General features: G+C 50.7%; 6 protein-coding genes, 1 long non-coding RNA gene and 1 pseudogene across 7 annotated transcripts; 6 read left to right on the top strand and 2 right to left on the bottom strand.

Moving 5' to 3' along the window:
• Positions 1-23038: 23038 nt before the first annotated feature.
• LOC122393553 lies at positions 23039-27983 on the bottom strand (annotated as a pseudogene).
• Positions 27984-32956: 4973 nt separating this feature from the next.
• On the top strand, positions 32957-36531 carry LOC122393627. Its single transcript, XR_006258730.1, has 3 exons — positions 32957-33122; positions 35326-35420; positions 35675-36531. It is a non-coding gene; the product is annotated as an uncharacterized LOC122393627 (long non-coding RNA).
• Positions 36532-48024: 11493 nt separating this feature from the next.
• LOC122393676 (RNA-binding protein Musashi homolog Rbp6-like) lies at positions 48025-178569 on the bottom strand. Its single transcript, XM_043389949.1, has 15 exons — positions 178353-178569; positions 176578-176618; positions 141768-141849; positions 122255-122339; positions 119555-119596; positions 83519-83611; positions 80451-80499; positions 74318-74400; positions 71251-71335; positions 68873-68950; positions 64400-64618; positions 56572-56631; positions 51921-52087; positions 51438-51492; positions 48025-51088 (listed from the first exon to the last, which is right to left on the bottom strand). Exons 1-14 carry the CDS (start codon positions 178403-178405, stop codon positions 51457-51459), a joined length of 1173 nt encoding a protein of 390 aa, XP_043245884.1. The 5' UTR covers positions 178406-178569; the 3' UTR covers positions 48025-51088; positions 51438-51456.
• An 11763-nt stretch (positions 178570-190332) lies between these two features.
• Positions 190333-197935, top strand: LOC122370228 (transmembrane protease serine 11D-like). The gene is made up of 9 exons (XM_043345691.1): positions 190333-190452; positions 193188-193584; positions 193895-194004; positions 194303-194725; positions 195042-195136; positions 195552-195695; positions 196172-196460; positions 196811-196934; positions 197693-197935. The coding sequence occupies exons 1-9, from the start codon at positions 190333-190335 to the stop codon at positions 197728-197730; spliced, it is 1740 nt and encodes a 579-aa protein (XP_043201626.1). The 3' UTR covers positions 197731-197935.
• A 289-nt stretch (positions 197936-198224) lies between these two features.
• On the top strand, positions 198225-208346 carry LOC122393743 (clotting factor G beta subunit-like). The gene is made up of 9 exons (XM_043390081.1): positions 198225-198342; positions 203236-203461; positions 203783-203892; positions 204964-205278; positions 205527-205621; positions 206004-206147; positions 206588-206933; positions 207166-207289; positions 207882-208346. Exons 1-9 carry the CDS (start codon positions 198295-198297, stop codon positions 207941-207943), a joined length of 1470 nt encoding a protein of 489 aa, XP_043246016.1. The 5' UTR covers positions 198225-198294; the 3' UTR covers positions 207944-208346.
• A 761-nt stretch (positions 208347-209107) lies between these two features.
• On the top strand, positions 209108-220171 carry LOC122393791 (clotting factor G beta subunit-like). Its single transcript, XM_043390211.1, has 9 exons — positions 209108-209485; positions 210525-210750; positions 211052-211161; positions 212490-212834; positions 213181-213275; positions 218255-218398; positions 218675-218966; positions 219673-219796; positions 219991-220171. The coding sequence occupies exons 1-9, from the start codon at positions 209444-209446 to the stop codon at positions 220026-220028; spliced, it is 1416 nt and encodes a 471-aa protein (XP_043246146.1). The 5' UTR covers positions 209108-209443; the 3' UTR covers positions 220029-220171.
• Positions 220172-221669: 1498 nt separating this feature from the next.
• Positions 221670-234220, top strand: LOC122393850. The gene is made up of 9 exons (XM_043390306.1): positions 221670-221789; positions 223974-224148; positions 224506-224615; positions 230167-231162; positions 231331-231425; positions 231821-231964; positions 232369-232675; positions 233010-233133; positions 233313-234220. The coding sequence occupies exons 1-9, from the start codon at positions 221745-221747 to the stop codon at positions 233348-233350; spliced, it is 2034 nt and encodes a 677-aa protein (XP_043246241.1). The 5' UTR covers positions 221670-221744; the 3' UTR covers positions 233351-234220.
• A 15340-nt stretch (positions 234221-249560) lies between these two features.
• On the top strand, positions 249561-253789 carry LOC122393918. Its single transcript, XM_043390417.1, has 2 exons — positions 249561-252631; positions 253196-253789. The coding sequence occupies exon 1, from the start codon at positions 249744-249746 to the stop codon at positions 252615-252617; it is 2874 nt and encodes a 957-aa protein (XP_043246352.1). The 5' UTR covers positions 249561-249743; the 3' UTR covers positions 252618-252631; positions 253196-253789.
• Positions 253790-257894: the final 4105 nt, after the last annotated feature.

A 257894-nucleotide genomic window follows, 5' to 3' on the forward strand; every position in this document is an offset into this window, starting at 1 on the left:
TTCCTTCAAAAGCTTAGCTTGTTGATGCATGTGACTCTAACTTGCTCGTGATAAGGCATAATGGCCTCTGACTTTTTTCATGGGAGTCTCCGCAACGTGCATGTCTTTCACGGAATGTGCCTCTAGTCGTGGTGATATTAACACATGACTGAAACACATTTTGTGACGGATTTGCCCAAATTCGTCACCATTATCTTGTCCATCCTTACATCGATGGCGCAGCGATATAGTCAGGATGTTGTTGTGGTCCTATAAAAATGACATTTTCGTTCGCGCCCTTCACGAGTTCTGCTTCGGTCATGGTGATATTTGAACATGACTAAAGCACAACTCGTGATGGATGTGTAACGCAACGCAACCGTGATTCATCGGTGGTTTGTATGTCTGTGTGTTTACTATAAGAGATTCTTAGATTGTGCTCGCTCGGATGATTATTTTCGGCACGAGACTTGATGCAAGTTCAGTGGATCTTTTGTAGATACAGTAAAGACAAATATGTATCTCTGACAGGCTTCTTTAGTTACCTTTGCTTTATAATAATCAGCATTTTCCAGCTCATTGTTACAGTGCATTGGAATATATGATCCCGATATCGCGTTCCAGACGGCGGCTGAGTATATGCATAATTATGGATGAAAGTTAGGACTTTGATTCATTGGTTTCTCATCTGATATCCGTTTGCTCGTTGCTTGTGATAGGTTATTTTGCGTTCAATGTAGAGCAAAAAATGTAATCACTTGTGAGGAATGCAAGTGTCACGCGGCGAACAACTGCCGGCCTCAATATTAGCATTGGCATCACTGGCCGTGATGTGGATGATGGTAGAAATATGTTACCGGAAATCTTGTATCTTTTTGTAATCGTGAAGTCTCACGATTGTCGGTCCTGACTTTTTTCACGATTGCCGGTCTGTCGAAGACATTCAAGGTGATGGTATGTTTGGTGTGATGGGCTGTGATATGCACTAGTGAAGTTGTATCACAACCCATCACATCTCACATGCCATCACATTACCGAAGAACGGAAGAGACGACGCAATGACGACACATAAATGACGAATAGGCACGCTTCGAATAGGCACGCTTCATTTAACATGCCTACATGGATAATGGACTTAAGAACAGTTCGCTAAGTGTGTAAAATAAAACAAGATGATAAATATGTGAAAAACATGATTTACAACGTGCATTTTTATTCTAATCACTGATCACTACCTAAACGTGGCATGGTTTGCGGACGGGGCGGCTGGCTGCTAGTTAAAACAGCTCTCCTCCCAGGACGCAGACTATGCTAGCGTAAATACATCAGACCAGCAGTTAGTACGATTCAACTGAAGAGAATCACTGCCTCACTTGGCTGTTTTTTTTTTTTTGTAAAACGTGATGTATGTCAATGCCATGCTATTGTAACCAGCCGAGGAATTAAAGGTCTGATGTTTCGATATGTTTGGTGCTCTGAGCTGGGGTATGCAATGTTTGAGCTGTATCACTGCCCAGGGTGCCTGATATGTCATAACAGTTTCAAAAGACAAAAAAAAAAGAACTATGATAGAAGTAACGTTCATACCATGAATGCGTGGAGCTGTAGGCACTCTTATCCGTCACAAGTATACAATTGGAGTCTTGCTATAAGCTTCAACATGACAGAAATCTGTATGTAACTACCTAAGAAATCCTAAGTAAGGTATATCGCCTTACTCCTGTCAGCAACTCATTTCCATTGCCCTGCACGAACAAACAGCAGGGGTGGAGAAATATGCCGAGTTAGGGTTGCACGGGCGTAGCAAATCCGCCGCCGCCCTAGCGGTGACCTTGACCTCCACCGTCTGGTGCGGCTCCCAAGCCAAGCCGTCGCAGCCGGCGTGGAATTGGGAAGACTCGTGCTACCCCAACTCGGCACATTTGTCCACCCCTGACAAACAGGGCTATGACATCATGCTTTGTTGACCAGCTCGACTTGTTAACATCTGGCTCTTGCTTGCCAGTAATGGTCTCTTACTTTCCTCATGGAGTCTGCGCAATGGGCATGTCTTTTGCGGACTGTACTTCTTGTCATGGTGTTATAATTCATGACTGACGTACTTTTCGTGAGGGGTTTGCCACCATTCGTCACTATTATTTTGTCTTTTCTTGCATGGATAGTCCGGATATGGTTTTTTTCCTATAGGTGATTGTATTTTCGTTCGCACCCTTCACGAGTTGTGCTTTGGCCATGGTGATATTTGAACATGACTAGAGCGCAACTCGTGATGGATGTGTGCGCAACACAACCATGATTCATCGGTGGTTTGTATGTCCGTGTGTGTACAATTAGAGCTTTAGTGTGTAACCACTTGACGTGCCCCCAGTTATGATCTGAGATGACCTAGAGGCTAGAATCATTTTTTAAGCGTTGCGTGAGATTAATGACGACACATCAATAACTTTTGAATATAATCGACTTCTTTTGACATATCATTGTGAACAAATGTTGGGTTTATGTACACAATTTGACTATATCGGTGTGTTCGATAAGGAAAATGTTAAAAATTTGAAGCAAATGTGATTTGCACTGTGCATTTTGTATTCAAATCGTTAATTGCCACCCATGCGTGGCATGGTTTGCGGACGGGGCGGCTGGCTGCTAGTTGAAACAGCTCTCCTCCCAGGACGCAGACTATGCTTGCGTAAATACATCCGACCAGCAGTTAGTACGATTCAACTGAAGAGAATCACTGCCTCACTAAACTGTTTTTTTTTTGTAAAACGTGATGTATAACAATGCCATGCTATTGTAACCAGCCGTGGAATTAAATGTCCGATGTTTTGATATGTTTGGTGCTCTGAGCGGTGGTATGCAATGTTTGAGCTGTATCACTACCCAGCGTGCCTAACATGTCATTACACTTTCAAAAGGAACATTATGACAGAAGCAGCGTTCATCCGTGCATGTATGAAGCTGTAAGCATTCTTGTCCGTCACAAGTATGCACTTTCAGTCCTGATAGCTTAAACATGACAGAAATGCTTATGTATGTCGCCTTACCCCTTCCAGCAACTCATTTCCATTGCGCTGCACGTACATACGTCGTTGTGGCTATTCACTGCAACATGGGCTGTCTGCCGCCTAACAACAGTTTTGTTGACGCCTCCGATGTGCTGGCATGTTTGGTACGTTTAATTGTCATACACGTATATTATTTGAACTCTATCACTTCCCATCAGATCTCGCATGTCATCACACTGTCGAAGGATGAACTGACATGCGGATTGATAGCATTGAGGCAGCGTGAAATGTTCCTCTTGTTGACATTTGCCTCTTCTTTGCTGGCAATAATAATGGCCTATGTGACTTCAAGGGAGCCCGCGCAATTCGCATGTCCTTCACGGACTGTGCCACCAGTCGTGGTGATAATAACGCATGACTGTGAGCACATTTCGTGACGGGTTTGCCACCCTTCGTCACCATTATTTTGTCTTTTGTCACATAGCTGTCGCAGCTGGTCAGCATATATGTATGTGTTTGGCTTTAGATAATGACAATTTCGCTCACTTCTTTCACGAGTTGTGCTTTGGTCATGGTGATATCTGAAGTCTGAACATGACTAAAGCACAACTTGTGATGGATGTGTGCGCAACACAACCGTGATTCATCGGTAGTTTGCTTTGTATGTCCGTTTGTTTACTTTTAGGGCTGTAGTGTGTGTGTCCACTTAACGTGTTCCTCAGTTATGATCTGAGATGACCTAAAACCCATTTTTCCACAGTTGGGTGAGATTGATGCCCGGAGAGGTACTGAAAATGACGAGTCAAAATTGGAGGCCGTTTTTTAGTTATATGAATAACACAGGGGAGCCTTTTAACCCTCCCCCAAAGAACTGGGTCGCGATTGAAAAGCAAAATGATATTTTAACATTTTCCTTATTTGCTGATACCCGTTTGTTCGCTACTTGCGATGGGCTATTTTGCCTGCTAATATCTGTTAGCGTCACCAGCCGTGATGTGGATGATGGTGATATTTGAGGAAACGTATGTTACCGAATGTATTGTATCTTTAAATAATTATCAAGTCCACAGCCAGCAAGTCGAATGCATTCAGGTGTTGGTATGTTTGGTGTGATGAGCTGTGATATGCACTAGTGAAGTTGTATCACAGCCCATCACATCTCACATGTCATCACAGTGCTGAAGAACGGAAGAGATGACATAGGAAATGACGACACATCAATAACTTTTGAATATAATCGACCTCTTTTGACTTACCATTGTGAAAAATGTTGAGTTTATGTACATACATTGACTATATAGGTGTGTTCGATAAGGAAAATGTTAAAAATGTGAAGCAAATGTGATTTGCACTGTGCATTTTGTATTCAAATCGTTAATTGCCACCCATGCGTGGCATGGTTTGCGGACGGGGCGGCTGGCTGCTAGTTAAAACAGCTCTCCTCCCAGGACGCAGACTATGCTAGCGTAAATACATCAGACCAGCAGTTATAGTCTGGCAAACCTAAGAAAGAATGAATTTAAAGTGCTGCGGCCGGATGCATGTGTATGTAGGTATATCGTGAGAGCATATTTTCTGTCACAACTTTTTACACAAATTTCTTCGAACCATTCAGTTCAAGTGGTCAAAACACGTGCAAAGTGATTCAGGCGCTTTAACTCCGTTCTTTCATATAGGTTTGCCAGACTATAGTACGTCCAGACTATAGTACGATTCAACTAAAGAGGCTCACTTGGCTGTTTTTGTAAACATGATAAATATCAATGCCACTACTGTAACCAGCCGTGAAACTAAATGTCCGATGTTTTGATATGTTTGGTGCTCTGAGCTGTGGTATGCATTATTTGAGATGTATCACTGCCCAGGGTGTCTAATATGTCATAACACTTTCAAAAAGAACGTTATGATAGAAGTACCGTTCATACCATGCATGTATGAAGCTGTAAGCACTCTTGTCCGTCAGAAGTATGCACTTTCAGTCCTGATAGCTTCAACATGACAGAAATATATCACCTTTATACTCCTTCTAGCAACTCATTTCCAGTGCACTGCAAGTGCAGGCTCTTTTATTGCAACAAAGACTGTCGCCCAACCACAATAGTTCTGCTGACGCCTCTGATGTGTTGGCATGTTTGCTGCGCTTAGTTGTGGTATACGTATATTATGTTTGAACCCCTATCACTTCCCATCAGATCTCGCATGTCAATTGTCATCACACGCGAGTTGTAAACGCGCGTCTCGTCTGGTTTCTGGAGGAACAAGGTGTTTTATCTAACTCGCAGTGCGGTTTCAGAAAGTATCGGAGCACAGTAGACCACATTTTAGCCCTTGATACCGAGGTTCGTTGCGCATTTAGGCGGAAGCGACACATTGGTGCATTGTTTTTCGACATTGAGGCTGCGTATGATACCACTTGGCGTTTCGGTATTTTACAAAAGCTTTTCAAGTACGGTATACGCGGTACAATGGGCCATTTCCTCGCCAGCTTTTTATCTAACCGGTCTTTCAGAGTCCGTGTCGGTGGCAACCTCTCAGAGCAGTTCCCCCAGGTCAACGGTGTCCCCCAAGGAGGAGTCCTAAGTGTTGTGCTGTTCGGGGTAATGATTAACGATATTGCCGATCACCTGCCCCCTTCCATTGGCCGTGCCCTTTTTGTGGATGACTTCTCTATCTGGGCCAGTGGTGCAACCACACGTATAGTAGAGAGACAGCTCCAGTTGGCAATTAAAAGATTAGAAAACTGGAGTGCTGTTAACGGACTACGATTCTCGACAGCCAAAACTGTAGGTGTCCACTTTTGCCGTTTTCGCCGTAATTGCCCTGACTTCTCTGTCAGGCTAAGGGGTGCAGTGATCCCTGTGAAGTCGGAGGTGAAGTTTCTTGGGATGGTAATAGACAGCCGTCTTACCTACCGCACTCACCTGAAAGAGCTCCGCGACCGATGTTTTCGAGCTATGAATGTTTTGAAATGTGTTGCGCGTACCTGCTATGGGGCGGATCGTAAGACACTGCTCTTGCTTTATCGTGCTCTTGTCCGTTCTAGACTTGACTACGGCTGTTTTATATACGATAACGCCACAGAGACCTCGAAACGTATTCTGGACTCTGTGCACCACACTGCTCTCCGTATTGCCACTGGTGCGTTCCGGACCACCCCAGTAGCCAGCCTCCTTGTAGAGGCCCACGAGCCACCTCTTGCCTTGCGTCGCCAGCTACTGGGCATGAGATATACCATAAAACTCCGCCAGTTGCCTTCCCACCCTGCCTATGATGCAGTTTTCTCACGTGCCAACCTGGCGCTTTTCAGAACCGGAGAAGGTGCACGTACTGTCCGCTACCCCCCTTTCTGCTCTCGTATGCAATCGCTGCTCTCGGAAGCTCAAATTAAACTTCGGGGGATCATGCGTAAGGAGTGGCCATCTGTCCCACCGTGGAGACAAGTCCCGCCAAAGGTGGACCTTTCCCTCACCGATGTGAGAAAAGGCGACATCCCTCCAGCTGTTTTAAAGGCTCGTGCGCTGGAACATATTTCAAGGTACTCTGACTACATAGCCTGTTATACTGACGGCTCAAAGACTGATGACGGTGCCGGGTGTGCTTTCGTCTGCGGCGACGCTGTGCGGTGTTTTACCTTACCTAAACATGCATCCGTTTTTTCCTGCGAATTGGTCGCTATCCTCAAACTCCTGTGTTTTATCGAGATTAATCCCGCTCGGTCATATGTTATTCTTTCTGACTCATTGAGTGGTCTCCAGTCCTTGTCACAATTCTATCCTTCTGACCCCCTCGCACAGGAGATTCTTCTTCGTGTGACAGCCCTCGACCGAGAGGGTACGTCGGTGTCTTTTTGCTGGATCCCTAGCCACGTCGGTATTCACGGCAACGAACGGGCGGACCGAGCTGCGAACCATGCTGCGCAGTATCCGTGCTCCCGCCGATTCCCTCTACCCGCCAGGGACTTTGTACCGGCGGTGGGCTCTTTCCTCCTCGGAAAGTGGCAGGAGGCCTGGAGCCAATCCCACGGTAACAAACTTTTACGCATCAAGCCAGGTTTAGCTACCTGGTTGTCGGCCTCACGCAGATCGCGACGCGAGGAGGTGGTCCTCTGCCGGCTTCGTACCGGGCACACTTATGGCACCCATGGGTTCCTTATCGGCGTTGGCTCCAGGCCTATTTGTACCAGATGTGGTGACCGACTTTCGGTCCGACACGTCTTGGTCGAGTGCCCGAGACTGGACGCTGAGCGATTGCGGTTTTTTGGATTGCGTGGCCCCCAGCTCTCTTTGAGAACACTTCTCCGCGACGACTCCCCTTTTCTCGATTCCTTTCGCCTCTTTTCGTTCATCACGGCCTCCGGGCTTCAGGTGATTTTTAACCCCCGACTTTGAGGAAGAATGGTTTGATATGGGCGCCATATAGCCTCGTTGCTGGTGCGCCCTAAAACACCAAATCATCATCATCACACTGTCGAAGGGTGAGATGACGTGCGGAATGATGACATTGAGGCTGCGTGAAGTGTTCCGCTTGTTGACATTTCCCTCTTCCTTACTCACAATATAATAATGGCCAGCGACTGCAAGGGAGCCCGCGCAATGGGTATGTCGTTCACGGACTGTGCTTCTAGTCGTGTTGCTATATTTCATGACTGCAGCACTTTCCGTGACGGTTTTGCCACCATTCGTCGCCATTACTTTTTCTTTTCTTACATAGTTAGATGCTGCAACTGGTTAGGATATGACTGTTTTCGTTTGGATAATGACATTTTCGTTCACTTCTTTCACGAGTTCTGCTTTGGTCATGGTGATATTTGAACATGACTAAAGCACAACTTGTGATGGATGTGTGCGCAACACAACCGTGATTCATCGGTAATTTGCGTGTCTGTGTGTTTGCTATCAGGTTATTTACTTAGTCGATAATTTTTGAGCGGTGAGCGGCGAACAACAACCGACCCCAATATCTGTTTGTGTCCCTAGCCGTGATGTGGATAATGGTGAGAATATGTCACCGAAAAACTAGTACCTTTAGTAATCGTCAATGCAGCCGGTCTATCGAAACTCGAAGATGTTTAACGTGCTGGTATGTTTGGTGTCATGAGCTGTGATATGCACTAGTAAAGTTGTATCACAACCCATCACATCTCACATATCATCACAATGCCGAAGAAAGAAACAGATGACATAAAAATTGATGGCATGAATGACTTTTGATTAGACACACGCATATTTTTCCTATGTTTGTGAAAAATGTTGGGTGAAGAGCAATAAACATGTTGAAATTATGAAGTAAGATGTGAGTTGCAATGTGCGTTTTGTACTCCAATCGTTAATCACCGCCCAAGCGTGGCATGGTTTGCGGACGGGGCGGCTGGCTGCTAGTTAAAACAGCTCTCCTCCCGGGACGTAGACTATGCTTGCGTAAATACATCAGACCAGCAGTTAGTACAATTCAACTAAAGAGGCTCACTTGGCTGTTTTTGTAAAACATGATGAATGTCAATGTCACTACTGTAACAAGCCGTGGAACTAAATGTCCGATGTTGTGATATGTTTGGTGCTCTGAGCTGTGGTATGCATTGTTTGAGATGTATCACTGCCCAGGGTGCCTAATATGTCATAACACTTTCAAAAAAGAACGTTATGATAGAAGTACCGTCCATACCATGCATGTATGAAGCTGTAAGCACTCTTGTCCGTCACAAGTATGAACTTTCAGTCCTGATAGCTACAACATGACAGAAATGCTTATGTATGCTTATGTATATCGCCTTTATACTCCTTCCAGCAACTCATTTCCATTGCGCTGCAAGTGCAGGCTCTTTCATTGCAACAAAGACTGTCGCCCCACCACAATATAGCTGACGCCTCCGATGTGCTGGCATGTTTGGTACGCTTAGTTGTGATAAACGTATTCATTTGAACTCTATCACTTCCCATCAGATCCCGCATGTCATCACACTGTCGAAGGGTGAGATGACATGCGGAATGATGACATGAAGAATGTGTGCCATGTTCCGCTTGTTGACATTTGCCTCTTCTTTGCTGGCAATAATAATGGCCTGTGACTTCAAGGAAGCCCGCGCAATTCGCATGTCCTTCACGGACTGTGCCACCAGTCGTGGTGATAATAACGCATGACTGTAGCACATTTCGTGACGGGTTTGCCACCCTTCGTCACCATTATTTTGTCTTTTGTCACATAGATGTCGTGCAGCTGGTCAGCATGTATGTGTTTGGCTTTAGATAATGACATTTTCGCTCACTTCTTTCACGAGTTGTGCTTTGGCCATGGTGATATCTGAACATGACTAAAGCACAACTTGTGATGGATGTGTGCGCAGCACAACCGTGATTCATCGAAAATTTACTTTGTATGTCCGTTTGCTTACATTTAGGGCTGTAGTGTGTTTTCACTTAACGTGTCCTCAGTTATGATCTGAGATGACCTAGAACCCATTTTTTTTTTTCTAGAGTTGGATGAGATTGATGCCCGGAGAGGTACTGAAAATGACGAGTCAAAATTGGAGGCCGCTTTTTTAGTTATATAAAAAAAAACACACAAGGGAGCCCGGCTGCCAGTTAGAACAGCTCTCCTCCCAGAACGCAGACTATGCTACCGTACCTAATTACATCAGACCAGCGGTTAGTACACATAAATTGAAGCTGGCTAATTTGACTGCTTTACGCCTGCTTGATGAACACTGGCCCTGGCATACAAATATCCGATGTGTTGGTACGCTTGGTGCGCTGGGTTGTGATACATGTACATTATTTGTGCTGTATCACTTCCCATCGGATCTCGCATGTCACCACTGATAAGTTGACATGCAGAGTGATGACATAAAATTTTAGCTACAATGATCCCTTTACTATGGAAGAGTTAAAGTCCGCTATAGGTGGCCTGAAGTGTGTCGCAGAAGGCCCTGATCTTGTACACAATGAGATGCTTCGGCGTCTCCCGTCATCGGGACTTGAAGCATTGCTCCATCTTTTCAATGCGCTCTGGGAAAGAGGGCTGTATCCCGAAACATGGCGGACGGCCATCATTATCCCGGTGCTGAAGGCTGGTAAAAGCGGGCTTGATCCGCTTCACTACCGCCCTATTGCGTTGACATCTGCCCTGGGCAAGCTGCTTGAGCGAGTTGTAAACGCGCGTCTCGTCTGGTTTCTGGAGGAACAAGGTGTTTTATCTAACTCGCAGTGCGGTTTCAGAAAGTATCGGAGCACAGTAGACCACATTTTAGCCCTTGATACCGAGGTTCGTTGCGCATTTAGGCGGAAGCGACACATTGGTGCATTGTTTTTCGACATTGAGGCTGCGTATGATACCACTTGGCGTTTCGGTATTTTACAAAAGCTTTTCAAGTACGGTATACGCGGTACAATGGGCCATTTCCTCGCCAGCTTTTTATCTAACCGGTCTTTCAGAGTCCGTGTCGGTGGCAACCTCTCAGAGCAGTTCCCCCAGGTCAACGGTGTCCCCCAAGGAGGAGTCCTAAGTGTTGTGCTGTTCGGGGTAATGATTAACGATATTGCCGATCACCTGCCCCCTTCCATTGGCCGTGCCCTTTTTGTGGATGACTTCTCTATCTGGGCCAGTGGTGCAACCACACGTATAGTAGAGAGACAGCTCCAGTTGGCAATTAAAAGATTAGAAAACTGGAGTGCTGTTAACGGACTACGATTCTCGACAGCCAAAACTGTAGGTGTCCACTTTTGCCGTTTTCGCCGTAATTGCCCTGACTTCTCTGTCAGGCTAAGGGGTGCAGTGATCCCTGTGAAGTCGGAGGTGAAGTTTCTTGGGATGGTAATAGACAGCCGTCTTACCTACCGCACTCACCTGAAAGAGCTCCGCGACCGATGTTTTCGAGCTATGAATGTTTTGAAATGTGTTGCGCGTACCTGCTATGGGGCGGATCGTAAGACACTGCTCTTGCTTTATCGTGCTCTTGTCCGTTCTAGACTTGACTACGGCTGTTTTATATACGATAACGCCACAGAGACCTCGAAACGTATTCTGGACTCTGTGCACCACACTGCTCTCCGTATTGCCACTGGTGCGTTCCGGACCACCCCAGTAGCCAGCCTCCTTGTAGAGGCCCACGAGCCACCTCTTGCCTTGCGTCGCCAGCTACTGGGCATGAGATATACCATAAAACTCCGCCAGTTGCCTTCCCACCCTGCCTATGATGCAGTTTTCTCACGTGCCAACCTGGCGCTTTTCAGAACCGGAGAAGGTGCACGTACTGTCCGCTACCCCCCTTTCTGCTCTCGTATGCAATCGCTGCTCTCGGAAGCTCAAATTAAACTTCGGGGGATCATGCGTAAGGAGTGGCCATCTGTCCCACCGTGGAGACAAGTCCCGCCAAAGGTGGACCTTTCCCTCACCGATGTGAGAAAAGGCGACATCCCTCCAGCTGTTTTAAAGGCTCGTGCGCTGGAACATATTTCAAGGTACTCTGACTACATAGCCTGTTATACTGACGGCTCAAAGACTGATGACGGTGCCGGGTGTGCTTTCGTCTGCGGCGACGCTGTGCGGTGTTTTACCTTACCTAAACATGCATCCGTTTTTTCCTGCGAATTGGTCGCTATCCTCAAACTCCTGTGTTTTATCGAGATTAATCCCGCTCGGTCATATGTTATTCTTTCTGACTCATTGAGTGGTCTCCAGTCCTTGTCACAATTCTATCCTTCTGACCCCCTCGCACAGGAGATTCTTCTTCGTGTGACAGCCCTCGACCGAGAGGGTACGTCGGTGTCTTTTTGCTGGATCCCTAGCCACGTCGGTATTCACGGCAACGAACGGGCGGACCGAGCTGCGAACCATGCTGCGCAGTATCCGTGCTCCCGCCGATTCCCTCTACCCGCCAGGGACTTTGTACCGGCGGTGGGCTCTTTCCTCCTCGGAAAGTGGCAGGAGGCCTGGAGCCAATCCCACGGTAACAAACTTTTACGCATCAAGCCAGGTTTAGCTACCTGGTTGTCGGCCTCACGCAGATCGCGACGCGAGGAGGTGGTCCTCTGCCGGCTTCGTACCGGGCACACTTATGGCACCCATGGGTTCCTTATCGGCGTTGGCTCCAGGCCTATTTGTACCAGATGTGGTGACCGACTTTCGGTCCGACACGTCTTGGTCGAGTGCCCGAGACTGGACGCTGAGCGATTGCGGTTTTTTGGATTGCGTGGCCCCCAGCTCTCTTTGAGAACACTTCTCCGCGACGACTCCCCTTTTCTCGATTCCTTTCGCCTCTTTTCGTTCATCACGGCCTCCGGGCTTCAGGTGATTTTTAACCCCCGACTTTGAGGAAGAATGGTTTGATATGGGCGCCATATAGCCTCGTTGCTGGTGCGCCCTAAAACACCAAATCATCATCATCACATTGCGGGGCATCCTTCACGAGCTCAGCTTGTTGACATTTGGCTCTTTCCAGCTTGGGATAATAATGGGCTCTGACTTTTTTTTCGCTCACTTCCTTCACGAGTTCTGCTTTGGCCATGGTGATATTTGAAGATGGTAAAAGCCCAACTCGTGAGGGATGTGTGCGCAACACAACCGTGCAATTCATCGGTAGGTTGCATGCCTGTGTGTTTACAATCAGGGATTGTAAGCGTCACGATGTATCGCTAACTGATTTATAAACGCGATGAATATAAATGGAATTATAATATCCGGCCGTGGCATGTTCTTTTTGCTTTGTGACATGTTGATAATCGATTGTCCGATGCTTTTGCATGCTTTAGCCCTGAGCTGTGGCATACCTACATGGTTTTGGCTGTACCCCAAAATAAAGTCAAGTCATTCCCAAAATGAATAGGCTGAACCGTAAACCGTTGTGTTGGCATGATTGAAGCACTGGGTCGTGATGTACGTTATTTGAGCTGCATCACTTCCCATCGCATCTAACATGTCAATTCACAATGTCAAACAAAAGAGGAAGCAAACTGTGAAACACGGAATATATAGTCTACGACATGGAATGGACAAGATCGAGATTTCCTGTAACTGCCAAGTTTTTGGCGACCTGATGATTTAGTCGTGCGGATTCGCTGTGGTTACTTCCTTTACGAGGATGAAAGTATAGTTGCCAGACCTATAACTAATAGGGGAAGGTGGGGCATAACGGGGTACCGGGGCAATATGAGAAGGTGCATTTTATTCTAATCAGGTGTTGCTGTCTGGAATAACTTCTGACAATTTAAACTTCGCTCGTTTGCCGCCCTTTTCCGGTGGACGCCGGCGGGAGGCGGCGTTGCTGAGGACTATATATTCCGAGGACTATATATTGCTGTCGTAGACTATATATTCCGTGCTGTGAAACGAATACTGCTTAGAGTTTGTAACAAATATTGACACTTTTATTTTTATGTACCTGTGGTTATAAGGTTATGGGCGCAAAATGACCTTGTAGTCGGCGCGCCCTTAAGCCCCAATAAACAAACAAACAGCAACACTGATTGCTGGTATCAATTAAAAATGTATTGGATCAATACCAATCTGAGTATCTTTTTAGGAGATCAACTGCGAGCTCAGCCAATTTTTATAACTAAAACCTATCATCATTTTAGTGAAACATCTATTGTGCTTCCTAAATGTTAAAATCAGTCGCTTCCGGCTGGTTCACGCGGAAGTAAAAAATGTGATAAATCAAATCAACAGTTTATTGCAACTTCACTGTGCAATGACCAACGGTTGAAACAACAAACGAACCGATAACAGCTTCCAACCAACAACCTAAATCTCCAATCTACACCGCAGATCTGACTGCGACCGGACAAATGCCGAGAAGCAGTGACGCCTAACGGTGCTTTAGGAACGAACTCACAATCGATTTGATTCAAGCTGAGAGTGACTCAGATTCTACCCGTTAAATTCCACCCTTTAAACCGGTTGTACCGGGATCATTGTAGCGCGCCACTTGCGCGGTAGTAAGTTAAATGTAGGGAGTCAGGTATTCAGAAGGGTTTCACTCATCTGTTGCTTTACATAAATTAATTTAGCAAAACTCTATCCGCCAGTCCGGCTGAGGCAGAACGCCCACAACCTTTCTGACCGCAACAGAGTTGGTATTGAATAAACACGGCTAAAGGCTAGAAGGAGCTAAAAGCTCACGACCAGAACTCAACCGCAAATATTCAATACAGCGTTACCTGCTCCCAACGAGCTCCAAGCAAGACTGCCGCTGGAACGCGCGGCCAACCCCCCGTCGCCTCCCCACCGCTCGGCACAACGCACACAACCAATCAGCGAACGCGAACGCACTCAGCGCCGTGCCCCAGACGCGTAGGCTAGCCCGCAGCGCACGCGGCCAGCGGCTGGGCCGCACCGCGCCGCCGCCGCCGAGCGAGCGGGGCTGCGGCGGGGAGGGGCGGGGGGAGAGAGATGCACAATGTCCATGGCTACATAATATGATAATATCACATTCTCCCCACCAAATGTGCGTTCGACAACCACATTTTCTAATCCTGTTGCACCACAAGAAACGAAATGCACTTCGCAAGATCACTAATCTACTGCGCTCACATAGAGTCCTCGTTTGACAGGTCCACTGTCCAGCTTACGCGCCATCGCGGAACCGGATCCATGACGGCAGGCCCTCGGCGGCCGCCATTTTCCTGAAGCCCTCCGGGTTGATGTGGATCTGGTCGAGCTCGTACCACTGTCTGCAGTCCGAGACACAGTGGGCGCGTTTCCACAGCTTCTTCGTCAGCTGTCTGCCGACCGGAACGAAGTGTACCTCGCGTGGCAGTGTGTGTTTCAGGTGTCGCTCCGCCGCGTACGCCGCTGTGTCCTCCCATTGGACGGGCAGGATCTCTCCGTCCAGACGCGCAACAGGCCCGAGAACTATCACCGCCTCCGCGATGCCGAGCAGAGCGTCAGTGACTTCCGTGGCGTTACCCGACATCCGGAGCAGAGTCTTGTCAGAGGCGCTGGGGAGACCAGTCAGTCTGCTGTAAATATCATTCCCGGTCATCCAGACGATGGCGCTGCCCAGGCGCCGACCGGCCTCCTCAGCGTCCCGCCTCCAGTCGGCGACCACCTCCAGCAAGTCGTCGTTCAAGCTTGACCATGTGGCTCCGCCCCGCGCGAGATTGATGGTCGCGTCCTCTTCCCGGCGAGACCCAAGACCGCTGACTCTCGCCACAGAGTCGCCGAGTACGACGTGCAGCGGCGGTAGTTGCTGATCCAGCCACGGGCCGGCCTCCTCGTCCATCAGTTGAAGTATTTCGTCCATGTCTACAAAGAAGAAGAACAATCGTTATCAAGGTTCTCACATAGTCAAGGGAGTACTGATGGTTTTTTTTTTCGGGTGCGTCACGCACACCAGCAGAGCTTCAAGCCCATACTAACCATATCTTTTGGGTAAAAGAATATCAGGATAGTGGTGATAGTTCTACATACTCATCATTTGTTTTAGTTTTGATCAATTCCCACTGCCTCCAACTGGAACATCTTATTTATGGGGCGGCGAGTCCGCTTACCGTGCATTTTCAAGTAGGCTGCCCTCACTTTACCATCACTACCTAGAATCAGCTCCGTAACGAGCGCCAGCGGCCAGCGACCTCGCGGGCCCTCCCCAGCGACTAACACCACATCGCCCACCGAGGGCACACGAGTGGGGCGACCACGAGGAGACACTGACCAAGACCGCAACGCAGCTATATACTCCAGGGTCCATCGACGAAGCAAATGCTCACATACCCGGCGCTGATGACGCCATGCCCGAGTGATCTGGTCACAGTATATCCGAGAAGGCGACAACACGCCTTTGATGGACGTGACCCCAAACAGAAAATGGGCTGGGGTAAGGAGCTCTTCGTCTACAGAAGTCAATGGACGCAAATTCAAGTGAAACGCAAGCTCGTATAGAGTTGTAGCCAGTTCTTCGTGGGACAAGCTACAGAGATGGAGAGTAATTTTCAGACAGTTTTTGGTCACGCCGACAAGCCTCTCCCAAAACCCTCCCCACCATGGGGCAGCTTCGGGGATGAATCTCCATTTGACAGGGCGAGGAATGTGATGCAGCATCGCTTTGAAAGTCTTGGCATTGTCGCTGTATATCAATGACGGCGTTCCGCGAAGGGCGAAGAAACGCCTGAGGGCGAGCTTCACATGCTCCGTGTGCTGAGACTCCACGAGTTCCAAATGAACAGCTCTGGATGTTGCGCAAGTTATCAGCAGGACCCAGACCTTTGTACCAGCGTCAGTGACCAGTGGACCGAAGAAGTCCAGACCGACCTTTGAGAAGGGGCGGCTGGGCTCCACTCGAAATGACGGTAGTCCTCCATCAGCAGAACGGTAGACTTGGCCTCGGTACCTCCTACATCTTCGACAGGTTTTCACGACACGAAGAACGCTGCGCCGGCGAATCAGGTATTCAGCTGACAGAACTGCGAGTGTAGCTCTGGTGCCCTGATGAAAACAACGCTGGTGCGCTTCATCTATCAACAGTGTCGTGATGTAGGAAAACTCGGGAAGAATCGGTAGACGGGACTCGTTCGTACGAGGTACTGCGCACAAGAGCCCATCTTCATTGAGTGTGGGCCTCAACTTCAGAAGGGGTGAGTCACCCGATAATAGTGAGTTGGACTTGACGGCTTTCAGTTCATTGGCGTATGCTCTAGCTTGAGCATCTTTCAGCCAATATGTCAGCGCTTCGTTGCGCTCCTCTGGCGTCAGAGTGCCGGTTCGTCGCTCGCTACTCGCCCTCTGTGCATTGAAGATGAATCGGCGGACCCATGCGGTTCGACAGATTACCTGCTTCAGTGAACTGCACTCCTTGATGTCGAAAAGACGGGAATTGACCTGGTTGATGTTGTAGACAACTCTCTTGGGTACCGGCTCCTTGACAGAGACTTCGAACTTGTCTTCTCTCTGAGCTTCAGCCGAGGGTTTCAGCGACAGAGTTCCCAGGACCACAGTTTCTGGGGTTTCAGTCAGAGAGGTGGGCCCGTTCCACCATAACTCGCTGTGTTCAAGTGCATGAAGAGATATGCCTCTGGTTCCCAGGTCCGCGGGATTCTCCACACCTCGAACATGATGCCATTGTTCGGGGCCAGTCAGCTCGAGAATCCTGGACACGCGATTGTGTACGAAGACCTTTCTTTGTTTCCTGTTCTGGATCCAATACAGGACGTCAGTCGAGTCCGTCCAAAAGCTCACCACTTGTTCCTGAAGAACCAGCGACTCTCGAACGAAGTTCATGAGGCGAGCGCCAATGAGTGCTGCCATTAGCTCCAGCCTTGGTATCGTCACAACGGGTTTTACCGGAGCGAGCCGACTCTTGGCAATCACCAGTCTGGACTGATCCTTCGTGACCGCATAGACAGCGGCGCAGTACGCCCGTTCAGATGCATCACAGAATACGTGAAAGGATGTTGCTGAAGAGAGTCCATTGATGCTCAGCGCGCGTGGAAAGTACACAGTCTTGGGTACTGCATTCTTCCACCAGGTCTCGACGTCTTTTTGCAAAGCTTCATCGAGGGGATCATCCCAGCCAGCGGTGGGCATATCGGTCCACGTTCTTTGGAAAAGAACTTTGCCTCCGATTAGCCACGGGTTCAGCATGCCCAGTGGATCGAAGGTCCTGGCCACTACCGACAGTAACTCGCTTTTCGTCGTGGGACAAGAGAACCTCGGCACGGTGACTGCGAGCTGGTCAGTCAGAGTGTCCCACACGAGTCCGAGAACAGACATCTCTGGCTTCTCGTCTCCTGTCATGCGTGTTTTGTGCAGGTTCATCCTCGCCTCCGCGAACATTTCCTTCGTTCTGGCCATCCCAGCTTGTGCTTCTTCCTTCCCTCGAAACGACAGACAGATGTCATCCATGTAAGTGCCGGTCTGAAGAAGACGACAAAGCTCCGCATCAGAGTCGCAGAATCTCTCCAAATGCACATTCACCGTTCTCAGTAGCATGAACGGACTGCAACTCAGTCCAAACGGAACTCTGGCGAACCTCAGGTTCTCTCCTGCCCAGAGAAATTGGAGGTACTGACGGTCCTCCTCTTTCACGAGAACTTGGTGGAAGGCTGCCTGAATGTCGGCCTGACACGCGATCATTCCGGACCGAAAGCCAAGCAGCACGGAGGGCAACTTGGTCAAGAGGTTGTCGCCTGAGTCTAGATAGTCGTTCAGACTTCGGCCTGTGCCGTCAACAGCGGAGCCGTCGAACACGATCCTCAATTTCTGATTACGATGGATCCCGCGATGTGGGAGGAAGAACTCTCCAGCAGACGCTGACCTGTAGGACAGCTGGCCACTGTCTCCGGCCGTCGCTGAGTTCTGAAGCCCTGATGATGCTTTGCTGAAGCGAGGTGGTGATACGGGAGGCGAACGCTCCACCACCGCTCCCTGTACCATTTCTTGGATTTGTTGGTCATACAACTTGAACTTCTCCTCACTGAGACGTTGCGTCATCTTTTGAGTTCGAGTCAGCGCAGAGAAGTAGTTAGAGACCGGTCTTTCCTCTGACCGCCACAGGAGGCCCATCTCGTACCGTTCCTCTTGTTCATTCCACGTGGGCAGGGAGTGGGACGATGCACCCGAGTCGAGCACCTCCGTCTCGGTGATTCCCAGTGTGTCCAGATCCCACATGGCTTGGACTTGTTGGCAGTGAAAGCCTCGTCGCTGTGACTGTGACACATGTTCCTGACCCTGCCGTCCGTGTAGAACATACCCAAATACTGTCTCAATGGCTCGTACCCCCTCACTCATCTCCACCTGTTTCCACAGGATGATCTGGTACAGGTGATCGATGCCAATGAGGATGTCGATCTGAGCGACCGTGCCGTCATCTGCCATGTCCAGTTCGTTCCCTGGATTTGGCGACTGAGGAGTTGGAAGTGTTCCACAGAGCTCATCCGTGCTCCACAGGCTCACCCTCACAGGACAGCCACCAAACCTGCTCTCCAGGTCGACTTCCACTTTATCATATGATCGAGCCTTTTCAGTCTTTTCCTGAAATCCGATACAACAGAAGACTCCCGAGCCTAGCACCGGGAGACCCAGTTCCTCAGCCAGAGAGCTCCTGATGTACGAGGAGTCAGAACCACCGTCTAGGAGGATTCTGATCCTGCGGCTACCGTTCTGTCCAGTAGCGTTCACCACCGCAGTTTGGAAGAAGGTTCTGCACTCTTGAACCCCTCGGGCGACATATTGATGACGCGAGGAGGGCGGTTTCCCTTGGCCTGCCGTCTCTGCCGGAAAAGGCGCCGCGTCGGGCGACAGCATATGCCCAGACTGCGTAGCGCCTGCGGCGGGAGAGGAGACACCAGTATTGTGCAGCAGGGTGTGGTGGTATCTTCCACATTTTGAGCAGGAGCCCCTTCTGCACAGTCGGGCGGAATGCCCAGACCCTAAGCATAGGAAGCATGCTCGGGACTTCCTTGCTGCTTCCCAGCGTTCTTCAACTACCAGAGAGTGGAATCTTTTGCAGTCATTTAGACGCTCATGAGTACCTCCACAGATCGCGCAGTTCAACCGCTGAGACCAGCCGGCTTGCTTCGAGGGTGCCCTGTGAGGCTCGCGTTGCACTGTCAGGGAGCTGACTACTGACGGCTGGGATTGAGGCGACTCGGCAGAAGCATGAGACGCTACTCCCTTGGCCGACTCTCGGAGTCGTATCTCTTTGTTCAGAAACTGTAAGAACTCATGGAAAGTGGAACTTTCGAGTCGAGCCCACTCCAGCCGCCAGTCCTCGGGAATCTTGTTCTTCACGATCGGCAGAAGCAAGCTTGAGAAGCTGCTGGATGGCACCCCCAACGTCTCCAAGGCACGAGTGTGAGACGACAAGTGGTCAATGAGGGTGCGCATCCCCTTCAGGTCGCCACTGCGAACCGTGGACATGTTCAAAAGATCCCTCATCAGGGCCTCCTTTCGTTCCTCTTCACGCTCAAAGCGTTCCTTGAGGATGGAGACTGCCTGACTGTAACCATCACCGGTCACAGGGATGCCCTGGATGGGTCGAAGAGCGTCACCCGCCAGGTGTGATTTCAGAATCACGAACTTTTGTATGCTGGCGTAGTTGGCGACGTTGTGGACCGACAACGTGTACAGTTCCCAGAACTCGGGCCACTTGTTCACGTCCCCGTGGAACACCGGTATCTTTACAGTGATTGAAGATTTGAGCTCAGAGTTACACGTGGGGCCCTGTGTCTGGGCCCTTTGAGCTTCATCTAGACGGCTGAGTACACGAGAACCCAGGAAAACCTCGTCTTCGACCGTCTGCAAGTGACTGGATTCGTCGGATTGGCCTAACTTGTCTAGCTGGACCTGGACGTCCCGTAAATCGAGCTGAACCTTTTTCAGATGCTGCAGTTTCAGCGCCAGCTGGTCTGAATCAATGGAACCCGAACCCAGTTTCCGATAGCTCTGGAAGTCATTGCACAGTTTGGTTGCTTTCGATCTCAGTCGAGTTCGTGTTGCGATTAAATCGTCCATTTTTTTAAACAAACTTAACAAATACTCAAAGTAAGTGGACTGTATTCAATTCAAGGTTCAAAATTTTAGACGAGCCTTTTGACTGTTATATGCAGGAGCGAGACGCTCACAGCGATACAACAAGGCTGGCAAAATGTCACGAAACCTGATGACTAGTAAACAATGTCAGCCCTCAACAGAGGCAGAATGCCCACAAATTAGGCTAACAAATGCCCACCAGTCATCCGGCCCGGAGGACCTATGTTAAAATCAGTCGCTTCCGGCTGGTTCACGCGGAAGTAAAAAATGTGATAAATCAAATCAACAGTTTATTGCAACTTCACTGTGCAATGACCAACGGTTGAAACAACAAACGAACCGATAACAGCTTCCAACCAACAACCTAAATCTCCAATCTACACCGCAGATCTGACTGCGACCGGACAAATGCCGAGAAGCAGTGACGCCTAACGGTGCTTTAGGAACGAACTCACAATCGATTTGATTCAAGCTGAGAGTGACTCAGATTCTACCCGTTAAATTCCACCCTTTAAACCGGTTGTACCGGGATCATTGTAGCGCGCCACTTGCGCGGTAGTAAGTTAAATGTAGGGAGTCAGGTATTCAGAAGGGTTTCACTCATCTGTTGCTTTACATAAATTAATTTAGCAAAACTCTATCCGCCAGTCCGGCTGAGGCAGAACGCCCACAACCTTTCTGACCGCAACAGAGTTGGTATTGAATAAACACGGCTAAAGGCTAGAAGGAGCTAAAAGCTCACGACCAGAACTCAACCGCAAATATTCAATACAGCGTTACCTGCTCCCAACGAGCTCCAAGCAAGACTGCCGCTGGAACGCGCGGCCAACCCCCCGTCGCCTCCCCACCGCTCGGCACAACGCACACAACCAATCAGCGAACGCGAACGCACTCAGCGCCGTGCCCCAGACGCGTAGGCTAGCCCGCAGCGCACGCGGCCAGCGGCTGGGCCGCACCGCGCCGCCGCCGCCGAGCGAGCGGGGCTGCGGCGGGGAGGGGCGGGGGGAGAGAGATGCACAATGTCCATGGCTACATAATATGATAATATCACACTAAACTTACTTTTTCGTGTTATTATCAGCATTTCCCAACTCATTCTCATAGTGTATCGGAATATTTGACCTAGCTATCGCTTCCCAGACGGCTGGTGTATGTACAGCTGAGTAGAATGCAACATTGAAAGATGAAAATCGGCCCTTTCAACCATTTCCTTCTCCCGGCTCAATATCAGCGTTGGCGTCACTGGCCGTGATGTGGATGATGGGTGGAAATATGTCACCGGAAGCCTGTATCTTGTAGTAATCGTGAAGTCTGCAGCCGGCCTGTCGAAGACATGTGCTGATATGTTTGGTGTGATGGGCTGTGATATGCACTAGTGAAGTTGTATCACAACCCATCGCATCTCACATGTCATCACAATACTGAAGAACGGAAGAGATTACATAGGAAAAGACGACACATAAATAACTTTGAATATAATCGACTATATTTGACCTACCGTTGTGAAAAATGTCGAGATTACACAATTTATTAACTAAATGTGTTAATTAAAAATGTTTAAAATGAGAAGCAAATGTGATTGGCGATGTGCATTTTTTGTTCCAATCACTGAGTGATCACCACCTAAACGTGGCATGGTTTGCGGACGGGGCGGCTGGCTGCTTATTTAAACAGCTTCCTCCCGGGACGCAGACTATGCTAGCGTAAATACATCGGACCAGCAGCTGTAGGCAAACATTCAACCAAAGGCATTCACCTGGCTATTTTGTGAACATGATGAGTATAAATGGCACTATTGTGACCGACCGTGGTATTAAATGTCATGTTTGGCATCTTTGGTGCCCTGAGCTGAGAGAGAGAGAGAGAGTGGTATCGGTTTGGTATCGGTATACCAAAAAGTTGGTATCCGATTGACATCTCTAGTCCACACTGATCTTTGAGGGTCTTCACGCAGGCTCTCAGGGCTCAGCTGGTGTCTGAGAGCCCTGCACTGACTGTGACACCTATACAGACACACGACACGCCAGCCGTTCTGCAGATGGCAGCACTCTTGCAAACCCTTCTGCAGAGCGAAAAGCGATCTTTAAAGCAGCCAAAAATCTATCTCTTCTCTCCCCCACCCGTATTGGACGTCAGCCTCGATCACCGAGCCCAATGTCTCGTTGCTAACCTTCACGTTCCCATCAGCCTCAAACTGTGTCATCCTGTTGTCCTTCCTGTTTCTGTCGACACGACGGGTAGTCGATCATTGAGCCATTGAGCACATCAATTGCGGGCGCTCACGGCGCTCAAAACATCCGCGACCGCTGCAGCCCTAATGACGCCCTGCCGTGAGACAGCTCCCTGCTCTGTGCACGGTATTATTCTCGACTTGATTTTAGGCGTTGAAAATGTGGGAGCGGCATGCTGTGGTAATAAACCACGGATACTGTGGTAAACAAATCATATGCGACTGTGTGTTTACTGTTCCTGTTCCGTACTTAGCCCTGTGTTATACAAAGAACTATACGCAATGATAGATAGTTACGACACTTCACTTGGTGATTGGTGACTTCTTTAGTGGTGAATGGTGAGTGACAGCGCAATGGACACTGAGATGGACAATGCTCTTCATATATTATCATATAAAGCACACGAAAAAGGCGATAACATCGCTGCATGGACAATCAACAATAAGGCACGAGTAGGACCTCGCGGTGACAGAAAATGCGTGCTGATAAAACATTATCGTATAGCTCACTATCGCTTATAAACATCATAAAGCAGTGCGCATCGCATGTTTTTGTGCTAGAAATAGCATAAGGTCATTCGCAAGTTTCTGACACTATAACCATGGGCATATTAACCCATCAGTGGGTGAGTGACTCGAGTGTTCTCGGGAGTCGCGGCCCGTCTCGACTCCGAGTCAGGCGACCGGTCGAATAGTCCGTCGGTCCTTTTGAGAGGATGCCGGATCCTTAGGCCTGTTCACGTACCAGACCTCGTTACGGCGGTTCCAGAACTTCATGGGGCTGTCGTACCCGGCCCTGCGGGGTTGGGGGATGGTTTTAAAAACGGCCGACACGATACGGTCACATATAGACTAGAGATACGGCGCAAGTAAATAGAAAACACGAAGCACACAGGGACGCAAAACGTTCAATCAATCGCAAAGTACTGGACTATGTTCACTATCAATAAGACGCATGCAATGCCAGACCAGTCCAGTTTAGTGCCTTTAAACAGAAAAATAAGTCATCAACTTTAAAAGTCTGCACAATACAGTACCAATCCCATTGCTATCCCATATTGAGATCATATGACTGACATGGTATGACACTCCTTGCTTCACGGTTGGGATAACAGCCCAGTTCCGATGATGGTTTGGATTGGATTGGGGATGGAGTTGGGGGTGGGAGCGAGGGATCCTGGTCAGGGCCTTCAACTTAGCCATTCAGTCACACAATTATTAGATATCATCTCATACACTGAGTCTCATACTAACCGGTAGAAGCTCGAATAATCCACGCCTGTCTCGCCCTGGGCCGTCGCATCCTGTTTCAGTTTGTCCGCCATCGCCACCCAGTCCTCATCATCCATGTAGCCACCAGTTTGACTGCAGAAATATAGAATAAACAGAAAAATTGATGATTAATAAATACAAGTTTTGCTTAAAAATAACCCTTTGTTTGTTGGTCGGGTTAGCTTACATCAAAGTTCCTGCGTTTTATCACCCATACTCAGTCATATTCTACCAGTTTAAGTCTTCCTCTCCCCCCCCCCTTTCTCCTCTCCCTCTCCCCCTCGTACCTGGCGACGACGGTCATGGTGGGCCGGTTCTCGATGTCACCTCCGGGTTGGTCGGCGGAGGCGCGTTCTCCTGGTTGGCCTGGTTGATGTAGAAGCACATGGTGTACTTGCTGTGCACCTCCTCACTCTCCTGCTCCTGTGTGTCCTCGTCGCTGCTCTGGCTCTCCTGATTGGCCAGCTCATCGGCCGTCAGAGGCTCGCGTACCATCGAGACCGGCGTGGTCATCGGGATAGTGATACCTGAGACGGTGACCCAGACGAGGTCAAGTTGGTGCAGAGTTCATGGTGGATTTCCCTACTTCTCAACGTCTCATGTGTTCCCTTTGGATTACTTATGAAACAAACGGTAACCCAAAATGATGTATAAGTGACCGTTAAAACTGTCTGAATTATGCGTTACGTTGCATTCAGTTCATCTTTCTTCTTGCCACTACGTCCCTCCATCCCTCTTTCCCTCACCCTCTCTCTCTCTCTCTCTCTCTCTCTCTATCTCTCTCTCTCTCTCTCTCTCTCTCTCTCTCTCTCTCTCTCTCTTCTCTCTCTCTCTCTCTCTCTCTCTCTCTCTCTCTCTCTCTCTCTCTCTCTCTCTCTCTCTCTCTCTCTCTCTCTCTCTCTCTCTCTCTCTCTCTCTCTCTCTCTCTCTCCCTTACCTCCCTCGTGTCTCCGGTGATGTCTCTGTCTCAATCCCTGACTCTGTCTCTCCGGCTCTCTGTCTGTCTTTCTTCTCTCTGTCTCTCTCTCTCTCTCTCTCTCTCTCTCTCTCTCTCTCTCTCTCTTCTCTCTCTCTCTCTCTCTCTCTCTCTCTCTCTCTCTCTCTCCCTTACCTCCCTCGTTGTCTCCGGTGATGTCTCTGTCTCAATCCCTGACTCTGTCTCTCCGGCTCTCTGTCTGTCTTCTTCTCTCTGTCTCTCTCTCTTCTCTCCTCTCTATCTCTCTCTCTTCCTCTCTCCTCTCTCTCTCTCTCTCTCCTCTCTCTCTCTTCTCTCTCTCCCTCTTCTCTCTCCCTTACCTCCCTCGTTGTCTCCGGTGATGTCTCTGTCTCAATCCCTGACTCTGTCTCTCCGGCTCTCTGTCTGTCTTTCTTCTCTCTGTCTGTCTGTCTGTCTGTCTGTCTGTCTGTCTCTCTCTCTCTCTCTCTCTCTCCCTCTCTCTCTCTCTCTCTCTCTCTCTCTCTCTCTCTCTCTCTCTCTCTCTCTCCCTTACCTCCCTCGTTGTCTCGGTGATGTCTCTGTCTCAATCCCTGACTCTGTCTCCGGCTCTCTGTCTGTCTTTCTTCTCCTGTCTGTCTGTCTGTCTGTCTGTCTGTCTGTCTCTCTCTCTCTCTCTCCTCTCTCTCTCTCTCTCTCTCTCTCTCTCTCTCTCTCTCTCTCTCTCTCTCTCTCTCTCTCTCTCTCTCTCTCTCTCTCTCTCTCCCTTACCGCCCTCGTTGTCTCCGGTGATGTAGCCGAACAGCCTCATGAACGCGTCCTTGCTCTGTTCTTCCTCCTCATCGTCAATTTCTGTGGTGCACACCATTTCTGACCGGGGTAGTTCCGCTCCTCGTAAATTATAGTCTGCAGAAATACCGTCAAATTGTCAGGTTTGATCAGTGTTGTGATAAGAGCGACGCAACTGAGGGTTTGATTTATTCAAACACTTCATTCACAGTGGAACCGTGAATAATTGAGCCAGAGTTCACGAGAATGCGTCATCCATAGCTTCTGCGAAGGTAGATGGATTATTGTGAAGTGATATATGATTTCAAGCTTTTACGACTAGACATCTTAATTCAAGGTACGTTTTTCGGCTATTATAATTATAAAAAAGTCGTTTATTGTTTTCGTTTCGAATTTTCGACCTTCGCACCAAGGTCGTTGTCAAGAAACATATAACAAACATACATGTGAAATGAGTCTGTGTGCTCAGTTGTCGAGAAAAAAGATAGAGTTCAAGATAAGTTGATCTTTAAAGATTGAGTTGATAATTCAGGCCACCTTTGAATACCAAACAATACTTTTTATTAACATCCAGCAGCGCTTCGATTTTGTTAACTACACGATTCATTACAGACGTATGCGCGTATGCTTTCCATATCATACTTTTGTACCCGAGATGCGCCCTCATCTTCGCAGATGTGCACAGCGGGGCGCAGTGCTCGCTCATTTGAACGGCTCCCAGCTTTTGCATGTGGCCCAATGTGTGTAAACTATGGCCGTCCGCTCTGGTCCAGTTTCTGCGCGATGCCTATGTTTACCAGAGTAGTGTGCTGACTCAGCACAAGCTCTGTTTGAATATTGAGGACAAATAGTGCAATGCCACAGCTAACTCAGCCTTGGAGAACCGAACATAACAGATAACATAAGCCGGAATGAACTAGCTAAATCCGAAAGGTGACGATGATCCCTCGTAAATAGGTACCTTAGTTGGTTTAAATATTTACCTGAGCGAATACACAATTCTAATAACTATATAAATATTGTCAGCTTTTCTTATCCAATACGGGCCTTCATACATCGTTACATATTCGAGGCTTTGTGCTGTTACTACCCACACTACAGTGCGGGTAGTAACAGCACAAAGCATATATGCATCAGATGCATATATGCGTCATACATAAATGCAGCTGGAGCTAGGTATAACACATCTCATTTATACGGTCAACATGTTTTCAGCGGATTTTGCCGCGATGTCGTCCCTTCGCTTTGCTACAATTTTAAACGCGGACGAAGTTTCGTAGCCTGTATCCCTGGTAAACCGCTATCGTAACGTATATAACTGATCCTCAAGGGCCATCGCTCTCAAGGGGACATGGGCATCATTTGGCGTGGAATGGTTCAAGTTCATTGGTCTATTTCTTTAGTCTTAAGTCCAGATAATGACTCGATAACGATATCCTACAGCGTGTCTACCACTGAATTTACATGTCTGATGTCACACCATTCGTTGCTGTGACACCTAACCAAGTGTAATATGGCTCACGGCGTCTGTCCATTTTCGAAGTAACACCACTCAGCCTGGCGAGTCTATTTCAGAGTGTCATCCGTCATTGAGCGGCACGGGACGGGTGCGGTAAGTACAGCCCCGACCTACCTCCCCGTCGTCGGTTTTCACGGTCTCTCACCGTGTACGGCGCCGTCTCGTAGGTGGCATACAGCGAGCTGAAGGCCGCGCCGCCCTGTTGATGCCGTTCCGAATGCTGTCGAGGATGCCGCCCTCCTAAAACACGTCCAACATGAAACACGCCTGAAACGTACTGGACAATGCGGCGCTTTTGTGGCTCTGGCGGTGACGATAATAATCCAAGATGGTGCCATTCATAACTGATCAAGTGGAATGTTTGGTGAAAATATCGTAGATTACAAGGAAGTTAGCGCGTAAACCCTGCTACCACTTTCTAATACCAACGATCAATAGGCACCTGGCTTCATTGACGACCCGAAATAAGCGATGAAAATCCATGACTATCGCTAGTTTTACTGGAAGTAGGTATTTTGGTATTTGTGAGCAGACGGAAGACGGTTCATGTTGGCATACCTATCCTAATCTTGACTTTCGCTTTTCCACAAGACGACATCATTTGAAGATCTTCTAGTGAATCGAAAATAATTACGGAGAAGGCAAACAACCAGTGGAAAAATGTTCAAGAATATCACGAATTAATAACCGAACTTCTAAGATCGAATCTGTCATAAAGATTTAATAAGAGTAAGACACCTACCTCATCAGCGGACGCCATGGCAGCCAGGGCCCCAGCAGTACGACCTGAAACCTCATCTTGTCCGAGTTCTGCCCCCGTGGTGTGCAGAGTGAGTGACTAGACGCTACGTCCCGCGCCGGGCTGATATACCCTAGAGGTGACCTCTGCCCCCCCCCCCCCCGACCCCCGACAGCGCAGCGTGGACCTCGTCAGCAGATGATGTCGCGTGCAGTTACGTAACGTGGTAACGACAACAAAGCCGAGGCCTTGACGGCACTGGGAACAGGACGGCTGTATAAACACAGCATCGTATTTACAACCGCATTACTGCGGCTTTCCAGAAATGTTCTCAAAGGTACCTTATGATGGGTAAGATGCAAAAATTGCGCTTTCTGCAACTGGGATGATCTGCATAGTGTATGCGGTGTCTACGGGTCGACGGCCGACGGGGTCCCCAGTGCAGAAATGAACAGCGGGCGATGTATTCTTGTAGTTCTAGATAGTTAGTATTAGTAACTTCATAAGCAAAAGAGACTTTCAAAACAGAGCTGTCCCAGTACGAGTGCCTCACGGCTCACACTATAGATATGGGGGAGAGTGGATAAAGATGCCCAAGGGCTTGCAATGTCATGGATTATTCGAATAGACGACCGGAAAGCAAAAACTTGGAGTTTCAACGGAAGCCGACATCATTTTTCTCCGCAAAACATCACACTTTCGTTCCTGATCTATGACAACTTTTTTTACTATTAATCATTTTCCTTAAGTAGACTGTAGACTGTAGAGCAAGGGGTCATCTTATCCCTGGCGGTGGGAAGGACGCCCCCTGGCGTTGGGGAAGATGCCCTCTTCACTAAGTGACATATACATAAATGGAGATGTGAATTGCCTGAACGAATCAGTTCCCTTTGAGCCTGTGGTAGACACTTCAACGCCATCGTAAGGGCCCTCAAAAGTCGTCGTGAGGGGCTTCAGAGGTCATCATGAGAGTCACCATAGTCCAGCGCGGCCAAACAAGTCTCCGTGGTGGCGTTCGGAGACCGCTTGTGGGGCCCTTATAGGTTTCATGAGGATTGAGGGCCCTCAAGACCATCGTGGAGACATCATGGATGTCAGCGAGGCCCGTGGAGCCAGCGTGGGAGCCCTCAAAGGATGCTGTGAGGGGCATCGGAGCCATTAATGGGGCCCTCAGAGGCCGTCGTGAGGGCTCTCAGTCAGATGCCGCCCAACAAGTCGCTGTGTGGGCCGAGAGACCGACATGGGGAGCACCTGACCTGAACGTATTGCCCTCTCAATAGTCCCAAATCGCCTTTTGTCTCTCATCACAAGCATGTACTAAATGATTCGACAGGTTTCTTGAAGGGCAGCCTACGGATTTAGGGGGCGTCTCTCCCCATCAGGTCAAGGGGCATCTTCCCCCAAGGTACCGAACTAATAATAAATCAGTACAATTTGTTAGTACTTAATACTTATACCAAACCCTGAAACAAACTGATTGCGACACAGTGTGAATGCATCACGACAATAGCAACGGGCATAACAATTATTTACCTTCTTTGATATTTACAATGTTTTGACACCAAAATATTTCTTTTTAAATCAGCGAATATAAAACATGCAGCCACCAGACCACCGCTGCCCAACTGAGCTTGGCAAATTGTTGTGCAGTTAGAACAATATCTTCAAAAATGGCCAAGTTATACGCATTAAAGTAAAAATTTCGCCATTATATATTTCACAATCATAGGTTAATTCCAGGTTTTATTCTTCCGTTTCGCCTTTTGAAGGGGTGGGTCTGTCCCACCCTAGGCATCTTAGTGAGTCTTACCCCACTCTCCCCTTCTCCAGACAAGGTCTATAAAATTTCGCCCGACTCCCGAGCCGTGGAGGAACTTTGCCGCTGTCTTTATACCGTTTTCAGGTTTTCGCTTTGATCCGCTGTCCTTTGCACGTCTTGTATACCTATAGGTAGGTTGACAAGCACCCTTTGCGAATATGCTTTGGAAAGACACGGATAATATGTAGATGTAGGTCAATGGTCATCAGGTCACTTAAAGTGATGCATGAATACATTCAATCATACTTAATCGCTATCGTACTTTTTTGTTAACCAGGCGATTACTACAAACCAAAAATGAGTTGGACATTCAGTTTCAGCACAAAACTTTTTTGGTATGAAATTTAGGGGCTAGGGGGCACTTAGCTACTGGAGTATTGGTTCCATCCTTTGCAAATTCAACGGAGGTCACGGTGCCCCGGTGCCCTCCCTGTTCCGCCGCCTATGTAACGACTGTAACAAGGCACCATTTAATACCTACCAAAAATGAATTTGCCCCCTCCGCCAACCCAAAATTTCTGCAGCGACGCCTATGGCCATATCAAACACTAAAAGTTGTTGCAAAGGCCCATCTTTGATTGCAAAATTTTTGTCCTGAGGGAGACAATTTCAATTACAGCCGCCTCGCAACATTGGCAAAAAGGCGGAGTGACATAGGCTTGATGGGGATTGGAAGCCCAGAGCCCTCCCATGCTCGGCCCAGGTCGGGAGGAGGTGGCACTGTAGTAGAGCAGAGGTGATTTTTTTTGGAACCAGACTATAACTAGACGCGACTGGACATATCTAGAACCATCCAGACCCGGTCTTAGTTAGAATCGGAACTAGTGCACAAAAAAAAAAACATAACGTCAGGCATGAGCAAATGTTGGCTGTCCAGGCGCGTAACCACGAGTCTGAAGTTACTGGGGACCACATGGAGGACCGCGAAGACCAAATATTATATTTCAGGATCAGTCTTCGCCCAATGGGGGTTGACTACACCCAGTTTTTTTTTGCGCGTGTAAGGAAAACCGCGGCGCGCACCACCGCGAAACTTGGTATAGCTTATGATACTTAAATTTCGCATCGTGTGTGAAATTTTTGACCCCAGGTCACATAAGGTCAGGTCATCAGGTCAAGTAAAGTAACCATGCCTCTAAAAACTTTGTGACTCTGTCATTCCTACAGTTTACATACCAGAAGTTTGAGACGCGGGCTTTTGCATGAGGAAATCAGTATGAACAATTCGTATATCTCAAAGTCACATCGGTGACCTAATGTCAGGTCAATTTTGTGACCTCTCCATTATAAGTCAATGGGGGAAAATGAAATGCTCCTTTTTTGGCCGAAAACACATTGAAACACCGTGAGACAGGTAAACATGACACAATGAACCGGAAAATTGCACCTGTGACTCCTTCTACCTATGTCCCTGAGGTCATCTCAGGTCATGAAATATCTCCAACAGTTTTTACCATAACTTTAGGTAGAAACATGGTAGAGCGCTGAAAACACCATGAATGTGTTCAGCTCAGCAATAAAAATCGAATGACACGCAACATGACCTTTTCCGTAATCTTGACGTGAGCCGTGAGGTCAAATTTTCAAGCTGACCTTTTCAGGTCAACTAATAATTAATTCGACGCGTCTCGAGGAGACAAACGCGATGCCGGTTAAATCAGCGTCATACAAGCTTGGAGTCAAAAGTTATACAAAAACCGCTTCCGCAAAAACGCCAACTTTTGATAGTTTTTGCCTCTGGAGGCTAAACCGTTGACCTTAGGTCAAATCTGAGAACATTACTCAGAAAGACCTTTGAAAGAGCTATCGAATGCGATTTCCGCAGCACTGCAGCTCTATTGGTTCCCGGCTTATGCGCCGATGTGTGAAAAGTTGCCAAAATCGGGAACAGAAGTTCGTAAAACAACTTACCTTTGGTGACCTCCAATGACCTCAGCGATGACCTGATCAGAAATGTCCTAGATTATTCTGAAAGATCCTGTAGCGAGCTATATGTTGCTCTTTACTGCGTCTTTCTAACTTGCTTACTTTCTGATAATCTGGTGTGGCCAAAAAGGCCCCCCACCATGGCAAAGTTGGCTGAGAGGCCCACCCGGGCGGGGGCTAAACAAAACATCCATAGTTTTGTCTTCCGTTGACTACATATAACTCTTCACGTCGATTTAGAGACAATATTTGGCTATTTAAGCAAACTGAGGAGGTCGTTGGTTTTACTGGGGACGGTCCCCAGTAACCCACAAGTTACTGGGGACCGGTCCCCAGTGTCCCCAGTGGTGGTTACGCGCCTGTGGCTGTCTTCTAACTCGCTTCGCGAAGCGAGTTAGAGGACAGCCAACACGCGTAGGTAATTGCGTATTTTGCAATCGTTCGGTAAGCAAGAAGTATGGTTCATGGCCGGGCTCAGTTTCGAATATGGTTATGTGACCTCCCTAGGTCACCGAGGTCACACGAGGTCTCCATATTCGAATTGACTATGTGACCTCCCAAGGCCACCGAGGTCACTTGAGGACTGAGGTCACCATATTCGAAACGGTGGACGAAATCGCATACGCTGAATCGACTGGTGGTGTTTTCGTCTCGATCGGCCCAGTAATTGATGAGTTATAGAATGGCTGCCATAGGCGACAACGGTCATGTGACCTCCCAAGCTCACCGAGATTACCTGAGGTCACCATATTCGAATTGCCACCGAAATTGTATACGCTGAATCGACTGGTGGTATTTACGTCTCGATCGGCGCAGTAGTTCCTGAGTTATAGAATGGCTGCCATAGGCCACAACGGTCATGTGAGTGTGACCTCCCAAGGTCACCGAGGTCACCTGAGGTCACCACATTCGAAACGTCTGATGAAATCGCATACGCTGAATCGACTGGTGGTGTTTTCGTCGCGATCAGCCCAGTAGTTCCTGAGTTATAGTCGGGGTTCAGCCCCCCCCAACCTATTTTGCGATCCTACACCCCTGAGGCTGAGTTATACAATGGCTGCCATAGGCGACAACAGTCATGTGACCTCGTCACCTCCCAAGGTTGCCAAGGTCACCTGAGGTCATCATCTTCGAAAGCAATGATAAATTCGTACCCGCTGATTCGAATGGTCTTTCGTTCGTTCCGATCGGTCCAGTGGTTCCTGAATGCCTGAATGGCTGCAACTTGCAAGGGTGGTGATCAAATAGTGCTGTCCCTCAGCGGACGGTAGATGGCAGCACATGAAATTGAGGAAGCGCAGCTGCGCATTTGATACGATTACGACGCAAACATTCGTTCGGAAGCACAGCCGCATATTTATATCGCAAATTAAATTATTGAATATTGGGTCTCTTAGGTACCTACTAGGTGGTTGCTGAAACTTGCAAATTTACTGTCTGTTGAGTGGTCAAGGTAAGAGGAACAGATAAAGATTCATCCATTGACCATCAGTTCAAGATCAAGATCTCTGATGGCTGTCCATCTTGATCTCTGTCTCGTTTTGGTTCTCGTCTCAGTCTCCCAAGATGGTTAAAGTCACTTAAAAATGCATATTTGTCCTATATTTTTACTTAAAATGATTTTTTTATTGGCAAAGCATCATGTCTTTTCAAATTAAGTAGGCTAGACACATTACAATGTAAGCCCACGCCGGCGGCCCGGCTGCCCAGCGGATAAAAAGTGCATTAGAGACCAAGATGCTTGCCGCTTGCCTTCCCAGTTCCCACAGCCTCCAAAATGACAATTTCCTCCTTGCTTAAAACACTTTTTAACATTTGTTAGATAGTTTGGGTTTTAACTGCTCAGCAGTGCATAAAAAGCAAAATCTTAAGTTTTAAAAAATAGGGTAGGTACCACCTAGATAACGTGGTAAGTTTTTAGCTTTTGGAAGTTGTTGGTATCCTTAGGGCCTTAGGTGTCTGCCTTTTCCCGTGCAGCGTCTTAACTCAGAAGATGCATTTCACTTTCTGGATGCACTAGTGTACCTAGGCCATAACATTAGTCTGGAAATTTCTCATTCCACCCCCAAAGCACAAAACGACAAACGTGAATCATCAGTTACTGCATATTCCCTGTCTATTCAGAACCTATTGAAATATGAGGGCTAAACTGATAAGCTGTCAAACAAAATGGACCCTGTCCATGAAGCCTTGTTTTTCATGTGTTTAAATCAGCCTCTATATTAAAAAACATTGAAATCTTACAAATGCAGTCCTTATTTACTCTTTTGCAGTAGTGATGCGGCCAGGTATTCATTGAACTGTGAGTTTTTAATGACTTACTTTCAAGACATTAAGTGATCTGATTGCCATATTTCAGATTCACCGAAAATGGGCTACACCCCAGTGCAGATTGTGGCTGCTCTTCTTGCTGCATTTTTTGCCTTTTGGCTGTATCTATCAAAGTATCAGAGCTAAGCATTTCTTATCTGACATAAGGTATAGGTACAATGGTATTGTAGTTGGTGTCAAACTGTTGCACATTTCCCTGCATGACCTTACTAGCTGTTACTTGTCACTTCCTCACTTCTGTGCACCCTTTCACACAGCTTCTGTTATACACAACTGTTCAGTATGAACAAACAGTTACATTTTTACTATCTGCTAGATTCTAGGCTGATGGCTTAACTTGAGAAGAATGGGTAACTGCTTATTGCAGTTGCTGCACACATGTAGATGTACTCCACTCTTGCAGCGCGATAGAGTATTGTAAATCTGCTGAGAGCCCGGGGTTAGTTGCTACAGCTCTTGATATTGATATATGAGGCTCCCCACAGGCTGTGTCCAGCTATGATATGTAGGCTTTACTTTGGAGTTAAATTTTCCTACCACCCAGAATTGCCTGATCTGATGCTAGAGGTAGGGGCCCACTCAGGCTCTGGATTTGTTATCCAGTGCTACAGGCTACAGCTTTGTTCAGTGGCTTTAAAAATTGGATGCTACCTGAAAATATCAAAGCTTCCTAACCAATCAACCCAAATTTATATAAATTTGTTTGGACTTTTCTTATGTAAACAATATCACATTTCTTGTAGATCTCTGTTACCTTTGATTATCTCACTTCTGAGTTCTGACTTCTCTGATGTTGGCCAGTAGCCAAGGCTATATATCCAATTCCTCACCATGCTGGAAAAAGCTTTTGGATACCTCTTGAATGTTTGAAAATCAGTGTCCATCATCTTCATTTTGCCTATTTTAATTTGCTTGACAAGTGGGAATGGCATGTTCGTTTTTGTTAAATGCTGTATTGTGTTCAGAACTGCTTTTTACAGCAATATTTTTCCTTGTCTAGTTATTGTGTGTGCTTTAGAGCAGTGTAGACTTAGAGGTTTGTAGACAAAAATGTCCTGACTACTTACTACTGTTGTGGCATCCATTTTGAAAAGGTGCTTTTGCTGCTGGCTCTCTAACAGGTCACTGAAAGGGCTGTTTTTAAAGTGAACGTGATTTGATAAGTAATGGGCATATGTCATACATTTACATGATTTTTGTCAAATTCATTTGGTAAAATGAGGCTAGTTTGACTTGATCAATCATATACATGAAGCCATGCTGACCTCGTGACGTTGCCTGTGGTCGTGGGCTTAACTCAGATGCTGCGTCGAGCTGCGTTTCAGGTCTCTGATTCACACCGGAACGATGGAGGACCAGGCCCGCGCCAAAAAGGAAACCTTCGACATTCTCACTGAAATATCGAATATCCTCAACACAGGTGAGTCAAATGTGGTCGATATCGCATAGATGTAATAACATGTATGAATCAATTTGCTCAGGTTCAATAACAATGATAACTACAACGTAACGGCACTGTTGAAGCTTTATACAAATTGTCTGTCACGTAACAAATTGTTCTACTGAGTCAAAACCAATTATACAGAACAACCCAAACCATTTTGTTGCTGCCCCTCTCTGCCTCAATGCCCACGTTCTGCGGTTGTTCTGAAGCCGTTTTTTGCCCGTTTTCAGGCCTGGACGGCGAGACCCTCTCGAGGTGTGTCCGTCTCTGTGAGAACGGCGTCAACCCCGAGTCCCTGGCAAACGTGATCAAGGAGCTGCGCCGAGAGTCGGCCGCTATCCGAGAGGCGGAGAGCGTCACTCCGCCGCCCTAGCGGTGACTCGGGGAACTACTGTGGTGGCGCTGTGATACACGGACGAGTGCCAGCAGCCGGACTGCCATTTTAGGCAGAAGGCTGTGATGGATTCAGTGCTGGAAGGACTGACTGGGCAGCTGACTCCAGACGTTGTGATGGAATGGATTGAGTGTTATGCCATGATGATATGAACACGTAGGCCGTGTCATTTGATGATATGAACATGTAGGTCCTTGTCAGTTCATGCTTCATCCTCGGTCTAGGAGAGTAGATCTCACATGTAGGTAGCGCCGATATTAATTCGCGTATTGCACAGCGAGCCCAATCGAGAGAGAATGAACCAATGACTCTGTCAATTGTCATAAAGTTAAAGCACTGTTCAGACCCAGACGTCTCAACATGCGACGTTCGCATAGCGTTTGTGGAAACGGAAAACGACGTCTTCGAATGTGTGTCGCCGGCGCGGTAATGATTGCTAACTGCTCAGGATCTCGTAACATATTCTGCGACCGTTTGGCCGTTCACTTATCAGTGCATCATTTGAAAGTATAATCTCGGCTGCCTCCTCTATCTGTACTTATGTCTGTCATGCAAGCCGGTGTCAGTGAGCGTGTCGAGAAGCTTTGCGTGGCGTGCAGTATTGAACTGCTAGCTCTACGGGTCACGTCTATTCTTCTGTGACATTTAGTGCAGACCTGCCATTTGCTCGACGCTAATACACAGTTCGACTAAGCCGCGTTTGATGTGCTTTGGACACCGCCGCTGCAAATCCCTCTGGTATAATCCGCTGTGAACGGGTTGGTCGTTAGTGGATCGTGCTGCCCGTCCCCCTAGATTCAGTCTGTCGTCCCCCTAGATTCAGTCGGACGTTGGTCATTGACTGGCTAGTCCGTGCCTTAGGAATTGCACCAGTTGGAAGTTAGGAAGAGACGCTGCTGTCAGTCGGTGTGTTGCATGATTTGGCGATCGTGTGGATCAGGCCCAGTTACAGGGTGATGCGTAATGGCTCTTTACGGTGGTACAATCACTTTTGGGTGACACTAACTTGTGTCAAATACGCCACAGACGTCTCGCATCTTTGTTCCCGTCTCTTGGTATTGTTGGCGTCTTCAGTTCACTGTCGTCCAGATGAAGGCTGATATGAGTTACGGACGCCGATTTAGATGCTGTCGAAGCACCTATCAATAGGTGCCACCTATCGATAAAAGAGCCTCACATCTGATGGCGCTTCAAAATAGGTATATGTAGCCTGTCACTCTGTGCTTGGGTATTTGCTACGTAATTGAAGCTCACTAACGTAATATAACTGAATTGAAATGCCTTTGTAGATGCTTTATGTAGCTATTCGCGACAAAACCGTTAAGGCCAACAATTCATTAACCTTTTTTATCGACTGATGAACATTAATCAGTTATCTATACCTATTGACCCAAAAGGGTTAAAGTCAAAAGTTGACCGGGGGCAAAGGTCATGCCCAGCGGTGGCAAGATTCATTCTAAATCGTTTGACGTGATGAGACGGGCATGCCGATTGATCAGACTTCGTTTATTCAACAGCTGTAAGGAGCGCTGGTCTCTTGAACTTATGTTAGCAGAGTCCGCCCTGGGTCATTCAAAGGTCACAGAATACGATTACGGTTAAAAATATCGATGTAACTAATAACTATAGCAGTGAACGCTCACCAGAATAGGTATCGGTGGTGTTGAAATATGCGTGTATTGCTTATCTGGTCCCTGCACATACATTCGATCAGCTCAGAAGTGAAAGCAGCTATTATGCATGTGTTCTGTCGTAGGTACCCAACTTCTTTTCGTTCGTTGCACTTACTAATATTCGCGATTCAAGCCGCGTTTACGCTATAAAGTTTTTTTTTAGCGAGGCTCTAGTGCTACTTGAAATATCACAGAACATGCCCGTGACACTTTGCAACAAAGAAAAAGATCTTATTCAACGATACAAAAGCAGGTTGCATCGAAATTACGGCAGAATTAATGAGCTAGAGACTCATCAAAAACTATGCAGCCAGGCATGTTTGCGCTTCATAGCCATAAGACGCATGGGCATAAACATAAGCATACTCATACGTATCAATCATTTGGTTTGATCTACTATAAATCCTCGTTTTGATAGTCGTAAGGTAACACCAGCGTGATTGTCGGTGGCTGTGCGTGATAAAAGCTGTAAAGGACATCGTTTGTTAACCCGCGCCCCGTAGGGGGGGGGGCCGAAACGGCCCCCCTGTCCTTTTCGGTCGATATCTCCTTAACGGCTGGAGATATCGCCACCAAACTTTCAGGACCCCTCCGGGCATCAATTTTACACATTGTGACGATTTTTTTTCCAGAGGCTATGATAGGTTGGCGACAAATGACGTCAGAATGACGTCATGTTCTGTCATTTTCGACCGAAAAAGACCTTCGCGAGAAGACCTGTCAGGCCTACAGCTTTAAAGATACAGAAAAATGATCAGGCATTAAAGGTGTAGAATCGACAGGGCTACAAAACTGCTATCTCGGATTTTTGAAATTTTTGAGTTTGACCCCCAAAAATCAAAAAAAGCATTTTTTTGGATATATTAGCCAAAAAATCCAAAAAGTTTTTTGAGTTTCGGAAAGAACCGGAATATATGTGATAGTACCTACCGTCTTCTATCTACATACCAAATTTCAGATCGATACCTTGTTTTTTGGCCAAGTTATAGCGAAAAAACTGTTCAAAAATGATGACGTCAAATTTTCAAACTCAATTTTTGGCAATTCTAGACCTCGTAGAGCAAAACAAAGACCACCATTGGACTCCCCGTGACGAGCTGCATCGAATCGATACCCATTTTATGCAAAATATCAACTTTGAAATTTGACAGTGGCGGCGGAAGGTATTTTGGGATGGGGGGGGGCACACCTGATCCTTCCCGGAACCTAGGGTACCCCCAGATCTAGTTTTCTCACCGGTTTTAGGCCACTTATTTTTCACCCCTTGGCCTTTACAACAAAAATTAAAAAAAAATAAAACATTTGCAAATAAGTGAGATATTTAGTCTCATCTGAGTCAAGAAACTACCTTTTTGGTAACCTGGAATAAACGTTTAAAGCTTCCACACATGAGCTGTCAAGTCAGGTACGGGGACCCGCAGTTGCTACTGTACAGCGACCCTGAGTAAATTGTCCCAGCACCCTCACAGGGAACAACGATAAGCCGTCAGAGGGCACGCACAGAAAACCTCAGCTGCTCTTGTGCAGGGACCGGCAGTCGATATCAATGTTATCGGTTGTTACTGGACAGGACAGACGGCTAGAGTTGGGGTTCGTGTACAATAGCAACTGCGGTTCCCCGTACAGAGGGGGATTTTTTTACTTAAATAGGTATTGTCTTCCATTCAGCTTTTCTTTGAGGCCCACGGCCGCTAATATGGGGAGGACAAGCTGCCCCGACGGTTCCTGGCCCTTTGAAACTTTGTGGGGGCAGCGACCCCCACGGCCCCAGAGTTGTGGGGGCAGGCTGCCCCCATGCTGCCCCCCGGCTCACGCGCCTATGCCGGCTGGCGTCTGGCAGAGTCGCGGGGAAAGGCATGTGGCACGCTCAGACGCGCTTTCGTGACGTCCGTGCCGGGCCACTCGCGTTCCGTCCTACTCTTCCAGACTTCGGTTACCGGTAGCTCGTAGATAGCTCTGCTTGATTTCTGAGCATTATGTGTGGAGGGCGTTTGGTGGAAATAGTCCGTCACGGACTAGCTCGCCGGATAGCCCGTCGTGAAAACGGCTATTATCAATCCAAATTACTCGCTATATCAACTTAATAAAAAGGTACTCAGCCAAACTGGCATATGTTCCTGACGTAGTATGGAAGTATTGTGGTACTTCGTCGTTAGGTTAGGTTAGGTTAGGTTAGATTAGGTTAGGTTAGGTTAGGTTAGGTTAGGTTAGGTTAGGTTAGGTTAAGCAATTTTGGGGGGGCAAAAAGATATGTTTGCCCCCACCCTGGAAGATGGGGGGCGCCGTGCCCCCGCTGCCCCCCCGCTTCCGCCGCCACTGAAATTTGACCTAATTTGACCTGACCTTGACCTGTCTTCTATCTACATACCAAATTTCAGATCGATACCTCGTTTTTTGGCCAAGTTATAGCGAAAAAAAAAACTGTTCAAAAATGATGACGTCAAATTTTCAAACTCAATTTTGGCGATTCTAGACCTCGTAGAGCAAAACAAAGACCACCATTAGACTCCCCGTGACGAGCTGCATCGAATCGATACCCATTTTATGCAAAATATCAACTTTGAAATTTGACCTAATTTGACCTGACCTTGACCTGACCTGCACCAAAACGTGACCTAGGCTGGCCCCAAAGGCTGCCTAACCCACATAATCGCGCATTTGTCATGTAAAATGGACCATAAAACATGTATCACATGACACTTTCATATTGTGACCCCCGGTGACCTGACCTCGCTGTAACCTAACCTGGTATCAGTGACCTCAGATAGCAAAGTATGTGTTTGACGAACAATGTACCATCGATGGTTTTCAATAAATTACCAATTTACTCGATTTCACAACACATTTCTTGAAATGCCTGTGAACGATGAAAATCTGACCTTTGACCTGACCTATGACGTCATCGGTTTGACCTAGGTCAATGAAATTTGGTCACAAGGTAGTTCCCGGGTGGGGCTATCGAACGCCGTTTGAATTTTGAAAATCGGCCGGTAAATTTCCGAGATCTTAGGGGGGGGGGGGGGGGCCGAAACGCCTCCCCCCCGTCGCGGGTTTTAAATGTACCTAAACCTCCATCATTTTTGCTTCGATATTACGCATACCTATTTGTTATTAGGATAGTAGGTAGTGAATCGCTTGGAAAGAAAACCCATTGTATTTTATGCACAATTGATCGTTATTCCCATGGACCTCCATAGCCTGTTAATCATACCTACTATAAAATTGAATCACTGTATTCGGTCTCCAAACTAAAAATAAAAATAACATGCATTGGGGCTATGTATTCTTACATTGAGTTACTGACATGTCACCTCTGTGAAGATCATTGTTGGGTTTTACCTCCCACGAAGATAGGATTAAGCTTGTCCGTGATCCGTCAGGCAAGTGAATATAAACAGCCATGCCACCTAGGTATTGATAGTCACCTGTTTCCAATAATCAGCTGGTTCCACCGTGCAACCTCCTGGCGTTCGCTACTATGCGACAGACATCAATTAGACCGAAACAACACGGCTCAGGCGCCTGCGCTTAGCTTATGATCTCCTCCATAGATGTCACTAGTGGTGAGCGCCTAAACAGTAGGCTGTACCGCATTACCTCAAACCGACTGCGCGTGTCAATACGGGCGCGACGTCTGACGTCTGGTCGCTCGTCAGTCGTCACGGATCAATATATCCTAGCATGAAGTGCTAGTGCTACTTTAATTATCAGCACAGCATTGGAGGGAAAGGAATCGCCCCGATGCCTAAAGGTCAATGACCTGGCTGGACAGACCAGACCAAACCACTGCACCCAAGTAGCCGTCCTGCGCAGATGAATTGGCCGAGACTGTCTCAATCGCATGCATTGGGGAGCTAGAACTATTTCATTTTATCTTAACCCATCTATCTGCAATGCATGGGACAAACACTGGACGGGAATATTACTCTGCATGATTCATTTGATATGACACTGTGAATGATAAGTGGACCATTGCTGCCGGCTCACTCATCGAATAGATCAGGGTGACCCATTCAGAGCTGGTTTACATTCAAATGATACGCATGCATGAGACCGCTCTCACGCACTAGTCTCAAACGCGGCGCCACTCTAGCAAGCAATTTTCAGCGTCAGTCACACCATTGCTGAATGGGAACGAATGAATAAATTTGCATGCTATAGAAATTGGGTACGTTGCCAAACGTTTGCGCGATGGATTCGATTACAGATCTACTCTGCAAGCGAAACCATGGCATCATGGCCTCAGGACCAGGCATTCACGAGTTAGTTACCCACTTCCAGCTTGGATAACGTGCTGCGCTACGCGATCTAGCGAATATTGGAGCGATACAAAATAAGTATCCCTTTTATTTCAGTGACTAGTTAATACCTTTTCCTACACTAAACTAAGGATGTATTTAGCCCCCCCCCTCACGTCCATAGGTATCTATTTATTTTCAAGACAGTTGCAAATGATTGCACTGCCTTGAAGTCAAGGCCATGAACTTCAAACAACATTCAACTAAACATTTTCAAAAAGAGAAGTGGAAATGACGAGTGCATGGATTTATGGCACATATGTACACCATGGTACAATAGATTATGTAGATTATGGACATTAGAATTACCAACATATTTCTGGTCACCTGAAGCAAGAACGGGTCAAGTCAAGGTCACAAATTCAATGTTACATCAATTGCATTTTTGACCATGCCATGAGAAGCCAGAATGTATGTGATAGAGAGCGCTATACTCTATCGAGTATTGGTCCTGAAAATGCCAGTTAGCTTCATACATATATCAGGGCAGGGCAAGAGAGCCAAAAACAAGTACGTACAAACGCGTATAACGCGTAAACGCGTACGTATAAACGCGTTTCTAGGTGAGCACGACATTTGCTAACAAACACTCGAATATTGTGTATTGTTTTTTCAACACCGTTTTCCAACTCCCATCGTGCGAAAAGGACATTGGCCACACTCCTTATATAAAAACTACGCTCACGCTGAATCTCGTCCGAGGCATGCGATAGCCATCCCAGAGGCGAACCATTCCTGATAAAGGAGAGCTTTTTCATGCTGGTGACAGCTGCTCGAAAAATATCGGTTTCGGGCGGTGACTGCGCCTTTGTTTAGTGCTCCTTGGCGTATTCTTTCCATGCATCACCAATTGACTAGCTGATGAAAGTAAAAGTTATTGGAGAGCGGGTGGACGCCCTGCAGACTGGAAATCTATCGGTGGTCACCGCACACTCGCCCGCGCTTTGGTGCGATTTTTGAGGCCGAGCTCCGGGTGAACTGGGCTTCGGTTCCAGCAGCCAATGAGACCCTCTAATGCCGGCGGAATTGGATGTGATGCTGGATGATAATTGCACGAAATTTATGAGATATCGCCAGCTCATGTGTGCTGCCCACGGCAAATTAGTATGTTTGAAATATTGCCTGCGGGGGCCGTTCAACATTCTGCAGCTATGGAGTAGTTTGTTCACCTCGTTGTCGACCTTTGTCGAAAGTTGGCTGCTCGAATTGGTGATATATCGACACGGAGGAGATATATCTCCGCAGGAGGAAGACAGATGTGAGGTTGTATAATCGGCGTGGTTTCGGAGACTTGACTTCGTCGTATGTCTAAGCGCTATTGCCTGCGGAGAACATGGTGATCGTACTTCTCCGTACGTGTTCGAGAGTATTATATATGCGAAGGCGCGTGCGTGTACGGGCTCCGTGCGTGTTAGACGAAGTCAGCCTGGGCAGCAGCTGCTTCTCGCCATCATCAGCGCCATCAGCGCCGAAAGAGCGTCCGTAGGCAGTCAGTCCGTCATCGATGATTGGCCAACGATCAATGGCAGGAGGCTGCTGTCTCTCCCACTCACCAGAGTAACTTCCAGCAGGCGGCAACTTGGTGCGAAATGCCGCATGGGCATGATGCTTTTTTTTATCTTACACTGGACATGCAAATTCTGTCCTCTTATTCACGCATAAAATCGTACACAAAATTCCTTTCAGATTTCAGAATACCGACAGCAACCAGTTCGCAGCTCGACACACGCTCGTTTCATATTTGTTAGAAACACCGCATTCTGCAATGTGCAGCAGCGCCAAAGACCTATGGTTGCAGCGCACATCGGGTAGATCCACTGTCGCTGAGCGCTGGTGGTTGTAACACCGACACCCGTGCCATCGTCGGCGGCGATGGCGGCCCGTCGAAAATCGCTCAACGTCACACCGAATGGCCACGGGCGTAGTGCCGAGAGTGCTCCTCCGTCGGAGACGAATCTATTTGCGGGTGGCTCGCGTGCTGCGAGAAGCCCTGGCCAGCCTCGGGGACGATCACCACCGGGCCCGAGAGGGCGAGCGGAGGCCGCTTCCGGGCGCACGCTCTGTCCATTAGACGAGCTGGTCTAATCCGACTCCCCTCCTCCCCCGTTAGACCGGGCGGGGCCGGTGGGAAGCAGGGGAGGACCCGCCCCTGCAGGAGGTGAAACTGCCAGCTGGGCGCCGATTATCGGAAGCCGCGATTTAATGAAGGCGGGCGGCGCTGCAGTGACGGCCTGCTGTTGACATCCTGCTGACACCAGCCGGCACCGTCGGCACATTATCCGCCCGGCTGCCGCCCCTGCCCCCGCCCCCGCCCCGGGCCCCAGCTGGTGGCGGTGCTCTGATGAACAGGGACCGGCCCTGCAGTGGCGGACGGTGCGCGGGACGGCGCGATCTGCTCTCGGTGATCGGCTCAGAGCAATCCTCGGTCTCTGCAGAAGTTGGTCTAAGGCTAAAGTCTGCCAACGCACTACGCTGCGGTGACGGAGATCGCAGGCAATCGACGTGACGTGCACACGAACTTTAAACGTTCTCCCTCATGCTTACACTAAGACAGTTGTCTTATTGATTTTCATGAAATTGAAGGCAAAACATGGCACAAAACTTGACCGACTATGGTTTACTTTAATCTTAGTCCCATGATTTTTACGTTTATATTTGGCGGCTATCTGTTCCACCCTGACATCGTGATAGGGAGATTGCCTTACCAATCAAAACGTTAACCCCACTCCACCTTAACCGACTCGTCTGATAGATGAGACCGTAAGAAGAAAAATATCATTCAATCGAGCCTCAGATTAGGCGCAATGTGATTTTAAAACCAGATATGACACGAAATTGACCATTTTCGAGCAGGGTCTGCGCTTCATTTTGGTGACTATCGCTAGCCTCAACCTCGCTTTGGTTTTCCCCATTTAACGCCACATTTGGCGGCTCTAAACCAGAAAATTCAAAGATTTTAATTTACGTCATCAAAAATTGATGACGTAATTTTTTCCAAAGCTATTTGATGTAATAAGTGCACTGACAAATTTAGAGCCTCATCGGAAGTGATGCCCTTATTTTTTTTGGACCATCATTATAATTTCTAACAATTTCTAACACTCTGACGAAACTCCATTTTAAAATCGATGGCAGCCTGCCACATGTCAAGTAAATCTTTGAAAACCTCTTTTAGCGCAACAAGATATGGCAGCATTGCCTTCATGCAAAGAACTTCCCTTGACTCGGCCGCGATTATTTGACTTTCTTCGCAGGCTCCTCTGGATGTTACGAATATACTATCCTTTGAATAAAAAGTTTAAATGACGTCACATGTGACCATAGGCGCGGGAACCGGGGGGGGGCAGTGGGGGCAGCTTGCCCCCCCCCCCCAACTCTGGGGCCGTGGGGGCGGTGCCCCCACAACTTTGAGACGGAAAACCGCACTTTTTTGCAAATGTTTTCTTTTTTGTTGAAAAAGCCAAGGGATGAAAATTAAGTGGCCTAAAACCGGTGAGAAAACTAGATTTGGGGGTACCCCAGGTTGATCTCTATTATCCCGCGCCCGGCTGGGGGTCCTGGATTTCCACGCCCTGCTGGGGGGGGGGGTGTTTGAACACCCCCCCTTCTAACTCGGCTCCTGGGCCACGTAGCGATACGCGGAAGGCGGCGTTCGAAAGAGCGCTAAAAATAATGACGAAATCACTTCGGTCACTTTTTTGGTCAGGTCAAAGGTCAGGTCACCAGAGGTCATTGAAGGCAAAATTTCGCCGATTTTCAGGTCGAATGTCGACAATTTCCAAGAAGCCAACGCATAACTCGGGAACCAATAGAGCTACAGCGCCGCGGAAAAGCGCATTCGATAGCCCTATTAACGCTCTTTCTGAGTAATTCTCTCAGATTTGACCTATCGTCAACGGTTTTGCCTGCAGGGGGCAAAAACTGCCAAAATAGCCGATTTTTTTTCGAAAACAGTTTTTCTGCAATAACTTTTGACCCAGGCCTTGCACGAGCTTACTTTTACCGGCATCGTGTTCCTCTCGTCAAGACGCATCGAATGAACTGTAACTTGACCTTGAAAGGTCAACTTGAAAATTTGACCTCAGGTCAAGGTCATGACCTGACCGGAAAGGGTCATGTTGCATATCAGTCGATCCGTATCGTCGAGCTGAACACATCCAAGGCGTTTTCATCGCTCTAGCATGCTTCTATCAAAAGTTATTCGCGAAAAGCTGTTAGATACCATCCGTGACCTGAGATGACCTCAGGGGCATACACAGGGGTCACAGATACCATTTTCATGTTCAGGGTGTCTTAGTTACTTGTTATTCAGTGTTTGGGAGTGTTTATAATGGCTTTCATAAAAAAGCGCCTTTCAATTTTCTCCCATTGACTCATAATGGGGAGGTCGCAAAATTGACCTGACCTTAGGTCATCGATATCAAAATTCTGAGATATACATTTTGTACATGCTATTGCTCTTAGCAATCGCTGAAAGTTTCAAAGCGATCGGTCACTCGGTGTAGCTATGGCAGACATTGAAACTTTTTATGAGGTGAGGTCACTTCAAGTGACCTGGTGACCTGACCTTGAATGACCTTGGTCTGAAATTTTCAGAACATGTGTAGAATTGATGTGTAATAAGGTATACCAAAAACGGCGGCGCTCCGCGCCGCCGTTTTTGAGATATTCGCGAAAAACCACAGGGGGGGGGTGTTCAAACACCCCCCCCAGCAGGGCGCGGGTTATGGTGTGCCCCCCCCCCCAGTCTGAAAGTAGTTCCCGCGCCCCTGCATGTGACGTCATGTTGCATATCAGTGGATCGCGGAAAACCGCAGGGGATGTTCAACCCCCCCCCCGTCCCCGAGCAGGACGCGGGTTAATGAAAAAGCGGACAGGATTCGGACGCGTCTGCCCCCGTGCCGCTACAAACCAAGGCCCTACAAAGTACAAAGTAATCGTGTCGCGGGGCTCCATCCAGGAGCCTGGTTGTCATGGAAACGACGCTTTGAATAAAGTCCTTCATCGCCGTAAAGTTTTCTTTTGTGATGCCCTAAACGCAAAATTCAAAATCTCGTGGAGGTGTGGCCCTAAAAATGCGGCCCTAAGGTTGTGGGGCTAAATTAAAACAGCTCGAGCGATGATGGTCTAAACTTCTAAAACGGGTATGTATGATTCAGTGGCGAAAGAGTGTCCCGACCATAAACATTACCAGTACCGTGCATTCCGAGCATAATGCTTTGCGGGACAGTATAAATTCAGGCGCTTACCGCTGCTGCCATCTATGAGCGGGAAGGATAAATATGCACCTTTCGCTTTATCTGTTATGGTGTAGCACATGTTTTTACGTCACATCTTTACCCATATATGGTCTAGCACATGTTTTTACGTCATCAGCCCTCAGAGTTTTCTAAATCTACAAATGCCAGTTGCCACCTGGTCGACTCGAATTAGAGAGGAAGTTTTAACGGCACTCTGCATTCCGCACGGAGTTCTGCCATGCCGCATCGGCCAAAAGGCCTCCTACACGACTGGCGCAGAAAGAAAATGCATACTGGTCTGCATTCAACGTGCCATGGCAATCAACACTGGCGGCCCCAGCTAAATTTTGGGCCACATTTTCGTTTCATAGCTCCACTGCTTTTTGAAATGTTACCAGCAAGATTAGTGGGATATACATCATGACGCCGAAGAACGTACTTTACGAACGAAATATAGCAGAAATGGGTCCAGCCTTCCCGTGCCGTTTTAGCTGAACAAAAGTCCGCGTTAAGTACGACCGCTTAATTAACTCATTAATTACGTTTAAACCGGGTACCACCATGAACGTAATCTCGACTATCCTACCACGGATTTCCATGCTTCCAAGTTATCTCTATATTTAGATTATCACCATTAGACCGATGCATAATACTGCCATTTATGCTCGCTTCATTTCCCTAATGGCATGGTTGCAACGGTGCTAAAGAAGATATATGCAGGCCGCATACTAGCAGTATGCATTCTGAGGCTGCACGCCGCATGCACAAAGCAGAGCTTGAATGCTGTTATGCCACAATAAGTTAGGGATAATGGGGAGGAACTCGTTATAACTCGGTTTTACTTTGTATAATCAGCAGATCGGGACAAAGGCCGGTGTCGATATTGGGGCATACCTCATCGTCTTGCTTCGTTCGGTCTACATCGCCTGCTCTCACGCTGCTCGCTAGATAATTACCAACAAAAGATCGCCGTGCTCATGTTTACTTCCCATTGTATTCAGAGACCTCCATCCTTATCATCTATACAACGACGCTCCGACGGAGCTCAGGCCACCGCTGAACCGTAGCATCGCTTTCCAAAGCCACGGCCTCCGGGTATAAAATACAATAAATAGTTTAACTACAACTATTTCGGGGCGCCGTGATTTTGAGTCCACGAGTACACACGTCCGTCGTTGCGAGAGCGTCATACACATACAAGACAACGCACAGCGCGCACAAACGCACACTCGCACTCTCACACACATACCAGGTGGCTCAGAGAGGTGCCATACCCACACACCCATACCCATACACATACCCATACACATCAACACGCGCTGCTCTCCGTGCGGAGGTGGGAGCATTGTGGCCGCCCGCGCGCGCCCTGTACATTTCTCTCAGCGTCCAGTGCCGCCGTTATTGCTCGCTTATTGCAAGGTCGAAATGGGGGAACGCTCAAACTGAGGGGGTAAGCAGCGACAGAGAAGGGGGCGGGGAGCGGGATACCCGAGGCTGAATGAAGCGCTGTTGAGGGCGGTCATTCAGCGGTAGGGGTCGTTGTTTGGCACTTAATTAAATTGATCGGGAAACGGTTGACGGAGGCGGCGAGACACTGCCGAAATGTGAATAAGAATCGAGCATACACATGATAGAATGTGGTGTAAAGTAAAGGTAGCCAGAGCCGCGCTCGAGAGGTAGCGATGTTCAAGAAAGTGTCGCCGTTAAGTACACGGGGACGGCCTTAAATTGAAGACCAGGCGCAGAACAGCGGTCGTATCACATGAGTCAATACTGCGTGCACTAGGAACGGCTCATGGGCGAACACAGACTCAGCACGTAACGCTGCCGAAACCATTGGCGGTCCGTCAGTCATATTTTGTCGCGCGAACAGAGACTTTTCAAAGGGGGTTTGTCATTGGCCAGAACAGGGAGGCCCAGGGCAACTGCCACTAGCAGGGTCCCCACACAATGCATAGCGGTTCCAGTCGTAACATATAGCGGACACAGACCAAGTGTACACAGACGTTACAGATGACCATCGAAAGCAATGCTCGGTGTTACATCGGAGGTGTGTGCGAAGGCATTGCGACTTCGTGAGACCCGAAAACGGGGCAAACAGCTGCTCTCTCTCTCTCTCTCTCAAAGATTCTCGCCCAGCCTCGGCGATCGCTGCTCTAGCTAACGGCATTTTTGCATAGAACAATCCTTCCATTGCATCATGCGCTGATGTTCTATTGCCTTGATTTTATTGCTGCCCTATGTTCTTCGTTTCAATCACGTAAAAACATGTCTAAACGTCTACAGTAAAACGGTCAATGCAATCAGTGTATCAATGATAAAATATAGACTTTCGTCTGTTATTTACAAATAACGTCGCGTATGTTTGGGCTAGAGCTAAAACAATTCATTGCCCGATTTTTTTTCTAGAGACCTCGGCTAAGTGAGGCCCTCTGTAGGCTATCCAAACTAGGCAAATCACACAGCTGTGGCCCCGATATGAAAATATTTTGCTTGTGAGATCGAACTGTGCTAACAGCTGCAATCAGAAACAAGACAACGTCGGCCTGGTTCAAATAAACTACGGAGCTGAGTATTTGGCCGCAGATCGGGGTGCGGGAAGGCGAGCTTGATGGAGTCCGAGACCGATATTTTGAACAGGTTCCAAGCGGGAGGAGTGGTATCACCGCGAGCGAGGCCACCTCTCCGGCGACCCCGCCCGTCACCGGCGGTCACCGAGTTACCGCCGGCGTCACCGACGACCAGCGCCGACCAGCAATCACCACAGAGTCACCAAAGTCACCAGCGGCACCGGCCTCCACGGCCTCCGGCGGGTCGCCGCGACTGGCACCAGCCGCGCACCAACCCTGAGCCGGAAGCTCGACCTGGCCTTTGCGCGACCTGCACACCGTCTTAACCCTACACAATCGGCCGAGGCCGGCCCCGCGCGCGCCGCGGGCACAACAACACACACGACGGCCAGCGAGGCCGCGCTCTGCGCTATGTACAGCTCCTCCCGCACGCCCCAGGCCGCCGGCGGCCGGCCGGGGAAGACACGCATTCGTGGCCGGCGCCGCGCAAGCTTGCCGCCCTCTTTGATTGCATACAAACGGTGGGCAGGTGGGCCCGCGGCGGCGGTGACGGCGGAGTGGGCCGCCGGAGCGCAGTGTCCGCTGAGGTCAGACAGGCGGGGCTGCCGCCAGCCAGGGCGGAGCGGCCGCCGCAGAGACGGGAGGCCCTCGCCGCCCGCGCCGGCTTGTCACCCAGGTGTGGTGAGGTGTGAGAGCGCGTGCCCGTCCCAGCCGCCGTCCCGAGACCTCCCGGGCACCGCGCCGCAACAGAGGGCCAGATGAGACAGCCAGACGCTGTAACCAAGCCTAGACTACCGTGTGAAAGACTCAAAATACTTCCCGTTGTCTGGCGACGACCACCGAGACGCTAGCGCAGCAAATTAAGTATACCGTTCGGTAAAAAGACAGTTTAAGTACAGATGACAACACCGTTCGATCACTGGGATGCTGGTAACGAAATCTACGTACAAAAGCATGATAGCCGCGAAGGTTTTCCTGCACTCTTTCACCGGCATCTCTAAATAATTTATCTACGCGATCAGTCGGGCTGGCACAGCGCACGGCCGCCAGCCGCGCGGCGTGGCGGCGTGGCGGCGGCCGGGGCCAGCGGGCCGTGCCCCGGACCCCTATCACCGATCCCCGCCCACAGAGAGGTCACAGCAGGTCACCGACCGGCGGCCGGCCCGGGCCGCTCCTCCTACAACTAGCGCACTATTTACACAAGGACACAGATGCATATACACGCGCGTATGCATAGACAATGTTTCTGGCGGCCGGGCGCGGCGGCCGACTGCAGGCTGCGACGGTGGGTGCTGCGGGTCCGAGGCGCGCTGCCGCTGTCCACCTCTGATCACGGACCAGGCCACGGTCCAGGTCACGGACCACGGACCAAAGGACCACTGGCCGCGGACCGTCCCCCGGGTCCCGACTACGCAGGTCGCAGGCAGGTCAAGTTCAATTCAGTTCTCTTCTATCTGGTGACAATGAATCTGTAAAGAAAGGGTGATTTCTCAGATATATGTGCAGATGCTGGCACGCGAGACTATCTGTAAGAATCTTGCGCGAGACAGCATAGCACCACTCAGTCAGCATAACTGCCAACGGCATAATCAGTCACCTATGTGTTTAACAAATCTATGGGTTGACTAAATATGTCATTCAGATCACAAGGCCAGTTCTATTTCTGACTTAAAACGTCACGTTTAAATGGCATGGTGGTGGGAATCGTCGCATATAAATCTCACTACCATTCCACACATTTCACACAGTACGGGGCGGATAATTCCCCTTTGACATTTCCCAAATATCCAGAGCGAATTAGATGCCACAGCTCCTCACCGTTTTGTCTCTACGTTTTCTAGTGATAGCCGTTGAAGGCAGCCAGCAGCGGCGCCTGCAAACGCACAAAATCAGTGAAAGTCATGTTCACGACGACAGGGCACTACGAGAAAAGCGACAATGCAACGACACTTAACACAGTTACAGCGACAATGCAATAGCGTGCAATACGGTATGCTAAAAAGGGACACATAAAATTTTGCCAGTTTTCAAGTAACCAATGGAACTAAGCAACCAAGTAAACAAATGTATCCAGATGAGGTACCACGAACCTTCGAACCTAAGAACGATGGCTATAATTCGATGTAATCATGGCCATCCAAGGCGAATGTCTGGGATGCCTAAAATCCCTGATTCCATCTGATATTAGAGGACAGAAAAGGCGCACTTCACTAAATATCGCTTCTAAACCCCTTATCTCGTCTATCGGTTTCATCTTATCTTATTCTGCATTCCCTCTCCTTTCCGCCCCGTCTCACTCACCCTGTTCATGGCTCCGAACGAGGGCTGCGGGGAAGCCGCCTGCAGGTAGCCCAGGCTCGTGTCGCCGTTGTAGGTCATGTCCAGCGGACCGGGGCTGTTGGCCGGCCCGAACCCGCGGCTGTTAGCCGGACTGGCCGGCGGACCGTATCCTGGGTAGTTGTTGATCACTGCGGGCGGACAGAAGGGTCGGCTCAGGTCATGACACGTCACAGGTTAGATCAGACGTAGAGTCGGCGTGTGGTAAGTAATGTAGGTCCTCAATGAGCTGTTTATAATTTAACACGGGGTTGAAGACACATAAGCATGTAACAAAAATGACACGCAAACCACCCACCACTATTTTTCTTCACAGAAAACATCAACAGCCGCTCAACTTCTCCTCACAACACATAAACACCAAACTTCCGAGCTTCATAAATCCTCATTAACCTTACGACTCCATTACATAAGGAGTCTCCGCGCCCCTGTGTGGACTGAACTGTGAACATAAGCGTGCAATATGCTGTGTTCGTCTCTGTGCGCTGGACGGTGGGCTGCATGTGTGTACGTCTGTGTGTGCGTGTGCGGCGGGGGAAGGAGGGGGAGGGGAGGGGGAGGAGAGCCGTCACCTCTCCGACGGCGGCCAGCCCGGCGTGAGAATCTCGTCCGGCGCCGACCGTCGATCGATGACGCCGACCAACGACGCACGCCGGGGGAGATGGGAGACGGACGGACGGAAGACGGACTGACGGAGAGACGGGGAGACGGCAAACGCACGTCGGGAGAGACGGGAGACGGACGGAAGGGAGACGGACGTCACGAGAGACGGGGAGACGCGGAGACGAACGCCGGGGAGATGGTAGACGGACAGAAGGGAGACGGGAGACGGACTGACGGGGAGCCTTGCGGACGGGGGAGACGGGGAGACGCACGCCAGAAGAGGGGGGGGGGGGCAGACGTACGGGGGACGGCAGATGGACGGAAGAGGGAGATGGTAGACGGCCGACGGACGGACGGGGAGACGGGGAGATAGACGCCGAAAGAGACGGCAGACGTACGGGCGGAGAGACGTGCGGGAGACGGGGACAAGAGAAGACGCACGCCGGAGGAGGCCGCAGATGGACAGACGGGAGAGACGACGGACGGACGAATGGGAGACGGGAGACGAACGCCGGGGAGGCGACAGACGGACGACGGGGAGAAGAGAGAGGAGATTCCAAACTTACGGAAGGGAGACGGGAGAAGAGATGCACGCGGCGGGGGACACGCGGCCGGAAGGACGGACGGACGGATGGACAGACGGACGGACGAGAAGAAGGTGGGGTGCGGTATATGACGGGAGAGACGTCAAATGGATCGGAGACAAGGGGAGAAACATTGGGAAGGGTAGGACCGCGAATGCAGTGCGCCAGCGGAAGAAAGAAACTGAAAAGGGATGAGAGAGGCAGGAGTGTGGTGCACAAACCACACTATAGGAGAGTTGCCATGGTGGGCTATAAAGAGAGGAGGAGAAAAGGAAATTGTGCCGTGGTTGTGGTAAACATTGTCGTGTTACACTGAGAGAGAGAATAAAAAATAGTCTGCCCTTGTATGTTTATCCTTCATGTACTGAAGACAAACAACAACACTGCACTGGTACGCTCTAGTTATCTAACCAAATCATCTTTCAATATAAGTAGCTCATTGATCCATTTGATTAGTTGGTCTCATTGCCTCGGGTGCAACCCTAACCAGATGTCAGTCAGTCTTTCTGACTGACTGGTTGGCCCAATCACCCCCGGCTCGTTAGCCTAACTGGCTGGTTGTATGTCTGTCTGTACAGGGTGTCTCAAAAGTTCGCTTACAGGTACCAGCCATGTTTTTTTGTCAATAATTCTGAATCAACAAGAAATTAACAGTCGAAATTTTGCATGGGCATTAGTAACAACCTTCCTCAAGCAGCTTCATTGTTTTCAAGCGCATTCGACCCTTCATGAGCTCACAAAAAGGGTTCACCTCTGACCATGGATCAGGCATGAAAATGGAGGTCACATACTCGGGTCGGCTGAGAAACTCTCTGCTTCACGAGTAATGGGAATGGTTAGGTCGGAAATGACACATGGCAAAGTGTCGGCGAGGATGAGTACAACATGATGGTCATCTAATAAAAACGGTGGCTAAAATTTTTGAAGGACAAAACCATGCGAGACTAACAGCGCTTTGAACGACCCTTGTACCGCAGCAGACTCGTGCTCCGGAAAGCAGCTGGAAATGCAGTCCTAACTATTGAAAACTGACTAGAAGCTCACAGACAGAGGTTACCCAGTTTCAAAAATTGCAGGTCATCATAAGATAAAGACAAAATATCATTTAAAATTGTTTATAATATCTATAACGCTAAATTTTGAGGGAAAATAATGCGAAAATCGTCAATGCCGAGGACAAATGACCCTCCAAAAGTGTCAATTAAGGTAAAGTTTTATCTAACGAAGTTTCAAGAGGTAGATCTGGAGCAAATAGCTTTCTTTTACACACAAAATCCGGACAAAACCGCACGATGGACAGGTTTTGGCCGTTTACAAAGCAGAACCTCTCCTGAGGAAAACACTCCGGAACCCAGCGAAGGTCTTGGCATTGGGAATGACGAGCGTTCGGGATTTGCAAAATTTGCAAAATGTGTCTAAGAAACAGATGGCCGACACATTCTGCTACGATATGCTGCGAAAAATTTGCCCCTGGCACTTCCCATTTGTTCAGGAATGGGATTGTTTTGAAAAGGAAAATGGTGCTTGGGAAGTCGGCGCCAGTCATTCATGAAGGAGTTAGCGCCAGAGAAGACCTACAAAATACTCACGGATGGTGTCGATGCAAGATGTCGGCTTTCAGGGAGAAGCGGATGTTGCCGGGGAGCTCGTCAAACCTAAATCCGACGCAGAAACTGCAGGGGATTCCCCTACAAGAGCTTGAAAGCTGGTAACCTTTTATCAGCCTCCGGCAGCTGACGGAGTGACGAAAATCGGTATGGGCAAATATTTTTGGAGATACAGAAAAAGGTTTGGCTTCCAACCTTCCGAATCAGTTGTCAAAGCATGCATATTTGCCTAGTGTACACACGGACACCAAAACCTTAGATTTTTTGCCGGTTCTTATATGCTTTATTGACATGGGAAATGTGTAAGCGAACTTTTGAGACACCCTGTATGTCTGTATGCCTGGCTGGCTGGCTGGCGACCCCCCTGGCCCGGCCGGCCGGGCTGGCGGCCGACTGAACACAATCAGTGTCGCCGGCCCGTCGCCATCCATCGCACACCGTCTCCGTCGCTGGCGACGCTAATGAAATCACCGACGATCGGTAGCGGCGCGGCGCCGGCGCCCTCCCTCCGTCCCTCCACCCGCAGCGGTCCTCCTCAACTGGACACAACATCGTCCATCGGGCCGGCCCGCGCATCACTCATCCCGGAGCGCAGCGCATCAGTCTTCCAGGAGTAGGCAACCGACACGGCTCAGTCTCGCTCTCAGGGTACCGAATGGCCTCCTCTTAGCACGGCCGGGATCGATCATCGGGACGAGCCCCGGCTCCCGCTCCCTCCCGCAGTATTCAGACGGTCACTCATTTTACATTTTCCGACCTGGCCTGAGTGGCCACTGACATCAGACGGCATTGGTCAGGCGCTCGACTAGTGTCGAGTGCGGCGGCGCCGGACCGCGTCTCACGGCGACTCGGAGCCGCGCACAAAAGCGACTCGTCAGCGTGCTCTCGTCGCTCGCCGCGCGGAACTGATTGAATGAGCACTAAAAGTCAGCCGAGCCACAAACACTCGGCAGGGCCTTTCATCAGCAGACCGCCAAACACTCCTCAGCTCGGCCAGAATAAAGTAATACGGCGCGTTAAGCGCCGAAGGTCGATACCTCGTTCGAAGCTGTTTGGCCGCCGATGAAAGAGTGCAGCGTCGCCGATAAAAACAAGGTATCAGTGCGGGCGCGGGCCCGATCTCCGGCAGTCATCAATTCCGTCCAGCCGTACAAAACAATCACCCGGCTCCGGGCGATAGGCGGCTCCTTCTCCCGGGCAGCCGCCCATACCGGCCCGGGTATTGGCGAAAATAGACGCTTTTGTTTGCAGAAGTACCGAGAAAGAATGACTCGGCGCTGCCCCGCGTTATCCGGTGATCAGGAGGCAAACGGAAATGAGCGCCGAGAGTGAGGGAGTATAATGAAGTGGGCGAGGTTATAGTCGAATCTGCACTCAAATAAATTGTATGATGTGAAGTGCGTGATCAATATGTAAAATCGACATCAATTGCCTCGGGTCAGGAGGAGAAAAAAAAAACTAGAAATTACCATCAGATTTATCGTGAATCAGTTACACTTCAATACACAGACTCCCCAAACGCAGAGATTGAACGTTAAACGCTCTCCCGGCAGAGTTCCATTTATTTTATGAGCTCTGCACCTCGGCCTGTCGTCGGATGGTTCCCTGAGGGGCCGCGGCGGCCGGCGGCATTACATATTCATTACCACTTACACGCAGCTCTGACAGACAGATCACCGTGTCATGTCCGTTATGACAACGCCCCGCGCCGCAGCGTCACACGCTGGGTAATAACCATAGATGAACAGGCATACTTTATGTCGCGATCGTCAGTAGCCCCGGATCAAATCCAGCCAGAGGCGGATTTTTTTCCGTTCTCACCGGATAGTGCCTGCGTCAGCAGCGGTCCAGAGCCGTTCGCCATGCCACCGTTCATCAGATCTGAAACAGAGGCGGGCGGCGCGGCGTCAGCCGGCGATCGGGCCGTCACCGTGACGTGACCCGCGTGCTGAGCGTCATCGGCGTCATCGGTCCGCCCGCCGTCACAGGCAGCGTAATGGGCACGGCGCCGGCGAGAGGCCATTTTTCACGGCGCGGGGCGGTGCTGCGCCGGCCGGCGGGTCATGGCCCGCCCCTCCCGACCCGTTCCCCGCTGCTCTGGGGGACGGGGCCGTCCCGGGCCGTTCCGACATCGGGCTCTCGTCCATCGCTGGCGCTCATCCGCCCGTGTTGACACGGCGCCGCTGCATTGAAAATAAACGTCTCTGCTCGGCGTCGGGCCGAGTTGAACTAAACTGGCGACAGCGGCGCATAAAGCTGTCGCAGAAAACAAAGAGCAGGATGAGCTCTGACGTTGATGGACATTTTATCACTGCCGAGAGTGCGCCCTCCAGTCCCTCCGAGCATTATCCAGTCAAAGGCGCGTTCAGTATGCAAATACGAATGAAAATGTAAAACCCGGTGAGCATCGGGTAACAATTCTATATGCATTTAGTCCGTTGTTTTGAACGTAAGAGCGACTGCATGGAAAATATGAAGCAGTCTGCGAAATCAAAAACGACGCAGAACAAAAGGGAACTTAAATCACAGAACCGGATATGAAAAGATCGAAATGCGACGCACACCTTACGCTTCGCATTTCCAGGCCCTCAGTCAAGATCAAAATACAAACAGCGCAAAATCATAAGATCTCGCCCGGCCCCATTTCGATAAATCGCGGTCCTTGGGGAGGAGCCGGACCAATATTCGGGTGGCGTGCCGATACAAACGGTGGACATTTGGCGCCGCCGGTCGGCGGGGGCGAGGCTCGGCGCGTGTTTTCGACATCTCTCAGCCACATCCAATAACGCCGTCCAGGCAGCGGCGGCCGCCGGGAAAATGTCCCTGGGAGATACGGCCGGACGGAGGCCAGCCCGCGCCGCCGCTGTCCCTGTCACTCCGCCACCGACACGATGCAAACGGGCCGGAAAATTAAACGCGGCTCTATTGACCGGCGATTAAAGGAGACAGTATCTCATGTCCGGAGGACGGACATGGCCAGATGTGGAGATATTTCGGGGAACACGGCGCCGTCAGGCTGCTGAACCGTTTGATGGGCGACAGACGGCGACGGACGGCGATGGGAAAATTTGATAGATCCATATGCTTTGCTGCACCTTTTGTGGAAATGAGTAGCACCTTGTGCTGCCTGCCATCTAAGCCACGACAATTCGGAGTACAAATAATCGTCACCAAGAAAATCACATTTGCCACTACAATTATCCAAAACACATACCCAGTTCTGAGTCTTATAAAACAAATAATTTCAAAGAGGGAGGCAAATTAACCCTCGCACGACCAGGCCATTTCTCATAACACGAACGACCAGGGGGGGGGGTTGTTACGACCCCCCCCCTGGCGTTTCGAAACGGAAGGTCGTAGAGCTTAGCGGAAAAAACCAACGGATTGCTCTCAACGAGATCTCGCGATTGGTGGTATATTTTTTGGTACTAGGTCAACATTTGACCTACTTTTGACCGGTCAAAGGTCAAATTTTCGGAAAAATAGGCTTTTTTCAACTTTCCGCGGCGATTGCGGCAAAACGGTGGGAGATATCGACTTGAAACCTTCACTATCGTGTTCCTTGATCAATTCTCTATCGTTTGGTATGTATTTCGTTTCCCTAGCTCTAAAAATGGCGCGTTGGGAGCGCCGGAAGTCGGCAAGGTCACAGTCGGCGGCAGAAATTCGAAAAATCAAAATTTAAATTTTTGAAATCTGATTGTATTTTTGGATTTGGAAGGTCCATTTGCTCCGTATAGAAGCTAATATTGCTGCATATTCCCATTGAGGTGACAAGAATTAGCAAAATAGTGGTTCGGGCGCTTTTCAAAAATAGTACCGGACGCTGTTCCTCTTATGACGTCATAACTCCGTGACCTGACCTGACCCGGTCAATTTTCTTGCACCACACGATAGCCAATGCTTGCCCCAACATGCATGGGAAGTTTCATCATGATCCATCAAACAATGTGGGTATCACCGGCAGAAAACCTAGGGATTCGGCGCACACGTTTGGTAACTGTCGGCCGGAGGCTGTACCTCTTATGACGTCATAACTCCGTGACCTGACATGACCCGATCAATTTTTTTCGGCAAAAGATGCGCAAAGGTTGCCCCAGAGGGTATTGAAAATTTCAGCCCGCTACGACAAGCCGTTTAGCGTGCACTTCGAAAAAACCTCAGGGGGGGGGGTGATACAACCCCCCCCCCCCTAGGCGTTCTAGGGTTAAAACACCGCGGGTCCTCCGCACGGCTCAGGCCGCGCGGCAAGGCAGACCAGACCCCGTTTAGCGGCAGACCACATTTGGCGGCAGTGGACCAGACCCGTCGGCACTGGACCAGACCCGTCGGCAGTGGACCAGATCCAGTGGAGGCAGGCGGTGGCGATCCAGCTAATTACCCAGCAATCCTGCCAATTTGGCGGCCGGCAGCTTTTGATCGGGTGTGCCGCGGTCGGGCGCGATGGTCAGAGGCCCAGCCGGTGTCTGAGATAGAGGGAGCGGAAATGAGAAACGTGAAATCGCCACGGGGCTCCAAAGTTCCGGCTACCCCGGCCCTGATGGATTGGGTTTGTGTTTGGAGCGCACGGTTGCATGAGTACGAAGTTGAAGCCCAGATCGCCCTCGATTTCCAGCTGGGTCCCGTTGAATCGCAGCCATTCCGCTCGAGCACTGCAGGCCCAAGTTTTCATCTTCGACCAAATGTGACTGCAATCCATCAGCTCAGAATACCGAAGACGGCGCAATTCATCAGTTCGGATCACCACCGTCAGCTGCCGCTCGTCAGTTCGGCCGCCACGCCGGTCGCCGACGTCGCCGCCGCTCGGGGCGCCATTTGGTCTCGGAGGGCGTTTAATTCTCGCCACAGATGGGTTTTATTTGTCCGACAGAGGCCGTCCGATATGAGCCGTCGCAGTCAGACGGGCCTTCATACTGTCGTTTTAACTGCACTCGGAAACGGTCGGCCCGCTGAGCCGGGCCGGGCGGGGCGGGGCGGGGCGGGGCGGGCCGGATCAGCTCGAGGCGGGTCGCTAGGGTCGCCGGAAGCCCTCCCCTCGGCAGCGGCGCATCCACTCCATCCGCGAAGAGCCGGCAGCGTCGGATCAGCTCCGCCGAAACGGGCGCACACTTGGCCAAGTATCACCGCCGCCGCCGTTCAGAATGAATCTCCCGGACGCTGAGCGCTCCTCAATGGGCCAAAGTTTAATTCTCTATCGAGCATGTGACGATGAAAAGCGGCGGCCGAGCCGGCGGTGACTACAAATGACTGAAATTACCGGCAGTGACTAAGCCTCCGCTCTGATGGGAGCAGCACTGCGCACCTATCAGCAGTAACTGAGCCGCAGCGTCGGATATTCAGCGTCTAGTAACGGCCTGCTCGTCGTCGCCAAGCGAGGTAGGACTTAATCGCGCCGTGAAATGTCACACAGATGGACATAGCGCAGGAGGAAACGTGCTCAAACGGTCAGTGAACTCAACTTTCAGCCGATAACGGAGTCCTCACACGCAAAAAGCCTAGCACTGCCATCACCCCAACGAAGCACCATGTAACCGTCAGGCCGTGACCCTGGCTGACTTGCAGTGCCGTAGGCGTGGGTGTCACCAGTTCGTGACCTGGGGCGGTTTGTCGAACGCCCACCAGGTGACCGTGGGATCACGCCATAGCCGGCCAGGGCGACACCAACTGGCAACTATGTTATTCTTTACAGTCAGCACGGTCAGGATAGTTTTCCTGAGCACCAAACAGTAATCTAGCTACTCTCGTGTGGACGTGCACTACTTGAATGATCAATGAAGGTGTCTGCAGCGAGATTAAATACTGTCGGTCACTTAAGTTTGTAGACCTCCATGTGGCTCAATAGATACTGACCGCATATGACAAGTCCTCACTGTTATCGTGAAGGTCAATGTCGCCATAGAAATTCACTGCTGTCACAGCCTTTAACAGAGACTTCCTCCACAGCTCAATTTCGTGACACTTTCCAACTTTTCTTATCGTGTTGTCATAGAACGGATGTTCAGGAACAGTAAATTATGCTTTGAATGAAACGGAATGTCATTAAGTACTGCTGATTATATGCAACGGAGGGACGTCAATTGTTGCAAAAACGGTCAAATTTGGTACAAGCTACATAATAAGGCACCGCCATGAGCCCATTACATTTAATGGTGAACAATTTTCCACAAATTGGCATGTGTTACCTGCCAAAGTTCGCAACAGTCCCTTTCATTAAAACCCCAGCCCATCTGCGGTTCATCGGACCACCGCAATAACGGCCACCCGCTGCAGTAGGCGCTCCAATCAAACGTGCACCGTCCGGGCCCGCGTGCCACGTGCCGCGCGCCGTCACGACACGTGGCGTCGGTGCACGCGGACCCGTGCACGTGCGCTCATTGCGGCCGGTGCGTGTCGAGAGTTGCGCGGTGCAGGACGGTTGACAAATGTCTCATCACGCTGAGAGCCGTCCCAGGTCCTGCCACTAACAGCTGTGTGGTCTCCGGGCGTGACGAAAGGATTACAACTCTGGAGGCCGGTGACACCGGCGGGTCAGGTCAAGGTCAGATCGAGTGCCGACACGAGTGCCAATATGACCACATTTCTAGTTTACAGTATTTTCGACAGTGTGATGCCATCAACCGTTAATTTCTTATCTCTAAGTAGAAGGTAAACAAACAAAAAGCCTCAATTTGCTAGCATCCGGTAGATTCGTGCAGATAACTACCTGCACCAGAAGTTTTCAAATTCACGTAACTCATGAACTTATGGATATTAAACTTGTCATGATAAACTAAATCTAAAACACGATAGATTGGTCGGATCGTGCGTTGTCGAATACTGGTGAGCTCACACTGATGCGTCCCTTTGAGAAACATCCTCAAGATAAAATGAGCCCACAGACAGTGCGCGGCTCTGGACAAAGAAAACCATCGCGCATAAACGGGAAGCCGCCTTTGGAGGCCGACAACAACAATTGGTTGACGGCCAACTCAGTTGTCTCGACGGACTCAACGATTCGCTGCAAACCGCCAGCGTTACGCCGACGAGCCGGCAAGACATCCACATCGAGGAAAAACAGCCATCGTTCAGAAAAGCTTATCTTTCCATTATGTGGGATTCCATTATGTGGGCACCGGCACGTGTATGGATAAAGTGCCTAAAACCTGTGACGTGGTCGAAACTGAAAGTTGTGAATCTAGAAATTTAAAACCAAATCCCTATGCATAGTATTATTTATTACAACACAGCAAGAAGGCAGGAACGACGAAGTACCTGCACTTGAGTTGGTATGAAAGGAGGTCAATACAAGTTTAGGCCTATGGCAAAGCACAAATGTCGATGTTACCACTACTGATTGATCAAAAACCTTTCACCTTAACCCTCGCCAGCCGAGGGGGGGGGGGCGGGTGCCGCCCTCCATAGGGTTTTTTCGCGATAGCTCCGAACACGCGGGCGATAGAGAGCTGAAACTTGGCATACCTGACCTTTGATCCAAGCCGGATCTTTTGACACCAACCGCACTTTTGGGTCAGGTCAGGTCACTGACCTATGACGTCATAAGTGAACCTCTGCACGGTGTTCAGATGTCGCAACTTCGCAACGCCCTCACTGCCAGAGGAGATGTCACAGGGAAATGAAACTTGCAGGATCTAGTATCCATTATGATTCCCACAACTTGTATATCTCGGATTTTTCCTAAAGGTCATATGAGGTCAGGTAATTTTCGTGACCTCACCATTATAAGTCAATGGGGGAAAAATGAAAACTGCTATTCTGGCGCCGGGAACGATCTCCAACTATCTCAAGCACACAGAATCGTGATTTGATGCACTCCTTGCAAGGTTAGATGCGTCATTTTTGCAATGTTGACCTTGCGTGACGTCATTTATGACGTCATCAAGGTCATATTAGTTTTTCGTCAATAACTCTTGATCAAATTGAGCTAGCGAGTCGGGAAAGCCACCAATGGACTCAGGAAGGCCTGCCGAATCGAGTGATATGCGACATGACCTCTTTCGACCAACTTCGTGACCTGGGGGTGCTGACCTGACCTTGACCTGAGGTCAACACCCCAAGTTGACCTGACCCGGACAAAAAGTATATCATTCGACGCGCCTGAGCGAGACGAACACGATGCTGCCAAAATCGGCGCTCTGCGGCCGTTTGTTGCGAAGTTATTCACCAAAAACTGAACCGTACCTTGGGGCACTTGACCTGACCTCAGAGGTCACCGGTTGACCTAGGACCTTAAAATCGGGTACCAATCTCTGCGTCTCGTAACGGCGCACACGCTCGTTTTTTCCGGGACGCGCTAGCTCCACCAGGGGCGAAACGGCGAGGGGGGGGTCGTACCCGCCCCCCCTCGGCCGGCGCGTATGTAGAAAACCAATAGGTCCGGCGAGGGTTAACATTACTTAAAGTTCAACGCCAAAGGAAGGTGATTGGTTCCAACTCGCAGACACATTCAGGTGCAATATCTATGAACAATTAAACAAGCCAAAGAGCCCAGACTTAACTGCGTATTGATTTAGAATTAAACCTAATTAGACGGTTTGTAATTATCCCTACGGAATGAGCAGCTTATTGAGTCGGTCATGCCCTCGGACGGCTGCCATAATTGCCGCAAAGAATGGCTGCGTCAGGGCGTCGACAGACAGTTTGGATAGAAATTGCGCCCGCCGCGGTGCAGAGCTAGATTCTCGTGGGCGATTTATTGAGCCATCAGTGAGTGGCCGAGTGGACACTCCGGCGGCCGATACCGCCGCCGGCGGGATGCGTTAGGGACCCGCACTCGGCCCTATATCATTATAATGGCGACCAAGTGAAAGCCAATCAGGTTTCGCAGTGGCTCAGCCAGGGACGAGCTGTATCATTCTATAGCCTAGCGTCGGTCGTTTCGCTGTATATCTCGATTAATGTTAAACCAATAATTATACCCACGAACGGACAATGCGCTGATAATGTCCTCAATAAATGAACGGAAACCCGTTCATCATTTCGGTGTGAATAAGCACCTATTTCTGGAAATTCCATGCAAAGTATGTATGTACAATAACACTTTTAAATAACCTCTTCAACAAATCAACTCAGGAAATACTAACAAAACAGCGCAGCAACGCCGGGTAGCTCTGGATCCCGCAAGATCTTCGCGGCCTGGAAGGTAGACTGTGCCGCACGCTCAGGTGCAATGCGGTACAGCCTATCTAACGTCAAAACAGAGGATGCTCTATCTGAATGAGGAGAGGAAGTGTTGGGGAGTGTTGTTCTATCAAGCTTCCAGCGGTTTTCCTCTTCAAGCCAATAGTCTAGTTTGGTCGTTGAATGAAATAAGAATCCCAGCTTACATGCCTGTAGCTATAACAACCCGTTCAAGTGTTCAGGTGAGTCGTATAGACCGTGCCCTGTCCGCGTGGCGTACGGTTTGTTTGCTCTCCTGCCCCTTCCCGTACGGTTCGTTCTCCTCTCTTCGTGCCGTCCGGCTGTGCGCTTCCCTGTCCATTCTACGGTACGGATTGGTCGCTCTCCGGTCCATTCCTGCAGTGCTGGTAGCCTGATCACCCGTTCGCGTGTCATACGGGTTGTTCCCTCTCCCATTTCCACCCAGTACGGGTTGCCCGCTCACCTGTCCGCGTGCCGTACGGATTGTGCTCTCACCCAAGGCCCCTCTCACCTGTCCGCGTGCCGTACGGATTGTCCCGGTGCAGCGGCGACTGGCTGACGTGGTTCTCGGTGCGGCTCGGAGTGCTCAGGCTGACGGGTCCGGCGGCCGGCACCGCACCTGCCGAGTACTCCTGGTAGTAGGTGGTGCCGTTGGCCCGCTCCGAGCTGCCGTTCGACGCCAGCGCCGCCCCCGCCGGAGACGGGAAGTAGCCGTACGATGTGAAACCGGCTGTCGGGGGAGGGGTGGGTCAGCGGGGAGGGGTCGGCGGGAGGGGCGGGACAGCGGGGGGGGGAGGGTCAGTGGGGAGAGATCAGCGGGGGAGGGGTCGGTGGGGACGGGTCAGTGGGGAGGGGTCAGCGGGGGGGACAGGGTCGGTGGTGGGGAGGAGCAGGCCACCGGGGGAGAAAGGCAGGTAAGCGAGAGTGGGTATACTCCCAAGGGAATATAATGAGATCCCAGTGTACAGCCGAGCAAAGGATCCAACTTTGCGGTGGAAGTACATAACTGCACCAGCGAAAGCTGAAGAGCCGAATGCCACACCGAAGTATGTCTGATTGATGGAAACCAGAAGCAAGTAGATATGTACATACATAGTTTGGCGTGACTGAGGCACGTCTTGTGTTGAAAGATACGTGAAGGGAAATTTAAGCAGACTTTACTGTAGGTAAAGCTGAGCAAGCGGCAATGTTTTGCACCGCCAGAGATTGCGTCTGTTGTCAGTGAGTTCGTACGTTCATGTTGTTAGCTATGCTCGCCTGGGTAGCCTAGTCCCCTCACACAACGTCGAAGAAATCGACCCGACTTTATTTTTCATTAACACTTAGTGCGCCACAGCTGCTCTATGAGTTGTCTTATTCTATAACGAAGCATAACAAAACTAGACCAGCCTGTAGACATTCGGAAACGAAGCCCAGCATGTAAGGACGGGACGGGCAACAACAATGGTAACACCTCTTAAATCAGCGCTGTAGAATCCTAAGAGCTGGACAACGCGTCTTTGTGCCGCTCTTCTAACTGCTCTAACTCTTTGCAATCGAATCAAACGGATTCTAGAAAAGTAGTTCTTTCAAGCAAGCTGTAGTAGCCCTAGAACAAATAGCCTAACTTCTAAGACTAGGGTTGGTAATTCCAGTACAAGCGCAGCAGCATATCCGGAACAAACTAAGCCCACTTGGACTCAATTCTAGTAAATACAAACTTCTATGCCGAGGTGCAGTGCCCCATAGGGCGACCTGCTGCGTTTCTAAGACAAAATGCAGTGCTTCTAAGTGACCGCAACACCTCTAAGGCGGCTTGCGAACATATAGGGCGATTTGCAGCACTCTAGGACGAACTGCAACACCTCTAGAACGAACTAGTTTGTCTCTAAGACTCATTACTAAGACGTAGTTATTAGAGTGACCGAGCTTACCGGCCGGGCAGGCGGCATAGGTGGGCCTGACGGCGGCTGGGACCAGGGCGGGGGGACGCGCCCCTGTGGGGACTGGCGAGCGGCCCGGCGCCGCCACCAGCAGGCCTGCAGGCACACCACCGTCTCAGCCGGGTGGTGGATAGGGGCAGAGAGGCAGAGAGCGGACACGGGGGCCAGGAGTTGATCTAGTTCCCTGGCCAGTGCTACAGATCCGTGTCGAGATGTAAAGGCTTGGCATGTTTTGAGGGCCAGGAGATTCAATACAAGCGGCTGCTTCAAATACTCTCAATTTATCTCTCTTTTTTAATGCGCATATCGTTTTCCTGCCTGAAACTAAATACGCACCAAAATTAATCGTACCTAAACGCAACTTCATCTACAACCAATAGTTTTACATAAGGTTGTTATAGCCTAACGAATATTCCTTGAAAAATAATTCATGGAGGCTTGTGTAGTCAGAACTTCCGAAGAGAACTTCCGGCTTCTGGAGCGAATCAATGCGAGCAGGAAGAAAAACGCTAATGAACAACAAGCCCTACACACATCTTACGAGAATTCGAGCACCGAATGTCGTCACTTCTATATCGCAGCTGAAGTTCAATATGCAACAGGCTTATCCCGACTGTCTAAAGCTCGTCACCACCTTCACAAAGGTCATCGGCGGAGATCTTTAGGTGCGGAAAAGTCGAGCAACGACGGAAGCAATCCATAGTTGATCCCCTTACCTGCCAATCTCAGAAGAAAATAGCATCAAATAAGAAAGCTTCTCATGTCATCCATACACATGACTTTGACGAACAAATTAACGGGGAATACACCAGTTTTCAGAATGCATGAAACAGTAAAGAAGAGTAGAGGACTATGCCCATGTAGAGAAGAGTGTTTTATCACAGGCGACGTAGTCGCCCGTCTGGCCCATATTCCGTTAGAATGCAATGCGTTTACAACAGTTTTTAGCAGCTTGATGAAGTGTATTTTCTCTTGAAGCCCACATAAATTAAAACGGCGATTCGTGATGTCTTATCTTCGCCACAAGAGCATAAAAAACATGGCACAGGGCAAGGTATGCATACACACTGAAGCAAAGAAGACGGTGCAAAGAAAATATACAAAAGATGCAGTGCCACATACCAGAAAAAAGAGCGTTAGTGCACGAAATAATGAGACAAAAAGAAACAACAGAAATAGCAGCGCACACCAAAGCAAAGACGCAGGCAACAAAAAGTGAATGAACACACAAAACAGGATTTATTTCATTCTCCGCACATAAAGGCGACACAGAAGTGCACAATCCAGCAGGGGAAACCCAGCATCGACTATTTACATTGTTAAAATTCCGGCCATGCAGTTTATTAGGCACATCCGTGATCAATACCCGTGCGTTTACGTCACTACCGAGGTGTTACGATCGTGGCTGAATAAAACAAACATACGCGGCATAAATGATGGCTACCTTTGTACACGTACAATTAAAACGCACCACTCAGCGGCGCATTGCGAAACGGATCGCGTTTTGGCTCACAACATCAAAGCCCAGGAGAAAACATTCACCAGGCCCTAGACTACTGGCCTAGGGGATAAAATCATTGCGATCGAGCAATGAAAGGAAAGACTTTGAAAGTCCAGAACTTCGGGGCGCCCACACCCGGTCTCCCATACGTTGTCATCCACATCACAGACAGGAACGCCAGTGCTCCCCAGTCCATCTCTGATGGTTCGATAGCCTCTTCGCCCCAGCACCGTGGGTTGTGCACCCGCACATCTCGACACGGAGGCCAGACAAGAGGTGAAAGATCCAGGCGCGTGAAAGACGGACAGCTCCGATCCGGTAACCCGGTTGTCCCCTAGTGCGTGGCGTCCCACAAACGCATAGTCGACACGGGTCTGAGCATTGGCGTACTCCGCGAGCTCATTTGGTGGGGATGGTCTTGGGGCAATGAAGTGACCAAACGAAGTTGCCAACTAGCCCGTTAGAGAAACGCGATGTCGTTCCAGCATCACCACTCAGATAACCTAGAGGAAAACGGCAAGGTCAGTCACAAACATCCAAAAACGCAATGCCTTTTGATCGTAAATAAAGTGGATGCAACTTGAAGCGACGTACCTACTGTTTGCTGGAAGGCTTGAACTGTATAGAAAACTTACATGCCAAAATATCGTAATAGAATTAGCGACATCATAGACACTATAAAGCAATTAAGACGAATGAACCTTTTTACTAAATAGTCCGCCATTCATGAACAGACAACTTAGAGTAGTAACCTCAACAGGGACAACAAGATACTGAATTTCCTACATCAAAGAAGCCATGTTCTTCGGGAAGCCAGACGATTCGTAGGTTATCATAATAAAGCTTTCACCCAACAGGCATCTTCAAGTCTACCATCCGATCAAAAGACCTAGGTCAACAATCACCCATGACGGCAGAGGTCAACTACGGAACAAACTCGCCGAGGAAAATCGACTACCAGAAAGTGAAGAGCGGCTGAAAAAGCCTCTTCTACAGGAAAAAAGACACCCAACACCCAGCACCAAAGTACGAGGAATAAAAGTCGCCTGCGAGAAATGAGCGCCCATGACCACAGACAAACCATTCTACGCAACTGGAAGAGATCTACAGAACTGGTAGAGCCACCGAGAGTCGGGCTACTAGGACGATAATCGAACAGCAGATTCTCGCAGATGGAGATAGATCTGGTTGAAAAAAGTCAGCGTAGACTACAGGAGCTGGTTGGTCTATGCAGTTCGTTTGGAGCCTATAACATAGGAGCAGGATGATAAAGAAACACTTCTTCGTCTGTGATGGCCAGTTGTGCGTGATCTGAGCGTACACAATAAAAAGCACAGATCCTATCACACATTTAAAATGCAGCAAAAGTTATTGGGAAGGCAAAGGCACATCTGCATCTGTGCTACAAAATCAACAAATGTAAGTACTGAATGTACTGCGAGCTCCAGAAGGGCGTTACTCATTCGGTACAACGCTACAAGTAAGAGCAAATGACGCAGTCTAAGAGAGGCGACAGCTACAGGATGCACTCCGTTGTGACTCGGCAGAAGGGAGCACTTACCGTAAGGGAAGCCGAAGCCCGGGTAACTGGAGTAGCCGCGACCAGCGTAAGCCGCGTACGCAGCCGCCGCCTGGAAGCCTGCGACAAACCAGATCGAATTCAGGTCAAATTCAGGTCATATGTTGGTACAAAGCAAGGGCGGCAAGTGACGCAAACAGCGGAAAATAAGTTTGAAGATTATTTCATCAAACGATTGACAATTAAAGAGCACCGTAATTCATTTATTTTGATGACCTGTAACCAAGTGTGAAACATTACTCGTAGGTAATCATTTAAAAACTGACTCCCAATAATGGTGGCAACAACATTATGTTGCTGAATTCCAAAAGCGTAGAATAAAGCTTCGCAAGTTGGGTGGAAAACTCATGATACGACATGGTACAACTCGATAAAAGGGTCAACTACTTGCAGGCGAATATAGCATGCAGGCAGGTTGGTTGCGACGGAAAAATGGCTGGGTAACGTTCAAAGAATAAAGATGTAACATAAAATGTTGCGATGCACGGCATCACTAAATAAGAGCAATCGCTTCTAAATTTGCTTCTACTGGATGTTTCTCAGAGGGGATTCCGGGATATGCATTTAGGTAAATGTAAAAAAGCAGTATATTGAAAACTGTTTGCATGACTTCATACTAGATACTGCATCACAGCTTTTTGTACTGACATTCGTAGAGAACAAAAGAAAACCAATCAAAATATAACAAATCGGTCCAGTTTGCTGGATAAACAAGAAAGTTATCAATGCAATCGCTTTGAACATTAAATTTCATTGCGTTTAACGTAACATCTGCTAATTTTCATCTACCCGCCTTCTGGGGAAACATTTTCGTGCCAGAAAACAAAAAATGGTCGCAGGCTCACCTAATCAAAATAATGTAAGGAACTAATGTTCGCAATATACAGCATTCTATCATGGGAAACGGACAGTGGTCTAGCAGATGCATGGGTTGGCTGGCACGGCATACGCACCATTTTGCAGCACCCCAGTGACCACACTCTCTGTGAATGGGGATGTGCGATTCGAACGTTACATTCAATCCCACTAAACTTACGTAGGTAAGTGAGTAAGTATATGTTGGTAAGCGGCATTTCTAAAGTCGTACATTTTAGCGCTTGTCTATTGCAGTTTTGTCACCAATAACGTACATATTTTAACAGAGGCTAACATAACTTTGCAACCACCACCGCAAACTAAAAGATATAATGCCCACTTTGAAGCATGTGATACGCCCTCAAATATGAGAACTGACCGTATCTCACACCCATCGTCTCTATCGCCATCATTTTAAACTGTGGACAGCCAATCCAGGGAATTTTGTGCGGCGATTTATCAGCTGCGAGCGCCTTTTGGGCGTATGACGTCACTACCACGCACGAACAAGGATGATCCTTTAGTACGTAGCAAAACAGGCCGGAAAAGACGTAATGAACGACCACCAGTCAGCCTCAGCGTCTCTGCACTATTGATGGGAGGAAGCAGGGGCACGGAACCGATTCTTTTTAGGGTAAACTGGTGCTGATAATCACATTTACTTTATAAGGATACAAAATAAATCAAGTATTAATTGCAGCGAAGTTAATTTAGCAAAGCCCACGGAGTAGGTTGACAGTTTATCATTTGTTAGGTGCACACATGGAAGATATGGTATTTTCCTGTCGTGGCAACAGCAAAAGCACATTGTATCAGCATGCCCCTCGTCGTTGCGAGTTCGAATGGGTTACAGTAAAAGTTACGAAGTGCTATTTGGCGCGCTTTATATTTATGTATCAAGGCATTATGTATGCACTTTGCTCCACCAATGGCCAGTCTCATCATAATACACTACATAGGACACAATAGGTTCGTGTGAAATGTGGGATATCTACCCCCTAGTCAAACCCGCGGACCGCTAGGCGGCGTGTTCGAAGTCGGACCCCGTCACATCCGCACCCAGCAGCAACAGGGCGCCGGCCATCCCGCGGGCAACTGCAATCTCGGTACACCGTCGGCAATGCTGCGAGTTATTGGCCACATAAATAGGGCGGCCGAGTGGTGCAGCGTCGTCCCGCGCTGCTGCGGCCCCATCAGGCGTGATTTACAGACAGCAGACAACGGCTAGACAAGCTCGGAAACATACACGGTCGGACGGGGAGGGGGCGGGAGGGGGAGGTGACAGAAAACACCAGCTATGTGACCCGCCGCACCGCGCCGGTCTATGGGCGACACTCAGACACACCAAGCGTCAGCTGCACAGCACACTGATTGCAGATAGTTACAGTTTGGGCACAGAGCTGAGGACAGTTTGAGTTGTGAGGACAGAAGTGTGAGGCCCTCCTGGCCGGTGATATGGGGTTGGAGGGATGTCTAATGTGGGCTGATTAGTCTAAATAACTCACCGTAGCCGCCACGAGGCGCCGTACGACCCCTCGCCAGGGTCTGCGGAAGCATCACCTCCTTCGGCTGCGCCTTTTTACACTCCACCTGAAGAACAGTGGACGAGTGTCAAAAATCAGAAAATAAATAAATCAACAGAAAGAGAAGGATTCAAGAAGAAAAAATAAAATCAACAAAAATTCATAAACGGTTTTCAAGTGACTGAGGAATATTGCATTGTCAACTACACCAAATGTTAATCGCCACAAATTAGCATGATTGCCACAAATTTGCATCGGTCGTATCCCAGCACACAGCAGCCGCAGACGCGCGCGCTCCCACCAGTTCCACCCAGCCCGGCGCGCGGCTTTCCTCCGTAATCCCATCTCTCTGGGTGTGACGGCGCATATCCATCAGCAGATGGACCGCGACTATTGTGGCGAGCGGTGCGGGATCGCGCGTCGGCCGCGCTGCTGACTCGGCCGTTCTCCGGGCGTACACAATGGGGAGCGCCGGCCGCGCTGCTGAGCCAGCACATTGCAGAGTATTGTCGTGCGCAGCGCGCCGCGCCGAGTCGGGTAGAGCGGTCTCCCTCCTCTGCCCTCTTACCTCCTCTCTCCCCGATTCACCTCCCTCTGGCATCCCTCCTCCGTCCTCCCTCCGTTCCTAACTCTTCATCTCCCTGCGTTCCTTTCCTTTCGCTGTCCCTTTCTCCTATCCACCCAATCCTCCTCAGTTTCACTTGTTTCTCCACGACCTCACTCCCGTCTTCCATCCACTCTTCCCCACTCTCACCTATCCCACCTTCCCCACTCTCACCTATCCCACCTTCCACTTCCACCGTCTTCTTACTCTTATACTTATCCCCCTCCCCACCTACTACACCTATCAGACACGCCCGCAGTCAGACCGAGAGGAACGCTCAGGAGGCGAGCTCCCGCCGCAGGATTCGCCGCTCGAACTACTGATGGCGATTTGAAGGCTCCCCGGGGCCCACTTGGGTAGGCGGGAAGTCAGCAGTGCCCAACTGCCGGTCTCAGAGCTGAGGTCCAACTTTCCGCCGCACCGATTGGCCAACACGGGTTTGAGACAGGTAAAATATAGCCAGCGGAGAGCGCACAAATGAATCATTGGCAGTGAAAAATCAGAATCAGAAGACGCGGACATGAACAATCATTGCGTATTTCTTTTGTCTCCTTTAGACATTGGAGGCATACGGTTTCTGGCCTAATAGTTCGAAGTCCAGATAAAGACCAGATATACACTATACTACAGGGTGTCTCAAAAGTTCGTTCACACATTTCCCATGCCAATAAAGCATATAAGAACCGGCAAAAAGTATAAGGTTTTGGTGTCTGTATGTACACTAGACAAATATGCATGCTTTGACAACTGATTAAGAAGGTTGGAAGCCAACCCCTTTGCTGTATCTCCAAAAATATTTGCCCATACCGATTTTTGCTGCTCCGTCAGCTGCCGGAGGCTGATAAAAGGTTACCAGCTTTCAAGCTCTTGCAGGGGAATCCCCTGCAGTTTCTGCGTCGGATTTAGTTTTGACTAGCTCCCCGGCAACATCTGATTTTCCCTGAAAGCCGACAGCTTGCATCGACACCATTCTTGAGTATTTTGTAGGCATTCTCTGGCGCTAACTCCTTCATGAATGACTGGCGCCGACATCCCAAGCGCCATTTTCCTTTTCAAAACGACCCCAGTCCTGAACAAACGGGAAGTACCAGGAGTAAATTTTTCGCATCATATGGTAGCAGAATGTGTCGGACGTCTGTTTCTCAGACACATTGTGCAAATTTTGCAAATTCCAAGCGCTCGTCATTCCCCATGCCAAGACATTCGCTCGGTTGCGGAGTGTTTTCCTCGGGAGATGTTCTGCTTTGTAAACGGCCCAAACCTGTCCATCGTGTGGTTTAATCGGGTTTTTGTGTTTAAAAGAAAATTATTCGCTGCAGATCTGCCTCTTGAAACTTCGTTAGATAAAATTTTACAATAACTGACACTTTTGGAGGGTCAGGTGTCCTTGGCATTGACAATTTTTGTGTTATTGTCCCCAAAAATTAGCGTTATAGATATTATAAACAATTTCAAATTATAATTTGTCTTTATTTTACTATGACCTGCACTTTTTGAAAATGGGTAACCTCTGTCTGTGACCTTCTTGCCAGTTTTCAATAGTTATGACCGCATTTTCAGCTGCTTTCCGGAACACGAGTCTGCTGTCGTGCGAGGGTCGTTCAAAACGCCGTTAGTCTCGCATGGTTTCGTCCTTCAAAAATTTTAGCCACCGTTTTTATGAGATGATCATCATGTTGCACTCATCCTCGCCGACACTTAGCCATGTGTCATTTCCGACTTAACCATTCCCATTACCCCTGAAACAGAGAGTTTCACAACATACCCGACTTTGCAACCTACATTTTCGTGCCTCACCCATGGTCAGAGGTGAACCCTTTTTGTGAGCTCATGAAGGGTCGAATGCACTTGAAAACAATGAGACTGCTTGAGGAAGGTTGTCACCAATGCCCATGCAAAATTTCGACTGTTAATTTCTTGTTGATTCAGAATTATTGACAAAAAAGCATGGCTGGTACCTGTGAACGAACTTTTGAGACACCCTGTAGTTGAGGTTAAAACACAGCGCAGGTTGAAGGGACAAGGACTAAATGAAAAAGCGTGTCAGCAAAAATATGCGCCGCGTCTTAGTTTTTTTTTCATCGTCTTTGGCGTGAGTGCCCCTCAGGGCCGACACTCTGACTCGACTGGATCGATACCTAGCCAATTAGGGCCCTTCCTCCCTCATCAGATTCATTCAGAGCAGAAGCGAACTGGAATACGAGACCGCGGATCGACTGCTCATCACGCGCCCACAAAAAGCCACGCCATAAAACGGAGAGCCGGCCGGCAGTCTGCAGTTGGACAGTGCGGTCCCGCACCGAGTTCGGATTTTACCGGCGGCCTAGAGGGCGAATTCAGGCCAATGTGGCACTGACGATGTGCCGCCGACAAGCTGATAGCGGCGAAATGTGCGCGCCGCATTAGAACAGGGCCGTATATTCGGCCGCCACATCGGCTACTCACCATTTTATTATTTATTTCGTGGAAGTGAATTTCGCACACTTTGTCGACAACGTCTTCGCTCTCGAATGTGACAAATCCGAAGCCTGCAACGGAGGAAATGCACGTTAGACATCATGTTAGATTAGAATTAGCGTCACCGCTGCGCTGTTTACGAGGGGTGAAGGGACTGTTTAAATGGGCGCGGTTCACGATTCAGCACAAACAAAGGTGGGAAGCTCGCTGAGTTCACTTTGTCACAGATCGTTACACGATGTTGCAGCATGTGCCGGTAACATTATCCCAAGGCGTTTGACAGCAGTGCTGCACGTCTGATAATCAGGCAAACAGCAGTTACTTGCAGCAAGGGAAGAGTTACTGCTCGAACACTGCTGCTGTCCACAAAAAGATGAGAAATGATGTGATAATAGAGTATTACCACATCAGAGGCAAAGTCAATGAGTCAATGAGTCAACACTGAATGTAAATTCCATGTCCAAGCTTCAAAATGGCCCGCACGGCTCACGCTTTGCATCAAAAATAAATGTCAAAGGACGGCGAGCTTGAAAAGATCGGCATAACCAACCGCTCAGTGATTCTACCAGCGTTCTTCCGAGTCTGACATTCAGAAGCAATCTCAAAACTCTTTGCGATGTATTTGATCGCATTATCATTTAGATCATCATGAAACAAACATGACCATAAGATACAATGAAGTCGCAGATGGGAAATTATCCGTCAAAATGTAACTGCTAGACGGGACAAAGGCCAGAGAGTTGTGGCGTCTTTCAGAACAGTTCAGAGAGTATTTTCATGTATCAGAGCCCGCTGCGACGCTACCCACTGAATTGAGATTTGTCCTGAGCTCAGAACAATCTCGAGGCCCATTTCGGCTCCTTGGGATCAGCCATTGCAGAATTATTTGTCAAGATGACTGAACTCACCGTCAACATCGGCAGATATATCATAAAGCTAATATCAGAAATAGCCCACTAAGTTATCCCGGAATCAAACGCTGATAAACATTACGATCAAGACACGAGAATAGTTCAAACTACATTGGCCCAATGGCTCGTCGGAAGTCGATAAATCTAAGTCATTCATAACAAACCAATGAAAATATTTAAATATAACTTGCATAACGACAAACCACACCACAGATCATGGCGTTATTTGTAAATAAATTTTTGTGGAAGCACGCCGCATCGGCCCCGACATATCGACATTGCCTTCCGGCCGTATACAGGCTGCATCTGCAAATAGAGCCGCGTTCGACGGAGGCGCAATATGCCCGTCAGTGGTACTGAGAACCGGACCGGTCGGCGACAGCGGCATACTGCAGAGGAGCGTCCGCTCGTGACAGGCCCAGTTAGGAATACACCGCCCCTGTCAGACTCAGTACTGGCTGAAATCACTGGCCGCCGGCCACAGAAATGATCGAGACTTTGTTGACGGCATTGCAGGGAAATATTCACTAACAAGCTAATGGTAAACTGGTAAACTGGGCAGTAGTAACTATACCCGGTTTTACAGTTATCTCCCAAAAATACGTGTCATTTGATGTGCCAGATTGTGGCATAAAATATGCCTTCCGGGGAGGTGAGCCGCCTTTTTAAACTCGTTATTTACCGCTATGGCAGATACGGCGGCCGAACCATAGCTCAGAGTTGCTCGCTCGGACACAATCCGGTCCAATGGTCCAATGGCCCGACTTGCCGCCGGGCCATCATCTCCGAGATGAATATGTACATTAATTGAAGTTTATGGCGGCTTACGCGCTCGACAACGAGATTTGAGAGGAGATGAAAATGTCAGACGGGCTGGCGATTAGCTGTTTTATGTGGGACGACGGCGGCGGCGGCGGCAGCGGGCACTCGCCCGCCGCTCTGTCGCGAGAGGGGCGGCCGCAGTTAAAATGGGCCGCGGAGCGTCGCCGACGACGACGGCAGTTAAATTGTGTCGGGTACGGCGGCCGAGTTTGGCGACCGGTGTGCGACCCCCGTGAAAAGAGTCCGCCGGAGGCAGAAAGGTGACATCGATCAAACTAAGATGGGTGTGCAGCAGTAGCCGGCGACCCACTCCCGCGACCCGCACACAGCCGCACGACGTACAAAGTTGGCCACCAACAATTATAAACAGTGGCAGTGATATAGCTGCGTGTGATGAAATGGCGTAACTTTGCAATACCATGGCGGCAAATATCCAACTTGAAATGAAATAGTCAAACACCAATAGACACAGCTGATACAGTTTCAAATTTAACATGGTAATAAATGGAAGATCAATTTGATCTTTAACTCTATCATCGTGAGCTTTAATTTTGATTGTATTTCCTTAATCGGCTGTCCGTCATTCGAGTATCAATCACCACTTGCCCTAGAGCAAGAACCACAGGGCACAAATCCACTACAATCCACGCAGATTGACAAAACAGCACCCTAGCAAATCGGCCAGCTGTTCTACCCGTCTTTAGCTCAGCAGGCCGGGCTCTGAAAAACGCCAACAGCTCCCGCGCACCTCTCTTCTCGGCGGCGCCAGAACAACAATCGATTAAGATTACGGGACAAAAACATATGGTAATTAGTCAGGATTAATTAGCAGCTGAAATGCGCTCGCCGGAGTGGCAGCGATGGTGGTAAAACCCGGCCCAAGATGGACGTCGTATTAATTAACTTCTGTCGTGATACTCTTTTACTGGTGTTGAATGTCAGAAGTAGAATTAGGGAAACTCGTGCGAGATGTAATAGCGCACCAGCCATATTTCATTACCTCAGCCGTAAGTCCTCCTTTTAATTCTGAAAACCAAACTAATGTACGAAAAGGTGCAAATGCTGTTTTGTTGCAAGAACCCAAAACATGTCTCATTGTTATGTTTCGATTTTTCATCACCATTGGGCCAGCTTTCGGCGCTGGCTCTTTGAAATGCCAAGCCATTTAACGTTAGCGATGTACATCCTTATTATCGCAATCGTTAGCAGCTCATTATTATGTACGATTTCAGCACTGGCTTGTGTACCATGTGACAGCTATCAGACCATTAGCGCTTTATTCATTCCTGAAATGGGCACGGCCCACTAATGACCTTTTATATTACGGCCCACTGCAGTCGCTTCGTTAGCGGAGTTTATTGCCCATTCAGCGGCCCGAATGGAAACGGTCGTCAGTTGACACTGATTGTATTTACTGCTTAGTCGCCCTACTCAGTGCCTAGCTGACAAACAACATTTGCATTTGATTGAATGCAATGCGATTTGTTGGGGCGGTGAGATAGAAAAATACACCCTAAAGGGTGCTGATCCGTGAGACGTCAAGACAACTAGCATTGTAGCAATCAGTTCATGGCAATCCGCTTACGCTACTTGGCCATTTTCTATCATTCTTAGCATGTCTAGACTAGAGTGAAATAAAAAAATGTTGAATATTGGGGGTCAGCTGTAAAATGCTTGCCAAAGGGAAGGCAATATTAAATGCCTATAACATTTGGTAGTGAGCGACTGTAGCGGCCAATGGACAAAGATCTGCAACCAGTGCCCTGAGAGCTAGGGCAATACCCAACAACTAGCGAAGAGCAGCCAGCGACCAGCAAGCAGAAACCAGCAGCCAGCGATCATGATCGCTGATTGATTCCTGCAGGAACCACATGCGACCAAAATCGCTAGGCGGCAGTTCCCGTGGCCGGTCAGAGCATCCAACCAGCCTCGTTTTTACGAGCGTCTGCCACGCTATGAAATCAATTGGTGGTGCGCCGCTTGTTAGAGTTTCGTGGCCAGGAGCGGCGCCGCTTGTTAGTCGAATTTGACTGCGGCATCTCTCCGGTCCGGCTTCTAATGACCCAGACGCGCCGGCGATCGCGCCGCTATTGTCTCTGCGCCATTAGCGCCGCTGGAGACGATTCCGGCGAACGGGAGAAGACGGCGGCGACCATCTAGTGCGGGATACGAGCGTCGCCGAATCGCCGTCGATTAGCCGAGCTCGCCCACGCAGGTTCGGGGTCGAACGGTACGGGGGGGGGGGGTTGGGACCGGTCACTGCAGCTATCAGGTCACGTAGGGAACGCTCTGAGGGGATTGTCGCGCTGCCAAGAACGGTAACAATCAGAGAGAGGATCTCTGGGAACTATTGGAAGTGTTCAGTGTAGAAGTGCTTAGATCGGTGTAAAATTTTTGGAGTCTCTCGATAACCTTGCAATTTACGTCTGTGGCATGGTGAACTTTATCCTTGCAGCTTACGATCCAGCGATGCAGTTGATAAATACGATTATTCATGTGATGATAAGCGGTTGCAAATTCAAAGGTGTATGTAAGGGTAGTAGCATGTCAAAGGAACCCAATGCACGACGTTCTGTACATACCTGTGACCAATGTAAGATATAATTTGCCTAATATACAAGGATTTGCCTATACAATGAAATACCTCCTTATACAAGGATTACAACTTGCCTACATTACCCCTTCCGCGCCACTGTCATAACCGAAGAGACCCCGCATGAACACTGAACACTGAACAGGGCGGTCTAATGGAGCATAACACTGGTCACTGATATACCCTCGACGGTGTGAATGACAGCAACACTGATAGGAAACCTACCTCAACCACAGTGCTACTGCATTGTGCAATGTGCATGCATGTTGCACATTCCGTGTACTCTGTCCAGATCCCATCGGGACTGGGAAGTGACAGCATTTACACTGCAAGACTTGTGCACGGTTGCGAGCGTAACGAGTAAGCATAGGTTTGTCGTGCCTCAGTGATGTAACATGATGTTCACACGATGCCCTTTTGCCGCGCATGTTATGTGATATATTCTGAACGAGTTAAGAAAAATAATTCAGCTTTCTTGAATGACCGACGAGTAATTATCGTCTGCGCCGTTTGACAGGAAAGTAAACTACTTCAATTGCTCAACAACAATAAGGCATAAAGATTCACGTTTTACCTTGCTGCTTAGCTTATAGATTTGTTGGAAATTCATTTTTTAGAAAAGTATAGCTCCTGCCATTCTGCTACTATTAGCAGACCGCCAAACCATCAAAGATATTTTGCGCCTACAGGTCTCCCAGACTCCTGACGGAAGAAAGCCGCAACCTGTCTCCAAATCGAATCGCAGCAAACCGCCCGCTGGGATCGCCGGCGCAAGTCTGAAAATTGTCTGGCGCGGCCAAAGCGGGTCGGTGTTTTGTCGTTTATGCCGGCGTGACGATCGCCGGGCGGTGTGCGGCGGCTCTACTCCCGTCGTACTGAGATTGAGTCGAGCTGGGCGAGCGCACACCGCCGTGGGCGCGGTCGAGTCCCGCCGTGAAACGACCAGCACAAATTGCAGTCGGCCGCCGCAGCCGGGCCGTATCGGCCGACACAAACAGGCGGATGTCGCACACTCAGCCGCGAGTCGGTCGGAGCAGCGTCGCCCGAGGCTCGTCGCGCGGTGACCGGGGGGGGGGGGGGGGCGATAGCCGTGAGGTACCGAGAGGTCACAGGGGTCATCCATGTCGACCAGAGACTACCTCAGTTAGAGAACTGGCGCAGCTCACTGACAAAGTGCCTGAAACTAAAGCTTGCAACCTTCACTAAGCGACAGTGGTGGCTCAAAACTGTGCAAGCGGCTAACAACTCGGGGAGGCGATAGTCCTGGGTTGTCACAGCTTGGATCCGCGGGGTCCCAAACTGAGGCAGCTTCGGGACGAGCTCATTTATTGTTACGATAGCTTAAAGCCCACACGGCTCGAGGAAATCAGAACGAGTCATCAGTGATTTTGCATCCACGGGTGCATAAGGGAGTTTGCCTTACCAATGAATAACTTTTATCTCCTAAACTTCATTGAGCATCACGTTGACATTCTATACAGTCTATCCTATGGACTCAATGGAGCAGTTAGTCATACACGCTTATTCAACAGGCTGTTGGCATTTATCTTCCACATACGCATATTTCCTTCGGATTATCAGCATTCATAAAATCAGGAGATATAACGGACTCCTGCAAATCGGAAAGTACCCTAGATAAAGGCTGAGTTATATAAAAGCATGCATCGAAGAGGAAAAACAAAGAATAACAACGCATTAGTAAAGATAATACGTCATTCGGTCAGCTCAGAATACATCAAAGAAAAAAATGTAAATGGCAGAAAATTAATAGGAACGAAATGCTCCATCCACTTACCTCGATGTCTGTTCGTTTGCTTGTCAAACATTAGCATTGCGTCCTCTATCTGAAAACCAGATAAAACTAACGTCACAATGATGAATAGGGTGAAAGCATCATCGAATACAATACGGACATGCGACGCCACCAATCAGGTACCTAAACCTTATGCACATAGCACATTCAGTACACTTTCAATGACGAGCCTGCCCCATATATTTCAAAATATTGATTGCCCTCAGCATGGATGATAACTGTCGTATTTCTCATCAATGCTCTCAGGGTCCAATCATAGGCATGATTTCATTTTATTTTTGATCTAGAGTACTGTCCACAATTGTACTAGCCTGACCGTGCAAGAAACTAATTTAGGGCTTAGGCATTGAGGAAACCGGGAAAAAAGACGGATGAACGGGCAATACTGAACACTTTAACATGAACGGATTATATGCAACAATGCAGAGTCCTGAGCAGCGTTAGAGGACTCTTCTCGTGAAGGGGCGCAGCACAATAATTGGGGTCATCAGGGTGATAAGAGAGGGCTCGTCACACTCGCCGGCCGTTTGCGCTTCCGGCGCTTTTCTTAGCCGAGCGTCATATATAACGGGCCATGAATATGATTAGCACCACGACAACTTTTAATGTGACAATTTATCACGGTAATGAAGTGTCAAGACGCCAGAGCGGGCGGCATTACACTACTCGGCAACACCCAGCCTTCTTGCCAAGTAATCTCACAACACGGCGCATTGCTTCATAAGAACGTGCTTCTCTGGGTCTAATGAGGTTTGCGTTATATTATTGCCACTGTAGGCATTCTCTCAAGACTAGTATTGTAAAAATGATAGTAAAACCAATTTTAAAAATACGCTACATCAACGACACCCAAAGTGCGTTAGAACGGTTTAGGACCTTCCAGAAACTGTATAGGTACTAATTTTGTCAGCCGTTACAGGAAATCAACTCCAATTTATATTCATCAATTTAAATCTCATACAAACTTTTGCCCATACAGTTACACACAGAAACGCCATAACATGCCTCTCAATCAAGATATCGCACCCCTAGGTAGGCAAGTGGAACGTGGCAAACACTGCAACATTGATCAAGCCACACTTCGAACTCATGACGTAATTTCAGAAGTTGTCCATAAACTTTGCCGGCGGTCTGCTCGGCCGGCTGAATGGCGGCGGCCGGGCTGGCTAGATTGATGACGTCATTGATGTGTCACAGCCGGAGAGGTATGGCCCGCCGGCACGAAATCTGGTCGTCGATCTACCGTTGGCAAAGTTTTCGACTTTATCATGCAAACATCATGTGTTCGAGGCAATATCCCCAATCCTGAATAACGTTCGTCACAAGTTTGGGACGATTAAGGTCATGGGGACATACATCACCCACGGGAGAAGTTGGGCTCGGAAATGACCTTTCTTTAATTTAGGGCAGTATTCTTCAAGATAATGTGAAGCCGTAGTTCAAAAGGTCGAAATATTGATGCTCGTAAGCTCCCAACTGATTGACAGTTAAGGTGATCCATATTTATGACAGCATCGAAGAACTAGACTAATAAAACTAGGATGTCTGGTTTCTGAGCAACGGATGAATTATCTGAGCTAATAAGGAATTATATATTTGTAGCAGGATAACTGGAGGTTGAAATACACAGGAGGTCCAATGAGACGGTTTGAGACAGAGTCGGAAACCGGGAATGCCGGACAGCCCTGGTAGCCACCCGGCGTCCGACGGCTGCCCAGCCACCGGGCCGTAATCCAACACAATCGACGCGGCTGGAATACAGATGAGTGGAGAATACAGCGCCGCGAGCCTACCTATTGATTGTGGCGCACCGCCACCGGCCCCACCGCGAGATAAGCGGGTCAACGCGACACCCGCCGACCGGTCAGCGGCGGGCCGGGGCGGGGGCGGGGGCGGGGGCGGGGGCGGCGATAGCCACGGGTGAGCGGCGCCGCGTCGCTAACCAGCCGCGATCGTCGGGGGCCGATGACGAGCTGACGACGCGGCCAGAGACGGACACGACGATGGGACGAGGTGCGGGGGGAGGGAATGAGGGAGGGAGGGGGAGGGGGAGAGAGAGAGAGAGAGAGAGAGAGAGAGAGAGAGAGAGAGAGAGAGAGAGAGAGAGAGAGGGAGAGAGAGAGAGAGAGAAGGAGAGAGGGAGAGAGAGGGAGAGAAAGAGAGAGGAGAGAAAGAGAGAGAAACGGATGAATTATGAATTAAGAGAGAGAGAGAGAGAGAGAGAGAGAGAGAGAGAGAGAGAGAGAGAGAGAGAGAGAGAGAGAGAGAGAGAGAGAGAGAGAGAGAGAGAGAGAGAGAGAGAGAGAGAGAGAGAGAGAGAGAGAGAGAGAGAGAGAGAGAGAGAGAGAGAGAGAGAGAGAGAGAGAGAGAGAGAGGGGGGGGGGACAGGGAGAGAAGAGAGAGGCGAGGACAGAGGCCTGGGAAAAGGATGAATACGAAAAGGAGAGAACAGAGAGGTTACGAGCAGCATGCAATGCTTGAGGCAGATGGGTGGGATGTTTGTGCCCAGCATCCCCATATGCACAGGTTCATTCGGATATATGCACCATGCACAATCACACCATCACCATCATTATCATAACCAAGTTTATTAAACAAAAAATACGGGCTGAAATTGTACAAAATATAAGACAGGCGCAAACGCATAGGTATTACGGGTGCCTTGCATGGCCCGAAAGGTGCCATTGGCGTGTTCTATCTATAGGAGACTCATCTGGTGGTCTCTCCGTGGTATTTTCCGACGTTAGCGCAGATGGTGGGATATTCTCGGTTGCCAGATATCGAATGACGAGGAATTCAGGGAAACGGACAGACGAAAATAGCGATATAGCGGGAATAATGATACCTGGCCACGCTCTAAAATCCCAGTGGTTATTTAGAAACAGCAGTGTTGAGCCTTATACCTTCTGCGGTCAACATCTAGACTCGGATCCCAGAGGAAAGTATTAGTAATCCAGGTCCGCACTGCACTTCCGACAAAACACGGGACAAACTGAGTTGACAATCAGCTCTGAGACAAAGTTGGCGCGGTCGCGGCGCAGTCCACTTACCCGCCCGAACTGCTCAAAGTAGTTTTTGACGTCTTCCAGCGTGCTAGGTGCAGACAGGCCTCCAACGAATATCTTTTTGGTCCGGGTGACCATCTGTGAACAGAAAAATCACGTCAGAACTGACAAACGAAAAGGAGACTGACAAAGTAGAACACTGACAGAAGAATCACATCTGCACTGACAAACGACTCGCGACGACAAATACGCCCAGCCCGAGCCGGCCGCATTAGAATGCATGGGATACATCTGTAACGACCGCGTAAATTATGCATAATGAAATGTACGCCGGTCCAAGTGGAGCCCTGTCCCCGACGCGCGGGGAGCGACCCCGTGCCGCTCACTAAGCATGACCGAGTCGCGTGCAGTACCACCAGGTGCGTCGGGACCGGCAACCGCCAGCCTTTGTCCGGCGCACAGACAGTTCAGAGTCGGCGACAGACCGTGTCCCCGGCCACGTCACGTCACGTCACGTGACGTCACCACGTCAGCCGCGGTGGCCGTGATCGGATCACATCAGTGCGCAGGTGACGCGCTCGCGGCGGCTCCACCAACACAAACAAAGAACGGAAGCGCGTCGTTTTGGCCGCAGTCCGGCGGCACGCAGCCGTGCGCAAAATGACGCCACTCAGAGGCCAACTTTACGGCGAGTTTTTACACGGCCGGCAGTGAACCGCTGCCGTCTCGGCGAGATGAGATAAACCCGCCTTTTTCCGCCGCCCACGCGGCAGCCACTCACGGAGAACAGAAGCTGTCAGAGCACGCCGACAGCTCCCGGCTTCCCGCGGCAGCTCCGACGGCGGATAATTCATCCAGCCGCAGCAGTCGGCTCAGGTTACAAGGTGCAGCTCTCAGATACAGCAAATAAGCCACACTTCTGAGCACATAATTCTCAAAACACACAGCGGCTGATTCAATCACACACTCACGCACCCATGAGGAGAGCAAACCGAGTTAAGGTCAGATCAAACACAGCCGTCTCTGGACGGTCATTTCGGTCGGGAAATCTGCCCGCGCGCTCGACGGCCGGTCGTTTCCGGGCGGCAGCCGACCTGGAGTGCCGCGCGGGAGCCGGCTGCGTTCATCAGGGTGCACAAAGGTTAATCGGCAGCGTTTTACGGCCGGTCGGGCGGCGGCGGTCGGCCCGGAGTGGCACCTCTCATTGGCCGCCGAGCAGGGCAGATCGATGGTCAAACGGTGCTGAGCGCGCCGCCGGCCGCCGGGGCGCCGTTCGGCCAGGTACAGTATGATTGCGGCGCCGATCACCTGGCGGGCCGTCACACGGAGTCGGCCCCAGCTCGGCGCGCTGTGAGAGCCGGGGGCCGTCACACAGAGTCGGCCCCGGCCCGGCGCGCTGTGACAGCCCGTCGTTCGCGAGCCGTGCGCTGTCTGACGGCCGGCAGCCGCGGCGAGCCCACCGACCGTCGGCGCCGCCGGTTTTTGGACTCGCTGGCGTGGTAGCCGGCAATTTCAAGTTTGATAACAACCCATTCGTAATAAAGCCCTGTCCGCTCCAGGTAGCCATTACCAAACCGCATAGGCTCCAAACTCCGGGCCGCCCTGTGGCCAATGTTGGTACTCTGGACACAAATGGCCACCTCGGGCCTGGCATTTAGTCGGCGCATTCAGGGCCCGTGACTGCCCCTCCCTGCCACCTCGCCAAACGGTCGACCAGCCCACGTGGGCAGACAGAGTTTCAAACACAAAAATCGCTACTGTACACCCAGTCAAGTCCACATTTACCCTTAGGTTCATCGCAGTCTGCTCAACTAAAATAGCTCAGTTTGTTTGCAGAGCCTTTCATGGAGGCTTAACGTCGCTAATAATTGACGATATATCAGGATCTTTACACAGTACCGGGCGGTCTTTGAGGCGGCTGTACACAGACCATCCATTCGGCGGCCAGGTGCACATGTCGCACGTCACCCTGCACCTGCCGACGGCCGCCGAGCGAAACACGTGCCCGGGCGGGGGCGGGGGCGGCGGCGGCGGCGGGGGCGGGGGCGTACCATAGTTCCCCCGCCGGCAGCCCACCGTGACCCTCCACACCGCAGTCGCACCGCAAGCCGACATGGATCGCGCTCAGTGCCGTGTTTTGTCGGTCTGAGCACGCGCCGGGTCACCGCGGCGCTGCGTCTCAGTTACTGGCACACGGCCACCGGCTTTACCGCAGGAGTCACCACCGCCGCCACCGCCAGCTGTACCTCCAGTAACCACCACACAGTCAGCTTCCCCGACACCGTCAGTGCAGCAGCACCTCCACTAACCGCCAGACAGCCAGTTACCCCACTAACCACGCGACAGCCCTCTGACCTCTGACAACGCTGACACCGCAGACCAGAGCTGACTTCTTAGAAAGTAAGAAGCATCCAAGCCGTCAAGAAACTGATCCCAGAGCATATGTGAAACTTGTTAAGTCGTTACCAACAGTTCTCACTTTATAGAACTATTTTTTTTATTATATATGCCATTCGGATGCATTAGAACACAAACGATACGCTCAATAAAGTAAGCAAACTAAAACAAGCTAAGAAAACCAGAATTAAGATATTTAAGCAAAGGTCGGTCCAAGTGCACTGCACAATGCAAATTCGCTGCAACAGTTACGCCACACAAAGCAGTTTAGGCCCCAACTCAAACAAGATAACGCGCCGTAAAGGGCGTCATACAGCCCGCTCGCATTCAAATGCACAATCACGCTCCGCCTTGTGACCGTTGTCGTAGCCGGCCCGCCACTCGAGTGGAAGATTCGACGTCGTCCGCATTGCAACTCGGCTGCGACTTGGCTTCAACGACGCATGCAGTGGGTTGTTTCGGATAGGAAGTTTCCGCCCCGAGTAATTCTCGTTCTGAGCGGACTAAAAGACGCGGAAACGTGCCACAACTGTGATGCCGGAATGATGTTAAAACTCGGGAAAAGACTGCATAGAGCACTGGCATAAAAGGTACTGAAAAGTGCACATGTGATGAGTTCAGCTGAACAGATTTCATTATGTGTCAATTATGCCATGCACATTGGTAACGAGGTCGGCTAGAACAGTTGCAATTCTATAATACGCTCACAGTTTGACAGCCCAATGTATATCGCCGAGAATGTGTAACAACCTTGTCGGTGACATATCACGGCAGAACGTGATCCCAATTAACATGCACAGTATCTCCTGGTAGGCATCCGTTAGTGATATTTTCTCAAGATACAACCCTAACAATGTTTGGTTATAAAATTAGGTCATCTACCGGGAATCGCATAACCCTTCATAATTTCCTGTCATGACCACATGACTGTCATGGTGCATTCGGGTCTGGGTGCGGTCGTGACATACCATACCGGACCGGGACGGGTCGGGGCGGGTCGGGGCGGGGCGGGGCGGGGCGGGTCGGGGGAGGTGCGGTCGGTAGCTATCACTGCCGGCGCTGCGGCAGCCGCCGGCAGTTCCGCACAGACCATACACAGCTGGCTCAGCTCCGTACAGACGGTACACAGCTCACTCAGTGCGCGGTCAATACCGGCCAGCTCGGCGGCGGCAGCTCGCCGTGCAGTGCACCTTCGATCCGGGCTCGGACCGCACGGCCCGGGGTACGGACCGAACGCCGCTGTCATGGGGACGATCTGGACCCGGAAACGAGCTTAGGAGAGCGTCATGGTTGGGAAATCACTCATTGGATGTGGTAAGCACACTGCACAGTGTGCATGCAGCCCTGCTGCTGCGAGGCCACAAGGGAACAGCAACCAAGTCAACCAACATTAAAATCCTAGTCCAACAAAAAGAGGTGGATAAGTTTGAACAGCCATCTGGCAACCATCTTACCCCAGAATGCTTATATTGCCAGCTCGCGGTCCAGCCCGATTTAACAATTCCATATCGTTCTCTGCTCCCATATCCCACTCAACTAGCCCATTTCACCTCACCCTGACCCCTTCTACCCCTTCCCTTTCCCTCACCCTGACGACGACCCCACCCGGACCGTCCGCCATATCACTCCGTCTCTCAGTATTCCGCCCCCCGCCCCGCCACCGGGTATGTGCGCCGACCGCGCCTATATTGGTCCGTTCGGCCATCACCCGACGTCAGTGCCGCCGGGCACGTCAGTCGGTCGCCTGATGTCGCCTCGTTGCCGCCGGCGCCCGAGCCGACATGGGCGGTTTGAGGACCGCAGCGACGTCGGTGGAATAATCACGACGGCAGTTTCCACATGATACCTCGCCGGGCGACGTCCAAACTGCTCGGAGACCGGCGTGCGGGTATTTTTGAAACGGCTGCGCGGCGCTGCAGGTGACGCGACTCGGGAGGGGCGTCGTACCAGTGCTTAGAGTGTCCACAGCAGCTTGAAGGGTAGGCATAGCAACCCTATCAGGACCGGCAAACCATTGGGAATAACGATACCGGCGAACGGCACTAGCAAATGCGCTTCTGACTACAGCTGATAAAAATATCGACGGCTTCTCCGGTAGGGAGACCAAATGTCTGGCGAAAGGGCACTGGAGCGGAAATGAGCAGCACAGTCCACATGGTAAAACAGTTGGGAGACATATTGCTAGACAAGGCATAACACTAGCCAGCAAGTCGGCTGTTTCATTACGCCACGTCGGTAACAGATCGCTTTCCGCCAAAGAGCCTAGGCAAACAATAAACCCTTCACACAGAAATTGCTGCACATTTATTTCAGCGTTCAGTGAAGGAACAAATTCATCGTACTTGTGGAATGTGAAACGAACAGCCCGCAATAAACTGGTCATGGACAAGCACAAAAAGCGCAGTATTTTTTACAACATATAACCGCTGTCATGATTCATTGTAGAAAAAAAATACAGCTACATATTATTGTTTGTGTTATTGCACTTCGTAAGAAAGTGCAGAACCAAAAAGGACGACAGCTTTGCTTGGTTATATCCTCACATAACTACTACGTTGATTATAAAAAATGCTGATAACAACCATTTACTGATAGTTATTTAGTTGAAAAAGTCTCAGTTGGTTGATAACTTCCATCATATTAGCAAGTCGTTAAGGCATGCTTCTTAACCCGCGCCCGGCTGGGGGTCCTGGATTTCCACGCCCTGCTGGGGGGGGGGGTGTTTGAACACCCCCCCCCCTTGTAACTCGGCTCCTGGGCCACGTAGCGATACGCGGAAGGCGGCGTTCGAAAGAGCGTCAAAAATAATGACGAAATCACTTCAGTCAATTTTTGGTCAGGTCAAAGGTCAGATCACCAGAGGTCATTGAAGGCAAAATTTCGCCGATTTCCAGGTCGAATGTCAAAAATTTCCAAGAAGCCAACGTATAACTCGAGAACCAATAGAGCTACAGCGCCGCAGAAAAGCGCATTCAATAGCCCTATTAAAGCCCTTTCTGAGCAATTCTCTCAGATTTGACCTAACGTCAACGGTTTTGCCTGCAGGGGGCAAAAACTGCAAAAATAGCCGATTTTTTCGGAAACAGTTTTTCTGCAATAACTTTTGACCCAAGCCTTGTACGAGCTTACTTTTTCCGGCATTGTGTTCCTCTCGTCAAGACGCATCGAATGAACTATAAGTTGACCTTGAAAGGTCAACTTGAAAATTTGACCTCAGGTCAAGGTCATGACCTGACCGGAAAGGGTCATGTTGCATATCAGTCGATCCGTATCGTCGAGCTGAACACATCTAAGGCGTTTTCATCGCTCTAGCATGCCTCTACCAAAGTTATTTGCGAAAAACTGTTAGATACCATTCGTGACCTTAGATGACCTCAGGGCATAAACAAGGGTCATGGACACCATTTTCATGTTCAGTGTGTCTAAACCACTTGTAATTCGGTGTTTGGGAGTGTTTATAATGTCTTTTGTCCAAAAGAGGCGCATTTCAATTTTCTCCCATTGACTCATAATGGGGAGGTCGAAAAATTGACCTGACCTTAGGTCATCGATATTAAAATTCTGAGATATAAATTTTGCACATGCTATTGCTCTTAGCAATCGCTGAAAGTTTCAAAGCGATCGGTCACTCGGTGTAGCTATGACAGACATTGAAACTTTTTATGAGGTGAGGTCACTTCAATTGACCTGGTGACCTGACCTTGAATGACCTTGGTCTGAAATTTTCACAACATGTGTAGAATTGATGTATGATAAGGTGTACCAAAAACGGCGGCGCTTGAGATATTCGCGAAAAGCCACAAGGGGGGTGTTCAAACACCCCCCCCCCCCCAGCATGGCGCGGGTTAATTACCGAGACGACAGACTGCACGAAATAACCAACCAACATTCCGCAAAGTGCAACGTAAAAACTTTGGCAGGAAAAGTGCTCCTGTTCTACGCATACTAGCAATTACTGCGCACATACCAGTTTTTATTAGATTTTCCGCTTGTTCAGGACACACCATACACCTCAACACTGACCACTGAATTCAGCCTTTCCGCCAGTTGCCGGCCACGCTAAGCGCCGCAGTGCCCCAGTATCGGTTACCTTGTCAAGGAGTAGGAGGGGCTCGGGTTTCCGTACACCGTCAAATGTTGATGCTGACAGACAGCAAGAACGTGCGCCTGCATGCCCATTGCCCGCCCATCGCCGCTCTGGAGTGGAGGAAGACGAAGAAAATAAGGGGAAAAGAGAAGTCAGACTGGAGATAAAAGGAGACACTAGTGCTCAACATTAGACAAGAAGGTACTGAGAAAAATAGGCTGGCTTCTTCAAGAATGTGACTTGGCTAAGTAGGAAACACAAATTGCTTACATCTAAGACCTTGCATCCCAAAGTTCGAGTGCTGATAAAATAATTGAGGAATCTGGTAGAAGCATCGTCTGAAATGCGGTTGAAAATCAAAAACACTAACGAGTTCGCCTCCAGACGCCCAAGCAAATATTTGGCCGGATATCGTGAGTCCGTTCTGTCTAGACTGAGCCATGTCAACACAGCACTCCACCCAGGTAACGCGCGGCGCAGAAGTTCGTGAAGTCGGCCGTGCCACGGCGTGCCGCGCTCGTGCACCGCGCCACGTGCCGGCTCGTGGCGGGCACGTGCGACCGCCGCCAGCGGCACCCATTGATGTAATCCGTTCATATTTTAGCCGCGCTGCTCACGCCATTCGCCGGTGAACGCTACAATCGATGCGCGAGCGGTCGGCACCGTCGCCGGCGCCGCGTGCGGGCCTGATTGGTTTACCGGACGGGACTGCCCGGGGTCCAATCGGAACCCGGACGTCCACGGTGGCGGCCGCGTCGTCTTTGAGGCTTGGATTGCAGCGTGTCGCAGCGACGCGGTATTTACCGTCAAACAATATCGGCGCAATCAAGATATGGCCGGGCCCGGTCCGGGGCGACAGCACATCAAAGACCGGCATTCAGGCGGGTTATTGACGGACGCAGCAATCCGGCATGCGGCCCGCACAGCAGATGGCTTGCGGTTAATAATACTCTGTGCTCCAAAGTCAGGCATTTGGCTCGATCAATGAGTCGGTGCTTCGGCAAACAGACGTCCAAATGTCACGGAGGGGATGTCAGTGCCGGTGCGGCGGCAGTACCGACAAACTGCGCTGTCTGCCGAGCGACACAAACCATACCCTACAACAGAGCGCAAATCGAGATAATTAACAATCCACGTGCCAGCCCGTCCAGAAAGCAGGCAGCTCTCAGGAAACCACCGGCGTTAGACCGTCACAATCGGGTCTGTGGCACTCCTAACACATGGCTCTGTCTCCAAACCGAGCAACAACTGCCGTCAGCCGCGAACGGCGGCCGTTGTGTGCACAACGACGTCGATTTATCAGGACGGAGCGGGCGGTGTCGCGTGCCCCGCCACCCGCCGCAGGGGGCGGACTCTAACGACGCGACGGCGCCAGTCCAACGACACAGACTGCAGATAACTAGTGCAACGAAACGTCTTCCGTCTGAGGAAGACGTCTAGCATCATAGGAAGGCATAGGATGTGGCCATGATGCTGTTTTGGCGGCATCTTATGCCGTTCATGTCTGTATTGAGCTTGTCCAAAATTTTACCGCGACTTATGTCGACTTTGTAAAGGCGCAAATGTCTAGAAATCCATAGAAATAGAACGCTTACGTTCTAACCACGTCAGCGCCTGAACCGAAACAGCGTATCGGTTGAATTTGAATCAACACAATTTCCACTTCAATACAATCCACTATCTCACGAGATCCTTCAGTGACCCACCATCTGCCTTCCAAACAAATGCCCGCCATCAGGCCCATTCTCTTGCTATTCTTAGACCATGGCGCACGCCGCCTGCTCAATGGCGCACCATTCCACCGCTGAACTCTTATCAAGCCCGTTGAGCTGTGAACGACAACACGGCTGCTCCTGCTGACGGTACATTACCACAACAATGACGTCATGTATTTATGTAGTTTATCAATGCTGAACTTGTTGGATCGGGGTAAGTTACGAACGTCCTTAAATCACCTCGGCCGACGTTTGGGATAGAAAGACGGCTTTGGGAGCGGCGCCGGGCCGCGGGGAGTCGGGCTGGTTTCCGGCGGAGCGGCCGGCCGGAGCGACCAACAGGAAGGTCCCCTGGTCAGCGACCCGGCGGACGCCGGAGGTCGCTGGAGCCATTCGTCTTGGCGGCGCGGACAGCAGGGCGACGGGCTGAGATGGCCCGAGCACGGCCAGTGCAGGATGGCCAGGATAGGATCGGGAGTGTGTGGGAGGAATGGCCGCCCCCGCCGTGCCGGCCGAGATGGTTGCAGGTCAGGAGGAGGTGAAGTGAAGCTGGTAGGCTGCGAGCTGGTGACGATGGACCAGGGAGGAAATGAAATGGGTGGCAAAATTAGCGAAATAATTGATTAATAATTAGTTGATGTGCTTCCTAAGACCTTTCATTCATCGGTTTTAATAAAATGATACTCGCTTGCGTATTGTAAAAGTTCCTGCAGTAGCCACACAGAAGGTTTGCGCGCTCGAGCGGTTGGCAAGTAGCAGGCAAGGAGGCAGCCTTGGTTTTCTCACCAATCCCATCGTAGCGTAGACTTAGCACCACAGACGTAGCATCAGCATTCCAATCCAACACAAGAATAAGACGAGAAAGCCAGAGCGCGAGCCGCCTGAAGAGATCCCAAATCCCAGACACATTGTCTGCGACGGGTGCGTTTTTCTTTCTGTCCGGCCGCCCGACGGTCGATCGGACAGGCTGCACATCTCGGGCCTTCCCAATATCGCCAAAACAATGCCGCCCAATACCGGCGCGGCGCGCTTTTGCCGATGGGACGCCCGAATAAACCAGCCCGAAACAAGGCGCTAGAACTTGTTTATAGAACTTCGATACAACACCAATTTATGGAGACCCGCTATGAAAACGCCACATAATACCAAATCTATTGAAAGCAATAAGCTCTATCCAGCGATCCACAGCCGTATCAATTCCGAATTACCCATCACAGCGGGCACTGGGCATTGAACCAGCGGCGCAGGGCAGGGCTGTGCGCAACTTTTCACCGGTGCGACACTGGGGGTGACCGGTGCGCGGCGGACGTCGTTAATTCGCCGCCGACGGCCAACAGGGCACAGCGACTGTCTGTGGCGACAAACGAGCGGTCGGCTCGCGATACGAGTTGGACAGTTGGTCGCGCCGCGTGCGACTGACACCGCGACGATGGACGCCCGGTGCTCATCGCTCCACCGAGGTCTCACGGGCGCGATAGCGGTGATCGGTGGGTTCAAGGGGCGCGTGCTAGTGGAGAGGGCGATATAAACATTACTACAGCGTATCGCAGACAGGGTAAACAATGATAGCAGAAGAATCATTTTGTAACTAGATCACAAGGTCAATCGACAACAGACATTGCATGATAAGCTCAAGTTCACAGTGGAAAAGAGCATGCTTTGGCGCCTCGGATATAATCCTTTGTCATTACGAGCAGTTGCGCTGCACTCTGACGAGACGATTCTCTCAGAAAAGAAATAGAGACGACCGAGAGCGGAGGAGATCCGACGGCCATCAGGGACGCCGCGCTGCTTTACTGCTGGTCTGTGAGTTCTCTGTGTCCCACTGAACCGGGTTCATAACTCGTGATGGCGGCGTTCAGATGCGAGAAAGCGCTAATAACGATGCCTCCTCATGACAGCGAGGCACGAAAGCTATGATTGCAGCGGGTCACGGAAAGCTCGCCTGAGCATAAACACAAGCCGCGGCAACAAACAGCCTCCGGCCGACTGTAACGGCAGGATAGCGGCACGGGACGGCGACGGACAAAACTTTACAACCGATTGGGAAAGTCGGACCAACATTTTTCCACTGCGGTAATGAATCATATAATCGATGAGCCAAAAAGACGAGGCTCCACTTTAGCTGGCTACGGGCGGTGTAGCGCATCTTGCAAGCAAGTTGCCGAGAAAATAGATGGAGCGAAAATCAATTGAGTGACAGGTCAATCATTCTCCAACAGAGCTGTCTGGCCGTCCTTGATCGAAACGCGGCGATAAAAACACCAGGCGGCGCCAGCAGGAAAATAAATTGTTGCGACTGTCGCCAGCAGTGGCCCGTTAGTCTCAACATCAACGCTCCGCTTTACTCAAAGATTTAAACGCACATTGGAAGCCCACCAGGAACGACCATCCGTCTATAGCATCCTCATGTAGCCTGTCATACGCAGACTGAGTCATTCCTCGCGCCAGAAAGAACAGGACAGTACGGCCTGTAATGTCAAACCAGACAATCACATTACGAGCACAAAGCTCTCATGTACCCGGGCTGGATCCCATGAAAGCTCCACGCCAACAGAATATTCCGCCAGCTCTGATAGTCTCTTTGCAAGCCTGACGGAGCCTGACAGCGTCATAAACTAAAATTCTCTCCTCGAACGACCCTATGACGGCATACTTTTACATTATTTCAAAACATCCGCCCAACTAGACGTCAATCTGACATTGTTCGGCGTGTTTACGTCCGACGCGACAAAGCGCACAGAGTGCGTGTCACGCGCCTTTGTCCGTCGAGTTGCTCCATCACGGGGTGTGCTCGAGGTCATGTCAGTCAGCGGCCCGGGACCCTGGCCGTGCACGGCACCGCCAGCAGAGGCCACGAGTCATCCTCGTGCGCATCAGTCGGTCACAGGCAGAGGAGTTCTGTGCCTCACCGGGAGACCTTCATCCCTGCACGGTAGGGTTGTTCAAAAAAAAAACGAATTTTGGAAAATTATATGGGCTCATGGCTCATGTGGTGCGGTATTCTTTTTTGAGACCAATGATGCCCTTTTTTCTGAAAAGTATTAACTGTTAGGGGCTCCTCAAACGGCTTAAAGAGGACCATGCTACGCCCGCCGACCGGCCGGTGTCAATAAGGGCGATAACTCGACGCCGCGCGCCGGCGGCAGCGCCTTATCGGCACCGCGCGCCACGACATCTGCCGGGCGGCCGGTTGGGCGGTGGGAAGTTATAAGTGCGTGGTCTTATTGCACACGATCGGGGTGAGCTATCCCATGTTTTCGGGGCGGAAAGTTTCAGTGCAGCATCGGTGCGTCTGCCACGGTGGTCTGTGTCGATGGTATAGAAAATAACTCAAGCAGACCTCAGAAAAGACTGAATGATTCCGGGTAGTTGCCTCAAAACAATCCGTTTCAAGAATACAGCTGCCTCCTTAGCGTACCGTATCACTTGTTAATTCTTCAAAAAACAAACTCTGAGCAATAACACACCTCTTTGCATTGCTGTTGACAATTTACGTTAGTTTTTGACGGTGGCTCGCACCCCTCGCACCCCCAATATGCTGCCGCGCAACTTTATTCCAACGGCGAAACGGCAACTTCGCGAGAATCGAAAATTCACGATATACGTACAGCAGGCATGGGCGTCGAAACCGGGGGGGACGGGGGGGACGCGTCCCCCCCAGTCGAGGAATCCGGGGGGGACGTCCCCCGCAAAAATATCCTCATGAATGATTAAAAAAGTGATCAACGAAATTGGTGTATTGTCGTTTTGGGATGAAATTGCGGATACCTACTCGTATACAAATTGAATCATGCGAATTGCTGACACTGCACTTGCTTGCAGGGCTGCGGAGTAGATTGATTTTGGTAGCTCTGACTCCGGCTTTTAAAAAATCGCTCGGAGTCCCCACCCCATCTCCGATCACGGCATCCCTCGGCCCGCATCGGAGTGAAAAACATGTGATGTGATGCTTTTGTCTCTTTGAACATTTCTTGGCACGTTAAAAGATAACATTACCTACGAGGTGCAGCTCTGGACTGTCCGTCCCAGGTCCTCGATAGGGAGCCAAAGCTCCAGTTGTAGGGGCGACCATATTCAACAAGGGCTGAAGATCTGTCCCAAAGTCTCAAGCTTGCAAAGACCACACATTTTATGTAGGATATTCGTAATAGTCAAGACCTTCAGCTCACTCTCAAACGGCCCTCTTCCCGTTCAAGGCCATCCGACAGCAGAAGGTCTCACCATGTCCTTTGAACGCTTGATGCTTGAGGGTGAGAGGACCTCGTCCTGGTCTGAGAGAGCCCAGGAGGATGTAATACTCAGTATGGTCCTACATTGGTCTTACCATGACCCGGCCTTCAATCACCACAGCCAACAGAATCTCCAGCTTTTATCCGACCCATCCTCGGGGATGACGTTGACTCTGACTTCAGAGTTGAAGTCTGGTACGACTTTGGTGACTCCAACTCCGTATCCGACCAAAACCGTCGACTACGACCGAAGTCGACTCCGACCCCGCGGTCCTGCAGCTACACTGCACAGAGTTTCAAACTTCTTGGAAATAAGCTGTACCTATGGTTGACAGAGGACCACACGATTTTTTAGAGGCAGGGCTGCTGGACTTGGTGACCAGATCCTAACTGTCCTGGTATCAAACTTATTACTCGGGATGCAAAATTTATGCGTTTTGGGACTGTTTTGCCAAGAGTTGTTGCCAATTTTCGCGGCGCTTCGCGCCGCCAATTCATGCACAGATAGAAAAGAGTGTGACTAATAACGCCTCCACGCGAGAACATGAGAACATGTGTATTGTGTATGCGTTATAAGTAGTGCATAGGCCTGAAATTGTACGGTAACTAGCTTTTGGGTTTTTAGTCAGCCAATCCGTCCCCCCCAGTCAAAAATCCGTGGCGACGCCCCTGACAGCAGGGGCTGGCAATGCAGTATGCACAAGGACAGAATATGGAGGAGACCCGACAGTCATCGGGCCAAGTTTGGGGGTGGCTTTGACGAGCATAGGCGTCACCAATGTCATTATTCAGATACGTTGATGTCAGATGCTGGGGCAACAGAATCGACGCCAGGTGTAGCTTAGATTAGCGGGTCGAAAGAAAACATAACATGTCTGGGAACGACAGGGTGGCCACCCTGACAGTGTGACGAAGTGAGACATGAGTAGAGACATTCGCCGGAGTACCTACTCATATAAATCAAGCGCCGTTTATCCAATCCTTCGAGCATAAGCGACGCCGGTAGTCCGGCCAGGGCGGCCGTGCCCACCGATGCCGATCAAGACCCGAATCCAGCCCCGCATAGAACACAGCTCTGCCCTGACGTGACACATTACCCCGGTGTGTCACTCATGACGGATAGACCAATGCAGGAGCCTTGCCAGCTCCTGTTGTACCTACTTCGTTAAATTTTCGATTCTCGCTACGTTGCCGTTTCGTCGTTGGAATAGAGTTACGCGGCAGCATATTGGGGCTGCGAGCCACCGTCCAAAAGCAACTTAAATTGTCAACAGCAATGCAAAGAAGTCTGTTATTGCTCAGAGCTTGTTTTTTGAAGAATTAACAAGTGATACAGTACGTTAACCCGCGCCCCACTGGGGTCTGCGTATAACACGCCCTACTGGGGGGGGGGGCTATTCATAGCCCCCCCCCTCCTAACTCCGAAACTACTGGGCCGATCGTCAAAATTCAAACGGCGTCTGATAGCCCCGGAAAAACTGTCGAGCGAAACCTAATTTCATTGACCTCGAGGTCACCGATGACGTCACAGGTCAGGTCAAAGTAAAAATTATTAGCATTTTGGCTTGATCACGTTTTGGGCTCTGGCCGCCGTCTTACAAGTCAGATCAGGCTCATTTTTGGATCACACACTCGGGAACAGATGCTCTAGCTACCCTGAGGGTACCAAACTTCTACTTTGATTTTCAGGTCAAGGTCAGGTCATCACAGGTCACGAAAATATTATATCATGCGTCGGTCACGTGACACATGTTTTATGGTCCATTTAGGTCAGATATTTCGAATTTGATGTCGTCTGTGTCATCTGAGGTCATTTTGAGTCGAATTTAGCTTATGTTAGGTCACTTTCAGGTCAAAAAAGGTCAAATTTTGAAGTTAAAATTTTTCAACAAAAAAGGTGTCTATTGGATGCAGTTTGAGCTCAGGAACACGATGGTACTATTTATATTGGCGTACGATGTCAAATACGTGCTGAAAAATTGATTTGAAAAATTAATAATTGTGAATTTTTTGCAATAATGCGTAAAACTTGGCCATTTTTGAAGATATTTAGCTAAAACTTGCTAGAGTCAGTCATGTTAATGCGTTCTATCACATATCTTCCGGTTTTTTCGAAAAGTCAAAAACTTTTTGAAAAAAATGTAAAAATATAAATTTTGGAGATTATTATATTAAATTTTCGAAATTTTCAAAATTTCGAAAATCCGAGATAGCAGTTTGATAGCGCAGTCAATTCTGAGTCCTCTCATGCAAAGAAATTGGATCTAGCATAAAAACTGAGCTCTTGGGAGCGATTGCCGTGGTTCAATGTTTTGTGTCGAAATCGGCCGAACATGACGTCACTCTGACGTCATTTCCGGCCGACCTATTGTAGGTACGAAGTTCAAATTTTGACACAAGGTGTCAAATTGATGCAGCCTAAGGTACTGAAAGTTTGGCGTCGATAGGTCAAGCGGTTCCGAAGTTATTGCAGAAAAACGGGAGGGGGGCTATAAATAGCCCCCCCCCCCCAGTGGGGCGCGGGTTAAGAAGGCAGCTGTATTCTTGAAACGGATTGTTTCGAGGCAACTACCCGGAATCATTCAGTCTTTTCTGAGCTCTGCTTGAGTTATTTTCTATACCATCGACAAAGACCACCGTGGCAGACGCACCGATGCTGCACTGAAACTTTCCACCCCGAAAACATGGGATAGTTCACCCCGATCGTGTGCAATAAGACCACGCACTTATAACTTCCCACCGCCCAGCCGGCCGCCCGGCAGATGTCGTGGCGCGCGGTGCCGATAAGGCGCTGCCGCCGCCGTGCGGCGTCGAATTCTCGCCCTTATTGACACCGGCCGGTCGGCGGGCGTAACATGGTCCTCTTTAAGCCGTTTGAGCAGCGCCTAGCAGTAATACTTTTCGAAAAAAGGGGTATCATTGGACTCTGAAAAGAATACCGCACCACATGAGCCATGAGCTCATATACTTTTCCAAAATTCGGTTTTTTTGAACAACCCTACTGCACGGCGCCGGGCCGCCCGGTGAGCACACATCGACTCGCCTGGCTTTGTCAGCACACGGGGCGAGCAGCCGCAGCGAGACGCGACCTGTGTATGTGTGCATGTGAACAACTGAGCGGCAATGACGCATCCCTGCGGTACACCGCGCTGGTGTGGTGTTGGGGAGGCCACGGTCCACTGCAGCGCAGTCGGGCAGGGGAAGAGCATCCTGCCTCACTGAGGTGGGGTAGGATGTCTGTGCAGTGTGCATCGGGGTGGTGAGGCAAGAACCGTTCCGTGGATATATTTTTGCCCAATCGAGCCTTTGGCGTCGGATACCGGTATGATAAAAATTTGAGGCCCAATTCTTGGGCAGTAGCCGCCAGGGAAACAGTCCAGTCAATAAGAATTCAAGTGCCAATCGCAAAAACAAAGTCCTGTGCGACCTCTATTATCAAGCTCTGTCCGACGGATCTGGGCAGACTCGTGCCACTAGCCGCACCACGTAAAACGTCGTTTCCAGTTTTCGACATCCACTTCCACATTTCCGGCAGCAATTTCATCCAGCTGTGCCACGGCAACGGCCCCCCGTGAATCCCACTTGCCATTCCAACACCGGGAGTCGGCGGCACGGCAATCATATTTGTGATTTGCTGGCGAGTGGGCCACCGTTCTGCCGTATGAGCTATGCCGGCCCATGGACACAGTTCCCCGGCAATGACGGCTCGTGTTCACAATGTCTGACCCGGCCACGGCAGCAGTGTATGAATATAAAGTACCGGGCGGCGGCCGACCGGGCGGGGAGTGATTCTCCGGCGAGGGCTCAACTGAGCGGCGCGGCGGCCGGACGGACAATCCATCTCGGAGCACAGATGTGTGCAACAGTTCGGCAAGACGGCAGTGACTTGTTGAGGTCGAGTGCGGCCTGTGATATCAACAGACACTGCGAGAGATGGATTTCATACAGGCAATTATCACCAATGACAGGGGCTAGCATCACGCCATGTTTGATAAGCGAATTGCGAACGTGCCTGTTATTGGATTTCAGGTGGATACATTATTAGTGTAAAAAGGACATAGCAAACATTATTTCATGTGAATTGTGAAGCAAAGGTTAAAATCAGCCAGCAAAGTTTACCGTCAGGATACCACACAACCACATAGATATCGCCAAGGCCATAGATATCACATTCACGCCTCTTCTCTTGGGTCAGCCCTGTCATGACCTCCGTCCGTAGCAGAAACCCGCAAAAAACATCCTGCGATCATCAGAGGCCGCCAATATTGAGCAAACTGCCGCCCGCCGCGCAGTGGTGCGTCCCGTCATCGGCGCCGGGCTCACGTCGTATGCAGCAGGCGAGCGCAATCACAGATGCAAATCGAGCTCCGGTCGTGCGCGAGCGACCTTATTCCGCGGGGCAGCGTTCATTCCGCGGCGCGCTAAGCAGGTCGCGGCCAGTCATACCGATGTCGTCCAAACGAGGCGCCCATAACAGCGCACTGTCACGTATCTGTGATCAGGCTGGGACGTTCTCATCAAATGCTTGTGGCGAGAATTTCCTGTCGGGAAGTGTTGAATCGGGAATGAGGGTCGACGGTCGAAATGTATCGATTCTATAAAGTACGGTCGTGTAACGTTTTCGACGTTGCTTTAGTTTCGCCATGAATGACTTGATGAATCCGGGCAGGAGCGGGATACTTTGTGGAGGGATGAGGTTAAGCTCCAAAATGTCACAGAGTGCTGATCCGCCGCCATATCCCAGAGAGCTCTCGATCAGAGACAATCGGGGACAAGACGGCCATTGGACGGACCGCAGCCGCCGCCGACGCCTGCGATATTCAATAACGGATAACGTATTGGCCGTTTGGCGTGTCTTAATGGCGCCCGGGCCGACCGGCGCCGGGCTGCTGAGAGCTCAATTTCGGCACAGGGCCAGGTCCTCTGCGACACGGCCCGGGCGGCCAGCCGGCGACCTCGGACCGCCAGCCGGTGCGGCTGACGACCTTCAGTCTGACCCGGCGAGGGCCGGAGATGGTGACCTGGGTCGGTCATTCAAGGCACTGCTGGAGAACTTTCAGCAAACACACATGAGCTTACAAGTATAGAAACGAGCTTACAACCAGCGATATCAGTACAGCTTTCGCTGTCCACAGCCCATCGTCGCAAAGTCCACCTAGTCCATCACCTAGTGCCACAACACCGCCATCCAGCACCACCATCGTCCACCGTCCACCCACCGTTCACCACACCACCGCCGCCACCGCCACCGCCTCCCGCTGCGACCGCTTCCACCACCGTCCGCCTCCGCCCGCCGCAGCCGGCTCGCTGCAGCGTCATGCATCAGAGCACGGCTGATGGGCCGGATCGGGCCGATCGCCGATGTAGCTGATGTATCGGAGACGGTCAATACCGGTGGGCCGGGCCGGGTCGGGCCGACAAAGACGCAAACGGCCCCCGCCGCCGCCCCCGCCGCCGCCGCCGCCGCCGCCGCCGCCGCCCCCGCCGACGGGACGCAGTGGACGGTGAGGGCGGGGCGGCAGCGAGCCATCTGCCGTATGGACCACATGAAACGGACACGGCCGGGCGAGGTGGATGGAGGTCTTACTAGGGGAATAGAGCGAGCGAGAACAGGAGGACAGTGGGCTGTGATGATTAGCGTAGTGAAGAATGGTTTTCTCATATCAACTTCCATGATATGAGAAAACCACTAGGAGTGATGCTTCTGTGCCAGAGCGCAGTCACCAGCTCCGCGTCCCTTTCCGCCTCTAAGAACGAATGTAATTTTTAAGTTTCTTGGGCAATGTGGAAATTGATGGGACAGCTAAGTGGAACAATACGAATTGCAGCTGTAAATTGAGAGCATAAATTACTCGGTCGCTAGAGAGCAGCTCCGCGTCAGACACGAATTAGAGTCGGACTACACCTAATTACCAGCACACTGAGCACCAAACGAAAGTCCCGCTCTCGGTCACGGCCAGCTAATTGGTGCACGAGTTTTTTTCTTTTGTTTTGCCTACGACATAAAACAACGAAACCATTTCGTCCGATGGCTGCTACCCTTCCCAAACAAATAATAACGTTATAAACATCTCAAGCTTCTATTATATTCAGGTAGCTACGCCAGCTACAAATTAGTGCACACATTCGTAATTCGCATGCCAAAAAACTCGTCCAGAAATGACAAGAAATCGAAGCGGCATTCAATACATGTATCATTAGGCATCTCATACATCATACTGTCCTGTAGGATTTCTGATCCACCACTGAGGGCAAGTAGGACGTTCACAGTTTGTAATCCCCGATCTGTCAATGGATTAATCCGGGATTCACCGATGATCCCTCAGGGATCATCTTGACGTCTCGGGCGAGGTAGTTAAGATAAAAGTTCTCAAACATTTACGACATTGCCATCTCATCTACTCGTTCAGCGAATCTCTCACTGAAAGATCCAGCGATGAATCCAACGAATGCGCCACCTCGGCGTTCTAACACTGTCAGAGTTCAACGCTTAGAAGGCGCAACAGCCTTCTTATTGAACGACTTCTCAAACTTTTTTAATATACAGAAGAGCACAGGCATCAATCCGGGTTGTCTTACTTCATTGAAGCGCTTCCACTGCCATCAAGGATCTGGAAGCTCATACAGACAACTAAGTTTTTAGGTAGCACCGGCGGCGCCAGGGAAACTTCTGACGTTCGATTAAGCCGGGTGCCGTCGGAGTTTGGTGCCGGCCCAGTTTTGCAGATGCGTGCCATATTTTCGGTGCGTGCTGTCAAAGTTAGACGCGGCGGGCCTCCAGCTACTCGAACATTGTGTGACCTGACAGGAGCCTGCCTGACCTTCGGCGCAGACAAAAACTAAGGCAGTTTTATGGCACAGCTTGCGCACCAGCTTGTGATCTGAGCTTATCTTGCTGTCGGAAGTTGGCGAGGTAACAAACAACTTTCCAAGGCGACAGACATTGGGGGCCGTGCTGTGCTCTAGGAAACTCTGATGGCTAATAAATATGCAGCGACCCAGGAGAAAACGGGCCACACGCGAACGATCTTTTTCCGAGGATCGTGTGTAGTCCAAACATCAAAACATTCGATTAAGCAAGTCACTATCTTCGGCTAACAAATCACTCACGTTCGACAAACAGAATTAACGCCCATCTGTCCGAACCTATTAATCTTCCGTGCTCGCTGTCCGTAAAGAATATCTGAAGCAACAGAATAAGACAGGTCGCTTTATCGCATTCCTCATCCCACACCATCTCGTATAGTTACTTTCATACCTGACAGGATTTCCTCAACAGCAATCACTCTGCTGATCACGCGTCATAATTCAAGAGGCTACCTGAGCATGCACACTTACCGTCAGTCAGTTCTTATACAAATAAGAAGCAATATTCATTTAACGCTTCAGCCCTATACTTGGTGAAGTTGGAATCGCCTTCAGGGTCTAAGCGTGTGAGTCGATGGATATTCTCACCGGCATGGAGCGTTGGAAATGCGTGGTGGTGGGTAGTAGCACCATTGAGGCTCCACATACCATGTGTCTTCAATTCATCAGGGTGTAAAAACAATAGAACAAGTCATTGCATCATGGGTTTCGTTCCAAGTGCGAGTGGCGCGGCGGATAAGCTTTTCGGTAATGCGGCACAGCCTAACTTCAGGCGCCGACAATAGTGCCATCTTTCGGTAATGCGGCACAGCCTAACTTCAGGCGCCGACAATAGTGCCATCTATTGACCGATGACACACTGACAGCTCGCAGCGCTTCGCAAACTGTCTGATGCTCACATATCCAAATGAAACACATACGATTGCCGAGAGATCGTTCATGCCAAGAGCTGAACCAAAACTTGGGTCTCTCGATTTCATTCAAACAAGCAAAACGAAATAATGTTAAAACTCATGCGCAGAGTAAAATTCATTCATTCAGCCTCAGAAAACGCTATTGGATCGGGGTCCAGCGCGGCCCCCTGAGTTCACCAATCCCTCAGCCTCCCATCGGTCAGAGCGGACGCTCAGCTCGCGTCACCCAGCGTCAGTGGTGACGTCAGCTCGGGCTATAATAGGCCGGCGCACGGCCCGTCAGCGCGAGCGAACGACCGCCGTCGAAGGCGTCATTACCCGAGAAATTGCACCGGAAAATGGCGATCGCCCTACGCACTGTGCGCCACATGGGCCAGAAGAGGGAGTGATGTGCGGCACATGAGCCAAAGGAGGGGGTGTTGTGCGCCAAATGAGCCACTGTGCCGCCACGTGAGCGAGAGGAGGGAATGATGTGTGCCACATGAGCCGGTGCAGGGAGTGCTCCGCCACAAAATGGCTCAGAGTAGAGCGCTGTAAGAGGGTGTGAGGTGGAGCGACCGACGGAGAAAGGTGGGGTTCAGTTTCACCTTACCGTGACGGGCGTCTTACCGAACCGCCACCGACCAGTCACGTACCTGAAACAAAACAGAGCCCAGTTAATGACGGCGGCGTGAGAGCTTGACGAGAAGGACGACAAACGAAATAACATACAACATAAAAATGGAGGAAAGCATAGAAATAACTTCAAGATCATGTTTAAAAAGTGACATTAGCAGGAAGACGAATATTGATACATTCGAGAACGAGAATGCCTGAGCAGTAGCTAGGCGATTCATTATACAAGCTGTCGATGATGCGTAGCTCCAGTGGCGTGTGATACGTTCCCTCGATATCAAACTCGTTCACATGGATGTGACTAACAAAACGTTAATCGATTCGGTGTGCTGGTATGCACCAAGTCCCAGCTAACCACCCGTCTCGTCAATAAGGTTAACTATGGGGTCAAACAGAACCAGAAGAGACCGCGGGGTCAGACGGGGTCACTCACGCGCCGCGGGAGCCAATCAGGACACCGACCAGAGGTCACCATGAACCGGAGCAGGGTCAGCCATCGCCCCGCGCCGGTCGTCCCGAGCGCGGCCACAAAAACCTCCCACCCACGGCACCGGGCGGCGCTTTAACGAGCCCCGGACCAACCCGGCGGCCGTGTCATTTTCGTGATGACCCGGGGTCGTGAGCAGTAAGAATGCGACATACGGTGCATCGCACCGGTGTACGGGCGCAAAAACGCTGAGGAGCAGGACAAAACAGTGCCGCGTGAAGCCACCGGGCTGGGCGGAAGCGGTCCCTGCTTGTTCCTCACTGCGATGGTGTCTGTCTGGTGCCACGCACACCTGGAATGGGAGTTCCGAGCTCCCGTGGAGCGTGGCGCGTGGAGCGCAGCAAGAAGAGGAACACACAGTGACATCCCGACCCGCCCCTGCATTCGGCGCATACCACGCCGCCGGCGCCGCTCGTAACCGCAAATAGCACCGGTCGTCAACGGCGCGGCGTGACGCAAACACGGCCATTGTGACGCAGGGGAGGCGCTCGTGACGCAGGGACGTCACCCATCCCAGCGTCTGGACCACACCGGAGACGGCGGGTGGCACCGTGCCGGCCGCATTGGCACCGGCCGCCCCGCTCCGCGCCGCGCGGCGCCCAACCCGTGCCGTTCCGTGCCCACATTGGCACTTTGTCTGCGGGTCGTTTGCGGTAGGGCGGCGGCGGTGGTGGCGGTAGGGCGGGGGGAGGCGGGGGCGGCAGGGAAGATGAGCACGCAAGCCTCCCAATCGGTCGCTCTGTCTCCGTCAATCAATGCAAATAGACGCGGACGACGGGCCTAATGAAGTCTTTTCGGCGTCCAAAAGTCGCCGACACCCAGAGCTCCTGGTGCGGCGCTGATGTGCGCTGGTCGATGGACACACGTAGTGACGCGCACAGACAGTCTGGCAGAGAACACAGAGGATACAGCGGATAGATGGCGGACACACAGAGGAGTGGGACACGGCAGACGCGGACACACCGGGGACACGGAGAATGGGCGAATATCGAAGCAAACATGCCTCATTAGCATAAATCGAGACAACGAAGGATGCTGTGAACAGAAGAAACTGAGGACTTTGAGTCTAAAGACTAGCACTGACCAGTTGTCACTGTTGCATACATACCCCAAGCTCAACTTCGAAGTCAATGCCTGAGATGCAAAGCTACCGTTCACTGCCGCCAGCCCGGACCGTACCGGCACAGTTCGAGCTTTCGTCACTAGGTGGCTCTGCCGGTCGACCAGCCGCCCTGGGCCGGAGAGGAAGGGGATGGCAGCACGGGAGGGAAGGATAGAGTGAGTGGGAGAGCGCGCCGGAAATGATGGGGCTTGCCAGAGGACTGATGACGAGACCCTGTCCAGGATAAATCGCAGGAGAGGAGCTATCGCCGGCCGGGATAGCCTCTCGGCACGCCACCCGAAAACCCGAGAGGAAGAGGAGGAAAACGGTAGAAAGAAACAAACCGAGCGCTCATGAGGCAACATAAACGCACGGACCAGTTCTTTGAGAGCAAATCTGAGTTTATCGTACGGTAATAGGGCATCACAGTTGCTAAATTTCCGGAAATCGTTCCCAGTAAACGGTAAACCAATTTCACTGAAGGAGTGCGAGGTTTGCACAAAGTTATCGCGTTGAACTTCCTAGAATCGTTGTTAAAGTGGCCGACAGCTGCAACTTGCATTCACTAATAGCCTTCCAGCCCACCATCAACAGGCCATTGCCCGCTAATGGGAAAAACTCGCGCTGGTCGGGTGTCGCCGCCCCTGCCGTTGGAAGTCCCAACAGCCACACTGCACGGCTGGCGGCACCCACGAACACCACAGCCCAATCGGGCCAGTCCCGCTCGTGACACATGACCTGAGGCGATAGGGCGGCCGGGGCTGCCCGCGGCCACCTGGCGTCCGCGCGAGCCGCCTTCTAATCTAGTACACCCACTCCAGCCACAAGGACCGGCGCCGGGGGCCATTCCGGCTATCGGCGCGACATATGACCTGCCGGTCCCAAATGGGACAGGGCTCGGACGGGGGCGGCGGTGGCGGCCCACTTATGGAGCTGGCGAGCCCGGCGCGGCGGGGTGGACCGAGTCGCCGCGAGGGTCTCCTGATGAACATGGCATGGCCGCGGGGCACCGTTGGGGGCGGAGTTGAACTTTGGTGAAAAATGACAGTGTTGTGTTCTAAAATCTTAGTCTGAGAGAGATGAAATGCAAAATCAATCATGAAGCATCAAGTTTAGAAAGCTTATCAAGTTAGAATGACATTCAAGTAGGTATCTAAAAACCAGCAGAATCGAAACTGTAAACGGAAAATATGTTTAGTCCATCTTTTCGGTCTCAGTCAAGACAATATGCCGACAGGTAAAATGCAGCTGAACCCATGCATACACGCGTGATAATGCCTGCATGCTTTTTTGCACTTTCCGTCTACACAGATCGGGGTGAATCCCTCGGCTCGGCTCACCGCCACGGGAGCGGTGCGCGGCGCCGTCATCTGTCAGGGATCCTGTCACCTGTCAGACAGCCGACATGATGGACTGCATCAACTATCTGGCCAACAGCGTGTGATTACGGCGGCGTCCCCGCTGTCGGCTGCATTACCGACCGGTTAGTCGGATAATGGCCCGCTCGGCGCCGCCGCTGCTACCGCGGAATCATTCCGCTGCTACCCTGGACACACCGCCGCTACCGCGGAATTATTCCGCCGCCGCTACCGCGGACACACTACGCTGCTGCTACCGGCGGATCCGCCCAGCGCACCGCGCGGCAAAAGGTGGACCCATACCGCTGCTATACCGGCGAACCCTATAGAAACCGCTACAGGCGGACCCCTACGCTGCTACAGACGGACCCACTCATCACTTCTACCGGTGGGCTCATTCCGTTTTCGCCATTGTTACCGGCGGGTTGATTCCGCCGTCACTGCTGCTGCCTTTACCGCCATGCCTTTGCTATTAACACCCCGATCTTCACCGGTTACATGCGACAAGAGACGAACTGGTGGGGTTTGGAACAGCTTTCGCCACTCACATGCACAAGTACCGCAGCGCAAGACCTAGCTCGGAGAACGCAAATAACATAAATAGAATCACAGAAGAGTCCCATTGGCATACCAAGGAATCCATAAACTATCCCAAAAATAATAAAATTTTAACAAAATAATGTAAAATGTCCATGGTCCTCAGGGGCTGGTGCGCTTTCAACCCCACTTCCTCTGACGAGTAAGACGTATTTGTCAGTGTGGGGCATATAACGGTTCTCGCGTTGCACCTCGGGCGCATTTCCTCATCACGGCGTCTGGCAGCACGGGTCCCTCAGGGGTTGGCAGCCGCGCCCACCGGTGACATCAAACGTATCACGAGGACGCCCAGAGGGGCCCGGGAGGAGGAGACGGGGACTGGGCTCACTGGGTGGTCACTGGACTGCTGCCAGAGGGAACACGGGGACCGGAGGTGTCGCACAGTGTCACCGAAAGTCACAGTTACTACGAAATACTGCGTGGACATCGCAAAACCTCGCCGTGACACATTCGGCTCATTACTGGGACATCTTCCATCAACGGTTTCAGCAAATCGTCAAACAATATCAAAGATCTTCAAAGCTCAAAGTCACCAAGTGCCTAATATCAGGCGTTATAGTGATGCCGACGCGTCATCTCTGTATCTGCCTCCTCTACCGGACTCGGCGTGGAGGAAATGAGGATTGAGGGGGTTCAACAAGGGGGAGGAGCGGGGACAGCTACACTGATCGCACTATCGTCCCGTGGTGGATGAAATCTGGCATGTAACCAGACTTGGGGTGACATTGTAGCTACTGATGAATGATGGAGCTTAGTTGGGGTGGAATTGAAAGCATGGAATGCGTACAAGGGTGGATGGAAGAAATTCAGGTGAAAGGAGACCCGGCGGGTTTCAATATTTCACTGTCGACAGAAAATTAATAGACTTTCACGGCATGCTGAAATAAATCATGATTTAGTTCCAAACAACCGGTTAACTCAAAATTACGAACCAACGCCCGCTTTTTCCTGTACAATCATGCATGCACATTGCACACACGTACCTAACCATGACGATGCAAGTTCTATCATTCGAATGATCTCATGCATAAACTATTCAATAATGACGACCCTCCGCAAGCCTAGTCGGGCCATTAAAATATTTAATAATGATTGAGTTCGTAGTGTCACGCCTGAAAGTAGCGGCGCCGGTGGTGAAATGTCACGACTGTGACGTCACATGGCTATAGTCACCAGCGTGGTGTCACCTGCGCAGCGTCGTCAGGCCAGTCACCAGCCGACCGCGCCATAAACTAATGCCGCAGCGGCCAGCAAAGCAGTACTTCAGTGGCACGGACCAGGGCGACCCATTTGCATAAAAGCTTTCGGCACACGACGGGCGTTTCGAACTTCGTGGGTGTGTTTTCCGACTGGGTACTCGCCGGCTCACTTCATTACACCTGGCAATACGTGGATGGGTTGACACATAAAAAAATATTCGGCGTCATCGGAAACATTTTCCATAAAAACTTCTTTCAGCATGATGGTATTTAACTGCAAGAGTATATTTGCAACTAAGTAACTATGAATGTGAACCTCAATGGGAGTGATGCCATATATAAAATTGGCTCTTTAGCGACCCAATTCGAGTCCAGCAATAAGAAAAAGACGACTGACAGACAGCGAAGTGGACTAGACAGTTTTTCCTCCAGCTCTCTAAGGAGAAGACGGCTGTCAGCTTGACCAGCTGTCGTTTTCGAGTCGCCTTGGATTCGCTTCAACCACTCAGGCATCTGCCTTCGTAAGCACTCTCGCGCTAAATAGTCACCGATATCTGCCACTTCAAACTAGCCCTAACTTCTGTCAGAGTCATCGCCATCGTCATCGTCGTCGTCGCCACCACTCCGTCGCCATGCGCCGCGCTCGACGCGACCGTCCGTTCAAATTCGATTGAGTGCCAGGTGAGTCCATTCGTCAGACTAATGGTGCCGGTGCGCCCTATAGCACGACCCCGCAACGACGGTGTCGAGCCCGTCGAAAAACCGACGCATTAGAGTCGACCGCCCCGCCGCGCCGCGCTGCGCTGCGCCCCCACCCGCAGCCTGGTGCTCGATCCGGGTCGGACGAACAATGGCAACGCGCGGTGACCGGGGACGGTCGGGGGGCGGGGTGTGGGAGGAGGCAGGGCTGAGGAACGCACCGCAATCAATGTAGCCTGCTGACGGCGAGAGAGACGGACGGACGGACGGACGGACGGTCGGACGGACGGACGGACGACGGACGGACGGACGGACGGACGGACGGAAGGACGGACGGACGGACGGAAGGACGCGGGCAGGTTTCCGACGGCCGTCGGGCCCCACGGAGCGCTATTCGGCGTGGCGACCGTTTCAATTTCTTTTCCGTTTTGTCCGTCAGCGGCAGCACGCCGGGCCGTTGCGACTGCCGGCGAGCAGAAACCCCACTCGGGCACGCCCGGGTGCGTCCGCCCGCGGCCCACTCAGTCTCTCAGCCGACCGCGGCGCACGGTCCGGCCGCCGCCGCCACCGGCCGCGCCCCACTGTCTTTCATCTTCCCTGTTTGTGCTTTCCGGCCCGGCGAGACCTCTCGTTCCTGTGAGGAGCTCCGCTTGCCGCTGCCGCGAGCGACCGAGAATAAGCAGCTTCGTTACTGACTTGGTGGACGACGATTTGAATGTGAATTCAGCTTCATTAGAGGGCCTGGCCGCGAAGGAAATGACTTTCCAGTGGCGAAGGCTCTTTCAGAGCGCCCATCTTCTGTGGGCGTTCAACATCCTGGCTTGTCTTCACGCTTGGCATCACAGTAATTAACGGAAAATCAATGCAGCCAGAGCAAAAACAAAGAAGGTGTTTACGTAATGCCACGAAAGTCAAATAAACCATCAAGCGTGCAGCTAATTAGCACAGATTCTTATGTCGTTCAATGCTTCCTATGTGAAGTTTTGTTGATGGTGGCACTTGGCACTCAAGTAGCAACACAAGTCACAACGCATGTTTTAAATTTACCTTAGTTTGCGAAACTTGCTTCGAATCGACTTAATTTGGACCACCACGCTTCTTTAACTTGAACCATGCTAAGTGACACGTGTGTATCGATGATTCTACCCAAATCACTCCCGCTTTTCCATGATTACAACATGAACGAAAACGAGTAGGTTCTTATACGAGAAAATAACGAAACAAAATTTCCACGCCAAGCCAATTCCCTACGAACACGTAAGCAATCAAAACCGTCTTCTACATCTTAGCATGCACCGCCTGATATGGCTAAAACTAAGAAGAAACTTGTGAAATCTATATTTGGAGGCCTACATATGGGTCTGTATATGGGCCTGTATATGGGCGCCTTTCCGTCAGCTTTCTTCAGACAGTAGTGATGACGAATAACCGTTGGTGGGGAAACATTTCAAACTGCGAGCCAATCTACCTCACAACTCATAAGTAATCAGCTCGTGACTTAATCCGTTCATAACAACATCATCCTTCTTTCCCCATCAACGCAATTCAAGCGGTCCAAGTAGGCGTCTGATCTAGATAGCATCCGGCAGTAGCTCTTCGAGAAAGGTGACCTCTCTTCCAATCCGGTCGACGACGTTCGGGTTTTCCTCTCGAGAAAAGCAGCCCATCCCTCGCCGGCCGTTCGTTTTTTTCGTCGCATATATATCGCCGCGGCGATCGGGGCGTCCCGTCTGGCTGCTCCCTGGAGTATGAGGTCATCCTGAATGGAGCCGCGATCGACACTGTCACAATCTGGAATGAGCCTGTCGAAGGATCGCTGGACCAGCGTCTTCCCGGGTGACCGATGGGCTCCGTTCGCCGGTCCACCGGCACCCATTTCGCACGCTCAACCCCCAGTGGACGCAGCCCGGTGGCAGTGGCAGGAGACGGGGGGGGGGGAAGGAGCAGCGATCGGGATGGCCTTCCACGAACAAGACATCATCACAAAACAGCAGTGAAAGAAGTTCTGGAGCGTGGAAATTCATGAGCCGTGGCAGGGCAATGAGCTTCAGTGGACCCACAACCAAAGCGGTGATTCGGTCACAGCCGACCGACGAAGTTACAGCGTATACAGCGGAGTACTGGACCAATTCAACAGCTGGGCACAAGAGCAATTTAACAATGTAAGAGCCGACTACTGCTGGACCGGTGTAAGAGACCACAAGCGGCCCCACCCACCAGCGCCGCTCATATAGTCATAGCGCGAGTCGAACCGCCTCTATAGCTGGCAGCTTCAGTCGATACCTGAACCGATACACCCCTCAATAACCAAACCAGTGCACAATCCAATGCACCAGTGCTCTCCAACGAGGACATTGCCACCGAGCGGGGGCAGCTCGGGGTCAGAGGCGGTTTAAAGGTCAGGTCACCAGGGCGGACAAGAAACGACGACGAGGTCGATCCCACTCTGTGAAAACCGCCGCCGATGATTATGCCACTGTGGATCGGAGTAATCAGACCGTGACATGCAACGTCTCAGAAATTCACAGGGACAGGAGTAATTCCACTCGGCACGGAACCGTGGGACACGTTCAGGAGGCAAACGCACAGAAATAATTTATCACCACATAGACCGTTGTATTTCATTTCAAAAGGTGGAACATTTATTTTGACAGCTCGCGGTGATTATCAAAATGATTTCAATTTGAAATAAAAAGACTGTAAAACAAGATGAAATAATAAGGAGTGTTAAGGCCTGGCTACACTATGCGTTTTCTGCGTGCGTTTTTGCAGGTTTGCGTGTTTTGCGTAATATCGTTCTAGGAAAAAAGTTATAAACAATATAATTTTTACTTTGGTTATATACAAAAGCTAATATAACTCTTATGTAACTAAAATTTAAGGTGAAAAATATCACAAAAACGTAATATCGTTCTTTTTTCTAGAACGATATCACGCAAAACACGCAACCACGCAAAAAACGCACGAAGAAAACGCATAGTGTAGCCAGGCCTTTAGGTTGATGTATCAGAATCGGTTCAACACAAGTTCATATAGCATCACGTTCCAGCATCATTAACAAAAGTGAATAAGTTTTCGCTCTCTCTTACACCTAACTGTAATACGGGTAATTAATCACGCCATATAAAATGCGCTGCGTGTGAAGCTCATTTAGCGTTGGTAATGAATGTACGCCAGCCATAGGTGCTGGAACACCTCACTATACGCGTTGAAAAGTCACGCTATTAATAACTTGAACAGTAAAAATGCGACGCACGACACAATCAAATGAATCAGCATCAAGATGGTAATTTCATTTCTAAGATGAAAATCGTCCTATTTCTTTTAGCATCCCGCATTGCTATCTAGCCGTCCAGTAAATAAGCGGGCTCCGTTTGCGATCCCAAATGACGTATAGATGGGCCGCAGTGCGACGGGCCGGATTTATCCTCCGACCGGGTTAGTATGCGGCAAATTGATCAGCGGTCGCTGCTGATTCCGCCCGCCCCGCCCAATTGCGAGTCAGCGCTCCGGCTGCGGACTCCGCCTCGAATAAAACCTCGGCCGCGTCTGGGTCAGCAGAATCTCCAGATTGGCCCAGCGAGGCGCGCCAGAACCACCGCGGGGCACGCCCGTCGACCATCGCACGATAGCGAGAGAGACCCGCTGAAGGAGAGGAGCTGAATCAGAAGAGGAAAACTCGCCGAGACATCGGCCGAAACGACGGCACGGGTCAGAGGGTCCGGGAGCGCGGAACCTAGAAACCACGACAAACATCTCCGGAGCCCGTTTGTGGGCGGGCGCGGACGAGCCGGCAACAATCGGTGCACGGAGGAACGCGACCTCAAAGCGGCCGGTTTCTCCCTCGCCTCTGCCGCTCGCGGTTTCTCTCTCGGTCTGTCCCCGACTGCTGCTCTCTCGCCGTCTCACTACGATGCCGAAAGGATGCCAAAACGTTCCGATGCGGCAGGCTGCCAGCCAGCAAACTCATTTGCATATAAATGACGTGACATTTTGCATGCAAGCCCGGTCCAATAATGATACCGACAACGGGCGGCAAAGTCCGGAAAATGTGCGGTGGCCGCCAGAAAAACACAAGTGGTTGCGGTTCCGGTCTGAGGAGCCGACTCCGAGGGGAGGACGCAATCAGGGAAATGCGTGGCGAGCTCTGTGGTCTGCCGCGGTTCTGCTGAGATAAAAAGCCAGACACCTTCTCCATAGATTGCGGCAAGACAGATTAGGGCGGATAGGTATCGCCAGGTGCTAAATGGAGAAGCTGTTGCCAATATTCTGCAGTGCAAATTATCGGCATATAGCGAGGTTCACGAAAGGAATTTAACAGTTTCTGATTTTACAAAGTTTCAACAGTTTTCTAACGTATTTAGTTAGAATGGCACCATACTCTCCACAAACGCTGCTCAAAAGCCAAAATGACACAAACTGAGTGTCATCCGCGCCATCAGCACGTTAAACCGCTGCTAAAAGTTCCCGGCGCCGAGTGCCGGGCCGATGTGAGTCTGGCCGCTCCCTCCTCTCTCCCGTGCTCTCAACCCGGACACACTGCCCACTCGGACCATTAACCAGGCTGACTCAGCTCAGAGTCAGTCCTTCAGCGGCCAGCGAGCTCTTCAGTCGCGGTCACGTCTGCACGCCATGGCTTTTAGCCGGCGCCGTTCGCGTCTCTGCGCCAAAACAGGTACGGAGAAGGCGAGTAAAGTTCAACGTACCGGGCTTCTCGACGGGTCCTGTCGCTGTCGCCGAACCACAAAGCGTCCATGGTGCCATCCGTGCGGAGACCGTCCCAGTCTCTGAGAGTCATCTCAATTTCCACGCTATGGCGAGCCGGGGCCAGGCCGGGCCACGGAGCCCGGTTCGATATGCTAATGCGATGTGGGAAAAATGAGCGCATCTGTCACCCCTGAGAAGCGCCGAGGACCGATGGCACATCTCCCGGGCGTCGGATGAGGGAGCCGCCCAGCCACCGTGACCAACCGCCCGAGAATCAGACGGGAGCGAGCCCGAATGGAGCGACCGCAGCCCCCGAACCCCCAAATGGAGCGGCCGCAGCCCCCGAACCCCCAAATGGAGCGACCGCAGCCCCGAGCGCACAGCTTAGTATGACGTGGACGAGGGGGGGGGGGGCAATTGCGGCATGAGGTGCTGTACTTACATGGACTAATGTATAACATGAAGCTCCGGAATATCGCTGTTTCTTCTCAACAGTTTACTTCGGTAATTTTGACAAATGGTATTGGGCCAATGCTATTGGCAGGAGCTGAATAATGGCTTCAATTTGATCTTGGGTTTCAGTTGCTTGACTTAACCAAGAGAAAAAATAGAGATTCAAAACAATGCAAATTGACCAAAGCTGAAAATACACTGACTTAAAATTTATCTAAGCAAGTAATAGTTAAACTAAATATTTCTAAAATAATTCCCCCAAAAGTGAGCCAGTCAGCAGCTAATATAACATTTCTTCATGTTTCAGCCCCCAAACACAGTGACGTGGCCTGCCAATCACCGTGTGCCATAAGCCGCTGGCCTGCGGTTGGCGAGCACCAGCCTCGGTAAGCCTCCGACTGCGGACTGGGGGATGTCAGCCTCCAGGAGCGGGGAAAGTCGGACGGGCAAACAGGCTGCGAGCGGGACAGGCTGACAGGTCGACAGTGCGCAAACACCGACAAACACGGCTCGCCCAGCCGCAAATTGGAGCGACAATGCCGCGCAACAATAACGAGCGTGTCCGTCCACTCTGCGGGCAGACTGGCGGCGCAATAGCTGCCACTCGAGTAGTCATCAGTGGGGAGGCCGCGTCCCGTCTCCGCAGAGCGTCTCCTACCACAAGAGGTCGTCGAGGGACGCACCGCACCGCGCCGCGCCCGGGCCGCTCTCCACTCCAGCCGGGTCAGGCGGGCGCGCCGAGCACCGGCCGGCAATCGGAAGCGCCGCCCGGGAGAACACTTTATCACAAACGATTGTAATGCGGCCTTTGTTCGGCGCGCCGGTAAGAAACAATTACGGCCGCCGAGGGCGCGTGATTGGAGAGACGAGTGGGTGGAGCGCGCACCAGATGGGAAGGAGGGGATGGAAAGCGACCGACCTGGCCGGGCGCCTCGCCCCGTCTCGCTCGGAGGGTGGTCCAGCGACGGGAGACCGAGAAATCATCGCCCGAAGATCGCCGCTGCCGAGCGAACAAAAGACGCCCGCTGGAAGCGACCCGGAAACGCGCAGTGGCATACCGCCGTGGCCTAGTAAATTAGTTATGTATAGTGCTAGTTATGTATCTCAACTTATTCCCAGCTCGGAGAGATTGACCACTGACCAGCTATTAAGCAACTGAAATTATGTCTTTTGCATGCTCCTCGGTCTAACGGATTTGTCTATTCATGTTCGGTCATCGGTCCAGAGGGGAAAGGGAATATTGGGGCCAAGGTAAACCAGATTATCACTTGTCGAATTCGCCAGAGCGCAGTGGAAGATATATGATGCTTATATTGGCAGTTATGGGGTCAAACATACAGGCTAGCCTCGGAATGTTCCAGATAGGCGAGCGAATACCATGCCAATCGACAGCTGACCGTTACAGTCTACCATGAGCTACCATGGGCTAGATCCCTCGCGGAACAGAGGTCATGTAGGTGAATCCTCTTCTCAAGCCTCCACATCGAGACACAAGGAATCTACAAACAAGTCATCGGCTATTTCACGGCGCGAGGAACGCCACCCTCACTCCCATCCCATCAACCAAAATCATCAAACCGTCGCCCTCAGAGGACACATAGGGACCAATGCCAGCCACCGTTAAATTCACAGTTCACACCACCGCCACTGACGAACCGGCGCCGGGCGGTAGCAGCCGGCGACTCTGCAGGAGGGGGAGATACGATCGGAGAGTCACCGTGCCGCAGGCGATGACGTTCGGCCGATGACGCCGTCATCCCGGGCGCAGGGCACGGCAGACAGAACCGGTTCGGTGAGCGGTTAACACAGAGGCAGTTGGGTCCTGTTGGCTAGAGTGTCTGACAAATGGAATTATGGACTTGGCGACCGGTTGCTTTGCATAGAGATGTTAGGTGAGTTACATGAGGTCGGTAGCCATTGTAACACGTTTGTAGAGGCTAGGAGAGGGCTAGGAGGCCTTTACAAGCGAGAGGTTTTAGTCGTGCATCAATACTTCCAATGTGCATATACCTATGCATCGTTTCGTTAAGTTTAAGACGGGATAAAACCAAAACATCATATCTTAGGGGAAAACTCAATGATCGAACAGTCAGCAATTTCAGAAGGCTGCAATCATCATCACAGTGAGAGCGGTCACATGAACCTGGGGATAGCTCCTTTGGTAGATCCGGGACACGAGCCCCATGTCCAGAGCCCCGAAGCAGTACTCATACCTATTACACCCCGGCAGAGGTATCTGTCACCGGCACCATAGCGACTAGTTTATAGATCGGTCGATGCAGGCGCGAAGCCGGATTCGCACCCGGAGATGGGTTCGGCGCTGGACAGGTCAGCTGACCGCAGAAATCCGCTGATTTACGACCCTCTCAGCGGGCTCAGATCGGTGGCGGTGTGTTGGTGCACCAGACGGACGGGTAAGGGCTGTGGGCTACTGCGCTGTCGAGGAGAGGAGCAGGGATCTGAAGAAGGAGTTAGAGATTATGCACCACGAATTTTGACCTTGAAGAGCGGCAGAGTTCTTGATACGATAGCAAGTGGAAATCATTTGCTGATAGCGGTTCCATCGCGGTAAGTGCCGCGCCCATTGATAAACATACATACGCCCCAAAAGCAGCCCAACTTGCTGAACAAAAGCAGAACAACTGCGCAGCATTGGAGACACCAGCTGCTTTCAGCTCACCCTCGTCCCCGAGACTCACGACTCCCATCGAGCCGGGTTGAAACCGACCGCCCGGTCCTCAGCCCTCTCCCAATGTGGCCACTGAGAGCATTCCGCCATCGAGACCTTTCTCAACACGGCCGCTGCAGCCATACAATGTCCGTGACGGCGACGGCGCGCCATTCGCCGCAGATATACGGATTACGGCGATATCCATCATGTCCATAATGTCAGCTCTCCGTCAGTGGCCGAACCAGTCGCTGAGCGACAGAGCGAGCCGAAGATTTCGGACGCCGCTGCACGAAACTGACAGACGACAACGGCCCACGTTAGCGGAATATGCGCTATGTACTAGACGGTGAAATTCATGCATGTAGAATGGCCGGAAACGGTTCATGACGTCTATTCGCCAGGCGAGATGCATGCAAATGGTCTCGAGAAAAGGGTCTCGCTCAGTGAACTCTTAGGTCTGCTTGTTGATGCAGCGATACGGCATATTCAGTAAAGTATGCATGCTATGGTATGTACATATTGAAATAGCTGCTAATAGATGGATAAAGAACATTAGTCGTTTTTAAAATGTTAGTGGAATAGGTCCTACGATAATCGGTACGCCGGGCTGTCAACGGTCAGGCGACTTTTCGCCAGTTTACCGGCATGAAATGGAAAAATGAGCATAGTGACGAATAACAAATGTTATTGGTATGTCTCAATCTCAACAAGCTTCAGAGGTCACCGTGCTTTTCTCTGTGCAGCTGAAAAGCCACGGTAAACCCCCGACCTCCCGTCTCAGTCACTGTCAGTCGCCGCTGCCGGCAGTGAGTAGTTCCACAGCCAGCCGCCAGGGGCGCGGCGGTCGCTCACGGCGGCGGATGGCTAAAAGAGCGTGACCACACATCGTCACGAGCCCGTGGGCGCGGCGAAGCACGCGAGCACGTGACACCAGGTCACGCGTGACGGTCAGCGCACGACGCGTCACTTTTCCGCCGCACGGCACCCAACCGTGGTGTGTGACAGCTCGTGAAAAAGAACGCTACAACTGTACAAATGTCACGGATGCTCCAATTTGTCGCCACCTCACTGATGACCAGAAGGCAGACAACAAACCAGGCGCGGATACAAGGGGGGGGGGCCATGGGGGCCTTGGCCGATTTTTTTTTCCAAAATAAAATAAAAAGTTAAAAAGCTGAAAAGGGGGCCTCCTGAAAATAAAGTGGCTATTCATGTTGAGATGTTGCCTGAACAGCTAGATAAGCTCAATAGACGCAGTTTTTTTTTGGGGGGGGGGGCCCAACAAGTGGGAAGATGGGGCCTCCAACAGGTGGGATTATGGGGGCCTCCTGGTTTCTAATGGCCCCTCCCTTGGAGATTTTCTGGATCCGCCCCTGCAACAAACACCTGTGCATTTCGCAGTCATCGACCACACAATATCAAATGCAGCATCGACAAGCAACGGCCATGTAGGACACAACAGTCAGACACAACAGAAGCCTTGTAAAGATCCACCCATGGGCCAAACTGGAGCGCCGAACAGCTGTGGAAACTCCACCTTTGCATGCACCGGCATACAATACAGACCCCGCGCCTCAGTCGCCCACCGGGGTCTACCCTGTCTGTGAGAAGCCATCCGGTGCCAGTGACATGTTTTTGTTGGCGCAGACGACAGGCATCACCACGTCACAAGAACAGCAAACGACGCCGTTCTATCACGCCGAGGGGGCACGTGATCCGCGCGGACTGGAGCCGCACAGGGGCCTGTTCAGATCTCATTTCAGTCTCTCGTCTCAAGTGGCACTCCTCCTATGGTTTGCTCCAGTCGGGATTGACCCGTGACCGAAGCTAGCCCGAAGCCCGGCACGACAGAGCAGTTCACGCCAGCACAGCGGTGGAGACAGGGTGTCGTGCCCGTGGGGAAAAGAGAGGGGAGGAGGGTGCACCGAATGTCAACGGGTCACGGGAGACCAAATGGGCCGTGAAGTTCACGGAAACTTACCTTTGGGTGCGCTCTCCTTGGAAACGCCACTTTGGGATCGATCTGGAAGACAGACAAGAAAGTCCAGTCAGACACATTAGACAGACACCAGGCAGACACTAGACAGACTTGCAGGAAGCAGGAACTAATTAAATCTAAGCTCCAAGCGTAGCACAAGCAACGACGAGAAACATGTAGAAATCAGAGCGAGCTGCGCCCGCTTATCACACCTCAGTCGCCAGCTGCCGCGGAACGAGGCGTCGTTCCGTAATCTTTCGCGGCCTTTCACGCCCAGGCGCCGCTCACGAGGTTCTACACAGGCGACGCTCGTCGAAAGCGTGTCAAAAGAATGTCGAAACAAAGCGGCGCACTCGACGGCGCAGCTGCTTTGAACGGCCGTTCGATTCGGCGTGTCATTGTCGTCGTCACGTAGCCGGCACCTGCCCGCGCTGGGCCTGTGAGGGGCTGGGCAACTTGTGGGAAGTGATGCCCCAGTCCGCTCCAGTCTGACACCTGGCCCGCCCTGGGCCTCTCAGGGACTGGGAAACTTGTGGGTAATGATGCCTCTGACGGACTGAGGGATGTGCAACAAAATAAATATGATTATGCTTAAATGCAATACAATTTGTAAATGTGTAGAACGTTTACCTAGCTGTTCAACATGTATGGATTTATTTTGTGAGAAAGTAAGTAAATTAAATGCAACCGCGTTTTCTTTTAAAGTTGAGTCGTAAAAGTTATATGAATGTGAAGCTGCCATGAATGCTATGACATCATAAGGAATCAGATATAAATCAGTTAATAATTTTCTATCCCTAACATCATATAACTAAAACACCTGCCCCAAAATCTCCCCTTTCCTGATTCCAAGCCACGCCCTATGTCAGTGAGTGCTGTGTGGGTCCCCAAGAGTTCGTCGCCTGCGACACCGGCGACTCGGGACACCGACCGACGCGTCGTCGTCGTCGCCGTCGTCGTCAGCGGCGGCGGCGGCGGCGGCGGTGGCTGACTTATTTATACCCGGGCGGACAGACGACTGGCACCGATTCATCGGTGACGCCGACGGTACTGATTACGTCGCAGGCAGGTGTGTCGCCCCCCCCCCCGTCCCCCCCCTACAGGTCACCCCGCCGCCCTCCTTCCTCGACTGAGCCCTGGCGACGGCCACCGCCCTACACTCGGTCGTGGGTGAGCTGTTTTACCGCTCAGGACAGGTGCAACCGTCGCTGTGGTGTGTGCGGACAGCTCACTGAAGTGAGTTATTGGGGTAGGGGGTAGTCAACTGAGGGGCAAATAACCGCTCTATGACATCACTATCAGGCTAACGTTCCTTTTGAACAATATTCCAAAACTCTCACCGGACAAGCGCTGCTATTGCTAATCATAAGAAAAGTATAGTTTTCCGAATCATATCGCAGAAATTTTGGTTTCCTGATAGAAGGGGACGGCAAGTCACCAACATTTTGAATGTGCATTGCTGCACTGCATTGGAGCATTGCAGGATCGATACTCATTCGGACGCAAGCCGAATAAGGGAGTCTATTTTAGTAGACGTGTTTGAGCATCATTCGACATCTGCCATTCTTCCCTTACGCCATTCCTCGCATATCTTTTCACTCAACAAGCGAAGATAAACGAGCATCATCACGATTATTTACACGGCGTGTTTGGAACAAAACGGGGCGTGACATTAAATAACGACGACTCCTTGCGCTGCATGTCGCTCGAAGTTTGCACAGCGGAAGCGCTTTTGGCTCCACAGTTGGTAGCACGCCGCTGAATGGGCTGGCAAACAGCAGCCATTCGGACGCTTTGTGCCGATAATTGACGTTTCCCACGGTTATGAACAATATCGAACAAAGTAATTTCGCGCCCGACACCGACCGTTGGGAAAATGTGTCACTGGCAAAGTGGCGGCTTTATCTATGCATCAGCTGCTCGATCAATTTTTCAGCGTGCCGATTATAATCATTATTGTGATGGATGATGGCACATGCCTTCGCTGACGTCATTTCGACCCGGTGAACAGATGGTGACACCCTCCGATGACGTCATGATGGGTTCTAAATGGTGAGCCCCGGTAATGAGTAGAACCTCACAGGTCACTGAGGCAGCCCTACCATGAGCAAAGGAAGGCACGGACAAGTCTGGCGCGCATTAGCCATTGATTAGACAACAGTATCTATTGGCAGCTGTGTACACAGCGCAGTGTGCGGCGGCACCACATGACACAAGACGGACAACTGGCCGATACAACATCGATATGATTCAAGGGAATTTGTACTAGTTCAACCTTTGCTCACTGCATTCAAAAATGATCTTATGGCAGTGTTCAAGCCACAAGTGTCAAAATTACAAAATAATGCAAAAACGTCTCTCTTTTGAATCTATAACACCGGTTACAATACGTTTCGACTTTCATAATTTTGAAGTGGGAACCTGAGTTACTTTTAAATATTGTCGCACCAGCCATTGTTAACGATAAATTAAATAGAAATACTTTCTTTTGGCAAAGGTGGTTACGTTATCAAAATATTCGCATCGTTACATTATCAAAATATTCAATAAGAATATGTTCATTTTTCATCCATTGCGAGCCGCGCTCACTGAAAATAAATCACAGCGAATGACTGCAGCATTATGAACGCAAATCCAGGCACCAATCAGCACATAAAACACCACGCACGTCACAATCGCCGGCCAGAAGTGGTTGTCACGTACCTTTTTGCCATCTAGCTCGTGCGTGCCGTCCGCTAATACTTTGTCTACGCTGGCCGGATCGCTATAGGTGACAAAGCCGAACCCCCTGCAACAAATAGAAATAAAACGTCAGTGTGGAATCACTATAACATAGCCCACCCCCGTACAACAGACAGTAATCGGACGTCAGTGCTAGAGCGTGATCACCTAACCCAAACCATGGAACACACACTAATCAGTCGTCAACACAGTGCATGTAAACCCAACGTAGAGACGCGAAAGTCGAAAAAAGAGGAACATCAGTATCCCTCAGAGCAACGTCAGCATCCAGTCATATTATACCAAAGACAGTGCCGACACTGTCTTTGAATTAATTAATTATTAATTAGCCCGTCCATCGTCACGACCGTACCTCCCAAAAGCACAGTTCACACCGTCAATCATCGTGGACAATCTCAGACCATTTATTGCCAAAATATCGCCTGGCTACCGATGGGCGTGGCCGTTGTGAGACCCCCCCCCCCTCCCAGCAGGTACTACCCCCCCCCTAGATCCGGGAGCGGTGACCAGTACCGTCGCCGTTCAGTTGTCCTTGTTGACCGCTACTGCACGGGATTATCTGCCGCCCCCACACATCGCCTCCCCTCCCCAGTAGGGGGGTACAGAGACGGCAAGCACGGTCGGCTCGGCGCTCGGGATTGCAGAGACCGCATGAAGGGGAGGGGCGGCTATTATACAGACACGGCCGGTAGACAGAAATGCCCGACAGGTCTGCAGCTGACAGACCTGTCCAACAGCTGTGGTCTGGGACTCGGGGTATGACCTTTACGGACCGCTCTGCATAGAGCTCCGACCAGTTGGACCAAACCGATATGATCGGTGCATTGGGAGGGTGGTGAGCGAGGTCATGCTGTGGTCAATCAGATGATGGAGGATGTCACGCTGCGGTCATGTGCTACGGTCTGCGGTCAAGCTAAAACTTCTTAGCAATAGAGTGAAATGAAGCCATGAATGAAATGATTCAATGTTTCAAGCGTGCGCCGCGCTTCATATAGCCCTTTTACGAGAATTCAGGCTGATACCTCGCTTATCTCTATACATGGAACTCAGTTAAATATCACCGAAAATCAAAATGCCATTTAATAACCCTTCACTGGAAGTGCAAAAAAACAATGTTCGTAGATCATTTTCCTTACAGCACATACGCTAACGTAACGAGTCGGTTCAACGTCGCGATGATAGTGTTGTCAGGACATCGTATAGTGATACATTTGGACCCAATGACCCTGATGACTGAAGCAAAGGAAACACGGGAAACCGACGCAGTTCACGACAGCGAAATGGACCGGCGAATGAATGGAAGTGACTTTGGACACGCCAAGTTGTGCTACCACCCATAGCGAGTGGAATGCCATTACCTTGGATTGGTGTACCTGATAGTTACACCTAAGGAGAGGTGATTTACTTGAGTGTTACAAAAAGGTAATGGAGACATTCGGCCTTTTTGATATTTATGAGTAGATGAATCCGTAGAACCAGTAGATTTAATTGTCGGTGGAGGTTGGTGGCAAGCTTCACATAACTGAGTTTTCATTTTTTATTTCTAATATAAAAATAAACACTTCCTGTGAACCATCTATTTCACCTACTCCAAACACCACTAGTTTGAACGTCAGTTCAAGTGGTGTCCGTCTTGTCACGACTGATCTGCACAGTGCACAGACTATTTACAGTTAGTGAAGTCGGCGACCGCCTCAATACCCTTCCGGAGCACGTTATGTAAGGAGCTTACCAGGTCAGCGTCTATACCACCGTCAGCGACATGCCCCGGTTTACGGCCGCGCTGATCCCGATCGAACCGTGACCTTCACATGAGTGCAAAATCAATTCGCGCCGGGTCTCATAAGAGCGGCTGTTTCCGCGGCCGGCGCACCGTGCGGGATTAAGCACGGCTCGGGTCACTGGTGCCATTAACACGGGTCTTGGCAGCCGGCTGACCGGCCGGCCCGAGAGTCAGTGATGAATGGGCGGGTAGAGTGCATTGCGATGGTCCTGCCCGGGCCGGCAGGGGGCGGGGGCGGGAGAGGGAACGCCCGTGCCTGGCGGCGACGCCCGGGCCACTGCAGTGTCCGATAATGTATGATGTACGCTGCGGCGGCTGATGGCGACCACTGATGGACTGTGGCGAGGCCGGACGATGGTTGGTAATGTCCTGATTTCGCCCAGCCTCTGGTAATGGTATAGTTAGTCCAGGGGACCTCGCGGCACCTGCCAGCGCCGCCATATCACAATAGCTCAAACCTCGCGGCTGCCAACGCCCAGCGCAATAACTTTACCATCGCTCTCAGTACTGCAGTGCGGTCCATCGTACCTATGCATTGTACAATCGCTCCAGCATAGACCGTCACCCCCACCACCACGGCCGCTTTCCTCGTCGCCGCCTCCGCCTTCCGTCGCCGTCGCCGGTGTCATTACAGACAAATCTCCCCGGGTACGCCCGTGCGTGGCTGCCAGCTGGCCGTTAGCCAGAACGACGGTGACGCCGGGAGGGATAGGGCGAAAACAGCGCACCCCAGACAGCACCGATCTCGGGGACAGGCGGCTGGTCCGCGGCGAGGAACTGATGATAGTCCCAGGAGGAGGCGCAGGGAGAAACGACGAAAGGGAGATGGAATGGATTGACCATGTGAGATTCCGAAAAAAAAATGAATCGTGGTTTACGAACAGTGACATTTGTGATGTTACTAAAGTCGGGTGGATACGACGGTGGAACTCTGACATTTTGACGTCGGCCTAGCTGTGACAGTGCTGAATGCTTATGACAGAGAACGAGACCTTTGTAACTCATCAAATTCAAGCCAACACAAAGAGCACACATCTGAAAACGGACAGATGACGCGAATATACTGCCAGCATGATAGCGACACAAGGACGATCACCTGCCAAAAAGTCACGGCTGAGGCACATCAGTCATTTTGGCTCGTCCCCGCTGGCGCCTCTGCGAGCCTGTCAAAACGGCCCACATCCGAGCTGCCAGCGCAGCGCACTCAGGCAGACAGCTGCGACATCAGAGTGACGCCGGCGCTCTGAGACACCTGCGACCAGGGCCAAAACGACACCCTCCATCGGCATGTCAGACCGCCATCCACCGCCCTGCGCCTCCACCGTCCCTCATCGAGGTGCTCATCCGCACAACGAGGCAACTTTGCACCGTACCGCTGCAAAGGTCATCACGGATAGAAAATCCCGTCCTAAACTTGGCCCATGTTGAGTATACCGGGAGCCGGTCATGCAACTTTCTCGCTAGTTACGCTCTCCGTGTGAATTGATTCGTCGAAGCGGTACTTGATCGGCGAGCGGTAAAGAGCGGCTCTGGCGGCGCGGCCGTCCCCGTCAGAGTTCTGTCGACTTGTTGAGTGCAGCCGGGCTGCAGATGAGATGGCTTCTGGTCTATATCAGGAAAAGTTGTGTCCGGTTTGAGCGGCGGCCAGGCGCGGGCCACCTGATGGGTACTCAGGGCAACGAGCGCTTCCTCGCCGCGCTCAGCCAGAAACGGTGCTATGGAATATATCAGAACCTGCAGCAAACCTCGCGTGTGGGAAACAGCGCATGCAGATCCAACGATTCAGTCTGGAATGAATCACCACAGCATTGTTGATGCCTGAGAGACTCGCAACACTGCCGGCTGTGTTTATCAGACAGTGGGTCAGGTCGCGGCCCCGGACAAACCTCACACCCAGGTCACCCACCAGCGCAACCGGCGCACCTCACCGCCCAAAACACAGACCATCATCACTCTCCACAAGATAACCTGGCCTCTAACCACCGCTCCAGACCCGACTGTCCGGCGCCGGCGTGACGTCACCGTGCACAGAATGCTCTGTGCAGCGTGCACACACGGGCCGGGGAGGCGCGTTCGCCGACGCTGGCCCGGTCAGTTCGCTCTGTGTCCGGGTCACCGGAGGTCGCCGGGCGGCCGGCCGAGCGGCGCCGGGCTGACGAGGCCGACGCCATGCCAAGTCATTACCCGTCCCCGGAGCGGCGGTGTCGGCGGCGGCGCGGCCCGTCGGCCAGCACCGCCCACCCGGCGGAGAGGGACGGGGGGTGGCTGGCTGTCGGTCAGCGGGACGGGGAGGAGAGCTGGACGGAAGCGTGGAGGGGAGATTGAACGGCGGGCAGAAAGGGGAACAGACATTAGAGACGGAACTATCGATTTTCGCTTTGTAATTATCGGTAAGGAGATAGGAAAATAACTCAGGAGTCAGGGACGGTATAAAACATACATGTTCTCAGAGACGAATCCAAAATGAGGACAACAGCACGCACAAAGCAGCATCCTTTACCAGTCGACCTCGGGTAACAGTGGTGGCACGGCCTCGGACCCAGGCAGGTGGCGCTACAACAACAACAACAAAACACATTTATTAGACATAAAATGGAAATAAGCTGCCGTCTCCCTCGGGACCCTACTGCCGGCCAGCTCGGAGGCCTACTGGCGCCGCACTGGCGCCGCTCCGGCGCGTGCACACCTATCTGGCCGAGTGAGATTTACGCCTCAGATTTCGAGAGGTCAGATCGTGCAGCTCAGTGCAGTCTGAGAGCCGAGGCCCGCGACGAGGCGGCCCGCTGCGACCGGAGCGGCACCGTCACGGTGCGGGTGGAGCGGCTCAACTCGGGTGGATCCCAGAGAGGTCCGGGAATATTTTGCCAGACTAAACGCGTGCGCAGTCACACCAAATCCACTCCTCAAGAGCTATAGTGTCCATTACGTCTGCATGATATCCCAGATTGAATTGCACAGGTTATCCCACGAGACTCATAGCCTGGGTGCAGACCCATGCAGCCCGCAGTGCACGCTATGCCACAGACCGACCGACCCTCGGCGTCACAGACAGCCCGCTGCACGGACGTCGGACACCTGTGACGTCACCTGCCCCGGTAGTCAGCTGAGTCACCTGAGCGCCAGCTGAAGTCACTCGGACACGCTCCGTCGCCCACGAGCGACGCACAAAGGACCGGCTACACCGATCCGGCGCTCAGAACAGACAGTACAATAACGACGCAATGGGTATTATCCGCCGCGTTTGTGGTTATCCAGCCTGACCTGTCCATATAGGCTCTTCCTGAACCGCGCACCGCTGCAGCGTTATATAAGCTGCACTGTTGTACCGACCAGTCCGGCAGAATACTGACCACCGGTCGTAAACGAAGCCGGCACGACCGGCACTTGATGGGCCTGTTCATCAACCCGCAGTCCAGTGCGCAGCGTGCACCGATGTGCGCGCTTCCTGCTCACAATACTGTCCAGGGTTATGTTCAAACTGAAACCACTAACACAGCAGGGATGCATCTGAACATATTGCCTTGCAACACCCACCCGCCCCGCCCCCTCAGCGCCTATGGACGTTCAGTGACGTCACGGTCACATGACCGGTGGCGGTGACGGCTCACCTTGACTGAGACGCGAGCGGTGACGCAAGGGCCCGCCGCCCCCGCACCGCGGCGCCGGCCGGCCGGGCGGGCGGGCGGGCGGCAAATTCCCAATAGTGCTACACGCTACGCACAGCCCAGGCGGGTGACGTCACGGTGTCGTCACTCGCGTCCGGGGCATGCGCATGGGGGCCCGCTCGGCTCTGGAGGCGCCGGCGGCAGGCGGCTCAGAGAGCTGCACGGCAGATGGGAGCGGGTTCCGAGATGTGCACGGCCGATGGGAGGGCTCGAAGACCACTGCTCTGATGCCTTTAATAGTCAACTACACTGCGAACGATTTATCGGGTATATCCGACGCAGAAGTTGCGGCGAAAGAAGAGTTGAAAGAGTAGTTGAGGTAGAAGAACAGTAAATTTCAAGCCCAGCGGCGTATTTAGAAAATCGCGGAGGGGGGGGGGGCAAGGGTTTGGAGGGCGCCACCTCACCCCAGGAGGGCGCCATACGGTCGCGAGATAAAAATCCGCTCAGCGGGAGGGGGGGGGGGGTGGAGGCATTTTTTTACCACGCCACCAGTGACTTGGTATGGTAGGTTACGCTGCATTGATTTGGCATCGTGTGTATTTTGTTTTTACTCCAGGCCAAAAAAGGTCAAGTCACCCGCTCAGCTTAAAAGGCAATGCTTAAAACTTTTTTTTAAGTTAGAGCACTTGACATGACCTGACGACCTTGCTTTAAGCGACTATGGTTTGCATTTTTACAGCACGTGTAAGAGCAATGTACCAAAAGGTGTGCCCCTCCCGCTCACCCACTTCCCTCTCTCCCCGAGGAAAAAAAAACGGAAGCTCGTAGCGTAGTGGCACCTTTTTCGGATCTTTTTTAACCGCATGTCTGAAGAAACCTCCTGGCGCGGGTTCATCTCACACGTGACAAAAAGGTTGCAAGTTATTGGCATAGGTACTAAGTTCCTAGTAAAGAAGAGATGGTGAAATGCTGCGCCGAAGGCGCGCGAAATTTTTGAAAACAACCTTTTCCTCCGCTTTTTAGGCACATCTTTTGCGTGCTCACTGTTCAAAGCTCTTCCCGCTCTTTTACCAAATTTGAAGGTGTAAAAAATACCTAAGGTTTGGTGGGGCCGATGCCACACAAGCTGTATAGAAAGCTTCGCCCATGGGTGACGATGTAGAAATTTAGAAAAGTTTATTGGCGGTGGCATACACACCGACACCAGATCACCATATCGGATTGATACCGGAGCGCGAGGTGCGTAAACACAAGCGCACAACGAGAAGGCGGCAACAACAGAAAGAGAAACCATAACAGGGCTGTTCCTCATGAGATCGATTAGTCTTCTCGGGCTTCTCATCCAAATTACCTCGACCAGCCCTCTTGACCTTCTCACAGATGCATACAGTGTTGAGCACCTTCAATCACCGAAACTTGGACGCCAATGGGTAGAAGGGCGGCGATCAAAAGGGGGCGCCAATAGGTAAGAAGCCAGAAGGCTCCGATCAACAATCAACAGGAGGGTGCCACCATGGGTGAGAGGGCGGCAAGGAACAGGAGAGCACCAATAGATAGGAAGGTGGCGATCAACAAGAGGACGCCAATGGGTAGGAGGGCGGTCATCAACAGGAAGTCGCCAATGAGTGGAAGGGTGACTATTAACAGGAGGGTGGCAATGGTGAGGAGGGCGCCTTTGCCCGAGGATGACATTGAACAGGAGGGCGTCTGTGAGGAGGGCGCCGATTTGACAGGAAGGTGCCAGTGGATAGGAGGGCGGCGATCAACAGGAGGGCGCCAGTGGTTAGGAGGGCGGCGATCAACACGAGGGCGCCAATAGGTAGAAAGGCCCCGATTAGCATTCAACAGGAGGGACTAGGAAACCAATAGGTAGGAGGGCGCCAATGGCTAGAAGGGCGGCACTCAACAAGAGGGTGCCAAAAGGGAGGAGGGCGGCCATAAAAATTTCACATGAGGGCGCAATAGATAGGAGGGCGCCAATAATTATGAGGGCGCCGACCAGAAGAATGGTAGCAATGTGTAGCAGGGTGGCGACCTATAGGAGGGCGCTTTCGGGTGAGAGGGCGTCTATTTACAGGAGAGCACCAATAGGTAGGAGTACACCGATCAAATGAGGGCACCAGTGGGCAGGAAGGCAGCGATCCTATGGGCTTACGTATCCAGTCGCGATTGTTTTTCGATTCGATTCTATCACAATTGCATTAGCGATTGGAGGGCGCCTTCGGCGCCCAAGGGGGGGGGGGCATGGCCCAGTGCCCCCCTGCCTACGCCCCTGTTCAAGCCAGTTTCTGAACTCTTCTCCTTCTCGGGTTTTGACATTACATCTCAAAGTCAAGGTTGAGGTATCATCTTTGCAGTTCACGTCGATGTTTGAAAAGCCTGAAGATTCAAATTTTTTTCCGAAAAAAAAAAACACATCCTTTTCCATCTTGCACCACAGGTAGGTACAGAAACAACACCACCCACAAATCCAACACAAATTACAGTCTAATAGGTGTAACACCAACACGGCCTTCATTCAAATCCAACATCCAGCGCACTCGGCCAAGGCCATCAATCAATGCCGTAATAGGCCGGAGTTCGGACTTCGGAGTTCTATAGCCTTGAATAGGCCAAGAATAGGCCCTTGAATTCGCGCTTAGGTCCGCGTGTGATTCGTGCATAGACTCGTATATTGTCGTCATAGACTTTCCTTAACCTGTATCTGAACTAGCGAATAGATCCCCACCTCGTCTGACTATTGGCTGATGGATGTGACGTCACATAACCCCCAGGCCAATGAGCGTAGGCGTCAGGTTATGACGTCATCTCCCGCGAAAACCAGCCAGTCAGCGCTGGAGGTGCGTAGCGTGTAGCATTATTGGGAATTTGCGGGCGGGCGCGGGTGTGGGGAGTATTGTGACTGTCTGGGGAAGGGGAGGGGAGGATGGGGCGGGGTCCGTCGGTGGCGGGTGGAACACAGAGCTGTGCCGTACGGCCGCCGCTGATTGCATTTGGTGGGTGGTGTTATACAGCGCGACAACAGCGCAGCGGCGGCGGCGGCGGTTGTATGACGTCCATTGTTGTGATGTCCGCCCATCTGGGCTGGCTGACGGCCGCTACTGTTGCACAACGGCGAGTGATTTTCCATAGGACACAACAGACCAGGGCTAGTAGCGCAGCCGAGGCATGACGCGATGGGAAGCGAGGGATCAAACAGGATCGCTACCAGCATGAGCGATTCTAAGAAACGGTGAAACTGGTTCGGGAATCGGAATTGCGGAATAAAAACTGGACCGGTCTGGCTATGGCACGCTCACTCGCAACGGAAAAGTTCCTAGCTATAGGCCCAAGCTAAAAAGAAAACCTGCAAAGAAAAGATGCGACTACCTGAATTGATAGCTAGTGTCAATGGATGTAACAAGTCCCGTTCTCATACCGCGTCCAGCCCTAAAACGAAATCATATCTGATACGAGTTCATACCACATCAGACCACATAGGACCACATCAGACCACATAGGACAAAATCGCCTGTGGTTCATAGTTGATGAGTATTTCGGTGACTGTCAGACACCCACATCCTTCGACCCACGATATACCCAATGAGCCGTAAACACTCCGTATTAGATGCGTCAGACTTGTTTGGCGAGCCAGACATCGGGGCTATCTTCGTGCTTCATTTCACTGAGGTCTACAATTCATGTATTTCTGCCTATTGTCTGACATCGACGGCAGAAAACCTGTCACAGCGCATCCGCCAATCTGTGACAGATGAGGTTCCTTGCCGCATCAGCACCGCCCGACAAGGCAGTCGGTAATGGAGGGAGAGAGGGAGGGATGGAGGGAGGGAGAAAGGAGAGGGAGAGAGAGAGAGAGAGAGGGAGGAGGGAGAGAGAGAGCTCCACGAATATCAAAGGCAATATGAAGTGCACATAAAGTAACAGAAGGAAATTGAACACCCTATAGTCAGCGTCTGACTTGTGTCCGAATTCCGATAATGAAATAATAAAGTTAACTGAAATTCATTTGCTAAAATCAATTCAGAACGAACCTCTTCTTAAAGTAAACAGTAGATAAAGTCCTAAATGAGACTCTGTAGTTTCATGGTTGTCACAATTATTCTTAAGAAAAAAATAATGGGGATAGGACAATGTAAACAAAGTGCATACCATGGCGAATGTGTTGCGATGAGACTTCATTGAATTGTTCGCTCGTCTGTTCTATTGTTCCCGCTGTTGAATGGAATGTATGTCTGTATTACGCGAACGTCCTCAGACACCACATGCGATTTCCCCAGGAGCGAGCGGTACCAGCATGGGCGGGCAAAACAGTGGCAACAGTGCGTTGCTTTCCTTTGTCAACAGTGAAGACAATAAGTGCCTTATTATGCACGCTACCGTTTGGAGGGCGGAAATGTCAACAGCATATACTATGGCTCTTCCTTGATGTAGCCGCGATAGTATTCATATGTCATCATAGCAGAATACAAAAACACAATGAAACAGGAGTAAATTGTTTCCGAGAAAAATGGATATAATAGTATCCCTCCGTTGGTTGAGGAGAGCGCAGCTCAGCTGAATGATGGCATTTAACTTGCTGTCTCCTCTGCATCGCAATGCTGAATTGCATCCAAACGGAAAAGACTAATGATAACGAACGTCAACAGCGAGCATCGATCAAAAATCCGGCGACACAAAAGACAACAACACATAGTTCTTTACAAATTACAACCAAGAACAAAACAAGTCGATGAATCAATGGAGTTCAAACCATCTCCTTAACCCTCGCCCGTAAACGGCGATCTGCCACCTTCGCCCATGCAGGGGGGGGGGGGTTGGTGCGACCCCCCCTTGGCGTTTGAAAACGGAGCGTCGTAGAGCTTAGCGGAAAAAACCAACGGATTGCTCTCGCCGAGATCTCGCGATTGGTGGTATATTTTTTGGTCCTAGGTCAACATTTGACCTACTTTTGACCGGTCAAAGGTCAAATTTTCGGAAAAAATAGACTTTTTCAACTTTCCGCGGCGATTGCGGCAAAACGGTGGGAGATATCGACTTGAAACCTTCACTATCGTGTTCCTTGATCAATTCTCTATTGTTTGGTATGTATTTCGTTTCCCTAGCTCTAAAAATGGCGCGTTGGGAGCGCCGGAAGTCGGCAAGGTCACAGTCGGCGGCAGAAATTCGAAAAATCAAAATTTAAATTTTTGAAATCTGATTGTATTTTTGGATTTGGGAGGTCCATTTGCTCCCTATAGAAGCTAATATTGCTGCATATTCCCATTGAGGTGACAAGAATTAGCAAAATAGTGGTTCGGGCGCTTTTCAAAAATAGTACCGGACGCTGTTCCTCTTGTGACGTCATAGCTCCGTGACCTGACCTGACCCGGTCAAGTTTCTTATACCATATGATAGCCAATACTTGCCCCAACATGCATGGGAAGTTTCATCACGATCCATCAACCGATGTCCGTACCACCGCACAGTGGGGATTTTTCCGATCTAGCACGTATTTATTCGTAGAGGGCAAACCATAGGTAGAATTGTAGCCAGATTGTGCACAGATGTTGGCTGGTGTGACCTGGTGAGAATTTTACTTGTAAATGTGCATAATCAACATAGTATAGGGGGTTCAATTGGACCCCCCGCTCAGCCGTTTGGCCCCTGATCAAGCTAGAGCTTCGCGGAAAAGTCAAGCGTGCTGCCTATGACGAAATGAGGCCGAATATATCCAATTTCAAAGTCCAAGGTCATAAGCTGACTTTCCAAGTCAGTTTAATGACCCAACTAAAGTTGGGAAATCGAGACCTCTTGAAACTTCGCAAAGTTATGGTGTTACGGGGTATTTTGGGGTGCTGATCGCGAATTTCATGTTAGTTTTGATCACAGACGATGTCTTTATGCATTTAGGCCAGGTCGGGTCAGGTCAGGTTAGATCAACTAGTAGGCGTCCTGCCGGCCATCCATAGAAGTGTCACCTACTACTGATAGCTTCGTAACATGGAACGAAGGCACCAGAACTACTTCGTAAATATTCAAATGGCTGCTAAAATCGAAATCAGCACCAAAAACTACCCTAGAAACAAGTAAAACTCGAAAAATTGAACCAAGGTCATCAAAAGGTCACTGACCTTGACTTGACCTTCACGTGACCTTGACACCCACCATTATGCATGGCACCAACATCATTTCACATATTTGAACGTTTAAAACCACAAAAAGACTGGAAACCGCGGATAATGTGAGCTGGCATACGCCGAATCGCGATTCCGGCCAAACATGGTCTCGAGAAATATGCCACAGGTCAAAGGTCAGTTGGGTCAGAGTCATGAAATTTTTAGATTAGATGTAAAATTGATGATCTCGAGGGCACCGAAAGTTTCGGCGCGATCGGCCGCTTTTTGCGCGAGTAATTTGCGGAAAACCATGGGGTTTTATCCGACCCCTTCCCCCTCCCCCTCCCCACAAGTGCGATGGTTAATAAGGTTACGGTATGTATAATTTACGCTTGTAATCCTATTCCTAATGAATGTGTCTCAGAAAATATGCATCATATAAATCACGAAGTAAAATTATTCGCCTATGTCCGGAACATACCTATATCGTGCTGTTTGCCCTAGCGCTCCTAGAGTGGGGTATTAAGATACTCTAATGCGAATATTCCGTGTTCAGGCAAGTTCCGGCAGCCAAACTAGGCGTTGTCTTGTGCAGGAGAAAGTGGCGAATTCGATAGGATATGTTTCGGAGTGGAAAAGTGTGGAAAACATTGTTGATTTCCTACATTTATCTAGAATACCATTCCTTCAATATGGTGTCTGTAAGGGTTTTTTGTAAATGACATTTTTGTGACCTTAGTAAGGTTGTGGCATACTTTCTGTTTGCCATTCCATTCCTAATAAAGGTGCCTTTCAGACGATATGCAACTTTAAGACCTCGCAAGATTAAAACCAACAGGACAGGACAATGAAATTGAGCTATACTTTCGGGCCTTGCTGAGCCCATTGAGTAAACACGCATGAGTGTGAACTTTGGGCGCATTTTTCCTAGTTTTGCTGTGGACATACAGATAAAACAATGCCATATATGAAAAATTCAGACATTTCTTAGCCCCATTGACACAAAAAATAAACAAAAATCCAAAAAAGATTTTTTGAATTAATAGGCGCTAGATCGGAAAAATCCCCACTGTGCACCGGCAGGAAACCTCGGGCGTTGGCACTCAGTTTGTGAAAATCCGGGCGGAGGCTGTTCCCTTTGTGACGTCATAACTCCGTGACCTGACATGACCCGGTCAATTTTTTTTTTTATCAAAAGATGCGCAAGGTTTGCCCCATAAGGTACCCAAAATTTGGCGGCGCTGCGCGCCGCCGTTTTTGCACTATTTCCGAAAAGCCTCAGGGGGGGTTGCACCAACCCCCCCCCCCTACATGGGCGAGGGTTAAAAGAAAATCATTGCAGGTAATATTGGCGAGAAAAAAAAAGTCATAACCATTTGCAAACTACCATGGTATTGGTTGGTGGCAAAATCTAATTAAAACATGAATCAGAATATCAACCAGATCCAACAAAAACTGCCACCTGGAGTCGGTGAGTATGGTCCAAAAAGTCAGTTCTAACCCGCCTGGATCCCGTGTCACGACCTCGTCCACCGTTCCGGGAGAGCCCTCCTGGCCCAGGACCCTGCCCCAGCCAGGACCGAACGAGTTGGCAGTGGCGGCGGGGGGCGGGCAGGTCATCAGTTTCACCGAGCACTGGTAACGACACCGAGTGTCGCCGACCCGACAGCCGCCCCCGAGCAAAGCACCCGCGGCATCAGCACCCCAGTGACGTCATCAGGACAGAGCCGTGACCTCCGGTGACGTCACGGGGCCAGATGGCGACCGGCGGCCGCCAAGAGGGGACAGGGCGCCCAGTGATAAACAAATTACTTGTCTGATCTCTCAGGGGTGCGGTACTGAAGCCAGTGCAAATAAATCACCCCAGATTTCAAGGCATTGTCAGCAGCTTACATGCGACCTCACCCACTGTTCACGATATAAAATATACCAAATGCTGCGGCCAAAACAATGCTTTAACAATGGCCTGTGACGTCAGAGTACGTCTGCAAGGTAATGTCAGATCAGCCGGCTTTGCACAAATGCACGGTTCTGCACCACCTAACGGACGCTGCTGCAACTTCGGGAGTTTGTTGATAAAACCTAAACGAATCGAGGTGCAAGTATATCCTAGCGGGTTCCGGCAAGAAGTGATAACTGCAAATATCGTTATGATCTTAAAGAAAGAAAGAAAAAATAAAAATGGGTGAAGCATATCGCTAGATGCAGTTCAACGACTGCAAACTCAGAAATGGTCACTCAGAAATATGGATTACCTACCTTCTACAAGGCCAAAATCTTATCGCCACTAGATTTCAATCACATCTCGCTTTTCCTCCACCCTGCCGGAAAGTGGGTCCCATTATCTCTGAAAATGAGTGCCGGCCACCAATCTGTCGGGACAGTATGATAAACTCTGTCTGGACAGTATGATAAACGCCTGCTAACGGTACGGCACCGGCCTGAGCTGCTCGGCGCCGGACCCCACCATCTCAGAGCCTCGTCAACATTCCACCGCCCTCCCTGGCGACTTTTTCTGCCCGGTCGCCAGCGGAGGCCGCTATAAAAATGTCATTCCCTCACAATTTACGCTGCTTTTCCGAGGTCATGATTAGGAATGTCGGAATTATGCTAAGAGGGAGACAAGAGGTGTGCGCAGAGGTGGTGTTGGCGATGGTTCTGTGCGTGCCGCAGAACGCCCCTCAGCTCTGTGGGCTCGCTGATAAGCGGAATAATATATGCGCCCTGAATAATGTATCGGAACCTGAGAGGGAATTAAGCGTTTTCGTAAATCATGATATGCTTTGGGCATCAAGGGGCATAAACTCCTACAATAGCCATATTCTACGGAAACGGTAATGTAAAATTGATAAATGTCCTTGGGATTGAAAAAAAGACAAAAAATGCAAAAACTTCCAAACAATAGCATAACCATAACTGCAGCTGAGCAAAATTCTGTAAGCATTGACGTCAAGCTCTACCGTGTCATACGATCTACGGGCACGGTGACCAAGTGTTGGCGAGTGCCCCATTACCAGCCACAGGACACCGCATAGCAGCCACACAAAACGCTCATTAACGTCATTATACGCCCATTTACGGGGCATTAACGGCAGGGGGCTTCCTTGGCCTGACACTGCCCAGGCTAGCAGCATCTCCATTTAACACGCATTTAGCCATCTTTTCGACATGAAATTGCGCTAAACCTGTCGTGACTGGCATGGCGTTTTTCAGCAACTTCCGTTGTCTTTTTGTGAGGAAATCACGAACCTTCGGAGAAAGTATACGGCGCGGCCAATGTAACCGTGCCGTGAACTTTAGTTTATACGATTGCATGTGGGTCACGATTCGTCACGAGAAAGTGGGTTTAACGACCCCGTGTCAGGGCGCGGGGTCGGGTCGCGCGACCAAAAACCAGGTCTCTGTACGGCCGCCGACCACGCCAAGTCACGACTCAGGGTCACGGTCGGGCTGTCGGCATCGTGAGACAGTGGTTAAATGTGATAATCAGTCGGTGACCCAGTAAAGTAGACCAGCACACTCTGAAAAATACTTCATTGCGAGTGCTACATTCGTCATAGTTTGCAGACATCTCGGGCATACGCAAAATGGTTGACAAACTGATATTCTATACAAAATTGACTGCTTTCCATATCACCGTCTAGACCAAAAAAGCGAACAAAAATATAACTAGATCTAAAATCATTTACGTTTGATTGTTGACAATGAATGAGACAACACCCCCATCAATCGATGTTGCACTGGAATATTTTTCACTGTGAACAGTGATCTCAACCCGCAATGCCACCAAAACGGGGCAATATTGCGCAACTCTACAAGTGCCGATTACGCGTTACGGTTCAGTCATGACTCAGCCGAGACATTCGACAGGAAAATAGGCCAAGGGAGCGAGCACCGCGGAAAAATCGCTAAGCAGGCTACCAGTTACGGGGCGTGGGCCCCTACTGTGCGAACCCGAGCCGGTTCCAGGCACGTTTCCCCAAACAGCAGGTCTGCGGTGGAACCCATGGACACCCAAGAGGGAAAAATAACATTTTCCGAATTTTGCTGCAGGTCCATTCAAGAGAGCGTGAATAAGTGATCGAGGTTTGCGAGTGGCATGGGATAATTTTGGACCATAAGACACTGCAACACTGCATCCGTGTTTTTGCGTTAAAGCTTAAATAGATGTGACAAGAGGGAGACAACAGCAGATTAAAAAACAGTTGTTGGATGCTTACGGTATCATTATCGGGCATATGCATCATGTATCAGTGTGGCTACAAAACAGCACTCCATAGCCGTGTGAAAAGCAGAAAAATAGACTGACAATAACATTGGAGGTGACAGAGCAAAGGGCCAAAGGCCAGTGGTGAATGATAATTGATGGGTCATATCTCAACAGACTAATGACACATTAACTGACCTAGATGTAAATACCTATATTTAAACTAAATACACGTTTTCAGTGTGACCCACCCGACCTACCTCAATTGCGCTTTCATTAGAAAACACGAAGCTTCGGCGAAGAATGGTGGAATGAACAGGATTCGTGGTTCTCAGGGACCACAGCGCAAAAGAGGACACATTGGTTACAGAAGAGACTGAGAGCAATTCGAACAGAGATATTTCCTGTTACGTAATGATCGTTATTCCTGAGCGGAGAAATTACACGCCCGTGAGTGGTCATTTCATCACGAAACGGTCTCCGCTTCCTTTTGCGTGCCATGTTTTATGTTAACGTGGCACAGTAAACCTCCAAAAGACGTATACCGGGCGACTTTAAACAAGCATTTGCTTCACCCTTCATGTCAAACGACTCGTCCAGCTGGGACACCAGTTCTGCACCAAAGTCACGCGGCGTCGACGCCTGCGCGCGCCGGATGACTGCGACTGCGACCCGGTGGCACGGGCTGGCTAGGCCGGCTGGGACGGCTGGGACGACCCGGCAGTCCATTAGACCTGCGGCCCGACGGTAAACACTGCACTGGCCGACTGATGTGCCTCGATCGAGCGCCGGTGTCAGGTGTCACCCTGGGGTAATCTCCCTCCCGTCCCCCGTCCCGCTGGTCGGCCACGTTGGTCGCGCTGTGGTACGTACCGCTTTCACCCCCACTGTCGCCCGGCTGACTCATGGAAATCAGCTCATCCCGGCGACGCCGCCATACGACAGCCATCGAGAGCCACGGCCCAGGCGGCGGCGTGCGACATTGATGGTCGCGGACCGAACCCCATGGGGCCGGGGACACCACGCTGGCTGGAGTTCTCACTAGATGATAACTATCTGCGTTCGCGGAAAACGCGGCCAGGGCTGGTCCGGTCTCCTGCTGCTAAGGGCACTTCGGTCACGGCCGATCGCCGTCGGGCTAAACCCAGTACCCACCAACAGGGAGCGCCCCGTTCGACGGTATTGGCAATCTCTTTTTGCAACGGCGTCCTCGCATGACTGCATGTAGGACCAGCCTCGAGGGCCTTGCCTATTGAGGACGACCAGGTTGGCTTCGGTCTGGCTCCCAACAAAGAATGTGTACCGCAGCCCGAGCAAAAACACGTCAGCGGTGGACTAACAAGGCCCAGGTTGGGCACGTGGGCGGCAGAGCCCAGTACAGCACACAGGGCGCCTCCGACCAGCAAACACATTTCCATCGGGCCAGTGGAACAGCGGACCAGTGCATGGGCCAGCGAGCCCAGCGGGACCAACGAACCAGCAGACCAGCGGGACCAGCGGACCAGCAGACCAGCGGGACCAACGGACCAGCGGGACCAACGGACCAGCGGGACCAGCGGCCCAGCGGACCAGCTGGACCAGCGGACGCCCCCGCGCCGCGCGCACATCCCCGCTTCGTTCGTATGCCGTTGCCCGCAGAAAGGACACGATTTGAGGCCGGTCCCAGCTCGGTAATGATATCAGTAACTCAGGGGAGCCGTGTCGCGGGCGGGGCGCATCTCCATGTCATTTGCATCCCCGGGCCGCCCTGCTCTCGACTCCGGGTCGAGACAAGTGCGTTCAGGGGCGTGCAGTGACTTGGTTAGAGCCAAGGACCGGCCTCCTGGTTGGGTAGTGCAGCTGGCAACAGCGGCGGGTGCACCAAGGCTAGCGTCAGTGATGCTCCTGCACGATTGCATAATTTCGAATTCAGAGCTTATGTAAAGCATAGAGTAAGCAACATCTGTGCATCACATAGCCCATCAAGGCCCATACTTTGAACCTTACTATCAACAAATCTCACGAATCTGTTTCACGGCACTCGTGAACGGCCCATATTCTGCAAACAAACGGCAGGTCACCGCCAGCCGCAGGGTCGGGACCGCACTGCTGAGCCGTCAGCTCCGCTATCAGATGGGCTAGCGGTGTGCGGAGGCTCACGTGACTGCCGTATGGACGGTCAGCGGCGGGTTACCGGCGCCGGCTGATACCATCTCTCTGGGGCGGCCGGTGCGGTGTCGCCGTGTCCACTGCGTCGGCTATGCCGTCCATGTGTGATCTTACGCCCACGTGTGCCGTCCACGTGCTAGCCCACGTGATCCATTGGCCACGTCACTGCACGGAGCATGAGCTGTCCACAAACCCGTCTGTCGGCCGCGGTCGTGAGGCCTCCGGTCAGTTTTAACCTCACCCAGGCTCCGAAATCTGCATACGGGCCGAGGCGACAGCTAAGCCATGAACTGCAGCGACGTCCCAGTCTCCACGGCGTCTGATTCGTAGTAGCAGCGACCGTGCAGAGCGGCCCACGACGCCGCTGGCGCAGAGTTTTCACCGCGTGACGAGAGGGGCCGGCGGCGACCTCGCTGTCCTGTTACTAGGTGGACGGACAGAGGAGGCCGGCGCAGTCAGCCCGGTCGCCGAGTCAGGGGACCGGGGTGGCGGCGAGGGGCGACACTGGAGGGTGTGGCAGACAGCAGCACCGCAGACAAGGTGACGTGAGGACAGGAGACACTGTCAAGTGTGCGCCACGAAAAGTTAATAGATTTAGGGGCCAAGGGAAAAGGCTGCTGCAATTTCGATGGGCAGACTAGCGCAAAGTAAAAACGCATAAACGAAATAACAATAACATTTTTAAACGTCGAACTAACAAATGACCGATGAGATGCTTTCACGTAGGGCCAACGAGAAATAGATGAATAGATGAAGCAGTCGTATGACATTTTCAATTTTGTTATCTGCAGCACTCCTTGTTTCTCGATGGACGTCGCTTCCATATCCGGAGTGATGAAGGGATCAGTGGCGTCACCCACTCCCCCCCCCCCGACCTCAACAACCACGGGCGGGGGACTCGTCAGTCCAGACGGGCCAAATAAACGCCACCACACCCGTCCGGGGGCGAAACACCGGCTGACGGCGCTCCCGGGACGGATCAGGCGCGCGTCGCGAGCATCCGCCCCCCGCGACGGCTGCCGAGCTGTGCCAGCGGGCTGCGGCAGCTCGACAGCTGCGGCAGCTCCGGTGGCGACAGCTCCCGGCAGCTCCCACGGCTCCCGCAGCTCGGCAGACTGTGCTAATGAGATGTGGAAGCTCCACAGCTGTGCCGGGAGACGGGTCCAACAGCTGTGCCAAGCAGTTGTTGTACGAGGGTTCAACAACGCCGTGAAGCTCTAGCAGTCTGGCAGATGCAGTGTTCAACATGACTGTTTGGAGGTATCCCCGACATATCTCTCCATAAATGTTCTCAGATCAAGATAGGCAAACGATTTCCCGTCACATCGCTCGGCCGCTTTCCGAGTTCGCTTTCATTGACGTCATGAACCCAACAGGCCTGACAGAAATAACCAAGTAAAAATAAGCCGCCAGACCGGATATTGAAGCAAACGGGTCGGCGAAATCAAACAAATCGCGACATACAATAAAATTAGACCTATCGGCGGAAATGAAATGACAACCGACCAAGGCGGCCCAAGATTTAGGACGGTCTGATTTTCGATCTACGAGGGGGCGGGGACAGTCCAGGGGCGGGACACTGACAGTCGATGAGGCAGGGCAGTGCCAGTCCCTCGAACACCAGAGAACTCACCGGGAGCGTCGGGTGGTCGGGTCCTTCATCACCATCACTTCGTTGACCTCGCCAAAGCGGCTGAAGTACTCCCGCAGACCCTCTGAAACAAATAGAGAGAGGTGGTGAGATTCGAACGTCTGCTGAGCCGACAGGGGGGGGGGGATAATGGAGGTCGCAGGGCATATAAGCGAGAGCGATAATCAAACCAGGAGAAAGGAGTGATGTGAGGCTATGATCTTTCATAGAATCAGCACATTTCGTGCACATTCATCGCTCTTAGGTACCAAGGATGTCACGTGAATATGAGGCTGCTCACTCGTTATGTTTGGTGTTCAACGTTCTATTTGAAGTATCAACCTTACTGCATGCAATCATCAGAAATCCCCAGAGCGACTGATACAGTCCACAATAAATGCAACTTGGCTCGCATCGCGTTTTCATTAAGTGCACTAGTTGCAGTGTCAGAGCAAACAGCGGCCTCTGAGTGTGTACTGATACCATGCACAGCTGTACCGACCCCGTGCAGACCCACCTTTCCGTTTGCTCGCCAGCACTTACAAGCCACAATACATCACGGTTTATGTTGGAAGCAATCGCCGGCGACAAAGTACAGCAGTAATGAACTCGGCGTATTTAATCCCCTGCAGCCGTCGGCCGCGGGCGTTGTTGCTGGACGCGGCGGGCCACTGCAGCTGCTGGTGACAGGTGCACACAAAACAGCACAGCCCGGCTGACAAATTGCCGCGCGGTGTGTATCCTGTTTGCTGAAGGTACTGCGATGTTTTCACAGCTCACTCATCGGGTCCGGAATAGACGCTGAAATAATCGACGCCGATATCGCTGCAACGGTAGGATGCCGCCCTCCAGCCAACAGTGTTTGTTAGCTGGATATTTGCGGCGAACAACAACATCGGTACACACAGGCAACCGACCAGCACTGTTCGCACGTCCCACAAAAATAGCGCGGACCGCATACTCGCTCGTCCATTGAGACAGGCGTGACGACCATGAGGGGCCATGACGTCATCGTGACGTCATCGGTGGCGAAGATGGGGATAATTTGCGGCCCGTTGACGGGCAGCGATGCCAGCCACGATCTAAAAAAACAGCCAGAAAGACAGCAACGCGTCATGTTCGATCCCTGAGCCCCATCGTCAGTAATCGGACTTTGGTCTATCCAATACCAAGCCAGCAGACTGTTTTACAGGTCACCTGTTCGCATTATTTCAGCGGCGTTGACCTGCCAGACCCTGCAGCCTACGCCTCACTAAGATCGGGCAGTCACAAGCCAGGTGCGCACTCATGCCCTCCGCGACAGGTCTCCTCAACAACATACGTAAAGAACGGAGTCAATGAGCGGATGCAGGCTTGGCGGAGATAGTTTATTTCAATTAATAAGAAAATCCTTATCCTCCGCAAGGTAGCTTGTTTAGTGGGAGGGTATCCACAGAAACTCAACCAGCATGTACGATGTTATGAATACCTCATGGGAACTTCAAAATATCCGGCACACCGTAGGCTTTCGGGAGAAATTTAAAATCGCGAGTTTCCGTAAAAGGTGCCGCCCACGCCACCCACAAGAACAGAAAGGTCATGTGATCGAGAAGATTTCGCCACATGTGCGTCGAATTGCAATTTGATGCACATGGGAAGCATTTTAGCAGTATCGAACAGTAAATCGCTATTGTTCCAGAATTAGCCTATGCGAATCCGCGGAAGTTCGACTTGACTTTGTACCTAAATTTGAATGGTATCTGATGCAAGGCCGTTAGTTCCTTTATTGAGATGGAATATCTCAGAGAGCTATAATTCAACAAAAATAGCCTGAGTTAGGGTCTAAAAATAATTGAAAAACTGGCCAAAGTTAATATTATTCATCCAAAAACACATCACACTTATCCAATATCAAGCCGGTACTTAGTGAGTCACCTCCCTGGAATGCAAAACGACTCTGGATCCGTTTTCGCTCCACTATCATCTCCTCAGCTTTCGGGCCCCTTCCACCCCATATGCTTTGATGTCAAGCGATAAGCTAAAGCAGAGTGGCCATTTCGCCAGCTTTCTCAGACGCGCAACGCCGGCAACCATACCCATTATACAGAGCCGCGAGCCGTAGCATTTGCTTTTCAATGCTGCTCATATCCGGTGCGCGGCAGAATAATCCGGCCTATGCACGATTTTGGCACGGCCGAGGGTGGTGCCACAGAGGAGCCATCCGGCGCGCGGCAGTGCAAGAAACGGCCACTTGGGGGAGCTTATTGAGAAAGCAGCGCGTTAGTCCAAAGGACGACGGGACCAGGCGACATCAGCTGGCACAAGAGAGTGTGTGTGGAGTTGGCGCTTATCTCTCAGTGAGTTGCACTTCGCGGCCTGCAAACAATTTTTTTCTCTATTTGTCAGCAGTCAATGGGAGCGTTTATGTAACTGCCATTGCCATGGTTACCAAGGAAAAGAAGTGCGCGAAGCAGGGGCACGTTGAACCGTTGAACTGAGCACGTTGAACTGAGATGAGGACAAGCCTATTGGCTTTCGTTACCCAGGTCAGAAGTCACTAGGTGAAGTCTGTTCAATTCGGCATCTTGCCACCGCCACCTTGTCAGATGGGCAGCTGTGGGCCGCCGACCAGTTCCGTGGCCTGATAAGCTGGAAAGCTCGCTAGCATGTGGAAGAAGATTACAAGCGTGGGTAAACCTTCTCGGAATCTTTCGGTGTTTGAGCTGGCATTTGTGCCGCGGATGGCTTGAAGCTCAAGGCCGCCACAGCTGTTGTGGTCGTATGCCGCCCACTTTCTGACCTTGTATGTCAGCTGTCCGGAGCGTCATGGGTGGTCGTCTGTGCTCATGCATTATTTCGTTTTCATAATTCTTCGCCGAGCCTGAAGCACCTCACGCCAAATTGTCATGCCAAGCCACCAAGCACCACTGTGGGCCTTCAAAGGTTCTGAAATTGTCTCTTCGCACTTCAGAGGTCATCGTTTACTCTCGAGTAGTGTGATAGCGGCTGGGCGCTTGATCAAAAGCCAGTGCTGAGTCTTGTCCCAATGTCCATGCTATTGGCCGCATCTTGAAGGATGGCAAAGACCGATTGACCACGGAGTACTGCTGCTGATCGCTAAGAATGCTGTTGAGTGCTGGAGCGGCCGCTTCTGTCCTGCTGCTAACCATGGACCTGCTGAAGCGCTCAATGACCATCCTGCAGACTTCAGCTATATGATGACTAGCCTAAGAGCCTACTACTGGCAGGCGAGGTCGGGTCAGTCGGCCCCGCGTGATGTCGGGAGCCGGCACTGGTCCATAATGTCGGGGCCGCTGAGCCGGATGACAAGAGTGTCGTGAGCCGCGGGGCGCCTTCATACACCTGGCCCACGAATCGAAACAAACACCGTCATCAACATTCCAGGCCAGAGCCTGTTCGCAGCCATCGTTACCTAGAAATTCAGGAGCTCCTTTTGGAAACGGGAGCTCGTTTTGCTTATCAGACGTTCCTTTCCGTTCCTCAGCCGTCCGTAGCTGTGATGTGTGATGTTTTATGAGGCGGGCCCAGGACGGTGCAGTGTCCACAGAGGGAGACCGGGCCCGGATGGCAGGTGAAAGTGGTGGCGCCGCTCGTCCACCCGTGACCGCCGGCCGGTGACAGAGGTCTCGGGTTCCACCGCAGGACCCACAGCGGGACCCGCAGCGGACCCGACACCGCGACCGACAGGACACAGACGCACCGGGTCGTACCGAAGGATCAGGCCACAGGGTGACACCAGGCCACTAAATACTAGGTCTAACTCACTAAATACCACCAAAGTTCATCCCAGTCCCACGTCACATGACCTATAGCATTGATCCTTTATCAAGCCACACCTGGCCGCATTGCCTAACACAATAACATGCCACAATCCACCCCACAGGATCACATCATAGCCCACATCACAGAGACAAGGGACGCCGCCGAGCCGTCCGCTCCCCTCACTACCACCGGCTGTATTCCCCAGTGAACCACCGCCGTACCTCGCGGTGTGTAGCCGCCCAAACTGCCTCCGTCCGACCCCATCGGCCCCGGCGCGGAGCTCCATCGGTTACTGGGAGCCGCGCCGAGCTCCATTCACGATCAGAGCAAATGTCCATCGCGCTGCAGCCGCAGAGGCCGTTCCGCGGCACGGCGGAACGTTTGGATGTGATTGCATCCGCTGTGCAAACTGGACAAAGGACCCAGACGGCCAATTCCAATGGTAATGTCTGATCTACGTTGGGTTAGCAGACCAAATGTAAGGCCCAATTCGAGGTTACCGTGCGGCATAGTCCATTCTGCGAATCTCTCAAGGGCAGTATGCTGAAAGGGTAGTAAGAGTTGAACGACCATCGCGGAGGTTTCGGTGACAGCCGGGGCTGAATTTTAGACGGGAGATCGACAGAGGGTTGGCGGCTCGCCCATCTATACTACAGCAGGGGACGGTTTGAATTGCAAAACAAATGGTACATAAAGTCATCCCTGACATCCGGCTATCAAATCTCTCACAAAGGTAGCCGGGGAGCAGACGAGATCAATTCGTCAAAGTTCGATTCTCGCGTCGTTATTCAGGAATTCATAAGACCCTCTGGTGCAGAGACTGTCAAACTCAGCAAGGCTCTGATGCTGAGATACCGAGCAGTGGTGCCTGTCGCACAGCTGGCCCTCAATCTGTCATCAGCTGACATTCGGAGCCGACAGCGGTGGTTCGAATCCCGCCAGCTGCCGTCGGTTTTCACCCGTAACGCCCTCCGCCCGGAAGCACCCAAGCCGGTCCAAATGTCACCGACTACGGCAGCAGGAGTCAAATGTCACCACTTGTGCTCGCACCAGACCCACACGTCGCATGGCTCAAGTTGAGCCGCTCAACCTTTGGCGCTCACCATGCCCAGCGGCACTGGCGAACTGCAACGCCTGCCACCAGCCCACCTCTTTCAAACCCCACCCCCGTACTCCTTCAGCCATCCCCGAGGCGAGCACCCACGTACTACTACACACCCACGGGCCAGAGTGTCTCCTCTCCACGGTGGCACCGGGGTGCGTCGGCGGGCGAGCGGGGAGGCCGGCCGACCACGTGACGGGCCTGTGTCCAGCGCGGCGGCCGGGCGGCAAGTCACGTGGTGCGGCGGCGCCGCTGAGAGCCTATTGATCGGTGGCGGCACCATCAGTATGCAGTGCTGCTGGATGGCCGGACAGCCACCTGGCAGATAGCTGGGCACACGGCACCGGCACGGGACGCCGCGCGCGCCGCGCGCACACAACAGCCGACCGCGCCCACCGTGCGCGCCGGAGCTCAGAGAGAACAGAGCACCGAGAGCGGAGCATCGAGCACAGAACACGGAGAGCAGAAACCAATTAAAGAAAAGAGAGCACCGAGATCAGAGCGCCGAAAACAAGGATTATTGAGGGCAACGAGCACAGATAACACAGCACAGATCATGGAGAGCACAGTGTGCCGAGGGCATAGAACAGAGAGCACGGGGAGCACAGAACAGCGAGAGCGCACATGGGGCCCCGGACGCTGAAGAAAGTGGGAACGCAAACACGTCTCCCCTGCGTGGGCCTCCCCTTGGCACGATCACATCGACGGCTCGCGACGCGCGAATACCCGCCGGGGACGACCAGACTCCCAGAAGACGTGCACGGCGAGCCTGACGAGCACGGCCACGCCTCGTGCACGCCGCACTGCGCACGGGCACGCTAAGAACGGCCTACGTCCACCTAGCGCGTCTGAGGGGCAGGGCGGGGTCACGGAGCATCTGAGGAGGGGGGGATGCGAGTGTAAGAGAGGGTGGGAGAATGAGGCGAGAGGAGCGAAAATGGAAACCAAATAAAAGAACGAAAAAGTTACGTGCTGCATCTCACAGGCCCATCCAAATTGAAGCTTTGTATTTGTAGCCTTCAAGAGGCTTATAATTACGGCAAATTACAAGTGCCTATAACATGCAGATGTTTCAACTGAAAGGTCAGCTGAGTAGTTGCACTATGAGAGCGGCATAATAAAATTTTGATAACCAATATAGCCCACGGTATCATCCAAAAGTCTGCAATTCAGGATCGCATGACAACTCATGCTGCTGGCTGAAAGGTCATAGCATTTTTGGCGGAGGGGACCGTGTCCAGTCGTGAGGGCACGTTAAACGTTCGGACAAAATTCTGCCATACAACTGGAATTGCGCGATCGGGTGGTGGGATCAGGGTCAGCACAACAAGCTATGCTTAGTGCGGGCTCTGATTCCTCATTCCGCCCATTCAGCCATTCGGACTAAATTTATATTAAAAAAAAAAAAAATTACCGGTGACCACAAAGAGCGGCCCGAAGTTCGTACAGTTTGTTATTGTGATAATCAAACGCAAAGCCAAACTCCGAAATGCCTCATACATAAAAGAAAAGCGACATGAAACCCCACAACATGATCAAATTCTGCAGGGCTGGCACTAGAAAAGCTGAAGCGTCATATGGTTATCAGTCTCAAATGGCTGCGTTTGACGACCTGCAAACCCATTCCCATCCCGCCCCACTCGACATATGGCCTCGACCCCGGCCAAACACACCTCCACCAGGGCACACAGAGCTTCGTAAACGGTGCCACTCTGCGGCCCGGGCGAGCCACGTGGGTGGGTCGTTCGGGCCGACACCCCGCCGGCAGCAGGAATGTGCGCTCGGCGAGCTCCGCCCTCGCCCGTCGAGCTCGCCCTCGCCCGTCGAGCCGCGGAGAGTGAGGAGAGTGCGGGCGGATTCCGGCGCGGCGCCGTCGCTGGCCGCCGGCCCAGGCTGGGATTCGGGGGATCGGCGGCGACAAGTACTCGCCCGGCGGGACGCCACGTAAAACCGACCGAATGTGCCGTACCGGCACGTATTTCAGCGGCGTGCAGACGTACGGGCCCAGTAAAAGGAATGGAACTGGACGCGTCTCGCCAGGGATGGGCAGAACGTGACCGAAACTCGCATCGTAAAATGGCCTACTTGAAGCATGATTGTGACATATTGATGGATGAATTTGATATTTTATTCCAACAATTAAGATTGCTAAACAATATTACTCATTTCATGGCATGAATGTTACTCTCTTTCATTGTCCACATTCGTCAACAAATAAGCGGACTTAGTCAGAAACAACGCATGGTGTGCGAGGTCTGCGAACCTTCCCAGCATTCGCAAGTCCACATAATTGGTGCATTTGCGCCGAAACCGACACGCACTGTACCAGAATGGCCGTTGGGCGCCCGAAGGCAGGAAAAGGGCATGACTGGGCATATTCGGACAACATGGGGTGGGGAATGGGTAAACCCAGTCAAAAGGCAAGCTCCAGTAAACCACCAGCGATGCAGTGAAAAGGATATACATGCATGATTGGGAACAATGCTTTCAAAATGAACGTCATGGGATGCAGGACAGAACAAAAGCAAGAGAACTAACGAAAGAGTAGCTCAAAAAATTTATGCTACTTCGTCTGCACTAATTTCCTGGAATGTGTCGCATGTAGGTCAACGTACGCGAACAGAAAGACAAAGGAGCGGACATCGATCACAAAGGGACCATATCAGACTGGACTCGGATTAAAAACTGGCCAGAAGACCCTTCGGTGACAGCCGAGCGCTGAAGCCTCACATGGATCCGCCGGTGCCGGCGGGGGCCCGCTACAGGCGGCCGGGTGGTTCGAACACCTCAGTCCGGAGCCACAACAGCGCCGTAGCTCTCAAAGCGAGGCGTCACTGCCACGCCCACTATTGTCCCGCACGGCCGGCGGTCCGGCTACGGTCCGTCCACCTGCGCTCCAGTTCATCCAGGACAGGTGCACCCGACAGCCTGAAACGTCCAGGCCGGAACGTTGACGCAAGACAGGGGGCTCCCCGCGCCGCCGTATGGTTGAGAAATCCACCCATAGCTGGAAAGCTTCAGTCGAACGGCGTTCGCAGAGGCAGGCAAAGTGTTGTGGGGTACACAGAGCCTGCACGCCCCCACCTCACAAGCAGCGGGGGTGCGCCAGGGTCCATTTGTTCCGGCCTAAGAACGACAAGCAACGGAACAAAGCCCACATCATTAATCCTTAGTGATTCGCTTTTAGGCAGGTCCAAAACGGGATCTCGTGCAGCGTACACTTAGCGGTACAAAGAGTGGCAGACTCATTTATATGCTTTTTACGCCATTGACGTACCATTAGACCGGCAGAGTGCAGGAGGAGAGAGCAGAGGAGAGGCGGCACGAGCGCGGTGTCTTTCTCAGAAAGCATACAACGCCGCATAATAGTATCATTGACGAAAGGACGTGCCTAGACTTCCCGACGGCATTCTTGTGAATTAGCTCTGAAGTTTTTCCTTGAGGTTAAATGACTGCCTTCTCTTACTAAGTGCATGGTCTCTTTCAATCATCTACCACGTTTTTAAAAGTCTGGAGTTATCGTCTACATTATTGGTGCCAATCGGATTTTTTTTTTCTTGGAATTCCAATTTTTGTCCAATTCCAATTTGGAATTTGGACGGAATTCTTAACATTTTTTGGAAATTAATCGGAACACAAGGCCTTTAAAATTTAAAATTTCAAAACGGAGGCCTTTAAAACGCTTTTAAACACTTTTAAAATTTACGCAAAAAATGCAAAAATCGTTAAAAATTGGAATAGCCCCCGCTTTGGACAAAATTGGAAATTTACTTGGCAATTTCTTGGAATTGGATCGGAATTGGAATTGAAATTTCATGAAATTGGCACCACTAGTCTACATACGTGCTTAACAATGAAACTTGACACGCCATTTTTATTCACGCAAGCACGTAATCGTAAATAAACACATGTTTTCCGTGATGCTTATGAGTTGGCACAATGTAATCGTACACACTTCAAAGGGCTGCTCGTGGACTGAGTCCATTTCCTGACGCAGTATTCGTGTCGCGCAGTGATGACATGAGAAGCGATGCCGCTGATCAAGTTTCACAAACGAGCACGATGGCAGACCACATAGAGCAGCACTTTCTAACTTTGCTTTATCAGGCCGACTGGATTCTCAGTCATTGCACGATCCGGTAACGGTGACAATTGCAATTGACCGGAACATGTAACTACCATGAAACGTGCGACAAAGTTGGATTGACTTTAGAGCAGCTGGTGAGAAAGTTGATCGAAAATAGCCGTGACGTTAAGAGGACGTGAAGCTGAATAAGGACGAGAGGAAGTAGGGAAATGATGTGCCCACGATAGAAGACACGTTTGAAAACGGAATTGACAGTGTTAACTGCGACGGAGCGAGTTACGACGAACCTGTGAGGCAGTGTAACGCGACGTAACCCAGCGACAACGAGGTGTCAAGTCTTGGAAGGGCGTACAACTGTGATTACACCTGACGTAGAGTTGGGGCTCACTTGGGACCAGGTCATCAGCTGTCCCCGCTCCGGTCACCGGGTACATCTCCCGGCCTTTGGCGGGCGCCGAAATGGAGAGGCTGCCCTCCTCCGCTCCGGCGCGGCCCGGCGGGCGGCCGAGGCCGTGGCCGGAGCCGACCGAGTGATGCATCGTGGCCATTTCAGCAAGTCCCCTCGGTTGGTAACGGCGGCATTCGTCAGCGGCGCTGGCGACGACAGGGGCCGGCACCGGACGGCGCCGCCGCGCGCGCCAAGACAAATTTACGGCCACTGATTTATACACGCTCTCAATTCGGACGAAAAGTAGAAATTTCGACATTGCATGATTTCAGGACACCATTCATCACTAGACGCTCATCCCTTCGACGAGGGGCGCCAACTCAGGGCGCCGGCTGATGTTATGAAGAGTTATTGCCACTGGAAATAAATTCGGCCAAAGCCGAAGTACACTGTAAAGGCCATTTGTATGTGACGGAGCCGGAAAGACGGTTTGACGAATAGTTATGGCCGGTTATTGAGTGGATGAGACCAGTGGAGCCAGCCCAGACGGGCAATAAATAATGAATAGATTGACTAACCAATTGAAGAGCGCGATGCTTGTACACTTAATCCAATTCGCTTGCTGTAGTCGCGGTCAATGATCATTGCAAGCTACACTCTTCTTGCCTGTAGAGTATTTAGACAGAAAGGTTAGTCTGCATTACATTCAGGACTAGCAATAGCAAATGAGACGACCACAAATATACAAAATTGCGTAGCAATCGTTGAATAATAATAGCTCCTGTAGTGGAGGCCATCTCCCGCAAGCACATGCAGAAAGGTTTATATCCTTTAACGCGTTTTTTCCAACAAACCGAAACAGTTCACAACTTCACATGTCGCATGGTACAACTGAGGGAGACTTTACAAGCCCCTATATTGAGCAAACAAAATAATTGGACTAGTCTACATTAAGTGCGATCCTCACAGCAAGCAGGATTGCGGTTATGAGCGGATTGCTTTATGGCACCGCGACGCCTCTCATGTTTGTTCGAACAAAGGACCAGATTACCATGTGCAGCACCAATAATACCTACAACAGACATAAACAGCTCGAACCATCAAACGTCTCATACAAACATCAAACATGGCATGACATATCTCCGCCCACTTCAAACTGTTTTCAAGGGCATTGAGGTGCTGCTCAAAGACGGTCGATTCAGACCGCCTCCGACTCGATAAAGACCAGTTTACACCGTTCCAGGCCGTGGCCACGTCTGCAGTTCGGTCACGTCCTGCAGCGCTGCCAAACTTTGGACATAGTCTGCTGAATTGCCGCGCTGGCACCCCGGTGAAAAACATGCACAAGCTGCAGCTTCGTTCGCCACCTTCGCTGCCGCCCTCGGGCGCCGTGCAATAACGTCACACATAAGTTACAGCTCTCTCCCCGACCGTCATCATAAAAACGTTCATTAAATGCAGATGGGTCGAATATTAGAACTACTTGACAAACGCCTCGATATTTTAGCTTAAGTTACCTATTTGAAAAATGATGTGAAGCAAAACCAGATGTGGTAAGAGGCTAACGACCTGCATGATTAATGCAATTCGGCAAGACTAATAGTTCTATCGGAGAAATCGAACGACCGAGAAAGATTAAACCCCTTCGTCTTTCCGTTTAAAATCGGGTTCACAAGGAATGCATTGGAAATCAGGGACGGACGATGGAGGAAGGGCGTTTTCGGAGAGATCAGATTCTTGTCATAGTTATAGAATATGCTGTCAAACCTGAAAGCCGTATCAAAATGCGAATCCATTCAGAAGCCTTAACCCTCGCCGGCCGAGGGGGGGGGGGCGGGTGCCGCCCCCCCATAGGGTTTTTTCGCGATAGCTCCGAACACGATGGCGATAGAAAGCTGAAACTTGGCATACCTGACTTTTGATCCAAGCCGCATCTTATGACACCAACCGCATTTTTGGGTCAGGTCAGGTCACTGACCTATGACGTCATAAGTGAACCTCTGCACGGTCTTCAGATGTCGCAACTTCGCAACGCCCTCACTGCCAGAGGAGATGTCACAGGGAAATGAAACTTGCAGGATCTAGTATCCATTATGAGTCTCACAACTTGTATATCTCGGATTTTTCCTAAAGGTCATATGAGGTCAGGTCATTTTCGTGACCTCACCATTATAAGTCAATGGGGAAAAATTCAAACTGCTATTCTGGCGCCGGGAACGATCTCCAACTATCTCAAGCACACAGAATCGTGATTTGATGCACTCCTTGCAAGGTTAGATGCGTCACTTTTGCAATGTTGACCTTGCGTGACGTCATTTATGACGTCATCAAGGTCATATTAGTTTTTCGTCAATAACTCTTGATCAAATTGAGCTAGCGAGTCGGGAAAGCCACCAATGGACTCAGGAAGACCTGCCGAATCGAATGATATGCGACATGACCCCTTTCGACCAACTTCGTGACCTTAGGGTGCTGACCTGACCTTGACCTGAGGTCAACACCCCAAGTTAACCTGACCCGAACAAAAAGTATATCATTCGACGCGCCTGAGCGAGGCGAACACGATGCTGCCAAAATCGCGGCTCTGCGGCCATTTTTTGCGAAGTTATTCACCAAAAACTGAACCGTACCTTGGGGCACTTGACCTGACCTCAGAGGTCACCGGTTGACCTAGGACCTTAAATTCGGGTACCAATCTCTGCGTCTCGTAACGGCGCACACGCTCGTTTTTTCCGCGACGCGCTAGCTCCACCAGGGGCGAAACGGCGAGGGGGGGGTCGTACCCGCCCCCCCCCCCCCCCTCGGCCGGCGCGTATGTAGAAAACCAATAGGTCCGGCGAGGGTTAATGCATTACGTAGGTAGTTAGGAAGCGTATGCGATATTGATATAATCATACATAGACAACATGAATTGATAACATGATGATGATTCATGTCATCTATGCATCATAGTTTCTAACAAACCCTTTAGCAAACCAGACTGTTGTGACCATGTATAAAACCACTCGCTTGAGCCCCCAAAAGATCACCTAGTATTGACGAAGCTGTCGTCGAGTATCCACGGCGGCTTAGGCCTGTCATTATCAGCGTCTGGCCAGCATCCTATCACGGAGGTGGGGCCGGGCCGAGCGGCCGATCGTGAGACCCAGCCCTGCCCGAGCACCGGTCGGCAGAGCCGGGCGCCGCCAGTTCAGGGTTCGGCGCCGGCCGGCCAGGTCGTGACTGTTTGTTCGATCGGACATTGATTAGATAGGCTGGCCGGTCGGCCGCCGGCTGTGAGCCTGTTTTCGCAACGAGCCGGGTCCGATCGTGCTGAGCGGCGCGCCCGCACGCGACTGCCGGCTCTCCGGCGCTCGGTGATTCAGCGCTGGCCCACTCGCTGCCCGTTCGCCGCTGTTCACAGCCAGATGCACACGCATACAGCACTCAGCCGGTTTTGGGCGTCTCTATTGCCAGCGTGTCACGTCTACGTGTAATCCGCTATCGACGGACCCGCGCGCGGGACAACAGCGCTTTGGGGACGAAAAATTCGCATCCGTAAAGCTTGCAAAGAGAGCCTGAATTCAGCGTCGCTGCTATAGAGCCGGTTGTGAATCGCACGCAGACTCACTGCATCATGCATAGCCCGACACTGTCCTTGGTGGGCAATGTGAAGGACGCGGCTGTGATTTTACAGAAAGGACGAAATGCGGCGGCGGCAGACTGTAAAATCGATACGTCCACAGCGTTGACGCAGCATGACAATCCCATCCGGCTCGATAAAAGGTCTGTCAGCCATAGTGTCACTCCATATAATGAAACATGTACGAGGCAGCTGCAGCTTTAGGCCAGCATGTTTTGCTATCGGAGTACAGTCTTAACGCGGAATCAGTATTGCGGCTGCACGAATCGATTTAGGGAATCTAAAGAAGTGTAATTATGAGCCAGCCAGATTTCATCACAGGAACTCTACAGACTTTTAGAGTGTATATCGATTTTTACAGTTATCGCACGGGCGCAGCCGTTCGGAAAAGAAGTCCAGCGGACCCGGCAGCAGCTGCAATATGCATGCCGGCGAAATAGCCACTTGCCGCCTTCGTCGATCAATCGTTCGATAAAGGCGCACTGTGGGCACAATGAACCGAGCCGTAACTACAGCTGCGATCCCTTCAGTACATCGCCGAACATCCGACCCAATAACCCGGGCTGTGCACGGTCGCTCACGAACACACCTCTGTGTTACGGTCGCTCACGAACGTCGAACACACCCGCCACGAGGGCGGCACATGGCGGCGGGGCGGCGCGCGGCGGAAGCGACGCTCTTGATCCGGCGATGGCGCACCGAGCGGGCGCCGTTCAATTCCCTCCAATGCAAACAGACAAAGCCAAACAGATAGGTGAGGGCGGCGCGGCGCTGGCGTCCCGATGCCGGCCGACTGTACGGCCGATAAACATTTTGTCTGTTTATCGGCGCTGATTTCCATCATGGCTCCTAACGCGCAGCACAGGCCGCCGCCGGCGGAGACGCGATGAGAAACACATACACCCACACAGCCACACATACAGACGGAGGGGCGACGAGCCGCTACCGCCACACAAACAAACGGAGCTCCGGGGACGGTCTACCGACCTCCCCACCCCGGCAAGGGTACACCCCCTGACAACGCCCCTTAACAGAAGCTCGATATGGAGCGCATTGTACCGTGCAGAACACATGTGGTCAACTCAGTAACCTGTTCTACCGCTTCAAAAACGATCAACTCATTCAGTAGCTTTGAAAACATCGGTACCATTATCACTAAAACCCTCAACACTTTCGGAAGACGGTAAGAGGTGATATTGTTGGCGACACTGCCGGTAGATAGTTTGTGTCAGGCTTGGATGGTCACAAAGGCCACAAACTCTAGTCGCCGAGTAAAACCGGCCTTGATACTCCCGAAGGTAATCCAGTTTTCACTCTTGCCGCCGTGGAAACATCCAACTGTGTTTCCCATAGTGGTGCTGCCAGAAGCGGGTTACGCTCTAATCGGTTCCAAATATGGACAACACGCCAGCTGCTTACTTTGCCACGCTAGCTGCTGACTGCTGAGCATTGCCACGACAGTTACAACTGCAAGTCTAGCTCCTGTCCGGAGCTAGCAGTGGCTTTGCGTCCTGCTCCCCACGGCTACATCCAAGAACTCTCTGCACACACACTTCCCCCTCTCTCTCCCTCTCTCTCTCTCTCTCTCTCTCTCTCTCTCTCTCTCTCTCTCTCTCTCTCTTCCTCTCTCCTCCTCCTCCTCCTCCTCTTTTTTTTATCCTGCTCCCTCCGTCTTTCCACCTCTCATCTCTCTCTCTTTCATCTCTCTCTCCCTTTCCTCTCTCTCTCTCTCTCTCTCTCTCTCTCTCTCTCTCTCTCTCTCTCTCTCTCTCTCTCTCTCTCTCTCTCTCTCTCTCTCTCTCTCTCTCTCCCCGTCTCTCTGCCATCCCTCCTCATTCCTCACTCTCCCCACGGCCGGTCTTTATCCCCTGGCTGTTCCCCAAGGTCCGCTATGCCGGCGGCCCGCCGGGGCCCCGCGGCAAGGTCGAGCAAGGACGCCACAGACGGGTGCCGCGGACAGCACCGGACCCGGCCGGTCGCCGCCCACCGCACGGGGACCCGGGGGTGGGGGTGGGTGTGAGGGTGTGGGGGTGGAATGTGGATGTAGGCAATGGTGATATTGTGGATGTCTGTGCACCTTCGCAATGGCAGAGAGATTAGGTAGTCGACTTCAAACCAAGGCCATATATAGGCTTCAAACATATAGCGAAAGGAGTCGCAAGATATCATACGGTATTTTTGAAGCAAGAAAGGCAAACCGTCACGCGTCAGTGTGTGTTCTGCGTCTACCTACCCAAATGCATAATTCTCATCACTGCAGTCTAGATTCAGGCCTTTACTTGCTACGCCTCCCGAAAGTGGCTTCAACATCTCTGTCAAGCCCACTGGGGGAGGGCGCCGGGCGGGGATGGAGAGTGGAGGACAGGAAGGGTGTGGGATCGGCACGTTGACGCATCGTTCCGTTCTCACCACGTCGTCCGGTCAGCACGTCACGCTAGACCAGACCACACCACACCACACCACGCCAGGCAACACCACGCCATGCCATGGTGCACCATGCTGTACAGCAGCGACTGCTAATCATGACGGGCGTCATCGCAAGTACCACCATCACCAGAGAAGGCACAGTATCGCCGCCATCCAGACGCAGCCTGAACGCAAACCAAACTCAGACCCAACGCAGTCCGAAGTCGAACGCATACCTATGTCTGAGCACACTCCGAATGTTTAGACCGAATGCTTTGCAGCCTACCAGCCAACTCATCAGACGTGAGGGGGAAGATTTTCAAGACAGTGCACCTCAGACAAATCATTACCGGCTTGACGAGACGAAGCCATCGCGCAGCTTTCATTCTGTTGCAGTTATTTGTAATGAATTGAACTTGGACAGCGGGATATTGTGGGACATAAAGCGACAATAACTGATTCATATCTTCGCCACTCGATAGTTTCCAGTTCGCATTATTTCAGTATTTTCCCTCAAAGAGGTGGTGAGTTGTCGAAATGGCCTCGGCGATCACCGTTGTCCTTTCCACGCGGGTTCTGAAAGGCCATCGGACAGCCAATTTGATACGCCGCACGATCAGGCTCCCGCATTATTGAACATGCCCGCAAAAGGTCGCCCGCAATGGCTGCACTCGACATTGCAGCTATGGATTTTCGGCAAGAAGCATGCAGGTGCAGATATTGGGCAATTCCCTGGAAGGAATACGTAAGCACAGCGCACCACTAGAGGGGAGGTTGATTCGATTTCTGTAATGGTCTAATGCTCGTGAGGGGATTGAGTTTATTCATTCTCTGATTATTTTATGGTGCCGAAGAGAGTGGAATCCATACAGACTGCACATTTCAATTAACTGTGTGACGATGGAGGGGAAAGCCAATTGCATAAAAACAACCATCTTTCGTCGGTGAAACAAAGGACACCATGCAGCACTAAAAAAGATCCATAAAAAAGATAAGCCGCATGCACAAAAAGATGTCCAGCTATTTATTCCGAATGATAGGCATAACTTTTCCAATTCGACATTTGGCGTGCATGATTGCACCAAAACAACATAATTGAAACAACTAAGCTGGAACGTTCTTCACCAGACAGATGACCACATCGTTTGCCCACCACAATCAGCCGCAGCCAACCGTTTGCCCACCTCTACATATGTGCCGCGGTGACCCAGCACTATACGGGATGCCACTAACGACGCTCGGCGGCGTTCGCGGCGCGCACAGCCAGCCGCGATGTGCCATTGATTTCAGTTCAGGGCGGCACGACAGATGTGTGCAGCCGCCGTGGAGAGGGAGAGAGTGAGAGAGGGAGAGAGGGGGTCGGGTGGGAAGATTGGGCGGCGAGAGGATTTCGTCTGCAGTCAAAACAGAGCTCTGGCGACTGGCGCGGCGGCGAGCCGAGGGGTGAAGACAGCGGCGCCGAGACGCCTCCAGTCAGAACTGATAGCGTTCGCGATTGATTCGTCTGAAAATATGGAGCCGATGGGAAGTCGGCTGGAGCCGACCGGTCGCCGCGAGCCGCCCGCGAGTCGATACGTGTTAAACAGGCCAATTGACTCAGAATTGACGGCCTCCACGGCGTCCTTCAGAGATCCGGGTTGTGTGAACTCCCAACTCACATTCTCTAGGAGTCAAGCTAGGATAAGCAAGTGAGTCAGAGTTTAGGCGATGACAAACATTCGAGTCAAGATCATCAAACCAACTACAGGTTGGATGACTAGGACTGTGGAAGACAACAGAATAGTAAAATCACGCCAGTGACCAGCGTCGACCAGCGCCACCGCTATCAGACCAATTCATCGTATCCTCCAATCCAGGGGCAATAACTTCAGACCGGAATGGGCCCAAATGAACCAATAAAGCGGTTCAACCACTAATGATTCGCCGCGTGAATCGAGACACTTCGTTACGCTCCGTAGCCTCGACGACATTCGGAAACCATCAGCCCAAGGTTCTAGTGGTCATTTGCGAGGAACGCCGCGTGGGTCTGAGTCAGCTTTTTACGGCCGCGTCCATGACAAGTAAAAACTATCTCAAATAAAGCAGCCAAGACTGTATAGTCAGTCAACATTTGTGTCTTTGTCTCCTGCTATCCCGTTCCGGATGAGCACACTCGTCTATTGTACTGTTCTACGAGAGTCTCTCTCTCAAAAAAGCACTGCGTCTCCTCATCGTGAGTTATTTCTTCTTTGTGTTCCTCCAGGTGGAGCCTGGCGCGGCGGACGGCGCCCTCAATCCTCAGCGGTCAGCCCAGTGTCGTGCGCCGGCCAGCCCTCCCACGGCTGCCCCAGGATATTCGCTCCTCCTAGTGCCGTTAATTGCCTAATTACATGACGATAAATTCCACATCTGGGTTGGACTAATTTCAGAGCTTGGCCACGCAGGCAGAAGGCCAACACGGAAGGGTGTTTGTGTTCGACCAAAGGTGCGCAGCTAGCTTGCACGCAAAGCCGAGAACCACAAATCACACAATCGGCATAGCTGAGTCAGACCGGGCTGCGGCCCGAGCCGCTACCTAGACTACTTAGTTGGAGTTCGTTTGGAAAACCAAACAAGGGAATCAGGCTTCTGATGTTGAGCGCAAAACATTTACCAGAGCATAAATAACAAAGGCGATATACAAACTAGAGAAGACGAGGCCAGCCTATGAACCTATACCTATTAGTTGTACGCTGACTCCGCCTATTCCGAATGCTGATGGCATGTTGGACCTGGAGGCCGTGTTTCATCTATCCTTGTCCCGTCAGCTGGTCTGAGGACCTCCCTGGGATCGCCGGCCGAGGGCTGACTGGCGGATTTGGAGCATAGCGTTCTCTAAGGACTCCCGCTGCGACGATAGGCGGCTGCTTTCCCCTCAGTCGCGCGCTCCCTGTCCGGTCTGAATCCGCAGACCACCCTGACGCCATATAAACAATATGGCTGTCTTCCACGAATGCCAACCAAGAGGTAATATGAAGCATATACCCACCACCAATGCCTATTTCAACGGCTCGCCACCTAACATATACCCACCGACTAAATCACCTCTGCACTACAAATGCACCTGTAGTAAACTCCTTATGTCCACATTGCCGTTGTATTGCCAGCTGCCTCCGTCGCGCGCCGGCCCAGACTGGCCGGGGGTCGTACGTGACCCACCTTTTATTCAACAGGTTACGAAACGTCTAGAACACGCCCAAAACGAGTGCGAACTTGCACAGCAGCGACGAGGTGACGGAAGGCGCCAGCTTGGCGGCCTACGTGCCTTAAATGACATATCTTAAATTTACAATTGCGCTGCGCGTGCCGCCGGCCGTCTCCTCCCGGCCCCGCCCCGCACAATGCCATATAACTCATCCCGAGCCTGGACGGGGCGGCGGCGGCGCCGCAGTGGCACGGCGGCCACAAGATTCTAATACACTCCCCCCTGATCTACAAATCATCGTACTGGGTCAGAACGGCAGGGCGTCTCTCCCGCATGCCGCGGCGTAGAACTTCAGCGTACGTCACAGGGGGCACATTTTCCCCGTGGCTTTCGTGCGCACACTCTCGCAAGATAATTGGGCCAGAGTCGTCATTGTCATTGTTCGGTGGCTCAGCCTGGCCACTCTCCGGACTGGGAACGAAAGCCAGTCTCAGATCTCTCACGTGACGGGGGACATTGTCTACCTCCACACACTGCGCCGACACTTGTCGGGTGACTGTTCCTATGGAACTTGGCACATCACACCGGCGACTAGGGTCTCTGATCCATACCTTATCGCCTACATTGAACATAGCACACTCACTCTCTTCGCACTTTTCCTCACTCTCCACGTCCGGCACTCTCAGTTTGTAGTTGAACAGTACGTTGGCAGGACTAGATTTCAGGTCATCACTGCGCGGCATCACATTATAGCGGTAGACTGCTTCCGCCACTGAGCAGCCTTTGCGCGCTACGATTGTTTTGACCGACCTATGGTTTCTCTCAGAGACACCATTGCCGAACGGCGCATGGGCAGCTCGGTACCGGACGCTGATACCCCACCGGCTGACGAACTCGTGGAATACGGCACTGCGGAATGAGGTGAAGTTGTCCGTCAGCAGCTCCCTCGGAGCGCCGCGCTCCAGGAATACCGACTCCAGAGCGGTGATGATGCTGTAACTGTATCGGTCTGGCCCGGACCCGGGCTGGGTGGACGGGGCTGGGGTCGGACTCGGCCGACGCGGGCCCATGTGCCGGCCATGTGTCTCCCCGGCGGCGACACGCGGTGGACGGGAGCCGCGGGCCGCGGCAGTGTGAGGTCGGCGATAGCCCGTGGTGGGTGAGCGACCGTGTGGTAATACATACAGAAACTACAAGCTATTTCGGCATTGCGAAAAATGGCCAACAAGACCGGCAGTGGGACTGTAGACGTGAAAGGAGTGGACTCGAGTGGACAGACCGTGGTGGTGGCGCCCAGTGTCGCATTCGACGCGCGTGTGATCGCCGAATTCGATGGGACCGGCGATGTGGTCGAATGGCTGGGCAGAGCGGAGCTGCTCTGCCAGCACCGCGGAGTGGATGCAGCAGCGATCATCCCACTCCGGTTGACCGGCGGAGCCTTCGCCGTGTGGGCGCAGCTGCCGGACGAAAGCCGTGGCAGTTTGGCGGCCATACGCGCAGGCCTGTACCAGGCTTTTGCGCTTGATCAGCATGCAGCATACGAGGCCTTCACCACCCGAAGACTCCGCATTGGAGAGTCAGCCGATGTGTTTCTGGCGGACCTTCAGCGGCTGGCACAGCTGTTTGGTGGCGTACCGGAGCGTGCGCTGACCTGCGCTTTTGTAGCAGGTCTGCCCGAGTCTGTTCGGCAGATGGTGCGGGCTGGGTCTAGAGCGGAAGGGCTCGACCTTGCCAGTGTGCTGGCGCGCGCCAGAGCTGTGCTCAGCGACGAGCGCGTGGCGGCGGCGGCGGCGGCGGCGGCGGCCGGGCCGGCACCCCTCGCCCCCGCCCCCTCCCGTCAGCGGCTGTCAGCGCAGGAGGGACCGTCGCGCCGGGCCAGCCGGCCGCGGCGCTGCTGGGCATGCGGTGCTATAGGCCATATGTCCTTCTCATGCCCCCGCCGAGCTTCGGGAAACGACGGAGGAGAGGACGAGTCAGCGCCGGCGTCCTCTCGCGTGCAGCACTGAGCGGCGCTCTGCCAGTCGTGCAACTGCGAGTCAACGGGCGAGACTGTCGAGCGCTAATCGACACCGGCTGCACCGATAACATCATTTATGCACCGTTCTGCGAACAATGGCAGCGTGGACCTGTCTCGGTGACGACGATGAGCGGTGACGAGTTTCAGTGCACTGGCTCGGGCAGTGCTGACGTGGTGACTGTGACCGGGCAGCGGGCCCGAGTGAGTGTGCTGGTGGTGAGCGAGCGGCCCCTGGGAGTGGAACTAATTATCGGCATGTCTGGCATCTCTAGCCTGGGGGGTGTCAGTGTGCAGTCACCGTCTCAAGTCCGCTTCTGTGGAGCCGCTGCCCGTGCACCACTTGAAGTTGACGCGCCGGACTTTAGTGTGCGGTTCGACTCGGCAGAGCGAAAGTGGACTGTGGCTTGGAAGTGGGCGGACAACTCTGGCCCTGAGTGCCTGGAAAACTCTGTGCCCCAGTACTCCGTGCCACGGTCCGCCCGCTACGAATTTGACACGGAGCTGGACACATGGATCAGCAACGGCTGGCTGCTGCCATACGACGAGCACCGGCTCGGCCCACCGCGAGGGCTCGTGCCGCTGATGGCTGTACAACAGAAGAATAAGGAGAAAGTGAGGCCGGTGCTGGACTATCGGGAGTTAAACAGCCACCTAAACGCCCACACCGCTGAAGCAGATGTCTGCGCCGATCAGCTGAGGAAGTGGCGGCGTCACGGCAGAAACGTGGCGGTCGTTGACCTCAAAAAGGCGTACCTTCAGATCCACCTAGACGAAAGTCTATGGCCGTATCAAACGGTTGAGATTCGTGGCCAGCGCTTCTATCTGGGGAGGCTAGGATTTGGACTCAGCCTAGGGCCGCTAGTCATGAAGGCGGTCGTCAGTGCTGTGCTGGCACAGGACCCTGAAATCCAGCGTGCAGTGCTCTCATATGTGGATGACTTGCTGGTCGATGAGGACATTGCGAGCGCGGAGCGGGTTGTCAGTCATTTCGCCAGGTATGGACTCGAGTGCAAGGCCCCTGAGCGTGTGTCTGATGGTGCGCGGCTGCTCGGACTGCGAGTTCGCCCACTGCGTGACGAGCTGCACTGGGAGCGAGACAACCCTGTCGGCCCCCCGCCCAGCCCGCTGACCCGCCGCAGCGTGTTTGCTTGGTGCGGTCGCCTGGTGGCCCACCTCCCGGTCTGTGGGTGGCTGCGTCCCGCTACAGCCTGGCTCAAACGCCGTGCTAATGCTGTGACACGCGGCTGGGACGACATGACAGCGGACCGTACGCTGCAGGCGCAGGTCGATCATGTGGCTGAACGGGTGAACAGTGACGATCCGGCGCACGGCGTGTGGTGTGTCTCAGGTGACGCGGCCGTGGTGTGGACGGATGCCAGCTCGCTGGCCGCAGGCGTTGTTTTGGAGACCGCAGACGGTGGCCCTGTGGAGGATGCCTGCTGGCTGAGGCGTGAAGCTGCTGCTTCTACCCACATAAACATGGCTGAACTGGATGCTGCTGTGAAGGGTATCAACCTAGCCATCGCATGGGGGATGAGAACTGTTGAACTGCGAACTGACTCTGCCACCGTCCATCGATGGATTGACGACGCTCTGAGTGGGCGAGCCCGGCTCCGCACTAAGGCACACGGCGAGATGTTAATCCGGCGGCGTGTCGACCTTATTCGCCAGCTGGTGGAAGAAATGGGTCTCGTGCTGACAGTGACCCTGGTCAGGTCAGACGAAAATCGCGCAGACGCCCTGACACGGGTTCCGAAAGAGTGGCTGAGGCATGACGCATCAGGGCCCGCGGCAGTCGGCACGGCGGTGGCCGCCGACACGGGAGCGGCAGTCGGCACGGCGGTGGCCGCCGACACGGGAGCGGCAGTCGGCACGGCGGTGGCCGCCGACACGGGAGCGGCAGTCGGCACGGCGGTGGCCGCCGACACGGGAGCGGCAGTCGGCACGGCGGTGGCCGCCGACACGGAAGCGGCAGTCGGCACGGCTGTGGCCGCCGACACGGGTGCGACCGCGATGGTCGGCGCGGCGGTGGCCGCCGGCACAGAAGCGGCGGTGGCGACCGGGGCAACAGTGGACGCCTCTATTGCTCAGCTGCACGAGCGCGCCGGTCACCCAGGGATTCGCCGCACCTGGTATTTCGCCCGTCGTGACATCGCTCCTACCATTACTCGGTCTCAGGTGCGTGCTGTTGTGCATCACTGTGATGTCTGCCGCTCAATCGATCCGGCACCGGTCGCCTGGCGTCACGGATCGCTGGAGGTAACGGAGACGTGGCAACGGCTGGCCATCGACGTCACCCACTACCAGCATCAGTCGTACCTGACAGTGATCGATTGCGGTCCGTCTCGTTTCGGTTTGTGGCGGCAGTTGCGTCGGCCGGACGCGGAAAATGTTGTGTCGCATCTGGAAGCGATATTATGCGAACGTGGAGCGCCATGCGAGATTCTATGTGATAATGACACTGTGTTTCGTGGACGACATTTTGCGGCGTTCGCGGCGAAATGGGGCGTGGTTTTGCGGTTCCGAGCAGCATACGAGCCGGGCGGTAACGGTATTGTTGAACGGCATCACCGGACAGTTAAGGTTATTGCCGCTCGAAAGCAATGCTCGATCCCAGAGGCCGTGCATCTTTACAATGTGTCGCCCCGCGACAGTGACAGCGCCAGTGATGCCCCCGTCGGTCGGATTTATCGCTACACAGTGCGCGACTGTGTCGGGTCAGCTGGTCGCCAGCTGCCGGTCGGTGACAGTGACGGTCAAGGGCGCAGCCAGGGAACGGACGGCCGTGGGAATGGCCGCGAGGGATCGGACGGCTCGGAGCCGGCGGCGCCGCGCGGGACGGGCGAGTTCGCCCCTGGTGACGCTGTGTGGGTCAGGCGCCGTGGCACGCGATGCACGGACGTGTCTGAACCTGGTGTCGTGTCCTCAGTAGTTTCTCCACAGGTAGTAGTAGTTGATGGCACCCCTCATCATGTTAGAAACCTGCGACACCGCACCGTCAACGTGAGCGATAACTGTTTGGTTGACGACACAGAGGGTGCCGAAAATGAGCTGCCACTTTTCGTATCCGCGCAGCCACATAATGCTGATTCTAGTCCTGGCCCCGTAGTGAGTGTCATGTCTGATGTCACGCCTCGCACTGAATGCACTCGTGCTAATGATGCTTCCAATGACGATGGACCAGGAGTCGTTGCACCACGAACCCTGCGGCGCACCGAGCGGGAGAGTCGCCCGGCACAGCGCTATGGAACACCGGTGTATTATTAGGTACTCGCCTTGTTATGTTGTGTCATGTTATGTGTATTTTTGTGTTGATTATGGATTTGTGATCTTGTAGATCAGGGGGGTGTGTAACTGTATCGGTCTGGCCCGGACCCGGGCTGGGTGGACGGGGCTGGGGTCGGACTCGGCCGACGCGGGCCCATGTGCCGGCCATGTGTCTCCCCGGCGGCGACACGCGGTGGACGGGAGCCGCGGGCCGCGGCAGTGTGAGGTCGGCGATAGCCCGTGGTGGGTGAGCGACCGTGTGGTAATACATACAGAAACTACAGATGCTGTCGGTGTCCTGTCGCTTTATCCGCCGCCAGATCGCGTACCGAGACGGACCGCAGTCAATCAGAGTCAGGTACAGCTGATCGCTTACGTGACAGACGTCCATGCTGATCCTGTCCCAGCATTTAGTCACGCTCAGCGAACCATGTGTCCACCGCTGGGGCGCTGGATCGATGGACTGGCACCTTTCGCACTGGCTAACGACACTGCGCACCTGGTGCCTGCTCACAGCCGGGTCGTGCTCCCTACACAGGCGCAGCGTTCTCCCGATGCCTGGGTGTCCGCTTGTTTCGTGGATCCTGACCACATCCGGCGCCGAGAAGGCAGCGCCGCAGACCTCAGGATCGCTTTGTTGGTTCAGCCACTTCTTCGGCACTCTCGTCAGTGCGTCAGCCCTGTTGTCCACTGACGGAACGCACTTCACGGTCAGCTGGAGGCCGTACTCATCTCTCAGACTCTTCACGGTCTCCAGGCGCCTTCTAATCAGCATTTCACTCGCCGCCTTCGTCTTTATCCGAGCTCTGCCGGAGAGCGCATCTGTTAGCCAGTGATAGACCGTTTTCGAATCCGTCACGACAGTCACTTTCTTCAGGTTCCATGCCAGGGACAGATTGATGCCACGCACAACGGAGTCCAGTTCTGCAAGGTTCACGTGTGTCTCGGGATTTTTCCGAAGCCAGCAGGCGTCCTCAACGATGCTGCCTTCCATCTCCAGCACGGCTCCTATGGCGAGGGAGCTGGCATCCACCCACACGACTCCCTCATCGCCGGTGACATCCCAGCGACCTCGTGCGGGATCGGCCGTTTTCACGCGCTGCAGCGTTTCCATGACCATTTTCTTGAGTTCTGGGTCGGTGATCTCGTCATCCCAGCCGTCTGTCGCTGCAGTGGCGCGTCTTTTCAGGTAGGATGCGGAGACACGCAGCCAGCCACACACCGGGACCTGACTTGTCAGACGTCCGCACAGCGAGAAGACCTCTCTCCTCGTCAGCTGTGGCGGCGGCTGTAGATCCTGGTTGTCCCGCTTCCAGAACAGTCCTTGCCGCTCCCCCCAGACTCGAACGCCCGGGACACGAGCACCTTCTGACACCTTCTCCGGGGATTTGCAGGTCAGACCGAGCGCCTCCAGATGACCCTTCACCTCCAATGCAGTAGCGATGTTTTCATTTACGAGTATGTCGTCCACGTAAGGTGATGTAGCGGTGTGCACCCTCGGGTCACGTTTCAGGGCCATTTCCAGCACCTTTCTCATCACCATCGGTGCGAGACTGAGCCCAAAGCCAAGTCTGCTCAGACACCACCGTCTGCCCTGGAACACTACAGTCTGATACGGCCACAGCGATGCGTGCACGTGGATCTGCAGGTAAGCGTCTCGCAGATCTAGGAGTGACACGTTTCGTCCACACCGACGCCACTCACGGATTTTTTCACTGCAAACATCCGCGTCAGCTGTATGCGGGTCCAGGTGCGTATTTAACTCCCTGAAATCCATGACGGGACGCACTTTGTCCTTCTTCGGTTGGATGACCGCCATGAGCGGGATCGTGCCTTTGACCCTCCCGTGCACGCTCTCATCATAAGGGACGAGCCATTGATTCGCCACCCACTTGGTGAGTTCTCGCTCGTATTCGTGTCGGGCTTCTGTTGGAATCGCGTACTCCTCTGCTGTATTGTGCAGCTGCTCGGGCTCCTTTCCTCCACACCATTTCCACTCCACCAACCACTTCTTTTTTGTCTCGTCAAAGCTCACCACAAAGTCCTTCTCGTCGGCTCGATTAGCCGGTGCGGCGGCCGCCGCCGCACCCAACACCGGATCCCCCTTACTGCTGTCAGCTCGATTCACCGCTGCAGCTGCCGCCGCTGCACCTGACGCTGGGGCCGCCTCACTGCTCGCCTGATCATGACTCACCCGTGCAGTCGCTGCCACTGCACGCGACACCCCAGTCCTCTCACCATCACAGCTGACCCGGTCACCGGGTGAGGCCACTGACGCCGCTATATGAGACACCGCTGCCTCAACTCCGAATCTGACTCGGTCATCCGAACTCACTGTAGCGCCACCCAGTGCTCTGATACCATTCATCCCAAGGATGAACTCAAACCCCAGTGGCTTACGTGCTACGACGAGCACATCTACGGACACTGATTCACCGGACTGCAGCTGCACGCGTGCCACGCCTGACCCCTCACACCAATAACGCCCTCCACTCACTGTCATCACGCTCACCGGGCGTCGGTTCCACCTCCGACAAACTGACACGTGAGCTACACACTGGCTGCATCCTGTATCAACCAGCGCTTCGCAGGTCGCTCCGTCCACCGACAGCTGCGCGACTGGCAGCGCCCCGTTCACTGGTCGACAGGAGAGGAGGCTGGCGCTGATCTCTCCCCTCCCGCGCCGTTTTCCGGACACGCAGAGGCGATGTGCCCCTGCCGGTTGCAGTTATAGCACCTCACGAGGCTCCGTCCACCACGGGGGCCTCCACGGCCCCGCTGTCCGCGGCCTGCCGTGCAGTCGCGGGCGATATGGTTCGGTTGCCCGCACGAGTAGCATTTCATTGTGGCCGGGAGTGCTCCAGTCCTTGTGCCAGCGGCGGCGGCCGCGGTGTTTGTTTCCTCGTCGGCCAGCACGGCCCGAGCGCGACCGATTAGCTGGCTAAACGGCATGTCCTCCATCCGTGATCCAGCCCGGAGCGCGCGGCGTGCTGAATCTGGCAGTTTGGCCACGAAGGCACAGGCCAGGCTGTCGTCCGGCACACCTCCGAACAAGCCAGCCAGCCGGCGCAGCTCAGAGACGAACACGTCCACCGTCTCACCTGGACGCAGCCTTCTACGTTCAAATTGGTCGTAGGCTTCAAACCGATCCGAAGCAAACGCCGATGTCAGGGCCCTTTTGATGTCCTCGTACTTCTTCTTCTCATCTTCTCCGAGCTGTTGATATACCGCAAACGCACCACCAGTGAGTCTCAGCGGGACGACGACGTGCAGTCCCTTGATGCCGCGCAGCTGACACACAAGTTCGACCTTGTCCAGCCACTCGCACACGGGCTGCGACACACCGTCAAACTCCGGGATTAAGCGGAGATCAGCCGCAGCGTCCGAACCATCACAGGTCTCCTTCTCGTTCCCCATCACGGCAGTCTTGCAAGGCCGAAATAGCTTGTAGTAAACTCCTTATGTCCACATTGCCGTTGTATTGCCAGCTGCCTCCGTCGCGCGCCGGCCCAGACTGGCCGGGGGTCGTACGTGACCCACCTTTTATTCAACAGGTTACGAAACGTCTAGAACACGCCCAAAACGAGTGCGAACTTGCACAGCAGCGACGAGGTGACGGAAGGCGCCAGCTTGGCGGCCTACGTGCCTTAAATGACATATCTTAAATTTACAATTGCGCTGCGCGTGCCGCCGGCCGTCTCCTCCCGGCCCCGCCCCGCACAATGCCATATAACTCATCCCGAGCCTGGACGGGGCGGCGGCGGCGCCGCAGTGGCACGGCGGCCACAAGATTCTAATACAGCACCCTTTCCTCAATGCACACCAGGAGTGTCCGCCAATAGCCCCGGGCACCCCCTAAAGCGGTCAGGACTCGGACCCAACACCTCCCACACCTCACGCACGGCATGGGAGCAGTCCCACAGTCCCACACGCCGCCTTCCTCGCAGCGGCGGCAGCGGCTCGGCACACCCGGTCACCAGTCCCGTTCTCCCTTTGTCTCGGCGGCCCGGTTCTCTCAGCTCCGGTTCGCGCTGGGTGCACGCTGCACGGACGACGCCCTCCGCTCCGCCAGCTGCGCGCGGCGGTCCGCGCCTGGGGAAGGTGGAACAGGGAGGCGGTGGGGCGGTGGGAACGATGGGAGCGGTGGGACGGTGGTAAGGAGCTGTGGAGTGGTCGAAGGTGGGGTGATGGGGCGATGATAGTATGGGGCGGTAGGCAGTGGAAGGGAGCGGTGGAACGATAGAGTGGTGCAGTGGTGGGGCGATGGGCGGTGGTCGGGAACGATGGAACGGTGGTGGCAGGTGGTACGGTGGTGGGGGCGTTGGAGCCCTGGACCAGCGCGGGGTGGACCAACTAGGTCGCAGCGGTTACCACGTCGCGTGGGGCTGCGGTCGCGCGGCGGTGACGGTGGTGGCGGCGGTACCCGCACCCCTCCTTGACGGGACGCACGTGGGACATAGACCAAGGTCACAGCGCTAGTATACCGTCGACGGCGCACGGCTGGAGGGGAGGGCCGCGGCGAACGGGAGAGGGTGGGCGACCGGGAACAGCTGGGCATTATTCATCCCGTGGTGGTGGGGCGTCTTTTCCAACGGGTAAGCGCGTCAAGCAGTGAGCACCGAGAGGTAGCCCAGAGCCGTCGGAGCTAAGGTGCTGACATGTTGATAGTGGTTGGTGAGAGATCAACATGTAAGTTGGTGAGTTGGTGTCATAGTGAGCTGGTGGCTTGGTAAGTGATTGAGTTGATGGGCTGATGAGCGTGTAGGCTGGTGAGCTGGTGAGTTATCATCAGCCGACCCGTGAGACGCCATTCCAGGTCAGCGGGCCGTGTTTTCGTGCTTACACTAACGGTCCCTGACCGGCCTTGAGTCGAGCCAGGCCCATGACGGGACCCGAACCTGCGGCGGTACACGGGACACAGCGTGGCCCAGTTCTGGGAGACGGCCTGGGTCTACTCACTGGGACCCACAGCAGCGCGCACAGCGCACACAGTCGGCACCGCCGAGTCATATCTGCTGTCACATCTGTCCCCGGGGGCGCGCTTTCAATGCGGGTATCTGATCGAGAGATCAACAAATACTGGCTGGAATATTTCCTGCCAGTGAGCGGTCTGTAGCGACGAGGGTAAGTGCAGAAAAGTGTGCCGACGCGATGTGCACTACGGCTGTTGCTCCGCTTGTCAACCTAATAATTTGTCGCGATTACATACCAATCAAAGATAAAATGAAATAAAATAATTCAAGTACATCATTTGATGTATGCAGATGGCTTGCATGATTTTAAGCTGTCCGTCATTGAAGCAGCTGAAGCTTTTCATATGATGCATTAAAATATTATCCGGCCCCGAATATAATGCGGGTAATGCAACATATTATTATATAATACAAAACGCTCCCGATCCACCGGCGGACCTGGCAGGCTCCGCTCTCATGTGCAGCAGCCGGCCGGCTCGGCGCCGCCTGTTCGACCCAGCCTTGGCCGGCGAAAGGCACGGCACCAGCACATAACCTGACAGTGGGCGAGGCCACGGGAGAGGAACACCGGCTGGCCTGGATCGTGACGTCACTGGTGACCTCACCGCTCTCCCCGCCGTGACGCGCCGACGCGGACGCAGGCTCTCTCTCTCTCTCTCTCTCTCTCTCTCTCTCTCTCTCTCTCTCTCTCTCACTCTCTCTCTCTCTCTCTCTCTCTCTCTCTCTCTCTCTCTCTCTCTGTCTCTTTCTCTCTCTCTCTATCTCCTCTCTCTTTCTTTCTATGTCTCCTTCTCTCTCCTTTTCTCTTGCCTCACTTTGTCCTCTTCCTAAGGATCAAGACTGTCTATGAAGGCATGAGCTCTCCCCTCTCAAATTAGTTGTCTCTTCTCTTGGCGCACTCGACTTACAGACTCCGATCATCAATTATTACAAATTTGGCCCCATTCAGACGAGATAATGATCCTACCATAGCACCAATAATTTTCAAAATCAGCGCACCTGCTTTACGTCACATTCAAACTGAGGCAGTGGTCACTGTGGACACCCCCAGCGGTCACTCAAGAGCAGTGGCCCGTCCCCAGCCGTCCAAGTCAGCCCGTCCCCAGCCGGCCGGAGTCTCCTTTGTCCACTGCTGGCGCCGGGACGTTAGCACGTGGCCACCCGAGGCGGCGGGAGCGCTGCCGTGCACAATCAGTGGACAGCGGAGCGCTGCAGCCGGCCGACAGGTGGAGGGCGGCCGGACGGAGCCCAGACACCACTTGGCCGCTCCGAATGGGGTCTGCCCCGGGCCGGTCAGACAGAGTCCATTTAGACGGCGTAAGACGACCACCGTCCGAGCTGTTAGTAATGATAACCACCCGTTGTCAGAGTCGATACTGGCTACAAACATCGCCCTGCAGCAGTCTGGCAACCGGTCTGGCAACTGGTCTGGCAGCTAGTCTGGCAAACAGACAGTTGCACCGTTAAGGCCCAGAGTCAGACCTTTCAGGTGGAATCTTGTCATCGACGATACAACACACAACTGCTGTCGCTTCTCCACGCAGATGACCAGCGGATGATTACCGCCCTCGCCACCTACTCCTCCACGACTGTTCAGCGGTCACCGGCACCGCCCGACTCCCAGCACGAGCCGGTCATTCCCAGGTGACCTCTGTGCCCCGCGTGGGAGGCTCACCGCCGGCACAGTGCGTTCCTTGACCTCGGTAGACCCTCGAACGCGGCCCATCACCACCCGAAGTGATCCAGGCCAGCCGGTGCAGCTGACTACACGCAGCCCGGCCAGAGCAGGGAGCGGCAGCTGCCTCTCCGTCAGGTCCACGCCGCACCGCCTGCCGCGTGACTGGCATGGTCGCTCCAAAGTCCAGCGTGTATAAACACAGGCCATATGGTGTCATTAATTCCGGTCTAGGGCACATCCCTGTCAGCATGACGACCCCAATCGGATAGTGCGTCAAACGATGAGCGACGGGGGTGTAGGACTGCCTGTGGATTCCTTTTCTCTAAGGGCGTGATGCAAATCCTAGAAAAGACGTCCCGCTCTGTAGTAAGCCGACTTCAGCCAATCAGTTTCAGCTGTGAGCTATGCAGCAGACTTCGTGAAGGGAAAGTATCAACTATCATGTGACAGTGCGGGTGTGTCGTATCTGGTCAGGCGCAGACCTGACGTGGTTCTGGACAGTGGTTGCAATTTGGGACATTGACGGCACCTCTATTCGCACGACGCTGGAGATAAGAGAAATCCAGAGGCTACAGAGAACCGTGGTAGCGTGACATTGCTGCTGAAACTTGCGAAAGATAGCTATAGAATAACAGGTAGACGGAACAATGTGCGTGGCTCCGTCCAGCCTCCTTCCGCGTGGTTTTTGGGATCTGCACGCCTTTGTGGACGGCACGCCTTTGTGGACGTCGCCCATAGGACCATTAGTCATAATGCCGCTTACGAATGTTTTTAACAGAGAATGTTTTTGGCTGCATCGTAGAACCACCTATCCGTCTACTCTCTCCAGCTCCCCTTCTCTCTCATCTCGCACGCATCCTCCGCCGATGGACATCGAGCAAGGTCACTACGCTCCTCTGCATTCCTTCACGCTTCTCTCAAATCCTGTTCTCCTTTTACGACCCAGTCTCAAAATAGGTGCTGTCTTTTGGGAGGCTAGTTACATCGACGACCAAGCAGCCAGATCTGTAGAGCGAATCTGTACCCTTTGATAGTGGCCTTTTACAGCACCAGCAAAAGCGCTTGTCCCCACAAATGTAAAACCTTTCCAGCAGTTTAGACGACGCTACGTTTGGACGCTGCACGGATGGACGGCGGGCGGCGGTGACGAAGAGCGCACGGCGGACGGGCAGACGATGGCGGACGGCGCGCGCACGACGGACGGCGGCGGCGGCGGCGGGGGCCGTGTCGCCGACAGCCTGCTGATGGATGGCCAGCCGGTGACGGTGTGTGACGACGCTGCTCTGCAGGGCCGCATTGGCCGCCGACAGGCTCGCGCTGGCTCCCAGCGCTCCCACGCAGCGCACGCGGCGCAAGGCCCGAGGCCGCTGTCTGTGCCGACTCCCACCGCCGAGCAGGACCGTCCCAGCGCTCAGCAGCGGGTCGCAGTCAGCCTGTCCCACCATAGGATCCGCAGTCTGTCTGTCCCACTGCCAAGCAAAGACACGCAGTCTGCCTGTCCCACTACCGAGCGGACACCATCGGTCTGTCAGTCTTACGGTCCAACAATGCCCCGCAGTCTCTTTGTTCTATATCGCCCAGCAAAGACCTAGTCTGCCGGTACAGGATCACACACCGGAGGGTAGAGCAAGGAGGGATTAAGTGGCTAGGGAGCGAACGGTAGCGGGAGAGCGAGTGAGGACGAGAAGGGCAAAGGACGGGACGGGACGGAGTGGGGACGGACAGATATCAGAAGGAGGTAACTGGAGCTCATTAGGGAGCGTGGGAGAGACATGAGGTATGTGGGACGAGAGTCTCAATGAAGGAGGGGCGTCACTACACGAGAAGGGAGGAGTGTCAGAAGCCGCGGTGGGAGGACATGTCGGACTCGTGGGAGGAGACACTGACTGACAGACAGAGGAGGCGGAGGGACGTGACTAGCCCCGGGAGGCGAGCCAAAAATGGATCCCAGCTGGCAGAGCTACCTCAGACGGCGCAGTCATGGAGAAGGGGAGAGGGCACACGGATAGACGTAAGACGGATAGATAGATAGATACAAAAGCTAGCATACGTGCAGACGGTCAGACGGACAGACGTACAGACAGACAGACGGAGAGACGAAAAGGCGAGCAGGCGGATAAACGCGTAAACAGACGAATAAAAAAGAAAACCCGACGGACATCACATGAAGCGAAACGGAAACAACCTTTGTTTTTAATAGCGAAAAGTCGAGTAGAAGCATCTATTGACACATTTCGGAACCACAGAGACTATGAAATTCCAGCCGAGACCCCATAGCCACGCTGTGTGCCATGCACTTCGAGCTTCGCAGCTTTGTCGTATAGAGTGGTTGTAACGCTCAAAGTCCTAGTTCCCTGGACAGTCTTAGCAGATGCTTTTAGCGCTGCAAAGTTTTCGCGCTATTTTTGGTGCAGAGAAGGTGAGTATGGCGTCTCTGGCAGCGTTCATAGCCCAATGAAAAGTTATTGGCGCATGAAGGAGCGTGGCGTAAGGCACAGATAACCCATATTTTATTTGAATATATAATGAAATAATATCCGATGGTGTTTGAGCCATAGGAATAGCTCAGAGCTAAGCACAGATATAAATCCTGTTCCATAGTAATATAAAACGCATTTACTCTGCAGATACTATGCAATAAACACGGATATTTGTAAAGCGGGAAGGCGGGAATCGGGACAGCGGTGGAATATCTCTGACGTCTCCGTGAACTTAAACATATTCATGTCATTATGCTAAGCCACTTTTAAGAATTTATCTGTGAGGGAGCTGCGAAAGAAAGGTCGAATGCATAAAACTGATCCAAGAAGTTAATTCACCTTGATGTAGGTTTCATTAATACAAACGAGTCCCGACACTACAGACTTCAAATAGTCTGACGCTCATTGCAATTTGCATAGAGCCATGCATATGCAATATTTTCACGGCAGACAGTTAACTACCAAGTGTCGGTACTAAGTCGGCCAACTACATATAAAACGCGAGTAAGGTTTCTCATAAAAATGTTCATATAACGTATGTGACGATAGCACCCCGAACATTGAGCTCAGCACATGGGTCGTCTTCGGTGCATTATAACGACCTCCGTCGTTCAGGTCAGCCGACCGCAACTTTTCTTTTCGAGAGTGCTCGTCAATTTGTTTAATTTCGGCCATGGATTACTAAAATTGCCGTGTACCTAATGCAAGTGCAAGCATCATCAGGCCTGCAGGTCAACAACCGTCCTTCTAACCCGGCCCAATACGCCTCTGTTTGAAACCAGGGGCATGACACAAAAGACTTTATTGACAGTACGGGGATCAGACAGCCCCAAGGCGTGTTATACGGCTGCTCTACTCCTGGACCTACAGGATAGCGAGGTTATCGGGCCAATAAAATAAACAATACCGACAGCATAAACATAGGACGGTAATGTGCTGAATTAATCCAAACATCGTGACACTTACGCAATGATTTCCAATATAAGCCATGACGATATGATAAATTTACATCGCGCACTGAAAGAGACGCATTAAACATAAAAAAGCTTTACGTTGACTATATTTCGCGCCGAGTACTTCCCATTGCCATAGCTTCACGCAGACCTGCGTCAATAGCGGACAGGTAAAATGACAAACTAGACGCACGTAGGAAACATTACAGAGCTGGCCAATAACACTAATGGACCCGCCGGCGAGGGCCAGATAGTCGGGCCGAAAGGTTTTAAACGCCTTAAACCTGGGCGCCGGCTGTTGGCCGATATTTCACGTCACCCGACCGCGATAGGGCGCCCAGTCTGCGATCACGTGATATCGTTAGAGGATGATTGGAGCAAACGGGCGCCGCAGGCCGGGCCGTTAGGGCCAAATATACGACGGGTATATCGGGCCGAGCGCCGCACGGCCCGGCCGATCTGCCCGGCCCGATGGCACTAACGCCCGATTTATAGAATACATTGGCTGTCGCTAGGGACAGAGCAGCAAAGTAAACATACATTTTGGTAGTGTCTCGGTTACATGTTTGTTTGGGACCGCCGCTGCGGATAAAAGGCTTGGCAAAAATGTTGTAATGAATCCACAAACGAGCGCTAAGCTCCCCGAGGAACACCAGGTGCCGAAATTCCTTCACACATGCGAGGGTAGCGCGCAGCAAACGTCATTACCCGATCCCCGGCAGGTAGCGCCCCTACTGGGGAGGGTGGGGAGGGGAGGGAGGATCAGCTGAGCGGGGTGGCGGCGCCGCCATACCAGCACCTCTGGCCGGGCGGTGCCTGAGAGCCCACCTGGCGCCGGCGGGCCTGCCGGGCTCAGGGACCCGCGGGACGGCGCGGCGCGGCGGCCGCGCGGCCAGCGGGGGGCCGGACACTCACCTGGCGTTGTTTGCCAGCTGAGACCTCCGATAAACATTTTCCTGCGGGCACACAGACGGCACGGATCAGTGGCGCGGCGAGGGCTGAATGGAGGGGCGGTGGGTATCGCAGTCCCTCCATGCACACAGGCATATGGAAAACAGGGTGTGCTATTTGCCGTCCAACATGGCCCAGAGGCCATCCGGGGTGGTCTCGGGACGAAATGGAGCCGCTACATGTCATGTTGGTGTCCGGAGAGTGTCGTTTTAGCGGCTATCGGGGTGCTTGACCTAGCCCTTATCAGAGAGACTACGCCGCCCCCCGGTGGTAGCGAGACGCCGTATTCTCATAATGATCCGACCGCAGACGGCGGAGAACGACGACAGAGCTTGGGACGCGGCGTAGAAAAGGAGGCTGGTAGCGTAACCCAAAGTATAAACTGAGAGAAACCCGCCTAGAAATAAAAAAAAAATGGGAGAAGTCTCAGTTACCTGCAGTTTCAAACAGCACGTCTTTCAAGCAAACTGCAAAGTCGCATGAAGTTCCATCGACTTGCCTAGTGCAAATGTATCTAACCAAATAACGTTTAACTAACATGCCGGTTACGGCGATGTTATTAGGACTGGTCGCACTGATAAAAACTTATGCTTCCGAAGCCAGTAATGTTTCCCATGGGCTCCGGGTAAATAATAAATAAGTCTGGACAAAAACCGTTTTCCCGTTTATGAAGCCCGGTCCGTGGTCGTTTCGGCCGGTGCAGAGCAAGTTCGGGCCGTTTGTTCCCGACTGTTGGTCACCGCTGACCCTTGGGTGACCCCTGTGACCGGGCGACCTCAGCTCTCTGCGGCGACATGAGAGAGTCAGCTGACTAACGACCACTCGGCCCAGCCCCTCTGTACTCGGCAGCGACGGGCGAGTGGGGCGCTCCTGTTACGGAGGGGAGATGGAGGGGAGGGGTTGGGGAGGGGAGGGGTTGTCTGATGTGGCCGGCCGTCACTGCACAAACCACGTGTGAAAGTTAGCACCGCGAACCGGTGTGAAAAGGACCTCCCACTGACAAACAGGGGAGTGTCCCCTCGTGTTGTGCTGGAGACTAGAGGGGGCGACGGGTGTGGAGTATGAGGGTTGTGGTGCGGACGAGCAGGAGGGAACACGAACCAGCCTGAACAGGGAGAGAGGATTTTCACAGGCGTCCGGTGAGGATAAGGACACTGCCCACGCCCGTACGCCTGACCGCTTGCCGCAGCAGCCATCGCGACCAGTCAACCGCGAAATGAAAAATGGCACGTCGCTGAAACGGCTGGGATTCCCGGCGCTCGGGCGCTCTGTGCACCTTCCCGGCAGGAGCGGCGCCGGGAGCGTTGCCGGGGGCGGGTCACACCTTCCCCCGTCCGCAAGCTGACCCTCGCCTGGTTTCAGTACAGGAGGCCCGTTGTGCAAGCGTTCATGGTATTGCACGCCGCTGCGACTAGCCGGCCGGCGCTAGTGGTTACGTAAACATGACATAAGGCGCGCGGTGTGCGGCGGCTGCCGCTGTCCTGAGTCGGAGCGGCCGCACCGGGCGAGCTGTCAGCTGACAGGACAGCACCAGCCGCGCTCCGGCCGACCCCAACCACCACGTGAAAGTTGGCCACGTGGCTGTGCGGTTGGTAACAGGTAACAACCCTCAGACCTCTCTCGTACCGCCGCCCCCACTGGACCGCCGCGCTCACCCTCACAGTAAAAACAACCTCTGCCCGCAAACAGAACGCGCCGATCCTCTCACCCCAGCAATGCATCCGATTCTCACCACTCACCCGGGGTCGTTGGGCAGCTCTGAAGGCGATCCGACCGAGTCCTGGTTCTCCATGCTGCTGACTAACCCTACCAACAAGCACCTACACACTACGTGGACGGACCGTCGTCACACGAACGCTCACACAGCCAGCCACCGACTGGCCGCCGGGCCGCGGCGCCGCGCCGCGCTCGCCCAGTCGGCGCGCGCCGGCCCCTCAGAGCCATCTCTTGGCGGCTGTGATTGGACGGATGAATCTCGCCGGCCGGCCGACGGGTGGTGCGCAGCGACATCTATTGAGCGTTGAGTAAGTTGTAGTAAAGGAGGGCTGAGACGGTGTGAGTGGGGCGCTGTAGTCAGAGGTAGAGCTTCCGTGGGCAGAGGCCAGAGCCCAGAGGCCAGAAGCCAGAGATGCAAGCAGAATGGTGAAGGAGTCTCAGTAGTTGATAGGCAGGGCTGTGGGGTCCGAGTCGGAGTCGGAGGCCAGGGTTGGATTTAGAGTAGGAGTTATAGGAGGAATCATTCAGTGTTGGAGTCGATCGGAGTTGACAGCTCAGATCGGAATTGTTGAGCCTTTTCTGACTCCAACTGGTGGCTCCGGAACTGGAGTCGATCAGTCGGCATTGTTTGACTAAGATGCCCTTAGCTGGTTTCTCGGTGTCATTTTGAGTTTATTTTTTACCAGTCGCGAACGGTGCAAGATGTATACTGATTTTATATAGAACGGTCAGGCCAGATGATCCAGCGCGGGCTGGATCTGGTCGACGGTCACCAGAGATCCTGTGGAGCTTGTGAGATCCTGACTTACGACCCATGCACATACTGATACAGGCCGTAATCGCCACGCGATATGAGAAAGCCTTTTGATGTCAATACAATACAATACAATACAATACAATACAATACAATACAATACAATACAATACAATACAATACAATACAATACAATACAATACAATACAATACAATACAATACAATACAATACAATACAATACAATACAATACTGAGTGTCAAAAACTCCATAGGCCCTCTTAGACCGTCGTAGCGGTGGGAGGCCCTCTTAGACTAACATGGGACCTACTGAGGTCGGCTTGGACTGTCTGAGACTATCCGGTGATATCGCGTGGGCGGTGGAATGGCATTCTGGGATTAATTTGAGGATCTTTGACGGTAATGAGGAATTCTTTCTTTCTTTCTGAACTTATGAGCATCTGCAAACCGAACGCCTTCACACTTCACAGACTGAGTTGATCTTCAGCACTTCAGCACAAAATGTCAGAAAAATCTGAGACAGTGACGACTGAAGACCAATGGGCCCGAGGTCCGAGGTCCGGCTGTAGCAGCGCCCTCTGGAGGAGAGCCGAGGGCCGCCCTCTGTCGGTGGTATATGTGGGCCAGCGATGCCATTCCTTGGGATTTGTCCCAAGATCTTGGGATTTGAACATTAACATTGGGATCTTGTGATTTGCACTGCATATCTTGGGATTTGGCAGAAGCTGATTTCACTTTGTCTTCTCATGCTGTCGAATGCTTTTTCCTTGGTCGATAATAGATGTAATTAGGATGGATTTGCCTCACGGACGGTTAAACATATTGAAGTAACGGACGAAGCTTGCGATGTTTCTAGCAGGCATTATCTTCCCGAGATCGCAGGATTATTTTTGTACATACCAAGGCTATAGAACTCCGTACATACCATTACTTGTTATGGGTATAGTAGCATCTTTCAGTCGCTGTTCGCAACTGGCGCTCATTTGTTTAATTTCCAACTACCGATCAACGGGGATGGGTGGTTTGGCGGCATGATGTTGGGTGCAGACCCCCCTGGTTTGGTGGCTATGAAAAGCTTTTACAAACATTATGCCTAAAAAATATTTCAGAAAGCGGCTCCCGCACAAAGCGTTTCATTTTACGGTTTTGCTCTAAGGAGGCTTATCCGTTGACCGCGAACCAAAATAAGGGCAATTTGTTTGTTAATTGGGGCTTTAGGGCGCGCCGACTACTTAGGTCATTTTGGGCATTTTGGTCAAAGGGACGAAGGACCTCTGGGCTCTGCTGGACCAAAAATAATCAAAGCGTAACCTTGCGACCTTCACAACACTGCTGACGTCTGTAACTATATAGTCCAGGGGACGAGCTAGGTCCTCGTTTAGACCCCCTCGCCATCGTCGGCTTGAAAATTCATGGGCCCCAGCGGGCACTGGCTTACGCGCAGATTCACAGTATAGGCTTTTCGATTTCGGGATTCACATAAGCCTTTAAGAGCTTGTTTTGGAGCCCATATTTCAAAACCCAGTGGTGGAAAACACTTAAAATCAGCCTGACCTCACCTGACCCTAGCTTCTCCAAATGTGTCACGAGACAAATTTCGAAATAAATCCAAAATGCCACAGACTTCGTTTCCAAGAAGTTTTAACAGATTCGGACTTTGTGTTTTAGGTCCTTGACCCACCATTGACGGTCAACGAATGACCTGACCATAATATCAGATACCACCGGCTTCATGTTGTCTAGGCCAGCATCTTAATTTTTCGTGAAGCTCTTATATGCAGGAACCGATCAGCTGTAGGAGTCCGATCGAACCCCTCCCCCTCCCCTCCCCCCGGCCTCTAGGTACATTAGATGCTGTAAATACGCCAATAAGGACAAGGGTGGACCCGAAGAAGAGAAAGTTGAATACTAAACACACTAATATGTCCAAAATAAGCTATGGATTTACTTGGGGTACTCCTAAGGATATGCGATGGGTAGTCTTGGGATTCGAGACGAGAATCTTGGGAAATTCTGGTCGAGATCTTGGGATGGAGCAAAAATGTGGATGGCATCACTGATGTGGGCAGCGGAACGGGGCTGCGATCATTAAGGTTTTGTAGAGCCTATAGGATGTGATTATGTTAAATATTGGTGCCCAGGTATTGTGTGGTCATCGCAGAGAGCGCTGTACAATAACAGTGTGTGCACTGTGCAGTGTTCAGTGTCTATTAGATTGTTTTGTTAAGAGAGGGTTGAGGTATACATAACAGTTAAATGATAAAGTGCGCTCTCTGGGAGTGAAATAATGTCCTGAATTCCGTTTCACTAAACGATCCTGCAGGAGAAAGAACTCTTTGGGGGAAAATATGTAACACGATTTCGCCGGCAGCTTATCTAAAAATATGTTATGGAAGAACTGGGGGCTGGTCTAGAGAGGGGCATTGAAACACCACGTCCACATCGCATTGAGTTTTCGTCTGATAGATGACAAAGCGTTGTCGTTTCAAGGTGAAACATGCAGACTGCAGTGCTCCTTGGAAGATTATGTCGGCATATTTTGGTAAGGCACATACTATGAGGTTAAAAATGCATAAACTCGGAGCTTTCTCTCCAAAACTGTAGCTATGACATTGCAATGGGGACTCGAAAAATGGGTGAACAGTCTTATGAAACGTTAGGTACCTACATATTGGCGCTGTTCCACGTCCAAAGGTGATCGATATATCACAGGGAGCGCCGTACCATCTGAAATAATGATATTTCGAAATGCCATTCTTTTACGGATCTCAGATCTGTATTAAATACGGATACGTATTACGTATAAATTCAGAAAGCGCTTATGCAGCAGCCCTGGGGCTAGACCACTCGTAAAAAAAAACAGTGCGAGCTGTTTTTTTTTTTTGGCGTCGACTGCGAATTTGAACATAAAAGTTTACATAAAACATTAAAAGCTTAAGCAAAACTCTAAATAGCAGCTTCCTCAAGGCCTAGGCGGTTAACAGCGAAAGAGCTTATTTGTAAGCTAATCGCACCCCGCATTCTTTCGATGGCCACAGTACCTACCTAATCATGTACCAATCTCTACGTAGCTTGACATTTTCGTTATCACCAAGACTAAAGTTAAAACATTCAAAACAATATAAATTTGTGCATTGCACTATTTTGGAAAGGATTTATATCAACGGTTGGATACTCATTTGGCTGACATAAATATAATCACATCAAAATTGAATGCTAATTATTGTTTTATGATTATTATGCTCAGCTTTCATATCATCGCCATTCGTATGTCCGTCACCTCTATACCTACCTATTGAGTTGCTCATTGGTGACTGTTCGGAATGCACCTACCGGCTGATATGTCTTAGTGTTGATATGCATGGTGCTCGCCTAGTCAGAATGCATAACCATGGTTTCCGAAGCATAAATTTCTTTGAATAATCATTTACTGCGAACACGGGCACAGAGCTGTCACGATAAGTACAATATTGCGCCGCAGGACACCGGTTATATGGCCTTGACACCGCCACCGGTTCGCTCAGTGGCAAGTTCAGGCTTTTCCTGGCGTCAACCGAATGGACACACATCAACTCAGTGAGTGCCGGCATAAGCAACCAAATGATGGAAACAGGATAAGGGTAATTCGCCACTCATTATACCGTGCCGCCACCGCTAACACCGGTAGTACTGTGGGTTACAAGCACTGCTCATAACGACCTCTAGCCATGCATCATCGTTTGGTCGTCCAGGAAACTAGTTAAACACAGCGCTCTGGCCAAATGTCACCATCGTAGCATTCAGAGCGTGTTACACTCCCTGGGGCTGCACCCGAGCGTATTCAGCGTTTGGCGACAGCAGACTGAGGAATCCGTGAGTGCCGGCGCCGCCCATCTGGGGTCACACTCTACGATGCGCACTCTGCTGGCACTGCTGGCGGCCCTGCTGGCGCGCTGGCCGTCCACGCTGGGCCAGCAGCCGGCGACGCTATCGTCGCACCTCTCGGGCACGCTGCCCCCGGAGACGTTTGCGGTGAGGCCGGCGCCGTTCCTGGTCGGTAGCCGCGGCCACCTGATCTCGGCCTCTGACGAGCTCGGCCGCGCGCCGGCGGCCACCGAGTGCGAGTGTCTGACCCGTTGTTTCCTTAACGACCAGTGCTTCAGCTTCAGCTACGAGCCGGCGTCGAGCGACTGTCGACTGGGCTGGCGCCGCGGCCGCGGCAGCTCCACCGAGCCGGGCGGCGGCCTATTCCGCGTGCGGCCCGGTCTGGCGCGTCTGGACGACTTCTGCTGGTCGGACGACGAGTGCAGTCGGGTGACGCCGGCGGCGCGCTGTCAGGACGCCGTCTGCGTCGCTGGCGACGGCTCTGATGGCACCGCGGGAACAGCAGGCGGTACGGAGACCACATCAGAAACGGCATTTGCAGATGGAGCGGGAGGTACTGGAACCATGGACGGATCTGGAGGAGCTGGAGCTACTGACGGAGCTGAAGGGGCTGGAGCTGCCGGCGAAGCGACAGGTGCCGCAACTACTGAAGGACCGCTGGCCATTGATGGGTCCTCAAGTTCCCAAACCACGACGTTCTCAACCACGAGTGTCTCTACAACTACCAGCGTATCGAGCACATCCACGTTTACGACGACGCTTTCGACTACGACAGCTTCGACCACATTGAGTTCTACCAGCTCAGAGCCGACAGTCCTCTCCAGCCCCACATCCACCGAGACAACATCGACGTCAAGCTCAACATCGACCACAACTACGGCACCGTCAACAACATCCACCACCCCGGTGCCGTCTGTCTGTTCTGCACACCCGCACTGTCAGCTCTCCCCTTCTTGGTCCGGCTGCCAGACCGAGCCGTGTCGCTGTCCGCCGGGGCAACGCGAAAACGGCGAGTGCCGAACTTCCCCTGCGTACACTCACATCGGATGTTACAGCATACAGTCTGGAGACTGGTCCACCACGTCGGACACTCTGACAGAGAAGGAGTGCAGAGACAACTGTCGCGGTCAGGACATGCCGTACTTCAGCATGTCACAGGGAAACCTCTGCAGCTGCTACCGGCAGCAGCCTTCCACGGCCGAGGATCTGGGCTGTCTGGAGGTGGACAGCAGCCCCTGTGCCGGAGATCCCAGCAGCTCTTGTGGAGGAGCGAGCATGATGGAGCTGCACAGCAGCGAACTGCTGCTTCTTGGCTGCATCGATAGTTGCAACAGCATCGCTAACGTCGACTGTGGAACATGTGGTGTCCTGTTATTGAAATATCCATGCTGCCGCTGCGCCAGCGACGTGCCCTTCCTCAGCTTCAGTGAGGGTTGTCAAAATCCGTGGTTCACCACCCTGGAGTCTGATGTTTCATCAACGGCCGCACCCGGTTCGCAGGACCCTCAGGAGACCTGGACGCATGAGTGTTCTTCTCTGAGCATGCTGGTCGGGCTGAACTTCCCACCTGCGGCCTTGTGCCTGTTCAACTGTCCACCGGAGGAGGAGCTGCACGTGGAGCCGCCCACGGGGCTCAAGTGTAACCTGCACACTGACGGTGCGGCCGTCTCTCTGGTCAGTGGCGCCCGCGATCGGTGGACCGCCGCGCCGGTGAGCGCCGCCGGAGAGGTGTCCGTCTGCCCGGCCGACACCGTCGTCACCGGTCTGTTCGACACGTCCGGCCGGCTGGAGACCGTGGAGCTGCTGCTGTGCGCGCCGCTGGTCGACGGCATGCTGGTCTCTGACCGCTGCTACAACCTGCCCACGGAGCCGAACAGCGGGCGCGGAACCCCGACAGCTGAGAGCGAGGACAGGTCCCAGTGTCAGCTGGTGGCCGGGGAGGCGTGGGCGGTGGTCGGTCTGGCCATCGACACGGACGGCACCGACACCTGGGTGGGGGCGCTGCGCTGCTGTCGGATCGACGCTGCCTGAGGATGTTAGAAGACGGGCCTGCTGGAGCTGACTACCAGACAGCTGGAGCTGATGACGAGCCGGATGCTGATGATGATTACCAGCCTGCTGCAGCTAGAAACTTCGCCTGATGGTGCTCGGCAAACCCATCCGACGGGCTCGCACATTTCGTTCGAGGATGTTTTTTCGATGATGCTCAATTTGTTCCATCTCTCCTCAGTAAGTCTCGGTTAATTGCTTAGTGCATTTAAAGCATCATCTGAGCGATGGAGTGATGGTTCATTTCATGCACTTGAAAGTCGTGCTCATTGCAACCAATATATTTTTGGCTGAGCAATGTATTATTCATGACTGTTAAAGCCTGGCTTCACTATGCGTTTTCTGCGTGCGTTTTTGCAGGTTTGCGTGTTTTGCGTAATATCGTTCTAGGAAAAAAGTTATAAACAATATAATTTTTACTTTGGTTATATACAAAAGCTAATATAACTCTTATGTAACTAAAATTTAAGGTGAAAAACATCACAAAAACGTAATATCGTTCCTTTTTCTAGAACGATATCACGCAAAACACGCAAACACGCAAAAAACGCACGAAGAAAACGCATAGTGTAGCCAGGCCTTTAAACTGGAGAGGTTTAACCCGCGCCCTGCTGGGGGGGGGGGGGGGTGTTTGAACACCCGCCTTGTGGTTTTTCGCGAATATCTCAAAAACGGCGGCGCGATACGGATCGACTGATATGCAACATGACCCTTTCCGGTCAGGTCATGACCTTGACCTGAGGTCAAATTTTCAAGTTGACCTTTAAGGTCAAGTTATAGTTCATTCGATGCGTATTGACGAGAGGAACACGATGCCGGTGAAAGTAAGCTCGTACAAGGCTTGGGTCAAAAGTTATTGCAGAAAAACTGTTTCCGAAAAAATCGGTTTTTTTGCAGTTTTTGGCCCCTGCAGGCAAAACCGTTGACGTTAGGTCAAATCTGAGAGAATTCTTCAGAAAGGGGGTTAATAGGGCTATCGAATGCGCTTTTCCGCGGCGCTGTAGCTCTTTCGGTTCCCGAGTTATGCGTTGCCTTTTTTGAAATTTTGCCTTCAATGACCTCTGGTGACCTGACCTTTGACCTGACCAAAAAATTAACCGAAATGATTTCGTCATTATTTTTGACGCTCTTTCGAACGCCGCCTTCTGCGTATCGCTACGTGGCCCAGGAGCCGAGTTACAAGGGGGGGTGTTCAAACACCCCCCCCCCCCCCCAGCAGGGCGTGGAAATTAAAGGTGGCAAAAGATGAAAATTTTGGGAACCAGACTCGAACCAGACCCGGCTGGACATTTCTGGAACCAGTCGGACCCGGTCTTAGTTGGAATCGGAACCAGTTGGACCCGTTCCCCAAAAGTCAATTAATACAAACTACTTGTAAGTATCATTAGTTGCACCATGTAAAACAGCCTATTTCCCACTGAAAATACTCATGAGGTACTGTGCGCCAAGAAACATTCACTTCCTTCACTTCATATTTTGCAATAATGTGTAGTGTGCAAGATGTATAGTTTATGGAAGGACCCGGTTGGACCCGTCAGAAAATTTCCCGGAACCGGTCTGGACCCATATGGGTCCAGACTGGTTCTTTGGACCGGGTCCTCGGGTCCACATTTTGCCACCTCTAGTGGAAATCCAGGACCCCCAGCCGGGCGCGGGTTAAGTACCTAGACTTGGTTCGTCATAGCCGTTCTATTCTGTATACTTATATAATCACATGAGACTATCGCCAACTTAATTAAATGCAATGACGCATAGGCTCCGTATCTGTTGCATAGCTATAATAAATAACATTTCAATTCGGGTAGCTACCTTCTATTGTGCATATGATAGAATAACTTTTGCCAACTTTTCAGGGAACTCAGATCTGTTTTTCAATAGAAAAACACAATTCTAACGAAAAGTGTTTTAATTATTGACAAGAAACCTTCGGTAACTAAAATACCGCAACGACAACGATCAAGTAATTACCATAATCATTTTCACAACATGACTTTTACACCGTGTTTATCACATGAGTTTCCAAATATCTAAGCGCCACGATCCTATCTCCCCACGACAGAAGTCCTCGGTGAGAGCAGCGGGAAACAGGCAGAGAGTGAGAGATGGGCGCGTCCGGGAGGGACGGGTCGGCGGGGCCCGGCACGGGGTGGCCCAGTAAAGCAGAGGCTGGCCGGTCGGCCGGCCTGCTCATATCCGATCGGTATCGGACCGCCCGGACGTCGCTCGGTCCCGTTAGCTGGCGGGCGGGCCGCCTCCGCAGGACCCCGTGCCGACCGAGCCACTGACCCGGTCAACCCGGCGTCGGCCTCCGCGACCGTCCTCCGAACTCCGCTGAGGTTCGCGGCGGACTCCCGCTAGCGCCGGCCTCCCGCTGAGGATAGCGCCGGCCTCGGCCGAGGCCAGTGTCACTGGAGAGATAACTGTTCGTGACGTGATAGTTCGGTGAAAATGAATCGTCGGCTTTCGAAATGAACTCGAGACGTTTAGCAGCGACTAGCGCAGGGAGCGTCAGGAAAACAAGCGCTGCTGTAATATTATACAGATAATAAGCAGTCATAATATACGGACTCGCCTTTCGCTTAGCTCTTGATAGGGTCCTGGTGGTGAAGGGGGACACGCGTCAGTTTGCGGAGAGACGGTGCCGAGTTCCATTCCCAGTGTTACTTGTCCTTTAGACTGAGCTGTATTACTTTCCATAGGAAGTTGGATGCAGCCTCTCGTGGTTGCTGCAGAGTGCAGATTTAGGGCTTGGTGCAGAAAAGAAACTATCAGATAGTTCAATTTGAGTTTCGTTAATATCATCGATTGTCAACCATAATACGGATGGAAGCGTGCAATAAAAACGGTGCGGATATGGTAAATGAGTTCGCTTGCGAATTATTCACATGTTAGCAAAATATACCGTTTCCAATCATTGTTACGTCATTTTTTCCAAATTGGAGAAATGAATTTTTGTTGTAAAATACACACAACGTACCAACTGTTTTCATTTGGCATGTTTCGAGTAACATTGTTCTAACACATTATGGTTGAGGGCTCAATTTTAACCCGGCAGGCGGTGGGCCTCCCGGCCACCTTCCGCGCGGTGGGGGGGGGCATTTTTTGCCCCCCCCCCCCTGTATCTCCGAAACTACTGGGTGGATCCGTAAAATTCAAAGGGCATTCGATAGCCCTGTCAAATTTGTTTAGGGGAAACCAAATTTCATTTACCTCGGGGTCACCGATGACGTCACAGGTCAGGTCAAAGATAAAATATTTCACCGTTCACGGGTCTTCTACGGAATGCGCTATAACACCGAGTAAAACGCATTTTGTCGAAAATCAGCGATCGAAACTTCAGTTGCCTAGTACATATGTTGCTATTAGAGGTCACTGATAATACCAGGTCAGGTCACAGGTCAGGTTACCAAGGGTCAGCACATGAACCCAACTTTACGAATGTTGTGCTATGCATGTTTTATGGCCAATTTTTCGTTTCCAATTCAATGGTGTTGGTTATAAGACCATCAAGTACGGTTTAGGTCACTTTCTGGTGGAGGTCAGGTCAAGGTCAGGTCAAAAAAGGTCAAATTTCAAAGCTGATAGTTTTGCATAAAATGGGTAATAACCATTGCCAATACCCATCCATCAATACAAATGGGTATTGATTCGATGCAACTCGTCACGGGAAGTCTAGTGGTGGTCTTTATTTTGCGCCACGAGGTCTGGCATTGCTAATAAAATGAGTTTGAAAATTTGACGTCATCAATTTTGAAACAGTTTTTTCGCTATTACTTGGCCAAAAAAGAGGTATCGATCTCAAATTTGGTATGTGGAAAGAAGGTGGTACGGACTACCAAAAATATTTCGTTTTTTCAAATTGAAAAAATAGGAGTTTTTGGCTATTATATTCAAAAATTCTATTTTATATTTTTTGGGGTCAAAATCCAAAAATTTCAAAATCCGAGATGGCAAACTTGTAGCCCTGTTGATTCTATAACTTTTATGTTGAAGCATATTTCTGTATCTCTAAAGCTGTAGGCCTGACAGCTGTTTCCGCGAAACCTTTTTTGGGTCGAAAATGGCAGAAATGACCTCACTCCGACGTCATTAGCGGCCAACCTATCATAGCCTTTGGAAAAATGTTTGGTCACGATGTGCAAAAGCTATTCACGGGAGGGTACTGAAAGTTTGGCGACGACCGGCGCAGCGGTTCTGGACATATATCGAAAAAACTAAAGGGGCAAAAATGCCCCTGCCGCCTGGAAGGTTAAAATACCTTTACGTTTACTACAATATGTTACGTCTTTACTTAGTAAAGAGCAAGTAGTCTACAAGTATATTAAAGAAACAATTACATATAATGAAGGTTTTGACTATAAAAGACTTCTTTGGCGCTTTAAATACTTTTTCTTCAGCGTTTAAAAAGCGCCGAAGAAGTCTGTTATAGACGAAACCGGTCCGCTGAATTATTTGTAATTGCTTCTTTAATATATTTGTACACTACTTGCCCTTTACTGCATACTTCACCAAGATATCTATTATCTACATGCAACACGTATTTACTTATTTCATGTTATTAGTTATGTCTTTAAATGTTATTACTTACCATCGAGACATTTATCATGATATTCGATGAGCTATGTTTGGGTACAGGCCTGATCAAACCTGAGTGAAGCGGGTCGAGGGGTAACATACGTTTGAACGTACCACCCAATTTATCATTACTCGGTCATCGACATCATCATCGACATCATTAAAGGAAATATGGCAGGATAAGTAATCGATTGTTTAGTTGTTACAATTGAAATACATTTGTCTGTCTTTTACATAGTCGACCGTGGATATAATGGAAAAGTAAGTTATAAGTAAGTAAGTAAATAATAAGTAAGCAATAAGTAAGTAATAAGTAAGTAATAAGTAAGTAATAAGTAAGAAAAAAATAAATTTGCAACTTAAATGGATGACCTGTAACCTATTTCTTTATTAATTAATCACGAAGGACGCCGAAACACTATGGGAAAACCATGAGAGAAAAGAGAAAACTAATCGAAGAATAGAGGCTGTCAAAGAAACAGACAACTCATCACATTCCTATATCGAAAACCGGCCATAAAAACGTCGGCATCGTCTGATCTGGGACCGCGCCACAAAAGCGGCACGACACCAGTTCTTCATGTCCGGCGGCCGGCGCTCGTGAAAGGGGCCACTGGAAGTGGCGTCCGCCGCGCGGCCAACTAGTCTGTCCCACATCGGATCGGCTTGGCGGCGCACGGCCTGCGGGCAGGCGACGATTGGCCGCGGGCCGACCCACCCCGCCCGTTCCGCTGGTATCTGATGAAGGGTCGGCCGGACTCGCACTCAGTCGACCCGTCGCTGTGCCCGGCCATGGAGTCCCGCCGGAGCGCGCTGCTGCTGCCCTGGCTGCTGCTGCTGCTGCTGTCCCTCACCGGCGCCGTGAGTAGATGGTGGATACAGACGGAGAGTGGTGGATATGATCTCACCGAGTGGCAGTGGAGTATGAGACGGCTCACACGGAACTTACACTCAGTGCACTTGAGCATTCAACCGTGAAATGTCGATATCCCTATATTTTAAATCACGTAGAGTAGGTACCAAAACTCTTACAAGAGACCTAACAAGAGAAAATTATTGTCACGAAAATGGTGAAACATCAAAATTCATGGCATTTGGAATGAACCATAGACATGTCGTTTGGTTAATCATAGATATTTCCATAGATAACATGAATCTATGATAATCTATGATTCATGTTATCTATGATATTTCCTATCAGCTTATGCCAATTATGGCGTTAGCAAGGAAACGCTAAAAATCAACAGCAGGCAAACTTTATACGACAAATCAACGTATTTAGATGCGACTAACGGCCGCCATGCTGGCCTTTCTAAATGATATTAGCCGTTTTCACGACGGGCTATGCGGCGAATGCACCTGATTTGACCAAATCTGCACCTAATTTCTTTTACAGCAAATATCTCCATTTCATGAATTTATTTTAGTGTTTTAATCGATGATGCTCTCTGATAATATGACAAAGCAGGCATATAAGCAATTAGTGCAATTCTAGCTGATAGCTGCTAAGAGACACACTGAACCTGATTTGACCATATCTGCACCTGATCTGTACCAGATGTGCACCAAATGTGTACCAGATGGCCGTCGTGAAAACGGCTATTGTGCGTTGTTTGGTCCAAAAACGACGCAAAAGTAGATATTATTGGTATTTACATAGCAAATATTTGTGTACGCTTTCGAGATAAATATAACTGGCAAAAAAACATTCGAGAATGGCCATTCTCAGTCAGCCAGCAATTGCGATGTTCAAACACACCAGGCAGTTTGTTTTGTGACACTGCTTGAATTGCTGGGGTCACCCCATGCTTCGACCGCTGTATAGCAATTACAAAGCTGAGCCAGAATTGGAGCCTAGCACGCAATGTCACATGTTTACATGTAAATGCAGGGTGCAAGGTTAAGGGTAAGGTGTGCATTGCACGCGATTTGTAGTAAAAACTAAGTGCCTGTGTGATATATTACGCTAAGCTTTATATGGTTCCCTGCGACTCACTGACTTTCACTGTATTTATGAATTATGAATAACAAATAAAAAGAAGGATTCAGAATAATCATGAGACCCGGCCAAGATAATCGCTTTACTTCTTTCCTCTCAAATTTGATCAAATGGATGCCCAATATTCCGTAGTGAGAATGACTTAATGATTCTTTAGCAGGTTTTCAGCTCGGGAGCAACTGTTACTTATTTAACCCTCGCCGGCCGAGGGGGGGGGGGCGGGTGCCGCCCCCCCATAGGGTTTTTTCGCGATAACTCCGAACACGCTGGCGATAGAGAGCTGAAACTTGGCATACCTGACCTTTGATCCAAGCCGCATCTTTTGACACCAACCGCATTTTTGGGTCAGGTCAGGTCACTGACCTATGACGTCATAAGTGAACCTCTGCACGGTCTTCAGATGTCGCAACTTTGCAACGCCCTCACTGCCAGAGGAGATGTCACAGGGAAATGAAACTTGCAGGATCTAGTATCCATTATGAGTCTCACAACTTGTATATCTCGGATTTTTCCTAAAGGTCATATGAGGTCAGGTCATTTTCGTGACCTCACCATTATAAGTCAATGGGGGAAAATGAAAACTGCTATTCTGGCACTGGGAACGATCTCCAACTATCTCAAGCACACAGAATCGTGATTTGATGCACTCCTTGCAAGGTTAGATGCGTCACTTTTGCAATGTTGACCTTGCGTGACGTCATTTATGACGTCATCAAGGTCATATTAGTTTTTCGTCAATAACTCTTGATCAAATTGAGCTAGCGAGTCCAGAAAGCCACCAATGGACTCAGGAAGACCTGCCGAATCGAATGATATGCGACATGACCTCTTTCGACCAACTTCGTGACCTGGGGGTGCTGACCTGACCTTGACCTGAGGTCAACACCCTAAGTTGACCTGACCCGGACAAAAAGTATATCATTCGACGCGCCTGAGCGAGGCGAACACGATGCTGCCAAAATCGCGGCTCTGCAGCCGTTTTTTGCGAAGTTATTCACTAAAAACTGAACCGTACCCTGGGGCACTTGACCTGACCTCAGAGGTCACCGGTTGACCTAGGACCTTAAAATCGGGTACCAATCTCTGCGTCTCGTAACGGCGCACACGCTCGTTTTTTCCGCGACGCGCTAGCTCCACCAGGGGCGAAACGGCGAGGGGGGGGTCGTACCCGCCCCCCCCCCCCTCGGCCGGCGCGTATGTAGAAAACCAATAGGTCCGGCGAGGGTTAACTGATTTATCCAATTATGAGACATAATGCCCGATTGAAACATTAACATAAATTCATGATATGAAGGTATTTGTTGTATGTAAAAAAGACCTGGCTAGATTTGGTGAAGTTTGATGCATTGGCCAGATATCCTGTCGTTGAAACGGGTATCATACGAAAAACGTTCTTATCGGTTCATGTGACATATGGGAACAATTCATGTGACATATGGGTGAACAGTACTAAGTGCCATTGCTTGGATATCCACTATGCATGCACGAAGCCATGTCCGTCTGACCTTGCTCTCTCCCCTACTCTCTCTCTCTCTCTCCCTCTCTCTCTCTCTCTCTCTCTCTCTCTCTCTCTCTCTCTCTCCCTCCCTCTCTCCAGAGCGCTGTCGGTGATGCGGCGGCCGCAGCGCCCCAGGACGCTGACCTGACCGGTCGGGTCGCCGAGTCGTGGCTGAAACCTCTGCTAGTCGAGCCTGAGGAGCCGCAGGAGGCGTTCACGGAGCGTGTGCCGCTGCCGGAGGTCACCCAGGCGGTGCCGGAGTCGTGGCTGCGTCCGGTGCCCGTGGAAACCCTGGTGGGGGTGCCGGGAGATGAGCTGACGGGCCGCGCGCCGCCGGCTGCGGCGCTGGAGGCAGAGCTGACGGGCCGAGCACCCCCGGCTGCAGCCCTGCAGGAGGATCAGGAGGGCCGATCGGTGGAGGCCGTTCAGCTGCGATGGGTAACGCCGATTCAGCTGCTGCTCTCAAAGCCGCAGGCGGTGCAGGACGGCGCCAGACGTGAGTTTGATACGATGGGCATCTAAACTTCGTGGGGGCTCTGTAACAGACGATATGATATCGTCGTTTATCGAATAGTTAATCGAGATATTTTGTAGCGTGTTAGGGGCTCAGAAAAGAGCACCAAAATACAAAATGAATATGGATTAATACTTTCATTCATTCATTCATTCATTCATTCATTCATTCATTCATTCATTCATTCGTTTATTCATTCATTCATTTCTTCATTCATTCATGCATCAAAAATAAAATATGAATTGATTACACTGAATTAAAGCGGCGGTACTGACAAAGGGTTCTTTTCCAGTTCCGAATTCCGGAAAATTCCGGATTCCTGAGGGCTTCCAGGTGACTTTCACGTCACCCAACTATCCGAAACTCTACCCGCCCTACGTCTGGACCACGTGGTACTTTGTGGTATGTGGATACACTTGTTTCTCTATTGTACCTGCTCAATGTTCTTCATGGTGGAAATTTGAATCGTACGCCTAGGCCCTTTTTATTCAAATTAGTTTCCACATGCTTTTCGAAGTTCGTTTGCCTATTGGTTGTAATTGCTTATTTATTGCTCTGCTTAGGTTGCATATTTCTTCACATTTTTACCCAAATCTCGAAATGTGCAAAGAGGGTAAATTTTTTCACATGGTGAACACTGAACACCTCAATACAGTCTTATTCGGATGACGAGAGCTCCCCTTTCGTCCCTTCTCCACAGACGGACAACCCGGCCTCCACGGTGAGTCTGAGCTGCAGCACGTTTGAGCTCGGCAGGGGCGACTACCTGATTGTGACCGGGGACGGCCAGCGGAACGTCTACTACTCAGGCTCGGGCACACCCTCGGACTCCGCCTCCGGAGAGCTGCAGGTCGAGTTCCGCTCCAACAGCGTCGACCACGGCCGCATCAGCTGCTCGATACGGGTCGGTTCCAGCTCTGACTTCAGCGCCGAGGAGGAGGCTGAAACTGAGACCACTTCCACCACCGCCACTACGACTACCAGCGTGCCTGTCACCCAGGCGGCAGTCACCGCGGCCCCTGCCTCCGCAGACTGGCTGAATGACGCCAAATGCGGACGTACCAAGTACGACACGCGTATCGTGGGAGGCGGCCCGGCGCCGGCCAACGCCTACCCCTGGCTGGTGAGTGATCTAGGATGGGCAGCCGGAGAAATGGAGAAATGAGGACGCAGCAATACATATGGCGTGGGAGGTGGTTCCGCAGCTGTGTGTGGTAATGTGTTTACGCGTATATGAATGTGGAGTTGAAACTTTTCTTAGACGGGAAGCAGTGCTATTTGGCATATTTTTGATGACATGTGGCATACCAAATAAGTACATTTAGAAGCGATAAGAGTTTGGGTACCTGTACTCAAGCATGTGGTTAAGTGGTCCTCATCAGTGGACAGTCTTCACACTGTTTTAGTATATTTTCAACTGACGCTGTTCTGCCTGGCAGGTTGGTTTGGTTTCTCCGAGAAGCAGCCGGCCCTTCTGCGGCGGCAGCATCATCAACGAGCGTTTCATCATCACCGCTGCTCACTGCATCAGAGGGTAAGGCTCCTGTTTTGCACCATCGATTTGAGGAGAAATGAATCAATTTTATCTGTCAGAAAGGAAACAAGTGCAAGAATGCTGCATTCGATAGAAACTGTTATAGTGGTGATCAAGGGCTGTATGCTTCTTTATTGAAAGGATTTTGTGCTGGAAGTTACAGGAAATCCATAAAGATATAAGTGCATGACCGTCTCGTGGCGTTAACTGTTATAAAAGCGCAAAAAACGAATGACTGGTTATAATCTACAGATCGTTGAACAGTTCGTTAAAAATACTTATTCTGTCGCCGCACACTGACAATTTACTGAGAATTTTAGCTACATATTTCACCTTGCTCAGTTAGGTCGTTGGTCACTCGCCTTAGAGCATCTGTGGTGACTGTACTTTATGTTTTATGTCATTCTTCTTACAGACGGTCGGCATCGAAGCTGAACATCATGGTGCGGAAACACCAGCGTAGCGTGGACCCGGACCAGGTCCGAATCCCCGTGAAGAGGATCATCCAGCACCCCAAATACAACCGCGTCACCCAGGACAAGGACTTGGCGCTCGTAGAGTGAGTTGAACGAACTTGTGATTAGTGGGCCAGGAGACGTGAAAGTGGTATAAACGTTGAATGATCTGACTCGAAAGCTGAAGATTTCACCAGTCTGGAACGATTATTTTTTACACCGCTTTTCCTTAATGGATGACTCAGGGAAACTGGAGGGCGAAATATTATGAATTTTAAGTTAGGACTTGACTCGTAACAATGCTAAGACCGTCGACTGAACACGTGACTGTGTAAAAAAACATCGTATGGTAGTGCTGCCAGTCATGTGTCCTCGTTTGCTGTTTAATTATGTGTCATCTATTTCCACCGTCCACCCTCCATTACTCTCTCCTCTTCCCTCCGCAACTCCCCCTCTACCCTCGGCGACTTTCTACCATCTACCCTCCACGACTCTCTTCCCCCTCTTTCCTCCGCGACTCTCTCCCCTCTCCCCCCCTCCACGCTCTCTCCCCTCTACCAGTCACCACTCTCTCCGCCAGGCTGGCCCGGTCGATCGGTAACCTGCTGAACAATCCCGATGGCCGAGTGCGCGCCATCTGCCTGCCGACCTCGTCGTGCCCGGGCTGTCTGGCCGGACGTACCGCCGTGCTCGCCGGCTGGGGCGTGCTCCAGTCCGACACCACAGACGTGCCGGCCACGGTACAGCACGTCCAGGTGCCCATCATGACCAACAGCGCGTGTCGCGCCGCCTACGCCAAAGATCAGATCGGCATCACCAATAACATGGTGTGCGCAGGACTGGAGGCGGGCGGCAAGGACACCTGCCAGGTCAGAGACGGCGCCGGGGCGGTATAGCGGCTGTGAGGGGGATAGTGCTGGCATTTGGGATGTGTCTGGTATATGAGAAACTGATGAGCATAAGTAGTTTGGACACGAGCATGCACCAGCTACCAAAATGACATGGAAACGATGACAGGAAATGAATGCAGGACTGCATCATGCAAAAAAAAGTAGATTCTACAAACCTCCACAGTTCTAATAAGTTAACCGTTGGCTTTATCAACTAATGCAATCAAGGATGTCAGATTGAAGCTTTTGATTACCAGTCACCATATCTCTTTTCCGCTTTCTATCTCTGGACGTTACAATAAACCACACGTTCTTATTTGACCTCACAGGGCGACAGCGGCGGTCCGATGATGCTGAAGGGCTCAGACAACGTCTACACGTTGGGCGGCATCGTCAGTTTCGGCAAGGGCTGCGCCGCTCCCGGCTACCCGGGCGTCTACACCAGGGTATCAGGTAAGGTGAAATTACACCTGTTTGATGTTTACTCAATGATTGGCGTCTACACCAGGGTATCAACTATCAGGTGAGGCTGTTATCACGTGAGGCTATTTAACGTCTGCACCAGGGTATCAGGTGAGACTGAATTACACCTGTTTGACGTCTACACCAGGGTATCAGGTAAGACTAAATTACACATGTTTGGCGTCTACACCAGAGTGTCAGGTGAGACGAAATTGCCGCAAGCCGATTGACGATAGCTGAGGTTTTTACGGCAGTTTGCCAAAAGGCACGGAAGCTCTTCAAGCATCGTGATAAAAAAGTGGTGTATTCACTATTCAAATTCATTCACCATTGTTTGGTTTTCAAAAGATGAAGGAGATGGCAACGCAACCTCATTGCATTGCGATGAGATTTACACGTTGACAGGCAGGGGTTAAGGATGTTAACGACCATTGAGATATACAACTAATTTTAGCACAAATTTGGAAAATTTGGCACAAGATCGCAACAGTCGTTCGTTACACGTAACGACTGTTACGCGTAACAGGCTACAGACTGAGGATGTAGGGCTGGGGTGTGGGGCTGGAGGCGTGGGGCCAACACGTATCTCAAGATACGTGAATCCTGAGCAATTCAGTCTTCGTTAGGAATGAAAATGGTTAATGTACTTGTTGAAACCTACACTTGCAGAATTAACTTTAATCACAACTGTTTCCTCATGAAATGCGTGTTAAAATGGAACTAACCGAATTTCGGTTCTTGCTTTTCAGAACTCTACGACTGGATCAAGCGCAATAGTCGCCTGTGAGAAAGGCGGCAACGTGGCTAGATTCGGATGTTATTTGTTATTTGTTATTTAATTTTATTCTCAGGCAGACAGGATATGTCAAGTGTATGTACTTGTTTCACTGTTATCATCAACAAAAACCGTAATATTTATCTAACTTGTTTCATATGCAGCGCTCGTCTGGTTGTTCCGTTAATTGATTGTGCAAATATAGTGCCATGCGAATCATAGATCTATGGTAACACAGCAATTACTTAAAACCTTTCTGCACAGCAACAATTTGATTAAATAAATATGCTCACCATGAGGAAGTACAGTATCGCACCATATCTCAGCGTCCATTGCAAATAAACCTATTACAACCCACGATAAAACCTTCTTTATTTATCCCATCTACATACTGCACACTCCCAGGAACATACAAAAGTGCAATAAAGCGTATCAGCCTTGCAAATGTGCACGTCGACCTTGGCAAACCGTGCGTCACTACCCCAATCTGCCGGTCCGGCCCGGACGAGACAGAACTAGGCAGTCGACGGAGACGGGCGGTTCGTGCGTGTGCCGGCCACGAGTGGTCGCTGGAAAATGACACTTCGGGTAGCCAGCTGCGGGATTTTACTGCTGATATTGCATGTAAGTACGGAGATGGGGCTTTGTGGGGCATGTGATTGATAGTAAAATTGAAAGAATGAGATCGCTGCTGTCAGCGACAGACACCTCAATAAAACAGAAGCACGATTTCAGTTAGTAGCCATCCTTTCAAAACAGCATCGTAGCCAGCCTGGTACCGTCGCCCTTTCGGATTTTGACCCAGAAGTTTTAGGTCTTTTTTAACCTGCGCCTCGCTGGGGGGGGGGGGGACAGAATCTGCTACCTCCCGTTTTTCGCCAATAACTTCTAAGCGCGTTAACCCTCGCCGGCACAGGCCATTTTGCGTCCTTCGACGGCACAAGGGAGGGGGGTACGACCCCCCTCCCGTTTTGCCCCTGATCGAGCTTGAACTTCGCGAAGAAAAACGAGCGTGTTGCCCGTCACGAGAGGAAGCCAATGATAGGTACCCAATTTTTAAGGTCCTTGGTCATCGGTTGACCTTCCAGGTCAGGTCAATGCCACTCAAAAGTCGGGAAAATTGGGACCTGTTAGAACGTCATTAAGTGTGGCTGCTACGAGTTTTTTTTTTTTTTTGGGGGGGGGTGCTGATCACGAGTACATACCATGTTAGTTTTGATCACAGATGCTGTCTTTATGCATTTAGGCCGGGTCGGGTCAGGTCAGGTCAGGTCAACCAGTAGGGGGTTTGCTGGATATTCGCAGTAGGTGTCAACCTCCTCTGACAGCTTCGTAACATGTTACGAAGGAACCAAAACTACTTCGTTAATGTTCAAATGGTTGCTAAATTCGAATTCAGCTCCAATAACTAGCCTAGAAACATGTAAACTAGAAAAAGTGAGCCGAGGTCATCAAAGGTCAATGACCTGACCTTCAGGTGACCTTTTCATCCACCCTAATGCATGGGAGCAACATCAAACCGCATGTTTGAACGCTTGAAACCACGGAAAAACTGCAAACGCGCGGCTAATGCGAGCCGACATACACCGAATCGCAATTCCGGCCAAACATGGTCTCGACAAGTAGGTCACAGGTCAAAGGTCATTTGGGTCAGGGTCATGAAATTTTTAGGGTAGGTGTAAAATTAATCAACGAGAGGGTACTGAATGTTTCGTCGCGATCGGCCCTTCTTTCGTGAGTTATTTGCGCAAAATCTTAACACGCGCAGTGGAAGGGTTGCGAGTACTACGCCCAGTGGAAGGGGGGGGGGCGGATGTCGCCCCCCCCCCTAAGATCTCAGCTCCCACTGGAGCTAGAAAGACGAAATTTGGAGGGTAGGTGAGGGCCATGGGGAACTCTGTTGTGTGTGAATTTCATGACCCTAGGTCAATATCTTCAAGGTCAAATGAGGTCAAATGTGGTCAAATCTGCCATATTAGCGACTTTTTTGCGTTTACACGCCGATAACTCAAAAAGTTACCGGCAGATTTTTTAAATCTTTCACTATACGAAAGAACAAACATTTGTGAGTATGTATGGTGAATTTCTAGATAATCCAACAATAAATATGGCAGTTAGAAGCCTGCTAAGGGTAAGATGTCGCCGGCTGAAGCGGCATCGGCCGACGCGGGAAACGCGGCAATCACAATTTTGTGTTTACACACTCATAACTCAAGTTGTTACCGGCCGATTTTCAAAATTCTTTAACCATATGATTGCCTGTGCATTTCTCAGTCTTCTCACCCAATTTGACGCGAATTTAATATATTCAGGGGTAAGGAGCGCGATGTAAAGACGGAACCGTCCCACCCCGGCACAGTCTACAATTCAGGCGGCGCGTAACGGCTAGCGCCGGCCGCCGCGCCGCCGCGCCGCCGCGGCGGCAGGATGTTTGACTTTACACCGCTATTACTAGAAAAGTTGTGAACCGATTTTCTTACTTTTTGCACGAGAAGATCCGCAATTCAATTCTGGACAGGTAGCAGAAATTTCACATTGATATTATGCTTGCGACGCGAGTTATTGGCGAAAACAGGAGGGGTGGGCGAAATCCGCCCCCCCCTTCCACTGCGCGTGTTAACCCTCGCCCATGTAGGGGGGGTTGGTGCAACCCCCCCCCCCCTGAGGTTTTTCGGAAATAGCGCAAAAACGGCGGCGCGCAGCGCCGCCAAATTTTGGGTACCTTATGGGGCAAACCTTGCGCATCTTTTAATAAAAAAATTGACCGGGTCATGTCAGGTCACGGAGTTATGACGTCACAAAGGGAACAGCCTCAGGCCGGATTTTCACAAACTGAGTGCCAACGCCCGAGGTTTCCTGCCGGTGGTACGGACATCGGTTGATGGATCGTGATGAAACTTCCCATGCATGTTGGGGCAAGTATTGGCTATCATATGGTATAAGAAACTTGACCGGGTCAGGTCAGGTCACGGAGCTATGACGTCACAAGAGGAACAGCGTCCGGTACTATTTTTGAAAAGCGCCCGAACCATTATTTTGCTAATTCTTGTCACCTCAATGGGAATATGCAGCAATATTAGCTTCTATAGGGAGCAAATGGACTTCCCAAATCCAAAAATACAATCAGATTTCAAAAATTTAAATTTTGATTTTTCGAATTTCTGCCGCCGACTGTGACCTTGCCGACTTCCGGCGCTCCCAACGCGTCATTTTTAGAGCTAGGGAAACGAAATACATACCAAACGATAGAGAATTGATCAAGGAACACGATAGTGAAGATTTCAAGTCGATATCTCCCACCGTTTTGCCGCAATCGCCGCGGAAAATTTGAAAAAGTCTATTTTTCCGAAAATTTGACCTTTGACCGGTCAAAAGTAGGTCAAATGTTGACCTAGGACCAAAAAATATACCACCAATCGCGAGATCTCGGCGAGAGCAATCCGTTGATCTTTTCCGCTAAGCTCTACGACGCTCCGTTTTCAAACGCCAAGGGGGGGTCGCACCAACCCCCCCCCCTGCATGGGCGAAGGTGGCAGATCGCCGTTTACGGGCGAGGGTTAAGGGGTTGCATCAACCCCCTCCCCTGTGCCGGCGAGGGTTAAGCCAGCAATGTCAAACTTGTAGTCCTTATCATAAATCAAATTAACATGATCCCTGAAAATTTGAACGAAATCTGTCAGAAATCGTTTGCAAAGATGACGACTTAGCGACGTCATGAAGTCCATTTTCGCTTCAAATACTGCAAAACTTCAAACACCTCAGTTTTTAAGGAATTAGGACAAAACAAAAAGCATGTATACTTTGTTTCTCAAACGGCTGTCTCGTTTTTTTCACCCAATTTTTTTTAAATGCTTTTTTGGATAATCATTATAAAATAAAAAATGTCTATAAAAACGGAATATCTGTTGGAGAAGTTGCAGCTGAGCACAAATATTCCATGAATCCATATTCCAAAGAATCTGTCCAAAAATGTAGGAGAAAAAAATCAGTTCTTATGACGTCACACATTTTCGTAAGATGAAATTTTTGGAAGTTTTATACCTCGTGCGGGAACAAAAATCGCGCCGTTCGATTTACCGTGAAAAACTGCATCAGACAGACACCATTTTGTTTACCTATTAACAACAAAATTCAAAATTTGACCTCACTGGACCTGACTTTGACCTGACATTGACCTGAAATTAAACCAAATGCGGCCCATATCACTAATCGAGTGTGCCCATTGAATTCCTTGACTAGAATTACCCATAAAACATGTGTCGCACATGTCCTATATTTCGGTTTTGGTGACCTCACCTGACCTTGAGCCTGACCTTTGTATGACATGGTATGCAATGAATCTTGTCTTGGTAGCCCAAGAACACTTTCTGGATAATCAATATCAGTCCATTTTTCGCCATTTCCGCTCCAAAGCCGATAATGTAAAAACTCACATGTTGTGCATTTGACCTGACCTCGACCTGGCCTTTGATCTATCTAAGCAAAAAAAAAAATGACTCCAAGGGTCCATCTTGTTGAGAGCTTTCGAGTCCCACTTTCCCCGTCTTTGAAGGACCATTGGTTCGGAAGTTTGATAGGGGCAGAATACCCCCCTCCCCCTGCAGTTCATTGTATCATTTTGGAGCATCATTGGATTTTATGATAAGTCATGAAAGTTACCTGAATGAGTAAGTTTCAAACAATAAAATTTACGTTAAAAACAATCATTTTAAAACAAAGACGCTCGAATATTATTACCGAAACGATCATCGAAACGATCATGGCAAGGAAGATCTGCTCAGTAGTGCATGACAAGCAGACATAAATTTGAATAAAAGCTGCATCAATGCAGTCACAGTCCATTTGGGAAAATATGTATTCAAACAATGTATGTGGGTGTGTTTCGGTCGGCTGGACACAATGGGCGCCCTGCAGGGCTGAGAGCAGGTCCTTGCAAGGCTGGACAGGTCCGGTTTGGCTCTTGGCAACAGATCGTTTGCAGAGACTAGTTGTGAATAGCTTCACAGCTGACAGTAAGTCCACCATACGTCTGTTCCTCGCCCTTTATTAGACACTAATGCTCTTACGCTGAATATGTTTGACGAAATGCAGCTAGCGGATTTTAGATGATAGTCATAACTCATAATTGGTCGGAAGGGTAGCAGAAGATTAAACGCAAAACAATTGCCTCGAGAAAACAATCAGCTATAATGGACGAACCATATCAAGCGTGTATTCGGCATCTGGAAAATGAGGGATAATTATCCGAGATAACTGGTAATTATTTGGTATTGCAGGGATCATCGAAGTAATCAGTCACATTTTCAGATTGCCTGCGCTTCATGAATGGCTGTCATGAACGTTGTGCATGGTGTCAGCCTAAAACACCGAAGGATCCCGGTGATCCCGGAAAATTATCCCTGATTATCCGGATGCCGAACGCACGCTTAGAAACTACGATACAACTGCACTCCATTCCCAACAGATTAAGTTCACCGTCACAAATTGTCTGTGTATTTTCACGCGTTTCTCTCGCAGTGCACCCGGAGGTCGACAGGTACCGAGTACCGACTGCCGATTCCGGAGCGGACGCTCTTCACGGTTGTCTCGGCGGCCAGGGAGCAGCCGTGGCAGTACCGACTGCCGATTCCGGAGCGGACGCTCTTCACGGTCGTCTCTGCGGCCAGGGAGCAGCCGTGGCAATGGGTTACACCCAGCATGCTCTTCAACAGGACCACGCAGACCGTCTCCGGAAACGAAACCGGTAATGTGAGCCGAGCTTTACATAGATCAGCAAATGATACCTTAGGGAACCAAACCGTCGGGTCCCCGCAGCAACCAAATATGAGCCGAGCTATAGATACACAAATGATACCTAAAATGCCCGGGCCGTCTCCGGCAAGGAAACCGGTAATATGAGCCCAGCGTTACTACAAATATCACAACCAAAGCGCAGGCTATAAGTTAACAGAAGGTGCTATGATCTGAGCCAATGAAAATTAATATTCAGTAGTACCTACATTGAAAATATGTAACGTAAACATGTAAATGTATTGTAAATTACCATGTGGGCGTACTTTTGCAGTGCCGTCCAGTGGCAAGTTTCTGCTGAGAGATGACGCTGTTGCGACATTTGAATCCCCTGGATATCCGGCCGAATATCCTGGGCGCATCTGGACCTCGTGGAAATTCATGGTAAGATGCATTTGTTAGAGGATGAATGGTGCTGCTAATAGCCGTTTTCGCAACGGACTATCCGGCGAGTGCACCTAATTTGACCAAACCTGCACCCAATCTGAACTTGATTTATGTATCCGATAACCAGCGAGGACAATCAATGATTGAATGGTGAAGGTAAAGACATAGCGAGAGGCCCGGTAAGCTTTGAACATCGGGAGGAGAACACTCAGAACAGAGGGCACCGTTAGCTCCGCAGTGAAAGTACCGTGATTGAATCGGCTGAGTCACGCGAGATCTCGGCATTAACAAACAAACAATAATTTATTTAGAGACACTTGCAAATTACATTGAATCGTCAGGCGAACATCGTTATACATGGGCGAAGCATACAGCCCATTCACACGCGCATTGCATTACCCACACACACACACACAGCCCGATCCCGCCCCTTCAGTCACTCGGCCTCTCCCCGTCATCGCTCTCGTCGCACCTCGATACCGCTTTCAGTTCTGCCAACAACTCTGCGTAACCGGCCAGCAGGTTGGGGCGCGGCGAGCCTGTCTGGTCACTGGAGTCGCTGGGAGTTATCCTCAGGAGCTCGTCGTTGAGTTCCTGTGTTGTTGACACAGGCTCGATGGACCGGACAGTGGCGCGAGGCTGCAGGTACCGAGCTAGTTCGGGGTCGTCCATGGGGTCCCGGCTCGGCTGAACACTGTGAACTGAACAAAATGTACACCATATGTGTACCAGATGGCCGTCGTGAAAACGACTAACATTACCGAAAAGCACGCTGCAAGGAATTGAGATCAAATTTTGCCGAAACGGTAGGATCAAGACTTCCGCAAAAAAAAAAAAATGAAGTAAAGGTAGCCAATCTCTGGATAGCAACTTACTTATTTTCCTCGGTGCTCACTCTTTATATGCTGCCTACTTAAATAAACGGAAATTCTTTCTCATTAAAAACACACACACACACACATACCAGTTTATCTACTCTTTAGTGGCCCCACCATAACGAATCACTGCATTATGCAGTGTACTTCGCCTTACCGACCTTCACCTTCCCCTCCCCCCCCCCCCCCTCAGGCCGAAAAGCTGGACACGGAGCTGACACTGTCCTGTTCCGAGTTCGTCCTGCTGCCCGGTGACTATATCGGGGTGCATGGTCCGGGCCGGTACAGTCAAATATCTGCCGGTGACCCGACTCCACACATCACCTCCCGGGAGTATGTCGTCATCGAGCTGATCACGGAGGAGGAGGGCGGAGGTCGGCTGCGGTGCAGCGTGCACGCGCGGCCCATCGGCTACATCGGCATCAACCACCGGCTCTGCGGCGTCTCCAGACAGAGCACGCGCATCGTGGGGGGTGACGAGGCGCCCAAGAACGCCTACCCCTGGCTGGTGAGAGGAGAGGGTTGATGAGACTGAAAGGTAGGTTGTTCGTTATTTTCTCGTCACATTCGATGTGACAAGAAAATTTGCCAACAATCAAAGCAACGCTTACCACTCCTCACATTTTGATGAGAGCCTTAGTGATGAGTGATGGTGTGTAAAACGCTTTGTTATCTCCGTGGGCGCGGCCTTGACATAGTTTAGTCAATTATGTATGAGGACGTGTCGTTTCAGACATAGCAATGTTTTTATTTCAGGCAGGCCTGACTTACGAAAACGAAAACTTGCCGTATTGCGGTGGCAGCATCATCAGCGAGGACCTCATCGTCACGGCAAGCCACTGCGTTGCCAAGTAGGCAAATGGACTTCGAATAAAATATGACTCTCCTTATGCCAATTGACCGCGTCTACACTGTTTCCAATGTTATATCGCAAATAAGCAGAGCAAACCCATACTACATCATGTAAAGATCCACGCCAATTTTAGGGACAATGTATTGCGTTCTGGATCGGGACGGCTAACTGGATCAGTGACTTTCTTGACAGGCAATCTTACATTGATGCATATTCCGGCAAAATATACAATGCTTTAAGAGACAGATTAAATATGTTGCATTCCTAACAAACCCTACTTTATTTGGTCTGTAAATGGTTCATAGCTCACATATACACACTTCGATTGGGCTGGAAATAACCGGAACATATTAAAACTATGCACTTGATATGCCTTTCAGACGTCGTGCTAAGGATCTGGCCGTCTTGGTGCGGAAACACAGGAGGGGCGTTGACCCCGAGGAGGTACGACTGAAGATCTCCAGGATAATAATTCACCGGGAATACAACGACAGGAGCATGGACAACGACATCGCACTCATTGTGTTAGTTTTTTAATGTTCGTGTTTTTAAAATTATTAGATGACATGTAATAGTAGCCGTTTTTACGATGGGCTATCCGGCGAATGCTTGACCAAATCTGCACCTAATCTCTTTTACAGCAAATATCTTCATTTTATGATTTTTGTCAGTGTTTTAATCGATGATACCCTCTGATAATATGACAAAGCAGGCATATAAGCAATTAGTGCAACCCTAGCTAATAGCTACTAAGCGATACATTGAACCTAATTTGACCAAATCTGCACCTAATATGCACCAAATGTGCACCAGTTGTGCACCAAATGTGTACCAGATGGCCGTCGTGAAAATGGCTATTAAGTACCATGAAACAATGGGTAACTAGCAGCCTTATCAGCCACCACGTTTTGGAGCCGGCATTCTTCTCAAAATTTACATCACTCCCATGATCACTTCCTTTCAGTGTGAATGGCTCGATGCGGAGTCTGATTCTGAACGAGGACGGCCGGGTGCGTCCCATATGTCTTCCTGAGGAGCCGTGCAGCGCCGCAGGGGACGGGGACGGCAGAACAGACGGCGAACTCTCGTGTCTGGCGGGTCGGCAGGCCAGGGTGGCCGGCTGGGGCCTGGTGCGCACCTTCACACCCGACACAGCCCATCTTGACCTGACGCCGAAAACCATGCAGCATGTCACGGTGCCCATCATTACCAACAAACAGTGCGCTGAGGACTACGCCAAACGGGGTATGAAGATTACCGATAATATGCTGTGTGCTGGTCTGACAAAAGGGGGCAAGGACTCATGCCAGGTAAGGAATAGTTCTGCAGTTTGTTATCGGATGTATCTATTAGATGCTACACTTTCCTTCTGAATATAATCGCGATTCCTTTTAACGCAGCAATTGCTAGTTTCAAAGGAAACTTGCATCACATAAAAACCTAATTTGAGAGCTTCCGTCAACAAGCACTGGCATGCCCAGATTAACTGCGATGTTGAGCTAGGATCTATGACCGCAGCACCTATCCTCTGCTGCCCTACAGGGTGACAGCGGCGGACCACTGATGATCAGGGAGAAGGACGAAAGGTTCGTGCTGGCTGGCATCGTCAGCTTCGGCATCGGCTGTGCCCGGCCGAACCTGCCGGGCGTCTACTCCCGTGTATCAGGTGTGTATCCGGGCGTCTACTCCCGTGTATCACGTGTGTATCCGGGCGTCTACTCCCGCGTATCAGGTGTGTATCCGGGCGTCTACTCCCGTGTATCACGTGTGTATCCGGGCGTCTACTCCCGCGTATCAGGTGCGTAGTATATCCGGTGTGTATCAGGTGTGTATCCGGTGTGTATCCGGTGTGTATCCGGTGTGTATCCGGTGTGTATCCGGTGTATATCCGGTGTGTATTAGACGTGTATCCGGTGTGTATCCTGTGTGTATCAGGTGTGTATCCGGTGTGTTTCCGGTGTGTATCCGATGTATATCCGATGTGTATCCGGTGTGTATCAGGTGTGTATCCGGTGTGTACTTACATATTCCCGCGTCTCGGGCGTCTTTTCCCTCGCACCCTGCAGCGGTTATACGGTGTTCACACGTGCACGTCAGCTCGGTCCTGACGCTGACTAACGCTGACACATTTATCAGTGTCAACTTGACGTGCAAGTGTGAACTACGCTAGATACAACTCGAGGGAATGTAGCTACTAGCTGCTGCAATTATTTGGGCATTTCAGAGGAGTTGTACTAAATGTTTTCTTGTCATTTCAGAGTTATTTTGTTGGATCAAGGAAGGACGCAAAACGTGTAAAACCGGTTCTGAGACGCTGTGAGCGAAAAGATCATAGTAAATGACATCAGTATGTACATTGTACCTTGTACAAAGAGGAGACAAGAATGAAACGAAACAATTATGAAGAGACAAACGGTGCGAGGAGTTACGGATTAGTGCTGATCTGATAGTGCTGATACGATAGTGTTGAATGAGATATGATAGATCGAAGAATGTGTTTTGTCTTCATCTCAGTTTCAGTAACTGATGTTACTGCTGTGTGTACTGGTGCAGTCTCTCACTTCAATTGTGCCACCACGCGAGATACTGCATTTGGGACAGTGCGCATAGGACAAGACGAATTTGCATATGCTTTATACGACAATAGGTGAAGCCGTCATATGCTTGTAATAGCTGCAAATATGCTAAAGATAATATGATGAATCAGGCTCTTTTAATTATCTACATACATATAAGATGTGAAGCAAAATGCATGCATCCAAGATGAGCGAAGAGGGCATATAGTTTACAAAACCATGTTAACTCTACAAAATCGATACAGGCTAATGACACGTCAAATAAAAGAAGAACTGTCTGGAACTTCTACACTTTGTCTATAATTCTGATTTGCGCGGCGGGACTGGTGGGCATAAACATCAACCTCCAAACAAAGCATAGGTTCCAGCTTCAATCTCGCAAGCATTACGTAAAGGACGATGACACCAAACACATCAGTGAGAATGTCAGCTGAAAATCGGCACAACTGAGACCTGACCCCCGTCATATCTCGAGACAAAAGCGGCACTTTCAGGGACAGGTCATATGGCTGAACGCCTTTCGATAGTCTTAGTGCCTTTTCGAATGACATGAAGCACCACCATCGCTTCGCAACAAAACCAGCAGGCAGATCAACACTTAACATGACCTTGCAGATGAAAACTTTTTTTTAACTTATTTCAGTTTGACCTCTTGGTAAGTTAAAAACTATATTTCTAACGAATCAACAATTTCCATATTCATCGCATATAGGTGGCATTAACCCTATGATGTCATGATAAACCATCAATCATCACATCCAAACCAATGAGGTGAGTCACCGTCATTAACGAGCTTACCTACCGGTCCTGGCCAGTCATACCAGACTGCAGTCGTTCTGCCCTGCCGCAGTCCGGAGCAGTGACCCGACCGGCACTGATCTCTGCTCAGCCCCAAACCTGTCCCTCCCGGTCAGATCAGGTCGCCAGAGCGCGGCGCCTCTCCACTGGAGGGGCGGAGCGCAACGTGTCTCTGTTGATCGCTGCAGACCGGTCCTGGAAGCACCCAGCGGCCGACGCGCTAGCGCCGTCCTGTCGAGTGGATCACGGTCCTGAGTCCTGTCACGAACCTGTCACGCTGTCGGGCCGGCGTCGGCCGTGGCAGTTGACGAGTTGTCTGTGACCTGTGACGGACTATCTGTGACCGGTGACAGCGGAGTGACGGAAGGTGACGGGGTGACGGAAAGTGTCACGGTAGTGACCGGAAGGAGACAGGGAGGTGCTTGTCCTCTTCAAGAAGTGATAACATGAAGAAGCATGTGGTGCGAGGTCTGGTGCTGCTGAGTCTGGTGAGTATTGATTATGTGCGGTAGGTAAGTGGGGAGTCAATTGATATTTCATTAGTGATGGGTTGTTACTGTATGAAATGATTTTTAGTGATAAGTGTTCGGAAAAGGATGCATGAAATACAAAAGCATTTTAAACGTAGAATGGCTCCGCTTGAATTAGGATGTAGTTCATATAAAATTTGCAAAGAATGTGTGTTTCGGCACTAAAAGTAAGTTTAAAAATTGAGATCGATGTGCAATTATCGGAACATATGCAGCCATAACCAGTACGGCAGGGTTCAAATGTAAGTAACTATATAGAGTGTTTTGCATATCAGTCGATCTAAAACAACAAACAAGCATTGCTGTCACTAGCGGTCGCGGAGTGGGATGGAGGAGGGGAAGGAGCATAGGACCATAGTTCCCTTGAAACCTTATTAATTACGCCTATGACAGTGATTTGAAAGATAAGGACAATGCCGACAGTGACCTATCACTCGCCGCTATCTGGGTCTGCACAACTTTTCAATGGACGATACAAAATTAAACTATTAAAACAACCTAGGATCGCTGGATATTCCACCATGACGTCCAGCCAGAGTTCATGGACCCTTTGATAAAGTGCAGTATTCTCCCGGCTGACGTAGATACTGATTTGTGCACGAGTGCAACAGTGGATCCGACAGGAAATCTGCGGATTACCATAGTAAATGATGTGGCGTTGACGTGGGCCAGTCACGTTTAGAGGGAGCGCAAATCGTCTTTGACGGTCGCGTCCATTCACATATTCCAAAAGCTGAAATCTTAAGTGGCCTATGCTAAACGATTATCAGGGTGCTGTTGAATGAGCCCTGATGAACCTTCATGATTGCCCGCACTTGTGCTCTGGGGCACAACGACAAGCAGCAGCATGAATAAAAAAATGTTTCTGAGGTAGACCTTATGGGAAATAAGCCTATGAAATAGAAGTATTTTTATATTTAGATGCAGCAAAGCTAGATACCAAAATGAAAATAGCCTGTTTTACATCGAGACGAAATAACCGTTCGTTTGTCATTAGGCACTCTTCAATACATCTGAAACTTCAGCTGCGGGAGCTGCAAACCCGGCACTGGTGCCTGCATCAGCGTCTGTTCTACCTCCCTCGGAAGAAGTGGAACATGGTCGTCCCCGGCCGCGTGTTCGAAGGCGCCCTTCCAGCCCCGTGGCGACGGCGAGGCGGCGGTGGGTGACGGCCTCTACCCTCGGCTCGTCTCCGACTCAGGAGGTGGACACCGATACGGAACGTAAGTGATCGCGGGGAGCGAGATGGTGTAATTCGACGGAGAGATGCACTGTCGTAGGCAGTATGTGACGTTTAAATAGATTAAAATTTAATGTAATTGACTATTTAAAAAAATAGATATACGTTGTCGAATGAAAAGTCACAAAAACGTAGTAAGAACAGTTTCAGCTATTCATGAGCGTGGTTCAGGGCCCAACAATTGTTACATTGATGACATTCATTAGCTAAATAGTAAACATTTCAATCGCGCAAGTAAAGGTAGGCATGGTGTGCTATCTAACCCCATCCACATACATTCACAGTTCCGTCGTCGGGGAAGTTTGTGATCCACAACGGGGTGGCAGCGATCTTCACCTCACCCGACTATCCGGACGAATATCCCGCCAACGTCTGGACGACGTGGATATTTGAAGTGAGTTTGAGTTACCTACAACTAAGCCTCAAGTTGAGCACTATGATAAAAAGATGCTTTAAACATTTCTATTATATTTTAACCCGCGCCCCGCTGGGGGGGGGGCAGAATCTGCCCCCCTCCCGTTTTTCGCCAATAACGTCTAAACGCGTTACGCCAGCAACGTCAAACTTTCAGTACCTTATCATACATCAATTTGACACGTTCCCCGAAAATTTGAGAGAAATCTGTCGGAAATTTTTTGAGAAATTGACGTTTTAGTGACGTCATGTTCGCCATTTTCGCCACAAAAACGGCAAAATTTCAAACGCCGCTAACATCCTCATTTTTAAAGGAATCAAGACGTAACAAAAAAAAGGTTATGCGTGATTCTACTTTTTCTATCAAATGGCTATCTCGGATTTTTGAAAATTTGGGATTTTGGCCCAATTTTTTTCTTCAAAAAAATGACTTTTTTGGGAAAATAATTATAAAATCCAAAATTTTGAGTGTATCGAAAAAAACCAGAATATATGTCAGAGTAGTGGTCTATGTGCACCTACATACCAATTTTTAGAAGAATCGGTTCAAAAATGTGGGAGTTATTCAAAATTTTATGACGTCACGAAACACAAAAATTTTGAAAAATGATTTTTTTGGAAGTTCTAGACCTGGTACGGAAATAAAAATAGCACCATTCGATTCGCCGTGAAAAACTGCATCAGATAGACACCTTTTTAGGCCTTAACAACCAACTTAAAAATTTGACCTCACTTGACCTGACCTTGACCTGACCTCGACCTGAAATTCATCCAGAGGTGGTCCATATCACTTATTGAGTGTGCTTATTGAATTCTATGAATAAAATGACCAATAAAACATGTGTCGCACATGCCCTTTTCTATATTTTGTTTTTGGTGACCTGACCTGACCTGACCTGACCTTGACCTTGACCTTTGAATGACATTTGTATGCAACGAATATTGTCTTGGTAGTCTAAGAACACGTTTTGGGCAATCAGTCTCAGTCCATTTTTCGGCAACTACGGTGCAAGGCCGATACAGTAGAAACTTGCATTTTGTACCCTTGACCTGACCTTGACCTGACCTCTGACCTACTTAAGCAAAAAATTTTGGGCTCTTAAGATCCGCCTTGTTGAGAGCTTTCGATTGCCGTTTTCCCCGTCTTTCTACGACCATCCGTTCGGAAGTTAGACAGGGGGGGGGCAGAATCTGCCCCCCCCCCCAGCAGGGCGCGTATGGCTGAATAGCCCAGCGGGGCGCGGGTTAATAACGCAACAGCACAACAATCGCCAATCGCCATGATTCACTGTTCACCCTCCTCTCCAGGCGCAGGACGAGGACGCCAAGCTGCATATCAGCTGCCCGGAGCTGTCCCTGGGTCGCCGGTCCCGGCTCACCTTACGCACTGAGGACGGAGAACGTCAGGTGTTCTTCCACAATAGTATATCGCCCCCGGCACTGACCTCGACCAGTCGGGTCACGGCCTCGCTCCGCGCCGGGCGCACAGACAACGGCAAAATGGCGTGCGTGGTGCGCGCCGAACTGACGCCCCAGGTGTCTCTGGAAGACCTGGCCCCCGTGGAGGTCAATGACCCGCTCTGCGGCCGGGCCAAGCCGATCACACGCATTGTTGGCGGGGTCACGGCAGAGAAAGGAGCTTACCCGTGGCTGGTAAGAGTCTTACCGAGTGTGTAGAGGTGTAGAAAAGAGTGCTTAGAGAGCGTCATTCGTCAAAATGTTCCTAAAAGATATCGGTTTCAGAGGATTTTTCGTAAATTATTTTCAGGCTTCCACGCTGGATAAATGTCCGGGGCATTAACCGTTCACTATTTCGGGATCAACCTACTCTTATATAAATAGGTTCAACTGGTTTCATATAAAAAATCAAGATCTTCCCATACCGACCGGCTCATGGGCATAGACAACTCCAATTTGCCACAATTTTTGCAGGTGGGAGTGACGACCCTTAGTCGAAAGGACACGCTTTGATAACTCCGACTTGCCACAATTTTTACAGGTGGGAGTTACGACCCGCAGTCGAGAAGACATGTTTTGCGGCGGCAGTATCATCAACGAGCGCTACATCCTCACCGCAGCGCACTGCGTACATGGGTAAACAACTGCCAACCACAGTAGTAATCCGGCACTTCGTTATTACTATTTTAGGCTCCTTGCAACTCCCGCTTGATGGCTTATGTTGTCCGCAATAATTGCAATTTTTGTTACGAGCGAGCGAGCGCAGCGAGCGAAGCGAGTCTTTTCAATATAAGGGGAAAATCTCATTAGCACGTGCTCGGCGATCGGTGGTACGAGTAACCATCATATACCAATTTTCTTTTGGCGCGACTCGGTCTCGACTCCTTTCACGCCCTCTGTCGATCAGCGTCCTGCATGGGGTCAGTGCCGTGATTTCTTGCTGAAAGACGCCAGGAGGGCACTTCCAGCCAGCGGGCCGTGGAAGTGGGACGGTCAGCGGACCGTTGAGTGTCAGTGCCAGCGGGCAGAGGAGGGCACTTCCAGCCAGCGGGCCGTGGAAGTGGGACGGTCAGGGGACCGGTGAGTGTCACTGCCAGCGGGCAGAGGTCGCAGCCAGCCAGCGGGCCGGGGAAGTTGGACGGTCAGCGTACCGTTGAGTGTTACCGCCAGCGGGCAGAGGAGGGCGCTTTCAGCCAGCGGGCCGTGGAAGTGGGACGGTCTGCGGACCGTTGAGTGTCACTGCCAGCGGGCAGAGGAGGGCGCTTCCAGCCAGCGGGCCGTGGAATACGATGGTCAGCGGACCGTTGAGTGTCACTGCCAGCGGGCAGAGGAGGTCGCATCCAGCCAGCGGGCCAGGGAAGTGGGACGGTCAGCGTACCGTTGAGTGTCACCGCCAGCGGGCAGAGGAGGGTACTTCCAGTCAACGGGCCGTGGAAGTGCGACGGCCAGCGGACCGGTGAGTGTCAATGTGTATGGACTTGGTGCCGGCTGGCGCACACGGTGGCCGATCGCGACCGGCCGTTGAGCCGCGCCGGTCAGTCGGTGCCGGGGCCGAATACAGGCTGCGTCGATGGACAAGTCTCTCAGTACCTTACACTACCTTACATTGCCGCACGGCCACTGCCGGACATGAGGTGTGCATCCTTGCCCGAAGTCTCCAGAGCCAAGCAACTTTTCACAGCGGTGCTGACATCACGGGATCCAATGCTGTCCTGAGTGAAGCGTCTTGTCCAAAAAGGTGGTTGGCCACTCAGCACGGACTCGGAACTGTCCGCATTTGCTGGTAAACGGCTGGAATTGTCCGTATGCTGCGTCGTGCTCATGTGGAGCACCGAGTCGTTATTCCGAGTAGGGCACGTGAAGCGATCTTTGCCGAGCTCCACGTGGCGCAACCTGGGGTACGTAGCATGAAGGCTCTAGCAAGAGGCGGCGTCTGGTAGTCGTTCATGGACAAGGTCATCGAGCGTGTCGGGAGCCTGTGTCGGGCGTGCCAGGAGAGCAGGCCAGCACCTGATCGCGCTGCCCTCCGCATGTGGCCCTGGCCGGATCGTGCCTTGTCACGGATACACATCGACTTTGCCGAGCCCACGAAAGGAAGAAACGTGATGGTCGTGGTAGAAGCTTATTCTAAGTGGATTGAGGCAGAGTGCTGCACCACTGTCAGCTCCAAGTCGACGATTACTAGGCTGGGAGATGTGTTCCCGATGGGGATTACCAGACACGGTTGTGACTGACAACGCCACATCATTCATCTCATCCGAGCTTCAATGTTTTATGCAGGAAAATGGCAGACATCACAGGACGAAAGAACCTCGCCACAGCCAAGGCAACGGACTGGCTGAGCATGCTGTGCGTGATGTCAGGCCTGCCTTGCAGAGGTCTGACGATAACTGGGAAGATGCTTTGTCTCGTTGGCTGCGCCGTCAGAATATCACACCTTACAGCACGACCTCAGTTTCTTCCTCAGAGCTCATGGCTGGACGCAGCATCCGCGCCGGAGCCGGCTGGATCTCCTTCACCATGACATGCGGAAGGGAGTGACTGAGCAGCAGGTGAAACAGAAGGAAATCATGAAAGCAAGGTAAGATCTGAAAGAAGATTTGGTGTGTCATATCTCGTGTTTTTTTTTCAGAAACACGGTGTTGGGTCGCCATGGGCTGCTGGAGTGGTCGTTGGTGTCGACGGGCCAGTATCGTACGCGATCGAGCTAGAGGATGGCAGGATATGGCGACGGCATACTGATCAGTTGAGACGTAAACTAAACGGAAACACGTTTACAGAACCTCCTGCGATGACTGCTGGTGCAGCCGAGACCGTGGCCGAGCCAGGAGTGCGGCTGCAGAGGAGCTGACGCCGCCGACCCAGCTACACGCGCCTCTGCTCAGGATGTCGAGCTCCGCGTCCCAGCGACCGCCGACCTGCTAACCTGGACTGGGTCCTGCCGCACGGCGGCTGCCAGCGGAAACTTCTGTGACTGGCACGCAGGTGCCATTAGCGAAAGCGCCTGCGCCATCAGGCGATGATTGTGTTGAAGTAGCGGTGCCCCCCGATAGCGGCGGGCTGACGGCTGCGGAACAGTTAACGTCCGTACCGGCGGAGTCTGGTGCTAGCGAAGCTGGTGATCGCCGGTCGGGCCGATTGCGGAAACAAACCGTTTTTTTTTACATAGTTGTGTGTTGGTGTGCGGCGCAATGGCTCATTTTCTTCGGGAAGGGCAGTGTAGGGACTTGGTGCCGGCTGGCGGCCTGTCTGTGTGCACTGACATCTGTGCACACCCTTGACGCGTCCCTGCGTGGACGCTGACCGCTGTGCAGTGTGCACGCTCGGCGCCTCGGGCACACAATGGCCGATCGCAACCGGCCGGTGAGCCGTACCGGTCAGTCGGTGCCGGGACCTAATACAGGCTGCGTCGATGGACAAGCTGCTCAGTACCTTACACACTGCCAGCGGACAGATGAGTTCAGTGGGAGTTCGACGGTCACCGGACCGGTGAGAGGCAGATAGGCGCGAGTTCCGGTGTAGGTGTGACGATCAGTGGACATGCCCGTGGCGGCAATGCAGCATGCAGTCATTCTTGCACCCACAGAGTGGCATACGGCCAGCAGTGACCTGACTCCAGTCCAGATGGCCCGCTGCAGACCCGGTGCAAGACGACCCCCGATCAGCTGCGGACCTGCGGTCCGGGTGCCAGGCCAAAGGCCGCTACGCCACGGTCACGGTCAGCTGACGTCACGGCGAGTGAGTCACCCGGGCCGCCTCACGGCGCAGATGACGGTTACGTAATGACACGCCCGCGCCTGCGCCACTGGCGGCCACGTGGCTACCAGCAGTTGCTGTCGCTGCCGCCGCGGCGCCACTAGCGCTGGAGGTGTCCACACCTACCGCTGACGTCACGATCACGCGATCGCTGGGCAGAGGTCACACGATTGCTGATCGGTCCCGCCAAGATGGCGTCAGGGTGGCTTGGCCTTGGGTGCACAGAGACATTAGGTCATGCACGTGGACAGGTCTATGAACACAACAAGATGCGAGGCTAGCAGTCTGGTGGCAGCATAAGTCGTGACTCCCTGGAATGCGGCACGAGCATAACTGCTTATACGGTCGGTGATACTGTTGGCCGTTGGAGAGCTCTGGCCTGAACAATAATGGCCGACGCGCAGCCCTGTCCTAGGGCCAGTCGGTCGGGCGGCGGAAATGCAGGATACGACCCACCTTATTTGCGCCTAGTGGCAATCTGCAATCGTCGGCAGGCAGCACAAAGATGGTCCCTCTGTGATGATTTGTCAGCAAAGGGAAGGGTGCAGTTCGTGGGGCGCCGCCGCCTGTAGTCACTTCCACGTCAGTGCAATGTCTGGCCGGCCGCTAGGTGTCACTGGGTGTTTCATATGAGTCATGGGTTCACACGATGCCGCCGCCGAGTACGTACGGGCGTTTGCGGCGCCGATGTGTGTATGGCTGTGGGCCTCGCCGTTCTAATGAATCTTACAGTCTCATCCGATCCAGTAAGGTGCCAGTATGAGCGGCCCGGCCCGGCCTGTAACGCTTTTGAGAGGCTTATATCTCAGCAACCGCTGGACCGATTGGCCTGCGGTCTTTTTTGCTGTTTTTTTTTTTTTGCTGGGTGGGAGAAGGGATGGGGCATCCCTTCTACCCCGTAATTGACTACTTTTGATACACCTCAGTGACCGTCATGGCACGTGCCACGTGAAAAGTCAAGGGTGTTCAAGCTGTTTTGCAAAAGTAGTGATTTTGAGAGGCTCATATCTCAGCAGCCGCTTGGGCGATTGACTTGCGGTAATTTTTGTAGGGTAGCAGCATCCCTTCTACCAAAAATAGGATACTCTCGATGCATGTGGGTCACCCCCAGTGCACGTGCAAAATACAACAATAAGAGGTGTCAAATTTGTTCCCATTTTAATAACTCGGTAATTACTGGCGCGATTTCGCTGAAACTTGGCATACAGGTAGGCACCCACCAGACAATGCATTCCCATGTGTTGCGGTTAAGGTGCTATTGCACGTGCGCACGTGCAGGGGGCGCTTCCAGATCTCGAGAACGGCTGGGCCGATTGCGCTCAAATTTGGTACACGGTTGGGGACCAGTTAGTAAGGTGCCGTGCAAAAGTCATTTTGGACCCCGTTTGCACGTGCCCACGTGCAGAATGCCGCCTCCAGATCTCAGGAACGGCTGGGCCGATTGCGTTCAAATTTGGCACACCGCTAGCGACCGGTTAGAAGGGTGCTTTGCACAAGCCCGTTGAAAGTACCCTCTCACCCTTCCGCACGTGCAGGGCTCACTATCTCGCTCGCTCGTTCTTCGCCCAAAAGGCGTTTTACTGGTGATATGTTTTTCTCTTTTCTACAGAACCATTTCAATTGCCGTATAGTGCTGTGAAGTTGATGAACTGTTGTGCTTCATAAACGCTGCAGGAGCGATATCTCCATAAGCGCACTAAAAGCTTATAAATAATCAACTTTCTAGACAGTTCCGGTTAATTGCACCATTGTGATTCCAATGCTTTTCGCCGCCCAACCCAAGGGCTGCGCTCCGTTTCTCACGATGTTAGCTATAGTGTTCTATGCTATTCCTGACGTTAAACACATTTTCTCTGCAGTCGAAAGGTGTGGGCGGTGAACGTTCAGGTGAGGAAGCACAAACGAGGGAAGGATGTGGACGAACTGCGCTACAAGGTGAAGCGGTTCATCGAGCACCCCGGCTACAGCCGAGCCACGCTGCAAAACGACATAGCGCTCATCGAGTGAGTCGGTATACTCGTAACCGAACAGTTCTGAATTAGTCATTCTACACAGCTTACTTCTTCACTGGTTGTTACATGTGTCTTCAAAAGTTGTTCAATATCTTTTCACACAGTTTCTTCGGCCATGTCTCTTAGTAAGAGTCTTACTTTTTTTGCTTGTTTATTACGTTGATATTCCCTAACGATTTACCTAAGCCTGTTGTTTATGTAAATGAAATGATCAAAGCAGTTCCAGACAGTCCCTGACCCTGCGCCCCTCCCTCCCTACCCGCTCAGACTGGAGGAATCGCTGCGAATTCAGCTGCGCCGCGACCCGCGGGTACGGCCCATCTGCCTACCGTCGGAGCCGTGCCGGGGCGGCGACGGGCCGGCGTGCTTTGAAGGCCGTACGGGCGCCGTGGCCGGCTGGGGCGTGCTCCGAGAACGCTCCAAGGACTACCCGGAGAACCTCCAGGAGGTGGAGCTGCCGGTGCTCACCAGCCAGGACTGCCGAGACAGTCAGCCGGAGGTCATCACCGACGAGATGCTCTGCACCAGCTACGAGTACGGCGGCAAGGACGCCTGTCAGGTGGGTGAGGTCAGAGCCGGCTGGTGATGCAGTACATATTGGTCGGGTAAAGCAGCTTACGTACTTTAATTCAGAACAATATGTACAGTAATAATAGATGTGCGTTAGTGCTACCAAGAAATAAGAACCGAGCCTGGACTGGTAATAGCTCAGATAAGTCGCAATGGCTGTAAGACGGGGATATATACCGCAATTAACTATACGGGCAGTAGCAGGTCAGTAAACAGCACCACAATATCCATTCACCGTATGTTGCTCCTTGTTTTTACATACTGGTAAGCACGCTCCGATGGGTGGCGAATAATCCCACCGAACAATAATAATGGCTCTATCCAAATCTTAGCGATCCACATAATATTTATGAAATCTTTTAAGGTAAACCGGCCCTGCATTCAGGGATGTTGACGGTTATTTGTGTGTTGGTAAGGCGACAGCGACGACCCGTTGACGGGTGTTGACGGGTCTCTCTGTGTTGACGGCTCTTGACGGGTCTCTCTCTGTGTTGTCTCTCTGTGATCTCTTTGTATTGTCGAGTGTTGATGGGTCACTTTGTGTTGACTGGGTGACATTGGTGGACTGTTCACGGTTAGTAGTGGATCCCCATTTAACAGGACGACAGTAGCCGACCGTCGACGGGTGTTCACGCGTCCTGTGTTGACGTTGTTGTCGGGTCTCTGTGTTTACGGGTGTTTACGGGTGTTGGCAGGGCGACAGTGGCGGCCCGTTGACGGTAGCAGACGGGGACGGTTTGGCCAGCCAGGTGGGTATCGTCAGCTTCGGCAAGGGCTGCGGCCACAAGGAGTACCCGGCCGTCTATGTGCGCGTGTCAGGTAAGTAACACTTGTGATTCAGCAATGGGGATGGTTGAATTCTGATTCCGCGAAAGCTCGAATGTCTCTTATGCGTAGCGCGAAGTTGAATGCAAAGTGCTTTGTACAAATAAAAGGACAAGGGAAATATTTGAAATGGACAAGCATTTGTAAAATGCCAAAAGCGCATGCTCTTACTTGGACTTTCCTTCCAGAATACTTCAAGTGGATTACAGAAAACGCCAAGTTATAAATCTCAAGGCCAGCAAAACATAGCAAGACGGATTTGAAATCAGTTCGTCCAATCAAGTTGGTGTGGTGCGTCGTCTAAACGACAACGCAGAACCAGCAAAATATATCAATTGGCATTGCAGAAAATATATCATGCATTAAGAACACGATGTTTAAACATGTAGAGTGTGCTATATAGAACGAAGTAATCTGGCCACACAGCAAGCCATTAGCAATTCATGCAGCTTCGAAATCGTACCATCCGGCCTCATTTTTTTACAAATACAAGTTCTTTACAAATTCAAGTACATTGACATTTGTTTTCTTCGCAAGCTAGTGAACCACGGCCAGATGATAAACCATGAATTCCGATAATGAGCTAAACATAAGCCAACGGCGCTTGGTGAGCTTAACCCTATTAGTGGCAGGCTCCTGGCTACCCCCTATTAGTGGCAGGGGGGGGGCTGTTTACGACCCCCCCTTGATATCTCGGGATCTAACGGGCCGATTTTCAAAATTCAAACGGCATTCGATTTTGCTCAACGTGATCTACATTTCTAAAAAATAAAAATTAAAAAATATCAATAGGGGGGGTAGAGGGGGGTAAAAACGGGCAAATTGCAGATACATTTTATACTGTTTATCACGGCCAGGTTTCTGAACCAATCTTAACGCAACTTTTGCCGATCGATAGAGAATGAACCAGGAATTCACATGGATCCTAAAAATATGCATTTTCAAAAATCATAGGCGGATACAGATAATTGAGATTGGGGGTACACAAAAAGTATAGTAAATAAGGTTTTTGTTGGTACTGTTTCTAAAAAGGGTGGTAATGGTCTTGTTATGTTATAATTTTCTTATGAGAGAACGACTAAAATTGTATTGGTAATGCATAGGCGGTGTCAGGGCACCTATGTTGGGAGGTAAAACATAACCCCCCTTTTTGGACGCCTGGATCCGCCTATTATAGCAAAAACGTGTCAAAAGAGGATGCACAATAACTGTATATGTTATCACATGATACCTTTTATTCACTGTTCGTAAAACTAGTGCAGCATCGTGATCTTCGCCCAAATGACTCGCTTCACGAATAGGACCCCCCAATTCCCAGTGCTCTGGAGCCGCCCCTGGTAAAGTTATGAACTTGAAATTTTCAGGGAATGTGCCCAATTTAGTTTTAGGAAAAGTCAGAAAATTTCAGCATCGTAGCTTCAGCGGTTTCGGAGATATTGCCGAAAAACCTGAGGGGTGGATAAAAACAACCCCCCCCCCCCCTGCCACTAATAGGGTTAACAACTTCCTTTTTAACAGAAGCTAATAGGAGAAATCGTGGCAAGTTGCCAGAGCCCTTCATCCAAATCAGACAGATGACAGCTACGGTACACCTAAAAATGATCACCCGTCCGTAAGCCTTTCCGTCAGCAGCGGTGCACCTCATTGACCTGCGGTCTGTCTGGTCGCGATTTGTCCGATAGCGGGATCACTGCCGACCGGCCGGTCGGGATCATATAGCGCGCCTCATGACCTGCGGTTACGGAAACTCGCTCTGCTCCGGTGGCGGCTGGAAATTTATGCAGCTTCTGTGACAGCCCGGTGGCTGAGCCCTCGTGGAACTTGTCTGACCCGCCCTCAATCCGACCCGTCCGCCGGAGTCGGGGCTCGCAGGGGTCAGAGAGATGGTGTTCGGTCCGACAGCCGCAGTCGCAAAGTGGGCCTCGCAGCCAAACGAACGGCCATGGGACCCGGAGTGAACGCTCCGCCGCCTCTACTCGCTTCTCAGGTAAGTGCTGGGTGGAGACTGGAGAGATATAATTTCATAGGATATGACGATGCAAGGCGTATGTATGCTTGTACTTATTTCACTTAAATTTTTGTAGCTTTGTTAGACTTTTCTGGCCCATGCACTGCATAATAGCACTGTAACGACCTATTAAAGAGTTTAAAAAAAAGAGCGTAATGCTACATTTAATGCTCATCATCATCATCGACGCATATAAACCTCATAGTTGTGCTGGTGGCAAACATTATATGCTTTAACCCGCGCGGGGCTGGGGGGGGTAAATTCTACCCCCCTCGCGAATTTTTGCGATATCTCAAAAACGGCGGCGCGCAGCGCCGCCAAACTTTCAGTACCTTTTCTTACATCAATTTGACACGTTCCCTGAAAATTTGAGCGAAATCCGTCGGAAAATTTTTGAGAAATTGACGTTTTAGTGACGTCATGTTCGCCATTTTCGCCTCAAAACACGGCAAAAGTTCAAACGCCGCTAACATCTTCATTTTTAAAGGAATCAAGACGTAACAAAAAAGTTATACGTAATTTTACTTTGTCTATCAAATGGCTATCTCGGTTTTTTGAAAATTTTGGATTTTGGCCTAAATTTTTAAAAAAAAAACTGACTTTTTTGGGAAAATCATTATAAAATCCAAAACTTTGAGTCTATCGAAAAAACCGGAATATATGTCAGAGAAGTGGTCTATGTGCACCTACATACCAAATTTTAGAAGAATCGGTTCAAAAATGTGGGAGTTATTCAAAATTTTATGACGTCACGACACACAAATGTTTTGAAAAATGACTTTTTTGGAAGTTCTAGACCTCGTACGGAAACAAAAATAGCACCATTCGATTCGCCGTGAAAAACTGCATCAGATAGACACCTTTTTAGGCCTTAACAACCAACTTCAAAATTTGACCTCACTTGACCTGACCTTGACCTGACCTCGACCTGAAATTCATCCAGAGGTGGTCCATATCACTTATTGAGTGTGCCTATTGAATTCTATGAGTAAAATGACCCATAAAACATGTGTCGCACATGCCCTTTTCTATATTTTGTTTTTTGGTGACCTGACCTGACCTGACCTGACCTTGACCTTGACCTCTGAATGATATTGTATGCAACGAATATTGTCTTGGTAGCCTAAGAACACGTTTTGGGCGATCAGTCTCAGTCCATGACTCCATTCTTCGGCAACTACGGTGCAAGGCCGATACTGTAGAAACTTGCAATTTGTACCCTTGACCTGACCTTGACCTTGACCTCAAACTTTAAATTAAGTACATGTTTTTAGTAGTTCGTGATGAGAGCTTTCGACTGGCGTTTGAATTTTCCAAATCGGACCATTAGTTCGGGAGATAACAGGAGGGGGGGGGGGGTAAAATTTACCCCCCCCCCCAGCCCCGCGCGTTCGGCTGGAGACCCCAGCCCCGCGCGGGTTAATGTATCGACTATTCAGACGATATAAACACTCTTCAACGGTGCCTAAGACCAAAATAATTGCTTCGACTAGATCACTTTCACAACTCCTGCAAAACAGCGGAAGTTGAGGTTGGATACACAAGTTTAAGATTCAGGAAGGACAGAAGTATGTGTTTCAAGCACATTCTCAATAGGTCGTAGCACCAAATGTTTTAATTCTGCAATTTATGTGAATGCGAAATAAGACGAAAAGGTGACTTGGTGTTGTTCTCGGGTGCCAGCGTCGGCGTCGCCCGGTCAAGCATGCTGTGCCGCATCGCACTGGAGACTGCAGGCGCGCACACAAACGTATCCCGGACCATTCCGAGGCGTGGAAGCATTAGCTCTTCGTTCCCGAATGTTTGTTGTTTTCACTGTGCCATGATTGACTTAGTGATGTATTGTGCGTAGCTTATCAGAGCTTTTTGACATCTTTTATCTTTTCCACCTATCTTCCCCTTCGATTAAAAGGGACAACCATTTTCAATCCAAATAGGAAGAAATACTTCAAGTGAGGACGAGATACAGATAAGAACGGCACTGTTTCCGCCTTATCAGCTATTGCCCAACACGACGAAATCACTAGCTCGATATAAAACTTGGCAGGTATTCAAAAATTAAACTATTCATTATTTTCATCACTGCGCTCGGCGTGACACCACAGCCTGCTGACACATCTGTAAGAATCTTGGCTGACACCGACTCCTGTTGAGCTCTCTCAGACCATTGCCGTGCTGCTGGGCGTGCTCGTGCTGCTGGCGGTACCCGAGGTCGGAGCCTCTGGGTCATCATCATCTGAAGCTGGACTGCCAGACGCCTCTATACACAGTCGGAGGTTCATGACCCCTTTCCGTCTGCGGCGGACCCCGCTGCAGTATGTCGATGCAGACTCTGACCGTAAGTTATGGAAAATGCCAACAGGAAAACGATGGGTGGGAAAATTTCTTACGACAGAGATAAGCTTAAATAGAAGCAGAAAACGCTTGATTCGTATGCAGCTTATGAGGGTCGCCGTAAAATATAATGGAGTACCTAATTGCGCATCCACTAGCAAGAAACAATAAATAATTATCAAATGAGACTGAAAAACAAAGAAGGGAGCTAGAATTGTCACTATGCAATAACATTCTACCTTTGCTCGAGCAATGCCTAGAAGTAAATCAAGTGGTAAATGTTCAGTATGAGATGGACCTGTTTTCTGAAAGGAAACAAAACAGAAATTATCAGCTGAATAAATGTCGCTCTACCTTTCAGTACCAAGCAGCGGTCGTTTCGAGCTGGCTCCGGGTGTAAGTGTCACCTTTTCATCACCAAACTACCCCGAAGACTACAGCCCACGTGTCTGGACATCATGGCTGTTCACGGTAAGCACAAATGGGGCATTGGTCCAAGTACAATAGTTGCATTCCTGCCTTATATACATATGTAATACCTATTCCACGACCAATGCGCGATAGGAGGATGAATAACTTCTAGCCCTAGAAACTCAAAGCCATTGCTAGCGATGTTCTACTTAACTGATTAACGATTGCCTTATACCGCTTGATTCTCAATATCTTAACCACTCGTAAATTAATCAAATGTATTATGATCAAGAGTCGGTACAGTACAGCAAACAAGCAACTCCTATTTTCGAATACATCACATCCTATAGCATCGAATTTGAGTTCATTTGTGGAGGAAATCCAGCCAAAAACAGTCAATTCTGGAAGCAGGCTTGCAAGTGTAATTCAGATGTTATCCAAAGTCCTATCATATATTATAATCGTCGATGAGGCTTATATTCTCGATGTCATGAAATGGTTTCAAGCTAAAAATATTCCAGTCACAACATATACCTGCCAATTTTTTCTTCAAAAGTACAGACGCTGAATACCTACAAGTATGTATTCAGAGTGCAATGCCTTACGAGGGACTCAAAAGAGTGAGAACGTCAAATTGCTCTGAACTCACGAGCTTCGTGTGTCTCGGTTTCTTGATAGTTAGAACACATTAACAAGTTCAAAAAACTGTTGATTTGGAAATTGATCTCTCAATTGTCGAACACAGCGATATGATACCAGCGTGCGATGTCGCCTGGCATCTGTCCCACGTGGAGGTACCGACCGACGAGGGGTTCCGGGCACCGCAGGATCCTGGAGAACCAGCGGTCCACGAGCGGACCCCTCTCCCTGAAACACAGGGCCGACAGGACGTCACTCCTGTCGAACGGGTGAGATCCCACGCGGATCTCAGTGAATTCCAGCGGGCTCAGAATGTCGCCGCTGGCCACGTAGAGCAGGCGGTGAAAGGCTCTCTCCGTGTTAAAGTCGTAGACTCTCCAGCTCATGTCGCCGTAATCGTGGATTTCTGTACCCGGCAGCAGATCGATCAGCAGGTGCTCCCCGATGTGCTCGCAGAGCTGTGGCACCCGAGTTCTGCAGGACAAGTCGTCCAGTCCCGCGGAGGTTCTGTTGTAAAAACAGCATTCCCGTTGGCCCTCTGCGCCGCTGGGCTCTCCCGCGGCCCACAGTGGCGAGTCGCTGCCGATCTCAGTGCCGGTGACTGTGACATAGAGTCCCTCATCCAGCGCCTCATGAACCCCGACCCCGACTCCAGGGTACGATGAGATGTCAGTGCCATAGGAACCTGCCAACTGACCGGTCTCCAGCGCCTCCAGAATGTCATCGACCAGCTGCCGGCTGTCTGGGGAGTGGTGGACTCCTCCGACATTGAGGCAGCTCGCGGCGGCGTACACGCCGGGAACGGCGCGAGACAGACGGAGGAACCGTCTAGAGATGGCCGTGTACCCTTCAGGCGGAGGTGCGGGAGGAGTGGGGAGCTCCCAGACGTAGGTAACGACCCCAGTCGAGGGAGGTTCACCACCGGTGGTGGTTGTCGTTCCCGTTTCACTAGAGGTTCCAGTTGTGTTTTCGTGGCCAGTAGAGGTCCCAGTGGTGTTCTTGCCCGTTCCCTTGCCGTTCGATGTGTTTTCTCCCGAGCTTGTACCGGTGACCGATTCAGTTTCGGTTGCAGTTGCAGAGCCACTCAGAGTTTCTGTTCCGAGGAGCCCAGATTCAGTGTCTGGGGCGTTTCCAGTGGTATCCACCTCGGGAGCCGCGTAACGTCGGCAGTGAGAGGTCTCTGTCTCGAACTCGACAGCCATACAGTCGACGGTGTGGCGGCACGCTTCCTGACAGCGCTGCAGCGACGGCTCTGTGGTGGCCCCGATCCGCGGCCACCCCTCCACGGCGGTGGCCAGATTCTCCACCCAGCGTCCGTTGGGCCGACAGAGCAGCTCCGTCACCGCGCTCCAGCCTTCCTGACAGACGCAGCTGTTCTCCGTACCACACACGGCGCCGCTGACCAGTAGGGTGCAGTCGGCATCGTCCCGGCACGGCGCCTCCAGCCAGCTGACCCCGCGGCGCCGGCTGGTGCTCCACCTCCCGGCAGAGACCCGCCCACCACCGTCCGGTAGGAGGACATCAGTGAGGCTGCAGTCGCCGGTGGAGACGTGGTGCTCGAATCCCATGCAGCGGACGTCCGTCAGGCAGCGGTGACGGCAGTGGCAGGGAGTCGTGTCCGGTAGGAACAGGTAGCGGATGCCCTCGGTGTACCTCTGCGATCCAGTGGTGATGTCGTCAAAAGAGTATGCCACGGCAGGCAGCTGGACTTCACGAGAGCGCAGCAGTTGAAGATGGGTCGACGGCAGGCGAGGGAGGTTCTCTGAGGGGCGGGTCGGAACGAGTGCTGCTGTTGCTTCCGTCGCCATGAGGACGGGCTCGGAGAGCATTTCGGTGGTGTTAGACGGCATCGGCTGCAGTAGAACGGTGTCCAAACGGACGACCGTCACTAGCAACAGTGACAGGAGCGCCACAGGACGGCGACCGCGTCCCTCCATCGCGGCCTGAAGACTGGGAGGCTTTTGGACGCAATTGTTTGTAGGAGGATATTATCGGGCTCATTTGCATCACTTTTTCATTATAGCGACGCTTAATTACAGACTCGCCAAAACAACCACAACAAATGAGAGCCTAGATAGAGGGCAGATTGCGCTTAACCCGCGCCCTGCTGGGGGGGGGGGTGTTTGAACACCCCCCCTTGTGTTTTTTTGCGAATATCTCAAAAACGGCGGCGCGGAGCGCCGCCGTTTTTGGTACACCTTATCATACATCAATTCTACACATGTTGTGAAAATTTCAGACCAAGGTCATTCAAGGTCAGGTCACCAGGTCACTTGAAGTGACCTCACCTCATAAAAAGTTTCAATGTCTGTCATAGCTACACCGAGTGACCGATCGCTTTGAAACTTTCAGCGATTGATAAGGGTAACAGTATCTATGAAATGTATATCTCGGAATTTTGATATCGGTGACCTAAGGTCAGGTCAATTTTGCGACCTCCCCATTATAAGTCAATGGGAGAAAATTGAAATGCGCCTCTTTTGGACGGAAGACATTATAAACACTCCCAAACACTGAATTACAAGTGGTTTAGACACACTGAACATGAAAATGGTGTCCGTGACCCTTGTTTATGCCCTGAGGTCATCTTAGGTCACGAATGGTATCTAACAGTTTTTCGCAAATAACTTTTGATAGAGGCATGCTAGAGCGATGAAAACGCCTTAGATGTGTTCAGCTCGACGATACGGATCGACTGATATGCAACATGACCCCTTCCGGTTAGGTCATGACCTTGACCTGAGGTCAAATTTTCAAGTTGACCTTTCAAGGTCAAGTTATAGTTCATTCGATGCGTCTTGACGAGAGGAACACGATGCCGGTAAAAGTAAGCTCGTACAAGGCTTGGGTCAAAAGTTATTGCCGAAAAACTGTTTCCGAAAAAAATCGGCTATTTTTGCAGTTTTTGCCCCCTGCAGGCAAAACCGTTGACGTTAGGTCAAATCTGAGAGAATTACTCAGAAAGGGCGTTAATAGGGCTATCGAATGCGCTTTTCCGCGGCGCTGTAGCTCTGTTGGTTCCCGAGTTATTTGTTGGCTTCTTGGAAATTTTCGATATTCGACGTGGAAATCGGCGAAATTTTGCCTTCAATGACCTCTGGTGACCTGACCTTTGACCTGACCAAAAAATTGACCGAAGTGATTTCGTCATTATTTTTGACGCTCTTTCGAACGCCGCCTTCCGCGTATCGCTACGTGGCCCAGGAGCCGAGTTACAAGGGGGGGTGTTCAAACACCCCCCCCCCAGCAGGGCGTGGAAATCCAGGACCCCCAGCCGGGCGCGGGTTAATTGAGATGCTTATCAGCCTTTATTAATATGCACGCCTATTGCCTATTGCCTTTGTTGCATGGCTACAAAAGTCAAAACAACATGAGACAAACACTAAAAGACGCTATCGAAGTTCTAGCGAGACCTTGCAACTATATTCGCATCAAATATGTATGTATTTGGGGTCGAATTCGATGCAGCCTTCCTACAGGTGAACCGTGAAAACGTCAATAAAAAGCAATCACCCCTTTACTTTTTTAACAATACTCAACTGCATGGACGATTGCTTTTTACTGACGCTTTCAATTGACGCCCAGTGGAATATTCAATGGTTTTGTTTGAATCGACTCTGTTGATTTCGCAGTGGCCTTATATTTTGGGAATGCGAAAATACAGCACTGCTACCACATTAAAGGGAGATAATGAGCTTTCTTTTTTCTTAAATAAAAATTACTCGACATCTATACTATTTCTACTGTAGTTTCTATAAAATATGAAAATTTCCTAGCACATTTTCGTATGTGAAAAAGGTTTTTATTTTTGCAAAAAAGAAGCAGTACTTGCAGTACTTGTAACACCCACCGAAATGCGTTGTCCTTCTCTATAAAAAAGTCGCAGTATATGGCGCTTTTGTTTCAAACAGCGACGCTTGGGTTTTTGTTTATGTTATCGCCTTGTCGTTGCTTGGTTGTAAGGATTCTAATTTGAATTAAAGTTAATTCGGTTTAGAATTAATTAGATTCTAATTCGGGGGTACATAGTGCCTACTCTTCTTTGTTTCCAAGTATTATTTTGCGCCACAAATGAACGGCATGCGCCAGAAACGCAGCCAAATCTTGCGATTGCGACTACGAAATTCATTATTTTGACCTCAGAGCCTGAAGCGAAAAATACAAGCATATTTATTTCGAAAAGACTTCAGGTTTGTCGAACGGTGTTATGAGAATTTTGATAACAGTACTGCATAAGTTTTTCAGTGATGCCGCAAAAGTGTTGTATCTATCTTCTTTTATTGTGCAGTCGGCGGGACCGATTCAAAATTGAGTCGTTGCTACTAAAATAGCAGCATATGGCGACAGATGATGAACAGGAAAAATAGTTGCGTAAATTTAGACATAAACCACCCCCAAACCATGAATATCTTTTGAAGGCACTATAGACGACCATTAACTAACTAGATGTGATGAAGATCAAATGTAATGAATACGCTCATTTTACAAAATTACATGCAAGTACCAAAAAGTGATGTAAGTACTTATTCAACGGTCATTTTCAGCGCTCCCCGCTAACGTGACTTCAAGTTGAGATATTTGCGGCAAGGTACCGAATTGAGCAAAATGGTTTTAATTTACATTATAACTTGTTGTGTTTTGTCAGAAAATGGTCCTAACTCAGATTTTGTGGAAAAAGGTCATAATCTCCCTTTAAGCTGTTGACGCATTCCTCCGTCCGATGTGGCTCTGCAGGCGATACTTACAAGCTGTTCACTAATTGCCGCAGTCGTAAGGCTGATGGCGATAAGTCGCTGTACTTTCCAGCAAGTCACGTAAGCCGCCTAATGTCAACGACCTATGTCCCGTTTGGATTACTCAGCGCAAGTGATATTTCTATAGAAAATCCGCAAACAGGCCACTGGCGGTCATCACACAACATACTTTTCAGTTTTTGCCACACATCTAATGGCGTTTTTTGTATGTATTTCAGACTGCGGAGCAAGGATCTCTAACGCTGAGCTGTCCCGACTACCAGCTCTCCGACCAAGATACTCTGCTAGTACGGCGGGGTCAGGATCAGCGCGTCAAATTTGATAAGGACGCGTCTCCCGAGGTGTACTCCGACGCACCGCTTTTAGTGGAACTGCGCACACGGGGTAGAGGCAGAATGCAGTGCATGGTTCAAGCCCTAAATGACGGCACGGTGACCCAGCAGATGGGCGCTGCGACGGTCGACAGCCGTCAGCCGGTGGACTCTCAGACGAGACCTCAGCCCAGTGAGAGCGGCCCCGCGTCGACAGAGAACCGACTGCTGCTCGGTGAACAGTTACCATCTGTACAGAACAGACCGCTCGGGCAGCCAGTACCGGCGGTACAGAACAGACCACTCGGTCAACCAGTACCGGCGGTACAGAATAGGCCACTGGTGCCGGAGACGGGAGCTATAATTGGGGAGACAAAACCTCTCTTCCCCCAGACAGCAGCAAACAGGCCGCTATTTCAGGCAGCGGGTGCCATAGCGAAGCCATTATTCGTCCAGGAAGTTGAATTTGGCATCAGGCCGCTGTTCGTAGCTCAGGGTCCCGTGAATGTTATTTCCAAGCCGTTGATTGCCCAGCAGAAACCCGTTCTGGCCCAGAGCCGGCCTCTGTTTCCGGCCGGCAGTCCAGTACTAACCGAGACAAAGCCACTTCTGGGTCTGCTATCTGCCGATGAATCGGAAAATAAACCACTTTTTCCACCGGTAGGACCGGCACGAAATGTAAAGGAGACGCAAAAACAACTACCAAAAGCAAAAACACGCCAAACACCTTTAAATAACACGTCGAATATGGAACCAGTAGAAACTGACGAAATGGAACCAGAGGATGACTATTCAACCGAACTTCAAAAGTCGTCATTGAACAGCGAAATATGTGGAAAGGTGTTACAAAATACAAGAATCATTGGAGGCGACCTCGCAAAAGAAAAGGCTTACCCTTGGCTGGTAAGTAGCCAGGCGTAAGCCATGACTCTGACCAAACTTTTCCAGCCCGCATTACCAAATAAACATTAATATCGTAGAATGAATATCAGATGAATTTTCGACCACGCACGAGCCTGCATTGGAAATGTATCCACCTGTTCTTTTTTATGTTCACTCATTTTCTTTCAGGGTGCGGTGGCCAGCAGCATTGGTTCAACTCCATTCTGCGGCGCGGCGATCATCAATGAACGGTTCCTAATCACAGCCGCTCACTGCGTCAGAAGGTCAGTTCACCTACAGCGACACTCGGCGGTCTGCTAACAGAACAATGCAACTAAGAGGCCGGCACATACACGGCCGCATGTCATAACTGAAGTGGCCGAACCAACTGATGCATACCTTACCTACATACCTACCGTTTGCATGCGGAATATCGTTAGAGTATGCTTATAGCTAGGAAAAAATATAGCAAAAATAAATGATCCGTACTTTAGAACTAATAGAATAAATGTTAAATTAGCAATGTTTTCTTCGTATAAACCAGTATCATTAGCTTGATCTCAAATGCTAGGCGAAAGCGGAGTGATTGGTAACAACAATTACACCTACCGACTACCGTCCACGACTCCACGCTAATAACCGCTTTGCGCCTCCATCTACATCCTCACGGCTGCCTCAGGAGGGAGCCAAAGCGTGTCAGCGTGCTGGTAAAGAAGTGGAAGCGGTTCCTGGACAGCAGCGAGCTCCGTCTGAGGCTGGAGAACATCACCATCCATCCCGATTACAACGACACCACCCAGTTTAACGACATCGCAATACTTAAGTACGAGGCAATCTCATGAGCTGGTTTATCTTCAACGTTACCAAATCCATGGCCAGCGAACGCTGTTTTGTTAAATTATTAATCTTACGAGCTGTTTCATCAAATCAGAAAATGAAACATATGCTTTTTACATGTAAGAATATTCATTTTCGGTGGTTACCATATCTGTGTGTTCGTTATCCTCAATCATCGTGTACCTAATGCCACAAGGTAAACACATATGACTTGTGCTGTGTGCATACAAGCCGAATGAATGAATGAATGATGTTAACGTATATAAATTAGGCACGTCATGACATTCCTAATTCGAAATGATCCCGCGAGGTCCACTTAAAACATAAATTACTGCACCCAAGCAGCACCCCAGAACCTCCCACCACCCGCCCGCCCCCTATGTCGTGCAGGACGCGCCGCTCGATGGCGGACCTGTTCTCGGAGCCGGACGGCCGGGTGCGTCCCGTCTGTCTACCCACGGCGCGCTGCTCCGGCGCCGACGCCGCCCAGCCCGCCTGCTTCGCCGGCCAGCACGCCTCGGTCGCCGGCTGGGGCATCTCCAACACGGCACTGTTCTCGTCGCCGGCCGCGCTGCTGCACGTGCAGCTGCCCATCCTGGAGAACGCCGCCTGCCGCGCCAGCTACCACCACATCTTCCGCATCACCGACCGCATGCTGTGCGCCGGGGTGGACAAGGGCGGCAGGGACACGTGCCAGGTGAGAGGCGGCGGGGACGAGGATTTTTGTAGGAGTTTGCCATGAGATCAGTCACACCGAGAGATTCCAGAAATGAGAAATCCTACCTAGAAAATATGCCAAACTGTAGGTGGCCAAATACGCTATTTAGTTCGCCTTTATTTACTACAAGGCCGATCTTCAGTTTACAAGTATGTTGCCCAAATAGATGTTTACGTTTGGACCCGGCTCCATGTCCAGTCCAGTTCCACCCATACAAACATGTGTTTTTGCGTTTCTATGTAACCTGTACTCAGCTGTCAGCCTCCTACATGCAAGCGAAGTGAATGACAGACGTCTGCGTCGTCTGCTGCAGGGTGACAGCGGCGGGCCGCTGGCGGTGACGGACGAGAACGGCGTCTTCACCATGGTCGGCGTCGTCAGCTTCGGCAAGGGCTGCGCCGAGCCCGGCAGCCCGGGGGTCTACACCAGGGTCTCAGGTGAGATCTGAAATAAACACTCTTTCTGTCGCGGTTCTTAAAACTTCCGGGGTTTGCATTTGACAAATTGCAATGCATCGATTCTGCAGTGATTAAACTAAAGTAAAGCGCGTCGTTGTCCCAAGCTACATGAATAGCCTATAGGATAAGCTATCAAAGAAATGTTTCCTTCTTTTCAGAGTACTTGGACTGGATCATCGAAACAACGCGCCTGTAGATGTCCAGATTGGACTTCTGATGGCGCAAACGCGCACATTGTAACTCAATCATTGTATTTATTTATCTTTCGCGATAGTTTTGATGTAGCTGCACACGCACAGTGCACGTACCGGTACGAGTCTGCATGCGTATGTATGACAGTGTGGGGAGGATAAAACTGCTACTTAAAAAAAAAAACGGGAAAGGTCATTAGCTTTGTGGTCGTGTCGTGACCGACCCCGGTAGACATGATCACGTCACGTCATTCCAGCTCGAACTATGTAGGGTCTACGGTGGTCGGTGGCCCAGTATCAGCGAAATGATCGCTCGTTCCGAACGTGACATTGCCACCATGCTCCGTCTCACCACCTGTCCGGACGCTCCTGAGATGCTGCGTCGCCGAGTGTTAACGCTGTCCCATTTGTCGTCTCGCTCGTACGCGCAAGTGAGAGTAGGCAGATGGGGCTGCCCAGAGTACAGACTGAATTCGCCAGAGCGGCTTTCTCCACAGGGCGGCGAAATTGTTTTAATGTTTTTACGCTGGATGCTCCTTGCCGAGCTGTAGTTTTAACTCAATATCTTGCGCAATTTATTTACAACTAAGTTTGCTTGGATTAAGCATGATTGTATTGTATTTTATGGTTACCTTGTTCCTCTTATCACACGAAAGGTATTCATGTGCATTATTTTTTATTACATAGTAGACACAAAATAATATATGTTATGGAGGGTTTGAATACAGTTTATGTATCTCCATCTGTACCTGACTCTTGAGCCTTCAAAACCGCTGTGCCAGATTATTGACAGAAACGTTTTTTTTCAAACCCGAATAAGTGCATAGAGATCCTATACCAACAGTGCACACTGTACAATAAATGCACCTCTCAATGCCTTCAGCTGAACGAACCTCGAGATAAGACGACTAATTCACGACTCAAGTTCGACTCATGCTCTAGACGACTCAAGCTCTAGCCGAGACGACTCAAGACCTATTCATTCAGCGCTTATATTACGACATGCCCTGTCTTTCTTCGTAGTTCGTAGTTAACCGACGTTCTTACTCACGCCACAGCCCACAACGCCACCGAATTCAGAAAAAAAGCGGATCTATGGGGGCGTCAGATGACCGAAGTAGCTGACGTCGCCTACACAAATTCATTCTTCGTACTCGCTGATTCGGCGACAGGCTGACACACATCGCACACTCAAATACACATCTAGCACAATACAAATCACGGGCCAATGACACACCAATGACACGCCATATCAATCCACATCACCGGGCACCAGCTGACGGGATTTGGGGGTGGCCCGGCGTCCCGGAGACCAACTAGCCCGGTGTCCCTCGGAGGGCTGATAGCGGCGTCGGTACACCATTCTGTCTCGGCGTCGGTAGTGGTACACCATTCTGTCTGTCTTGTTTTTATTTTGGAGAAGCGCTTTAATTTTAGTTTAACCCTCGCCGGCCGAGGGGGGGGGGCGGGTGCCGCCCCCCCATAGGGTTTTTTCGCGATAGCTCCGAACACGCTGGCGATAGAGAACTGAAACTTGGCATACCTGACCTTTGATCCAAGCCGCATCTTTTGACACCAACCGCATTTTTGGGTCAGGTCAGGTCACTGACCTATGACGTCATAAGTGAACCTCTGCACGGTCTTCAGATGTCGCAACTTCGCAACGCCCTCACTGCCAGAGGAGATGTCACAGGGAAATGAAACTTGCAGGATCTAGTATCCATTATGAGTCCCACAACTTGTATATCTCGGATTTTTCCTAAAGGTCATATGAGGTCAGGTCATTTTCGTGACCTCACCATTATAAGTCAATGGGGAAAAATGAAAACTGCTATTCTGGCGCCGGGAACGATCTCCAACTATCTCAAGCACACAGAATCGTGATTTTATTCACTCCTTGCAAGGTTAGATGCGTCACTTTTGCAATGTTGACCTTGCGTGACGTCATTTATGACGTCATCAAGGTCATATTAGTTTTTCGTCAATAACTCTTGATCAAATTGAGCTAGCGAGTCGGAAAAGCCACCAATGGACTCAGGAAGACCTGCCGAATCGAATGATATGCGACATGACCTATTTCGACCAACTTCGTGACCTGGGGGTGCTGACCTGACCTTGACCTGAGGTCAACACCCCAAGTTGACCTGACCCGGACAAAAAGTATACCATTCGACGCGCCTGAGCGAGACAAACACGATGCTGCCAAAATCGGCGCTCTGCGGCCGTTTTTTGCGAAGTTATTCACCAAAAACTGACCCGTACCTTGGGGCACTTGACCTGACCTCAGAGGTCACCGGTTGACCTAGGACCTTAAAATCGGGTACCAATCTCTGCGTCTCGTAACGGCGCACACGCTCGTTTTTTCCGCGACGCGCTAGCTCCACCAGGGGCGAAACGGCGAGGGGGGGTCGTACCCGCCCCCCCCCCCCCCTCGGCCGGCGCGTATGTAGAAAACCAATAGGTCCGGCGAGGGTTAAATCTAATGCCTACCTATGCACGATTACATACGTTTATTCCTTTGTTTCTGTCAAACATGTAAAATAAACTGAAATGAGGTGAATTTTGAAGGTGAGCGACGCGCCCTTTTATGCACTTTTACAAACGGACGTAACATTTCGTGCTCTAAAATCATTGAACGATTTTTCCACCTGTTGCACGTTGCACCTCCCCCTCCCCCTAAAAAACACACAATCCACGCTACTTATCATCTCCCAACGTCTCTCCCGTCATCAGTCCTTAGCACCCTGCCCTCCGCTTGTGTCTCTGGTCATCTTTCAATGTCTCATTCGTCTCTTCCCATGGCTTCATCTTTTCGATGTCTCTCCTCATCTCCCTGGTCATCTCTCCCAATGTCTCCCTGCTCATCTCCAAATGTCTCACCGGTCATCTCCACCCAGGCGCACCATCTGTCGTATCGGCGGCGTCAGCTGCGGTGACATGCGCCAGAGTGGTGCCAGGTGCGCCAGTTTCACCGACACGGCGTCACCACCGGCGCCCGGTGCGGCTCTCTATGTAGGGAGACACACCGACTGAATGCCATCAGTACGGACCGAGGCGTGAGAAGCGGTGGTCCGCTAGCGGCGGAACTGACCGCCACTGCTGGAAAAGATCCGCCGCTGTTTGGCCCTGATCAGTCGCTGACCAGTGGAGATCGTACGCTTTACTGCAAAGACCGGACCCCGTTCAGTGTTAAACCGCGAGCCTGCGAGGGTGGGCGTCCTGAGAGACGGTTTTGCGTGCGAATAATAGAAGTGGAGGCTGTCGGTTAGGGCCACAGACTGCGAGTAAAGTTTGTGTCGTGATCGGACACTGGTGATTGGAGAGGTCGGAGCAGGAGCTTACGGGAGCCTACAGGAGCCAACAGGAGCTAACAGGAGCCAGCAGTGGACAGAACGACTGGAGGAGTACAGCAGGAGCTTCACCATGGAACGCAGGAATCGGGTGAGTTTGGTACGATTTCTTGGACAGCCGGGGGGACCAACTGGGACTAGTGGGACAAGCTGCACTGTTTGAAAAAAGTTTAGCATCCATGTCAAAAACCAGCTCCCTGTACCGGCTTATTTTAAGCACCCTAAATGGGTGCAACTATTTACATTTAAATTACCAATGGGTGCAATTTTTACAGTGTGTGATCAAGTGGGGGCTGGTGAGATTGCTGGGGAAGGTGGCTGAACCAACTGGGACTTGTGGGACGAACTGGGACCAAGCGGGGACTGGCGGTTCGAACTGGGACAGCAGTAGCACCAATCAGTGTGCCGTGGCTTATCGAAACGTATGCATTTTTACATGAACCCTAAGCGAGCTATGATGCGCTCATTCGTTTTACAATCGGCAATTGTGCTTGAAAGGCACATACTAAACCTGGAATGCTGGGAAACTTTGATACCTACATGTTTTGCGCGCATGATTTAAAAATTTCAGCCTCAGGTCACCCAAGGTCAAGTCATGAGGCGTTTTATCTCTTTGCTTACATCTTACCTCACAAAGTAAGCGAACTGAGGTCGTCTCTTTCCTGATTTTAGAAATGACATTCATGAATTAATTGCCTAGGCATTCTGTATTACCGGAATTCAGATTAATTTTGCTATTTCTTCACTGCAAGTTAACCCGCACCCCACTGGAGGGGGGGGCTATTCATAGCCCCCCTCCCGTTTTTTCTGCAATAACTTCCAAACCGCTTGACGTATCGACGCCAAACTTTCAGTACCTTCAGCTGCATTAATTTGACACCTTGTGTCAAAATTTGAATTTCGTAGCTACCATAGGTCGGCCGGAAATGACGTCAGAGTGACGTCATGTTCGGACGATTTCGACGCAAAATATTGAACCACGGCAATCGTTCCCAAGGGCTCAGTTTTTAAGCTAGATCCAATTTCTTTGCATGAGAGGACTCTAAATAGACTGCGCTATTAACCCTCGCCCTGGCAGGGGGGGTCGATGCGACCCCCCTATTTTTCGAAGATAGCGTAAAAAGCCAAATTTGACACAGCCTATGGGGCAACCTTTTTACATATGACCTGAAAATTTCAGGTCCGGGTGACCTTGGGTCAGGTCACCAGGTCAGAAAAACCGGTACAAGGTCATGGTCAAATTTCAATTTTCTTTTTGCACCTGTCCAACTCACAGTTTTCGACTGATTTCCTTCAAACTTTCAGGATGTTCTAAGTTCACCGAGTTGTATAACATATAGTCCGTTTTTTTTTAGGTCACTGACCTGAGGTCAGTTAGAGGTCATTACGTCGTAATGTTAAGCCTATGGGAAAATATTAAATTCGGAAAATACTGGAGATATCCGCTTCGTTTGATCTTTTTTGTGGTTTGAAACCACGGTACTTAACAGCAGGTCACTTGGTGGTTCTTTGTTTGGTGTACTTATCCATGGGTCAGGTCAAATGAGGTCAACTGAGGTCAAATGACGTTTTTGCCAATAACTTGGCACATAATGACGCTAGAGCTTAAAAAATGGTATCATTGTGTTCCTGGTGATCAGCCGAATCAAATGATATGCGATATGATGCAATTTGGCTAACTTAAACTTAATTTATTAAGTTAAGTTTACTTAAAATTTAAGAAAAACTTTAAGTACACTTAAGCAAACTAAAAAGTATATCATTCGACGCGCCTTGACGTGCTGAGTTCACTGGTGCTTTTCGTTTTGCTCTATCTTACTTAGATCAAAAGTTATAAGCGAAAAACTTTTGACCTGTTTTTAGCGAAATTTTTACATTTATACCCCCCAAAACCCCCCTAAATATTGACCTAGAGCAACCAAATTAGCACATAGGCGAGAACTCCGGGGGGCCCACCTACCTACCAAATTTGGTGTTTCTAGGTGCCATAGGAGCCAATCGCGAGGGGGGGTCGCATCGACCCCCCCCCCCCCTGCCAGGCCGTGTTATGAAAAATGCCCTGCCAGGGCGAGGGTTAAACTGCAATCTCGAATTTTCGAAATTTTGGAATTTTGAAAAAAAATGTATATAATAAAATTCAAAATTTACAATTTTACATTTTTTCAAAAAGTTTTTGACTTTTCGAAAAAAATCGGAATATATGTGATAGAACGCGTTATTATGACTAACTCTAGCAAGTTTTAGCTAAATATCTTTAAAAATGGCCAAGTTATACGCATTATTGCAAAAAATCACAATTATTAATTTTTCAAATCAATTTTTCACCACGTATTTGACATCGTACGCCAATATAAATAGCACCATCGTGCTCCCGAGCTCAAATTGCATCCTATAGACACCTTTTCTGTTGAAAAATTATAACTTCAAAATTTGACCTTTTCGACCTGAAAGTGACCTGACCTAAGCTAAATTCGACTCAAACTGACCTCGAATGACACAGACGACATCAAATTCGAAATCTTTGGCCTAAATGGACCATAAAACATGTGTCACGTGACCGACGCATGATATAATATTTTCGTGACCTGTGATGACCTGACCTTGACCTGAAAATCAAAGTACAAGTTTGGTACCCTCAGGGTATCTACAGCATCTGTTCACGAGTGTTTAAACCAAAAATGAGCCTGATCTGACTTGTAAGACGGCGGCCAGAGCCCAAAACATGAACAAGCCAAAATGCTAATAATTTTTACTTTGACCTGACCTGTGACGTCATCGGTGACCTCGAAGTCAATGAAATTAGGTTTCGCTCGACAGTTTTTCCGGGGCTATCAGACGCCGTTTGAATTTTGACGATCGGCCCAGTAGTTCCGGAGTTAGGAGGGGGCTATGAATACCCCCCCCCCCCCAGTAGGGCGTGTTATACGCAGACCCCAGTGGGGCGCGGGTTAAATGAAGAAAAATAAATCATGCCTCTCTCGTACCGAGACCATATTATTATGTCATCATTTTACAACATTCAGAACATTAAAGCTATAGTCAATTCTTACTTATACCTACTACACACAGAAAAATATTAACACCGTTAGCGGTGTAATTGCACAGTACATATCTGAGCACTTGGGGAAAGTTAATTTAGTCCCTTCCCCGCTTAAATTACTCGCGCTTCCAAATGAACACCAGGAAGAAGGTAATAGAACACTGTTAGGAGGGTGGGGTGTTTTACTACATGTAGCAAAACACCCAACCCTCCTAACAGTGTTCTATTACCTTCTTCCTGGTGTTCATTTGGAAGCGCGAGTAATTTAAGCGGGGAAGGGACTAAATTAACTTTCCTCAAGTGCTCAGATATGTACTGTGCAATTACACCGCTAACGGTGTTAATATTTTTCTGTGTGTAGAAGAATAAATTTTGTTCGTCTGTCCTACTGTCTATGCGTTCATCAATGCGTGTGATGGGCCCATAATCACGCTCTTGTTCAGGTCAGATGAATAATGGTAAAGGGTTGAAGATAAGTAGTTTAAAATTACACAGCGTATCGATGACGTCACGATCCACAATGGTCCTTGATCTTCAAAAGAAGTCACCCGTGCACTAAAATGCACGGGTGGCACGTGGCACGAATTTGAAAAATGTTTTGTTCTCCATTGGAATTTTCGAAATAAGCGAAAACGTGAAAATGTAGCCGACAAAGGTAAAATGCGGGGCTCATATCTCGGCCGTCCGGTGTCAGATGGGCAAGTGTTCAGAACTTACCGACTAAGTATGGTGATTGGTGAATTAACGGGTTATGCGAGGGGACGTGGCTCAGTCTTCAGAAGTTGTTACGTGCCACCTGTCAGACGGTTGCTATACTTCCGGTTAAAATTTGCTTAACTTCAACGTTTTCTTCAAGTCTGTTGTTAACTAAGTCTAATTAATAGTGAGTCGTGGCGATATGAAAAACGTAAATTTCATGCACAAACGCAACACCTGTTTGAGGAATTGATGGCAAGTAAATCAATGCGGATCAAAAAGGAGTAAATCATTCAGGAAATTAATCATCTTGCTGTGTTGCACTGCTTCGTCCATTGTGAGACATTTACAAACAGACCCGTGTTATTTGGAAATCCAAATTGATAAGGCAGGAAAATTTGTTCAACGCTGTTTAGTAACCACTTTTATTTGTAAATAGTTGCAGAAGCGCTCCAATTGATAAATTATTCTACAAGTCATTAAACAGGCAAACGTTGTCCCACCATTTTATATTTTTGCTTTTGGAATGTTAACCACTTATGGAATGAATGCATGAAAGTGTTTTGACTACTTCAACCACAAGCGCAATATTAGAATATGCCAAACAGACGGTTCTTCGGTTTTTATTCGATTCCTTTGCTTGCGTCGTACTTCCAACGGTTTGCGCGGCGATAAATATAAGTGAAACTTAAAAAGTCCCAGGCAATGTCGAAATCTACCTTGTCTTCGGCACAACTCATTTCGCATATCAATCATTCTATTAAATCCATTCGGGTCGTTTCCGATAAATCCAACCGTCAAGTTCCCTTCATCACACGGGCAAACGTCCAGCTTCTTCCATTATCCAGCTCTCTGCCCTTCCACCTGTCCGTCCTCACTCCTCATTCAACAAAAGCCGTCAATTCACTATCCAGCCCTCTACTCCATCCGCCAATCTGTTAGTTCTGTCATCTGCCATCCGTCACTCCCTTTCGACCACTGACCAGCACTCTCCCCATCAGACACAATCTGTCATCTCCGTCACCTGTCATCTATTCTATCATCTGTCACCTCAGAAAACTCTCCACATCACACCCTACCGATCAGCGATCGGCCTAGTTTTCTTACCACGACACTGTCCGAACCTCCATAGAGTTCACATGCCAGCTGGTAGCAAGTCTGACGCGTTTTCACCTTCACTGACTCACCACAGCTAGCCACCTGGTGGCACATGTGAAACTCGGCCGGTGGACTAATGAGAAAACCTTACGGCGGCCGGCAAGGTGTCAAGTGGACGGCCATTCGTTGTGGTTAATGTCGTTGGTTTATAATCGGGACGCTTTCTTTAGACCGTGTGAATGGGTTGTTCTTATGCTACTGACTACAGATGTTTCTGTTTTGTGAGGAATGTTGGTCTGTTTAGTGGTACATACCTACATTAACTGGTCACCTCGCCTCCAATTTGGTGCTGCGAGCCGTAATATTACATTGTGGTGCAGAAATGTTTCTAAAATTCATGTTAGAATGGGATTGAGAAACAAATGCCGCTAAGAGATATGTCGTCGGCCCAGACGTCAGATTTCCTATGAGCTTAGCTTATACGGCTTGACAACAGAGATCTATGGTTTGACATATTCAATAAATACTACATTGTTACGGAATAACGCACAATCTACCACTGTTGAGTAAGCCAAGAAATTATCTATTCGAAAGAGACATGCCTCAGCTGAAGGTCAAAGACAAAACAAAACGGTCTTGATTATGGAGCACGTAATCGTCCAAAAAAACGCCTCTGATTTATTTATCGGATACTCATCTGCACGTTGATTGGAAATGGAACCATTCTAAGGAGTAAATATGACATTTTTTCAACAAAATCGGTGTACAGAATAAGAACAAAACTTTCAGTAGTTTCTCAATTATAGATTAAATGTTACCGTTTGTCGTTACCATTGGCCTCATGCGTGAATTACGCATCACAAAAGAGTAAGATATTCAAAAACTGAACTCCTTCGTAATATGCATCTTTCTAAAACTTCCCCAAATAGTTAAAAATCTAAAACCTTCTAAACTTTTTTCTTAGCTTTCCCAAACTTCCTCAAACTGTGCTTCAACCTTGCATCCAATGGCTCTGTGCAATCGTTCAAATTACTATCAGCGACAGACATGTGCAATGTGCATGGATCCAAGTGATGGATCTATGATCTCATCGGTTCTCGAAGCAAACTGCAGGTTAGGATCTATGATCCCACCGGATCCAGCGTGAAAAAAATTATCCTGATCTATGAACTCATAGGATCTGACGATAAACCAAGAACATGGATCTATGGTCTGAGTGGTTCCCGCCATGCAAAACGTTTGAAACCAGGTTTCCAAGTGTTTATATGTTAATAAGTGCCACAAAACTATACATTATGACGTACAATCTAATAAAATCACTAAAACAGAACGGTTGTGAGTTGGAACAAGTGATTTGGGGGAAGGGGATTTGTGTGCTGACAAAATATAAATGGGGATCTATGATCTCACTGAATCTCAAGCAAAAACAAATTACGGACTCGGATCAATGATCCCTACGGATTTCTCGATAAATTAAGGAGCGAGATCTATGAGCCTGTGGGATCCGAGATCAGGATCCGTGGGATCAGATCCCAGATCCATTTTCTCGGATCCATGCACATGTCTGATCAGCGACATCATTTTTATCATTGCACTCCCGTGTACTTGATATACGTGTGTTGATTGTTGAATAAAAAGGACGTACAGCCCTCTGCAAACGGCGTGGTAGGCATTCCTTTTTCGACAAAACCGAGAATAACACTGATACTATCGGTCACCGGAAATCGTAGGTAACGGCAAGACGCGCGAGGCTCCGCACCTTAGATTGGCATTACCATCGTATTCATTTTCCATCCAGTTCGGCAACAAAAATCCAAAAGTTTATATTTGCCCCCAAAACAAACTTCTGCATTTTGTTGCTACACAAGGCTTTGTTTGTCACACACTTTGTTTGTCTTTGTTTGTCACACACTTTGTTTAGAGATAGACTCAATCGAAGGAGTGAAGCATGGCGCATCTATATGTGCAATGAGTTCCGATCGATTGATAGCATAGTCTTTGAGTGATTATCGGTTTTGTCGAAAAAAGAATACTTACCATGCAGTCTGCTGAGAGCTGTATGTACATTTTGTTATATCTGTCGATTCTTATTTTCACAAAACGTAGTCAATATTGCACTGTAACAGTGAAACATTTAACCGATCCAAGCTTGTCACAACCGCGCTGATCATATTCAGCGTCATTAGTAGGTATAATTAATTGAAAATCTCATCATGGAAAGTGCATGGCGATTCAAAATAGTTAATGATTTCTGCAAACGTAAGTAATATTTATGTAGACACTAGACATTAGATTGCATTTTATTTCGGCCTTTCCATAGAACATACAAAATGTTTAATAGGTAATTTTATTATGTAATTTGAAGAAATTAGGAAGATCGTACCTATTCTAGCTTCAAGATGTCTTGAACATAATTCAGGTACTTCTTTCCTCGACTAGACGTGGCAAATGAAACTTAGTCGCCATATTTCTGGCACGTTATCAGGCCGACATGTGTTGGATTCTCATACCTCATCGCTCCCAGTCGACATGTGCTCGACATCGCGGCCGCATATGGCATGCGTCTGTTGTTTTCTATTTCGGGTAGCGGCGAGCCCGCTTAATAGCACCGCGGCTGTGGCTTTGGTCATTAGCGCCAGGAGAAGTCCCTCCCATTCTCTCTCTCTCTCTCTCTCTCTCTCTCTCTCTCTCTCTCTCTCTCTCTCTCTCTCTCTCTCTCTCTCTCTCTCTCTCTCTCCCTCTCTCTCTCTCTCTTTCTCTCTCTCTCTTTCTCTCTCTCTCTCTCTCTCTCCCTCTCTCTCTCTCTCTCTCTCTCTCTCTCTCTCTTTATCTCTTCTTTCCTCCCTTCTTCCCAGGCTTATAAGAGTGGGGCGAGGACGGAATGGGTGGTCTCCAGTAAAACTACAGTGTGTTTATAAACACTGTGGGCTTCCAGAAATTGCTGGCCGCTGGCATTTGAACAAACCAATGTTTCTTTGTATTACATACTACAATCTGTACATACCTATGTTTTACTTGACTACATGCATCCAAGTTGATATAAATTCAAATTTCATGTTTTCATAAAAAATTATCGTCGAAAAGATGATGCAGGTGACATTTCATGACAAGTGAGGCCAATTTCAGTGAACTCGGCCATCACCTGCACTCTGCCCATTACAGTAAGGGCAGAGAGGTAAAGTCGGGGAACGAAAATCGTGATAATTTCACTTTTGGTGACCTCCAGTAACCTCAGCGATGATCTGATCGAAAATGAACTTGATGATTCTGAAGGATTTTATAGCGAGCGATCCATTGCTTATTTCTGCGTCTTTCTTACTTTCTTGGTTTCCGAGATAACCTGGTGTGGCCAAAGAAGTCCCCTTCTCAGTCCCCACCACGGCGAAGTTGATTGAGACCCCCACCCTGGCGTGGATAACTGACGTCTCAAACGCTATGTGGCGCGTCGCGACCGGGCACTACGGAATAGTTATAACGACACGCCATGAAAATGCACACCAGTGGCCCCACCAGGCACCAGGCACACCAGGCACACAAAGCCAACGACCCGATCGAATCGAAGCTCTTCAAATCGAATCATATGGCGAACGATACCCTTGCTATTCTGCTTGGTGGGCGCTTGATTTGCATCGCTTATAGCTATTCTATTTTGATTCGTAATGGTCTTCGAACTTTGTTTACGACAAAAATGTCACGATTGATTGAGTTTTGAACAGACTTTTTCGGATAGTAGTGTCCACTCCTCACCGAGGTTTAATCGAATTGACTTTTGAAAGTGTACTTAATATATTATGTTTTATTTGTGAGCATAGGCACGGGAACCGGGGGAGGGGGGACAGTGGGGCCAGCTTGCCCCCCCCCCCCCAAACTCTGGGGTGGTGCCCCCACAACTTTGAGACGAAATACCGCTTTTTTGCAGTTTTTCCTTTTTTGAAAAAGCCAAGGGATGAAAAATAAGTGACCTAAAACCGGTGAGAAAACTAGATTTGGGGTTGCTTTAGGTTGATCTCTATGATGGTGTGTCCCCCCGTCTGAAAGTAGATAGATAGATAGATAGATAAGCTTTATTTCAGACTCTGGGTCCATACTCTTAAATACTGATGATTTCAGCCAGTGCAGTGGCAAGACAACCAAATGTCACACAAACAATCATTCGGGCCTGTTTCAGCACTTGCGCAGAGCTACGTGCTAAAATGAAAGTACAGTTGCTGTTGCCAGTGGCGCCTCGGGCGAGAACAGTATTTTACACTCGAATATTTTCAGTCTTTTTTACCAGCTCACTATCACATGCACTCAGCCTGCACACAAAGTAGTTCCCGCGCCACTGTTTGTGATGGGGTATAGGTTTTAAGACGCATCGGCGACAAAGGCAATTTACTATTTAGTGTGTTATTTAATATTTGTCATAGCTCCATGCACATCATTAGCTTACTGGAGATGTCAATCGAATACCATTGATCGGATCGGACTACTTCGCCGACTCATTGACCATTTCATCCGCCCTCCCCCCCCCCGAAACAAACTCCGTCTGTAAACTTCACTGACCACTTCCTTTTCTTTCCCCAGGCGCGGTTGCTGTCAGCTCTTCTGACGACCCATCTCCTCCTCTGGCTGACGTCATCAGCCTACGCCAGTCCGACTCCACCAATCACAAACAGCGCCCATCTGACCGCCGAACACCGTGAAACGCCAGCGCAGCGCGATGGCCGAGTCTTTGAAATGGTTCGCCAGGAATCCCGCAGCTTCATGTCTGCCCTCCTCCCAGATAAAGTCGCCGCGCATGCCCACGACGTCATGTGGGCAGCCCCTCTGCACGCGAGGGCTGCGCGTGAGCAGCGCCTTCCGAAGTACACCGTGCTGGCCATGGCGGGTCCGCCGATGCTTCAGAGCTATGACACGGAGTTGCTGGACGCTGCTCTGGCGCCTGGTTTGGCAGGGGAGTTTGGGCGAAAAGCAAACGGTCTGGAGGGTGCAAAGCACTCGTCTATGATGGATACCAGTAGCGAACAACCGGCTATGGCATACGAATCCGAGCACATGCCGAACTCTCTGACTGTCAAAGAGCAGGATGTTGAAAAAGCTGCAGAAGACCAGCTGAGCTCCGGACAGTTTGGACAAAAGGAGGGCATCGATGCTGCCGTGGGTTCTTCGGTGGATGTTGAGGCGGCGCCAGGAGTCAGCACCATGGGACAAACACCTGTCGACAACGCACGTCCCGGAGATCTCATCAGTGGCTTCTCGTCCATCCCGCAGACAGAGCGCGTGCCGTATCTGCAGACTATCCAAGACGCCGAGGAGACTAAGAGCGAACCGGATGACCCTTCTGCCGGATCACCTCCTGCGGAGGCAGTCAGTCAGCCCACATTCGAGGAGTTCCCGTTCGACAGTATGAAGATGGACTCGTCTCAGGGAGGGGCACCAGACCAGAGCTACTTCACTGAGGCTTCAACTGGGGAACAAAACAACGACGAACCCCTGATGTTTGACACCAGGAACTTCCCCAACTTCCCCAAGTTTACATTCCCACGAGAAGGCGCTGAGGATTTGAACAGCAATCAGGAAGACGATTCTGCTTTTGGTAATGACAGCGGTGCAAACCGCATCACTCCGGATCACACTGGCTCGGAGCTTCTCGATGATCCCGTTGAAACGCGCTTCACCATGATTCCTGGGGCACAGGAGCCAATGAACGGAAAGCAAATGCAATCAGGCATGGATTTGGATATGAACGACATCAAGGAGGCGATGGAGTCAATCGACGACGTCCAGCCCAAGGACCGCACGGAGACGATGCATAACATGGTAAAGGAAAACACAGAGACCACAATGCCGCCGATGATGGAAGACATGAAGTCCGACGACACGACTGAGGGTTTCGACAATCATTCAAACTCAGGAACCTTCAGCAATGGTGAATCCACGAGTCACACTGGTGGCCTGCCTCTTGCTCCCGTTACGGACGATAAAAGCACAGAAACACTGCTAACAGGACCGGCAAACAGCCACTTTGAGAACTTCAAGGAAGACGGCGCTTACCCGGATATCAACGTAGTTGGGTTCCCAAGCTTCCCGGACATCCCTGAAAGTTATCCAGGCTCGGTGAATACTGAAGAGCAAAGTGTACAGAGGGAGCCTCTTCCCTCACTTGAGAATGATGCTGATACCTTTGTAGACTCCTCACCACTGAGCGAGACAATGCCAGACACTCAGAGCCCTCCGCCAGACACTCAGGCCCAGGACGGTTTCTTCCACCCGAACATCTTCCCCCAGGGTGACTTCTTCTCGACAGGTGACGACGAGTTCTACAGTAGACTGGACTCCAACCCAACCTTCCAGACTCCGACTGCCCCTGATCTTTCCTTCAGCTCCGACACGCGTGCAGTTCTCCAGTTCCCTGAGCTCCGCACGCAGTTCCCTGAAATTAATACCGACTTTTCCCACAACGAACCCCAATTTCCCGAGCTGAAGACACAATTTCCTCAGCCTGAGGTCGACTTTTCTCATACTGAGCAGCATACTCCGGAGCTGCTGTCACCGGAAAACGAAAACGATGATGCTTTTGGGAGCTTCGCCGAGATCGCCGATCTGAACCGCGATGTTACAGATGACGTGCAAGTGTTCAGCGACAAGGAAAAGATGAACGACCGGCGCGCAATTAACTATCATCCTCAGAGGCAGTTCGGGAACCGTCGGCCGGTCATCCAGAAACACTTCAACAAAGCCAACGGCGATGAATTCCAGAATACCTTCTTCAAGAATGACTTCAACCAGGTGACTACACAGCGGCCTTCTTATACCACATCACGAGTACCGGAGCTAAAACGACCCGAGCATCAGGGCCGGCCGCACGCACAGCCCCAGCCGCAGGGACCTCCGCGGCCCTACCCGTACAGGGAGCACCTTCAAGGACCTCACACGACTACTACGACTTACCGGCCCGCCATCTTCATCAACCAAGGACCCGCACTGAACGACATGGGACCAGGTCAAGAGGAGGACGCGTCCTCTACACCTGCGCCCAGCAATGCACCTCTTTTCCCTGACAGGAACAACATTCCTGGGTACATCCCCCGTCCTACCCGACCTCGGCCCTATCACCGACAGCCAGCTAATGAACATCCCGAGGCACCGGTCGAGGAACAGCAGGTGAAGTCCGAGGAACAACCAGCTGAGCCGCAGCACGGACGGAGGAGGGTTCCCGGGTACCTGCCGCGTCCCACACGACCGTCTCGACGACACAGGGTTACTCAGGGTGTGACCGGCAGCCATGTTGATCCGACACAGGAGTCGATGCCGCAGCAGGTGCAGACATCACCGGCACTGTCAACCACACGCGAGTCCGAGGAGCCTGCTCCTACAGCCGCAGCTGATCAGTCATCTTCAGGAGAGCTGCCACCCACCCCTCCAACAGGAGAGTCCTTCAGACCTGCGGCAGCTGAAACAGCAGCTCCTACGGCTACCGCAGCTCTCGAGACGGCACTACCGACAACCGCCGACGCTGCGCACCAAATTGCGCTGTCTGAGTCTCCCACCACAACTGCTCCCACGTCCTCCCCATCGACTCGATCCCCATCTAGCCGAGTGACCCGAAAGCCCTACACCTTCCCGCCTTTCCGCAGACGCACGACGGTATCTCCGTTCAGTAACAACCAGCACTCCACCACTGGTCACTTCGCGCCAGAGTTTGGCACACGAATCACCCACCGTGCACCGTCCGGATCCAGTGACGCCAGCCAGACGCACAGAAGGAGACGTCCGGGAGCACGTCGCAGGCCGGCAGATGCTACGGGAGAGCGGACCATCCGTAGGAGACCTGGAATGAGACGCCGGCCTGCTGGAGGAAGACGGGGAACGACACCTGAGCCGTACACCACGACGCCAGAACCGTTCACCACGACGACGGAGCCCCACACCACGACACCAGAGCCTGTTGAGATAACGACTGTCTTACCTGCTGAAGAGACGGCCAACGACTTTGCTCATCAGATGCAAGACGGTGATGTGCTGGTGGCTGCCGAGGGAGATGGTATGGATGGAGCGATCGTGGAAGAGGATGGCTTCCTCGTTGGTAGTGGTGTTGGAGCCGAGGCAGAGCCTGAAATAGTGGATGAAGTGGAGAAGCCGCATGACGTTATAAACCAAGATATATCTAATGTCTTGCAAAATGAGGAGGCCACAGTTGCTCCTGAGATTGTGACAGCACTTGATACCGAAATGCCTGTAGATACACAGCACGACCAGACAGATGTTTTTCCAACTGAGCCAGAACTGACCAATGCTGCTCCTATTCAAGTGGAATCGCTTGAACCCGTAGCAGACGAAGTGACTTTTCCTATCATCCCCGAACAGACTCAACGGGTTGAAGAGCTTGAAGAGACGTCCGAAGTCCAGTCAGCTCCTGAGATCATGGAACCTGTCTCACTCTCACCAGTGCTTTCTGAGATGTCCCAGAGCACCGCTGAGCCAATGCCTGAGGAAGGTTCCGTCATGACAGCGCCGTCAATTGCTATTAGCGAAAATGTCGACATAAACGTACCTCTAGGGGTCCAGGCACAGTCACCAGTGGTTTCGGAGTTCCCAGCAGGTATCTTCCAGCTGGAGCCCGCTATGCCTCAGACAACAGAGGATGTTGACTTCACGTCGGAGAGCGAGGAACCTGTAGACAGTACGAGCTTTGATCCGTCTCTTCTGGCAGATTCAGTGGATGTAAGGGTAGCAACAGAGACCAGGGAAGGATTCGGCCCCCTTGAGGGCGACGCCCCGCAGCAGGACATGACCCCAGGACCACTGGAGTTCGCCGCTGAATCTGCGGTAACATTCCAGGGAGGTGACAGCCTGGAGAGCCTTGGTGCCGCCTCTGACATTGAAGATACTGTTGACGTTGGTACTATCCTACGCGAGGAGCTCGGAGACGGCAGCGTCGAAACCGATGCGACGGAGGAAAACGGTTCCCCGGTAGGTGAGGAAGGACCTGAACAAAACCTCTTCATTCCAGAGCCATCCGCTCCTTCGGACACCAAAGGCTTCGGACCCTCACCGGGGCCCTCAGACTTTGAGGAGGGTAGCCTCGATTCTTTTATTTCGCTCGAAGACGACATCAACGTAAACAGAGCACCTGAGAATCAAGACCAGAGAAATGGAATGGCTGAATTTATTGCTCCTTCGGTGGCGCCAGAAGAAGTACTGTCTAACCCTGAGGGCGAGACCATCGATCTGTTTCAATCTGCACCTTCCCACATGATGGAAATGCCGACAGAAGAAAAGATCAGACAGGGGCCAGCGATGGTTGACGGTTCTGAGTTCGCAAATAACTTCAATACCCCAGCATATAGCGACAGCGGAGAAATACAAGACACACCTGATATGCAAAGCGATATCTCGCACATGCCTATAATGACAGACGGAATGCCAGAGATGCCGCACGAAGTGCCTGAGATGACGGACGACATAGTCCACCCGAACGTGGTCACGGCGGGAGACATCGATGCCAATCAATTCCTGGCTGGTACTGACCCTGAAATGGTCCCATCAGAGGCGGTAGCCCACGGTCGGCAGCCTCACTCGATGAGCTTTGACGCTCCTGACGACGAGCATCAGCCTGTCATGCCGTCCGACATCATTCCTGACGTACCCACATCAGACGATGTAACTTCAATGGTCAATGATGAAATGGCTGTCTCAGAAGGCTCGCCTTTTGTTCAGATCGACAGTAATTCTGAAGATCAAGCAGAGCATGAGGGCGGAGAACCACTTTTCGACTTTGATTTTGTTAGCTCTGAACAGCAGCCGCAGTCATTTGATGCGACCGATGCTGCTTTCAACTCCGCTGAACCTGTGCAAAACATCCCTCATTCAATCCCTGAAGGCTTTGGGCCCGTTCATCCTTCCTCCGTACTGGCTGAGGACGAAGAGTCAGTCTTTGCGGAGGACTCAACAGCAACAGCAACAGCAACAGCAAATGGCGTTACTTACGGCGAATTCCAGGGCGTTCCAGGCAGTGAGGAGGACTCAACTGTCGAAGATCAGGCTGAAGAGATGGAAGGATCTCAAATGACAATGTCGGAGGGCAATGAGTCCACGTTCGTGGGTGATATTGACGTGCGCGGAGGCTTTGACGGTCAGTTCTCTCCTCAACAGGGTGAACAGGACTTCGGCGAGGCTGCTGAAGACAGTGGGACCCTTCAAGCTGAGTATCAAGAAGAAGGGGACGTCTCAGAGGCTGACTTTGCGACGGATGTAGAGGCAGACTTTGGCGAGGATATGGAAGCCCAGCCAACGATCGACACCGTCGTTCCTACCAATGTAATTTACAGAGCTCCTGAAGAAGATGTCACGTCACAGGACGACAGTTTCGTGGAAAACATGAACGCGCAAGACGTCAACCAGCACTTCAGCCAGGACTTTTATCAGCCACAGGAACATCAAATGGCCGAGGATGGACCCAAAGCAGGATCAACTGTCAGTGATGATATCCCTTCCGACGAGTCAATTGTTCCTGAATTTACTGAAAATATCGCGCAGATGCCTGATATTGATATAAGAATCGCATCTGAGCCTATGGATGAGGCTGACGAGGCAGACATTGCTGGTGTGATGTCACCAACGACAGAGTCAGAAGCAGAAGCAGTGGACGTACTTTCTGAAGAAGGCGTAGCATCAGTCGAAGAACATGAAATGAACGGTATGGAGAACATCGACACCTTCGAGGATCAGCTCCAAAACCAAGAAGTCCCTGAAAACGCGGACGTCGAAGAGGAAGAAGGAAATCAAGAGGAAAACTTTGAAGAACAGCACGGTCCCATGGAGGGACAGAATACTGAAGAAGAAGGAACTGAGGATAACCATGAGTTCCAGGATCAAGAGGCCCAGGAGGCTGAAGGAGACCAGGATGGAGATCGGAGTGTCGATGAGGAGTTGCCAACTGGCTACGGTCCTCCCCACTCCGAAACCATTGTCCCCTCAGAGGTCACAGAGGATGGTGACGTCACCGCTCCAACAATGGATGACGTCATACCTGTGGAAGCGTACGACGTCTCAGAAGACTTGTCTGGTGACGAGCCTGATGTTCCGGAGCAGTCTTCGGCGTGATCAGCTGGAGAAAGGTGAGTGTGGCACCTCACTCCTCAGAATAAATAGATAGGTAGATATTGGCCGTTTTCACGACGGGCTATTCGGCGAGTGCACCTAATTTGACCAAATCTGCACCTAATCTCTTTTACAGCAAATATCTGTATTTTATGAATTTATTTCAGTGTTTTCGTCGATGATACTATCTTATAATATGACAAAGCAGGCATATAAGCAATTAGTGCAACCCTAGCTGATAGCTAGTAAGAGACACACTGAACCTGATTTGACCAAATCTGCACCTAATCTGCACCAAATGTGCACCAGATGTGTACGAGATGGCCGTGGTGAAAACGGTTAATTCTGCCCTAATAATGTTTTTTGTTCGCCAAATATACATTATACTCGTATGTTATTCATGCCAATGCCTATTGGCAGACATAGCATAAGATAAGCCGATAGGACGGACCACATTCAAATGTCCGCTATAACAATTTTGTCACTCACAAATTCTGTCACTTTAGATATACCCGTTATCCTTTGCAGTCCGTTATTCTAAGCTTTGTGTTCATGTTTAATACGTGCTATTCTGTTTTCAGACAGTACGAAACCTTTGATGCTTCTCGGCGGCAGCACATCCGATCTTCGCAGACCCAAACTACCACCAGCCCAATCGACTTGCGGAAATCCGCTTACCAAGTGCTTCGTCGAATCCTGGTTTCTTCTACCCGTCTTCCACGGGTGTCTACTGCAGAAGCCAGGACGTCCCTTCTGGCTATGGCCTAGTTTAGTCTGTCTGTGATCCGAATATTTGCTGCTATGCTGCTGGTCTGCGAACGAAAGTCTGATAGTCTGATATCTGCAGCCTGATCTGCAGTCTGTAGTCTGACTTACGGTTTATGTCACCGGTCTCTGGGGAGTATTGCACCACTGAGACGCTATCAAAAGGATTGCCTGTCGACAAACTTGCATTTCATTCATTCACCGCATAATTCTGCCGGATGCGTTCGTTGATGTACGGCCGGCCATAATTTATTGTTGAAACTGGCCTCAATAGGGCACAGAGTGAGTGTGTGAAAGTTGGTATTCCTGCACAGTGCACACATGAGCCGAATGCAATGCATTGTGGGGATGATTCGTAAGTTGTTTGTGTATTCGTGGGAAAAGTGCAATGAGAAGTGTTACGGGCCATGGATGAATTGATGAGTTTCGTCTTCGTAATTTCATACTTTCACACCATTCACCTTATGATTCCATGAGGTCCGTACTCCGTAGTATGACCTGCGGCAGAGCTGTGGCAATTTCGTCGCATCATATTTTGCCGGGAAAGCAGTAATTCACTTATCATGCTACCGATCCTAACAATGTGCTACTGATTTCGCTGATCTGCCACCAACACTAGCACATGTTGATGCCTGGTTGTGTTGCTGATCGTCACTTATTTGAACGGACTGCAATGCTTATGCGATGTGTGCTTTTATTGTGTTTTTATTTTTACTTTGGGTCATGGCACGATTTTCTCTTACCTACTTTATGGCTATCTTTGACTGAATCGGTGCCAAGACAACTTTCGTTTACTTCGATTATATAGCTTAGGGGAAGAAGCTAAAGAAACTGGTCCCGAGGCCAGTGAAAGACTGCTTTCTGTACACTGATGTCTCAAATCTGGACCCTACGCGTTTCACTTGAACGTCTAAGAACGATAAACTGTTATTAGCTTCCGTTTCTTTTGTGAACCTCATATTTGGGTGCTGAAGATTCAGGTAAGTGAGAAACTTGTCGGCATGGGAGGGATGCTGAAAAATAGCGAAGCAGTCATCTACATATCTCTTAAAGTATACTGGACGGAAATCAGATGGGCAGTTTTCTATCCAGTTCTTTTCATGATGACAAAGAAATGCATTTGCAAAGGTAGGACCTAACGGCAGGCCCATGATTTCCGTCCAGTATACTTTAAGAGATATGTAGATGACTGCTTCGCTATTTTTCAGCATCCCTCCCATGCCGACAAGTTTCTCACTTACCTGAATCTTCAGCACCCAAATATGAGGTTCACAAAAGAAACGGAAGCTAATAACAGTTTATCGTTCTTAGACGTTCAAGTGAAACGCGTAGGGTCCAGATTTGAGACATCAGTGTACAGAAAGCAGTCTTTCACTGGCCTCGGGACCAGCTTAGGGGAATCGCCACCACAAGGAAAATAAATAAATGAATAAACAAATGACTGTGCGTCTATAATTGTGCATAGTTAGTCGTAAATGAATGGCGCCCTATGGTCTGCCAGTGCGTGATCTACTCATGAAGGAATTTGACGGTCCCAGAAAACCCGATTGTTTTGAATGACCTCCTTACAAAATTAAACTTTTTACGTAGGTATTGCTTGTTTTAGATGAATTTTCAGCCACGGGCTATGATCACATCAATGCCAAAATATAGGAATATTTAAAAACAATTTAAAAAGTCCCAGAAAAGTAAAGTTCAACCACGTTCACCTACCTCTAGAAAATAAGCGTACAATCAAAACAGCTTTATAGGCCAAAGGGCGTAATCAAAACGGCACAACGAGCGTAATCGAAACGGCGCGACGCGCATAATCAAAACGGCACAACGAGCACATCGAAACGGTGCATATGCTGGCCGGGAAAATCTGTCTTACTTGATTAAATGGGTCCGGCTAGCCTCGAAACAAATTTTTAGTTACTGACATCAATTGCAATAATTATTATACCTACTAGCCAATCTTATCGGGATCCTGACGCGTCCTGAAACGCAACACAGAAACAAAATTAGCGTAGATTCCATTATACCACGGCGTAAAAAAAATTCTGAACGTAGCAAACGACAGGGATGGAGCTTCCTATTCAGTTGGTGGATTTCAAATGTCATCATTTTGTTATCATCAAATCATCAAATTAAAAAAAAAACTATCATTATACCTATCATCAAATGTTATCACTCAAAAGTTTATCTCTGTAATGAAAAGAATTGATTCAGCATGGTATTTTATCTAGCTTAACAATCGGACATTTTAGCTTTGACAAATTTTTGCTCCAATAACTTCCCTGGAAAAGACACAAAAAACCTGAAAACACACGAAAAAAAACAGGAGTGTGACTAAAAATACCCCTACCCATCAAGACGAAACCGGAAACCCGACCTCACCCACTAAAAAATCCGTGGCGACGCCCCTGGGAAGAGGCATTCCCCCGTCTAACTCCTTAAATAAGGGAACTACGGAAACAAAAGCGGTACGACACGGAATGTTCTTTACAGGTTACAAGACAATTTTATCCCTCGCCGGCACAGGCCATTTTGAGTCCTTCGACGGACGACCCCCCCCCCCCCTCGCGTTTGGCCCCTGATGGAGCTAGAGCTTCGCAGACAAAACGAGCGTGTTGCCCGTCACGAGAGGAAGCCAATGATACCCAATTGTAAGGTCATAGGTCATCGGTTGACCTTCCAGGTCAGGTCAATGACCCAAAAATCGGGAATATCGGGGCCTGTTAGAAAGTCGTAAAGTGTGGTTGCGCCTAAAAGGTTTTCCAGGGTGCTGATCACGAATATCGTGTTAGTTTTGATCACAGGAGATGTCGTTAAGCGTTTAGACCAGGTCGGGTCAGGTCAGGTCAGGTCAACCGGTAGGGGTCGTGACGGGTTTTCGTAGTACCTGTCATCCGCCTCTGACAGCTTCGTAACATGTTACGAAGGCACCAAAACTACTTCATAAATGTTCAAATGGTTGCTAAATTCGAATTCAGCTCCAAAAACTATAGCCTAGAAACATGTAAAACTCGAAAAAGTGAACCGAGGTCACCAAAGGTCAGTGAACTGACCTGACCTTCAGGTGACCTTGACACCCACCCTAATGCATGGGAGCAACATCAAATCACATGTTTGAACGTTTGAAACCACGAAAAGCTTGCAAACGCGCGGCTATAATGCGAGCCGACATACGCCGAATCGCGATTCCGGCCAAACATGGTCTCGGAAAAGAGGTCACAGGTCAAAGATCATTTGGATCAGGGTCATGTAATTTTCAGGGTAGGTGTGAAATTGATCAATGCGAGGTTATACTGAGAGTTTCGTCGCGATCGGCCGCTTTTTACGCGAGTTATTCGCGAAAAACCTTTGAAGGGGTTGCATCACCCCCCCCCCAAAAATATCAAAATAAGTGTTTCAGAAGACGGCAGGATGCATAAAACCAGCAAAAATAGGTGTAAAACGAAAGAAGAGTATCCGAGATTCCGATAGGTGCCCAATATTCAAGTGCCCTAGGGGAGAGCGGGGCCAGTTGAACCACTTTTTATATATTGACATGCACAGCGAGATCTAGTTGTCATATCGAAAAATGCTCAATGCCATGAAAAAATATGCTCTTTTGGCTTTATTTCAAGATATGTAAAATTATGTTTCAAACATATTTTGCTGCCAAACGCATGCTTATAAAACAGCTCTACGCCTGTTTCAAATGACCCCGATGCGAGGGTCAATTGAACCAGCCCATGGGGTCAATTGCACCTATCCTTAACAATGGGATGTTTTCCTCTTTAAGGCCACTTTCTTAAGGAGATATTTTGTCCGGTTTACTTTTCCAAATGCTACATTCAATAGGTCATTGGAAAGCTAAAAGTGCAAAGTTCCTCATAATAGGTGACATAAAGTACATAGACTATGGTAAAATGGGCGGATGAGAAAAATGAGAAATATCTCAGGCTATAGTGTGCTTTCAAGCAAAAGGCTGGAGAAAAAGGGGTCAAAAGTTGAGCTCTATTAAACTACTATTTCAGCTTAAAAGCTCATTTCAAAGGTGGACTATTTCCTTTAATGTTTACAGCCCCTGAACAATAACCATTGCAAAGGTCACCGGGGTCCATTGAAACGGCCTGTGGCCCTGTTTCAACTGACCCTCAGAGAAGCGTTTCAATTGACCCCATCCCCTCCCGCCATCTCGCACGCGCCGTAAAGCACATGTCAAACGAGCTGGAGGGACGGCATCATGCTGAATGAAGGGCCAAATAAGGTGTTATTCCGGAGCCAGGAATTCTTCTTTCAGCAAACAAAGGTATATGAGATATCACAAAATATTCATAAGAACGATTTCTCCCAAACGCCCCTCAAAAACACAAAAACAAGTGTCAAATCAAAATTACCGTCCGTTTGCCGCCCAAACGCCGTTGACAAATGAAGTGGTCGAGCGCGGATGTGCAGTGGTGTCGGCAACGCCATATGTTGCATACTGTTGAAAATAAAGCCATGTTTCATCTGACCCCGTGTTTCAACTGGCCCCGCTCTCCCCTA

This window comes from Amphibalanus amphitrite, unplaced genomic scaffold (genome assembly GCF_019059575.1).
Source record: "Amphibalanus amphitrite isolate SeventyFive unplaced genomic scaffold, NRLGWU_Aamphi_draft 000003F_arrow, whole genome shotgun sequence".
Lineage (NCBI taxonomy): Eukaryota > Metazoa > Arthropoda > Thecostraca > Balanomorpha > Balanidae > Amphibalanus > Amphibalanus amphitrite.

What these genes read in the sequence shown, in the direction of transcription:
- LOC122393676 (XM_043389949.1), bottom strand. Translation starts at nt 178,405, where the DNA reads ATGGAGAACCAGGACTCGGTCGGATCGCCTTCAGAGCTGCCCAACGAC. An exon ending in CAAGGAGAGCGCACCCAAAG is followed by an intron (nt 83,612 to 119,554) that starts GTAAGTTTCCGT and finishes TTCTGTTCACAG; the next exon opens with ATGGTCACCCGGACCAAAAA. An exon ending in CGTTCGGAGCCATGAACAGG is followed by an intron (nt 51,493 to 51,920) that starts GTGAGTGAGACG and finishes GTGCGTTTGCAG; the next exon opens with GCGCCGCTGCTGGCTGCCTT.
- LOC122370228 (XM_043345691.1), top strand. Translation starts at nt 190,333, where the DNA reads ATGAAGGGTCGGCCGGACTCGCACTCAGTCGACCCGTCGCTGTGCCCG. An exon ending in GGTGCAGGACGGCGCCAGAC is followed by an intron (nt 193,585 to 193,894) that starts GTGAGTTTGATA and finishes GTTCTTTTCCAG; the next exon opens with TTCCGAATTCCGGAAAATTC. An exon ending in AAGGACTTGGCGCTCGTAGA is followed by an intron (nt 195,696 to 196,171) that starts GTGAGTTGAACG and finishes TCTCTCCGCCAG; the next exon opens with GCTGGCCCGGTCGATCGGTA.
- LOC122393918 (XM_043390417.1), top strand. Translation starts at nt 249,744, where the DNA reads ATGCCTGTAGATACACAGCACGACCAGACAGATGTTTTTCCAACTGAG.
- LOC122393850 (XM_043390306.1), top strand. Translation starts at nt 221,745, where the DNA reads ATGGGACCCGGAGTGAACGCTCCGCCGCCTCTACTCGCTTCTCAG. An exon ending in AACGACATCGCAATACTTAA is followed by an intron (nt 231,965 to 232,368) that starts GTACGAGGCAAT and finishes TATGTCGTGCAG; the next exon opens with GACGCGCCGCTCGATGGCGG. An exon ending in GCGGCAGGGACACGTGCCAG is followed by an intron (nt 232,676 to 233,009) that starts GTGAGAGGCGGC and finishes CGTCTGCTGCAG; the next exon opens with GGTGACAGCGGCGGGCCGCT.
- LOC122393791 (XM_043390211.1), top strand. Translation starts at nt 209,444, where the DNA reads ATGAAGAAGCATGTGGTGCGAGGTCTGGTGCTGCTGAGTCTG. An exon ending in GTCTGGTGCTGCTGAGTCTG is followed by an intron (nt 209,486 to 210,524) that starts GTGAGTATTGAT and finishes GTTTGTCATTAG; the next exon opens with GCACTCTTCAATACATCTGA. An exon ending in CGTCTATGTGCGCGTGTCAG is followed by an intron (nt 219,797 to 219,990) that starts GTAAGTAACACT and finishes CTTTCCTTCCAG; the next exon opens with AATACTTCAAGTGGATTACA.
- LOC122393743 (XM_043390081.1), top strand. Translation starts at nt 198,295, where the DNA reads ATGACACTTCGGGTAGCCAGCTGCGGGATTTTACTGCTGATATTGCAT. An exon ending in AGAACGCCTACCCCTGGCTG is followed by an intron (nt 205,279 to 205,526) that starts GTGAGAGGAGAG and finishes TTTTTATTTCAG; the next exon opens with GCAGGCCTGACTTACGAAAA. An exon ending in GCAAGCCACTGCGTTGCCAA is followed by an intron (nt 205,622 to 206,003) that starts GTAGGCAAATGG and finishes TATGCCTTTCAG; the next exon opens with ACGTCGTGCTAAGGATCTGG.